The following is a 228,518-nucleotide window of genomic DNA, read 5'->3' as shown; positions in this document are numbered from 1 at the left end:
TGCTCTGTGCTTGTTTTGAAGCAGAAGCTTCTAATTCAAACAAGGTCATTAGAGGGGGAATGCCAGGGGATCTCCCACATATACAGATGTCATGGATGGTGACTGTATGAGCCACATGAGGTAGGAATGGGAGTACAGGGTGGGGAAACATGGTTTTAACCCCCAATGAGATCAGCTGAATATTTGATTTTTTTAACATGCCAGCCGGGTAATGAACCACTTAAAGAAGGTTGGTATTTTGAGGAAGCCCCAACATCTCTGCATCAAACACAACCTTGTTGCCATTTGACTTCTGCTGCTAGGCAAACCACCTGAAAACATATTGGGCCAAATAATCCCTTGTGTGGCCTTTATTTCTGGTGCACCATCAATTACTCAAAGACTGAGGTTGAAAAACCAATAGGCTTTTATTCACTAAAGAACAAAGGGACACCCATGCTGCTCGACTGACCTGCACTGAGGAGGAGGCTGTGGAGCAATCACCATTATACAGGAGCCTGTGGGAGGGGCCACAAGTACATCTGGCCAATGGGTGTGCCTGATCAGACAAATACATATAACAGAGGTTTACCACATTCACCTCTCATTTTTTTTTTAAAAAGTGTCCAGCGGGGTGAAGTGGGGCTTACAAAGTCACAAATTAAGTCTCTCAGGTGATCTGGAAATTCATTGGTACCATCATAGTACCAGTTGTGATTGCAATGCAGTGACGAGGTCCTGGACAGTCTCAGGCACCTGTATGTGCTCATCAGTGCTGTGCTGGTGGGGTAAGTGACAACGAATCTGATGTATCCTCTGTTGGGGAAGAGGCAGGGTACCATGGTTCTGGTACATTGTGTGTGGTCAGGGGTGAGGGGGGTCTGGGGTGATCAGTGAAGTCTCGAGGAGCCAGATCCCGAATGGAGACAGTATCCTTGTGTCCTCAAGGATACACCACGTAGGCATATTGGGAGATGGCATGGAGGAGGTGGACCCTTTCGACCAGGGAGTTGGACTTGTGGTTCCTTACATGCATCCAGAGTAGGACCGGCCATGGGGATGTCAGGCACACTGACAGCGTGGTCCCTTTTGCAGATTTCCTGGGAAAGGAAAATATACATTCATGCGGTGTGGCATTCATGGCAGTACATTAGAGAGACCTGATGGAGTGAAGAGCCTCCAGGAGAATCTACTGCCAGTGGGAGACGGGAAGGCCCCTGGATTGCAAAGCCAGTATGAGCCTCCAGACTTCAGTGTTCTCCCTTTCCACTTGCCTGTTCTGCTAGCTAGTGGTCCTGCTTATGGCAATGCCCTTAGCCAACAGGTACTGGCACACCTCATCACTCATAAAAGAGGACCCCAGATTGCTGTGAATATAGCTGGGGAAGTCAAATAAAATGAAGAAACCGCACAGGGTCGTGATGACTTTTGCAGCTGTCACGTCAGAGCAGGGGAAAGCAAACAGGCAACGGGAGTATTTGTCAACGACATTGAGGAAATACATGTTGCGGTCTGTGGAGGGCAGAGATCTTTTAAAGTCAACACTGAGGTGCTCAAAGGGGCAGGTGCCTTTTGTCAACTGTGCTGTCTGGCCGGTAGAAGTGTGGTTTGCTCAGTGCAGAACAGGTAGTTCTTGGTCATGGATCTGATCTCTTTGATGGAGTACAGCAGGTTGTGGGCTTTGATGAAATGGAAGAACCTGGTAAGTCTGGGGTGGCAGAGATCAGTTTGGAGGGTTTGTAAGTGGTCAATCTGCACACTGGCACAGGTCCTAAATGACAGGGCATCCAGTAGCTCATTAAGTTTCCCCGGCCAGTGGACAGTTCAATTCTTCACCTCAGTACCTTGTAGTTTTTAATTTTGCCCTGCTGCTGGTTGTTAAACATGAATGCAACTGCACGTTGGTCAGTTAGCAGGATAAATTGTTTACCAATCAGGTAATGGCACCAGTCCCACACTGCTTTGACAATGGCTTGGGCCTCTTTCTTGGCTGAGGAGCGTTGTATTTTGGGGCGCTGTAGGGTATGAGGATAAAAAAAGCAAATGGTCTGCCTGCTGGTTAAGGGTGGCAGGCAGGGCAAAATATGATGCATCACTTTCCACCTGGAATGGGATGGATTCATCCGCAGTATGCATTGTGGCCTTGGAAATGTCTGCCTTGATACTGTTGAAGGTTGCACGAGTATCTGCCATCAGAGGGAAGGATATGAATTTGACGAGGGGGTGGGCCTTGTCTTCATAATTAGGGAAGAAATCAAAACACCATTTCAGGGCCTTAAGGCTGTGGGGAGTGGAAGTTTCAGGTGTGGCCGCATGTGGTCAAAGTCTGGGTCAATGACTCTGTGCTCAATCACACAGCCGAGGATGGCAAGGCAGGTTGTGTAAAATATCCACTTGGCCTTATTATACGTGAGGTTGAGGAGTTTGGAGGATGGCCTCATAGTCCTGCAGGTTGTGGCTGCAGATGGTGACGTTGTCAAGGTACAGGAAAGTGCCCTGCAGCTCGTACTAGTCTATCACATGGTCCATCTCCTGCTGGAAGACCAAAATTCCATTTATAATACCGAAGGGGACCTGCAAGAAATGGTAGAGGTGGACATCTGCTCAAATCCAGTGTATCGGTGGACCTCCAGATAGATTGGGAGCTGGTGATATGCTGACTTCAGGTCGATGGTAGAAAAGGCCGATACTGTGCAATTTGGTTCCCCATGTCATCTATGCAGGGGAGGAGGTACACATCTAATTGTGTGAACCTGTTGATGGTCAAACTGTAGTCAATGACCATTCTGCTCTTCTCCCCATTCCTCACTACCACTACCTGCGCTCTCCAAGGGCGGGGGCTAGCTTTGATGATACCCTCCTTAAGTAAATGCTCTACCTCTGCCCAATTGAAGGCCCTGTCCCCAGCACTAAACTGTCTACTTTTAGTGGCGATGAGTTTACAGTTGGGGGTGAGGTTGGTGAACAATGATTGAGAGGTGATTTTAAGTGTGGAGACCCCACAGGTCATGTATGTTGGGTAACTGGGTTGTTGGCCATGTACAATTGGGGGAGGGGAGTAGGGTTGCTGAGGAGTGGGTGGAGCACAGTGGTCAGTTTGAAAATTGCCAGTTAGAGACAGTACTGGGAGGATGGGGCCTGTTGAACTCCATTATCGCACTTTTAAGGTGACGTTGAAAATCAAGTCGCAATAGCACAACAGCGCAGAGCTGTGGCATCACCAAAAGTTTAAAGTCTTTATAATCTGTACCCTCCATGGTTAGAGTGGCTATGCAGTAGCCATGGAAGTCCACCATATGTGATCTGGAGGCCAAGGAGACCTTCTAGTTTACCAGCATTACTACGCGGAGAAGCGCTGTACCATGTCAGTGAGTATGAAGCTCTCTGTCCTCCCACTGTCAAATAGGAAACTTGTCACATGGCCGTTTACCTTAACGTCCATCATTGACCTGACGAGTTGATGCGGACTGTTCTGGTTGAATGTGATGGTGGCCAATTTTGGGTCGCTGCTTGTCACTGTTACGGAGGACAGCGGTGTCCAAGATGGCAGGCCCCAGGGCCTGCGTGCGGTTCCGCTGAATCCCGAAGATGGTGCCCAAGATAGTGGCCCCCACGGTTCACACATGGCACTGCTGGCTCCCAGCGATGGCAACCTCTAGGACGGCAGCCTCCATGATTTTCATGTGGTGTTACTAGGAGGGAGTTTAGACACACACTTTGTCGTAGTATCCCTTCTTCCTGAGGCTGGAGCAGGTTGAAACTTTCACTGGGCAGTGTTTCCTCTGGTACTTACCCAGGCCGCAGAAGTAGCATTTTAGGTGCTCCCAGAGCAGCGCGGCTGTTGTCAGATCACTAATGGAACCAGGCGAAAGCGATGGTTGGCATTCATGGAGCACTGCTGCTGAAGTCAACTAATTAGCAAGTGAAGGGGTGGCAGCACATCCCAAGATGGCGGCACCCAGGGTAACCATGAGGCGACTGCATTATCTGTTGAGTAGGGCTCCACATTCTGGAGGGCCACCTCCAGTGTACCTGCCAACTCAATTGCTCTCTGCAGACTGAGCTCCCTTTGTTCCAAAAGTTTCTGGAGGATGTAGTTTAACCTGATCCTGGCTATGTTCACATCCCTGATCAGGTCCTCCATGTACTCAGCCTTATAATCACAGGTCCTTCCAAGGGTTCGTAGTGCCCGAAGGTACTCAGCGTTCAACTCACCGGGTCACTGTTTGCAGGTCACTAATAGATACCTGGTGTAGACAACATTGATCTTCCACAGGTACTGGCCTTTAAGATTGTCCATGGTCTCCTGTACAATGTGGCACCCCAGATCATGGAGTACAAGAGGGAGCTGTCATGGGACTGCAGTAGATGCAATTTATCAGTCTCTGACCACACAATGGCTGAAGGTGCCTGCAGGAATGCTTCAAAACAGCGTAGCCGGAGTTCAAAGTTGATAGATGCTTCAGGTGATTGAGTTTCAATTTCCAGCTTTTCTGGCTTCAGGATCTGCTCCATTTCAAAAACTTATTGAATAAAATTGATGCGCCATCAATTTTTCAAAGACTGAGGTTGAGAAACCAATAGGTTTTTATTCATTAAAGAACAAAGGTACATCCATACTGCTCAACTGTCCTATACTGAGGAGGGCTGTGAAGCAATCACCTTTATACAGGTGCCTGTGGGAGGAGCCACAGGTACAGCTGGCCAATGGGTGTGTCCGACCAGACAAATCCATACAACAGTGGTTTACCACAATTTCCTTACTCCTTTCTGACCACTGCCTCTGCTCATTCAAACTTGGAATCAGAAATGAGCTCACTTGCCTGTGAGTACAGGGGATGGAACATTCACATACTGAGGTGAAGAAACATGAATCCATTCAACTGATGGGAATTGCTGATGAAGGTTGAATGTTAAATAGATGCAATTTAATTTGCTGTGTTTTTGGTTATTTTCTAGTATTTGAGGTATTTTCAAGTAAATTTATTGTTGATAGAATTTTAAAATACTTAATTATACATTAATTTGATTATTTAATTTGGTTTAGTCATTTTTAAAACATTCAGCAGTAACAAATGGCCTTTGACAATGGCGTGGTGACAAAAGGCTGTTGGGACTGTCAACATTAAAGCCTTGATATCTACCATTAAAGCTAACTTGTGCTCTGTGGGATTAATATTCCTTAACATTCAGTCCTGGAACTGCAAAAGATAAGGTAGGCAATGCAAAGAAGCTTCCAAATATTGTGAGTGTATAAATGGATATTGCTGTAAATTCATTTTAGGCCAATTTACTTCTCTCCTGCAAGCCCTATTGTGTTCAATCCTAATGTCAACATAATTTCATATTCTAATATAAAGCACTAATAGTTGATTAGGAATGTGAAACTGTGGATGTTTCTCTTCCATAAATCAGTGGCATTTTGTTTGTTGATAGCTTTCTAACTTTATCTCTTTTTTCCGATTGACTAATTTTGCATAAAATTTACTTTGAGATCTTCTGCTCTATATTCCTCAGTGCTATACAGATATGTGTGCATGTTCTGGGACTTCTAAGTACAGTGACCTAAGATATTTCAAAAAATCTTTTCTGGTGTGTTATTTTTTGAAAATATAGAGTTATAAGATAGTTTTGCATGTAGAAAGTTCTAAGTGTCCCTGCTGTTAATACTTATAATGATTCATTTCAGTAATTTTCTGTGATTTTAATTAATTCCGGGTAGATGTTTAAAAATTTGCAGTGGGAGCAAAACAAACAAATATATGGAGGTAATGTGATAATCAGATCTGAGACAAGTATACTCTATAATTAGAAAATCAATAGGTTAAGGATTTCCAAAGTAAGTTGCTTTATAATAGTTAGAATTGAATACTGATTACATTATTGCACACTCAAGCAATTGGTTTCTTTTGATAGCTCTAAAATTGCTGTCGATGCTTTTTTTCTTAATTAAGGTATTCAGCTGGTTTATTTATTGTAATAGGAAAACAAAAGTTAATATTGATGAACCCTCAATGGAATTTGCAGTGCTCATGGGTAATGGGAAAATCCTGCTGTTTTCACTCAATAGATTATTCATCGCAATTAATGAGTAATAATTGAATTCACAGGACAATTTTTCAAAAGTCCTGCACTTATTCAAGTTCACAATTTCAACAGCACAGAACAGGAGCTTTTTAACTCTTCTCTTGTTTGGAGTTGCTACTGGGGGATGCTAGTGCAACATTCACTAGCCCCTTTTAAATTGCTGCACCTGGGTAGCCATCCTGGGACTCTGGTGCGATTACTAGGGCAAGGTGCTGGAGGCACCTTTTAAATTGCAGGGGGATGGATCCATTAAATCGCCAACGCCTTGTTTTAAGGGGGATCCTGCCCCCTCAGTGACGTCTCACACTCTCACTGGAATTACTGCCGGATATTCAGATGCTAGCTGCCTGCTGATGTCACTGGAATAGGTGGGTCAGCCATTTTCTTGTTCAAATTGCCTGTGGACGAGACCTAGGAAAGTTGAACTGGGTTCCCTGACTACCTCTGAGTTAGGTCTGGGGCCCTGTTGGGTTCCGACAGGGTTGATCGGGTCAGACCCTCACTAACTGTTGCGTAACTGGGGTGTTAACCGGGCAAAATTGCCCAGTTAACTCCATTTTACATGGCAGTTTGAAAGGGCCATTTGACACTTTTCATCACTTTGCTGATTGTTAAGAGGACTTTTGGATGAGACTTAACTGACTGGATTTGCCCCACCTGCAAGGAGAAGCCAGAGTGCTGGGCAGGTTTGTGGCAATCAGGAAAAGATTCTTTCATGATCAGAGGGACTGAAATGGAAATATACATTAGCAAACATCTATATTTCTAATGTCTCATGAAAGAAAAGATATTGAAAAGTAGTTGAATGTTGGATGTTGTTGAAATCAAGTAATGGTTACGGGATACTTGGTTTTAACATATTCAACTTTTTCCATTTTTTGAGGTATAACTTCATGCAATATACACACACAGTGTGTTTTCATTTGTTGTTTTTGCAATACCATCTAATTTAATATATATAGTAACCTATGACCATGGCCACCCTAGTTTATTGTCTAATAAACAAGTACAGTACAATGTACAGATGCACCAAACTTCTTGTACTGCATCCAAATGAGTATGTAAGAACCACTAACTACAATAATAAGAAAATAATTTACCACTAACATAAGGTAGAAGAGGAATGAATATTACAGAATAGATAAAAAAAATCATTAACTAAATCACAGAAGATCGCAGTTGCAGTAAGTGCAAGATAAAGAAAGTGATGTCTCATTAGTGCTGACAGATCTTTTGGTGGTCCCAATGTAGTTTATGGTTAGAGTTAGAATAGTCCAAGGAGGTTCAAAAACCAAATAGCTTGTAGCACAATCAATGACAACTCGCAGACATGAAGCAAGCAGTCAAAGGCTTTATTAATCAGAAGACCCAGGCATGCCTCTACATGCTGTTGGCTCACATCCAAGGTAGGTATGAGGGAAGAGACTGGGGCTCTCAGCTTTGATTAGGGGATCTTATGGGGGGGGGGGGGCTACGGGAACAGAAGGTGGGCCCACCTGCCCAGCCCAGTGAGGACATGCCCACATATGTTTCACCACAGAGCTATTGGATAAAAATTGTTTGTAAGTTGCTTGTGATTATTGGTTCATAGAATCAGAGCAAGAGTGGGAGAACTTTAAAAAGGAAGCTCTCATTGCTTGGCTAACTAGCTAATTAACAGCTATCAATAACCAGGTAAGATTAGGCAGAGTGGATGTTGTGAGTGTAGCCATTGTGAGTGTGACCACTGTAAAAGTGTAATATCGTGGATTTGGCTTGAGGGACCTCAGCGAGCAGAAGTCCGGCATGTTATCTGAATACAATAATTTTGCATGACTCTGTCTTGGCAGGTTGTAGCTTTGTATGTTTGAATTTTGCTATTTTCAATTTATTTAACAATGGAACATCCATTTTTTCTCTGTGAATATGCATTCTGACCAATCTAAGTATTCAACAAGAGCAATGAGTATTGGTACATTGTGGAAACATTAGATTATGAAATTGAAGTAGAGTTTTAGATAAGGAGTCACAAAGCAAAGAAACAGGTCCTTTTCCCAACAAGACTGCACTGACCATCAAGCACACATTTACTCTAATACTAATCCTATTATTATTCTCTCCACATTCCATTAACCCTCCCTAAATTCTACCACTAACTTATACACCTGGGTCAATTTACAATGGCCTACCAACTTGCATATCTTGAGAATGTACAATTTAAGTGGAACAGTCTGAGGGAACACACATAGTCACAGGGTGAATGTACAAACTCCCATGAAAGAACTCAATATGGGTCCCAGAAGCTGAAGGGCAACAGCTTTGCAGCCGCACCAATGGGCAAAAGCTGTAGATTGATAGCACAAGTAACTTGAACAGCGTAAGAAGCAAGTGTTAATACTGAAATGTGAATGTAGTAGTCAGTATATAAAGTATAATCACTATGTAGTCCCTGACATTGTTAGAATTAGGGAAGAATGATGAATCAAAGATGGAATTATGTAGAGTTTGGAACTGGTGATGGTATTATGTTACTTACATATACTGAATGCCACCTATTAACAAGATATAGAAAGAGGAACAACAGCTTCAAGAACAGGAGAGTAACCTTGGGGCCTCCAGCTAGTCTAGATATAGACTGATAAAAGAAAATAAAAGTGTAGAATAAAAATATATTGAGCAATTCTTGAAATGTATTCCACTCTAACATGGAAGGCATCCTGGATTAAGTTCTGAGGTATGAAATGAGGGCCAGTATGTTTTCCTGGGAATATTTTGGGGTAGAAAGATTGATAGGATTAAGTGTGTCAATGGAGTGTAAGGAAAGAAACAATAAAGTATAAATCACTGGACCAGGGCAAAATATGATGAACTTAGAAGTATCTGGCGAGGGTAGTTAACAGTCAAAAACAACATGCCAAACAGAAAATTGGCATGAGCTGCTACAAGGAGGAGCTGGCCGATGTCTCTCAAGGCACAATCCCACAAGAGAGAGAGGAAGGGCATCCAGAGCTAGATTTCCCTGGATGACTAAAGGTATGGATATTAAAATGAAACTGGAAAGAGATGATAAATGTCAAGTTCATAATGAAGTGGAGAACTAAAACTGACATCAAAATACAGAGGAGAACTGAAACGAAAGTAAGTGGAAGAAAAGGAAAGGCATAGGAATACATTTATGGGTGTCAGAAAGCATATTTTTAAGACATAATGACAGGGCAGTTTAGATGGGGGTGAGATCATGGTTAGCTGATTGACAGCATAAATATCTTCTAGGTTATAAAATTATCAATGTCTTGGTAAAAGCCGAGAAATTAGATAGGATAAAAGATGGGTAGATGTGCCAATGGTGTAAAGAAAATCACTGCATCTTGAATAGGTTTTATTTAATAGAGGGAAATAACTGTTTGCCTGCCCACAATTTTCAATCACTCTTGGATGTAGTATCAGAGATTTGCAAATGTTATACATTGTTCTACAAATGGAAGAAAAGTACATGCTGGTCAGATTAATGTGGAATAATTTTTAGAAACAAAATCAGTCATCTGAAGAAATATGGGCTAACCCATATAAAAGGCAAATTGTGTTTTATTGTCTTTATTAATTAAGTTTATTAAAAATTAATAAATGAAGAGGTCTGTTAGATAAAAGGTGATCAGTAAAATTTATCATCACATTCAAGGATTGTGAAAGGGTTGAGGACTCAGTTATGAGAAATCACTGTACTATCTGAGGATTCTCTTTCTTTAAGCAGAGAAAGTTGAGAAGAAATTTAACAGAGATGTTTAATGTAAGCGATTTGATTAAGGGAATAAAGATGATCTACTTTCCGTAACAGTAACACAATAATCAAAGAATGACAATTCAAGATAGAATAAGATTTATTTATTTTTAAAAATTAGAGCCTGAAGGTGTGTGTCATGGAAATGGATCCAATAGTAAATTTTAAAAGGAAATCACATAAATGGTCAAAAGAGAGAAAAATAAGAAAATAGTCGGTGATTACAACTTTTTTTTTAAAAGAGCACATTAACAAGAGCCAAATGGTCTCCATTTTGTAATATTCTATGCTACTTTGATTCATAGCATAGATTGAATGCCAAAATCATTAGCTCACAGGATGAACATGGTTGACATTGTGATTAGTGCAATGCTGTTACAGCACCAGTGATCAGGAGCACTGTCTGTAAGGAGTATGTACATTCTCCCCATGTTTGCATGGGTTTTCCCCAGTGGCTCCAGTTTCCTCCCACTGTTCAAAGCATACCAGGGGTTGGAAGTTAAATGGGTGGCACAGGCTCATGGGCCAAAATAAACTGGTAGACAGACTCCTATCCAAGCATGTGGAACTTCTCAGAAATGTCAAATGTTATTCCACTACTCAGGTATACTGATGTTTTACATCATTTGGGGAATTTGGGACATTATCAGGGTTAGAGAACCACTGCCTGTTCCACACAAAAGCAATAGCATAGGGGTCAAATACAGGGAGCTTCCACATCCTCTGCTAACCAAATCAAGTTGAGGATACAAATTGGGTTACTCTGAGCCTTTTTGTGATCTTTAGCTTTGTCCTCTTCCTGAACTCTCAACTTCTCCAATGCTTTCTCAAAAATTGCCATTATTAATCTATCTATTCCTTCAACTTCATTCCGAATCACCTTTTTTTTGTTGCCTAGGGTTGTTTAACTGGTGCATGCCTCCATAGTCAATCTGTTGTTTCATGTGTTGCACTATTTCATGTGCAAATTCTCATTTTGAACAAAATAGTTGATTGGCTGAATAAGTTTTTTTTTGTGGTAATAGTAATGCAGGCCTTAGGTGAGTAAGGGTTCTATACTGGAAACATTTCCTAAAATTATTCTTTATGGCTAAACAATAGTGAACCTGGCACCTTTATGCATAGAGTCTCCTACTAAGAGACAGGCTATTTTAGTTCTAAAAATTGTGCAGGACAGTTACAACCAACAGAAAAAAAAAAATATTTTCCAGATCTGCATTGACTACACTCAAACTGAGATCCCTGAACTAAAATAACAACCCATTAGTAATGTTATCTTGGAGTTTACAGAAGTTGTCTTAGTTTTAAATGTGGTGCCAGAGGGTGAAACATTGTCATCAAATGAAGCACTGAGAGGAAAAGCCAAAGGAGAGCAATAAATTTAAAGAAATGTAATTTCTGAATATCTTATTGGAAATAGCCACGTAGATTTTTTTTCCAGTTATTGTGCTGAACAAGTTAAAGAGTGATAGAGGATCCATTTCTGAAACTGAGATTGGAAGAAGTACAAATTTGACCCAGTTGAAGTAATATTCTAAGACATAAACATGATTATTAAATTCATAATCACTGAAATTGATCAAAGTCAACAGTTCAAAATGGGCTGACAGGAAATCAGTTGCCGTTCAATTTTTTTTCAAAGAATAAAAAATAATGACAAAAAGCTGAGGAAATTTGAGATTATTTTGCTCATTTTGTGGTCTCACTTGGGTCAAATGATTCCCATTCTGGGATCTCTCCAGAATTTGCCATATTTGACCATTTGTAAAACAAACAAAATTATGACCAATTTCTATGCCAAGTCAGATAGTTGTGCTTGGAATTGAGATATCCATTGTTGAACCTGTATATAAGAACAATGCTTGAAGGGGTTTCAAATCATGGCACACAATCCCACAATAACTGAAAAAGTTTTGCTGCCATTGTATGTGATAAAGAATAATAAGCTTAGTTGAGACATCCACCTTGTGGCAATTATAAAACGAGACATCATACAGCAGGAAATGGAATCTTATTTCTTTTTAGATTATTAATATCAGCTTCCTATCCATTTAATGATGACAGTAGCATGCATTGACAAGCTGTAGTCAAATAAATTCTATTTTACTTTTAGCGTCGATCATACAATTCATAATTTTCAAGACAATCTGCTAGGAAACCAAATACTTTATAGAACTGGATGGGTGGCAATGTTATGATGCAGTATGCATCGAAGTATCCTTAGGAGTAGATCACCTAGTCATATACAGTTGTTGAGGCCACATCTTCCGTGCCGTAGACATCAAATGGATAACAGGCAAGGAGTTTTTGTGGGTTAAGCCATGCTATTGCAGAAAGTCAATCAAATGATTGAAATTGACAGCAACACACGATGGCATTTTGTTTCAAAGTCGGTTTTCTCCCAGCATCATTCAACCAGAAGATGGGCTGATCAGAAGGTCAATCCAAAACACCCCTGAAAGAACAAAGGACTTGCAACATTATGCCGGAGCATTTTATTGTCAAGGGAAGACCCTCATGTCGCATGATCTTCTGCTAAAAGATGTGAAGGTTTCAGAAAATGGGGTAAATATGGAAAACACCAGCTGACAACCTCCTCATCTTTCGGTTTCAACCAAAATTATTCCTTTTCGGCTCGCCGCAGACATCTAGCTGCGGGAAGCCACAACAGCTGTTAACGCATATGATTTCGCAGAGGTTGTATCTGAGCTCCTCAGTCGAAATGTACAGCGTCCGCATTCGGCATGGGTCCGGTATTAACCTGTCACTCAGTCATCTAAGTAAGTGTCCGTTTCCCCTCTCTTTAAAGGTTCCCTTGATTTAACAATTGCAGGAGGTTGGAGCCAGAAAGTAGTTAACAAGAAATCTTCAGCATGCATTCAAACAACCATTGTCTTTCTAGACTAGTTCTGAATCACTAAGGAAGGCATCCCTGGAGGAAGGAGCCCAAGCGCTTATGTGACTCGAGTTAGAATTTACGATGTGGGGGTCTTTGAATTGAGCTTTGTTCACCAAATACTGAAACGAAAGTTAAAGCATGTCAAATACTGGAAGATGCAACCAAGTGGACCCGACCCCCACCCTCGTTTCTTTCCTCTGGGGTCGGCGTTTATTGGAGTCCTTCGAGTCCCCAATCTTTTTTAAATGCGCTGTAATGACAGATTGCTGGAGGATTTTGCAAAGAGACATCCGACCCTAATTAGCCGACATTCCAAACAACGCTCGGGTGGAGTGGAGCACAGGAGAGGGGGAAAAGAAACCATTCTCAGCTCACGGAACGCAGGCAGCGCCCCACGTTACTTTGATTGACAGCTGAACAAATGTTCCTCTCTCGCTCTCTTTCTCCCAACTTTTCACTCGCGCTAGGAGGGGTGTTTAAAAAAAACATCCAAAGACCAGCGAGCGTTCCGCGGCGAAACGTCAGCCTCGCTCTTTCTCCCGCCCCCGATTGGTCCCTTCTCGAGCATGGCGTCAACGCCCCACGTGGGGGCAGCCGGCGCGCTCGCTCGCGATTGGGAGAACTCCACGAAGTGGGCCGTCGCCCAGCCCAGACTCCGCCTGGGCCCTGCGGCGATTGGTGAACGAATCCTGACTGACGTGTGGCTCGCACCCGCGAGTCCGGGAGTTCCGATTCCTGGTTGGTGGAAAGCCGGTGCTCATCACTATTGTCGAGGGGTCGGGTCATGGGCTCGGCTTTCTGGGAACTGTAGTTTCGCCCTGCTGCTGCTTTGAATAGCTGCGCGTCAAATTCACGGGAAAATGGGACTACAACATCCAAGGCGCAGCTCGCCTGCTGCCCTCCCTTCGTTTGGGACTGGGGGAATAGGCGAAGTCTTGGATCCCTCCACCTCCAGTTTCCCTCGTTGAAGTGAAGTTGACCGGGGTGTGAATATGTAAGAATGTTAATGACACCGTGCTTCTAAATTGGGAAAACAAGTCATTACTTTCGCATGTTATCGGATGAAGGGCAGAAGGAAAGCTACCGCCTCCGCACTCTGATTGCCGGTTGGCCGCGCTGCGCTCGCTCTCTTTCCTGCTGGAGGGATGGTGTAAGGTTGCAGCGAGCTGCTGCCCGCCGGAGCGGAGCCGAGCCCAGCCGAGGCGAATCTCGGATCGGCGGCCGGGCGTTTCTCCAAGCCTCACCCGAATGTTCCACTTTGTTTCATTGTTCGCATTCTGCAAGGTCGGAGACTGCCACTTCCAACCGGATCTTCTCCAACTTCGCCACTTTTAAATGAAGCCACTTGAATGAGATAACTCTTCTGGGGGAAAAAGGACATCGAGGCGGCTTTCGGGGAAAGACCCCCCCCCCCCCACCCCAAATCCCAGCGCCATGTATCCTCAAGCCAGGCATCCAGTAAGTTGTTTTTGTCTTGTGTGCACGTATTTCTCCTGCGTCCCGAGACATCGAGCACGCTGCTTCCAGCCTTTTCACAACATCGTAATCTCTCAATGGCTATTTACCGAGTGGCAAAGTGTAACGCTCAGAAATGGGGATCTGGTCAGGTTTGACTCGGTACTGATTGATGCTGGTTTGTGTTGATCTTTGCAGGCGCCTCACCAACCTGCACAGCCCTTTAAATTCACCATCTCCGAATCGTGCGATCGTATCAAAGAAGAATTTCAGTTTTTGCAGGCGCAGTATCACAGGTACATTCACCATCTGCAGATACAGATCTGAAGCATTCATGTCTGGGAGGGCAGGAGAAATGATTCTTTAATTTAAACCGGGGGGGGGGGGGCTAGGTCCTATTCACGCTTCTTGTACTGTCGGCTTTCTTTCTTTTCCTCCCTGTTTAGTTGTCCAATGTAAAATGATCTCTCCACACACCTCCAGTTTGGTGGAAGATGCAAATCGCACTCGTTGTAGTGTCCGCAATGTCGGGCTTTTTCCATCCGTTACAGAGACTGATTCTTGTAGATAATTCAGTGTTTGGTTTCTTGGCAGATGCATTTTCTAACAGGACTAAGTGTCTTCCCCCCACCCCCACCATTGGGGTGAGTCCAAACGCATGTAATCCCCGTTATTAATATTATGAAAACACCCTCCGCTTTAATAGGTTTATTTTCGATCTGGATTTCCGCCGTTTCTCTTTGGCTCACTTTGCCCTCTCTGCTTAATGGGAACCGACGATGGAGCGATGTCCTCTCCATTTGGTTGTGTTCACTCGCCTAACGCGCCGAGAGGCTTCAGCGTCCAACAATCGGATCGTTCATTATCGCAAATCCCCCCCCAAATCTGGATTCAAGTTGCATTGGTTTATGTCCGGATTGGGAAATTGGCATCGAGAATGATGAGCCAAAACGCAGCCCGCACTGCGTTCCTGGTTTAAAAAATCTTTTTCGAGATGCTGGGTTGTTTTGGCTTTTTGACGCCTGGACAGTGCGATCCTATTTCTCTTTATTTGTAGATGAAATAAACTTTTCAATTCAAATCCGTCGGCGTTACCAACTTGGGACCATTCTCTCTCTGTACGAAACCTCTATTTTCTTCTGCGATCGCATCGAACATTTTTAATTATGAATTATTGCTTTCATTTTCTGTTGTAATTAATGAAGTGAATTGGGGGGAAAAAATAATGTTGGCGTGTTTGCATGTGTCAGCTCGACTTGTCATATTTTGGCATCTCCAAAGTTGCCTCATAAATCATTCCCAGAGCAGCAAAATGAACTACAGCACGAATGAAGTGCACCCTGCCTTGCTAAGATCAGCCCTTCTAATGAATGGGTAAGATCATTTATGCAGAGAAAGTATTGCCTGCAGTGCAGTCTATAAAATACCCGTGTTGTGTCTTGAACAATCCTTCTTTCCTCAAACAGTTTGAAATTGGAATGTGAAAAACTAGCCAGTGAAAAGACCGAAATGCAGCGCCACTATGTCATGGTAAGTTGTTCAAACCTCCTGGATCATCGTGGTTTTGTTCATCATGGTTGTTTGATGTATCTCTCAATTTCTGTTACTGTTTGTGTGATCAATTTTGGATTAACCGATGCTCTATTTGGTTTCCTTATCTTTTCAGTATTATGAGATGTCTTATGGTCTGAATATAGAGATGCACAAACAGGTAAGTTTCGTCCAGTTTAGTTCATATTTGTTAATTGAAAGTTTTGTGCAATGAAAATTGAAAATTCTATGCTGAGAGTGGCATAAATTTTAACAAGATTATTGGCTGCTGAATAGACCGATCCAACGTATCGATCAAACAAAATTGAGTTGGTTCTTCCATGTGAGTTTATTCCATATTTTTGTGAGTTAGAAACTAACTGGAATTATTTTAATTCTAGTATTAACAAAGTAGCATTCATTTCCTTTCTATTGGGGGTTAAATGCAAAATATTGGAGTGAAAATCATGGTATGCCAAGGTATTAAAATTAGTTTTCTGACACCATTTCAAAAATGTTACAATGTTATTTTATGTAGTAAATATTTTATAAATCAGAACACCGTGCCTCAATACTTTTATAACTTTGTTTGCAGTTGAGCTCAGTGATTTCTGGACTATCTAATTGGTGATTGGTAATTGATGATCTTGGTGAATCTTTCAGTCTCCTGGAAAAACAAAACAATGACAGTGCAGTGATCTATTGTACTGTCAGCATGACTGATAATTTCATTCTGAGTACCAGGCATGTAATTCAAACAGTGTCTGTTCTGTTTACATATTAACTTCATTAAAGGGTTTTTTTTGTATCACAATTCTAGTTGAGAGTTGTAGATTTTACCACTTGCAAAATGTACATCATAATTCCCCATCCTTTTGGGGATTATTCTTTATATCCAAGCTCATTGCAGGTATTTTTCTGATGCTACATTATTTTAGATGCAACCAGCTGATACAATGTGTTTTTTTTTAAAAAATCCCATCAATTCACCCTATTTGAAAGAATGACAAATATTTGTAGAATCCATTTTCTAGAGTTGTCTATTCTCTGATGTAATTAGATTACATTTTGCAAATGTATTGGATGCTAGTAAACAAGGAATACATTAAACACTTTGTAATTGATGGTGTACTTTTGCAAGTGGTTTATCTAAGAGAAAAAAATAATTGCAGTAGTTCTCTGTTACTTTTTTCCTTCAAACTGTTATTTTAAAAAAATAAACATACACAATTGTAAGATATTGTGAAATAGAATAAATTTAAAATGTCATGCAGCATAATTTAAATCAAAATAATATGTTGGGTGATTTTTTTTTTTGCAGCCCAATTATAGACATTTTTGTTATATTTGCTCATGGGTATTACAAAAAATCCTGTGAAAATGAAGTGAAAAAATACTGATCAACAGAGAAATGGAATTTAATAGCTCTTCAGATTTTACTGTGAATGAGAAAAGTCACCGTTACAATTACACCCCCTCTACTGGTCCCTTGACACCACTTGGATATGCTCTAATCAGGAATAGTAGCTTTTAGTCTGAATTCGCACAGCAAATGAGCCTTGATAGGACACAGTAATGAGGATCAAATTGGTGATTCTTGCGTACTGGTCAATAGTTCAGATTTAAAAAAAACCCACCTTTCTTGTTTGGTGAAATTGAGGAGTTTACTGCTTGTGAAATCCTGTGTGAGGAAGCTAATGAGCTTCAAAAAAGCCCACTTTCTGCTCTCTGGGGTGCAATTTATGAAGTAATAACATCAATTTTGAATAACAAAAAGGAGGATATGATATTTTTTTTAAATTGGAGTTGGTTGATGTGGAAAATTTGTAAATTAAGGAAATGATAATTTGCGTTTTAATTGAAAAAGTTAAATTTTCATGCTAAATTTGGATTTGAAATTAATTTTGCTGTTCTTGTGCGAGAAAGTAAGTTTGAATGTGTAATCTTTAGTTGTAATTATCAATCAGTCTGAGAGACAGCCATGAAGTACAGTGGTAATGATGTACTTTGCAGTATCCAGATTGATACTGATTTGTAAATGCCGTTTATCAGAAAAGTAGTCATGTCTGGATTAAAAATGTGTGGCAACAACAGCAAGTATTTTAATCCCTTCAACTGACTTAAATTAAAATATTGGGCTCAGAGAAAAGATTCTTTGTGCAGGTTTGTTATGCGAGGGAGCTGACACCTTTTTTTCATTATGCAACTTTTGAGGGAGGGAGGAAATTGAGAGCTCAGAAGACTAAGGAAGTATGGCAACTTCAACAGGTTCACAATCCGAAGCATTCCAGCTGAGTGCATCACAGCATGGTATGGGAGTGACTGCTCAAAATCTGAAGAAGCTACAGTAGGTGGAGAATTTAGGTTAGGCCATCACACAAGCTTCCCTCCCTTCCATGGACTCCATTGTCACCTCTGCTGCTAAGTATAGGCAGCCAACATGTTGAAGGACCCATTCCACCATGGAGAACACACTCTTGACCCTCCTCCCATCAAGGTTTAAGGGTGTAAAACAACTGATTTAATGGCAGTTTTTGTTCTTGCAGCTGTCAGGCTCCTGAATGAGCCTGACAACAATGCTCTCATGTTGCAAGAGCCACATGAGAACATTGATCTTATCATTGCAAATTGCTCTTTTAATTGAAACTCTTCTCTGCTGCTCTACGTTGTATAGCATATTAGAGTTGAGTTGATTTGCTAGATTACTCGTGGAAGAACACTTTTCAATGTGCCAGGTAAAATGTGACAATAATTGCAAATAAATGCAGATTTTTAAGTATGATTATTTTTCATTAGTAGCTGAATTGAAAAGAACTATTACAGTACAATTCAGATATGCAATTACAATATTGCTTATTTTGTCCACTTCTCCTGGCCCAGTTTCTGCAGTGTTGTGCAAATGATCTGGCTATGTTCAGGGCAACAAAGTGTGAACTGCTTGATCTACTATTCTATTCATCCTGATCAAGGATGATGACACTGAGTTTATTTAGTACTATTGTGAAAATAATTTGGAATAAACAAACTCAGATACAGTACAACTCCGATTATCTGAAATAGGGTTCTCCAAAATCCTCATTTATCCAAAATATTCTTTGGAGCCAAACTGACCTCCCAGGTTGGGGAAAAAAAATTCACTTGACATGAAATTAGAACAATGATTGTCCTCATTGCACATATCTTCTTCCCCACTTTCCCCTTTCCATTTCTTCTTTACCTTCCCCTATTAACTTTTTTCTCTGACTCTCCCTTTTAAACTGCATTCTGCTGTCTCCCTGCTGCAAGCAGTTGGAAGAATTCCTTGTCCCAGTGTCGTCAAGGTTAGCGGGCTCCCGGCTGGCAGCGCAGACCTTAGGCTCTGTTGTGTCCTCTCCCCTCCTATCCTTTTATCACCCTCCCTCCCTTGGTATTCTGGATGCTGACTTTGAATGCTCCCCTTAGCCTACTTCCTTAGTGTGTGGTAGGCCAAGAGGAGGATTTGGAGTTGGGACTCTGGCGTCGGGCGCTCCGGTGACCTGGGAGACAGGAGCCTGCTGATTTGACAGTGAGTGTTTTACTGGCCCGGGAAGCCTCCCTGGGGAACAAAAGCAGTGATGGTTTCGTGTTGGGGATTAGGGTTCAGCAGTGCTGGTTGGTTGCTCTTGGTGTTTGGCAGCCGTATTGGGTTCGTTTCAGTGATCAGTGGCGACCAGCATTTTTGTTTTTGAGAATTAAATATTTTAATGCTTAAAAAGCCTTCCCTTGTTGTTAGTTTTTTTAAAAAAACATTGATACAAGTGATTTGCTGTTGCTACTGGTCTGTTTTTTAAAAAAAAAAATGACAAGTTATCTGGAGAAAAAAAAGTATATCCGATGTACACCCGGTCCCAACCATTTCGGATAAATGGAAACATACTTGTACATGTGATCCGATGCTAATCAGTTCACATACTTCATTACATGCAATAATAGTCGTGGCTTGACAGTAAGGGATATTTAGAATTTCAAAAGGCTTAGGTTGTAACTTGATTGTTAGTTTCTCTGATTCTGTGTTCATGTAATTGAATCCTACACAAATATAAATTAAATATTGATATATCCTAAACTATCATTGATTTACATGTGTTTAATAATGGGAACTACAAGGGCATTTCAATTCCTTAATAAACAATCATTTTGATTACTTAATTTTTAATAAATTCATTTTGGAAGAGCTTTTTCAAATTTTTTTAGTTTCTCTGACTTTGAAACATGGCATTTTTATGAATCTATCCAAAACAAAGCATTGGAAAACTTAGAAGCCATGTATTTGATTGCTGAGATGAATTTTGTATACACATACTGTATCTTTTGTGTAATTCAGGCTGACAATTTGGTTTCAATTATTTGGTCATTCAATATTATTTTTTACTGACATTTCCAGTAAAGGGAAAAGCAAATTAATTTAATTGTATTGCTTTGTGATGAAATTAGGACTGTTCTTAAAATCAATTTAAGAATAATTCATTTATTAGATTGATATGGTTTGTGTCTTAGGGAGTGACTTTCGAGTCCTAGGGTACATATTAATTGGTGGCTCTGATATTTTAATTATTCAATTTATCTATCCATCTTCTAAAAGTACAATTCCACTTTACTGCTTTTGATCAGAAATTGCAGATAATTATTGGTGCAATGAATCACTACATTGGAATTTAGATTGAATTAGACTGATGATCCAATAACACAGTGTTTAATGACATACTTAGGATCACAATAGAAAAGAGCACTTTTGATCATCATTCTTTCTGTACCAATTTCAAAAGAAACATTGAAGTAAAATATTTTACAAATTTGTTTCTTTGGAATTAATTGTGCTATTGTTGTTTGCCTAATTTTTTTTAGTTAACTTTGGTTTTAAGGATTTGCTTGAACAAAGTGATATGAGAACTTGAGTGCTCTAAATATTTAAGATAAATTTTAACCTATATATATCAAAATCTGGATGTAAAAGTAAAAAATGCCGTTGTCTTTAAGGGTAGTAAATTATTCAAATAATTCCACCAATAGCATCATGATGTTTAGGAAAGTTGATCAAAGGTACATTTGCAGCTTGTTGGCAGTTTAGGCTGATAAAGCATAATATTGAATATGTCACCTGTTTTGAAGTATTTTAGTTGACTAAATATCTGTTAATCTTTAAAATGCATCATTCTAGATGAGATGACGTCAGTTAACATTGTAGATTTTGTTGTGATCAATAAAATGACATTCTTTATGATACATGATTGTATTTAAAGTAAGATGATTGATTCAAACTTTTTTTGCTTTTACAACTTTAATGATCTCGCAAAACAATAATGAAGAAAAAGAGCCGACAGCAATTTTTAAAGGAGTTCTGAGAATATTGTTGCTTTGGTTGTGATTTTCATAAATGACATATAAATGGTAGACTAAAACCTGCAGCTGTTTCATACATGAGTGTAAATCTATGCATAAATGGAGGTATTCAACTCTGCTAACTTGTATCTAACCTCGAGCTTTGGCATCCATCTTCAATGCAGTATTACCAATATCATAATTGCTTCATGATGCACCATAATGCCTCACTATTAATATTCATGCAGTAGTATTTGGTCGGAAAGCTGTATGAAACCTGTTCAAGGAATTATTTTGTTCAACCTAAAATGTAAAGTTGTTTTTGCTTTCATGGACATTTTCTGCAATTGTGACATGCAACAGGAGGTCAAGTAGGGTTGCTTTACTCATGCACCTTAAAATTTAGGGAATTTTTAACCTACTAATCCATTTTAATGATTTTTATATTTTGTTCAGTTTTGTCCTTTAATTTGTTGTGTTTTGATATGATTATATTTGACAGGCCATACAGAATAAAACTGAAAATGAATATAATTAATCTAATATAGGGATTCGAATAACATCACAGAGAGCAAGAGTGCTGATTAAGTGCTTTGTAATGGTTACTTGAGCCACAATATTAGATTTCTACCTTGCAATTTGTCTTTTAATGCACCCAACAATAGATTTATGTGAGAAATTTCTATCATTAGTAAATATTACTGCCGATGCAATTGCTTGCAATGTGTATGAATAATGATTTCAAAGATTCAATAAAAGTTGAGTGTTTTTTTTGATAAATGTTTCAATTATTAGAGTACTTTTAAAAAAAAAACTGACGCCTAAGGTAGAGACACAGAAGAGACATGTAACATGCATGCAATTTCTTCCCCTCCCCCCTTTTGGAGCATTTTATTCTTTCACTTGATATTAATCAGAGCTTCCTGGGCAGAGTATAGCTGTAGTGTAATAATAGTAGGGTTGTTGTTCAAAACAATAAAATACAAATTTAAGGGCTTGGCCCAGTGATCGAATTTCAGAATTATTAACTGCAGCAGTCGATTAGAAATGATGATAAAGAGGATTAGAAGCCTTTTTAGAAAAGCACAGAGACTGCAAAGAGAACAGCAAAGATTTGCATTATATCCGATACCCTCCAGTACCAAGTGGATTGTCAATACTGCTTGTTTAGCATTTTCTAAGGGCAATAGGATTATTGATTTCTAGCTTACAAGAAATGGCTCTATTTTCACTACTGAGAAGTATTGCAGGTTGTTAAGAAGAAATTGACTTGAAGAGGTTTGACTGCTGCCCATCATGAAGCAAATAAAGCAAAACTGCTGAAGCATGGTGGAGCAGCAAGATGGGGGCCCACAGCAATTTGTTGCTATTAATTTACTATGGCTGACAGCAAATCAATTGGCATTTACTTCATCCATTCGAGAATATGCTGTCCTGAACAGATAAAAGCCCTTGTATGGCAATAGGAATAGACTATTTGCTAGACAGAGGTTGAAGCTAATGTGTATGTAAGTGAATTGAAGACTTCAGAGCAAAAGGTGTGTAATTTTTTTAATAGAATATATTCTTAAAGGAGTTTACTAAGGAATTTGTTATGCAAACAAGTGAATTCTATTTATCTTTGATTAATTTCATGAAGTATTAGATGAAAATATTTAGGTGGTGTCTAGTTTGGAATTGAAATTTCAACATCTTAAGAAAATTTAGATAGATATGGAAATCATCAGTTCACAAACCAATAATAATTAGTTTTAGATTGTTAAGCATTAAAATTGTACTCTGAGATTATACAAGCAGGTATCATTCCAAATGTGCTCTATGGAAATGATTTCTTTGTATAATTCTAATAGACAAATAATTTATTTGATCCATAGGAAATGAGGAAATTCCCGGTCCTAAAATTGACTGATCAAATTGACAGGAATACCTTATTTTTAATGGTCCTTTGCACTTCTCTGTTCTGTTTACTAATGGTAGTAATGAATGCTGAAGCCTTTCCTGTAGTCAAATAGTACATCACTGATTTAAAGCACTCGGCTGTGCTTAATACTTTAATCAACTCTCAATTCCCTATTCTTGCATGTTTCCTGATAGGACTATTACAATGTCGATTGCTATTGACATGGAATATTAAACTTGTATACACAATAGGATTCTCTTTTGAATTTGTTTACGAAGATGCAATTAAGCATCATCAAAGAAGGTAACAAAATCATTGAAGACCATTCAGCCCATCACTTTTTAAATTAAAATAAAAATTGGACACGCAGCACAGTAACCGACCCTTTCGGCCCACGAGGCCGTGCCGCACAATGACACCCAAAGGACTACAATCCTCAGTGCGTTTTGCTAGTTCTTTGAAATTGAACTCATTTGTACCCCTGACCATTTTAGGCTTTAAACATTTGTTCAATTCCATTTCTGAAATTGCAATCACTTGTTATTCTTTCAGGCACATTACAAATCATAAGACTTTAGCTTGTTTTTGCTTTGTTTCTCCCCTGTTGGTTCTGGTTCAGTTGCTAATTATTTTAAACATAACATCTAAGATGTGTTATTCTTCCTGTGATTTTTTTTTTTCTCCAAATCTTTCCCCGTTTTTCAAGCACCTATTGTAGATGATGGATTCTTGTATTTTATGGAGACTCCTTTCTTTTTAACCTGAGCTATTGTAACATGAGTTGCTAGGTTATTTTATCACAAGGATAAATTTTGAAATTTTTTGGGGGGTTCTCAATGTGAATTGACTATAAGGTGTTATTTATTTATATAAGTAGATTTTCTTTTTAAGGGCAAACATTGGCCTTTGGTCCCTACAGAGTTTCTTGTTTCTAAACAAACAGTAAACATGTCTTATAAAAAAATACATGCTGATTACAGGACACAGTTTTCTGCTATTTAAGGACTTGATGTTATTATTTTTATGCAGAATATTCAGAATCCTACTCCATATAATGAGTATTTGTAGTGCAGTTCACTTTAGCAATAGTGCCTATGGAACTTTGGGTTGCAGGGCAGTTGAAGAATGGGATCAGGGTCAGTGCCAGACCAAATGTTAGAGGAGAGCATTAGGTTAACTGGGTGGGACACAGTCTGACAATTGTAAACTCACTCAGCGGTGGGGGGTGGGATGTGTGCTGGTGGTGGCCCACCTGCCATGTGGATGTATACCTCCTCTGTCCCTCTGACGTAACAGCCAAAACCACTGCTTTAATTGTGTGGAGAGTCACTAGCATGCAAAAAGCTGCATGCTACTGAGGCTTGATGCACGCTAGTGATGCGAGTGGGGGTGGGTCTGACGGTGAGCGATGGCCGCAAGCGTCTGGGGGCACAGCACCTCGCAAGAGGGGTCCATGCCGTGAATGCCTCCCCTTGGCTCCGACTGTAAACGGGATTTTGGTCAGTTTAAGAATGGTAATGACAAAGATGGTTTGAGGAGATGGAATGGGTCTGATGTAGATTGTTGCATTTCTTGGTTACTCACCATACTAAATGGAGCAATTTAAAACTCCATAGTATTTGATGACCATTATGGCCTGAGTTTTTGAATTGCAGATGACTATCCAGATGTAAGGTGCCACCATTAATGTGTTTTTCCCTTGTCCTGTATAATGTTGATCACAGGATTTCTCTCATAAGTGCTTTTCATTGTTAGTGTGCAGGGCGAGAAGATGGTGAAATTGTAGGAGTTGTGGGGAAGTGAGAAGCTGCTTTCAGGTGCTCGGACACAGATAATGCGCCAGCAGATTTGGCTGGGGAAGTGCAGCTGGAACATTCAGGTGGCCGCGGAGAAGACGCCTTTTTGTCACCTGATCGTGCCGGCTGAAGGAGAGTAGTGTCTGAGCGAATGCGTGGTTAGCCAAGGTGCTGCGGAAAACTCCCCGCCGTTCTTCAAAATAGTAGCTTGAACTATCAAGTCCACGGATAATGCAGCACCACGTCATCACTTCTTTGTTATACCTGCCAGATTACATGCATGGCGTGTTATTGAAACCCTTAACCTTTTGACTCGCAGGTAAGAGGGCTGCCCACACATATATGCAGTTGATAATTCTTTTCAATCCAGTCAAGTCATTGATGATGTTCTGAAGAAGTCACAAACCCTAAACGCTGACACTCTCTCTGCACAGACGCTGCCTGCCCCGCAGAGTCGATACAGCATTTTCTGTTAATTGTTTCACTGAAAGCAATTGTGCTATAGTTTTAATGTATTCACAGTCCTGCTTGAATTCCATCATTGTGTGCTTTTGCTTCCTCGAGTGGCTGTTTGTGAATTAATCTGAACCAGTACACAGAAATCCACCATGTCCAAAGCTCTGGGCAAGATCAACCTCTCACCAAAGCCCCCAAAGTGACCAAGGAAGATAAACGAATAGCTTCAGATATTCCCAAGCTGTCATCCTAAACACGATCCAGGGAGAGGTTCATATGTATTCCAAACGATACATATTTAATTTTTAATTGCAAAAAAAACTTCCCTTAAATTTGCACTAACCCATTTTATTCTTCTGGTGAAGACCCCCAAAAAAACAAAGGTTGTACACAGGATGGTAAGGTTGACTATAGTGGATATTGATTGTGGAATGTACTTTAATGCTACAGGCCTGTTTAACCGAAGAGTAGTGGACATTTACCCCCTCCTTAAATCTTCGTCCGCGAAGCCAAGCCAAAGAAAGAGTGGAAATACACTTGTGTAGTGGCAATGTTCCAACTGCAAAAGCGGAGTTTCACAAAACCTCGCTGAGCAAATCAAACTAATAAGGTGGCCCGCAACTGCGGAGATCGGGCCGGCACATCGTGCGGCAGCAGACGTGAACAGAGATTGCAAAAGCGACTCCCAGAACAACGAACCGGTGGGGGTAAAAGCTGGGGCAGTATCAGACCAACAGCCCTAAAATGGCATTGGTCAAGCTGCCCAGCTAACTCAGCAGAAACAGGCTGGGGGAAGAAGGGCATTTATATGCATGGATGTTCCCGCCTGCTATTGTTATTCATAGAATGACTCAGTCAATCAGCAAAAAAAGCAGCGGGAACTTGAACAGCATAAAAGCAGCCTTTCCAGCTCAAATAAAGGAGTAAGCTTAACCTGCCACTGTGTGTTTGTGTGTTTCGTGTAGCAGTCGGCTACACTAAGATCAAGTAATAAATACATTTAAAAACATTTTAAGCATTTTATTCTGGACGGCCCTGTGGACTGTTTTGGAGAGTGGGGGTGGTGTTTCTAGCAAACCAATCAAAAAGGACAATTGTGCAACTGGATTCAAAACCTGGAGACTTGTTTTTCCCAATTGCCAATATAATAAGAGCAGAGCTTGTCTACAATCTCAGTCTGACTTTTTGAAGTTCAGTTCAAGTTTCCTTTGCGTGTTAGTGATATTATACATGCATGTGCTATACACCCAGATATACACAGTAACATAAAGTTAGACTTATTTTCAAAAAGTATTCAATTGTAATTGTGAAGATTCACTCCTTCTCCTATGTTATAACAGCAGTTCATTATGACTGAAGGATTAACACACAAGATAAACCAATTAATGACTTGCGGGTATCTGTAGTTACATTCATACCTAGTGCCATGATTGTTATCAGGAAGCGATGATATTTCCTGAGGACTATGGCCGTAGCCACTGATGTGTTCAGGTCCCACAGGGAATGCTCCAAGCCGGAGAATATACCTATCCGAGGAGGGTTAGGTAAGTGCTCCTTGGGGCCAGGCTCTCCACTTTCAGGTGGCTTCCCGACAGCCATATTCGGGTATTTTAGGCGGCTTTACAGCCAGGTATTCTGGCCACCTGAAAGCGACTAGAGAGAGCCTGTCTTGTGTTCGAACAGAAATTCTGCTGCAATAGGAGAAACGGAGTCCAGCACCTGAAGGGTAGTTATCGGAAGTTAATTCATGCATCAACTTCTCCATTATAAATGCGAATAGAACTAAGGTGTAAATGTGTCAGGAAAGATTTTGATTTATTATCATGCCTTATTTTAGTTCACTATTTTAAAAGTCCAACCGTTTTCCTTACTTTGTTTAAGTTCTTTTAAATGTTTTCAATTACTTTTTCCATTGGGTAGGTTTTTTTTTGTATATGCAGTTTGTTGAGTAGAATCGACTAGATTTCTGGGGTCTGCAGTCTCTTTGAAAGTGGCTCCACAAATAAATAGTCTGGCAAAGAGGGCTTGTCTTCTTTGGATAGGGCATTATAAGGAAGTTATGTTGCAGCTATATAAAACTTTGATTAGTCTGCTGGAGGATATAGAGGCTTTAGAAAGGGTTCTGAAAAGATTTATCAGGAGACCGCATGGATTAGAGGATGTGAGTTGTTGGGAGAGGTTGGACAAACTTGGGTTTTTTTCTGTGGAGCATTGGAGGCTGAAGGGTCACCTGATGGAAGTTTTAAAAAAATTGTAAGTAGCAATAGAGAGGGAGACAGACAGAATCCTTTCCCCAGGGTAAAAATGTCCTGTATGAAAGGACTAGCATTTAAAGCAGTGGTCCTCAACCTTTATCTTTCCACTCGCATACCACTTTAAGTATTCCCTATTTCATAGGTGCTCTGTGATTAGTAAGACCCCAACAATGAAGACGCTGTTTACATCCGGTACCGCACGGATGGCAGTCTCTTCAATCTGAGGCGCCTGCAAGCTCACACCAAGGCACAAGAGAAACTTGTCCGTGAACTACTCTTTGCAGACGATGCCGCTTTAGTTGCCCATTCAGAGCCAGCTCTTCAGCGCTTGACGTCCTGCTTTGCGGAAACTGCCAAAATGTTTGGCCTGGAAGTCAGCCTGAAGAAAACGGAGGTCCTCCATCAGCCAGCTCCCCACCATGACTACCAGCCCCCCCACATCTCCATCGGGCACACAAAACTCAAAACGGTCAACCAGTTTACCTATCTCGGCTGCACCATTTCATCAGATGCAAGGATCGACAATGAGATAGACAACAGACTCGCCAAGGCAAATAGCGCCTTTGGAAGACTACACAAAAGAGTATGGAAAAACAACCAACTGAAAAACCTCACAAAGATAAGCGTATACAGAGCCGTTGTCATACCCACACTCCTGTTCGGCTCCGAATCATGGGTCCTCTACCGGCATCACCTACGGCTCCTAGAACGCTTCCACCAGCGTTGTCTCTGCTCCATCCTCAACATCCATTGGAGCGCTTTCATCCCTAACGTCGAAGTACTCGAGATGGCAGAGGTCGACAGCATCGAGTCCACGCTGCTGAAGATCCAGCTGCGCTGGATGGGTCACGTCTCCAGAATGGAGGACCATCGCCTTCCCAAGATCGTGTTATATGGCGAGCTCTCCACTGGCCACCGTGACAGAGGTGCACCAAAGAAAAGGTACAAGGACTGCCTAAAGAAATCTCTTGGTGCCTGCCACATTGACCACCGCCAGTGGGCTGATATCGCCTCAAACCGTGCATCTTGGCGCCTCACAGTTTGGCGGGCAGCAACCTCCTTTGAAGAAGACCGCAGAGCCCACCTCACTGACAAAAGGCAAAGGAGGAAAAACCCAACACCCAACCCCAACCAACCAATTTTCCCCTGCAGCGGCTGCAACCGTGTCTGCCTGTCCCGCATCGGACTTGTCAGCCACAAACGAGCCTGCAGCTGACGTGGACTTTTACCCCCTCCATAAATCTTCGTCCGCGAAGCCAAGCCAAAGAAAAGAATATTGGTGGAAAGAAAAAGTTTGAAAACCACTGTTTTAATCGTACCTAATTGACTTGATATGTGCAGGGTTTCATTACACAAAGGAAATGGACTAATGACAATTTTTCTCAAGCAAAATATTTCAGTAACAATTGGGTCTAGAGCAGTGATTTTCAACCTTCCCTTCCCACTCACATAGCCTTACTAATCACAGAGCACCGATGGCATAGGGAATACTTAAAGTGGGTGTGTGAGTGGAAAGAAAAAGGTTGAGAACCACAGATTTAAAGTGAGAGTAAGAAAGTTTAAAAGAGATGTGAAGGACATTTTTTTTTTGCACAGAGTGGTTGGTGCTTGGAATTGGATGCGGGGTAATGGTGGAAGCAAATATGATCATGGGCTTAAGAGTCTTTTAGATATAGACATGAAAATTCAGGCAACAGACCAATAGGGCATCTCGTGCAATCAGCAGGATTTTGGCTTAATTTGGCACAATATTCTGTGCAGACATTGTGGATCGGAAGGCATGTTCCTGTGTTGTGCAATGTATTTCTATGATGGATATAATGAACCATATGGGTTTTCACAAGAACTTAATCTGTTCTTAGCAACAAAAAAAAAGTAGACCAAATCTACTTTGTCACACTGATACTGCTCCAACATGTGGATCTAATTTTGCTAATTGTAGCTTCAAGATACACATGAGAGATTTTCTGCGGATGATGGTTGGTAACATCTTTGTATATTTTCCTCATACCTGTGTTTAATAGACCCAGTAAACATTTTTGCGTTATCTCACTGTGGAAGGTCAAAATATCTGTAGGTGACAGTAATGGACAATGTGAAAGGGAATCCAGAGTCTATATTTACAATATAAACTGTGTTTCCAGTTATGTTAACATTTTGATTTATCTGAAAAAATCTTCAATTTAGCCTGATATTTTATTTTCATTCGCCCATTCTCGTTAATATTTGTTTCTAGAGTTACTAAAAAATTTCCAGAAATGCCAAAAATAATACTGTCAACTTTTAGGAAAGTATCAAAAATAATTTTGAAATATTACTTGAGAAATTGGTAAGCCTAAATAGGTGGGCAGGGAGGTGAACTTCATTTTTATATTTTTCAGAGTAGAACTGATTGCAAACTTGTTAAATGAGAAATTTTACAATGAAAACCATGATTTCATTTTTCAGTAGTTGATGATATTCAAAAATTCTGTATATTTGACATATTGTTGATGTTTGATACAATTGTTCAATGCTATAGAACAATTCTAATGTACAGGACTTGTGCTCCATTGGTTCTGTATCAAGGAAATGATGGTGATATAGATCTATCTAACTTGAGGGATCCTGTGGATCACATTCTACCAGAGTAACTTCTGTTTTTATAACAAGCTTTGGAATTTAGGTAATGGACATATAGAGATTCTGGATCCTACAAATTTGATTGTTAATGATTGGTGAAGCATATATCAGCTTTTGTTTTTGAACTTGTGTATTTACTAAAGTTACCTCTCCATTGAATTTGTTTAGCAAATTGTGGTGATGGGATTGATTTAATTCCTTGAGGCAGCAGATGCAGTTTGAAGAATTACCGTAGGTAAAAATGCCTAATAAAGTCTTTTTTTTATATAAACTACAGTTCAATATATCTGTTACTGAAATGTGACATTTTAAAAAACGTATTGCTACGTTTTGTTGACACTATCTTGCTATTTCGTTACAACTGTGCAACAGTTTGCAAATTGCGAGCTTGTACTTTTTTTTTGTTTATTTTCTTTAATTTACACTGACCTTTGAATATTCCTCCGTTTCTTTGTGTAAAATATAAATTTAAAATTGAGATTTGTTGGATCTTAACAGGAGTGTTTTTGATATTTACTCTGCCGATGTGCATGTTCTATTTCTTGATGCTGGCCAATCACATTTATGTTGCCTGGGTCGGGGTGGGCTATCTTACAGTTCCTTTACAAATGTGAAAGATTCTTTAATCACTGGTGCTGCAAGTCTGAGAGTTAGTGGCATGGGTGAACATAATCTCACATTATTAGCAGTGCAATAAGTGAGAAAATGCTGCTACCCTAGATATAAAATAATAAATTGTAACCACTACTGTGGAAAATAAAGTGTGATGTATGTTAATCACTGGTGCATATTAAGTAACTGAAAAACACTTGATAAACCTTTTTAAGGTTCTGCCGGAATCAACAAGAATTCAGTGCCAATTTTGTCTGCTGTGAGGAAAGACCTTGTGAATCATATTAAAGATGACATTAAAGTTGATTTAAATACAATGCTTGTGTGAAAAACTGATAACATAGTTGATTAAGAGCTGTTTCTAAATTTTCAAAGTGTCCCCTAATCAAGTGGATATCATGGCCAGTACCAGAGGATGCTGGTTTCAGGTTAATAGAGGAAGTTTAGGGGAGATGTCAGAAGTAGTTGCTTTTTACAGAGTGGCCTCGAATGCATTGTTGACGGTGGTGGTAGAGACTGAATGGGGACATTTAAAAGACTCTTGGATAGGCAAATGGATGCAAGATGCATGAAGGGTGATGTGCTGTGAGGGAGGGGAGGGGTAGGTAGATGTGGAGTAGGTTTACATACTGGCAACGTAGTGTGCTGAAGACGGTACTGTGGTGTAATGTTCTATGAGAAAGCAATCTGGAAAGATGATCAGAATCTAAAATAAAACCTAAGAGGAGGTGGAAATACTCATCATGCTGTATCAATGGAGAAAAAAATAGATTTAACATGTAAATTGTTATGTTATGTTATGCATTGTGCAGGGAGGTGGGACTAGAGAGGGGTGTTTGGTTTGGTTCGGTGCGGTCTAGAAGGGCCTAATGGCCTGTTTCCGTGCTGTAAATTGTTATGTTATGTTATGTTAACAATATTGGTTTTTATTTAAATCAAAAATGATTCAATTCTGATGCAAATTAGGAAGACTGATCATCTGAAATTGTCGAATTCAAATCTTTGGACTATCCATGGGAAGCATCCACCTGTATTTGCAGTATTGACTCCTGTACTCCTTCTCTTTAATAAAAGTCAACATACCCTTGACTTCATATGACTCGTTCACAAGGCCACACAGATCCCTACGAACAATGCACAATTTATCATAATTTTTAAAAATCCCCTGCGCTTCCATTTTCTACACAAGCTTCATTTTCTCCCCACATTATTTTGGTTCTGTAAACATAAGCAGAGTATTCGGTTCATTTTCTTTGTACGATCAGTCAGCAAGATAATGACAGAGATAAAAGCTCTGTCCTTGTAGTCAAATTACTTCTGACTTGAAAATTTGAGGTAAAATCTCTCCAGTATCTTAAATCTCCTTGATGTGGGGGTGGTATAAATCTCCCTATTGTCAGTCACTTCTCTATCCCCAATTCAGTTTTTAATCAGGGTGACATGGGAAAAAAATGGCAGCTTTCTTTGGTGCAAAGGCCAATTAAATTTATTTTTCATCTTTTATGGCTGAAGGCATTTATGAGAGAATGTGTGTTTAATAACTGCAAATGTATCAGAGATGAGGTGCGTCACTGGGTTGCTCTACTGCATTTCCTGGAGAGCTGACTTCATGTCAAGCCATTCCAGATTTAATTCCTACCTTGAGGTGAATCAAAATAAAATCTTGTTTAATAAAGCAGTTCAATCGACAGTGGATTCCTGTGGCATCTGGCTTGAGTACATAGCAGGTCAGGCAGCATTTGTGGAGAGAGAGAGAAGCCAATTAATAATTTTCAAAACATTTTGTGTTTGGATTTGTGCCCTGTCAGTCATTGGGAAGAAAGGCAATGAGGGATAAATGAGGAATTCTGAAAACTGGAATCATTGATATATTTATGGATGAAAATGTTCCTACTTAACAATAAATAGCTTGTTATTTAAGTCCAGTGCTGAAGGAGTACTACACAAAGGGAGTTTTTAAATTGTCAATCTTTCTGCCTTCTCAGGAAAATCTACTCCTTTTGCCAGGCATTCATCTGGTTACTCATCTGGTTCCGCATTTACTCATCTGGTTCATCATTTTGCTAGGCATTCATCTGGTTACTCATTTATTGGTGTTTGCAAGACTTTGCTGTGACGGAATTGCCACATTCCTAAGCAGCACAAAGATTATTCAAAGGCAAAGTAATTAATTGGCTGTTATTTTCTTGGGTCATGGAATGGACTTGAAAATGATACCTCTGGTTTGTAGCACAGTTCAACTCTGCATTGATATATCTACGAAGTTCCAATCTTTTCATGTCAAGGATCAGAATTTCAATGTGTGTATCTAGTCAATTAAGTATTTTGAAGTAGAGGCATGAAGAAAGTTATTAACAAATATATGCAGGGAGTGGTACCATAAAAGTGTGAATGATTGGCTGAGGTTCTTTTTGTCAGAATACCAAGAGAGTTAATTTTGTCTATTTCAATAGTGGCACAGCATCTTTTATCTTGCCCTCTGCCTGCTCAGGTTAGCTTCTCATCTGAAAGGAAGTTCATATTGCAGGAAACATCTCAAAATGACTCCAAAGTGCTGTGCCTTGTCTTTTTTGTGACATTAATTTGGTATTTAAACCAACATGAGGTATAAATTTGAATGCTGAAGTACATTTTTTTGACAAAAATCAAAGATTTAGTATACTTTGGTTGATTTTAACATATTTCTTTTAAGATGGAGTTTAAAAATTCTTGTTGGATAAATAAATCAGTGAACAACACATGGCTTTGTCCTTGCTTCAGTGTGTTTACAAAATAATGACAGCTGCATGAATTGAAGTGTCAGAGCAATGATCTATCCCATTTTCAATGTTGCGAACGTTGTTTTGTTTGATAGTAAGAATATGATATTTTGTTCTTATCAAATATTGATGTAAAGCCAGTATTTATTACCTATCTTATCAAATTGCTCAGTATGTAACTTAAACAATGTGGCTTAATTGAATGCAACAGCTATCAGAGTTATACACAGAATGATTGATGTATTCTGGATGGTAAATTGATGGGCAGATTCAATAATACAGTTCTTTCCTGCAAGGAGAATTCACACTTTTTAAAATTACCATGTAAAATCTAGATAACGCAGTGTTTTCATTTGCTTTATGTGTACATGCACACATCCCATTTTCACAAAATTTTAATAACATCTGGTTTCTCAGCAAGCTCTGAAGAAATGAAGAACTGATATGTTGATGTGTGTGGTTTTGATTTGTTTGAAGAATGAGATTCTAAACCTTTGTTCTTAACAATTTTAATCTTTTGATATATTTGGAAAACTTGAGAGTTCAATCAAAGTAAAATTTCCTTGTTATAACTTCAGAATGTAATGGCAGATTTCAACTAATTTGTCACCTTAAAAAGGTTAATGTTTGAAACATTGCTTAGAAACTGGTTTCACAAAGAAGAAGCATCCACTAAGTAATTTGTTTTGGAAGGGTTCAAGTGCCTTTATTGCATTCATTAACCTTTCTTTCCTGACTTATTTTCCCCTTCTAACTCTCACCCGTGCCTGCCCAGCCCCCCCTCTAAAACCACCTAAGATGGGTATCGTTTAAGAAATGACTGCTTTTCAAATGACCCAAACTATCAATGAATGTAGTTGTTGTTTGGGGATGTGTGACCCACGTGACCTATAAATCTGATTGAAAGTTACAGCTCAAGCAACATGGTTGGCTTCACTGATGGATGGAAGATTAAGGGCTGTGATTAACCATGTGATTTGCAGGCATGGAATCTGTTGCCAAAGCAACATTCATCAGATGCAGTCAGAATTTCAAATGACCAAATGAAATTCAGGTGGTGCAGTGTTTTCTTTTGCTTTCTATTTCTCCTATGTGGCCTACACTTCAAAGTGAAAAATAAATCTTTGATGAATCTGCTTTTCACCCTTAAGCTCATCAGATAGCAAGTTGCAGTTCAGTGAACAGAAGAAAAGGTTTTAATAATAGCCATGCCACAGGCTGTAATGCATCATTTTAGGCTTCTAATTACATTACAATGACAAATATCAATGGTGACAACAGCAATAACCTATATCCTTTAATAGTGGGTTGGAAAGGATTTGGGGCTCGTTGTCATTATATTAGTCTGTTTCAAAAGGAGACTGTTAGAAGTATGTATTGGCGCTATTATTGCCTGATAAACCAGGATCTCCGAAAGGGTCTGTAAATAAATGATGCCTCGCTCTCTGCCTTTCTGAGGGGACAGTCAGACACCTTTTAGAGTGACCATAGAAGTGCCTGTGTTGCTGTAGTAACATTCTCTTTTAAATTGCTGACTGTTGAATTTTCTTAAATTGTTAGCCTTTGTCCTCAGATGAACATTGCTACAAAAGTTTTTTTTAATAATTAAAACTAAGTGATAGAGACTTGAGGAGAATATTATGATGTGGGGGCAGCAAATTCCTACTAAATATTTTTTGGTCCTGAGTCTGCCTTTTTGGTCTGTTTCTTGAAGCTGTTAATTCTTGTGATTTGGTTCAGATAACCGGCAATCCTTTGAAACATTGTGCAAGTGCAAAATGAGGCTTCAAGCCATCTAATTTATGGATGTGAAGAATATTAACCCTGAACAATGGGTGGTTTAGGGATATTTGTGAAGTAAAATATTTAGTATTTCAACCCAACTACAAGCCTTCCCACTTTATGGGTCCATCAGCAAAAAAATTTTCATGCTAAATGCTCAAGCAAATCCTAGCAGGTGAAAGGTTTGTGGGATGAAAGATGAAGACTGGGATGGGTAATGAAAGGAGATTCTGAAATAGCACTAGGCTTTTCTTGCATCCTTGCTGTTGCATAACAGAGGTCAAGGGAGAGTTGTAGGTTCAGGAAGCTATTTCTTGTTCACAGGAGAGGCTTGGTTTGCTTGATCTGTTGGAACATCAGTGTACGAGGTGATTCAGGGTATCATTTCAGATGATGACGACAGACCTTTGAAGCTTTGGAGAAATCTTTTGCTTGTAGGATTTGATGGGCCGATTTGGCATGTGAAAATGCATAACAATAGCTATTTTTCCATTTTCTGGGAAAGAGGCATGTAAGCTATTGCAGTCAATCACTTAAAAATGCATCAGGCAAGTGTCAGATGCCTTATTTGCAAGAATCAACAAATGTTTCAATTTTGGTAGCAATAAGACCGCTCAAAACATTTGGATGCTATGCTGCTAACCTCTTGGCCAAATAGTAAAGTGATCGACAACATTCAAATGACACAAGGGAAAAAAAAATCTTTATGTAATTTGGAAGCCCTCCACTTTATTGGTCCAAAATGGCCAGTAATTATAAGCAGATATTTTTCCAAATGTGTCCCAGATGCCATGAGTTAACTGTTTTAATCCTTCATTTTGCCCTCCCTGATGTACTTACACCTTCAAGCCTACAATGTGTCCACCGAGAGCATGGTTGGTAATCCCAATGGAGAATAAAACAAAAACTAAATCTCTCTGTTCACTAGGAATGTAACTGAGGAAGCAGACTGAATGCTTAGAGTTTGTGTGTAAATTTGCTTGAGGTTTCCTAGAGGATTTGATTCACAAGATATTGGAGCAGAAGTGGACCAATCGGTCCATTGAGTCTCTTCCACCATTCTTTAATAAGCTGATCCATCCATCATTCAGTCCCACTTTCTGACTTCTCCCTGTTGCCCTTGATACCCTGACTAATCAAATACCTGCAAATCTCTGCCTTAAATACACCCAACAGCCTCGCTTCCACAGCTACATGTAGCAACAAGTTTCACAGACTTATGGCCCTCTGGCGAAAGACATTTTTCCTCATCTGGTTTTAAATTGATGTATTTTTTTCTCTTGAAGTTTGTGCCCTCTTGTCCTTGACTCACCTACCATGGGAAGCAACCTTGCCACATCTACTCTGTCCAGGCCTCTCAGCATTCAAAATGTCTTCAATAAGTTACCCCCCCCCCCCCCAACCTCATCCTGTACTCTCAATGAATACAGTCCAAGAGCCTACAAACATTTATCATATGCTAACCCTTTCATTCATAGAATCATTCTAATAAATCTTCTCTGAACCCTCTCCAGTGCCAGTATGTCCTTCCTCAAATAAGATGGCCATAACTGTACGCCGTATTCTAAGTGAGATTTCACCAGTGCTCCACACCATCTCAACATTAAATCCCTGCTTTTCTATGCTATTCCTCTAGAAATGAATGCCAACATTGCTTTTGCCTTCTTTATCACCGACAACCTGACGGATAACCTTTTGGGTATTCTGCTCAACACAATTTCCCTTGCAGCTGCTGCATTCGGGAATGTCTGTCCCACATTGGCCTCGAGAGCCACCAGTGAGCCTGCAGTAGACGTGGGTAATCCCCTTCCTAAATCTTCATTCGCAAAGCCAAGCCATGATTCTGTATGAGGACTATCAAGCCCCATTGCATCTCCAAATTTTCTTCTGACCTAAATAATAGTTTGCCAGTCTAATTCTTCTACCAAAGTGTATGACCTTATACCTTCCAACACTGCATTTCATCTGCTACCTCTATAACCATTCTCCTAATCTATCCAAGTCTCTCTGCAGCCTTTCAGTATCCTCAGCACCACCACCCCTACCTCCTATTTTGGTATCATCTGCACATTTAGCCACAAAGCCACTTATTCCATAATCCAAATCATTTATAAACACCATTTAAAAAAAAAAACAGCCCCATAACTGACCCCTGCAGAACACCACTGGTTACCAGTAGCCAACCAGAATAGGATGCCTTTATTCCTACTCCGTTTCCTGCTGATCAGCCAATGCTCCATCTTTGCTGGTATCCTTGCTGTAATTCCATTGGCGCTCATTTTTTTAAATAGCCTCGTGTGTGACACCTTCTCGAAGGCCTCTTGAAAGTCCAAATGCACCACATGCACTGCTCCTGCTTGTGATCTCTTCAAAAAATTGCAGTAGGTTTGTCAGGCACAATTTTCTAATAAGAAAACCGTGCTGACTTGGGAGTATCTTGTCATATGCCTCTTGGTACTGTTATGGGCCCACAGGACCCCAAAACCCAGCAGGAATAGAAATTCACCAAGACAAATGGTTACATAAACAAAAGTTGTTTTTAGTTCTCTTTAAACATGAAAACAAGATAAAACTTTAACATTATTATTAACTTAACCCCCTTCTAATTCTAAGCGCACGTGTACGTAATGTGTGTGTGTAAGTTCAGAAAAGTTCTTTAATTCACAGTCCAATCTCACTTCTCATTCCTCCAAGTTCACTGGTATCAGCAATTCTTAAACTGTGCACAGAATTTAACATTTATGAATCTTCATCATGCTTTGGTGCTTGAAAAGCACTCAGTTACCACTCAGAAAGGATCTTGGTTTTCAGAGAGAGATTTGTTGTTCGCTGGATACAAACTAATTCCTTCCAATCAGCCACGTCAGTGTCTTGCTGAAGAAACTTGCCCCATCAGGGTTTTTCAGATGATAACCTCTTTCTTTCAGGTCACCACATTCATTTTTGTTTCCCTTATTTCAAGTGAAACATTATGGAGCCAACCATCTCCTCTTATATGAACAACAAGGGCTTTGACCAGGCTGAACTACGAACCTATCTTCAAAATGGGGTTTTTCCACAAACTTGCTAGCTTGTCATGTTCCAGTCCCTGTTTCTGAAGTGTACAACTGAATGTCTCTTGGTCTCTCTATCTTTCAAAAACAATAATCCCTTACTCCACAGCATATCCAATTAAAGCCTACTTGTGAAGTCCTTATAGGCATTCTTCAAAGTTTTTGCAAAGGCACCCGGAGCCTGGACTGTCTGGCTTGAACAGAGCTCTAGCATTTTAAATGAGATCTGTTTTGAAGTGTTTGTGACCTACACTAAAAATCCTGCCACAATTTATTTCCAAAAAACCTATCTATATAAAATATAATCTGTCACGGTACTCTGTAATCCTTAATAATTGACTCCAACAGCTTTCCAACCATTGACGTTAGGCTAATTGGTCTATAATTTCCTTCATGCTACCTTCCTCCCTTCTTAAACAGTAGAGTGAAACTTGTGATCCTCCAGTCAACCAGATCCATGTTCGAATCCATTGATTTCTGGAAGATCATTATCAGTGCCTTTACAGTCTCTACAGCTACCTCCTTCAGAACCAGAGAATGCATTCCATCCAGTCCAGAAGACATGGACCATTTAGCTTTTCAAGTGCCTTTTCTCTCGTGATCTTGACTGCATTCACTTCTCTTCCTAGGGACCCTTGAGAGTCAGGTATGCTTCTAATGTACTAAGGTCTATGCTACTAATGACTTCTAAAGTGAAGATTGATCCAAAATACTCATTCAGTTCCTCTGCCATCTCTTTGTCTCCCATTACAACTTCTCCAGCATCATTTTCTCTTGGTCTTGTGTCCACTTTTGCCTCTCTTTTAATCTTTATAACCCCATCTACTCATGTAATAGTAAAGTTTTTTTGGACCAATTTTTCAGATCAAATTTGGTTGGGCAGGGGGGTGTTGACTTTTGAACAGGCCATACTTTTGACTGTGGTAAGGACCTGTGTTCAAGGCAGCGAGCGCTTGAACGGCTGGGACCAAGTGGTAAGACTACATTTGAGATGTCGGGAGCTTGGATGGGTGGGCAGCTGGGGAAAGGGTTCGCGGTCGGGGTGCCGGGAGCTTGAATGGGTGGGTGGGCTGGACCAAAAATAGGAGATATTCTTTTGCATGGGTCAAATGGAAAATGCATGAAATTTGGTACAAAACATGGGGAGGGGTTGACTATTACACGAACATATACGGTATTTAAAAATGTTTTTACTATCCTCTTTGATATTATTTGCTAACCTCCTTCCATAATTAATCTTTTCCTTCCTAATTTCTTTCTTGGTTGTCATCTCTGAGTTTTTTTTAAAAGCTTCCCAGTTCTCTATCTTCCTACTAATTTTTGCTTCCTTTTATGATCTCTCTTTTGCTTTTACTTTGGCTTTAAATTCATTCATCAGCCACAATTGTCTTGTTTTATCATTCACAATTTTGTTACATTTTTGGTATGTACCTGTCTGGCGCTTTCCTCATTTCTCACAGAAACTCCAACCATTGTTGATCTCCTGTTTTCCCCATTAGAGTATTTTTCCCCAGTTAACTTTTGCCAGTTCCTTTCTCACGCAACTGTAATTTCCTTTACTTCACTGAAATACTGACACATCGGATTAGAGTCTCTCTTTTTCAAATTTCAAAGTGAACATAATCATATTGTGATCACTGCCTCTGAAGGGTTCCTTTACCTTAAGGTCTCTAATCACCTCTGGTTCATTATACTGCACCAAATTCAACAAGCTGCTCCAAAAAGCCATCCCAGACACATTCCACAATCGCTCGCTCTTGCTCTCCTGACTTTCCCAATCTGTTTTCATATTAAAATGCCCCATGATTATTGTAACGCTGTCCTTTTGACATGCCTTTACCATTTCCACTTGTATTTTGTACTCCACATCCCAGCTGCTATTTGGAGGCCAGTATACAACTGCCATTAGGGTCCTTTTGTCTTTGCCATTCCTTAGCTCAACCTTTTGGGATTCATCTCTTCTTATCCCATGTCACTTCTTTCCAATAATTTAATATTATTACATTCTAGCAGAGTCATTCCATTCCCTCTGCCTCCCTTCCCTATCCTACTGATATACCATGTATCCTTGGACAGCTCCCATTGACACCCATCCTTTGGACACGACTCCGTAATGGCCACAACATTGTATCCTCCAATCTGTAGCTGTACAGCAAGATCATCCACCTTGTTTCTAATGCTGCGTGCATTTAAGTATAATACCTTCAGACCAGTTTTTGAATGTACCATGTCTCTGCCATCCCTTCAACTACAATTTTGTCTCATCACCTGCCTGTCATTCTTGCTTCATACTATCTTTGATTTACTGTAATTTCCCCCTTCATCACCCGAACACTCTGGTTCATAACCCTCTGCCACATTAGTTCAAACCCTCCCTAACAGCTATATTAAACCTGCCCATCGGGATATTAGTCCCCTTTTGGTTCAGGTATAACCATCCTTTTTGTAAAGGCTGTTCCTTCCCCAAAAGAATCTCCATACTCAAGATTCTGAAGCCCTGCCTCCTACATTTATTTGCCTGATCTCAATATTCTTGCCCTCACTAGCACACGACACAGGCAGGAATCCTGATATTACCACCCCAGAGGTCCTTGCTTCTCAGCATCCTTTATAATTCCCTGTATTCCCTCTTCATGACCTGACTTCTCTTGCCTACGTCATTGGTACCAACATGTACCAAGACTTCTAGCTGTTTTCCCTCTCCACTCAGAATGCTCTGAACCTGATTTGAGACATCCTGTACCCTGGAAGCAGGAAGGCAACACACCATCTGGGTATCTTTATTAGGCACACAGAATCTCTTGTCTATTCTCCTCACTATAAAATCTCATATCACTATTGCATGCTTCTTCATCCTCTGCACTACAGAGCAAGACTCAGTGTGAAAGACCCAGTCACCATGTTTGTCCTCTTGTCAGGTCATCCTCCCAATACTATCCAGCAGGATATACCGGTTGCTGAGGGGATGGCCACAGAGGTGCTCTCTACAAACTTTCTGTAGCTTCTCTCTAACACTTCTTAATTCTAACACAGTCTCTAAGAAGTTGCACCGTGGTGTACCTCATACATATGTGGACATTAGTGGGGGACGGGGGCTCAAAGTCTCCCAGGGTCCCCACATCTGATGCTCAACAGAGAGCACTAACTCTACAGATAGGAGGATGAAAATGAGGGCATAAATACTGAAAGTTGAGAATTAGAATTAGAAGGAAGAAAATTGGTAAATTTGGCTTATCAACACTAGGTTCATCCCCTTGTGAATGCAGTCAGATAATAATTAACCATGTATCTGTCATCTTCACTTCTACCCTTGGCCTAATTTACTTGGCAGCAATCATCAAGGATCCACATCACCCAGCACACAATCTGTTCCTACTTCTGCCATCAGGAAAAGAGGTGTAGGTGCCACAAGTTTGTACCACCAGGTTCAGGAACAACTGCTACTCCTCTGCCATCAGACTCCTCAACAACAAACTCAACCAGGGTCTCATTTATGGACTCTTACTTTTGCACTTAGTGTTTCTTTTTCCTCTCTCTCTTTATAAGCAGTCAGTTTGTTGACATTTCTTTATTTGTTTACATTGAATGTAGTTTTTTCACTGCCAGTGCAGGAAAAAATAATCTCAGGGTTGTATGTGATGTCATGTATGTTCTCTGACAATAAATCTGAAACTTTTTTTTTAGAAGTCTCTATAGGTCAAAATCTCTCCTTGGTCATTCTTTGGTTCTTTGTATGTTCTCTCTGGATTTTATTTGTCAGCATATATTTTTCTCACACCTTTTTGGTTTTCCTAGTTTTGCACTTAACATCACTCCTTTTTTCTCTCTTCTAGGCTTCGCATTTCATTAAGCATTCAACACATCAAATGGATTTCCTTTTTGTTTTTCTTCTTTTGCACTATGACCATGATTACTTAAACATGCTACATTTGGCAGTACTCTTAATTTTATTCTGTGGCCCCATTAACCTTCATCATTCTGAATCTCCTAAAATGAGATTTGCATTCAAGTTGTTGTTTCTAACCCTCATCTGCCAAATAATATACGAGTCCTGTAGAAATGGCTTTACTGCAGTATGCAGAATCTTCATTCCTATTTTACCTTCTCCATAGTTATTCTAAACCTAACCAAATTAGTGATGTTACTCAAAAATATGCTCTCCCACCTGTCCATCTTAAGAAATGAATCAAAATGTGTCAAACCCACAAACTAATGCATGAAGAAGGCTACCAAGCAGATAGTAACACCATCTGCTACCCTATGGGGTATCATCCCAACCTGAACTCTATTGTTTGAAGTTAAAGCATCATGAGGGGACCTTCCTCAGAATGACTGCAATGATTAAATGAATGGTTTGTCACCATCTTCGAGGAAAATTGGGATGTACAATAAATGCTGAACTTGCCAGTAGTGCCCACATCCTGAAAAATTAGTAAATAAAAACTAAATTCTCTGGGTAATTGGACAGGAAACTAGGAATTTATAATGTGAATGTGCTAAAAATCTTTCCAAAGAATGGATCGAGGGAAGTATTGACTCCCGCCAACTGGAATGCCCCTTCCTTTTCTAAAAAGTTATAAGTTCAAATGTAGCTCTGAACTTCTGTTTTTGATAATGCATCATATAAATCCAGTAGGTATGTGATTTATCTCTGATTTTTGAATGCTTGTATGAAGTAATGGCTAATTTCAGGTATTTTAATTGGAATGCGCAACACAATACATTGTCGTGTATGGTTTGTAAATATGAAAGACGCAAGGTATGCTTACTGACAGGCAGTGCATTTCAGTTTAATTATGGAGTAAAGGTTGACAGATACTTCATAAAGGGAATAGTATTAATGTAATGCCTGTCTTTGTGTTGCATGGATTTTCCTGATCTTTTTGCTCAGTGAGTGAATGTAAGATTTTTATAGACTTTTCTGTTTCTAGTTCAGAGACAAATATTTACTCTGATCTATATTATTGTACAGCGTGGTTTTTGATCTAATGGTATTGTTGTGTAGTCTGCTAATTAGTCAAATATTAAAAAAGCTGTTAAAATACAATTGGCATCATTAGAGTGACTGCGGGGGGGGGGGGGGGGTGGTGCACAAACTGCCGTTGGGGAACTCAATCTATAATATAAATTAGAGGTGATCAAAGTGATTGATATCAGTGCTTTGGGTTCGATGGGACTATCCAAGGAGTTGAAAAATGCCGGGGGAGGGCAAGTGGGTCGAAGGAATTGTAGAGGTCGCGGACTCAGCTCCTGCCCAGGAGCCTGAGGTCCTACTGTAAAAGTGAAAGGTTTTAACTTTTAATATGATAAATATTAATAAAACACAAAGTTTGGTGCCAACAACTTGGCCTGTGGATGGGCAGGAGGCCAATAACTCATTTTGATGATAGGGCGATGGCCTGCGAATGCCCACCCGCCCCCCCCCCCATAACACCAGTAGTGTACTTTGTTGAATAGACAAAGATGATTGTTGCTGTTGGAACAGAGATTTCACATGATACCATGGGTACCAGAGAAGAGCTGGGTTATCTTGCAGAAGGTTGTACAAGATGGTAACTGTGTCCTGGAGGGATCAGTGTATCTGATATTGTGTTGTGTTATCTTCAGGACCAGTAAATTATTAATGGGAAAGTGAAAATCCTTTTTAGTTTCATAAGTTGCCCATATATTATTTATTAAAATGGTTGACGGACAATATGTTTATGTTTTGATGGAAAAACTGAAATGTGTATCAAGCTGCTGAGGAAAAAAGTTGCTAACCAGATCGTGCGATCTAAGTTAATAATGTGCTAATTTACATAGGTAAGATTGATGATCTTGTGAATCTAAATTTACCTGCATTTGTGCAACATCCAGATCATTGATCTCTTTTGTTTTCTTCACGTCATCAACAATTATTGTACAAAGGCAGTAGAGTTGAATGTGATTCATTTTTCGAAAATATGAGCTTCTGAAAAGGAATTTGGAAATAGCTTCAAACGTGCTAGAGAAGAGAGGAAGAGCAGTAGAAGGACTAATCCTGATAATCTGCTTGGCTTCAGGAATGGGGATTGGCTATTTTGAGGATCTGTTGCAAGGCAAAGCTGATGGGGTGGAAGGAATTGCTCTTAACCTGAGGCCTGCTTCATCTGACCCTCTCCAGCCACCTTCCTTGCTGGGTTTTCTGAGATCTAACTAAATGGTCTCTCTGCTTTGAAAATAAAAATAAAAATAATATTAAAATGGATCCATAAAGCCGCTGAAGAAACTGTGTTCTTCCTGAGTAGTGAATCATCCATGTATGGATGGGGTTGTAATGAAAGAATATGGGAAATTTTGCTCTCTTTATTTGAATTTGACTGAGGAAAGGTGTTGTTCCCTGCTCTCGAGTAATTTGTTAATTATAATAGACTACTTTCCTTCATTAGCCTTTCCTTCTACACACCCTCTCCTCCACTTTCTCCCTTACTTCCATGCAGAAACAAGGACCGCTCCCTCGGTGACTCCCTTGTCAATGCCTCCCTCCCCACCAGTCATCCCCTTGGGACCTACCCCTATGCCCGCAGGAGATGCTCCACTTGCACTCACACCTCCTCCCTCAGCACCATTTGGGGCCCCAAACAATCCTTCCAAGTGAAGCAACATTTCACTTGTGAGTATGCAGGGGTCATCTACTGCATCCGGTGCTTTCGCTGTGGCGTCCTCTACATCAGCGAGATTGGGAGATAGCTTTCTTGAGCATCTCGGCTGTCTGCTGCAATAGCGGGAATCTCCCAGTGGCCACCCATTTAAATTCTCCATTCCATTCCCTTGCCAACATGTCTGTCAATGGGCTCATGTACTGTCAAACAGAGATCACCCGTAAATTGGAGGATAACACTTCATCTTCCGACTGGGCACCCTCCAACCAGATGGCATGAATATGGATTTCTCTGGCTTTCATTAAATCCCACACCCTGCTTCCACTGTTGTCTCTGCCTTCTTTGTCTCCTTTTGCACAGGCATGATAAATTCTACCTAAATCCAATTAACACCTTTTATTGGTCTGGATTCCTCTCCCATTGTTTGAATTCTGAGTCTTTCTGATATATTCTGCTTCTGCCTTTTCTGATTTAAAAAAAAAAATCCTTGAAGAAGGATTCAGGCCCAAAATTTTGGCAATATTAATATCTTTATCTCCTTTCGATGCTGAAAACATCAGCTGAGTTCCTCCAGCATTTTGGTTTTTTTACTCCATACAGAAACATCCTTCCTTTCCCAAAGTCTCCATCCTGTTGCTAGTTTGAAAAAAAAATTGATTTACTTGATACTTTATTCCTATTAAAATGAGGCCAAGGCCTAATTTCAGTTTGACCTCCTTTGGTGGGCAGTATCATTTTTGCCTTGCCGTGCGATGGATTTGCATTAAGAATGGTCTGTTCACCCTGAATGTCTCTGGCAATGTTTCTCTCTCTCTTCCCTATTCTCTAAGTAATGTTTAATTTGGCACCTGGATTTAAGAATATGGAGAGTTAAGGGCTGTGAGAGAGGGAAGGGTTAGACTGATTGTGGAGTAGATTTATAAAGCCCTCCACAACTTTGTGGGTCAAAGGGCTTGTGCTGTGCCGTATCTTTGTATTTCATCTGTATTCAGTTCTTTTCAATCTCCTTGTTCATGAGCTCTTGTCTAGCTTACTTGCTGTTCACATGGTAATTAACAGAACAAAAATTTTGATTGGATCTCTCGAGTTAAAGAAAATGAAGAAAATAATAAATACAATTTTTTTGGCATACTTGTTTTTGGTGGAGAGAGGATGTATGACGAAATAAACTCTGACTAGTCATTTTCTGACAAAATGACCAATTAAGAACAAGCCCCTCTACCTTGTCTAGAATACCTTAATCCAGATATTCACCTTTGTTCTTTTGCAGCAGTTCAGAAGTGTAAATGATCTAAAATGATGGTCTATCTGTTGTATATCTTTTAAGGTCTAAATGAGCATTGGCAACACTAGAGGGGTGCAGACATTACTGGGTGCTATCGTCAGAGGAGGAGTCACTAAAATGACTGTCTAGAAAAGTTTTGTGCAATGTTTCAGAAATTTATTACTTTAAAAAAAAATATTCTTGTAGTTATTTATAACAGCAAAAACATTTTTTTTGTAAGCCCAGCTTGCATGTATCAATATACCTACAAGGCTAAGACTCTATGCTAATTTACTTTTTGAACATTCTGGTCAGAGCTGTCACTATTACCCAATTATAATGACTCCAAATCACGTGGTTTCATCTGCACACGCTACAAGAATGTGCTATTGTTTTCGTTGCGGCTGATGTTTTTAAAGTCGCTGCTTGTGGTGATATGTTTCCTCCATTGTATATAGTTATGATTGACTATATATGGAGCTGGCCCGCCCACTGATGATTCATACCCTATGACTCCTCCCCTGTGGTAAGTGCCATAAAGGTCGAGCTACCTCTCCCTTCCTGCTATTCCTATTCCTGGATCCAGGCCAGCAAGGTTCTTCTCTACATTAAAGCCTATCATTCCCTGTGCTTAGTCTTTGTAGTTGCTGGTAGTGGACTACACTACTTTTGTCAAATGTTCTGGTGTTTTAGCTACAATATTTGTGGTAATTAATATTTGTGAACTTACTTTTTTTTTCAAAATTTATTTATAGTATCTCCATACATTCATTTCAAATTGACTTAGTATAATATTACATAATAGATACTAAATAATTTTCAAATTTTCACCCCCCCCCCACCTCTCCTAACCCCTTAGGAAACCACCTTGTGGTGGTTAATTCCCAAAAACCCAAATGGGTGTGGTATAAACCACAAGTGGCATATGACTTTCGGGAGCAGAAGTACCACTCCCTCCCCCCCCCAGGCAGACAAATTACACGTATAAACCGAAAAATCATCATTTCTTATATCCATAAAACCCCGGTCCATCAATTTAACCAATCTTATTCATAAACTCTTTTTTTTGAAAATCCAAACTTGATATTAAATTTTGCACCCTTTCCACCCTCCCAACACTGAGTTAAACATTGTTTACAATCAATAAAAGTTTTAAAAAAAAAATTTTTTTTTTCAAGTCTTCCTGAATTTCATCCACTGAATTAAAACACCTCTGAACATCCCAGTTCAACACCGAATCTTCCATTCTTCTCAGTCTCAAGTTGAATTTGTAGCTTACTTTCAAAAAAAGTTTTTTTCAAATCTTTTAAAATTTTCTTGAACATAATTCCTTCGGTCTTGATCTTCTAAAGCATCAATGTTATTCATAAGTTCTTTCTTCTGTGTTTCCCAATTTAATACCAAGTTTTCCACTTTGTCAATCTTCTCAATGTTAAGTTGAAATTATTGTTTATTTTCAAGAAAAACTTATTCAAAATTTTTAACTCTTCTTGGACATTGCTCCTTCGACTTTAATTTTATAAATCATCAATCTTGTTCATAGTTTCTTTCTACTGAATTTCCAAATTTAATAATAAAGTTTCCGTTTTTTCCAATTTTCTCAATATTAAACTGATCTTGTTGTTTAGTTTAAAAAAAAACCTTTTCAAAACTATTAAAATCTGTTTGCAATGTATGCATACTCACAGATAATAAATTCACTCTTCCAATATTCTATCCAAAAAAAAAATCACTGATAAACCTTATTGCAGGTCAAGGAGTTCCATATATATGTTTATCTTCAGAAAATATTTCAGATATTTCAAATCAACATTCGTCGCCATCTTTCAAAAATTTGTGAACTTACTATGTTTTTTTAGACCACAATGTTGGGAAAATCGCAGAAAAAATTAACACAATTACTGCACGTGTGATCATTCACACTGGGTGCCTTTTTAGACTGAGTGCAATAGTCCTGGTGGTTGGATGTGCATTAGAGAGGATGAATGCCAATGAATTTTTCCAAAAAGTTGTAGGGGTCCTGCAGGATGAATCGCGGTGCAGGAATTGACTCAAAATTCCTGCACATTCCTCTTTAGACTGCCCGTGTAGCGGGAAAATTCCTTGATTGTGCCACTACATGCCTGCAGTCTAAAAACCATATATTTCAATAACTTTTTTGAGAATGAAGTAGCAATTAAGGGAAAAGAAGGAGAATTTTTCACTTCAACCACATGAAACTAAGTACCTGTAGATGTAAATACATTTAGGCTGTGCACATGATATTGGAATTTAAAAGTGTTCTTTTAATTTTGCTAGTTGTTTATCTCACTACTATTGCCATTACATTGATTGATACATGGGAATTAAGATTTACAAGTAACATTTGTACAAAATTCATTACTAAGTATGGTCTGGTACGGAAGGAGGTTCCGGTGGGGGGTGGGGGGGGCGGGGAAAGAGTGACACCATGATTTACCACACTGGGTGACACTAATCCTAGTGATGCCACTGATAATGAGCATGATCAACTGCAATGTTGATTCTGGGTACTTGTGCAAATATACATGTTTCTGGGTGCTACAGTGTAAGAGTATATTTAATGCTCCACAGTAAGTGAGAACATAATAAACAAAACTTGTGACAGAAGGTGGGCCCACATTGTTGAAAATGAGACTGGATCAGTCAATAATTTATCCTGAAATTGTGCAAACCAAGATGGTTCCTTTCATGCAGTATTGGAAAGCAGCACTTGCGGACTGTGTACGTAGACACAATGGGACATATTGGGGGGGGGGGGGAAACTTGGTTGCACTGATAGCTTGTGGGAAGCATTTAGCATGTACTTAACAATGGAGAGACATTCCTTGCAGGTAGTGATATTACAAAGACGACAGGAGAAAATGGTGAACAAGAAAATGCTTTAATCTTAGTGTGTAAAGTGAGAAAAAATCATTTTCTTGAGAGGTTGGTTATGTGACACAGGATATCAATTCTATTGTGTGGAGGCAATATGATAACCAGTTTGAGGATTCATTGGAACACTCAGAGATGACTTTAGTATGAAACTAAATGAGATTTCTTAGTTATAATAAGTGGACAGAGAGATGAAATGAAGACATCATTTTGGAATGTTCCTAGATCAAGTCTTGTGGTGAATTTGCAAACAGAAAATAAATGAATGCATCCAAGCAGTACACTTTATTATGTGAGGCTTTGCATTCAAATAGGTGATAAAGATTGCATTGGTGATGGAAAACATTGGAAAATCATGAAGGAGCTTCAGTTAGTTCAAGGTACAGGGTTGGGAATGGCTGTATCATCATCTTCACACCTCAGCTATGTAATAATGAAAACGGGGCTTGGCAGGGAAATCATGGGTCACATGAATGTGAAAGGTTGAAAACTTGCTGTTGGAATCAAGGAAACAAAATAATTTTGGCATGCCATTAATTCAGATAGCATCTGCAGATTTTTGTGTTTCATTTCGTATGCCATTAATCCAGATATTTGAGTGTGATTTCCACTATGGTAGCTGGGGAATTTAAATAATTAAATAAACCTGGATTTTTTTTTAACAGCTGGACATAGTGACATTTCTCTTGAGACTACTAGATTGTCACTCAATTCAAACAAGATGGTTTTTTAAAAAAGTAAAATGATCTTCTTTACCCCTTCTAGAGTATGCATGACTTCAGGCTCATCAACTTATCAATACAGTTAACTCTCAACTGACTCTTTGGTTCAAGTGATGTGCATTAAATCCCGCTATTGTCTGGGATGTTCATAACACAAGTGAATGAAAAAGAAAAGCTAAATAAAAATTGGGTGTATTTCATTTCCTCTGAATCAGAATGAAATTAACAAACACTATTGAGAGGTATTAATAGAACAGACTGAGACATGAGTTTAAGGCTTCTGTCAGGTTACATGATTGGAACCTTGAGACAGATGTAAGTCTAGTCAGGCCCTGCTGACTGGGAGCAATTGAATGTTGTGCATGTATGTACGAGAGAGAAGTGCTGGATACCCAATGTGAGATAGTGTGCAGTTTTTCAGATTGATGTGACATTATATAATTGTGGTAGACTATTCCAGAAAGCCATCAATATAGGATAGAGACTAGGGACAAGTTTTAGCCCATTTATGGTATACCGGAAGTAGTGGCAGTAGGTATTTGAAATGTCGAATACATAGAAACATTTCGACTGGACAACATTTGTGATGATAGACACAGAGCTCATGTATTGGGTCACTGGTTCAGAATTGTTCTGATCAAAGGTCGTTGACCAGGAAGGTTAATCCTGTTTCTGTCTCCACTGATCTTAATATACTTTGTGAATAAGTTCAAGTTTATTATCATCAGATTGTACAAATACAGCCCAATGAAATAGTGTTTTTCCTGACCACAGCACACATACATAATAATTATGTGTACATGTGAGAGGGATAACATTATGGAGGGCACCGTATATACAAATACACAGTATATTCATACATACAGTGCCCTCCATAATATTTGGGTCAAATAAACATTTTTCCTCTATCTACCCCTGTGCTCTGCAGTTTTAAATTTGTAATCAAACAATTCACATGTAATTAATGTGCACATTCCAGATTTTAGTCAAGATTATTTATATACATTATGGTTTAACCATGTAGAAATTACAACACTTTTTATATATAGTCCCCCATTTCAGGACACTGTAATGTTTGTGACATTTGGTCTCACAGGTACTTGTGGGTACTCAAATATATTTAATTGCTTTATTGGTGCAAGTATAAGAGAGCTAGACTTGGTTCTAAGCTTTTGATCACCTTTGGAGTCTGTAGTTGTCATTATTCTACACGAGGACCAGAATTGTGTCAATGAAAGTCAAATAAGCCATTATGAGGCTGCAAGTTAAGAATAAAACAGTGAGCAACATCTCCCAAATCAAGAGTTTGGAACATCATTAAGAAGAAAGTGCGTGAATATAAAATTAATTTATTTGTGGATGATGTTTTGCCTTATTTGACTGAGCCAATAGGCTTGCTATGTAAATTATATTTAGGATTGGAGGAATATAGTAAAGTTTCGGGTTATAAAGTAAACTGGGATAAAAATGAAATTATGCCTCTTACTATAGCAGATTATACTCAGTCAATGAGTTATTCAATTTAAATGACTAATGAATGGGATAAGATATTTAGGTATAAGTAGATAATAAATTAGAGACTATGTACCATAAGAAAATTGGTGAGGATTTGAATAATGTTGCCAATTACATTATTAGGTAGGGTTTATTGTGTTAAAATGAATATATTTCCTAGGGTTCAGTATTTATTTCAAACATTGCCAATAATGATACCACAAAAGTTTTTTTCAAGAATTGAATAAATATATTAGAAATTTTCTTTGCAAGGGTAAGATGTTGAGAGTTTCTTCAGATAAATTGATTTGGAAATTTGAGTTAGGAGGTTTGCAATTACCAAATTTGAAGAATTATTAAAAGGCAGCTCATCGAGATTTTTAACTTCTTTGATGAGGCAGAAAAACCAGCATGATTAAAATAAAAATTGATAAAATAGGAGAGAGGAAATCAGATTTTTAATAAATATATATATGATCATTCATGGCTTGGTTCAGCATCATGCTGAAGAAGATTGAAAAGAGGGTTGGTGCGAGAACACAGCCTTGCTTCACGCCATTGTTAATGGAGAAGGGTTCAGAGAGCTCATTGCTGTATCTGACCCGACCTTGTTGGTTTTCGTGCAGTTGGATAATCATGTTGAGGAACTTTGGGGGACATCTGATGCGCTCTAGTATTTGCCAAAGCCCTTTCCTGCTCACGGTGTCGAAGGCTTTGGTGAGGTCAACAAAGGTGATGTAGAGTCCTTTGTTTTGTTCTCTACACTTTTCTTGGAGCTGTCTGAGGGCAAAGACCATGTCAGTGGTTCCTCTGTTTGCGCGAAAGCCGCACTGTGATTCTGGGAGAATATTCTCAGCGACACTAGGTATTATTCTATTTAGTAGAATCCTAGCGAAGATTTTGCCTGCAATGGAGAGCAACGTGATTCCCCTGTAGTTTGAGCAGTCTGATTTCTCGCCTTTGTTTTTGTACAGGGTGATGATGGTGGCATCACGAAGATCCTGAGGCAGTTTACCTTGGTCCCAACAAAGCTTGAAAAACTCATGCAGTTTGGCATGCAGAGTTTTGCCGCCAGCCTTCCAGACTTCTGGGGGGGATTCCATCCATACCTGCTGCTTTGCCACTTTTCAGTTGTTCGATTGCCTTATATGTCTCATCCAGGGTGGGAACCTCATCCAGCTCTAGCCTTAGGGGCTGTTGAGGGAGCTGGAGCAGGGCGGAATCTTGGACTGAGCGGTTGGTACTGAAAAGAGATTGGAAGTGTTCTGACCATCGGTTGAGGATGGAGATCTTGTCGCTGAGGAGGACTTTGCCGTCTGAGCTGCGCAGCGGGCTTTGGACTTGGGGTGAGGGGCCGTACACAGCCTTTAGAGCCTCGTAGAAACCCCTGAAGTCGCCAATGTCCGCGCTGAGCTGTGTTCGTTTGGCGAGGCTAGTCCACCACTCATTTTGGATCTCCCGGAGTTTGCGCTGAAGATGGCTGCATGCGCGACGGAAGGCTTGTTTCTTCTCTGGACAGGACGGCTTTGTAAGGTGAGCCTGACAATGAAGACGCTGTTTACATCCGGTACCGCACGGATGGCAGTCTCTTCAATCTGAGGCGCCTGCAAGCTCACACCAAGACACAAGAGAAACTTGTCCGTGAACTACTCTTTGCAGATGATGCCGCTTTAGTTGCCCATTCAGAGCCAGCTCTTCAGCGCTTGACGTCCTGCTTTGCGGAAACTGCCAAAATGTTTGGCCTGGAAGTCAGCCTGAAGAAAACTGAGGTCCTCCATCAGCCAGCTCCCCACCATGACTACCAGCCCCCCCACATCTCCATCGGGCACACAAAACTCAAAACGGTCAACCAGTTTACCTATCTCGGCTGCACCATTTCATCAGATGCAAGGATCGACAATGAGATAGACAACAGACTCGCCAAGGCAAATAGCGCCTTTGGAAGACTACACAAAAGAGTCTGGAAAAACAACCAACTGAAAAACCTCACAAAGATAAGCGTATACAGAGCCGTTGTCATACCCACACTCCTGTTCGGCTCCGAATCATGGGTCCTCTACCGGCACCACCTACGGCTCCTAGAACGCTTCCACCAGCGTTGTCTCCGCTCCATCCTCAACATCCATTGGAGCGCTCACACCCCTAACGTCGAGGTACTCGAGATGGCAGAGGTCGACAGCATCGAGTCCACGCTGCTGAAGATCCAGCTGCGCTGGATGGGTCACGTCTCCAGAATGGAGGACCATCGCCTTCCCAAGATCGTATTATATGGCGAGCTCTCCACTGGCCACCGTGACAGAGGTGCACCAAAGAAAAGGTACAAGGACTGCCTAAAGAAATCTCTTGGTGCCTGCCACATTGACCACCGCCAGTGGGCTGATAACGCCTCAAACCGTGCATCTTGGCGCCTCACAGTTTGGCGGGCAGCAGCCTCCTTTGAAGAAGACCGCAGAACCCACCTCACTGACAAAAGGCAAAGGAGGAAAAACCCAACACCCAACCCCAACCAACCAATTTTCCCTTGCAACCGCTGCAATCGTGTCTGCCTGTCCCGCATCGGACTGGTCAGCCACAAACGAGCCTGCAGGTGACGTGGACTTTTTACCCCCTCCATAAATCTTCGTCCGCGAAGCCAAGCCAAAGAAAGATATATATGATCAGAAGATTTTTAATAAATATATAAAAAATTTAAAATCTTCTGATTTCCTCTCTCCTATTTTATTAAACATAAGCCCAGACAACATTGGGAGACATATTGAAAAGTTAATATTGATGAAATAAATTGGCCAGAGTTGTGTCAGGATAATATGACTAATACTATAAATGTTAGATATAATTTGGTTCAATATAATTTTTTAGATCAGGTACTCTGCAAAAGTTAAACAAATTGAAATCAGATTTATCTGATCAGTGTTTTAGATGTGGTCGGAGGTAGGTACTTTTTTTTATATTTTACTTGGTCTTGCTTCAAAGTGAGACCCTTTTGCTCAAATTGGTGTTTTTATTTCGAACAGATCATGGGAATTAAATTTCCACAAACTCCAATGTTATTTTTATTCGGTAATATTGAGAGAATAAAACTGAAATTCAAACTATCTACACATCAAAAACAATTTTTAAAGATTGATTTAGCAGTAGCAAGAAAATGTATAGCAGTGATGTGGAAATCAGATTCCCACTTGGGTATGGAACGCTGAAATGCATAGTTGTATTCCTTTGGAGAAGATCACTTATAATTTGAGAAATAAATATGATGTATTTCTGAAAATTTGGCATCCGTACTTAAGAATTGAGGGAATTAATTTGTAGAATCTTTCCTTAAGCCTCAAACTTTGTTAACCTCTTTGAAAGTATTAAATGTTATGAATGATTAATTCTGAGTGGTAAGCGGGAACTTACGGCAACCTGGTTTCTATTCTAGTTCCTTATTTATTTTTTTCCTTCTTTCTCTTTTTCTTCCTTTTTCTCTTGGGGTTAGTTTAGTGGGGGAAGGGGGTTAGGGGTTTCTATAATTGTGTAATAGATTTGATATTAATATTTGATTGTAATATTTTGTAATTGGATGTTATTACATGTATGGAAAATTTTTAATAAAATTTTCCAAAAAAAAGACCGTACTAGTGAGCTCATGAGCTCAGTAACGGCAAAGGGTATTCCAAAGAAGACTTCCACTGCTGATGACAGAAGAATTCTCATCATAATAAAGAAAAATACTGAAACACCTGTCTGACAGATCAGAAACAATCTTCAGTGGGCAGGTGTGGATGAGTCAAATGACTAATGACCTCAGAAAGCTTTATGAACAGAACTGCGGAGGCTACACTACAAGATGCAAACCAATAGTTAAGCCAACCAAAGGATGGCCAAATTACAGTTTTCCAATAAGTATTTAAAAGAGACTGCATGTAGAATTCTGGAAACAAAAGTCTTGTGAACCTGTATCAGAGTGATGGGAAGAGCAAAGTATGGAGGCATAAAGGAACTACCAAAGATCCAAATTATACCACTTTTGTCATGGTTTGTGTGCACTCCCTAACCTCCTTGGGAAATGTAGGCACTGTTAGGCTTTCCTGACTAAGTAGCAGTGGCGGATTAACTATTAGGCTGAGTAGGCTGAAGCCTAGAGGCCCAGAAGGTAAGAGGGCTCATTAAATAATAGAACTAAGAGATACAACAATAGAAATGTTACTTTAACAATGCCAAAAGGAACTAAGCCAGTCTGAGCAGAGTAGTGGTGGGGGTTGAGGGGGGGGTGGGGGGAGCTGACCAGGCTGAGCTGGGTGGGGGCGAGCGGGTGGGGACAAGTAGTTGCATTTTAAAATTGCAACAACTTGTAGTTTTCAATGCTCCTGTCGATTGGCATTCACTGAAATAAAAAAAACCAATGGGCCCACTCAGGGCAGTGGTTACTCAATGTGGGATCAATGGCTGTCTTCATTAGCCATAATCCCCCACGCAGCTGGAACTGCTCTGCACAGGCAGCATGGTTCCAACTGTCTGGGGGATTCTGGGTAACGAAGGCAGCCATTGATCCCACATTGAACCATAGCCACAGCAGTTCTCCCGGTCAGACGCATGCACTGCAGGGGACTGGTGTGGATTGCATGCTGTGCACTTGTGAATCATGTAAAGAGAATTCTATATTCAAACAGTAAATCAGAGCGGGAAATAGAACCCGAGAGGTAAGATCTATAAGTAAAATGATTGTTTTATTTAAAGACTGAAATTATTTTCAAATTGTGCTTCACAATTCAGGTAGGCCAAGGGGAGGGTTCGAAGTTGGCATCTGGAGCTCCCGATGTCTGAGTCCAGACTCCAAACTCTTCTCTGTCCCTTTGTCCTACTGATATGTTCCAGACGAGACCAAAGAAACCTGTGCAATACAAAATATTGAGGATGCTTTGGCCTCTCCAGCAATAAATAGTTCTTTTCTGGATTTAAATATATTTTGCAGCTGTTTTCATGAATTGCTATTTTTCTTTTAAAAATGTAACATTTTATTTTGTATTAAGTGCAATGATGATGATGCTTGCGTGTTTGGTACCTGCTACAATTTGAAAGCACCCGCTAATGATGACGGGATGGAAGAGTTTGTGGTTGTATTGATGCTCTAGTACTGTCATGGCTTGATGTGGGGCCGCCGCTCGCCCCCACCCGGCTCAGCCTGGCCAGCTCCCCCCACCCCCCCAACCCCCACCACTACTCTGCTCAGCCTGGCTTAGTGCACAAAGTAACCCTGGCTGTACCGGCCCCTGAAGTGGCCTGATGAGATGCCAGAGCAACCTAGTGAGGTGCAGGATCATTGCACCCCTATATAACCATATAACCACTTACAGCACAGAACAGGCCAGTTCGGCCCTACTAGTCCATGCCGTAACAAATCCCCACCCTCCTAGTCCCACTGAGCAGCACCCGGTCCATACCCCTCCAGTCCTCTCCTATCCATGTAACTATCCAGTCTTTCCTTAAATGTAACCAATGATCCCGCCTCGACCACGTCTGTCAGAAGCTCATTCCACATCCCTACCACCCTTTGCGTAAAGAAATTTCCCCTCGTGTTCCCCTTATAATTTTCCCCCTTCAATCTTAAACCATGCCCTCTAGTTTGAATCTCCCCCACTCTTAATTGAAAAAGCCTATCCACGTTTACTCTGTCTGTCCCTTTTAAAATCTTAAACACCTCTATCAAGTCCCCTCTCAATCTTTTACGCTCCAGAGAAAAAAGCCCCAGTCTGCACAACCTTTCCCTGTAACTCAAACCTTGAAATCCTGTCAAACATTCTGGTGAACCTTCTCTGCACTCTCTCTATTTTGTTTATATCTTTCCTATAATTTGGTGACCAAAACTGTACAGTACTCCAAATTTGGCCTCACCAATGCCTTGTACAATTTCATCATAACTTCCCTACTCTTGAATTCAATACTCCGATTTATGAAGGCCAACATTCCAAATGCCTTCTTCACCACACCATCTACCTGAGTATCAGCCTTGAGGGTACTATTTACCACAACTCCTAAATCCCTTTGTTGCTCTGCACATCTCAATAGCCTACCATTTAATGCATATGACCTATTTAGATTTGCCTTTCCAAAATGTAACACCTCACACTTATCTGTATTAAATTCTATCAGCCATTTCTCAGCCCACACCTCCAGCCTTCCTAACTCACCTTTTAATCTACGGTAATCTTCCTCACTGTCCACAACACCACCAATCTTTGTATCATCCGCAAACTTGCTTATTCAATTCTCCACCCCTACTTCCAGATCGTTAATATATATAACAAACAAGGACCGAGGACCAATCTCTGAGGAACTCCACTAGTCACTGGCCTCAAATTGGACAAACAATTTTCTACCACTACTCTCTGACACCTCCCATTCAACCATTGCTGAATCCATTTCACTACCTCCTCATTTATACCTAATGCTTCCACCTTTTTTCCTAACCTCCTGTGTAAATAGACAAGATCCACAGCTTTCCCTTCATCAACCTTTTTTGTAACCCCCTCGAAAAACTCAATCAGGTTTGTCAAGCATGATCTACCCCTGACAAAACCATGCTGATTACTCCCTAGCAATACCTGTACCTCCAAAAATTTGTAAATAGCATCCCTCAGAACACTTTCCATCAGCTTGCCCACCACAGACGTCAGACTCACGGGCCTATAATTCCCAGGTTTACATTTAGACCCTTTCTTAAACAGCGGAACCACATGCGCCACCCTCCAATCCTTTGGCACTACCCCCGTGGCCAGTGGCATCCTAAATATCTCTGTTAATGGCCCCACTAGCCTCCCTGAGTGTCCTTGGGAATATTTTGTCCAGTCCTGGAGATTTATCAACCTTTATCTTTTTCAACACAGCCAACGCTACCTCCTCGGTTATCCTTATATGCTTCATTCCCTCCCCACTATTTTTCTTTACCTCAACTGGTTCATTATTTTTTTTCCCTAGTGAATACCGAGGCAAAGAAATCATTCAAAATTTCCCCCATTTCCTCTGACTTCTCACTCAGCCTACCCTCACTATCTACAAGGGGTCCAATTTTATCCCTCACTAATCTTTTACTTTTAATGTACTTGTAGAAACCCTTTGGATTTATTTTTACTCTGTCTGCCAAAGCTTCTTTGTGCCTTTTTTTGGCCTTTCTAATTTCTTTCTTAAGATTCCTTCTACACTCCTTGTAGTCCTCCTTCAAATTATCAGCTCCCTGTTCTTTATACCTCTTGTACACCTCCCTTTTTCTCCTAACCAAATTTCCAATATTCCTCGAAAACCAAGGCTCCCTATGACTTTCAGCCTTTCCTTTGATCCTCTCTGGGACATAACTACTCTGTACCCTCAAAATGTCTTTTTTGAATATCCTCCATTTTTCATTTACATCCTTACCTGAAAATATCCTGTCCCACTCAATACTCCCCAAATCCCTTCTTATTCCTTCAAAATTTGCTCTTCGGTGACGCTAGCTGCAGGTGGGTGGGCATAGCCAGCAAATACCTGTCCTATGATGCCAACCCTGAAGGGCCTTACTCAGCCTACCGACCTTGGTGGTAGTTAATCTGCCACTAGTGAGGAAGAGTTGTTGTGGGTCCAGGATAATTCGTCCTTGTACGCACACTAAGGAATTTTGTGCTCTCTGCTTTCTCCATGGTGGAACCATAGATGTGTAATGGAGCATAGTCGACTTTAGTCCTTCTGAAGTCCACAATCACCTCCTTTGCATTGTCCATGCTGAGACTCTGGTTGTTTTTGCACTATTTTACTAATGGCCCAACCTTCTCTTTGTAGGTGGACATCATTATTGCTAATGATGCCAACTACTGTGGTATCACCGGCGAACTTGATTAGTCTGTTTGAACTGAGTCTGCAGTGTGAACAGTAACAGGCTGAGCACTCAGCCTTGAGGTGTGCCAGTGCTCAGAATGAAGGGTGTTGGGGTTGTGTTGCCTGTGATCTTTTGATTAAGAAGTCCAGAATCCTTTGCATAGAGGGGTGTTGAGTCCCAGTGAGGACAATTTATCCACTAGCTTCTGGGGTGTGATTGTGTTGAACACTGAGCTGAAGTTGATGAACAACAGCCTTGAGTATGAGGCTTCATTTTTCTGGGTGGGTCTGGATAGAGTTGAGGGTCAAGAGTATTGCATCATCTGTGGACTAGTTTGGACGGTAGGGAAACTGGAATAGGTCCACTGTGGCTGGAAGGTCCAATTTAACATGTTCAATTACCAGTCACTTAAAGCACTTCATGATTACAGAGGTCGGTACCACTAGACGGTAGTCATTTATTCTAGTCACTGTCGCTTTCTTGGGCACTGGGATTATTTTTGCCTTGAATCTCTCTGGGAAAGAGAACTACTGCAGTGAGATGTTGAAGATGTCCATTAGGCCTTACAATTCTTCAAAACCTGACTAGCTATGCTATCTGGACCTGCTGCTGTGCATGGGTTACCCCTCGATAGGATCCTCCTCACTTCGTCCTCTGCTATGCAGGGTGCCTGTTCTTTAGTCGTCACCTTCTCATCAAAATGTGCATAGGAGGTAGAATATTCCCAGCATTCTCTGTATATTTTTGTGCCTACAGACGAGTTCATTTTAATCTCCAGAGTTGTCTTCCACTGACATCTATGGCAAACATCATGAAATAAGATAACCCTCTGTTTATTGAAGAAGTAAAGGGGAGAATTCCAAAGCAGAAGAAACAAATCAGGAGTCAGGGAGAGAATTCATTAAAGTGGAGGACAAAAATGTACTGAAATGAGAGGACATTGCAAGACTATGAAGCTATGGCAGTAAGGGGTTTTTCTGTAAGCTTTAGTTATGAAAATTCAAATTAGATCCAACAGAAAAATTGGTTACATAGATTTTGAAAAAGAACAAGTGAAAGGGACATTGCAATTCAGTCAAAGTATAATCCAGGAATGTGTGTTCAAAACAGTTGAGGCATAGAAAAGGTGACACTAGATTGATGGGATGCTTGGAAATCTTGGTTCACGGGAATGTGAAGATTAGAAACCGTACTTTTGGTATCAAGGCAGTGAAATAATTTCAGAATGCCCATCTGGAATTTTAGCCAGAGTGCTGGAAACGAAGGAAAATACCATGGCAGGAGGTGCTGGGATCTGAGTATGATCTTTCTCGCTCTATGGTTGCTGCTTTTGGTCAAAATGCCTGAGTTGTTTGTTCAGTGTATCTTGGGAATTACTGTGTGTTCTGCATTGTTAACAATACAGAAGAGGTTTCAAGTTTGGATGTTGATGGGTGGAATGGAGGTTTAATTGAACAGATAACTGAAAATTCAAGGAAGATGCAAAGGGTGATGTGTTAGGCACACTTATTTGTTTCAGAGATTCAAGTGAATACGGGGATTAGATGTACATCCATATTTGTAGTGTTTATCTCTCTTGCGGCTGTTCATTTTGTTTTCTTAATTTGGTTTGAATAAAAAGGATCTGTCTGTGATATTATAACCAAGTTTGAGCATTACCTTGATGTTACTACTTTAATGAACTGTTTCATGGTTCACTGTTGTTTGAACTGCAGCGTTGAATGCAGAAGCTTGCAGAATGAGTTGAAGATTTACAGATTGAGAGTTTGTTCCACAGCACTGCCTTCTGAGAATTGAATGCACAGCCGATGTAAACACTGACCACCCAGCAGGAAAACAGCAACCGTATATTTCAGTCTACATGTCAAGTTGTGAAACCCCCCAAAAAATCTCAAAAATGGAGGTCAATTTGTCCTACTGATATACTTTTAAGACCTTAAATTCAGCTCAAAATCCAATCCATGCAAATCCAGTGTTAAAGTTGACTCATGAAAAGCAGGTTTGGCAAATAAGTCGACCCTTGAAAAACCAAACAAATTCCGACTGTGATAGATATTTATTGAAAACAGCAGCACATTTAGAACCCTTCAAAATCATTCTCGCTATCATCGTTTGAGGCAAAGATATCAGCAAGCACATCCATACTCTCACTGTTTCTCTTTCTCTCTTTGGCTTGGCTTCGGACGAAGATTTATGGAGGGGTAATGTCCACGTCAGCTGCAGGCTCGTTTGTGGCTGACAAGTCTGATGCGGGACAGGCAGACACGGTTGCAAGGGAAAATTGGTGGGTTGGGTGTTGGGTTTTTCCTCCTTTGTCTTTTGTCAGTGAGGTGGGCTCTGCAGTCTTCTTCAAAGGAGGTTGCTGCCCGCCGAACTGTGAGGCAATGGGTCCCAGTCTGTATCTGATGAGGTGGTTTCAGCTTTGTTATCAGTGCCCCACAATAAATCATCTTCCGTATCAATTGCACAAGGGAAACTGCAGTTTTTAAATTATTTTATCACAGTCTCTACTCTAACTTTGTCCAATGCCTTGAGCATAAAGTTATACAGCACATCAAGCCATGCAGCCGGCATTGTCCTGCCTTTTGTAAACAACTTTTCTGCACTTGATATCCATGTATTCCACTCCTTGCACGCATGGTCTTTGAATAGCTTGTTCAAGCAGACATCGAGAGGTTGAAAAGTAGACGTCAAACCACTTGGGATAACCGCCATGTAAGTATTATGTAGTGCTAATCAACTTTTAGTGCTCTCAGTTAAGTGGCTACAAAACATATCCTCGACCAGAAAACTCCATTCTTTGTGTAAGTGGCCTGGGTGCCTGATCCACAAATTGTCTATCCATAGATTTACACCATTCTCATCCATCCATCCATTTTCACGAGAATGTACAAAAATACCTGCTGGGAATTTCATTTTTGGTTTAATTTTGCATTTTAAGATTACCATGGGTCTTAACTTTTTCCCGTCAGCCATGCACGATAACCCCATGGTAAACCTGGTCCTTTCATGGCCTGTACTTCTGGTTTACACAGTTTTAACACCTTTGCATTCCTCTATCCTGTCAAAATTCATGGTGGCTTCACCCAATAGTTTTGATATTTGCCAATGCAAATTGGTGTTTCTGTTGGTTCCATATAGCAAACTGGTGAAAACTTACAACTTTATGGTGAAGATCTTTTGGTTGTTTCTGTGCAATTTTTTTTTGTCATACAGATTTTTCCTGTTCTTGAAACAGTTGCACCAGCCTACTGTAGTTCAAATTCTTTACTGAGGTCTGGGTGTGACTTTGCCCACTGAAGTACCTATTTTATTTGAAGTGACTATGTAGCAATCTTGCCTCTGTTCACATATCCATTCTGCAATGTGATTTTCCAACTCTGGCCAGCAAGTGATTCCTTTTCTCAAAGAACATTGTCTTTTTGATATTTTTCTTGGTCTCTTTTTCTCCAATCTCTTACCAACTTCTTGTGCACATCAAATTTTCTTGCAGCAGCCCAGTTGTTGGTTTTCTTGGCTATTTCTATCACTTTTAACTTAAAGCTCACTTCATATTTTCGCTGCATGCTGCGTGGTGTCGATGGACCCTCCATGATAGCAATCACCTCCAGCCAACGCCCAGCAGATCAATCTGCGCGATCTTTTGGGGTCAACGTATACGTGAGTCAGCAGGGCATCTCCAGCATCGCGAGCTTTGGGGGTTGACTTATACACTGGTCAATGGGCTAACTTGGGCATCCAGAAAATTGGGGTCAATTTGTTTGCAGATAGGCCATAAAACCCTTAAAATGAAGCTGAAAAAATGGGGGTTGACTTGTATGCCGAAATTTATTTGTGTTGCCATAAAAAAAGGTCCCCAGAATGGAACTAAAATTTTCTGTCAAACCCATTTTCTCCTCTATTGTGCATTGTTTGGATTTGTCAAATAATTTATCAACTGAAACACAATTTAGTATTTCAGGGCAGTATAGTTTGATTCCATGGATTGGTCCTTTTAGACAACAGATTGGGTTTTTCTCTTCACCCCTCCCAGCCACCTATTCTCCTCTTCACATTTTAATTTACAACATAATATTTGGTTCCTGGAATTCAGCGATTTTGCTGAGGAAGCTGGGGATTTGATCTGATAAGTCTGTTGGTATCAATTTCTATCAGCACATGGCATTAATCCTAATTATTTCTGCTTTATTGCCTGTTTCCATATCTCTTATTTGCCCTTTACAAATAGCTTGCTGACCTATTATTGTTGGCTCTTTGCTGTATTCTGCTCTATAAAGCTTGTGAATATTAATAGTTTCTCCTACTCCCTGTACTAAATTCTATTTCACTATTCCTTGAACTTTTTATTCACTCATGGGATATGAGCATCAGTGGGCAGGGTATCATTTGATGTCAATAGTCGCATTGTGTAATAAAATAAGCATTTTTACTTGCCCTAACATTCATAATGTTAAATATCGCAATCAGATCACTTTATGGCTTGCTGCTAAATGCTATGGCTCTGCGGAGTCTATAGCACAGGACAGGTTATAGTTGTATGCAGGTTAGCTCAGAAAGAACACGCTGTTGCCAGAAAGAATGACACGAACCCCAATTGAGTGTAGTTAACACTGAGCTTTATTGGGCTCACAGCCCTCCTTTTATTTTCAAGCTGAAGGGCATGGTCAAAGCCCCCTCTGCGCTGATTGGTGCATTTGCAATCCACTTTCCCTGATAGGCCAGTTAGGCTCCTGTAGTTGTGGCCAATTGGAATGCAGCGCTGTGGGCCTCATGAGCCTGCTGGATTGTTGTGTTTATCCTTCATATTCTAAGGCAGTCCGAGGGGGCTGCCAGAACTTCATAATATATTTAAATGACAATACCTCATTTTTAACATGGTATTGTGTCAGTGTTTCTTTATTTATGGATTCACCTAGTTGATCTATGATTAATACTTTGTTCGGCCTGAGCCTCCTTGCTGTATATTATAAGCCATTTTTAATGTAATACTCCTGGTGAAATCTTAGTAAATTTCGTACTAATTTACCATTTTACCTTTCCCTGCATATCTATATTTTTTGCTATTATTAATAGGGTTGAATTACTTTTGGAGATCCCACTGCCGGTTATTAATTTTAACTCTGATCGTCTGCAGGTATTCATATTGTTGATTTACAAAGCAGCTGTGAATTGGCACGAGAAGGTTTCCAGAAGGTTGCAGAGGTTTCTTGAAGCAGATCTAACCACTTAGATTGATTCTGATTCTTAGCATCTGTTCATCCAATTTTATTGGTTTCCAATAATTCTGTATGTAGCACATGATCGTCTCCAGACTACATTATCTTCATTTCAGTAATGTCAAAGATACAGTAAAAGTTCATGCACATCCGAGATGCCTAAGCCACCATATCTACTTGAATAATACTTGCATTTAATATCTGTTTCTGGAATATGAGTGACTCATAATTATTTTTGTACTTATCTAGAATTCTAGATACTTAGTCATTTTATTTTAATTAAACCTTTCCCTACCATATTTTAAACCAGTTGTTACTACCTGGGTTATTTATATTTTTTTCAAAATGGCTATAAAATGAATATTCAAGCACTAATAACTCTTTTTCATTCACTGTTCATTAGCTGGATGAAAATACTACAATTAAAATTGATTCACTTTAGTCTGTGCAAATTATTAATTTAATCATTCCATGTTTTGCTTGTTTTTGTGAAACATTTTCTGACATGTTATCCCTAGTGAAGTCTTGTATTGTAACAATACACATTAGATCTGTCCCCTAAATACCTTCAGTTTACAGATTGGCAAGTTGTATCACACATTCACTTGTAATATTGTCTTCAATACTTTGTTTTCTCTCTGGAAGCTTTGCTTAATTTTCTCTTTCAGTCATAATTTTAAAAATCTTCAACTCCTTTTTTTTAATGTAACCTTTGACTTCACCAGAGTAAATTACACAAAATAAGATTATTCAATACAGATTTATTGCACTAGTTACACAAAGGTTGCATGACTCTAATTTCTCAAAGACTTTGGGGTTCACCATCTGATTAGATGAACAATATGTTCGCAAACATTTGCCAATATGAGCTACACATTTGTCAATTAAACTATCTGGAATATTGTCCAGGGTGCAATATAACTTGAATTCCTGATGTGCATGTGGTAGCATTTGAGTATTTATTTACAGAATTATTCTTTCATCGTTATCACTATTTTAAAGGAGTGATTTGAATTCATTCTCTGAAATTTTAACGAAAAGGTATGGATTATGTGAGTACAAGAATTCATTAGAATTGGCAATAATGATTTGTAGGTAACCTTGGAACATGTGTAGATGTAAACAAAAAGTTGATGCTGATTTTCTTTATATTTGATTAGTAAATATGCAATTATTTACTGTAATTGTGAAGATGTTAACAATATGAGTAGGAGGTTTTGTATCCATCAAATATTTTGCCTGTGCTTCTCTCACTTCCCACCATCACCTTTTATTCAGGCTTTTGCATGTCTCTTGTTTATTCCTGATGAAGTGTTAGCCAAACCTTGAATATCTATTGTCTTCCATGGACACTGCCTGACCTGTTGTGTTCCTCCAGCATTTAGTGTTGCTCCAGAGTGAAGGAGGTTTTGTATCCATCAAATATTTTGCCTGTGCTTCTCTCACTTCCCACCATCACCTTTTATTCAGGCTTTTGCATGTCTCTTGTTTATTCCTGATGAAGTGTTAAGGGCCAAACCTTTGAATATCTATTGTCTTCCATGGACACTGCCTGACCTGCTGTGTTCCTCCAGCATTTAGTGTTGCTCCAGAGTGAAATAAAGATATAATACAATTGTGGTGGTACACCACCGGCCTACTGCAGGGGGCAACCTCTGTACCTGCAGGAGTGTAAGGGGGACAGGACAACACCTGGCTGGCTATCAATCAGTTGACCTGAATGGATCAAGCCCCACCCGGTCGGGTGTCAATCACCCTCCGGGATGTAAGCCTGCGCCGGCCTCCGAAGTCTCACTCAGAGTTACTGCAGCAACAGCCAGCCTGGCTCTGTGGAAGTCTTTGTTTATTAAAGCCTGTTGTACAGTCTTTACCTTGTGTGTGGCTGGTTCTGTCTAACAGCGCACCACAATAATTCTTGATTCTTGTACAGTAAAACCCCGGGTATCCAGCACGTATGAGGATTGGTAGATGCCGGATGTGTATTTTCTGGTTGCTTCAGACTTGCTCTTACAATGCCTAACCTGCATTAAGAATAAAAAAGTTTAAAAGGCAAAAATGCTGTACTTAACATTGAACAAACTTCACTTGCATGAATATATAAACCTTAAAGCATTTTACTTTATCAGTCACATTCTTTGAAAATGTTTAACTGTTGCTGCATCTGCAGTTTCCTCCCCCTCCACAGAGCCAACCGAAAGGTGAACAATGTTATAGATCACTAACCCTTCCCACGCCTATTAAGCAGGGATAAGGATACACTTTAAGAGAGTCACTCCAAGCGAGCAGCATCAACCAGCTCTTCATCCTGCCAACACCATTGCTGATTCATACAACTTTATTCAAACAGCTGCTACAAGTAAAGCACGATCAAGGCCCTCCTCTGGCTAAATATTTGCTCCCATCTTCATCAAAGGTTTATGTGTTACTTCAGGGAACATTTACAAATTTAAACTTGTGCATTTTTGCCTATTATTTTATTTTGTATAAAAAAATATATTTATTTATTTTCCTTTTTTTGTGGTTTTTTTGAGGCTGCAGGTTCCTTGAATTCCAGATACCAGGGGTTTACTGTATTACCTTTGAGGGTAAATGGGGATGGGGAAAATGGTTAGGTTGGGTGTGGGTTTGTTGGTTGGTGCAGGATGAGTGCATGGCGAAGTGGGAAGGTAAAGAGGGAATAGGGACACCAAATTCATAAATGGCTTGAAGATTGGAGGGTGCACGAGGTCAACAAAAATGTGTTTACTTTTGAAAACTGTTTCTATTCATGCATAAATTTAACACAAGACATCAAGGACCTTCACCAGAGATCAAATTAGTGTTACTATTCTCTGATTTGTTGTCAGGATCAGGTCCCAACTAATAAGGTTAGGGGTCAGAAGCTATGCCAGTAAAGGGGGTGGCATGGTTGGCGCAGTGGTTAGCACAACAGCTTTTCAGCGCCAGTGATTGGGACTGCGGTTTTTAATCCCACGCTGTAAGGTGTTTGTATGTTCTTGACGTGTCTGCGTGGGTTTTCCCCGGGGTCTCCAGTTTCCCCCTATCGTTCCAAACGTACCAGGGATTGTAGGTAGATTGGGTGGCATCGACTTGTGGGCTGAAATGGCCTTTTACTGTGATGTAATTAAAAAAAATAAATAAATTTATGTGCCATTCTCCCTTTCTTCTTACTGGGAGTTATGTTGCATTGATAATATTGATGAGTCAAAGTGAAGCTATTGCTTCAGGTTCAGTGGATTCCTTTATAAGAAATACTTAGAGTGTAAAATCAACCTGGTAGCTTTATTAGAATGATCTTAATATGGAAATATTAATTAGAAGATGTTTTAGAACTTGTTTTTGAAATGGAACAAAGAAGATTATGAAGCAAGGTAATAGATTTTTCAAAATATGAAAGTTTTGAGTAGATCAAAAAAAATTATGGCATAAACTCAATGTTACTCTTTATAAGCAAGTGGAATACTTTTATAGGTATATCTTTTCACGCAGTGGGATGATAGATATCTTCACAAATATGAGAGTCAAGCATGATAAAATAATTTCAAAGTAAATTAGTTGATTAATTACAGAGATTAAGGAGAACAACTGGAGAAACAGGATGAGAATAAATAGCTCTAGTTAGGGTTTCAGCATGGCACTGATTGACCAACTTAATTCCAGTAATTTCTAGGATTCAATAAGACAAATCTTATCAAGCTAGCAATGAGAGCATATTTCAAAGGATAACAAGTTAATTTCTGAAGTTTGATTGTTTATAGATTTGAAATCATTTTGGGGTACATTTTAATTCTTAAATTTTATACCAAACTTCATCAAAAATAAAGCTCTGTAATACCTCAATCTGACTCGATTAGCCAAATACATGTACTTGCAACCAACTATGGTAATTATGGAATTCTTTGTTCATAAGGATGATTATTTTTAAACCTCTTTGAATACTTCAGATGAAAAATCAATGATTATTATAATATTTGTAAAAGGTTTTTCTGCCAACCTAGTAGGGAAAGTGTTTCCACTTTGGGTAAACTCAGCAGAACAAGTAAATATGACTCCTACAGCTCCCATTTTAAGTGCTTTTGAGTTTTTATTTTGCTAATTTGGAATTGAATGCTCTTGGGAAAATTTCAAATCCAATTTGCTATGCTTTAAATTGTTTTTCTTAAAATCAAATTATTGAAAATTTGTTTATCATTCAAAGAGTATTTTTAAGTGATGCCTTTCCACCATTTTGGTAAGAAGAAATTAAGAAAAATATTAGCCAGTTACTGGAAAAAAAACCACGTATACCAGTCAGTGTCTTACTAAATCAGTGTTTTTTTTTCTTTCCACTCATAAACCACCTTAAATAATCCCTATGCCATAGGTGCTCTGTGATTAGTAAGGGATTACTTAAAGTGGTATGTGACTGGTGTTATGGACCTTGGACGATTTTATTTTTGACTGAGGACAGGACTGAACCTACTGCTGGGGATTTGACAGTTGCTAGGTGCTGTGGTAGTGCTGGGCTACCATGAATGAATTTTGACAGCTGTCAAAGGACTGAACCTACTGCGAAGAATTTGATAGCTGGTAGGAGCTGTAATAGCACTGGGCCACCGCTAGTGAACTTTGACAGCTGTCAAAGTACGGGAACCATGCGCTGGAATTCATGGGCTCGCAGGAGAGCGAGCCTGCGGCTGTTAACCTCTCCACCAATGGGGAGAGCTGGAGACATGCTAGGCAGTTTAAAAAGACCAGCACGCTGGTTTTGGAGAAGTTAGTTGGTGGATTGGACAGCAGGCAGTCAGACAGTCAGTCTGACTGTGCATACTCATTCGACAGCTTCAGCCAGCCACTCGCTGAGTTGCTTTGTTCACGGGTGCTAGCATTGCCGTCTGGAGCTGCATGTCAGTGTGCTCACCCAGTAGTTTCAGTGGAAAAGGAAGACCGAGCTACTTTGTCCACGGGTGCCAACAATGTTATCCTGACAGCACTTTGGGGAACTCTGACCAGTGTCTCTGCTGTCCCCTTTCAAGAGGAGGATTTCTGACTCCTGTCACATGGACCTTTCAAGCCAGGGTGTCCAAAGGAGAGGACTTGCATGGCAGAAGTTCACTTGTTTACCATAAAAAGGGCTTTGAAAGACTTGTGTGATAGAAAGTCACTGTTAACCTTGAAGAGGGCTTTGGAGGCATAAACCTCATGTGCTGACTAGGAAGGAGTTCACTGTGAAAATTCCTGGGAGAATGAAGTAAAGGTGGTTGCAGTCTTGTGTTCCCCAGACAGGATTGAAAGTCTATAGGAGTCATCTGGATACTTCTTCTTTGGCTTGGCTTCGCGGACGAAGATTTATGGAGGGGGTAAAAAGTCCACGTCAGCTGCAGGCTCGTTTGTGGCTGACCAGTCCGATGCGGGACAGGCAGACACGATTGCAGCGGTTGCAAGGGAAAATTGGTTGGTTGGGGTTGGGTGTTGGGTTTTTCCTCCTTTGCCTTTTGTCAGTGAGGTGGGCTCTGCGGTCTTCTTCAAAGGAGGCTGCTGCCCGCCAAACTGTGAGGCGCCAAGATGCACGGTTTGAGGCGTTATCAGCCCACTGGCGGTGGTCAATGTGGCAGGCACCAAGAGATTTCTTTAGGCAGTCCTTGTACCTTTTCTTTGGTGCACCTCTGTCACGGTGGCCAGTGGAGAGCTCGCCATATAATACGATCTTGGGAAGGCGATGGTCCTCCATTCTGGAGACGTGACCCATCCAGCGCAGCTGGATCTTCAGTAGCGTGGACTCGATGCTGTCGACCTCTGCCATCTCGAGTACCTCGACGTTAGGGGTGTGAGCGCTCCAATGGATGTTGAGGATGGAGCGGAGACAACGCTGGTGGAAGCGTTCTAGGATACAGCCTCAAACTAAAAGACCAGTGGGCAAGGAAACAAATAATCCCAAGCCTGGAGACCAGATCTGTGAGCTGTTCCTTCTTGACTTACTGACTTGATGTGATTGATGTGGGGATTTTGTTTTGGGAATTTTGATGATTAATTTTTTTGGGGAGACATTTCAGCCTGGACTGTAATGGTCTGGATTTTTTTCCCCACACATACTGTTACCATTAAGGCAGGTGTTTGGTTGTTAAGTTTATTTGGTTAATTCTATTATTGTTAGTTTGTTAATAAATTTTTTATTAAACTTAACCCATTTGTTTGTGTGCCTCCCAATTGCTGCTCGGGAGTGTAACACTGGAAAGAAAAAGTTTGAAAACCACAGTTTTAATTGTATCTGATTGACTCGTTACGTGCATGGTTTCATAACTCCAAAGGAAATGGGCCAATGACAATTTTTCTCAAGCAAAATATTTCAGTAGTAATTGGGTCTAGAGCAGTGATTTTCATCCCTCCCTTCCCATTCGTATACCACCTTAAGCAATCCCTTACTAATCACAGACCATCTATGGCACAGGGAATACTTAAAGTGGTTTGTGAGTGGAAAGAAAAAGGTTGAAAACTGTACTTCTTTCTTTGGCTTGGCTTCGCGGACGAAGATTTATGGAGGGGTATGTCCACGTCTGCTGCAGGCTCGTTGGTGACTGACAAGTCCGATGAGGGACAGGCAGGTACGGTTGCAAGGGAAAATTGGTTGGTTGGGGTTGGGTGTTGGGTTTTTCCTCCTTTGTCTTTTGTCAGTGAGGTGGGCTCTGCAATCTTCTTCAAAGGAGGTTGCTGCCCGCCGAACTGTGAGGCGCCAAGATGCATGGTTGGAGGCGATATCAGCCCACTGGCGGTGGTCAATGTGGCAGGCACCAAGAGATTTCTTTAAGCAATCCTTGTATCTCTTCTTTGGTGCACCTCTGTCTTGGTGGCCAGTGGAGAGCTCGCCATATAACACGATCTTCGGAAGGCGATGGTCCTCCATTCTGGAGACGTGACCGACCCAGCGCAGTTGGGTCTTCAGCAGCATGGATTCTATGCTTGCGGACTCTGCCAGCTCGAGTACTTTGATGTTGGTGATGAAGTCATTCCAATGAATGTTGAGGATGGAGCGGAGACAGCGCTGATGGAAGCGTTCTAGGAGCCATAGGTGGTGCCGGTAGAGGACCCATGATTCTGAGCCGAACAGGAGTGTGGGTATGACAATGGCTCTGTACACGCTGATCTTTGTGTTTCTTCAGGTGGTTGTTTTTCCAGACTCTTTTGTGTAGTCTTCCAAAGGCGCTATTTGCCTTGGCGAGTCTGTTGTCTATCTCTTTGTCAATCTTTGCATCAGATGAAATGGTGCAGCCGAGGTAGGTAAACTGGTTGACCGTTTTGAGTTCAGTGTGCCCGATGGAGATGTGGGGGTGCTGGTGGTCATGGTGGGGAGCTGGCTGATGGAGGACCTCCGTTTTCTTCAGGCTGACTTCCAGGCCAAACATTTTGGCAGTTTCCGCAAAACAGGACATCAAGCGCTGAAGAGCTGGCTCTGAATGGGCAGCTAAAGCGGCATCGTCTGCAAAGAGTAGTTCACGGACAAGTTGCTCTTGTGTCTTGGTGTGAGCTTGCAGGCGCCTCAGATTGAAGAGACTGCCATCCGTGCGGTACCAGATGTAAACATTGTTGAGGTCTTTCATGGCTTGTTTCAGCATCATGCTGAAGAAGATTGAAAAGAGGGTTGGTGCGAGGACGCAGCCTTGCTTCATGCCGTTGTGAATGGAGAAGGGTTCGGAGAGCTCATTGCTGTATCTGACCCGACCTTGTTGGTTTTCGTGCAGTTGGATAACCATGTTGAGGAATTTGGGGGGGGGGAGTGGCATCCGAGGCGCTCTAGTATTTGCCAAAGCCCTTTCCTGCTCACGAGGTCAACAAAGGTGATCTACTAAATTAATGCAAAATGGCAAACAAAACAAAAAAAATCATAGAATGGTGCCTCTAACAATTTTTGAACCAAAGAAGTCTGCCTTACATTCAGAGCCTCTGCAAAGGGCAGAAAGCAAGTACACTGTGAAACTAAGCAACACTGTATTGTTTACCCCTATCTTGTGGCATGTTTTATTAGTAGAAGAGTAATATTTTAAAGATTAACACACAAGATTGCAGAAACTGAGATTGCTTTGTACATGACTTGCACTTAAAATGATACTTTGGCTAAATTGTACTGAATGTGACATCATAACTCAGTGGAAACAGCAGTTCCACATGTTTCTAAAGACACTTAAATGCTAAAACAGCATGAATTTTGATTCTTGTTTGCGGTAATGTTTTTATTGTATTAGATGTTCCATTTTATTTTACTCCAAACTTGCAGAATATTGCATTGCCCTTTTTCCCATTTTTGGGTCTCCCAAATCGTATGGCATCCACCCAAAATTCTTGATCTTCACAAATATAGTGACATAAGTAATGTAAACTGCAGTCTTAAAAAAAATCTTTAGTGGTAAGTTGTAAATCAATATTTCTTCCTCTGACCACAATATTAATTTCCTTTCATGAATCTAAACATTACATTTTTGCAGATGTAATGTTCTCATTTGATTATATTCTAGAAAATATGTATAATTATTGAAGCAAGGTTAGAAATTGAATAGATTTCCAGATGGACTTGTTAAGATTTTCTGCTGGTTTTATAAGTATGGATTTTATTTGAAATTAATCATAAAACTTAAATTATTGTTGCTAATTTGACAGTTTTAGCATTAACCTCATTAATCACAGAAAACTTTCCATTCTATTTTCATTTGTAGTTGGTGATTAACTGCAAGAGGAAATAAAATGGATTAATAGTTAAATCACTTCCTGAAAGTAAGAAATAAGACATTTCAGTTCCAACTAAATGTATTTCGGTTGTATTGCACTAACGACTCAAGACCGATGTGTTCTTTTGTCTTTCAGGCTGAAATTGTCAAGAGACTTAATGCCATTTGTGCCCAGGTCATTCCTTTCCTGTCTCAGGAGGTAAGCTCTACTTGATATTGAAGTTTTATTTTGATGCTTATAATGTAGATGGCACTTTGCTTTCTTCAGGGGAATATTTTGTTTTCTCAAAGCAATTTCCATGTTTGACTCGGCACAGCTGAGGAGTGCCAGATAGACATTCAAATGGAGGTTAGTTCCTTTCGCTTGCTTTAGAACCTTAATAATAATGACAGTGTGCTTCTCCAATGAATGGACCATGGGGAAATGAATGACTGTGTGTTGAACTGTTTCTAAGCCAGTGCTGATATGAAACTAAATTCATTTTGGATTATGTTTCTTTCAAGGTTAATTGTAAGGAATAACTGTTCCAACTTTATATATTACACAGTATTTGTGTAATTTTTAGAAATATCTGCATGTATATTTTTCTTCACTGTATGTATCCTGAAAATTATAACTTCTGATGGAAGATATGGGTGTTCAAAACTTATTCAAATGATTTTAATTCAGTGATGTATAATGGACTGCTTGCACAATATGATTGTTGAACTCAGTTTTTATTACTTGTGGGGAGAGGTTGAGCAGACTAGAGCTTTAATCCTTGCACAGGAGCATGCAGGGAGATCTCATGGACGTACAGAAAATCATGTGAAGATTAGATTGAGTGAACACAGGGAGTAGTCTTTTGCCTCGAGTAGGGGAATCGGTAACTGAAGGACATGGGTTTGTGAGGGGGATAGAAGGTTAGTCAGTTATGGGCTGGGATGCCTGAGGAATGGTTGAGGCAGGCACTACTGCAATGTTTAAGAAAAAAAATGGACCAATACGTGGACCGATACTGATGGGCTTAGAGGGATATGGGCCAAATGCAGGCAGTTGAGATGTGTCAGCGTGGGACTTTTTGATTAGTATGGGCAAGTTGGACTGAATGGCTTGTTTCCATGATCTATCACTCTATGGAGTGCTGACCTTCATTCATAGTAAAAGCAAGCAGGGATTAGGTTGAATAAGCTGTCTATACAGGTGAGAAGAGTGTTGATGACTAAGTGGTCACTTGATACCAAAAAGAAAAAAAATCTTCATTGTGAATTATTATGCAGTTTATATTGAAAATAGCATGCTAACTGAATTATGAATTTAAGAATATAGCATTATAACAACATGTACTTTTCATTCTGTGTTTCTTCCATGTTGTCATTAGATTTGTTCACTTTAGCTTTCCGCATAAGGAGCATGCTAAGGATGAGGGTACTTGTACTTTCATTGATGCTTCAGCAGATTATTCTCCATGTTAAGTGCCACTGAGTGTGATGTTTAAGTTGAAGTCTATTTTCAAACACTTGGATGTGGTACACTTAACTGACTTCATTAAATTATAAAGACTAGTAAATATCTTGTGTTTAGGTGGTACACTAAATCCTCCTGCAAGTCTTCATGAATTTCTAGAAAGTACATTACTGAGGTGCTATATATGATCTGCTTATTGGATACTGCAAAAAAAGAACTCAGATTCAACAAGAATGGCTGTAGAATGTTTGAGGCTTGAGGCAAAGTTTTACAAATTTATCCATGTTTTTTTTTAAAAAACATATTACATTACTTATCTATTGTCTTAGTTATTTGGATTAAGTTCAGCTGTTTCTTTATAGATAATACTGGACAACGAAGCTTTTGCTTCCTGAACACTTTGATGGATGTTAGGCTGCTGGTCACAAAAATCACCTTAAGAGTTTCCTAACACCGACTGATTTTTAAGACGAAACATGTTTTTGTGATTTTTCTGTCCTATTTTAAGTCTATGATTATATTGCCCACAAAGCCAGCTGTTTTGGTCAGTCCCAAGTATGCTTGGGCCTGCAGTCAGTGCAGGTGCTATGAAAATGTTATCTTAGGCTTGGACATGCTTAGATGCAGACAGGCTATAAAAGCAGCTCGTGTATACAGATGCTTTGCTTTGCATTGATATGCATGTCCTTCAGGCAACAGCAGAGTGATTGTACTTAACCATAGCATTTATTTCTTCAGGAAGATTCAATACAGCAGAAATGTTTTGTCAATGTCGCAGCAGCTGCGATGTATTTGTGGCAAGTTTATGCTTAATGCTAAACTGAATAAAGTTAATTTTTATTTTTCTCTAATTTCCTATGTGATACAATACATCTGAAATTATCTAAGTGTTCAGCTTGAAGTTGTCTATCATAATCTCCAATTTTTTTTTTTAAGGAAGCAAACTTTTGGGGAAAAAAAATTGTCGTCCAGTTTAATTTTTACTGAAGAAAAGTGGCAAATTATGGATTTTATTTGTGGATTTGCAACTAATTTGTAACTTTTTTTTTTCTTTTCAATTATAGTTTGTCCTTTAAGTTACAGTTGAAAGAAGTTTATCAAGACTTGTTGTCAAAGTAACCCCTTAAAAGGGATTGGATTGAGCAGTTGAATATGCTCTGTGATTATTACATATGGCATTGACCAGTGAGTGTTTCACTCTTGTGTTTAAGGAGGATGTAATTCTACAGAATGCAAATGAAACTGACATGATTTGCTTCTGAAATTCACTTTCAGCACCAACAGCAAGTGGTGCAGGCAGTGGAACGGGCCAAGCAAGTGACCATGGCTGAGCTAAACGCCATCATCGGGGTACGTGGTCTTCAAAGTCTGCCCCTTACAGTGTGTATACCCATTTTATTACTCTCCTCACCACTGCTGGAGCCAGTTTAACATTTAAAATGAGGGAGATCAGGTGGTAATGGGATCCATTTTTAAAATTCAAATTTTAATTTAAAATTACAGGCATAAATTATTGCTCAATTCAATCTAGCTATTGCAGTTGAATATTGTGCGTGATGAGTTCAAATTAAGTAGAGTCCACATTACGTAGACAAAAGAACCAAACTGTGAATGATTCAGGGTGCACCTATATTTTAATACTACAATTATCACGAACATGCAGGTTCTCTGTGTGATTTAGGAGCATTATTATGGGCAGTGGAATGAAAGGCCTCTAAACAGTTTTGATTTCCCCAAAAAGTGGCATAATTGTTCAGCTTATTTTATTCCCATCACTATTTTTGTACAAAAGGAGACTGCAAGCTATGTTCTTATCTAAAATGCAGTCTTGGCATAATATGTGCAAGTCTGGTTGAATTTTTTTGGTCATTATTTGCACATAATGTGCATTTTAGTCTGTGATTAGATTTTAATAGTCACCAAAAATCTTAACTGTATTAAGAAAAAATGGGAATTAATGTGATAATAACTGTTTTTCACTTTGCTCCAGACGTCATAAATAAACCTTCCCTTTGGCAGAGTATACATCATTATTGGCTTTGCATTTGCATCTATATAATTGCTATAAATGTTCATGAACGATCAGTGGAAACATTTCCTTAAGATTGAGTGCTAGGTATCATTACATCAGACTTGCATATCTTATGGTAACTTTATAAAATGTTGATCTCTGCAGGAGCCTAAATGGTTGAGGGTGATTACAATTTCTTGACGTGATTAATAGGAATATGGTTGAATTTGGAATATCTGCTAGAAGGACTTCTAAAGTTGCTAATATATAACTCTTGTTCCATTAATTACAAGAAAACAAGAAATGATTATTATTTGGCTCAGAATTTTTTGATGACCTCCAATATTTGAGTACTGTATTGTTTTAAAGCTCATAAATATTACCGTACACATTTTGATTGCATATTTGCTTTTGAGCATTTTTCAGCTTTTGGGATCTTTGTGCAAGGAGCTGTGACTCAAATAGTCTATTCCTGCTTCTATTTCTATTCAATTTTTACCAAGAACTTTTGACCTGTCATGATTTCCCTGGAACCATTTAACTTTAGCGTGAGACCAACAGAACCACCGAGCAAGAGAGTAAAGGATTTGCATTATTCAGTTTCCCACAAAATTGTGCTGCAAGATCAGGAAAGTCCAGGGGAAAAGAGTTTTTATTTGATGATGGTGTTTTGCTTAATCAATTATTTTGAAATGGGATTAAGGTTTTTAATCCTGTGGCGACTTTCTGAAAAAATGATCATTAAAAATATAATTTTACAGCGGTTATCTTTGATTCCAAAGGATAAATTTAATGATCAGTATGGCAGACTCAACAACTAAGCACCTTGTATTTCCACTGAAACACCAATTCGTTTGCTAAAACACACAAGGGGCCTTTTTTTTCTCCCATACTGTTCAAGTAGGGTTTCAAATGCAACACAACTGTTCTGTAAATACCTGTGTCATTTAATCTCCATTAGTAGATGGTCAGACATCCCAAAGAGCTGGTATTCTGTTATTAAAAGTGAGAAATAACTTTATCTCAGCAGAAATCTCCTTCATTTGTAACTGTGTAGCTGGTTCTGGCAATTACAATGTGTTTTAAAAAAATATTTTTAATTAACTTGCCATGTAACATTTTTATAGTTTTCTTTGTGTGTGAACTCTTATTGTTTTGTTCTTTGTCAAAATTCTTTGAAATGTTAATTATTCCATTTGCTTTTGATTAAAATTCAAATTGTGAAGTGAAGATGTAGATAAGGGTCACTGAATAATCAATCTGAAGTACAGGTAGAGCTTCATTTTTCCCTTTTATAAAAGGAAATTGAAACTCACTGATCGCTGCTGATAGTAGCATTAGACATGGCTTGATTGTTAGTTGTTTTTAATGGGCTACTTTAAGCACTGTTTGGAGCTTGGATGACCACATGGAAGATATTGGTAGTTAATTAGATGAAATGGAATAGAAGAGTGACCTTCATTTCCTGCTAATAACCTTTCACAAAGTAGGATGAATCTGAACCCATCATGAAGAATTGTGAATTATATTTGTTCTGTGCCTTTCATGCTTCATTTCTTTGTATGGTAGATGGCTATACTGTGCAGTTACATTTCATGATCATTCAGGGATGGGGCATTTTGCATGTCAAATTTTACTTGAAATATTGACATTATGGACTTCAGTAGGCAAGTGTAATTAACCATAGAAATTTGTCCTTTAGCATTTTATGATATTGTAGAAGCATGAAATGGCAAAAAATTTTTTTTAGCAAAAGCTAAATTTTAATTCCTGGAAGTAGAATGCATGTTCCCAGATACAAGACCATGATTGTGCAAATCGTGTCTGCTGAGCAAAGGCTGTATCCCAATGAAATGGGTATAGATTACATGCTCCTGGATTGTTAGATGCCGGATAAGTGAATCTTCCAGTTGCTTGAGATTCATTCTTACAATGCCTAACACCACCATTAAGAATAAACAATTTAAAAGTCAATACAAAATGTAAAGTAATTTGAAGAAAAAATCAATATTGTTTTCCTTAATAATGTCACTTTAATCAGGTATTTCCCATAACTTACAAAATTTTATATTCAAACCCCAGTCACTGGCGGTGTAATAGCATTGCACTAACTGCAGTGCTAACCGTGCTGCCATTGTAATTAACCCGCCCTCCCCCAAGTTTACAGATAAAGTCTTTCTAATATACTTAATAACATACTGATAAAGACTCTTACTAAGCAGGGATAAAGAGACACTTTAAGATAGTCAACCCAATGGTGAGAGGCATCAATTAACTCTTCATCCTGGGTGATGCCATTCTTTGCAAACACCACTGTATTCAAACAACTGCTTTGAGCAAAACATGACTAAGGCACTCCACTGGCTGAATATTTGCTCCCATCTTTTGAATGCCTTATTTGAGAAAGGATGTGCTTGCTCTGGAGAGGTTTCAGAGAAATTTACTAGAATCGAATCAGGAATGAAAGGGTTAGCATATGAGGAATGAGAACTTTCTTTAGCCAGAGGGTCGTGAATCTGTGGAACTTGTTGCCACAGGTGGAAATAGAAGTGAGGTGGTTGAGTGTATTTAAGACAGAAATTGACAGGTATTTGATTTTTCAGGGCATCAAGGAAAATGGGGAGCAGGCTGGGGAGTTGGGCTGATTGATGAGGATCAACTCATGATTATATGGCAGAGCAGTCTTGACAGGCTGATTGGTCTACTTCTTCTCTTGTATATTGTGATCTTCAAAGTTTGATTTAGTTCAGAAAACATTTCATTTTCTAAATAATTGTAAACTATTATTTATTTATTTTTTAGATTTATTTATTTTCCTCTAATTCTTTTTTGCCAGTTGCATGAATTTGGGATAACAGGGGTTTTACTGTATATCAAATGACAGAAAAAAACACCAATGGTGGAATAGAATCATTTGTTGATCTGCTGGTGTTCAACTTCTTTCCGAAAAGACAATACCACTTATTGAAACATCTCAGTGCATGAATAAATGATGCTTGGATTCAGGATTTCATTTATTGTCATGTACAATAAATACAGCCACCCAAAAGAGAAAGAAAAACTAAAGAAAATCCCTTTAGAGTCACAGAAGAGGTTTTTAATGCACAAAAGCCACGTTAACGCCTGCTCAGATTTTTTTTAAAATAAAAGGTGAATTTACCTTTTAAGCAGAGGGCAGATTGTGTAGTCCTTTTATGTAGCCCAGGGCAGCAAGCCGCCTTCTCGGGGCAAAAGGGGTGGGATGTGTAGCACAGTAGCAGCTGCCCCACTTCCTAGCAGCCCTGCCAGGAGCAGGCAGAGTCAGAGTGCAGTGGGGGAGCAGCTTGAGGGAGTGGGTGGCGTGTGGGAACGGGTGGCGTGAGGGAGCAGGCAGTGTGAGGAGTGGAGTAGAGTTAGCGAGCGCAGTCTGATCGTTCCACCAGCCGCTCTGAGACAACGGACTCTGTCCTTACAATTGCTTTTTTTTCCACTATAAAATGGCCTAGAGTGTGTATGGTTTGGTCTCCTGTGCTCCTGTAAACTCTGGTGCTTCCTGTCTGTTCCAGCAGTAAACAAGAGCTCACAGTTCCAAATTTATGATGCTCTTCAGAAGCTGTTAACATCTAGGACACCTCAGGAGCACCACTCATTATCTACACTCTCCATAATTCCTGGTCCCGATATATAGTTCTCACGAGCCAGTCTTCATCAGCTCGTAGCCTGGTTTGAGCCCTTCAGTCTTCAAGCACCTCAGTGGTCCAGTGGTGTAATCCACTTTTCTCTGTAGGGCCCGTCTCCCAGGCTGCTTCTTGGCAGGTGTGCAGTCCCCTGCTCTGGTGCCACACACTGATCCACTGATCTCCAGGACTCTGCACCCCTTGTCTGCTGCCAAGAATGGGCACCATCATCTTGGGGATGGAACTCAATAGATCCTCTAATGGTTAAATAAAAAACATTGCTTGCCCCTTTTATTGTCTGTTTAAAACCTGAACAAGCCTGTCAGCATAACAGGTAGGTAGTAGGGCCCAGTGGAGTAGTGCTGCGTCTCTGTTCTCCTGGGTCTGCACCAGTGGGGCCGATATAGCAGCTGCTGGATCAGCGCTGCCTTTTTAACCATGTGTGAATTTTTTTTTAAATTGCATTATTTCTAAAAATCCCTCCAGCAAACAAAACCCTATTTGATTGGGGCTGAGACAATTTGAGGAATAAATTATTTTGCAAAGTTCCCAATGATGCTTGCAAACTGGTGTTGATGCCCTTCGTAAATTAAAAAAAAAAATTGCACCTAACATTTGGGTTGATGCTGAAAGTCAGAATCAGAATTTGTCATGAACTTGTCGCAAAATCTGTTGTTTTACAGCAGAATCACAGTGGAAATATTGCTACAGGTGACCCTTCAAAATAATTAAGAGTGTAGCAGCTACTACATAGAACTATTGAAGTAATGCAAAAAAAACACATGCCGGACTAGTCAACTGAAGACTGATTCATTCAGGGTTTACAGGCTTCTTTTATATACTTCATGGGACAAGGTGGGACGTCACTATGAGACTGCTTCCGATCTCGGCACTCGGTATAGGAACATAGGAACATAGGAACATAGGAACATAGGAACATAAGAACATAGGAACATAGGAACATAGGAACATAGGAACATAGGAACATAGGAACATAGGAACAGGCCAAAAATGGCCCATCGAGCCTGCTCCGCCATTCAATACGATCATGGCTGATCTTATTTATGACCTAACTCCACCTACCTGCCTTCTCCCCATATCCCTTAATTCTTGTATCATGTAAAAAAATTATCTAACCGATTTTTAAATATGTTTAATGAGGCAGCCTCAACCACTTCCCTGGTTAGAGAATTCCAAACATTCACTACTCTCCAGGAAAAACGATTTTTCCTCATCTCTGTCCTAAATCTACTCCCCCAAATCTTGAGACTGTGTCCTCTCGTTTTAGTTTCCTCGGCTAGCTCAAAAAACCTTCCTACATCTATCCTATCCATACCCTTCATAATCCTATACGTTTCTATAAGGTCTCCTCTCATTCTTTTGAACTCGGGCAAATACAATCCTAGATGATTTAATCTTTCATCATAAGTCAACCCCTTCATCCCAGGGATCAACCTAGTAAACCTCCTCTGGACTGTCTCCAAAGCCAGTATATCCTTCCTCAAATATGGAGATCAGAACTGGACACAGTACTCCAGGTGCGGTCTCACTAGTACCTTATACAGTTGCAACATTACCTCCCTACTCCTGAATTCAATTCCTCTAGCGATGAAGGCCAACATTCTATTTGCCTTCTTAATAACCTGCTGCACCTGCAACCTAACTTTTTGTGATTCATGTCTTGAGCACGGTCCATCAGGTGAGTTTGCAGCATCTATATTATGGTTCTGAATGCCCGCAGAACGGCGCTGGCAACAGTTTGTGTTGCCGTGCTGTGCACCCGCTCGGCACGCTTCATGGCCGCTACAAAAGGCAAGAAAATAGAATAAAGTGAGATGGTGTATGTGGTTCATTGTTCATTCAGAAATATGATGGCAGAGAGGAATAAACTGTCCTTGTCACTGGGTTGTGCATCTTCAGTCCCTGTTTTCTTCTTGATGTGTGGAGAGGGCATGGCCTGGGTAGGAAGGGTCCTTGAGGATAGAGGGTGTTTTCTTAAGACACCACCACTTTACATGTCTTAGATGGGGGGGAAGAATAATGCCAGTGATGTCGCTGGCCGAGTTAACAACTCTGAAGTTTTTTTCCTGTCCTGTCCATTGCCACTTCCATACCAGCCAGAATGCTCTGTGGAAATTTTCAAGAATCTTCGGTGTCGTGCCAAATCTCCTCAAATTACTCATGGAATATAGCCACAGGTGAGCCTTCTTTGTAAATGCATTGACATGGAGTCACCAGAACAGATCCTCAGAGATGTTGGCACCCAGGAATTTGAAGTTCTTGACCCTCTCCACTGCGGATCTGTCGATGAGGACTGGTTGACGCTCTCCTGGTTTCCACCTGAAGTCCACAATCATCTCCTTGATTTTGCTAATGTTGTTGTGACACCATTCAATGAACTGATTTATCTCCCTCCTGAATGTTTCCTCATTGCCATTTGTGATTCTGCTGGCAACTGTGGCTTCATCACTCATTTTGTAGATGGCACTTGAATTCTGCTTAGCCACGCAGTCGTGGATGTAGAGTAGAGCGGTGGGCTAAGCCTATATCCTTGAGGTGTGTCTATGTGGATAGTCAATGAGGATAGTCAACATTGGCTCCAATTTGTACTGACTGTGGTCTTCTGATGAGGAAATCAAGGATCCAGTTGCACAGGGAGGCGCAGAAACCTTGTTTTTGGATCTTGTTGACCAGAACCGTGAAATGGTGAGTTGATGAAGAATAGCTGATCCAGATGATCCAAAGCTGAGCAGCGACCCAGTGATATTGCATCTGCTGTCGAGCAATGTTATGGTCAGCGAATTGCGGTGAGTCCAGTTCTGGGGTACGTGTTAATTCTGGCCATGACCAATCACTCAAAAGCATTTCATCACATAGATGCGAATGCTTCTCTGTGATGGTCATTGAGGCAGTTCCCTCTGCTCTTCTTGGGTACTGGGATAACTGATGCCCTTTTAAAGCAGGTGGGAATCTCTGACTGCAGCAAAGAGAGTTTGAAGATGCCGATGAATATTCCGGCTAGTTGGTACAGATGTTCAAAACCTGCTATGTATACGATCAGGGCCTGACACCTTGCGGGGGGTCACACACTTGAAGGATGTTCTGATGTAGGCCTCAGAGACAAATATCACAGGGTCAACAGCCTCTGCAGGAATTCTTGTAGGCACCATTGAGTTCTCTTTCTCAAAACAATCATAAAAGCTGCTCAGCTCATCAGGTAGTGAAGCATTATAGCCATATATGGTGTTTGGCCTTGCCTTGTAGGATGTGATGAACTGTAATCCCTGCAATAACTGGCGAGTATCTGACTGTCTCTAGCTTCCCTTGGAATTGTCTCTTTGTTGCTGACATAGCTTTCCCCAGATCATAACTGAATTTCCTGTGGAGATCTATATCAGTGGCCTTAAACACCCTTGATCTCTTCCTCATTAGGTTGTGAATCATTTGATTCATCCTCTGCTTCTGGTTTGGTTACTCCAAGTGGGCGCACACTCATCTACACCAGTCTTAATGGAGATGGGGCCAATCATGATGTGCTCATTCTGGTATGAGGAGGAGTCCTTGATATAGTACAGTCCACCAATTCAAACCTGTCTTACAGGTGCTCCTTTACCTCCCTCGACCATAATTTCAGTCTTCACCACTGGTGTGTAGACTTCAGTCTCTGTTTGTATGCTGGGAATAGAAGTATAGCCAGGTGATCAGACTTGCTGAAGTGTGGGCATGGGATCAGAATTTATTGTCATTAGATTCATTGTGTTGTGGCAGCATCCTAGTGCAAACGTTCATATTATAACCATCTTACAACATTAAAAATAATTGTGCACAAAAAATAAGGCATTGATTGTTCAGGAATCTGATGGCAATGGAGAAGAAGCTGTCCTTGTGCCTCTGAATCCTCCTGTATCTCTTTCCTGATGGTAGGAGAGTGGAAAGAATATGACCTGGGTGGTGGGGGTCTTTGAGAATAAATGCTGCCTTTTTTTTTAAGACACTGTCTCATGTAGATATCCTCGATGGAGTGAAGGCTGGTGCTTGTGATGTCGCAGGCCGATTTAACAACTCTGGAGTTTATTCTTATCCTGAGAGTTGGCACCTCCATACCAGGCAGTGATGCAGACAGCTAGAATACTCTCCATGGTACACCCATAGAAGTTTACATGAGTCTTCGGTGACAGGGGTGTTCTTCATGGTGGTGTAGCAGTGGTAGAGTGTGTTTGCCTCTCTGGTCTTGCAGCTAACTTAATGGTAGTAGTTCCCTAGAGACTTCTGATAGGTCTGATTGAAGTTCCTGACAATGATCACTACCAATGAAACTGAATGTGTGTGGCTAGGTATAATAACGAGCATTAAGATATTGAGTCGGCTTAAGTCACAATTGAATCATAAATGTAGTTTTATAAGTAATGCCTGCAAACCCCTGCTTTCAGGCCTGAGTTTAAGGGGAGTTGACCATGTATTATGTTGGTCTTCCAACTTGGGATGAGTTCAGATAGTCAATCATCACATGAATTTTAATTTTTTTTACCTGAACAGGCTAAACATCTGCACTATAATTCTTTCAGGTATTCCATTACAAAATTGCTCTGAGAGATATAAAGATGGTAAATGTTTTCTTAGGCTGGTGTCACTTAATAATTGGTTCAAAGATGGTCTGAAATAATTCTGCGTACCATGATTATGGTCCTCTGGCGCATTGCTGCACTTCAGAGGCCCTGACCTTTCAATATAGCGTGCATATTTTTGGTGTGACTTACGCTGACTTGGGCCTCAATACCCCATTGCGTAATTGGATTCTGGATTTCTTCATCTCCCCACCCCAATCATTGCGGATTGACAAGAACATCTCCAGAATCTCCATCAATACTAGAGCACCACAGGTGCTCTGCCCCCTGCTCTACCCACTTTACCCTATGACTGTGCGACTCAGTACGACAATACCACAATCTATAAATTTGCTTATGTTACCTCAGTAGTGTATTAAGATGAGGTGGATTATGCAAGGATAAGAGTTTGCTCACCTGGGATCAGTTTGGGGGAAATCTAGTGAAGAATGTTGTTGATGACTTCTGATTACAAAACAATGCAATTCCTGGCAAACTTGTAAGTGTTTTGCAACCAATGGATGATTGTATCAACAAGTCATTTAAGAACATGAGAATAAAGTGGAATAACTGGATGCATAATGGAGGAAAAAAAATAACACAAAAGGAGCCAGAATGTAGACTCCATTACTGCATCTGATCTGTGAATGGATCTTTGATTCATGGAAGGATATGAAAACTGACATTATTGTCAAATCATTCAAGAAATGTGGAATTGCGAATGTATTGGATGGTACAGAAGAGAATTATCTATGGGATGACTTGGATGAAGAAGAAACTGATGATGTACTCTCTGATTATGAACAGCGTGGACAATGAAGATGAAGAGGATTTGTATAATTATATCATTCATCCTGATTATGAAGCTTTATTCAGTGTTGAAGAATGTGAGCATTCCTTGGTGAAAGGTTCAAGCCCGAAATGATACTGTTTGACCTGCTGAGTTTCTTCAGCATTGTGTTTTTACTTCAACCATGATGCCTGCAGAATTTAATGTCTTACGCCCTACAAACAGAATGAGTTATTTACACAAAAGCAGTCTTCTATAACAAGCAATAAAATAATGAGTAGGAAACTGGAGCAACACACAAAATTCAGGAGAACCTCAGTGGGTGAGGAGGCATCCATGAAAACCATAGATAGTCAATGTTAAGTTCCTTCATCAGGGATAGTAAGAAATGGGCAGAAGCTGAATAAAAGATTGGGGGAGGGGAGCACAGGTTGACAGATGATGGGTAAATATAGGTGGGAGGGGAAGAAATGGAGTAAGGTGAAGTAAGAAGTTTGGGTGAGAAGAGGAAGAGGCAGAGCAAGATACACTCTGATAGGCAAAAGGAAGGGAAGGGGTGGGGAGTAAGAAGAAGGAAGGTGTGAGTGACTGTGGATAGAGAGAGCAGGGGAGGGGAAAAGAAAGAGGAACAGGGCCAGAGAGATGAGGGAAAGCACAGGAAGGGGGCCGAGTAAATGGAGAGATAATTGAAAATTGGAGAAGTTGATGTGATCGCATTGTCCGTCCATGGCCTATTGTACTGTCATTACCTATATCGGTGTGAGAAGTGGAACTGAAATGATTGTTATTTTGTCGGACAGAGTGAAGGTGCTCAATGAAGTGATTTCCACAAATCTTTGTCTATTCTCCCTAATGTAGAGGAAGCTGCACTGGATTGTGTTTTAGATAGTATGTGTTACATTTAATATTTTAATATTTCTGTACTTAAGCTAAAACTTAATTATCCATTTTGACTTCTCACAGTTGTTATCTACTCACAGATAGACTTTTTAAAAATAAAAACTTGTTCTGTGTATCAGAATTTACATTTAAAATAATCACTTTTAAAGAAAATTATTCCTGACGAACAGTGTTTAGAGCAATGACTGTGAATATGATTAAATTGTGATTGGGAATATCAAATTAGACAGCTTGAACTGTGTTGGTAAAAAGCTAAGAAGGAAATTGATTAAATGGTGATGCTTTGGTGCTGAAACAGTTCATTTGGACCATGTCTTCCCTCAGGTTAAGTAAGATACAGAATTAAACTTGAATGGCTTTGAACTTCCTTCTCTATTGATTTAAGATAGAGTGCAGTGAAGTGATTTAATTCTGTAAACATTGTTGGGAGTAATGAACTGCTTGCTTGTATGGAATTTACAAGATCTTTGCATTCTGAATGGTGCAAAGTGCATTCATTAATATGAATTGTACATTTCACATTACATTTTGGATGTTCTGTTGAGATGATGCTTATGTAAAAAAAATTATTATTGGAAGTAGTTTTGACTGTTGATGTGCCCTTAGATTTTTGAATTTATTTGAATTGAATCAATAAGGGTATCTCATGGGGAAAAGAAAATGGTAAGAGAAAGCCCTACCTGTGTATAAAAGTTGGCTAGATCACAGATCCAATTTTTAAGAAAATGTTGGCATATGTCCTGCAGTTGCTTGGGTTAGCCTAGCGCTTAGTGTGACCCTATTGCAGGGCCAGTGACCTGAATTTGAATCCACAGCTGTCTGTAAGGAGTTTGTGACCTTTTGAGGCATTTTCCCTGACTGCTCTGGTTTCCTTTCACCATCAAATGTAGGTTAATTGGGTGTAATTGGGGCAGCATGAGTGTCATTGGTCAGAATCTGTTTCTATGTGGTGTAAGTAAAATTTTAATTTTAAAAATGTAGTCAAACAACCTAATACAGAAAAAAAAATAATGGAGCAAGGGGCAGATTTCTAAGTTTTAATTATCGGTCCTGCTACTGCCAATATCCAAGTGAAGCACTTCATCATGTGACTGAAGCATCCAGCAGCAGCTTCGATAAATGGACATGATAGGATGTCAAACATAAACCTGATGAGTATGCATCTCTGGAGACCAACAGGTCAAAGCAAACACCTTGAGCAACAGAGTACAAATATTGCAAGCTCATGAAAATGCAGTTCTGATCACAAAAGTAGTTCCTATTTCTGTGCCAGTCATTGAAATTTTGAAACCTGATATTGAGGTTGATGATTTCTAGCTGAATCTCACTGAAATGTTACATTGGAAGAATAGTACTGTGCATTTTAAATGAAATGTCTTTAAACTGGTTTGAAACTCAACCCTCCCCAAATCTTTGCATTTCATACACATACCAGAAAGAACACAAATTATCAACGGAGAGAGAAGAGTATCAGACTTCGAGATCAATTGTATGAATGAAGGAAGTATTTCATTTCAGAATCATAAATTCTTGCCAGTAAACTTTGTGAAAAAGGAATTTGCAAATATCAAAGCCTGCCCAATGTGTTTTCCATATGAACAAATACACAGGTAGGGCTTTCTTTTAGAAAGTGTTATGGACCATGGACAGTTTTATTTTTGACCAGGGACATTGAATGTGCAGCGGGAGAAAGAACCGCGCGCAGTGTGGAATGACAGAGTAGCAAGGAGTGTGTAGTGCGAGAGCTGCGCACTGAAGCCGGTGGGCTTCCTGAGAGTGCACTCGCTGCTGTCCATCCCTCTCCTTAAATCAGGAGTGCTGAAGACGTGTGCTGCGGCAGTTAAACTATCTGGCGCGCTGAGGAACGAACTGTCAGTGTGTTCACTTGGCAACTCCAGCTAAAAGGCGGGAGGCTGAGTCACTCTGTTCATGGATGTCAGCACTGCTCTTCTGACAGCAGATTTTACACTCTGATTCCGAGAGTGTGTGTCCGACCTGTGCTTCTCTAGCCCCCTTTTGACTTTGTGTGACAAAAGTCACTTTGTATAACCCAAAGCAGGGTTTTGGCAGAGAAGTCTTCGTGTGACAGAGGGTCACCTGGTGCAACCTAAAGAGGGCTTTGGAGGTGTAGACTTTGTGCTCGTGATTAGGAGGCCACTGTGAGAAAACTGAAGGTCGAGAAACTAAGGAAAGTCTCCTGTATTCACGTGCCAAGTTCGTAAGCTCAGTGACAACAATCATCTCTCCTCGTTCACTTAAAGATCTGTGCACAACTGAACTAAAACATTAAAGCTTGGAGACCAGATTCTGTGGATTATTCTTTTGACTGACTTTTTAAAAAAAAATATATATATTTTTCACGCTATGATCCATACTGACCAAAATACACTCAAACATTTCCCTCTTGAATATACACAGTGTTTGACTGACTTACTTGATGACACTGACTTGGGTTTTGTTTTGGGAGTTTATTTTGGAGCATTTGGGCTTAGACTGTAATGGTCTGAGTTTTTTTCCCCACATACATGCTATAAAATACCCATTGTTAGTATTTAGTAACTGTAAAGGCTTATGTTTGGGTGTTGAGTTTATTGAGATCATTATATTATTGACAATTTTGAATTAAACTTAACCCATCTGTTTATGTGTCTTTCAGTTGCTGTTGGTGAGGCATAACATTAGATACTCTTTTTGACTCAAAGATGTGCTCTCCATTTTTTTTCCAAAAAATAATAGGACCTGTTAATGACCACCCACTTGCTATGGAGGTCCATTTTGTTGCAGGGAATGAGGCTGCTGGACACAAATCATAATACCAGCAGATAAAAATATATTTTTATTTTAAATTACTGTATTTTTTTTTCCTCCTCAACACCAAGATGATGGTTAGTTGTAGGTAATCAGATTGCAATGCTGACATGATTGTGTCCTGCTGGCTTTTCCCAGGTCTGTGATGTCAGCTGGAACTGTGACATATTCAGCATTTGTGTGGAGGATTTGTTCTGGGTTTACCTGCAAGATTGAGTTCTGATGTGGAAAGGTCATGCTAAGATTGATGGAAGTGACTCTAGACTATCAGATTGCAAAAAGAATAATTGCACAAGGTTCCTCCAAGGTCATCAGTAAGCATAGGTAGCTTGCCACCGACCACCAGTATTGTGCCAAAGGGACACTGGATCATATACTATGGGTTGATGACTGGGATTCTCGGTCAAGAGCTTAAATAGAGAGGGGTTCTAACCAACTGATTAGATTGGTGATTCACTTTGTCCTTTGGTTTGCATCTTACTTTCCCTCAGTAGACTGTGGAAGAATGAAGGGAGATTTGATAAAGGATTTAAAAATTATGAGGGGTATAGACAATGTAGGTAGACTTTTCCCACTGAGATGGGAACCAAAGGATATGGGTTAAGCGTGAAAGGGAAAAACTTTAGAGGTTACATGAGAGGGAACTTCACACAGAGAGTGGTGGGAATGTGGAACGAGCTGCCAGCTCTAGCTGTGAATGTAGGCTCAATTTTAACATTTAACAAGAATTTGGACAGGTACATGGATGGGAGAGGTATGAAGGGCTATGAACTGGGTGCAGGTCAGTGGGATTAGGGAAAAAATGGATTGGCACAGACTAGAAGGGCCTGCTTCTGTTCTATGGTTCTAATCTAATACAATGATCCAAAACATACTGGTGAAGCAACAATACATTTTTCAAAGCTAAAATCTGGAAAATAATTGGATGGCCAAGCCAGTCACTAATTGAATGTGACTTCCCGTAGGCTGAAGAGAACACACAATGGGACAAACCCCTGAAACAAGCAGGAGCTGAAGATGGCTGCTGTAGAGGTCTGACTGAGCATCACCAGAGAAGATTCTCACCACATGGTGATGTCTATTTTTCAGACTTCAATCAGTCATTGCATGCAAGGAATAGGCAAAAAAAGTACTAAATATGACTAATATACATACCATTACTATGTCCCAAATATTTAGGAACCCAAATATTTAGGGGACTATGTATAAAGAGTTGATCCAAATTGTATACAAATAACTTTGATTAAAATTTGCACTTTAATTACTGTATTTGATGGCATGCAAGACCCACAGGCATATAAGACCCTCCCCTTCCCCCTTTCAGCAAGGAATATTAAGTTTTTTAGTGCATTTATAGGTAAGCATTTAATGTTATTGAAATATGTAGCCATAGTATAGCAGAAAAAAACTTGGACAAAATGTATGCAATTAGGACAACAGGCTGCAGTAATTCACAAGAGAAAGCAAAAACAGCTTGGTTGTAGCAGAAAAAAATATTTACAAAAACAAACTGCCACTGTCAGTCCCCATGCTAGTGTCGCTGCTCTGCTCTCTCCTGTTAGCCCACTGTCAGTCTCCACGCTGGTCCCACTGCCCTTCTCTCTTCTGGGGTGCGGAGCGGGGTGGTGGGATCAGTGTAGGAACTGGTGGCGGGGGAGAGCAGGGCAGCATGGTCAAGGGCAGCCCACTGGGAGAATCTCCCGACAGCCCGCCACCAGCCCCCACATTGATCCCACCATCCCACTCTATTCCCCCCCCTCCAGATAGCCCGCCACCAGCCCGCAACGATAGATGGCGGTGATGCTAGTGAGCCAAGCAGTGGCGACGATCACTGTTAGTGTTACTCACCATTATCACCCTAATTTCAACTTGGCGTATAAGACCTGGGGGATATTATTGAGCCATTTTTTTGGGGGGAAAAAAGTGGGGCCTATATGCCATAAAATATGGTACATGTGAATCGTTTGATTACAAATTTAAAACTGTGGAGAACAGGAGAAAATAAAGGGAAAGAGTGTCTTTGTCCCAAATATTATGAAGGGCACTGTAGACATAATCTATAATCAATTATGCTTCAACTATTTAGCATATTTTAAAAAAATATATTTAAATTTATTGCAGCCTACTTGTAATACAGAAGAAAACGCACTCTGCCTCTTTTCTGAAAGGGTTAAATTAGTTTTTCTGACTGGTGTCAAAATTTGGGTAGGAAAATCTAATCCTACTTTATGGCTGTCCACATTCTCAGACTTCACTGAATTGCACTTGGATTTCTTGCTTGGTCAAATGGAAAAAGAAACCAAGGCAATGTTCTCTATATTGGAGATGCTCAGCTAGGTAACTAAAGAAACTTGATCTCAACCATGTGGAGGAACCCATATCAAGTGAATTTGATTTTGATAGTGCTAAATATTGTTCATGGGTAGAACGAAATAAGTTTACACTCCAACATTCCTTCTTTCGTCCTGTCCTCCACATTTCTTTTAAGAAATGTCTATTAGTTGTTTCTTCTCAAGTGCTTGGATGAGTTGAAACTTACCATTTTTATTTTTGCCTGCCTTACCTGAGTGAGACTCCTTGTCTGAATAAATCACCTTGCTGCAATGCTGAAATAACTTATCAGGAAACATCTTCTCACCCCACACCATAGCTTTGTCTTGTCTATCCTTGGCTCTTGCATTTCTTTTTTGCATATTTCTGACAGCATCTTTATTCCATACGTGTGCTGATTGCTGTCATCTTCGCCTTACTGATACCTTCCTAGATGCCACAAGACTTGCTCTAAATTGTCAGACTTTTTGTCTGACAACTAAGTATTGGGTAGACTAAAGCCATTGTATTTCAAACTCCATTCTCTTCCTCATTCTATCTTGCTTGCTGGCTGCTGTCTGAAACTTAACTACACTCTTCATTATCTTTATATTTGACATCTTAGATGAATTTTGGAGAAGTTATGACTGTCTCTTTCTACCTTTTGTCTCTGACATAACTTATGATATGATGAATGTTAACTCTACATGTGAATAATTTAATAGTAGTAATGTTTGAGACAGACACTTTTTTCTTCCTTTATTTGCCCCGTGCACCACAGTTATCACTCTAATATCAAACAATTCACGTGTTATTAAAGTGCACATTGGAAATTTTATTCATGGTTATTTGTATACATTTTGGTTTGACCATGTAGAAATTACAGCACTTTTTGGACAGATTCCCCACATTTCAGGGCACCATAATGTTTGGGATATTTGGCTTCACAGGTGTTTTTGTGATTACTCAAATATGTTTAATTGCTTCATTGGTGCTGGTATACAAGATCTAGGCTTGCTTCTAAAATTTTGATCACCTTTGGAGTCTAAAGTTGCCATTTTTCAACATGAGGACATGTCAATGAAAATCAAAGAAGCCATTATGAGGCTGAAAAACAGGAATAAAACAGTAAGAGACATCACCCAATCCTAGGATTACGAAAATCAACAGTTTGTAATATCATTTAGAAGAAAGAGCTCAGTAATCACAGAGGGATTGGTATTCCACTCCTGATGACAGAGGAATTCTCATCGTAATGAAGAAAAATCCCTAAACACCTGTCCTACAGATCAGAAACACTCTTCAGGAGGCAGTTGTGTCTGTCTGCAGACGACTTCATGCAAAGAAATACAGGGGCTACACTGCAGGATGCAAACTAGTAATTAGCCACAGAAAGGATGGCCAGATTAGAGTTTGCCATGAAGCTTTAAAAGAACCTGCAGAATTCTGGCGAAAGGTCTTACGGACAGATGTTCCAAAATGTTGATTTATGGTAATCCTAAGGTTTGGGTGATGTCTTACTAATTTATTCTTGTTTTTTGCATCTAGGACATTTTGCTGCCCATGTTTTGCTGCTGGAGTTTGGCACTGGACATTTTTGGCCGTCCCACTCACTGTCTGCTGGCCGACTCAGTCCTGCTGCACTGCCTAAAACACCGGCATTGCAGAAATGCTCCATCCCCCAGGAAACCACTCCGCCAGCAAACAAGGGCTTTTTGTAGCTTATAGCGATATACAGGTAGTCACTGACTTACAATCTATACGACTTAGGACCATCCATACATACACCCGAAAAAAAACTGAATAAATTTAAAAAAATATATTTAAGTTACATTTTTGGGGTTAAAGTAGGGGCCTATCTATGGAAAATAGTGCCTATGCCAGGGGTGGCCAACCTCTCATGAGAGCTGGCCTTGGTGGCCACCATATTGTATTTCTGGTCCAATAAAATGGATACAGTGAATTTTGGACTTGCGTCCATTTCGAGATGCGACCGGTCTATCAGAACTGAACTCAGTTGTAAGTTGAAGACTACCTGTATTTAAATTATTGAAAACTGGGGAATTATAACAATTTATTTATTGTAAGTATAATTACATTAATGGAATATATAATTAATCTAATTTAAAATCATTAAAAAATTTAAAAAACTTGGTTAAAAATAATTCAGTTGTGGCAAAATAGATTCTTTGTTCTGCACATCTGGCACAACTCACGGCAACCTCTGACTATAACCACTGTCACATTCTTTCTCTGCAGTGTCGTTCGTGCAGATTTTGCCAAAAAAAATTGCAATAAAATGATTGAAAGTAAAACCCACTGTTAACCAAACAGAGCAGTCTATAGCCACAGCCCTCAGTACAAGTGATAGGGTGCAGATAGGTGTTATTAACAATATTATTAATGACAACTACCATTAGATCTGCTGCTGTCATTGCCACCGGGGTGGGGAGATAGTTTCTGAACAGGATTCAAGCTATGCTACAATGCTGGGGGTTGCTGGGCTAGCACCAAACTGTTGGTGCCAAAATGTCCAAAGGGCTACAATTTTTTTTTTAACCAAAATGTAATTCGCCAAAATGTCCAATTCCATGTTTTTCAACCTTAAAATAGCTTCTTTAACTTTCATTGGCACAACTCTGGTCCTCATGTTAAAATGGCAACTACAGACTGCAAAGGTGATCAAAAGTTTAGAAGCAAGTCCAGTTTTGTATACCTGCACCCATGAAGCAATTAAACATACCTGAGTACCCACAAACATCTGTGAAGCCAAAAGTCTGAAACATTATGATGCCCTGATATGAGGGGACTATGTATAGAAAGTATTGTAATTTCCACATGGTTAAACTAAAATGTATGCAAATAACCTTGAATAAAATCTGGAATGTGCACTTTAATGTGAATAATTTGATTACAAATTTAAAACTGTGGAGCACGGGCAAATAAAAGAAAAAAATGTCTTTGTCCCAAACAGTATAGAGGACACTGTATTTTCAGTGTAAGCCATCCCAATATCTTGTGCTGTCAAAATTATTATATTTTTTAAAACATGAGTGTTTTATTCTCAATAATTTTGACATTCTTCAGAATGGGGCTGCGGTCACTTTAGTTGGTCACAATAATACCTTCTTTGGGATTTTTCCATTTTAAATGATATGGAGCGTAAACTGAATGGATGCATGGGAGCTAAATAATATCAAGTAACATGAAGAATTTGGGTTCTAAAAATGGTTGCTAATAGCCTTGAAGAGGACGGAAGTTATAATGAACCTTTAAAACTTGTAGTTCCAGTTGGCACACTTGGGGAAGATGTGAAATTTGTTTCTAAGATGTACTGGAGTAAAATGAAAGATAATGTATTTTATTTACTATAGGTTCTGCAGATTCTTTGATATTTTTGTTAGTATGGCAATTTTCAAATAAATTCAGCAGTAGTATCATGTGGTAAACATAATTCTTTGAATTATACACAACCATTACCACATTGCTAATGTTTTCTTTAAAGAAAACATTAAGAATAACCAACAAAAACAAAAGCTGTAAGAACTCAGCTTGTCAAGCAGCATATGTGAAAAGGGAAACAGTTAGCATTTCAAGTCTAAGAACCTTCATCAGTACTGAGCAATTTTCTTTGGCTTGGCTTCGCGGACGAAGATTTATGGAGGGGTAAAGTCCACGTCAGCTGCAGGCTCGTTTGTGGCTGACAAATCCGATGCGGGACAGGCAGACACGGTTGCAGCGGTTGCAAGGGAAAATTGGTTGGTTGGGGTTGGGTGTTGGGTTTTTCCTCCTTTGTCTTTTGACAGTGAGGTGGGCTCTGCAGTCTTCTTCAAAGGAGGTTGTTGCTCGTCGAACTGTGAGGCGCCAAGATGCATGGTTTGAGGCGATATCAGCCCACTGGCGGTGGTCAATGTGGCAGGCACCAAGAGCTTTTTTTAGGCAGTCCTTGTACCTCTTCTTTGGTGCACCTCTGTCTCGGTGGCCAGTGGAGAGCTCGCCATATAACATGATTTTGGGAAGGCGATGGTCCTCCATTCTGGAGACGTGACCTACCCAGCGCAGTTGGATCTTCAGCAGCGTGGATTCGATGCTGTCGGCCTCTGCCATCTCGAGTACTTCGATGTTGGAGATGAAGTCGCTCCAATAAATGTTGAGGATGGAGCGGAGACGACGCTGGTGGAAGCGTTCTAGGAGCCGTAGGTGATGCCGGTAAAGGACAATAATCATCTACTTATTATATCATATACCAATTTGGTTCAACTTCCACCGTTTCCATCAGTCCTCATCTGTTCCTAGCCTCGTCCAGTATTTTCCATTCAAATCCCTCCCTCCCCACCCCCACCTATCTCCTCTACCCATCTTCACATTCCACCTCTCCCATCTATCTGGTATACTATTACCCCTCCCCCTCTCTTTTTCACGCTTGTTATTCCCTCATCTACATGATAAATTTAATGGTGGTAGTAATATAATATTTTCAGTGCAAGTTATCCCAAGGTCTTATGATATCAACGTAATTATAAATCTAGAGATATTGTTCTAAAATTGATTTTTATATTCTTCAGAATGAGACCTTGGGCAGATCTTGTTGCATGATTGGAAGATGTGGTACACAGTGTATTAGTGAAATGGACTCATGATCTTGTAAAATGACTTCAAAATCCCACAGTGTCATCTGGGGAAATTAAAATCCATTAATGACATGATTTGGGAATATCAAAAAGTTGGCTTTAGAAAAGGTAACTGCTCTAAAAGCCCTTATGATTTACTGTTGTCTTACAGGAATGTAAATCCCCAAGCAAATTGTGGAAAAATAGCTTCAAATTAATTACCTTTTCATGTTTTTCAAAATAATCTCTATGGTAAGATCACCAATGACACTTTTTTAGTTATGCACATTGATCTGGTGGTTGCATTAAGAGACTATTAATATCTTTGAACCATTTTTAATACTGAAACTTGGAGTGGAAGCCTCAAGTTGATATAGTCTGAAGTAGTAAACAAAAGCGCTATGCTCAGTGTAAAATCAAGCTGGCTGTTGAAAAGTATGAAGTGATCAAGTGGAATCCTAGTCAGGGAAGTGGTATTAAACTGATAGTTTAACAGATTTCAAGTTCAGATTGGAGAGCTGTGACTAGTGGTGTGCCTCAGTGACCAGTGCTGGGGCCATTGCTGTTGGTCATCTATATAAATTATCTGGATGATAATGTGGTAAATTGGATCAGCAAGTTTCAGATGTCAGATTTGTTGTCAGAGTACATACATTACATCACATACAACCCTGAGATTCCTTATTTTCCTGCGGACGCGGCAGAATTACCATTAATTGGTAGTGCAAAAAATAAACTACTCAGATTGTGAAAGAACAAAGAACTGTTAATGGATAACGAATGTCAACAAACTGCAATACAGAGAGAATAAAAAAGAAAATCAATAAATTGCACAAGTAAGAGTCCTTGAATGAGCCTCTGAGTTTGTCGTTGAGGAGTCTGATGGCGGAGGGGTAGGAGCTGTTCTTGAACCTTTTGGTTTGAGTCTTGTGGTACCTATACCTCTTTCCTGATGTCAGCATTGAGAACAGAATCTGTGCTGGGTGGTGTGGGTCTTTGATGATCGCTGCTGCCCTCCGAAGGCAGTGTTCTCTGTACCTGTACTCAACATGGGGAGAGTTTTGCCTGTGATGACTTGGGCTGTGTCCATTACCTTTTGGAGAGCTTTACACTCAGGGGTATTGGTGTTCCCATACCAGACTGTGATGCAGCCAAGTCAGCACACTTTCCACCACACCGCTTTAGAAATTTATCAAGGTTTCTGACGTCATACCAAACCTCTGTAAAATCTGGAGGAAGTAGAGGCTCTGATGTGCTTTCTTCACGATATCATTGGTATGTTGGGTTCAGGAAAGATCCTCCAAGATAATGACTCCCAAGAACTTAAATGTGCTCACCCTCTCCACCTCTGATCCCCATTGATCACTGGATTGTATACCTCTGGCTTTTCCTTTCTGAAGTCAACAATCAGCTCCTTAGTTTTGGTGACATTGAGTGCAAGGTTGTTGTTGGTGCATCATTCAGCCAAGTTTTCAATCTCCCTCCTGTAAGCTGACTCATCCCCTTTCTTGGCATCGCTGGCAAATTTGTAGATTGTAAATTGCAGATGTCACTAAGATTGGAGGGGCATTATGGACACCAAAGAAGATTTTCAAAGCATGCAGAGAAATCTGGACTGGGGGGAAAATGGCTTGAAAAATGGCAGATGGAATTTAATGCAGATAAGTGAGGTGTTGCATTTTGGAAGGGCAAATCAAGAAAGGACATACTCAGTAAATGGAAGGGCACTGAGGAGTGCAGTAGAACAGAGGGATTGGGGAATACAGATGCATCCTTCCCTGAAAGTGGTGTCACAAGTGGATAGGGTTGTAAAGAGAACTTTAGGCATATTGGCCTTCATAAATCAAAGTATTGAGTATAGGAGTTGTATAAGACTTGGTTGAATCCAAATTTGAAGTGTTGTGTGGAGTTTTGGTCACCTAACTACAGGAAAAATATCAATAAGATTGAAAGAGTGCTGAGAAGATTTACTACTTCAGGAACTGAGCTATAGGGAAAGATTAAACAGGTTAAAACTTTATTCCCTGGAGCACAGAAGAATGAGGGGAGGTTTGATTGAGGTACTTAAAATTATGAGGGGGATAGACAGTAAATATAGGTAGGCTCTTTCCACTGGGGGTAGGTGCAAAACAGAGGACATGGATTAAGGGTGAAAGGAGAAAGTTTTAGGAGGAACATGAGGGAGAACATCTTGACACAGTGGTGGGAATGTGGAACGAGCTGCCAGCAGAAGTGGTGAATGCAGGCTCAGTTTTAACATACAATAAAGATTTTTTCAGGTACATGGATGGGAGAGGTGTGGAGATCTATGGACTGGGTGTTATGTCAAAAAAATTGGTTTGGCACAAACTAGAAGGTTCAAAGAGGTCTGTTTCTGTACTGCAATGTTCTATGGTTCAGCAGTATGCAAGAATGCTTGTGGCTCAACTTTATTTTAGTTTGAAAGTTTAAAATAGTATAAATGCAAGCATGTAAAATGTTCCAGGTTTCCCTTCCGTATCATTAAAATTCTTGGTTGCCTGTGGACGATTCTCCAAAATGTATGTATACAGATGCCTGACTCTCTGTATGGGAATTTGTTTTTGATAAGGTGGTTAGTAACAGAGGTCAGAAATTTCAGATACTCCCAGCAGCAGCCTCGAGCTATGGGAATTTCATTTTGTACAATGAGGCTGTCATGATCTGGTTGCAACTCCTGAAAGGCAGCAGATTCAGTTCTAATTTTCAAAAGAGCTTTGGATAACTACTAAAAGCTGACTTTTTCAGATAGAAGCCAGGGAGATAACTAGAGAGAAAGAGCTGTGGAATAGTCCTAATAGGGAATATTTTTGAAAATCAAAATGGGCGCAATTGCATTTGGTAGTATTATGCTAAATGAAGTGAAGAACTTTGTGGAAAAACAAGAAATTATTCTGGCTCACTTTCTTGTAAAAGTTCAAGTTTTGTCATGTAATACTACATTTAGAATGTAACATGCATGAAGTTCTTTAACTTTGTCTACTGTAAGGAAGGCAGAGTCGCTACTTTGTCCATTGCCCCAGCAAGAAACAAACTCACGACCCTGATTTACAAGACCACCGAGCTATTGGCACCTTGTATCTTCTCACTGAAGCCATTTAAGAAATATTCAAGAGCGGCAGGAATAGGAAAGATCATAATTTTAGTATGTTGGGAAGGAGTGAAAGGGGAATCATGTGAATTATTCTCGATCAACTTTGCCTAAAGTGGAACTTGTCCAGAAAAATCATGTTAGATTCTTAATATTTTAATTAAACTGACCTTGAATTGTCATTTTAGAGGGTTGATATTGGACTAAATATTGTGATTTAAATCTTATTTTTTACACGCAGAGAATAAATTCACTTTGGTCTTGGCCTATACAGCTAATTTTCCACAACATAATTGTTGTAAGGCCAGGCACCCATCACCATCAACCCAATTCCCATGCCCAGAGTTCAGTATTGAACTGAGGTTCAGACTTACTCCATGATCCAACGGCATCCAATTAGGCTAAGATGTATTTTCAGCAAGGTGGAGTTGCGGTGATGGCAGAAACAGAGGAAAGGCATTAAAGATATTGGTGTGGAGGTCACATCCGAATATTCATAACTGCTTTTTTTCTCCCCAATTTATGTTGATGCCATATCCTTGCCATCATGACTATTCACTTCTTCTTCTGTTTTGGTTCGCTCTTGAGCTGCTGATGCCCTTAGTTGTAAATGTGTTATTTCCAATTGAACTATTCTTTCTCCTGCTCACTTAATCTTAAGACAAATCAAGCTATTCTGTCTTATCTACACTGCTCCATATCCTATTCATTCATCATGTTTGTACTCACTAATTTGTATTGGCTCCTAATTCAATAATAGTCTGCTTTAATAAAATTCCCGTTGTTCCATTTTGCTCTTCATCTTAATTCTCTTTGTCTCTGAACTAACCTCTAGCCGTATAGGAATAAAAAAACTTTCTTATTCTTCAGCCAACTTTCCTTATTAGTGGTGGGAGAGCCATCAAGCAACCACATCCGAAATTGTGTGACTTTGTAAGCATATCTAATTAAGTTTTCATGTGACTTAATATGCAGTTTTGTGCTGTTTGCTGGACAGATTGTTCCTTTTGAATGTCCTTGGGACAAGAAGCTTCACTGTGTTAGAGGCAAAAATGCATGCTATTTATCGGAACCCATGAGGCATTTGTATGGAGTTTTGGAAAACAAATCTTAACATGAGCCAAAGTATGAATGCAGAATTTTTTAAGGCATGGTGTTGAAAACTGAGCAATATTTTTTTAATCTTTGCCATAGTGAACAGAGAAGAGGTTTCAATGCTGGCTTTTGGTGAAGAACAGACCCGGATCTTTTCAAAATCATAATCCTAACCTTTAATGCATCATTTTGGTCATAGCAAGGAAAATTGCTATCAAAAAAAAACATTTCTTTCAGTTTATTTTCTTTTTCATGCTTATCCACCTTTATGTCTACCTTTTTTTCTTGAGAACCCTTTCATGCTTTTTTATGGTTGGGAAATGTGAAGAAATATTTTTTACACTTTCAGAATTAATGGTTTGGGTACAAATTATAGATAGACATTTCCAAACGACATTCATGTCTCTGTTGCTGTATTTTTGTTGGAATTGCATTGGACCAGGCTTCTATTGTATCAGTCAGAATGGGAATGAAATCTGTGCAGCTACTGTTAAGTTCCTGGGCCAGCTCAACAATGAAGGTTGGATTGATTTTGTGCTTGGAAAAATAAGGATGACGTATACAGGAGCTGGAAGTTTGGTATCTGTGTACAGTAAAAACACCCAGTATCTGGCACCGATGCGGATTGGTAGATACCTGATATGTGAATTTTCCGGTTGCTTGAGACTCCCTCTTATAATGCCTAACTAAGAATAAACAGTTTAAAAGACCGTGCAAAATGTAAAGTAATTTGAAAAAAAATCAGTATTGTTGTCCTTAATGACGTAAAATCACTTTAATCAGGTAATTCTTGTAATTTACAAAATATATATCCAAACCCCAGTCGCTGACAGTGTAATAGCATTGCACTAACCACAATGCTAGCCATTGTAATTAAATCCCTCCCTCGAGTTTACAGATTAAACTTAATAATATACTAATAAGAAAAAAACTCCTATAATGCAGGGATAAGGAGACACTTTGGGAGAATTGCCCCAGTGGCGAGTGACATCATTTTATTCGAACATCTGCTATGGACGGGGCTCAACCGGGTGCCTAGCTGGCTCAATGTTTGCTCCTATCTTCACCAAGGGTTTGTGTGTTGCTTCAAAGAACATTAACTTTTACAATTTTAATTTTTTATTTATTCTTATTTTCTTAAAGTATTTATTTAGTTCTTTTTTTGCCAGTTGCTTGAATTACGCATAACAGGGTTTGACTGTGTTTTGGGAAAAGACCAGCTGAAAAAGCTGAATTTTCTCTTTTTCCTTTGGTTACCCCAAGATAGATCTCTTGATTGTAGTGTTTGATTTGAATCTCATTCTTCAATTTATCTTATCTCCGGTATAAATTTCTCACATTCTGTGCCATTGCAACTCCTGTCCCCTTGACTTTGTAGTTAATTTTTATTACTTCTCACTTTTTTCCAAGCAGAGTTGTATGATATTAGAGGATGGCAATGAATATGGCTCAAAAAAAGAGCAGGTTGTGAGCATGGTAGTCAAACTCGGGTTCGAACAGTGGTTGGAAAGTAGGATGTATTTGTCTCAAAGAAGAAAAAGCAACTTCTTGCTTCAGCACATTATTGAGAGTTTGAAGTTGACTGAATGAAAGTTTAAGAGCTCGCTGAAGAACTGTGAGCTATTTTTTTGCCGCGTGGGTAAAGGAGTTTCAACTAAGAAACTGGAGGATATGCCTGAGATGAGTGAAGAGGAAGTGTTAGAATTCTAGAGATTTAAGACTTTGGAGTGCTCTGAGACAACGGTATTAATTTAAGCCTGGGATGTGTGCTAGATGTGGGGTTTGGAATCTGAGGTGTGAGATCTTGAGGTGAGGAAAAGGTTTGTGCAGGCTCAATATATCGCCTGTCCAAGAACAAAACTGGATTTCGAGGGACTCTGAGTTCTATGGCATTATCTCAAGATAAAGTGTAGGCTACAGAAGAGAAAAGGGGCATTATAATTAAATATCATGAAGAATAATTAATCATTAAAAATATTTATCCAGTTTTAAAATCAAGGCTAAGGATTTCAATCACTGACTGCTTTCAAGATTGATGCATTTTTGGAGAGAATTGAGAGATGATAGAATCGGACAGAAAGGTTGCAGTCCAGCATACTTAAGGCAAGTCTTTGAATGAATTTAAACCCATAACCTACTGATCAAGGATAAAAGTGAGATGGGATGGTTTAGGGGGCAAGGAGGAGGGAAAGTGTGCCAGGCTGCAAAGTGGCAGTGTGTGGATTAAAGAGAGATTCATTGCCTGTTGGATGCACACAAACTGATTCCTTCTGATCAGCCACCTCAGTGTTTTGCCGAAGAAACTTGCCCCATCAGGGTTTTCCAAATGATAACCTCTTCTGCAGGTCACCACAGAGTTCCGTTCATCTGTGGTTTCAAAACAATAATCCATTTACACCTGCTTTTGAAATTCTTTAGCAAAGCATTCTCTTTGTTTTATTGTCTTTGCAAAGGCTCTCGGTGTCTGCATGACTCACTTTCAGCAAAGCTCTGGCATTTTAAATGAGATCTGCTTTGTGAAGTGTTTGTATTTGTTTGTGACCTACACTACTCCCACAATCTATCTCCTTCAAAAACATATCTATATACAATATAAAATAATATATAATCCATCAAACAATGAACTTCACAGATTCTCCATTCCTCCTCATCTCCTTTTATTCTGAGGCTGCATTTCCTAGATTATCCCAGTAGGGGAAGCATCCTCTTCACTTGCACTCTGTCCGGGCCTTTCAGTATTTGATAGATTTCAATGAGTACCTCCCTCGTCCTACTGAACTCCAGCGAGTTCAGGCCCAGAGCCATCAGATGCTCACAGTATGATAACCCTCTCATCTCCAGGATCATTTTGAAAGAACTTTTCTGAACCCTGTCCAACACCAGCATATCCTTTCTCAGGTATGGGACTCAAAACTACTTTTAATGGACCAAATGTAGTCTGACCAACACCTTGTACAAACTTGCTTTTGTATTCTAGTCCTCTTGAAATGTGCCTTCCTTACTTCTGACTCGACCTGCAAGGTAAACTTTAATAAATCCTGTACTAGGAATTCCGAGTTTCTTAGGTCCTCTGTTTTCTGAATTTTCTTCCCAATTAGAAAATTGTCTACGCCATTATTTATCTACCAAACTGAATGACCATATACTTCTCGTACTGTTTACCATCTGCCAGTTCTGTGCCCATTCTCCCAACATGTTCAAGTTCTTCAGCAGCCTCCTTCCTTCCTCAGCACTACCTGCTCCTCCACCTACCTTTGTATCATCTTCACATTTGGCCAGAAAGTCATCAATTCTGTCATCCAGATCATTAACATATACTGTGCCCTCCATAATGTTTGAACAGGAACACTTTTTTTTCCGTTTATTAGCCCCTGTGCTCCACATTTTAAATTTGTAATCAAACAATTCACATGTAATTAATGTGCACATTCTAGATGTTATTCAAGGTTATTTATATACATTTTGGTTTGACCATTTAGAAATTGCAGCACTTTATACATAGTCCCCTCATTTCAGGGCACCATAATGTTTGGGACAGGTGTTTGTGAGCATTTGGGTATGTTTAATTGCTTCATTTGTGCAGGTATAAGTGAGCTAGGCTTGCTTATATGCTTTTAAATTTAAATTTAGATATACAACATGGTAACAGGCCATTTCAGCTCACGAATCTGTGCTGCCCAAGTTACATCCCATTAACCTACTCCCCCAGTACATTTTGAACAGTAGGAGGAAACCAGACCCCCCTGAGAAAACCCACACAGACACAGGGAAATGTGCAAACTCCTTTCAGACAGCACCGCACATCCAATCCAGATTGCTGGTGCTGTAAAGGCATTGCGCTAACTGTTATGCCATCTGTGCCTTTGGAGTCTGTAGTTGCCATTTTTCAACACGAGGACCATGTTGATGTCCCAAAATTATGGTGCCCTGAAATGAGGGGAGCATGTCGAGAAAGTGCTGTAATTTCTACATGGTCAAATCAAAATGTATACCAATAACCTTGAATAAAATCTGGAATGTGCACTTTAATTTTTTTGATTACAAGTTTAAAACTGTGGAGCACTGGCAAGTAAACAAATAATGTGTCTTTGTCCCAGACATTATGTAGGGCACTGTAAAATGAAATGTAGCAGACCACACATTGACCCCTGTGGAACAAGTAACCGGTAGCCAGCCAGAAAAGGCCCCTCTATTCTCATTCTTTGCCTTCTGTCAATTAGACACCTTTTTCGTAATACCATTTGCCCCTATCTCGTTTTGCATCCTCATCTGGGGCATCTTGTCAAAGGCCTTCTGAAGATCCAAGAATACAACATCTACTGAATCTCCTTTGTCTTTCCAGCTTGTTACTTCCTCAAATAAATCTGGCAAATTTGTGAGCACCATTTCTAAGATGTAATCATGATTCCCCAATACTCTGCTTCTCTTCCTGTGATCAGTTTGGATGGGCAAGGTTCTACTGTTGTTGTTGTTCTCGCAATTAGTGTTGAATATGTTAATGTGACAGGCAAAAGATTTCCAGACAAACTATGGAAGAGTGAAGTTGATTTTCCATTTGAAGTGATAAGAGCCATGGAGAACTAAAGTGGCATAATATCAAATAACAGAGTATTTAGCTTCCAAAAGTGTTTGCTAATATACTTGAATACCAAGAAAGTTATGAGAATGAGTTTATTATCATATACATTGTATAATGTACATATCCACTGAAATTCTTACCTGCTGCAGCTGAACAGGTATTTGTAAATAAAAAAACACAAGCACAATATAATACTTAATTGAATGATGGCAATAAATAAAAAAAAGCTAATATTCACAATTATCGTTTACACCAACAACAATCAAGTAAACATTGAGGAATACATGAGCTCGGTGAATCGAGGATTCTCCAACATCAAATGCTTCACATGGTTGGATGCAGAGGTCCAGGCACTTCTTAAGATTCAGGACAGGAGACAAGAAGCATCTAAGATTAGTCAGGGCTGAATTTCTCCCATGCAATTTGGAAAGCAAAGTGTGGGTATGCAGAGAAGATCCATAAATACCAGCAACACGAGGCGAATGTGGCAAGGAAGCAAAACTATAACAGACCCTAAGATAACTTTGTGAGTCGAACATTGACGCCTCACTTGTGGACAGAATGACATTTTTTATGCATGGTTAGTTGAGAAGAACAGGCTGACACTCACTCAACACCTCTCTCTGTAACTGGGTTTTGGGCCTCCTAACGGCAGCAGAACATAGAGCACTGTCAGACTGAGTACTGGTGCACCTCAGGGCTGTGTGCTCAACATACTCATGTTGACGCTACTGATCCCTAACTGCAACGCCAGATCCAGCTTCAACAGAGTCATCAAGTTTGCAGATGACACCACAGTAGTTGGCCTCATCAGCAACAACGATGAGTCGCACAACAGAAAATGGGTGGAAAATCTCGTGAAATGATGCGAGAATTAAAAACCTGAGTCTCAAAATAAACAAGACTAAGGAGATGATTGTGGAATTTGGGGGACCAGCGTTGACTACCCTCCACTACATTTAAAAGCTCGGTAGCGGAAAGAGAAGGGAGCATCATGTTCCTCTGAGTTCACTTAAGTTGTGACCTATCCTGGACATGCATCTCCTCACTTGTCAGGAAGGCGCATCAGCGACTGCACTTCCTGAGTATACTGAGGAGGGCAAAACTACCAACCACTGACCTGTCAACTTTCCACAGGCACTCTATCGATAGTGTCCTGGCTGGCTGCATCCTGCATCACGGTGTTCGATGGTTGCCATATGGCATCAGATTTGAAGTCAATCCATAGGACCATAAGAGCAGCAGAGAGGATTACTGGGGTCTTAATATCTCTTCTCAAACCTCCCCCCCCCCAACATCCCATTGACCATCAATGAGCTACCAGGGCAGTTGTCTGAAGAGGGTGTGCAAAATGGTAGAGAACTACTGTCACACTGCATACAACATCTTCCAGCTACTTCTGTCAGGAAAGAGAAGCAGGAATATCAGAGCCAGAACTACAAGGCTGAGAACTCACCTCCTTTCCACGGGCAGTGAGATTGCTGAATGACTGTTGAACTACTCATGCAAACCCTCCAAGACTCTACTGTTTATTTAACAATATTTATTTTTATGCATGTATATGCATAATGCACATGTATTGTTTGTCCGTATGTGTGTTATGGCTGTCGTTATTTTTGCATGATTTTTGTACCGAGGACCGGAGAATGCAGCCTCTTGAACTTGAGTTATCTTTGTAACAGTCCTACATAATCAAAAGAACACACTTGTTGTTCAATAGAAAATGGAGTTGACCTTTGTATTCTTCTCAGCCCCTACAACTCTTTCTTCATCCCAGCCAAACCCACCTGACCTTTTCATTGGCTCTGTGCCACCCAGGTGATTTTGTCACTCTTGGTCTCCTCCCCATGCATCCGCTATCCATCACAGGGCATGCAGGCGCGCTACTACTCTCGTGCGTCACACCAGATACGTCACCAGCGACAATTCCCAATATATGACTAATCCAAAAAAAAGTGACTTTGCACATTATCAGAGCAGTCCCTGATGAGTGTAACAAGGAAAGCTTCAAGAGTTGAGAAGAAACTGCTCTTGAACCTCGAGGTGCTGGCTTTCATGTACTTTGTGCCAAAAGGTGGTAATGAGAAGAGTGTGTGACCTGGCTGACTGGGGTCCTTTATGATGATGGCTGCTTTCTTGAGAAAGCACTTCACTGTGATGTCACCTTCTGGAGGCTTCTGCATTCCTGGATAGTTCCCAAACCAGTTTGTGATGTTATCAGTCAGTATACTTTCTACTCTTCACCTGTAGAAGTTTGAGAGGGAATTCAACAACCTGCCAAATCTCCACAGATTCCTGAGAAATAGAGGCACTAGTGTGTGTTCTTCCCAATTGCCTCAATGTGCTTACTCCAGGGGAGGTCTTTTGAAACATCAACTCTCAAGAACTTGAAGGTTTTAACCCTGTTCACTTCCCCATCCCATCAAATTCAGACAGGTGTGTGGTCCCTTGGCTTCTCCTTCCTAAAATCAATAATATGCTTCTTGGTCTTGGTGACATTGAACAAGATGTTGTTCTGGCACCACCCAACCAGATTTTATTCTGACACCATTTTCAGTTTTTAGACCAATAATGGTGATGTTGTCAGCAAATTTGTAGGTTGGAGCCAAAATTGTTTACACAGTTATGAGGGTACAGGAGAGGAGCAGGGGATTAAGCACATAGCCTTAGGATGTCCCTGTGTTGATGGTCAGTGTGGAGAAAATGTCTTGCTGATTTGCACTTGATTCTAGTGGTGGATCCAGCTTCAGAGAGAGGAAGAGAATCACAGATCCTTTAGTTTGATCATAAGTTTTATAGGTATGATGGTGTTAAGCACCAATGAACGACAGCCTGATGACAAAGATGTTTCTGAGATCTAGTTAATCTAATGCAGAGTGGAGGGCGAGAGGTGCCATTTTCCTGTTGTGATGAAGGGACACTGCTTGATCTGCTGAGTTTCTCAAGCTTTGTGTTTTTACTTCACCCACGGTGCCTGCAGATTTTCATGTTTTACTTCCAGAATCCAAAAGGCAGTTGATCTGGGGTCCTTCCTGAGTTGAGAGTTGATTTGCTCCATAACCATCTTCTCAAAGCACTTCATCATGGTGACATCAGCACCATTGACTGATTGTCATTGATTCAGGTCACCTTGCTTTTCTTGGGTACCAGTATAATGGATCTCATTTTGAAGCAGCTGAGGAGCACTAACTATTGTAGTGAGATGTTGAAGATATCCAAAGAAAAACTCCATCCTGTTTTAAGGACACAGTCAGGTACATAGCCTGGGCAGGATGCTTTGTGAGGATTTACCCTCCTGAAGGCTCTGCTCACATTAGACTCAAAAACTGGGTGGCAAGGGAGCTCTGGGGTTTGCAAGGGTTACTCATTGTTTTGTTTATTGAACCTAGTATGGAGATCATTGAACTCATCCAGAAGTGATTGTATCACACTTTTTTAACCCTGTAGAATGTAATGGGCTACAAACCTCTTGACACAGCTGTTGAGCTACTGTCTGAGACTCCAACTTGGTCCAGAATTGAGAGGAGCTCAGTTAGTACAATATTAATACAGTGCCAGTGACCAGAGAGGGAATCCTGTGCTGTCCGTAAGGAGTTTTGTACGTTCTTCCCGTGACCTGTGTGGGTTGGCTGGTTAATTGGTTGTAATTACCCACCATGTGTTTCATGGTCTGCGAAGGCTTTCTACTCTGCTGCATCATTAAAATAAGCATTTTTAAAATGTCTCTGTGGTGGTGATGGCCTTCCAGGGTTGTTACTGCTTTTTCAGTATATCTCTGAATCCCCTGACCTGATGCCACAGTTTGACCATCTTTTGGTTCATTCCTGGCTTCTGATCAGGGTACACCTGTATAATCTGAGCAGGAACACACTCCTCCATGCATTTTAACCTCTGTGTTATATTCAGATCTGCTGCCAAATCCTTGAGAATGACTTTTGAGGGTGACTGTTAAGGATTGACAGTCATCTCCAAAAGCCAGGATGCAGGTAGCTGGCTGACTTTTAGGCTTGAGGAGAGGAAAAGGCAGATTGTACAGAGCACTCCTGTGGTTGTTCCCCTCAACAAAAAGTTTACTGTTTTTGGATACTGGAAGTAAAGCACAAAAATCTTCAGACTCCATGGGTGAAGTAAAAACACAATGCTGGAGAAACTCAGCAGGTCAAGCAGTGTCCTTTATATAGCAAAGGTAAAAATACATAACCAATGTTTCAGGCTTGAGCCCTTCATCAATGTTCACAGGGGAAGTCATTCAGATTTATAGATTATTGGGATCTTTTCTGGAGAAAGTCTGACCTGTAATAAAAAGGACGGGTTGAACCTGAAATGGAAAGGGATCCATATCCTGCTAGGCAGGTTTTTTGCGAGAGCTGTTGGGGGAGGGTTTAAACTAGTTTGGCAGGGTGGTGAGAACCAGAATGTGAATGCAATGAATAGAGCAGAAGGTCAAAAACATGATGCTATGTGTTCTGAGCTTGTGAGGAAGGACAGGCAGGGGCCAAAATATAAATGTAGTCAGTTAGATGGTTGAAATGTATCTATTTCAATGCTAGGAGTATAAAGAATAAAGAAGATGAACTTAGAACATGGATCAGAACGTGGAATTACGATGTTGTGGCCACTACAGAGACTTGACTGGAGGAAGGGCAGGATTGGCTGATGCAGGTATTGGGGTTTAGGTGTTTTAAAAGGAATAGGATGGGAGGTAAGAGAAGTGGGGATGGGGAGTAGTATTACTGGTCAGGTAATATATCATGGTTATAGAAAGGGAGGACACAGCTGAGGGAGTGTCTACTGAGATGGTGTAGGTGGAATTCAGAAATGGGAAGGGAGCTATCTCTGTGGTGGTAGTAGTCTGTGGTTCCCCAAATAGCCCTTGGGACACAGAGCAACAGATAAGCAGGCAGATTTTGGAATGGTGCAGGAAATACAAGGTTGTAGCTTTGGGAGACTTCAACTTCCTTTATATTGACTGGCGCGTCCTGACTGCAAAAGGGATGGATGGGCTGAATTTGTCATGTGTTCAAGGATTCCTGACACAGTATGTGGATGAGCGATGAGCGGAGAGGCCATACTGGATCTAATTCTGGATAATGAACCTGGTCAAGTGGTGGACATCATGGTGGGTGAGCATTTTAGTGAGAGTGACCAGAATTCCCTGAGATTTAGCATAGCTATGGAAAAGAACAAAAGCAGACAAAATGGTAGTGTTTAATTGGGGAAAGTATAATTATGATGAGATGAGGCAAGAGTAAATTGGAAACAGGCATTCAAGGATGAAAGCACAGAACTAATGTGGAGGAAGTTTAGGGACCACGTGCTGGGTTCAGGATAGGTTTGTCCCCCTGTGACAGGGAGAAGATGGTTGGAAAAGGAAACCATGGTTAGTGAAACAGGTGAGGTAGCTAGTCAAGAGGAAGGAAAAGCATATCATAGATGTAGGAAGCAGGAAGGGCTAATGAGAAGTATATGGTAGCCAGGAAGGAGTTTAGGAAATGACTTGGGAGAACTCTAATGGGCATGAGAAGGCCTTGGCATGTAGGATTAAGGAGAACCCCAAGGAGTTCCATGTATATATGAAGAGCAGAAGAATGTCCAGGATGAATATGGGGCTGCTTAAGGATATAAATCAGCCTGCGCCTGGAGGCAGAGAAGTTTGGGGAGGTCCTAAATCAGTTTTCAAACTGCCCCCTAAACTCACATTTCACCTTAAGCAAGGGATTGGAAAGAAAAAGGTTTGAAAACCACTGTTTTAATTGTACCTGATTGGCTTGTTATGTGCATGGTTTCATAACTCTAAAGAAAATGTGCCAATGAGATTTTTTCTCAAGCAAAATATTTCAATTACAATTGGGTCGAGAGCAGTGATTCTCAACCTTCCCTTCCTACTCGCATACCATCTTAAGCAATCCCTTACCAATCACAGAGCACTTAAGGCATAGGGATTACTTAAGAAGGTATGTGAGTTTTGGAGGCCAGTTTGAAAACCACTGTGCTAAATGAATACTTTGCTTCAGTATTCATGAGAGAAAAGGACCTTGACCAGGGTGAAGTTGGAATATATGATGATGTTGAGATTAAGGAAAAGTAAGTGCGGGGCGAGGCAAGATGGCGTAGAAGAAAGACATGTGTTCCACCTTTCCCCAGCTGGATCATTAACCGGTTTTTAAAAAGTATAAAAGTGGTTAAAAATAGTATTTACAGTTGTTTAAATAACAGTGATTTATTTAAACCTCAGCTTCAGAAAAAAACTACCATATAAAAGTATGGAAGAATTGAGGCCTACCTGCATAGCTGAATCCACAGAGTCGTCGTTGGGAGTCTCCAAGCCTCAGAGGACTCCAGCCCGTTCGAGTCTGACTCTGGTGCCGATCCTGCCTCCGCAAGATGGCACTGACACATTGGTGAGCTCGGCAGTTGCCGACCCACGTTCACGTGGTCGTGTGCGCAGGCGGCATGGCTTGACCTTGCCGGGCGGTCCAGTGGCGTGCAGTGTAGCGTCGGAGGATGCCCCTGCACGTCCGACGGCTTTGCCTGGCCTGCGTGGAGCATCGCAGGTCCGAGAACTGCTGGATAAAGAGTGGGCTGTGGGGGAACCCGAACCCCAGCATCTGAAGAGGTCGGGGTGCCGACGTCAGGTGTCCGGTCCCGCAGCCGTTCAGCCAAAGGACCTACGATGACTGAGGAAGAAGAGGAACTTACCTTATTGGAATTCATCCAGGAGGAGGAGCTTGCAGTTAAAGAAGGTGGATATCAAAAAGTGGAAGTGGAATCTGGAATGGATTCAGTGTTTACTGTTTTAGAAGGGTTTGCTTGTCAAATGCATAATGTCAAAACAAAAATCAACTCAAGTGAATCAAGGATTTATGGAGATGAAAATAAAAATGAATACCTTATGTGATGAAATGCCAACTGTGAAACAGGAAATGACTGTAGTTAAAAGTGATATTAATAGATGTATAAAATCAATTGATGCTGTGCAAGATTAAGAAAATTGAAAAGGCCTTTTCTGAGTGTCAAACTCAGGTAGAACGTAATAGAGAAAAAATGGAAAAAGTGGAAGGTTCTTTTGTAGATTTGGGGATTCAAAAAAGAGATTTAATGAAGAAGATTGATTCGTTGGAAAATCAAAGTCGAAGGAATAATGTGAAAATAGTTGGTCTTCCCGAGGATATTGAAGGAGCTGACCCTATAAAAAATTTTAAGTACTGGATCCCAGAGGTGCTGGGTAAAGAGCTTTTTCCTGAAGGTTTGGAACTGGATAGAGCTCACAGAGCTCTGAGAAGAAAACCACTTCCAGGACAAACACCGAGAGCAGTCTTGGTTCGTTGTTTAAAATATTAAGGTAGAGAAATGATTTTACGTATGGCAGTACAGAACGCACAGCAGAATCAATCTCCATTAATGGTTCAAAATAACAGTGTTCTTTTATGCCATTTTGAGCCAAGAGGTTATTAGAAGACAACGAGAATTTAATGCAGCCAAAGATGTTTTATGACGAAAAGGCTACAATTTGCTTTTCATTATCCTGCAATTTTGAAGGTTGCGAAGAAATGGGTGTTCCCCTTCCGTTGTCTCCTAAGAGGAGGGTAAATGGGAATGGAAAGAATGGAAAGAAAGAAGAGTTGACACAAAATCTTCTTGATGTTGAAGATCTGGAGCAGTCGTTGGGCTTGGAATCATTGGGCTGAATATATGGACTATATTCTATTGTATTTGATTAAATAATAAATAGGTATCTGGCGGGGGGGGGGTGGGTGGGTGATGCTGAAAACTTTGATAGTCATCTGCCGCTAGTGGATTTACCACACCCAGTTTTTTAGGGTATTACTACCTTTGGGTGGGTTTTTTTTGTATTTTTCTGGTTTTTTTTCTTGGAAGAATTATAGAGGGGAGCATTATTTTATAGTGTGTAAATATATTGGTAGTTAAAAAAGATGTCTAAATTGAATGTTCAGGGGTTAAATAATCCAATTAAGAGAAAGAGAATATTGGCTTATATTAAAAAAATTAAAATTGATACTGCTTTTTTACAAGAAACACATTTGACTGAAAAAAAAACATTTGAAATTGAAAAGAGATTGTATTGGTCATGTTTTTTCTTCTTCCTTTAATTTTAAGGCAAGAGGAGTGGCGATTTTGATTCATAAAATTTACCATTTTGAATTGAAATCTTCAGAGGGCTATGCTGGCAGAGTATTAAGAGTAAATTGTAAAATTTTTGCAGAATCATGGACTTTGTTGAATCTTTATGCCCCTAATATAGATGGTGAGCAGTTTATTTCAGAAGCTTTTTTATTGTTAACTCAAGCTAATGAAAATGTTTTAGTTGGTGGTGATTTTAACTGTGTTTTGGACCCTTTTTTTGGATAGAAATCCAAAGAGTATAAGGAAATCAAAGATGGCAACACAAATTAATGCATTAATGAAATATTTAAATTTGGTGGATATTTGGAGAAAAGTTAATCCAACAGAAAAAGGTTTTTCTTTTTATACTTCACAACATGATTCGTTTTCTAGAATTGATTTATTTTTGGTATCAGCACATTTACAAGGTAGAGTATTAAGAGGTGAATATAAAAGTAGAGTTATATCAGATCGTTCATTATTACTTTTTTCTTGTGAAAGTTCTGACGTAATATTTCCATCGTTTAGATGGAGGTTTAATGCAATGTTATTGAAAAAAAAACAGAGTTTGTTAATTTTGTTAAAGAACATATTTCTTTATTTTTGACCGAGAATGTTAAGTCTGTGGATAGTCATTTTGTAATATGCTTTAAATGCTTATTTGAAGAGACAGATTATTAGTTATTCTACAAAAGTTTAGAATTAGAAAATAAGATTGCTGAGTTAGAGAAAGATTTTCAGAAAGATGTAACAGAAAATTTTTTAAAAGTTGCATTAGCGAGGTTGAAATTACGTTATAATACTTTACAAACTTATCAGTTTGAGCACTTAATTAATAGATCTAAACAACATTATTATGAGTTGGGGGAAAGAGCTCATCCGGTACTTGGCAATTGAAAGCTGAACAGACATCTCAGATTATTAATGCTGTTAAGAAGAATTCAAAAGTTACTTCTGAACCTCAGGAAATTAATGACCAGTTTATTCATTTTATTTAAAATTATATACTTCTGAGGGGAAACAGGATAATGGTTCTATTGATTCTTACATCTAAATTAAAGTTACCAGTATTAGATGGAAATGAGGTTCAGGAATTGAAATCTTAATTTATGGATTTTTAAATTAAGGAAGCTATTCAGGAGATGCCTAATAGAAAGTCCCCAGAGGATGATGGATTCCCTGTGGAATTTTATAAATTTTTTAATGATGATCTTTCTACTGTATTTGGAGAAGTGTTGAATCAAGTTACTGAAGATCAGAAGTTACCAGAATCATGTTCAAGTGCTTTAATAACTGTCTTTTTAAAAAAATAGAGATCCTTTCATTAAAAGTGTCTTAATGTAGACCTATTTCTTTATTAAATGTAGATTATAAAATTGTAGTGTAAGTATTAGCTAATAGACTTGCTATATATTTACCTAAATTGGTACATATTGATCAAACAGGTTTTATTAAGAATAGAAATGCATCAGATAATATATTTTGATTAATTACTTTGGTCAACACATATCGAAAGCAACTTAACCATCCTATGGCTTTTGATAGGGTTGAGTGGGATTTTTTATTTAAAATGTTAGAGAAATTTAAATTTGGCCCTTCTTTTATTGGTTGGATTAAGGCTTTATATACGAATCCGATTGCTCGGATGGTGACAAATGGACAGATTTCTTTACCCTTTAGATTGTCTCGTTCAACTCGACAGGGCTGCCCATTGTCACCAGCCTTATTTGCATGGGTTATTTAACCGTTAGCTCAGGCTATTAGACAAAATGAAGAAATTAGAGGGATGAGGGTTAAGAATGAAGAATATAAAATTAACTTATTTGTGGACGATATGTTGGTATATTTGACAGAACCAAAGTGGTCATTGAAACAATTGCAAGAGTGTTTGTTGAAATTTAGAGAACTATCAGGATATAAAGTTAATTGGGATAAATGTGAAATTTTACCAGTTGGAGTTGGAGATTATACTGAATTTAAAACAATTACAAAATTAAGGTGGACAAGTAAAGTTAAATACTTAGGTGTGTTTATGGATACAAATTATCAATCATTATATCAATTAGATTATGTTGCTATATTAAGACGGATTAAACTAGATTTGATTAAGTGGAAAGATGATCCATTAACTTTGATTGGTCGGGTTAATTGTATTAAAATGAATATTTTTCCTCAAATTCAATATTTATTTCAGTCACTACCTTGTTTACTTTCTAAGGGGTTTTTTTTCAAGATTTCAATAAAGCAGTACGAGAGTTTTTATGGAAAGGTAATGCTCGAGTGGCGTTGCATAGACTTACATGGAAGTATACAATGGGTGGACTACAATTACCACATTTTCAAAATTATTATGAAGCGGCCCAGTTGAAGTTTATTAGTAGATTTGATGGATTTAGATCAGCCTCCCAGCTGGGCTAAAGTGTAAATGGCGTGTATATCTAGGGTTGAAATACATTAATTTATATTTCGTTGGAATTTGATTTTGTTACAGCAATATGATATACCGAGATGTTGGGGTCGAAAGATAAATTATCAATTTTAACTCCATTGTATAACAATCAGATTATTCATTTTTCAATGTTTAATAATCATTAAAATATTTGGGATTCTAAAGGTATAAAGACAATACAAGATTGTTTTGTAGAGGGGCAATTTCTTTCTTTTAATCAATTGAGATAAAGATTTGATATACCTGTAAATTCTTTGTTTGCATATTATCAACTTAGAGCTTTGATAAAAGATAATTATGGAAGAGAGATGATTTGACCTACTTGGTCGAGATTTGAATCTTTAATTTGTTCTATACCGAAAAAGGGTTATATTTCAGTTATGTATAATTTGTTACAAGACAGTATGGATAAGCTGGATTAGGAGAAATCTAAACTTAAATTGGAGGGTGATTTAGTATTTACTTTTCCTGAAGATGATTGGGCAACTCTGTGTCATGATAATATAATTAAATTGACCAATGTAAGATATGATTTGGTTAATTATAATTTTTTACATCAATTATATTTGACCCCAGAAAAGCTTAAAAAAAATGGGTTTAGTAATTCGGATTCTTGTTTTAGATGTGGCTCATGTATTGGAACTTTTTTACATGCTGTTTGGACTTGTGTTAAAGTTCAACCATTTTGGCAAGGTATTAAAGTAGTTTTGGAAAAATTATATAATTTTATATTACCATTAGATCCAACGATTTTTTTTGCTGGGAAATTTGTATTCATTAAGGAGAATGGGATTGGACAAAATTCAAATTGCTTTTGTACGTTTGGTGTTATCAGTAGTGCATAAATGTGTTGCTAGGACTTGGAAAGATGATACTGACATTAATATAGCATGTTGGCATAATGAATTGAAAATATGTATTGTTATGGAAAAAAATCACTTGTACTTTACATGATAATTATTCTTGTGTTAATAAGTGGTCTCATATTTGAAATATAGACATTTAGATATATTTTGAAATGTTATTAACATTTATAATATTTTCTTTTTATATATATACATAAAATCTATATATAGATCTCTCTCTCTCTCTCTCTCTCTTTCTCTATATATATTTTTGCTCCCCTTAAGGGAGTTGGCTGGGGGTGGGAGGGTGGGATGGGTGTTGATGTAAAACTTTCTTTGATTATTTCTATACTGTATGTTATGTTTTTGTTATCTTTTAAATAAAGTTGGAAAAAAAAGGAAGAGTAAGTGCTGGATCTTCTTAAAAAACATTAAGATTGATAAGTCCCCAGTGCCAAATGTGATATACCTCAGGTTGCTGTGGGAAGTGAGGGAAGATAGCTGGGATAATGGCTATGATCTTTTAGTCCTCTTTGGCCACAGGAGAGGTGCCAAAGGATTGGAGAATGGCAAATGTAGTCCCTTTGTTTAAAAAAGGTGATAGGGAGAATCCTGGGAACTATAGACTGGTTAGTCTTGTGTCGGAAGGGTGCAAACTATTCTAGAGGATTCTTAAGGACAAGATCAATGAGCATTTGGAGAAGTACAGTCTACTCAAGGATAGTCAGCATGGCTTTGTGAAGGAAAGGTCATGACTCATGAGCCTAATTTAATTTTTTGAGGAGGTAACAAAAGAAATTGATGAGGGCAGAATGGTAGATGTGGTCTATATGGATTTTAAAAATGCTTTTAACAAGGTCCCCCATGAGAGACTCATTCAAAATGTCATGAGGCATGGGATCCATGGAACCTTGGCTGTGTGGATTAAAAAAGTGGCTTACATATAAAAAACAGAAAATAGTAGTGAAAGGAAAATATTCTGGCAGGAGTTCAATGACTAGTGGAGTTGCACAAGGATCTGTTCTGGGACTCCTGCTCTTTGTAATTTTTATAAATGACCTAGATGGCGAGGCGGAAGGATGCATCAGCAAGTTTGCGGATAATATGAGGTTGGAGGAGTTGTGAGTGGTGCTGAAGGTTTGGATACAAAAGGCCATTGGCAGGATACAAAGTTGGGTGGAAAAGTGGAAGATGGAGTTGAATCTGGATAAGGGTGAGGTGATGCACTTTGTAAGGACAAGCCAGTAGGCTGAGTACAGGCTTAATAGATGGCTACTTAATTGTGCAGATGAACAGAGGGATCTTGGAGACCAAATCTATACATCCCTCAAGGTCTGCACAGGTTAATAGAATAGTTAAGAAGGACTATGGGATGTTGGACCTCATTAATTAGGGGAATTAAGTTCAAGAGTAGAGAGATCATGTTCCAACTCTACAAATCTCTGATGAGACCACTTAGAGTATTTTGTTTAGTCTGGTCACCTCATTATAGGAAGGATGTGGAAGTTATGGAGATGGGCAAAAAAAAAATTACCAGGATGTTGCCTGGATTGGAAATTAAGTTTTGTAAGGCAAAGTTAGCAGAACTGGAACTTTTCTCTTTGGAGTGTTGAAGGATGAGAGGAGACTTAATAGAGGTCTACATGATTATGAGTGGCATTAGCCCCTTTCACACTTGCATCCCACTAAATTGGCCGTTCGGTGACCTGGGATAGGAATGGGGGTTTGGTTGTTCACATTTGACCACTTCTAACTGGGATACTGAATGTTTTCACAATTGTAATGAGCCATCCCCAGGGTTAGGACCGTTCTACCTTCTGCTAGTGACGTCATGACGCATTGAGTGATGGTGGACCTGTCCTAAATCTTGATCAATGTATTATTATATATGATCAAAATTAATCATGCCTAATTATAACATAATTAAGCATTATGTACAGCGTAGTATGAGCTCGTCAGCTCCTGTTGTTGTTGTGCCGACCTTCATAAGGGAGTGTAGGAAAGTGCTAGCAATAAATAACAAAAGCGGACAATTTTTAAACAACATGGTAAAGTTGATAGGGTTATAGCGCTCAATTTAAAGAGTGTAGAAAAGTTTATATCACTATAAGCGCACAAGTTTGAAGAACTATATCACACAATTTAAACAATGGGAAAGTTGGTAGCTCCGTAGCGCACAATTTAAAATATGTTGGAAAGTTGGTAGCACTATCACATACAATTTATAAATACCGTGGGGGAAAAAAACTATGGCGGACCTGCCATCCCATAATGCCACGCGGCAGAGAAAGTGCTATATGACCAGCTGCAGCAATGGATCATTTATGGAGGGTTTCACTGCCCCATGGCATTCTGGAAAGTGAGGTCCGCCATTGCTTTTTCCCACGGTCTTTATAAATTGTGCATTATAGCACTATCAAGTTTCCCACGGTGTTTAAAAATTGTCCTATTATTATTTATTTCCTCTCTCTCTCTCTCTCCCCCCCCCTCCTGCTCTGACTTTCCCTCAGAGTTATTTTAATATTTTAATATTTTCTTCCTTCAGTTTCCTGCACTCACACAAAAATTTGGGTCATTTCAATCCCACAATGCAGTTACCCATTGCACTTGCTGATTACAACGCCGGCGTCTGCAGACACCGGAGATTGTACTAGGGGTTGAACTGTCAATCCCCAGCGTGAGATGATGTAATTTGACGCCAGTGTTGAGCTGATTTTGCTTTCACACTTGGCACTTTAAAGGCTGATTGGCGGTTAATTCCTTGCAAGTTTGAAAGGGGCTACAGAGATAGGGTGGACTGCCAGTGTTTTTTTTTCCCAGGGCAGGTACCTTTTTCCCAGGGCAGAAATAGCAAACACAGAAGACATATGTACAAAGTGAAGGGAGGGAAGTTTAGGGGAGACATCAGGGGTAAGTTTTTTTTTACACAGAGTTCTAGGTGCCTGGAGTGCCTTGCCAGGGATGATGATGAAGTTTGAAACATTAGTGGCATTTAAGAGACTCTTAAGCAGGCACATGGATAGAAACAAAATAGAGGGTTAGAGGATAGGGAGGGTTTAGTACATTTTTAAAGGATTATATAGGTCAGCACAATGTCGAGGGCTGAAGGGTACTGTGTTGTAGTGCTCTATAACTCAGTCCACTGACTGCAGACTACCATGAAGCTGCTCTTCAGCCTCTCCAGACTATCTCTGTTCAGTCTTCACTGCCAGTTCTGTGCTCTTCAGCTTCCATCTGTATGCAGAAGGTGGGGGGGAAGAACAGCGAGGTGGTCTAACTTTACAAAGTGCGGATAAAGTGCAAGGCATCCTTGGCAGTCATGTAGCAGTGGTTGAGAGTGTTGCCATTAAACCCTAAGGACTCAAAAACCAGGAGCAATAGAAATTCTCCAAGACACTGGCTTCTTAAACAAAATTGGTTTTATTTTCTTAACACATAATATTAAGATCAGTATTTAACATCATTATTAAGTTACTTAACTTAACCCCTCCCAATTCTAAGTGTGTGTGTGTAAGATGGTTCTTTTTCACTGTCTAGTCATTTACTGTTCACTTCTCCAAGTTCACTAGTATTAGGTAGTTTTCAGTACTGTGCACAGAATTAAACAGTCAATGCATTCAACAGGCTTTAGTGCCTTAACTTAAGTTGTTACCAGACGGGAGGGTCTTTGGTGGATGGAGAAAGATGTTCTTTGTTTGTTGGACATGCAAACTGATTTTCTTCAATCAACAACCGAAGAGTGATTCTGAATGACAGGTTATCGCAAAGATTTCTTCCTTTTCCCCTATTTTAGTAGAAACATAAAAACCAGCTACTACAGAGATTTTGAATAGGCAGAACTCTGAATTCAAAACCCGTCTTGAGATGGGGTCTTTAGCAGATTTTCCACTTTGCAGCCCTTCACTGACTGCATCAGCTTTTATGTCCCTCTCTGTCTCCCCTTTTTGTTTCAGTTTTAATTTTTGTTTCTGTAATGTGATGTTTGCTTGTGAAGTGACCTAAACTACATAACCTTATTCCCCTTTTTTAAACATATATTTCATTAACTTATTCTGTTACACTCTCCCCTACAAAGGAATGTTAGCTCTTGAGCTAAAATTCGTTTATAACCTAAACAAATTGCCAACTTAACCATCACTGCTGTAATATGTAATGGCAAAGTATCCCAATAACAAAAGATTTTCCCTTTTTATGAATATTTCAACATCTAGACAAGCAATTTGTTATCACACTATTAGTACCTTTGATATGATTAATTTGCAGATTATATTCTTTCTTGCAAGATCAAATTCTAGTTTAATAATCTCCTATTTCTATTCTTCATCTTATTCAAAAATACCCGAGGATTGTGGTCAGTAAATATCATTACTGGTTCATAGGTTGTACCCAGATACACATCAAAACTTTGTAGAATATTAGAGATAACATTTACTTCTCAATAGTGGAATAGTTCCTTTGATAAACATTGACCACCCAGTTGCCTACTTTTCAAAAAAATACCATTTCATCATCAGTTTTTGTAACAACACTGCACCAGCTTCCCACTCACTGGCACCCACAGCTAACGAAAATGGTATGTCAAAATCAGGTGATTTTAAAACAGAGTTATGGCACAGCATTTCCTTTAAATTCTCTAAAGCTCTCTGACAAGATTTTGTCCATGCAAACTTCTCTCTTCAAAAGACTGGTTAAAGGAAGAGCAATTTCTGCAAAATTCCTCCTAAACTTCTAATAGTATCCTGCCATTCCTAAAAACCTTCTCACAGCTTTCTTCAAAAGCAACCTCTTCTGTTCTTGTGATTTAAGATGACCTAACTTTTTCTCCAGACTTTCCAAAATTGTTGAGTTAGACAGGCGCACGGGAACTATGCTTTCTTTAAGGTTACCCTCACAAAATCCTGCTTCCTTGATCTTAGGATCCATAACTTCCTCATCCTGTCAACAACTAATACCTCTGATTTAAACTGTTCTTCACTACCATTTTTCTCATAGTAAAGTTTCAATATGACAAACCTGAATTTTATTCCTACAATCTGGAATATTTATCACATAAATAACATCGTTCAGTTTTGATTTTTACTTTGCATGTTCCAGAAAATTTTGCTCTAAGAGGATTGTCTTGTTTTGGGAACAAAATTAGCAATTTATTTCTTGTCTTAAAATTCCTCACTTGAGTCTTCCTGTCAAATAATCATTTCATTTTACCCTGAGCCATTTAAAAATTCTCTTGAGCCAAAGTCCACACTTTTTGTAATTTAGAAACATAATCCAGCAAATCCAACTGAACGTCCTCATTAACCCACTGTTATTTTACCAACCTTAAAGGTCTTCTAACCTGTTGTCCAAACACATTTTCAAAAGGGCTGAAATCTCATGAATCCTGCACAGACTACCTTATAGCAAAGAATAGTAAATTAACATCTTTGTCCCAATCTTTTCCATTCTCTAGATAGTAGATCCTCATCATATTTTTAAGAGTAGAATTAAATCTTTCAAAAGCTTCCTGAGTTGCAGGATGGAACACAGATGAAATGATCGGTTTAATTCCCAGCTCATAAATCAACTGCTGAAACAGTCCTGATATGAAATTATTTCCTTGATCACTCTGGATCTCTTTAGGTAACCCAAAAACTGAATTTTATTTTTCAAAGCCTTTACCACTGTTTTTGCTTTGATATTCCTCAATGGTACAGCTTCTGTAAATCTGGACACTGTACACATAATTGTAACAAGTACTGATTCCCAGCTTTTTTTTTTGCAGACAGGAAGCCCACACAATCCACAATAACCCTAATGAAAGGTTCTGCATCAACAGGAATAGGTTGCAAGGGAGCTATCCGGAGGATCCTTGTTAGGTTTCCCCATGACCTGACAAAGGTGTCCAGCAACAATTTACAACATCCTTCCTCAGACCAGTCCAGAAAAAAATGTTTCAACATTTTATTCATAGTCTTCTTTACAACTGGATGACCTTCCAAAGGTGTACTATGGGCCAAATTAAAAATTTCATTCCGGTAGGCTTTAGGAATGATCACCTGATGAATCACCATTCCTCATTTACAGGGACGTCATCCTTCCAGTAATATCCACAAGAGATTTCCTTCATTTCCTCCTCATCCACAGACTTCTCCCTCAAGACAGTGAGATCAGAATCTGTCTTTTGCTGCTCAATTAACTCTTACTTTGACAAAGACAAACCCTGACTTTCAAATTTAACCTGCTTTTTCTGGACTATTTCAGAAGTACTGGGCAAGTCTCTATCATCTGGATCTTCCTCTGATCTCATCATTTTCTTAGACAAAGACCTTGTCACAGCACATGCAGGATATATCTCACAATCATTGTCAACCTCATCCTTACTTGGCTTATTTGTTTATCTCAACGCTGACCCAACTTTATCCTATGCCAAGTCATTCCCTAGTAAGAATGAAACTCCTCGCATGGGCAACTTTGAAATAACTCCCACTACAACCAATCCTTGAACTAATTCTGAATCCAACACTATTTTGTGCAGATCTACTGATTCTACATCTCCTCCAACACCTCTAATCAAAGTAATCTCTCCTGTGCCTATCTTTCGATCAAGGGTCAACACGTTCTCCCAACAACAATGACTGGGCAGCCCCAGTGTCTCTGAGAATTTTAACTGGCATTTGAATCCAACACTGTGCAGATCTACTGATTCTACATCTCCTCCAACACCTCTAATCAAAGTCATCTCTCCTGTGCCTATCTTTCGATCAAGGGTCAACACATTCTCCCAACAACAATGACTGGGTAGCCCCAGTGTCTCTGAGAATTTTAACTGGCATTTGGGAAGTTCCTTCCTTTACTGAAGTCCTCTGATACAAAAGGTTTGAATACATCCTTACCAGGTATGAAACCTCTGTTCTCATTATGTTCAACTGTGTGAAGACAAACTTCTGATAATATCTCCTTTTCTTTCTTTTTTTGCCAGCCCTAAACAATTTGTGAGAACATGACCAGGTTTCTTAAAGTAATAATGGACAACCCCTAAAATTCTGTCCTAGACCTCATCTTTTCTCTTAATTTTCTCCCCAGACTTAATTTCAGGCTCACTGATCTGTTCTACATAAACCTTCTGAAAAGGCTTTCAATGCTGAAAGTTGTTTGGTGAGTTGAGGCATATTCATCCTCTAACTTAGCCGTTTGTTGCCATGTCCCCACGTCTTCTCATCCAGGTATAATTTGATCTCATTGGGAACACAACTTTTAATTTCCTCAATTAATATCAATTCTCCTACTTTGTTGAAACCATTATTTATTCCTTTTGAGACGCACCAACAGACAAAACGTACAGATTTATCAAGTGAAAAATCCATCTAAGATTGGTTCCATGATTTCCCCAAATTCCTACATTTTTGTCTGTATGCTTCTGGAACCAACTCACAAGCTTTTAATACCACCTGTTTAACATCTCATATTTGGCAACTTGTCTTTGTCAAAATAAGAGTATGCCAGTTGTGCTTTTCCCTTTATCACACTTTGCAGCAGAAGACGCCACTTTTCTTTTGGCCAGCTCGAGTTCTGAGCAACCTTCTTTTTTTAAAAAAGCTGAAAATATGTATCAATATCCCTATCATCGAAATGAGGAACTAAATTAACCTCTCTACTTGTCATAAAATTCTCTGCAGGAGTTTGAGCTTCAGTTCTCTTATCTCTCTCTTCTCAAGTCTTAATTTTTCTAATTCAAGAAGTCTATTTCTTTCAGCTTCTTCTGCCTAGTGTTTATGCTTATCTCTCTTCCTCCAACACCATTTTTTTTCAGTTTCAATTGCATTTCAACGGATTTATCCTCTGGAAAATATTCTAGGTTCTCCTCTTCAAATTTTACCTCACTTGTATAATAGTTCACTAATTCTCTGTGTTTCTATTTTCCTCATAAAACTTTAATTCCCTAGCAATGGCCATCAGTTTCTGTTTTCTCTTTCTCTGTAGCTCTGCAAATGATGGTTGTTCCAAAAATTAACTAATATCATTTGCTGCTGTTTCTCCCCCACACATGCTTTAAATTAGCTTGGAAATGCAATTTATTAATAAATCACAAAAACTCCAAAGGTTTAAGATCCCAAAATTTCAAATGTTTTAGTTCCTAAACTCCAAATATTTCAAATCGCAGCAGATGAGCCTCCACTTGTTACCAGCCCTAAGGACTCAAAACCCACCAGCAATATAAATTCACCAAGACACTAGCTACTTAAACAAAATTGGTTTTATTTTCTTAAGATCAGTATTTAACCTATCCCTATCGAGTTACTTAATCCCTCGTGCGTGCGTGCGTGCGTGCGTGCGTGCGTGCGTGCGTGCGCAAGCTGTTTCTTTTTTTCACTGTCCACTCATTTTCTGTCCACTCCCTCAACTTCACTGATATCAGGCAGTTTTCAGTGCTGTGCACAGATTTAAACAGTTATTACATTCAACTGGCTCTGGTGCCTTAACTTATGTTGTTACCAGTCAGAAGAGTCTTTGGTTGGTGCAGAGAGATATTCGTTGGACATGTAAACTGATATCCTTCAACCAGCAACTGAAGTGTATTTCAAAAGAAACGTGCCTTCTTCCAGGTTAACGCAAAGAGTTTTATCTCTCTCTCTCTCTCTCTCTCTCCCTCTTTCCCCCCTTTTTTTGTTTCAGTTTCAATTTCTGTCTCTCTGTTTATGTTTCTGTTTCTGTAATATCATGTTTTCTTGTGAAAAGTGACCTAAACTACCTAATCTTCTTCCCCCTTTTTAAACATGTATTTTGTTAACTTATTCCATTTCAGAGTTCATTGTCCTGCCGATGACTAAGATGGCATTGGAATACGTGGTACAATGCTTGCTGATCACAGTTTGTACATCATTCAACACTACCTTAATGTTTGCCTTTAAAATTAGTTCATCCACTGCTAGAGTATTGTGTCTAATTCTAGTCACTACATTGAGGAAATTTGCAAAGTTGTCTTCCAAGGTGCAAATGAGACTTACTAGTGTGAATCCAGGGATGGAGGATTTCAGTTACGATAGGTTCTGTAGATTCTTTAATATTGTTATAAAAATAAAGGCAAGTCATACTGTGTGATGCATATTGTTCTTTAAGATGTGTTCACAGTCACGACTATATTGCTTTCCTCATCTTAAAAAAAACTAACCGTCACCAACAAAAACAAATGTTGGAACAACTTAATGAGTCAAATAGCAGCTGTGGAAATGAAAATCTGTTAACATTTCAGGTCTGAGATCCTTCATCAGAACTGGGTCTTTGCTCCCGATGCTTGTCATCAAAATTCTCCAAATACTCCTTTTCTATTTTGACCATTCATGGGAATGAAATTAATAAAAAAAAATAGACATGCAGTATGATAACAAGCCCTTCCGGTCGATGCATGAGCCTGTGTGGCCCAAATACCCCAATTAACCTACAATCCCCTATGTTTTGAAGGGTGAGAGCAATCTCCTTGATTCTTCTAACTGCTTCATAATCTCTTCTCATTCATGTTCTAAGAGTTTGGTGTCAGTATATGAATGACCTGGCCTGCCCAACAAAGTGCAACTTTGGCCCTAATCTGGTGATATCAGTCTGGTGATGTCAGCCTGGTGCTGGATGCAGACATTGATTCACTTATCCTTCCAGTGAATTTGGACCTATTTTTCAGTGTTGTTTTTCCAGTGAAGGTAGACCAGGTCTTAAGAGCACATAGGATGGCAATGGTCACCGATGCTAGGTTTTGAGATTGTGATCTTTGAATGTGGTTTTCCCCTGTGGATTTCATTATCAATGTCTGTCTTTGTTAAGCAGTGGCTCGAAGTGATTTATGTTTTCCTGGGCCTACCCATGAAACTTTATCATCAGAGGATATTAGAAGTGGACCTTAGTCTTGTGAATGTTGAGTGTGAAGCCCATTATCTCAAGTGTTCCAGTGAAGGCACCAACAATCTCTTACAGCTCAGCCTCTGGGCATGCCCAAAAGCAAATGTTATCTGCATCCTGCAGCTTGATAATGGCATCTTTCCAGTGGTAGATGGAGATCTGCAACTTGGTAGTGAATACAATATAACATTTAAATTAAACGTTTCACATGGGTGCAGATTGTTGATGCATTGCAAAAGGCATAGACAACTTTTCAGTGCTACTCTATGAGTAAGCTACTTCATTATTTTGCAGATTTACTATGTGATGGTTCTAAACCATGTGATACAAGAACATAGCAAGAAAACCATGTGTGAATTTGGCCAATTATCGAAAATGATGAATATTGCTGAGGAAATGACTGACTGGAGATGCTTCATATTGCTTTGAATGGAGATTTGTAATTATGGCATGGGTCTCCAGAAACCTTTGGCACAGTATAGGTACTTTTTCCTTGACTTTACTAAAGTGCCATTGTTAGATAGGAGGCCTCCATTTGCATTAGCCAAGCACATAAACTTTAGGACAACGCCATCTTGCTATACCCTTAAAACTAAGTGGAGAAGGAGCAGCACAAGTGAGAAAAGAATGGGTTGTTGCTGACAATCCAAAATAATAATAGGACACCTCTATTAATGATGGTACCAAACACAGAGAGGATTCTGCTTTGTTTTGATCAAAATCTTTTACTAGGTTTGATCACAATCTCCAACACAAGGTGAAACTTTGAATTGAGGGTGAGGGATATTGATGGATTTACTAGCCATAGGGATTCCATCTTGGGGTAGATATTCTCATCACCCATATTACTGAATTAGGCCATGAGCTGTCATGTGAATATACTTTTTCACAGCTTCCTCTTAAGACAGAGAGAAAAAAATGCATCATTGTGGTAATCTTTGGGCCACAATGGATGAGAAGCAATAGTTAATTTGACCAGAATTATCACCTACAAGTCACAGCTGATGTGAGTGGCAAGGCAGTGTATACTGATATTGCCTTGAGATAGGGATGGAATGTGGCAGAGATGGGGTTGAGGCTTTTGTGTGTTTATGGGAAGATCTCTGAGCTGGTGAAGTTTCACAGCTGCTTGAAGTGGGGACGTAAAGTGGCAATTCTAAAAGTACTGTACCATAAGAACACATCCTTGAGGATACTCACGCTCAGCATATAGAAATTGTTCGTATGATGCCCGTGAGATTGACTACAATACTGGTTAAGTCCTTCTCAGTGTGACGGGATTGGAGGTTACTGCTACCTAAAGTTCATGAGCATACAGAAATCTACTCTTAAGGAGAAGCAGCAGGCTGCCACAAACAAACCAATGGCCTGTCCTGTCAGCCAATTGTGGCTTCGTTTCTTGAAGTCTAATGTTTCCCACATGATCTTAATCATTTAACTCGTGATACAAAGTAGAAACAAATCATTCTCAGTCTGAAGCAACTGTTTAAAAATTTCTGAGTACTCTTTTTGTCTATGGCACCCCAATCCGTTGACTCCGTTACGCCATTGTTGGCCTAGGTTTTCCTTCCCTTCCTGCGACATGCAGTTTGTCAAAGTTTGTATAGTGTATATACTAATTAAGAAATGCACACTTCTCTTTTTGGAATTATACGTCCAGAAGTGGGACAAGTTAAATTTGAAGAGATTTGGTGACTTTTATAAATTATTTCCACATGACTTAGTATAATTATTTTCCCTTCTGGACTACATTTTACTTCTTTTCTCTTTATTGGTGAAGACCAGACGATTAATTTTTATCAATAAATTCTCAGGAAAGGCTGCCCAGTCTTTTCTTTTTTTTTAATATAGTAGGTGGGATTTTGTTTAATAATTTTGTTTTTTGAAGATTTCAGTTTGAGGAGATGAGAACATATTCATTAGTTGTGCTGTAATGCAATATGTTATATCATATGATGTCATATAGTGATTTTTTCCCCCCTTTTTGATTATGTATTCCTATTTTCCTTGTGTATTATTACCTATAATATTATAAAAAGATAGAAAAGGGAAGAAATGTGCACTAAATACCCATGTGATAGATCAGAGAAGCTGAAGTTGTTGTTTTTGGAATGGTTGAGAAAGGATTTGATAAGGGTACTTAAAATCTTTGTTTCTGGACAAATTTGTTAGAAACTATTGGAAGAGTGAAGAATCAGACAGTACATTGAAGGTAATTGGCAAAAGAACCAAATGCAATGTGACAAAGAGCTTAATCAGGCAGTGAGTGCTTAAAATCCATAATGTATTGATAGATGAGGAAGTTGAGGAAGATTCAGTCATGTTATTCAGAAAAGGAATGGATAAATGCTTGAAAGAGGAATAAGTCTTGTCAGGAATTTGGGTGGGGTTGGTGACACGAGCACATTGAGGGGACATGAATTTGTTGGCATAAATAGCAATCCATTGTGCTGAAAGCTTTAGGTGATTCTCTGTAACTGATTTAATTTCATTTTACTTTGTGCGGGGACTTTGTTATGAAGTGTTACTTAGGTAGGGAACACTCATGATTAAAGGACTTCTAAGTTTTGCAATAAATTTGAATAATTATAAAAATAATGGTAGAAATTCTGGCACAGGTGAAAGCCACATACTGACTAAATTGGATTATTAACATTAATCCTATTTCCTGGCTCTTGGTCTATATCAGTGATTGTCAACCTTTTTCTTTCCACTCACATACCACTTTAAGTAATCCCTATGCCATTGGTGCTCTGTGATTAGAAAGGGATTGCTTAAGTTATTATGTGGGTGGGAAGGGAAGGTTGAGGATCACTGCTCTAGACCCCATTGTTACTGAAATATTTTGCTTGAGAAAAATTGTCATTGACTCACTTCCTTTCAAGTTATGAAACCATGCACATAATGAGTCAATTAGGTACGATTAAAAGAGTGGTTTTCAAACTTTTTCTTTCCATCCATGTACCACCTTAGGCAATCTCTTACTAATCACAAATGCACCTATGGTATAGGGAATACTTAAAGTGGTATGTGAGTGGAAAGAAAAAGGTTGAGAACCACTGTCGATATGTTGTCTTTTGCCTCATGACTCCTTATGTGCACATATAGGTACTTTATAAATTTAGAAAAGGTTTCAAGCTCAACAGACCTTTCAGGCAGTGTATTCCTACTTACACTAAAATCCTCAACTTTCCTCATTCTACTAATACACCTGTAATACAGTACATTTCCCCACATCAGAAAAGCTTGAGACCGGATGTTTTTCAGTTATTGGGTTTTATCGGATTACAGAATACTGGCTTTAAGCAGCTCAGTACCATCAACAGAATTCTTCTATCAGTGGTTAAACAACAACAAAAAACAACGGCAGACTTTTTGAGCATGAAATAATGTTTAATGCGTACCAAAAAACAACTTGATCTCTGTTTACCACAAATCACAAGAGCTCTGTTGTTATCAAAACGGTGCCACAGAGGGTCAGAAATCTGCAAGGTCAAATTAGGTGATGTCATATTGGCGCACCAAAAAAGTTTTGGTAATGAATAATTTCAGTTAATGGAACTTCAGAAAAGTGTATCTATTTCTCTCTGCTTAAGAATCTATCTTTCCTGATCATTTGGGCAAAGTCTCTCATACATTTTAAACATCTTGGTGAAATCTTCCCTCATTCTCCATTGTCTAAAAACAGTGTAATTTCAGCCTGGCCAGTTTCTTCTCAAGCAATAATTCTCTGCCGCAAGAAACATCTTCTACAACTTCATATGCTCTTCGACGATCCACATTGCTTGATATTTTGACTTCAATATCTGGGAAAATTTAAGAGCTTTTGAATGAAACTGCTTTATACCACCCTGGAAGCCCAAATTCCCTTGAATTTAATTTATCATCTAGAATATTCACTTTATCTGATTATTCAAAGAAAAACAGTTCATGAAATCCAAATTGTTAGAGGATGCCATAAATGTGATTTTTTTTTAGATAAACAATTGGAATCAAGTCCTAGTTTTTGGTCAAGGAAATGTTTGCATAAATTTGGATTACCAGAGAAGTAGCACAGCATGAAAAAGGTTTATGAATTTGTATGTATTTTTTTCACATGTATATTATGCGGCTCAGAATGCACTCTACTTGTGAAGATTGCTGAATACAGTCAAACTCCGAAAATGCATTGGATCACTAGCAAATTTTCTAGATTATTGGATGTTATTCCTATTTATACCTTATACACAAGTCATTTTTTAAAGTATTAAAATATTATAAGAAATAAACATTACAACACAGTACAGGCCCTTCAGCTCACGATGCTGACCTATGTAAACCTACCCCACAACAATCAAATTTTTCCCAATCTTCCACCCTTAACCTTCTATTTTCCTTACAACAGGACACCACCACCAGATACATCTCTCCCCTCTCCTTTTCCTGCAGGGGCTGCTCCCTTCATGACTCCCTTGTCAACTCATCAATTCCCACTAATCATCCCCTTGGCACCTTCCTGTGTGACCGCAGGAGGTGGCACACTTGCGCCCACGCCTCCTCCCTCACCACCATTGGGGACCCAAACACCCCCTAATCTGTAGGGCTAATTTACTGCATCGGGCACTCCCATTGTGGCCTTCTCCACATTGGAGAGATTGGATGCAGTCTGGGAGATCACTTTGTTGAGCACCTTTGCTCTGTCCACATCGATTACAGGAATCTCCCAGTGGCCAACTATTTCTATTCTGCACCCCACGCCCACTCTGACGTGTCCATTGCTTCATGCACTGCTAAACCAAGGCTACCCATAAATTGGAGGAGCAACATCCAATATTCTCTTTGTGCACTCTCCAAACTCCAAACCAGTTTCTGCTAGGCCACTCCCCATTCTCTCCCTCTCTCTCCCTCTCTCTCCCTCTCTCTCCCTCTCTCTCCCTCTCTCTCCCTCTCTCTCCCTCTCTCTCCCCCTCTCTCCCCCTCTCTCCCCCTCTCTCCCCCTCTCTCCCCCTCTCTCCCCCTCTCTCCCCCTCTCTCCCCCTCTCTCCCCCTCTCTCCCCCTCTCTCCCCCTCTCTCCCCCTCTCTCCCCCTCTCTCCCCCTCTCTCCCCCTCTCTCCCCCTCTCTCCCCCTCTCTCCCTCTCTCTCCCTCTCTCTCTCCCTCCCTCTGTCTCCTTTCCACCAGCTCTCTATCCTTTCCCTCTCCATTTACAGAGCTATCCCCTCCATCTGCTTTCTTTTGGGCCCTCCCATCCTTATCTACTTACTACCTCTTGCCAGTGGGCCTGTGCTCCTCCCCCTGCCCCTCCCACCACCATTTTATTCAGGAGCCTGTCTATATTTTGCTCATGTCTTGAGGAAGGGCTCAAGCTTGAAACGTTGGTTATGTATCTTTATTATTGCCACGTAAAGTGTGCTGTTCGACCTGCTGTCTTTCTCCAGCATTGTGCTTTTACTTTATGTTGATAAATATTGAATGATTTTAAAAATTTGGACGCATTTCTTTGCTATGAACTATAAATGAAAAAAGCTTCTGCTCACGGTTCAAAAATCTATTGGTTAATTTTTTATACAGTTTAGGTAGATTTATGTAAAGCATTGCCTTTTTTGCTTGAACTTTTTTTCTTCTCCTCCTCCGACTCCCTGAATGAAATTGTATTTTCAGAGCTTTGAACATTTTTGAACCTATTCATGTATTTTATTAAATAACTAATTATAGCAATTTGCTGAAATGAAAGATAGTTGCATTATCAATTACGTGAAATTATGTTACAGCTCACTGCTAATGTAGTACTAATTTTGAAGATTGATTTTTAATTAGATCCAATGATTGTAAAAATAGTATAATCCTAATATTTAACTGAGGGAATCTGAATGTAGTTGATTTTTTGGCAGATTAGATATACAATAATACACAAACTAAATTGCATTTCTTTTATTGCCCCTGCACTTGTCAACAGCAGCATACCTTCTACCCAACAGTGGTTAGCACTGCACAAATCTTCATGCAACTCTAGCTGAGGTCAAACACTCAAATCTTAACCTCTGGAGGGCTCTTCTATGTGTTGGCAGTGTACTGGTAAAACAGACTTTAAACTCTTGTCAGTGGAGCTGCTGGTGCATGCATCGTTGTCCCACTCAAATAAACCTGTCACAACATAAACTCACAGAGTAGCAAAGAGGACAAGGGCAAGCCTCTAGCTTTTTATTCGAGCATCACCAAACGTGCGCAGAGTCTACAATTACTTTAATATTATTGAACAAAACCCAAGGAGCTGAGTCCATGCTACATCAGATTCCTTTTGTAATTTGTTGAAGTACTGCTGAGGACACTCTAAACTCTTTAAATGGTCACTGCAGTCAGGCTCCTTCCTGCGTTATTCAATTCACTTTGTCACATGTTAACCCTTGATCAGAATAAATGTTTAGGTGGTGGTTTCTTATTGTCAATTCTTTTCAATTGTTCGTGGAGAGGCAGAGGCCTATTTTTCTAGTCTCTTACAGAAATGTGCTGTTATTTCATTTGGAGTAATTAAAATTTCTTAGCATACAAGTACCACTGTGTGTGGTGCACTGTTAGCCAGAATCAGACACACACAAAGATAAAGACTGTACAGCAGGCTTTAATCCACAAAGACTTTCACAGAGCCAGGCTGGCTGTGGCTGCAGCAACTCTGAGTGACGCCTCAGGAGGCCGGCGCAGCCTTATATCCTGGAGGGTGATTAACACCCAACCGGGTGGGGCTTGATCCATTCAGGCCGACTGATTGACAGCCGGCCAGGAGTTGTCCTGTCCATCCCTGCAGATACAGAGGTTGCCCCCTGCAGTAGGCCGGTGGTGTACCACCACACTGTGTAGTATGGAAGTACCTGTAGTTACATTTCGTCTTTGTTAATGTGCTGCAGAAAGCTTTTCAATTGTTTCGGCATTTTTTAAAAATCAGTTTTGCATCTGTTAATTTTTACCGTTTTCTTGACATTTTTTAAGATAGAGTGTTATTCAATCTAGTCAAATCCAAATCCTTTCCACTAGCATTCTGTGAAATTTATTCCTGTTCATCAAACAATTAGAAATTGGAATTGAAAAATGTTCAAAATGCAGTGTTGGGAAAGAGAATATACAGAGCACTTGCCCCGATCTGAATTTTTAGGGTCTTTTTTAAACTATGGTAAATGTAGCTTTCAATTCTATGCAAAACTAATGTACTTTAAAATAAACCATTTAAAATGGTGGATGAATTGTGAAACAATTTTCAATAGATATGAACAGCATGCTGTCTGTTCATATTTGAGCCCTGATTTTTAAATCACTCTCCAAATGTTGGAAGAGGTTCAAAGTTTAAAATTATGGAACTCATTCTCAACTTGCTCTGTTAGTTGGCATTTTAATGGATTGGACATCAACATAATCAAATCCACAGGCTTGCTATGTAATTGGGAGGTTTAATTAAATACTGTACAAAAGTTGACGTTGAGTCTCCCAGGATACAAAACTTGATGGAGCTGCCGGTTCAGGAAGTGCCTCATGGGCACATCTTGTGAACAAGAGTTGCAGGAATGCTCACTCAACTGCACAAAGAAATCTGCTAATGACCGTCTCTGTTGTACTGCAGTCTGTGCTGACACCCCATTTGGTCTCTTGGTTTGACCGACCAATTGCTCACGTTTTGCTGACATAAACCCTTAATCTCACTTTCTCTTTTTTTGATGACCCTTTCTTCATTACCACCAATCCATCTTATTCTACCCCACCACAATGGTAACAAGGTGCCAATCTCGTGCTTCTGGTTTCTCCACCTGATAGTAAACCATTCTGTTAACTAGGTTAACCACTGGTGGGGGGGGTTGGGGAATTGTAGGGAGGGAGTGCAGAGGCGATTCACCAGGCTGATACCTGGAATGGCAGGGATGACTTATGAGGAAAGATTGCGCAATTTGGGATTGTACTCGCTGGAGTTTAGAAGATTGAGAGGGGATCTCATAGAGACCTATAAAATTCGGGCAGGACTGCACAGAATGGATGCAGATGGGATGTTTCCAATGATGGGAAAATCCAGAACCCAGGGCCATGGTTTGAGGATAATAGGCAAACCATTTAGGACCGAGATGAGGAGGAATTTCTTTACCCAGAGGGTGGTGAATCTGTGGAATTCATTGCCACAGAGGGTAGTAGAGGCAGGTTCATTAAATCTATTTAAGAGGGAATTAGATCTATTTCTTCAGTATAAGGGTATTAAAGGTTACGGAGAGAAGGCGGGGACGGGGTACTGAACTTTAAGATCAGCCATGATCTCGTTGAATGGCGGATCAGGCTCGAAGGGTCGAATGACGAACTCCTGCTCCTACCTTCAATGCTTCTATGTTTAACATGTTTATAATAAGGATTTAATTTTAGTAGGATCTCCATATCTCTCCATCACCTTCATCTTTTAATGAATATCAGAGCCCATGTCTCTAATACATTTAGTTGGGGGGGGGGGGGGGTGGGGGGAAAGAAAGTGCAAGAGATAATAGTACTTTTTTCAAGAATGTATTTCTCAGTAAATGTTTTCATGATTTTTCATACATTTTCTAATTTTTTTCACACATATTCATAACAGTTAATGTTTTCACAGCAGCAGCAACAACTACAAGCCCAACATCTATCCCATGGTCATGCACTTCCAGTACCCCTCACTCCACACCCTTCTGGACTGCAGCCCCCAGGAATCCCTTCGGTTGGGAGCAGTGCAGGCTTGTTGGCATTATCGAGTGCAATGAAAGATGAGAAAAAGCACCATGAAACGGACCATCCAAGAGGTAAACAATGTTTGATCCTGTAATTGAGGAATACTAATTTCAAAATGGAAACCGAGTTATTAGTATTTTGGACCATTCGTAATAGAGGCATGCTGTTTAGCTTTCAAACCCTTTCCACTGTTCAGCTAGATTAATGCTAACATGTATGTAGGCAGACCAGGATTCGGTTACGGATGGAGCTCCCTCCTCCCGGGGGTGAATCTGTGGGTTCAAACCACCTGCTGCCTTGCAGGTTTTGCCTCTTCAGGCAAAGGCTAGGAGAAGGTAACTTTGACCAAATCCCCGGGCTCTGCTAGCCCAGCCATCAGTACCTGGAAAGGGCCCCAGCTATGGGCAAAAAGCACGTGTCAGTCTGGCAGCAGGGGCTGGCAGCTGTGACAGAGTGCAGGAAACTGTTTCCCTAGCAGTCTGCAGCAACAAACTCAGTGGGTGAAGGATCTGTAAGGACAACGGCCAGCGAGCCCGGTCTTGGAACAGACCACTGTGGGGCAATCCCACACCATGCTGGCTGTCGTGCCTTGCACTTCTCCAGGCCCAGTGGCGTGGGACCCAGAGGGAGGCATTTGTCCTGGGCGAGCACTCGCCTTCAAGTCCTTGCTCCGGCACATGGTGCCTAAAGCTCCATGGAAAACAGAACAAAAGTTCTGTGAGGATAAAAAGAGCTACAAGGCACCGTGTTCATCTTCGCTTGTGAAGGGATGGGCCATAATGATGTATGTAGGCCTGGGTTTTGTATCTGATGATACTCTTAACAGAAAAGTCATCACTATGAGTTTTGCAGCAAGGTATCTTTACCTTTTAAATTTTCCCATTTTTTCCTCTGTAATCTGTGATATTAAATGCATATTTTGGTTATTTTTTAAAAACTTTGAACAAATTTAAGATCATGCTGAATGTAAATAAACACTTGAAGTATGAAATTGATGTAAGATGTTATAATTTTATTTTGTGTGGGAAAGGCTGAATAACATTGTCAACAATGCAGTTTAAACATCAGTGCTCCTAATTTATCTCAATTTGAGAGCTGCTGCATTACCATACAACATTCAGGGTAACGCTTCATAGTTATTATTAGTTTGATGGCAAAGAAACATTACTGCTGTATATTCATCCACTTTGAATTGTCCAAGAATAAAATGCTTCTAATTGTTTGATTAGACTATCTGAAACTTCTGTCTAAACTTGGAGAAATGAACACAACACTCTCCTCAGTGTCCAAAAGCTATACCTTCATTGTGCAGGAGTATGATGTGAATGGGTGCTCAAGGCAGTGAATCCAAGGAAAGGCGCTGGCCCTGATGGCGTGACAGGAAGGGTATTGAAGGAGTGTTCCTACAAGCTCTCTGAGGTCTTACAAAGATCTTCAATCTGTCCCTGTGTAAATCCATCATCCCATCTTTCCTGAAATCTATCACTATTATCCCACTGCCGAAGAAGAATGTCATCAATGGTCTCAATGACAACCGTCTGGTAGCACTTACACTTGAAGTGCTTCAAGAGGCTGGTCTTGCACCATATAAAAGCCAGCCTCCCACCCACCTTTGATCCATATCAGTTTGCCTACAGGGCAAACAGGTCCACTGCTCTTCACATTGCACTAACCCACCTTGAACACCAGGGGAGCTATCTGAGGATGCTTTTTATAGACTTCAGTTCTGCTTTTAACACTGTCATCCCATGTGGACTGTTTATAAAACTTGCTAAATTAGGATTTTCTCTGGATTAAGGACCTTCCAACAAACTGCCCCCAGACTCTTAAAATTGCCACTCATCTCTCCTCTACCCTTTTATTCAGTATCAACTCCCCACAGGGGTGTGTATTAAGTCCCATCCTCTATGCTCTTTATACTCATGATTGTGCCTCCATGCATTCTACCAACACCATCATCAAATTTGTGGACAACACAACTGTGGTTGGACTTTTTGAAGAAGAGACAAGACGGCCTACAGGGATGAAGTCCAAAGACTGACAGCATGGTGTTCAGAGGACAATCTCGTAAAAGAACATAATAGATTTTAGGAGGAACGGTATAGTTCCAAACCCATTATACATCAAAGTAGACTGTGTGGAAATGGTCACTGCTTTCAGGTTTCTGGGTAAATACTTTGATGAAGATCTCTCTTGGACTACCAGTACAATCAGAGTAGTTAAAAAGGACAGCAATGACTCCATGTACTGAGGATCCTTAAGAAGGTCAAACTGCAGGAGAAACTGCTGGTGTCCTTTTATCGCTGCTCCATGGAGAGTGTGCTGGCCTCCTACATTCCAACGTGGTTTGCCAGCAGCTCGGCAACAGACAAGAGGGAGCTTCAGTGGGTCATCAGTACGGCCCAGAAGATTATTGGCTGTGCACTGCCCTATTTGGAGGATTTATACAGATATCGCTTCCTCAGTAGAGAAGCCAAAATCCTGAAGGACCCTTACCACCCATCTGTTTGAACTACTGCCCTCCGGTAGATGTTTTAGGTCCATTAAATCACAGACAAACAGTTTTTACCCCAGAGCCATACGTGAACTAAAAACCGCCAAACATTGAATATTGTACTGTTTTATTATGTTGCTGTTTTTATATTTTATTGTTTGATGTATGCATGCACCGCCAGGAAGTGCACTCAATTTCATCGTACTTTTGAAATGGCAATAAAGGTTATCTATAATCTAATTATTTTGCCTAGTACATGTGGAAATTATGGAAAACAGTTAAGTGGATCAGATACCCTTAACACCTTCTCTGTGTATGACTTTTTGATGCAAGAAATAGTTTCAGATTTTATAGCCATCAATTTTAGATTTCCCATTCAACAATTTACCAAATTTGTCAAATCACAGCATATCCTTGCTTTTAATTTGAAGTAAATTTTATAAATTGTTATACCCTGTATAAATGACACCTTTATTGCTGCTAAAGGCATCAATTTCCTAATTGATGGCAAGCTTTGCAACAGTGAAGCTAATGAAGTGCCTAAAGTGACATTTCAATCTAGTTTGCTATGAGTGCTCTGTGGAATTATCCTCCCTCTCTTAACTCTGCCCCTTTGTACAGTCATTGTATGTTCCTTGTAAGATCAGTATGTTCATTCTTCATGGCATCCCTCCGCCAATGTAAATTTGCAACAACTAAAGCTGCTAAGTTGTTGAAATAATTGAATGTATTTCAACATAAATTTGTGAAGCTATTCACAAGCTTTTTTTCATTGATCCATGGAATTTGGGGAATTTATCAGTAAAATAAAGAAAAAAATAATCATAGTTTTTGACCAAATTCTTCATTGAAATGATCGGACTACATAGAGAGACTGACTGATGTCTTCAGAAATCTTCAAGAGAATTAATGATAAGGAAATTAATGACCCTGTCACCATATTGTAAATTGTATTCTATAATTTCCAGGTTGACACATATTTGCAGTAGGAACCAGTAGGGTAAACTAAACAAAGTAGTTAATTTATAAGGAGGCAATATATCTTTGTCTCCTATAGATGCCAAAACGACCAGTTGTGTTCCTCCAGCATTTTGGTGTGTTTACTACATTCACAGTATCTGCAGCCTATCGTGTTTCACTCAGTTAATTTGTTTTTCACTTTGAAGATCACAATTTTAATGGAAACGCCAAGAACAAAATTCTACCCTTAAGTTTCAATATTATCTGTCAATAATACTGAATATGCATTTATACAAACATATAAATACCCATGATCCTACTAAAGTCATTGTATCTCCCTGTTACAATAATTATGAGACTAGCAGCTCACCCGAAGCTTAATCGAACTGGCTTGGGAGGTTCTGTGTGACTTCATGACATCACAATGTGATGATGTGACTTGAAACGCACAGGGATTTAAAAAGCTGTGTGTGACTGATTAAATTACTTTTACTGAACTTTGACGACTACATCTGATCATTTTCTCATTCTTCATTTTGCACTGTGACACAGTATAGCTACATTGGTGACCCTGAATGGCCCAAACGGATTTTGGGCCTAACATGGACAACACAGCGGTTTTGCTCAAACTGCCTGTCTTTTTGACCACTCAACCTGAAGTTTGGTTCTGGCAGGATGAGGTGTGGTTCCATATTCGCAAGGTAGAAGTGGACATCACTAAGTACTATCATGTGGTAAGCGCTGTCGACCAGGACACGGCTGGTCAAGTAGTAGATTTCTTTCAGGATCCACCAGCTCTCGGGAAGTACGAAGCCCTAAAACCCTCCTCCTTTTGATTTACGATCTCTCACAACGTGTGCAAACTGCACGGCTCCTCCATATTGGTGGCCTGTGGGACCACACCCCTTCGGATTTGATGAACGACATGTTGGCACTAGCAGACAACCATAGGCCTTGCTTGATCTTCAAGCAGTTGTTTTAGGAGCATATGGTAGAAAACATCTGCCTCATGTTGGCTGACAAAGGCTTTCATAACCCTTGAACAGTGTTCGCCTGTGCAGACATTCTGTGGTGTGTGAAACAGCAAGACCCAAGTCCCACAGAAATTAGTGCTGCATCATACCCAAAGGCCCAGGCTCCATGAGTACCTGTGATGAGGGTGCACGTTCCCCCAGACAAGAATGACTCTGTGACAATGGCTATGGCAGCTGGCCACTGTAAAAGGCTACTCTACGTCTGGGGTGAACTCTCTCTGCGCAAATTTCTAGTCAACTCAGGTGCAGAGGTTTGCGTCCTTCCTCCTTCCGACTTTGACACCTGTACCAGGAGCGCAGGTCCAACGCTCACTGTGGTGAATGACAGGTTGCTTCGTACATTCGGCACACGGACTATACCCTTGAAATTTGGCGATAATAAGTTCACGTGGAAGTTCATTCTTGCTGCTGTGTCCTGGCTATTGCTGGGCGCCAGCTTCCTCAGATAGTGGACTTAAAAGGGCGCCGGTTGGTGTACACTACAATGTTCCAGACTTTCTGTCTTGGAAAAGCCAAATTACCCACCCCACACCGAGATACCGTGGAGTACTTGAACAGCGAATGCACCAAACTTCTTGAGGAGTTTCCGGACATTGTCACTCCCCAGTTTTCGACCACCACACCACACCCAAACATGCCATTGCACAACACATCCTCACTCAAGGACCTCCTCTACACACCCAAGCCTGATGCCTGCAGCCCGACAAGTTGCAGCTTGCAAAACAAGAGTTCGATCAAATGGAGGAACTTGGAATCATCTGATAGCCTATGGACTTCCCTGCTACATAATGCTGCCCAAAGTCACAGAAGGCTAGAGACCTTGTGGGGATTACAGACATCTCAATGCTACCACTGCAGAACACCACCCTGTGCCCCATATTCAGAACTTTACAGTTAATCTTCATCGGGCCAGGATATTTTCTAAAATTGACTTGGTGCATGGGTACCACCAAATACCTGTAAACCCAAAGGATGTACTCAAGACCACCATTCGTCCTCTTCGAATTTTTGAGAATGCCTTTTGGGCTTAACAATGCTGCACAAACATTCCAGCAACTGATGGATGCAGTGGATCATGGAATGGAGTTCCTTTTCATATACTTGGACGACATATTTGTCAACACCCACTCCCAGAAAGAGCACCTGCAGCCACCTACAGGAGTTTGGGCTAACTGTGTGTAACCTGCCAAGTGCAAATTCGGAGAGTCCTCTATTGAGTTCTTGGCATATCAGATCAGTTGCCAGGGTGTTTTTCTATTGCCTAGCAAGATGGAAGCAATCCTCAAATTTGCGAGGCCCGATACCATCAAAGGACTCCAAGAATTTGTGGGGATGGTCAGTTTCTTTTGTCACTTTCTACCCTCTGCAGCTCATATTATGAAACCCTTCTTCAACCTCATGTCCGGCAATGCCACATTAATGATGGTAGCATTCCAGTAGACCAAAGATGCCCTAGCAAAGGCAATGATGCTAGTCCATCCACAAAAAGATGCACCAACATCCTTGATGATAGACGCGGCAATAGGCAGGGTCTTGCAACGGTACACCAATAGACAATGGAAGCCTCTAGCATTTTTTAGTAGGCACCTCTGCCCTGTTGGTGCTGTACCTAGTAGTCAGACACTTCCACTATTTTTTTGGAAGGCAGGGTCTTCACGGTTTTTACTGACCACAAACAAGTAGCCTTTGCTGGTCAGCCCACCAGCAACACCACCTATCTTACATATTCGAGTATCCAACCAGGATTAAACACTTCTCCAGTAAGAGTAATATGGTGGCTGATGCCTTTTCGGTATGTGCCCTCACTCCAAGTGTAGACTACATGGTGCTCAGCGCCAGAACAATGAACTCCCAGCTTATAGAACTGCTGTCATGACCCTGCAACTCAAAGATGTAGCCTTTAGGCCACAATGTACCACTCTCCTGCATACCATTTCCACAGGTCAGCCTCGCCTTAGCGTCCCTGTTGCACGGAGACTTTGCATTTTCAATGCCATTAACTGACTGTCCCACCCCCCTCTATTTGAGCGACAAGTTTGTATGGCATGGACTTAAAAAGCAGGTCACGTACTGGGCAAAGATGTGCATGGACTGGCAATCTTCTGCTTCAGCCTTTCTAGCTACCACAGTGCAGATTCAACATTGTTGGCCCACTTCCTGTTTCTTGAGGTTTATAGGTACCTGCTATGGTCATCGATGGATTCGCTAGGTGGCTGGAGGCAGTTCCATGACGGATTCATCAACTGATTAATGCACCAGACCTTTTATTTCTGCCTGACTATCTTGGATCGGCCTACCCACACACATATCACCTCCGACAGAGGCCCACAGTTTACCTCCTCACTCGAAGATGTTTTGTCATGACTACTGGGAATGCAGCTCCACCACACGATAGCCTGCCACCCTAAATCGAATGGCCTGGTGGAGGAGTTCCATCGGCACATTAATGGTGTACTGATGGACTGCTTCCAGGGACCTGATTGGGCAGATGAGCTGCCCTGGATCCTCCTGGGAATAAGAACAGAACCCAAGGAAGATCTCAACTCCTCATTGGCAGAGTTGGTTTATGGAACCCTGCTCATTGTACCTGGTGAGTTCATTCCCACTCCACGCGGACGGGAGGTGCCACCGATTGAAGTGATAGGCAGACTGAAGGAGCAGCTTGGAAAATTGGCACCAGTTCACACATCAAGGCATGGAACAATGACACCCTTCATCCCAAAGGAACTCCAGGATTGTGAGTTTGTGTTTGTGTGTAGAGGTACACAGAGGCCATATGAGGGCCCCTTTAAAATGGTACAAAACAATCGTACAACTTGTGTACTGGACATAGGTGGGGCATCCAGAATGACTGACCACTCATCTCGACCTTGATCGGCCCTTGCCATGACCCCTTATGCGAAGGCTTAATTGATCCAGCTTTTGCTGAAATTCAACTCGACTACGTTTGATCATTTACTCATTCATCGTTTCACACTGTGATACAATTGCTACAAAACTGATTTATTTATACTTTGTTTTGTGACCCCAAAGTAGTGGTTTTGTGTTAGGTTTGAGAGGCAGGGCAGTACAAACTGCAAATGTCTCCTGGTGGAAAGTTAGTACTTGAGATCCATGCTGTAAATAAAGGGTGTGAAAATGTGCTTTACTATGGTTTGAAGCATTTTTGATTGGATAACCTGATGATCATGATAACAGGTGCTTTTTTTTCTCTCTCACCCACTACCCATTTCCCATTTTACTTGCTGTATTCTTGATTGCAACCTCGTTCATTTATTTAATGATGTGGCTTCCCATGAGAACAGACAGAGACTCAGTAAAGGTAGGTGTCTTTTGCTTCTCTTTCTCTGACTGTAAGGGGCACCAATGCTAATCTTTATCTGCCTTGTGGCAGACCAAAGGCAATTTGTGTAATATTACATTTTTTTAAAATTACATGACAATAAAGAGTATCTGAACAGAGGCTTCAACAATTTCTTTTTTACTTGGGGATACAAATTGAATCTTTTGACAACTTCTTGTTTTTTGACCTTTTTGATTTTATTTGTAGTACCACACATCTGATATTGCTATGGTCCAAGAATGCTTTAGTTGTCACATTGCCAACAATAACTTGAGATCTGTGGCTAAACATATTTTCATTTTTGAGCTGAGGCTCCGATGGAAAATCAGAGGGAAACCTCTTTTGATGATTGACCTTGTAAAGGGGAAGAACCAGTCAGTCTGGAAGATGCATACTTGTGCATCGTAACATGGTTGTAACAACTGATAGGGATAATAAAAGTAGCAGCTGATTCTAACATTATACTGTGTACCTCATAAACTCTGTATTTTATTTATAAGCTTGGTTGTTTATTTTTAAAGAAAAGGGTCCTAGAATGATGCAACACAGACACGGGCCCTTCAGCCGAGTACGTGCTAACCATCGAACACCCATTTACACTAATTTGATATTAATCCTGTTTTATTTTTATCTTCCCACATTCTCATCAACTTTGTTTGGATTCTCCCACTCAACCCCACATTAGAGGCAATTTAGAGTGACCAATTAAACGACCAGTGCACATATCTTTGCTATATGGGAGGAAACCAGATCACTTGGAAGAAACCCACATGATCACCAAGATGGTGTAAATTCCAAGCGGACGCTCAGGAATGTACTTGTGTGCCTGCTTTTACAAGGCAACGGCTGCACCACTGCCATCTTCATTTGGATATTTAACCACGGGATATTTAACGACGAGATATTAAACATGAAATGTGATATTTGAATGTGCCAGTGTTGCTAAAGATATGAGGTTACACTTACAGAGCGCCTTTTATAGCAACTTCAGAAAATAAGAGGCTTGAGCTATTTACTTCTATGAAATTTTTTTGGAGATTATTTATGCAAATATATGTCAGTTTATATAAAGAAATGTTTCACAAACAGTAGACAAGATAAATGATCAGTTAATCTACTTTTTGAAGCTAAAAGTGAAGGATATTTAAATGTGATGGAGAACACCATGGCCAGTTCTTGTTTTTAATTATCCTTAACAGTGGGCAGGCCTCTGTCTAACACAACCAAAAAATGACATGTGTGCTCTTCCAAATTCAATAGCAGCAACTTCTGGATCACTGTGGTAACTGCAGGAGTATATTCACCCTGATTTGTAATTACCAGATGCTTTGGTCTAGAATCCAAGTGTTTGCGTCTTTGGCAGAAAGTGGGCAATTCCTTGAGAGAGCATAAATTTCAGGGTGATATCTTGCAGTTCCATAAGGAGGTAGGCTATTCTATCTGATGCAGGTTGTTGATTTTTAAAAGTACAAGTTTTGAACTTGAAGACTTGTGTTGTATCACGTGCTTCTAACTGGGATATAAGTGTACGTGCATCGAGTAGGTGTATGATCTGTGGATGCATCCAATGGCAAAAAATGGAAAAGTAACTGGTGGGTCATGCCATCCTACAAGTTTGCCTCATCAAGAGATTAAGTAACTTTCTTGGCTTCTACTGATAGAATTTCTCATTGTAGTTAAAATGAAAGTAAACATTTTGTGGAATTAGAACCTGCCTCAACTTTTGATGCCTTGAGTGTATTTCTTATTTGTCCAGTCCAGATATTTTGGACTTGATCTTGTAACAATCAAAATGTCCATTGTTCATTTATGATTTGAAAACCACACCTTAATGTAACTGAAGTAGTGTTCTGAAATAAGTGATGGCAGAAAATTAGTGGTTCATTATAAATATGGAGCATTTCAGATTACACGAGTCTATTTGATCCATATATTTTCTTCACATGGCATTTAGATCACCTTTTTGACATCAAATCATCAATGCTTATATATATAAACATATATTATGTTTTTTTTTATATATATACATATATAACATAATATATGTTTATATATATAAGCATTGATATATATATATATATATAAGCATATATGTATATATATATATATATATAAGCATATATGTATATGTATATATATATATATATATATATATGTATATATAGATAAAAATAAATCTGGACAATATGTCAAAAATGCTTGCATCTGAACTAAATTAGTGTTTAAATAACCTTATTAGCAATTATAAACTGGAAACTTGCTGGACAACAAAAATGTTAACTAATTTAAAACTAATATACCTTTAATTTGCAATTTGTGTAAATGTGGCTTTTGATAATGTTCAACTTTACAAATTGAAGAGTTAAAATAATCAAATACTGCTTCAAATTTAATAATTATATTGTTTTCCTTAATGCAACATCCACCCTTCTCTTCCCACCCCTGCCAAACCCCCCCCCCCCCACTCATCAGTGTTCTATGAAAATGGTGCTTTAAGTTGCAAGTTTCCTGAGAGCCCATTCTTACTTTCAGAGATCAAGCATGTCGATTCGAGCTGTCAAGAAATAGAACTTGACTGGCATGTACCTCAACCATCATTCAATGAGGAGTTTGTCAGTGAACCACTCAAGTTGTTCCAGTTAGCATGATCCAATTCCCATGGTCATCTCCTGCATTCTCCATTCTCCACAGGGCCATACAGTGCCCTTCGGGACCACAGCACATTTTAAGGAAGGCCACAGACTGAAATCATAAAGCTTTTTTTAAAATGTAGTTGGTAGGAGAGAAGAACAGAAGAAACTAACTTGACTGCTTCACCAGGAAGGGGGCCCATAAATTTTGAGCAGAGTCCTAAGGGAGTCATAGCCAAAAAAAAAGTTGAGAATGGCTAAAGGATTAATTATCAATATTTTATTCCCCTTCAAGTTCAGGGTATAGATAATATGCCATAATTATAGCCCTTTGTAATTTTAACTAATAAAAGCACTGATGTGTTCAATCTGCACTAGTTCTGGATTAATTTAGTTTAGAGGCCTAGAAATTCCTCTGTACCTGTTGTTTGAATGCTGCTTGGTAGGACTGTGTCATTTTTGTGCAAGGCTATGTGAAACTGATACATGGTGTGCTGCATTCTGTTAGAATTGTAGTTTTAGGTGTTTTATACACAACCTCGTAGAAGTCCTACCTTGGGCCATATATTGCACAAGTAGTACAACATGTGTTGTGTGATCATCCACTGATTTTAGTGTTGGGGCCAGTTTGGGTCCATTGACTATACTGACAATATTATAATGGATTTTCCCAAGTGAACATCAAGGGAAAGCAGCCTTGTCAGGGCACTTCCAGCTACAGCTGGGAGATGGACACTATCACCGTCATCCCTGGAAGTTGCTAGCTTTGACCCACTTCTGGACTGTTTGACAGCAGCTTGGGTAGGGAAGGACTATTTTCTCTAACTGAAGCAGATCTTCATCAAATGTACACACAGCTAGTTATGTGCAACCGTTCAGTCACTGATGCCAATGGTGTCTTGCAAACTGAGTAACCACTGTTCCATCCAGTGACTTTGTTTAAATATTTTTTTCTGTTTAAGGAAGTTGGCAGATTGGTTAAATTATACCGGAGTTCTTTCAAGGTTACAAATTTGGGAGGTAGAAATAAACAAGGATGATCTTTGCTGTGGTGGAAACCAAAAAGTGTGATGGCCAAAAAGAAAATATTTTGGCATCAAAGGTTTAAAAACTTCCCATCGTTGCAGAATACATTAGTTTGATAATTTCCTTAAATACACAAAGTTAGCAATTAGTCTCTTATTTTATTGATTGATCATCTTTCAAGTGATTCTATGAAGGAGAGGCTTTTCAAAATTTTGCATCATGTGACTAATATTTATTTCTCAGCACCTGAATGTGAAAATTTCCAACAGCTGTACATTTTACCCTTGCTTAATGTAATTTGCTTATGCAGGATAATGGTCTTAAAACAGGTAATGTACATGACATTAATTGCCTTTTGCATTTTCCGTCCTATTCTCCTCTACAAATGTGCAAGCAGACATTACTAGTGTACTAAATAATAAGCAAATTTTGGCTGGCCATCAAAGAAAATTCCAGTAAATATCTAAATTAATGATGCCTGAAATTTTTATAGCTCTTTTGAAAGTCATTAATGTGTAAAGTAAATGTTGGTAACAATTAGTGTGGGATACATTAAGGACAAGATTTTTATGCAGTACTGATCATTTGATAAAATTTATTTAAAATTAAAACTGTGTTTTGTATCCTAGCACAAGATAAATGATGAGGGACCTTGGCCATTTTTTTTTGGTGTTGTTTACATACTGTAATGCACCTAAAGAAAACATCATGTTCTGAGTCTGAAGCACTTGTAGGTGCCCTTAATCACTCTTTATACTCAGGAACTGATATGCATTAAATGGAGTTGATTTTTTGCAGGTTACTAACATTTAAGGATATGTAGAAATATCAGATTTATTGTCAGAGTACATGCGTGACATCCCATACAACCTTTTTCCTGCAGGTACACCAAAATTACCACTAATTGATAGTATCAAAAAAAAACTATGCACAGTGTAAAACATGTAAGCAAACAAAAAACAGTAAACAGATAATGAATGTAAAAAAATACTGTGCAATACAGAAAGAACAAAAAGAAAATCAATAAAATACACAAGTAAGAGTCCTTAAATGAGTCTCCAGCCCCTTTTCCACTGGCACCTTGTCCCAAGAATTAATGGGAAATTAACTGGGAGAGGGTCCAGTGGAAAAGGAAAGCAATCAGCACGTTGGCATCAAATGATGTCAAATCACAGCAGGGATTGACTGCCTCTACCCCTGCTCATATTCTTGGCATCTGCTGATGCCAGCATACTGATTAAACCAGTGGAAAAAGGACAACTTCCATTCCATTCGAAGGTAGAACTCTCCGATCACCAGGGATGAGTGTGTTCAGTGGAAAAGCAGTCAGTGCCTGGGTAAAGGTGGCCGAGTGGAAACCGCACAAACGGCTTCTTATCCCAGGACTCTGCATGGCCAATTAACTGGGATGCCAGTGGAAAAAAGGGCTTCCAATTGAGATGGTCATTGAGGAGTCTGATTGTGGAGGGGCAGCAGCTGTTCCTGAAACCGTTCAGATTTAACTGAACTCTGCCAGAAGTTGGAAAAAGCACAACAGCAATTGTTCAAAACAAGGTACTGTAAATTTTCTCTTTAACACCAGTCCTTAGTTTTCCTGTTTCAACATGGAGTTGAGCAATGACAATAGCCTAGTTCTGTAACTATCTCAAATGGTGTTATTCTCAAGACATTTGGAGTGGAGTGTTGTCAGGAGTTACACTTGTCATGGTTATTATCTACTATTGCCTCTGAGTGAATGAAATGGATTGTGATGGTGGCTAAGATACTCAAAAACATTAGGAATATATGACACTGCTAGATTAAAGTGACACTTTGATGTTGATACTTGCAAAGATATGTCAGAAGCTTGAAATTCATTATTCACATAATTTTCATTTACCACAACTGATAAAATGGTGTTCATTTTTTAATAGCTGACAGTCTTCTTTATAGCACATGCCCTTTAAGACTGTGAAAAAAAAAGTTTTGGAATATTGACTTTGATGATTATAAATGCCTGGAATTTGACATAATTGAGTAATACAAATTGAAAGCTATTCATCCTTTAATTTATGTGGTGTTACTTGGACCTTTTAATCGCTAGCCCCAAGTGATCCCAGGAATCAAACGCCAATCGGCCTTTAAAATGTCTAGTATGAAAGCAAAATCAGATCAACGCCAGCATCAGACGATGTCATCTCACACAGGGATTGTGTAATTGCATTGTGGAATTGAAATGACCTAAGTTTTTGCGTGAGTGTGGGAAGAATAGATTAAAATGAAGGTATAAACTTTGCCATGAAAAGTTGCAGTGGGGGGAGGGGGGGGGAGAGAGAGGAAATAAATAGCAATAAACAGCAATAGCAGAAAATTTTTAAACAGCTTGGGAAAATTGGTAGTGCGATAGCACACAATTTATAAAGACAGTGGGGGGGAAGCAATGGTGGACCTGACTTCCCAAAATGCTGTGAGGCAGAGATACCCCTCTCTGATTGCTTCATGCATGCTGCTGAGCATACAGCCCTTTCTCTGCCGCATGGAATTCTGGGAGGACAGGTCCACCATCACTTTTTCCCCACAGTATTTATAAATTGTATACAATAGTGCTACCAACTTTCCCATGCTATATTAATTGTGCACTATAGCACTACCAACTTTCCCACCCTGTTTAAAAATTGTCCACTATTGCTATTTATTGCTGGCTCTTTCCTACAGTCCCTTATAAAGGTTTATACAACAACAACAGGGGCTGAAGGGCTCATACTATGTTGTACATAAAGCTTAATTATGTTATAATTAGGCATGATTAATTTGTTTAAATATAAGATCGTAATACATTGATCAGGATTTAGGCTAGGTTCACCATTGCTCAATGTGTCATGACATCACCGATAGAAGGTAGAACAGTCCTAATTCTGGGGATGGCTCCTTGCAAATCTGAAAGCGTTCAGTGTCCCAGTTAGGAGTGGTCAAGTGTGAAAAGCCAAACCCCGTTTTGTTTTGTTGATGGCTTATCAGGCAATTATCATGGATACTTTATAGTTAATTTATATAATGCAAATATATTTAATGGTGACTAAAAAAAATTTTCAAATACCATTAACATTTTAGCCATACATATTTTGGTAAGCTTGTGTGGGTGCTTTAATTGTTTGGAACAAATGAATGTCTTGTAACTGAGTTGTCAGTAGAATAAGTGAATATATTAGTGCTTTGTATCGTGCTGCAAATGACAAAGATATATTTGCCCAATTTAATAACGTCACTTGAAACAATTAAACAGTCTTCTATTTCGTACATTAAATTTTGGTGAGAGAATGAAACTGATAACAATTTTATAGATAGTGTATTTTTCATCTTCAAGAGTGAAAATGTTGTACTTTACCATGCATTGAAGAGCAGAATGAAAATCCATGTTTCCATGGCAACAAAACTGCTTTATAGATTGCTTCCTAAGATATATCTGCATGACAAGCAGATGTCTGAATCAAGTAGTGCTATCTGACTATAAACAAATAACTTTTTAGCAGGTGTTGGAAATCCTATTAAGAAGCCTTGGGTTCCTTTCTGTCGGGAAGCTGTTGCTCACAAAAGGGATGGTTTGCTGAATGAAATGGACAGAATTAATTCTCATTAGGTTTTAGCTTTCCCAGGAAATCATTGTCTCAGCATGTTCTCTTTCTCTTGTGAATTTGAATGGAGTCTGTTCTTCTATTGATCTATTCTGCCTGCCCTCTGTAAATCAACACTTGAACTACTGTAGTCCTCTGAGATTTGTGATGTTTCCCCTGACTGGTCTGGGCATGCCAGATTCTACATAGATTAGAGGAGAAAGCAGAGGTTGCAAGTGTAGGAAAGGTGAAGCTGTTCTATCTGCCCTGATGATTAAAGGTTTATTGATATTGTTGAGGATGTGTGTGTTTGCATTTTATCTTGCAACCAGCTTTCCAAGTGCAATATTCCACCTGGCAGTAAACATTAGTAGAAGTGGGATAATTTATTTTTGCTTCTGGGTTAACCATTGTATATACACTTTATACAAAGTAAATAGTATTTGCTATTTAGACTGCAATGAATATAATGTATTCTGCATTTTAAAACAGATCCTCCTTTCCAAAACAGAATTGTAATAGGGAACAAAATTTTTTTTTGGAAATTGACTAATTAGTCAGCAATTTTCTGTAAATAAATGTGTATAGGAAATGTGATATTAATGGACAAATAGGTTCAGCAAAACCTGCACCATTATCATAACCTTTATCGGTTAGGTACTTCATTTTATAAAAAAAAATAAAATTCACATTGGTGGTCTCTTGTTGCCTAGTAACAGGCCACAGGGTATGCTTAATGTGAAATGCATGAACATCTTTTTTTTTTAATTTTTGAAGTTTATTCTTCTCTCTGCACTCATTGGACATCAAACTAGTTTGTGATGTGAGGAGGGATGAACTGCAGGATTCCCTTTGGCCCTGTCCTGAGTGGTTGGCAGAATGAAAAAGTTTAAGTGAGATTTAGCTAGGCAGCATTCTTTGAATTAGTTGGGGTTAGCCTAACTCTTGTCTCAATGTGACTGTAGCAGCTTAATTTCCACCAGGCCTAACTCTGGTCTCAATGTGACTGTAGCAGCTTAATTTCCACCAGGCCTAACTCTGGTCTCAATGTGACTGTAGCAGCTTAATTTCCACCAGGCCTAACTCTGGTCTCAATGTGACTGTAGCAGCTTAATTTCCACCAGGCCTAACTCTGGTCTCAATGTGACTGTAGCAGCTTAATTTCCACCAGGCCTAACCCTGGTCTCAATGTGACTGTAGCAGCTTCATTTCCACCAGGCCTAACTCTGGTCTCAATGTGACTGTAGCAGCTTAATTTCCACCAGGCCTAACTCTGGTCTCAATGTGACTGTAGCAGCTTAATTTCCACCAGGCCTAACTCTGGTCTCAATGTGACTGTAGCAGCTTAATTTCCACCAGGCCTAACTCTGGTCTCAATGTGACTGTAGCAGCTTAATTTCCACCAGGCCTAACTCTGGTCTCAATGTGATTGTAGCAGCTTAATTTCCACCAGGCCTAACTCTGGTCTCAATGTGATTGTAGCAGCTTAATTTCCACCAGTCAGGGAAATTAATAGAAATTTATTGGTGAATATAAGCATTAGTAGGGGTAATTTGTCTGTGTATAAACAGGTAAAATGGCTTATAAAAATATTTTTTTATGAATTCCTTCATCCACCAAGGAATTAGATTTAAAAAAATCTTGTATATGATTTATAAATGATAAAGAAATTAACAAAACTTTTTTTATGTTGATGTGAAAGTTGTTTTTACATTGTAAATTGAGTTTCCATGCAGAGTGGGTATAGCAAAGTCGTCCTGGAATATTAGCGGTAAAAGAAAATAACCAAGTTCATATGAATGGTGAAGAATAAGACAATTTAATGTAAAACCCACAATGAAGACTATTAAGATTTGTCTTGAGGGAAGTGACTTTGTTCTTCAGCAATGTTTTCAACAAACAGATTGGAGTGTGTTTGCTGCCCATGTTACCACAGACTCTCAGATTGATATTGATTTATTTATATACCAACTCTGCTTGAGTACATCAACAAGTGTGTGGATGGAGTGACATCACAAAAACAAATTAAAATTTTTCTTTGCTAATCAAAAACCATGGGATGAACAGTGAGGTTCACCTTCTGCTCAAAGTCAGAAATTAATCTTCAGATCTGGAGACTGGATGATTTGCAGCTCAGCCCAGGGTCAACTTAGGAATCTCTCAGGCTAAACATGCATACAAACAAAAGACTGAAGAGCATTTCAACTCCTCAGACCCCCAGCGGATGTGACATACCAGACTATAAACCACCTAGTACTGTGCCCCCTTCCAGCTATGCCACCCTCTCTGAGGAGCTTAATTATTTCTATGCTTGTTTTAATCAAGAGAACAAGGAGGTCACCTTCAAAGTAGATCTTCCACCTGATGAACTACCTCTCTCATTTTATATCTCTGATGTTGACTTGGGTGAATGTATGTATGGAAGGCAGCTGGTCTGGATAGTGTACCTGGCCGTGTGCTTAGAGTCTGCGCAGAACAGTTGGCTGGGGTCTTCATGGACATTTTCAATCTGTCCCTGACCCAGACACTCGTTCCCATAAACTTCAAGATTGCCAGCATGGTGCCTGTGCCGAAGGATTCCACCATCACTAGTCTGAATGACTTCCGTCTAGTTGCACTCGCCCCCATCATCAGAAGGTGCTTTGAGAGATTGGTTCTATTATGTTTGAAATCCAATTTGCACATCACCCTGGACTCTCATCAACTTGCATATTGGATCAACAGCTTGACTGAGGATGCCATTTCAATGACACTTCACTCTGCCTTGACCCGCTTGGACAGCTCCAACTCTCATGTCAGAATGCTGTTCATTGACTTTTGTTCGGCATTCAATTCTGTGATACCCTCCAAACTGATCACCAAACTTCGCCAACGTGGTATTATCTCATCCCTCTGAAATTGGATTTTGGACTTTCTAACAGACCCCAATGTGTTAAGTTAGATAATCTCTTCTCTTCCACTCTCACCTTGAACACTGGCATCCTCCAGGGTGTGCTGAGCCCTCTCTTGTATTCCCTGTATTTGATTCTAGTTCCATAATCACATTCGCAGATGAAACCAAGGTGGTTGGCCTGATCAGAGGGGATGATGAGACAGCCTATAGGGACGAGGTCCAGCACCTAGCTGTGAGGTGTGCCAACAATTTGGCACTTAACACTCAGAAGATCAAGGCAATCATTATGAACTTCAGGAATGCTGGAAGCCACACTCATGCCACTATTCACATCAATGGAGTTTTGGTAGAACGTTTATCAAGCTTCAAATTCCTTGGTATCCACATTTCAACTAATCTCACCTGGTCCCTGAACTCCTCCATCCTGATCAAAAAGGAGCAATAGTGCCTTAATTTCCTGCAGAGCATGAAGAAAGTACATTTTTGTCCCAGGATATTGATGGATTTTTACCACTGTACCATTGAGAGCATACATACCTATGGCATCTCACTGTGATATGGCAATTGTCTCTTATTGGACTGTAAAGCATTTCAGCGGGAGGTCAAAACTACCCAACAGATTATCGGCATTCAATTGCCCATCACTGAGAACATCTGTCAGGAATGCTGTCTGGGAAGGGTGAAGAGCATCTTCAAGGATGCATCTCACCCTAACTATAGACTTTTTACTCTTCCATCTGGTAGGTGCAACAGGAGCCTTCACTCTCAAAACAGCAGGTTCAAGAAGAGTTTTTTTTTCCCCAAGGCTGTGACCCTGCTGAACCTTAAATCACAGCGCTGAATGGTACTGCACTCACATTGTACTGTCAGTACTTTTATAATTGTTTGCTTGCTGAATGCTCTTGTTTTTATTTGCATGGTTATTTGTATATTGCACTATTTTTTTCACTTCTGGTTGGATGCTACTTGTATTTCATTGTATTTGTATTTTACTTCGCACAATGACAATAAAGTTGAATTGAATCTAATCTAATTTGCTAAAATATAGCTATTACCAAAATGTTCATTATGGCTTAAATCTTTACAATATCTTTACATTGTTTCTAAATATTTTTGCAGTATATTTGTTTTTAATAATTGGGCAAGTTTCTCTCCCCCACCCTCCCCCTTTCCCTTTTCCCTTGCTCCATCCCTATTCCTGTTCCCTCCCTTGCTGCTTGTGAATGTCTGGTATATCAGCCTACTTAATTGCATCACGGTTACTGGACACCAGCAATCCCTCCAGAAGTGACATCCAACAACATTCAGTGAAATCCATAGCACACAGATCACAATCGCTGTTGGCAGCGTTCTTCAGGGACACAAACAAAGGAAAACGAATCATTTCAACATTCAGTACAAAAGTGTTCTGATTTTGAGCTTTGACCTTGCAATGCAATTTTTAAAAAATCTGTAGTTGATCTAGTTTGCATATTTAGTGGATATTTAATATAATATAGAATAAATGCACAAATTGGTTGTGAAATTTGTTCCGAATTCTATTTGGTAATTATAATAAAACTTAATCAGAAAGCTCTTTCTCCAAAATTTGACTGGAAGTAATTTCAAGTGATAAATGCATTATTCATTATTCAGATGCTCACCATTAAAGCACTTTTTTTTCTTATGACCCTGACCTGTTTTTGTTCGCTCTGCATTTGTAGCAAGAATCGGCCATTGTGTTGCCTATCGCTATTCAGAGCAGGCATCCAGCACACAGGAAAAAATTCAGGAAGCTATTAATTCATGGTTCACAGAAAGCAAACCATTAAACAAGCACTCTGTATGACTAAATGATCCTCTATGTTTATTGAAGCAGTGGGCATAGCATGCAACATTTCCTGTTGAGAAGGGTTTACACAAACTGTTTTGACCTATCTAGCTGTTGGCCATTTACTGTTCTCAGGAAGTACAATCTAAACGTGTATTGAGCACTAGGTAATTTGGAAATTCAATATTGCTTATTAGCCGCTGTGCAATGAGAATCAAAACAAAAGTTAAGGTAACAAAAAAAGACTGAGATAATGAAAAGGGATTTTTATTGGTGGCATTAATCGTATAATACAATTATGAATATTTAACAATATTGAAGGTGTGTTTTGTAGGGTTTCATTTGTGGTAGGCAAAGTGGGTGAAAGTTTATTGGAAACAGGTTAGCTCAAAAAAATGGGAGAATTGAGAGCAGAAGATGGGAAAAGAGTGGAATGGGGAGGTAGAATGTAAAAAAGAAACATTGTATAATTGTAGAGTTAACTCAGTGCTAGTGGTTGTAAATCGAACTTAACCAGGGACATGTCGAGGGGATAATCAAGTAAGAAGTTGAAATTAAGGAAAAAATATTTTGTCATTGTTAAGAGGAACTGAATCAATCAAGAAAAAGTCACTTAAAAGTTCTTACTCAAAGTTACACAAATAAAGGAAAAAATGTTTAGCAGTTATTGAATGTGCAACTTAAATAAATATTTAGTGGATTGCATTGCATGGAAATTGATTGATTCCAGAGAGGTAATTTCAAAAGTTTTTTGCAGGACGCCCAAAACTATTTTGTGCATGGATTCAACTGCTCACAATGCATTGAAAACTAATGAATATTGCTTGCAATCTCCAGTAAGCCTGGGGCCAGGCTAGAGAAAGGGGCTGGGATTGGTGGGAAGAAATCTTGGTAAATTGGGGCATGGATGGAGATTGAGGCACTGGCCCCTTTCACAACGCCACCCCTCTAGAAAGGTGAGTAAACAAGGTGGGTTGCAGTACCCGTAAGCATCTCACACTGGAGCATAAATTACCTGGTAAATATGGAACCCTCGAATCTAAAGGGGGTGTAACCTCCAGCAGTGATGGCATGAGTGACGCATTACGTACTTGCAGGGCAGTGAACTCGTAGACGGAATAAAGCACATATGCGCTCAATGTATAAAAGGCCGTGGGAAAATCTTCTGCAGTGGGCTTCAGTCTGTTCAAACTTAGGACACACGCACAGACCAGATCACCGTCCTTATTCCCAAAACAACAGAGTATAACAACTATTTATTACATTGAATTAGGTATTATAAGTAATCTTGAAATTATTTAAAGCACAGGTCATGTTGACAGCTCCACCAGCCGCACGCTGTCAGAGTGGGGCTGGCAGGGCTGTCAGCACATACCTGATCATTAAATCATCTCATTACTTAGAAGACTACCAGACTGAAGCATGCACCCAGGCACTAACGTCACTAGGGGTACCGGTTGAGCAGGTTGATCATGCACACTGCAACAAAGTCAACGGCGAGTTTAAGTCAGCTGGACTCTGATACAATCCCCTGCCAAGAGTCAGAGCCTGGTTAAATTTTATCTGGCCTGCCTGGTTGGGACCTTTCACACTGCCACATTACCTGCTATGGACCCGCTAAATTGCCCAGTTCAACCCACTTTATTTGGCGGTGTGAAAGCTTGGAGAATTGCTACAGAGAGCCAAGGCAGTGGATATATTCTGAGGAACCTATTCTAATAGTTAATAAAGAAATCCAAAACTTATTGTTAAAATATAATTGTTTGGTAAAGGTTCCATTATTGTTATGTAATCTTTCTTTGGCTTGGCTTCGCGGATGAAGATTTATGGAGGGGGTAAATGTCCACGTCAGCTGCAGGCTCGTTTGTGGCTGACAAGTCCGATGCAGGACAGGCAGACACGGTTGCAGCAGTTGCAAGGGAAAGTTGGTTGGGGTTGGGTGTTGGGTTTTTCCTCCTTTGTCTTTTGTCAGTGAGGTGGGCTCTGTGGTCTTCTTCAAAGGAGGTTGCTGCCCACCGAACTGTGAGGCGCCAAGATGCACGGTTTGAGGCGATATCAGCCCACAGGTGGTGGTCAATGTGGCAGGCACCAAGAGATTTCTTTAGGCAGTCCTTGTACCTCTTCTTTGGTGCATCTCTGTCATGGTGGCCAGTGGAGAGCTCGTCATATAACACGATCTTGGGAAGGCGATGGTCCTTCATTCTGGAGATGTGACCTACCCAGCACAGTTGGATCTTCAGCAGCGTGGATTCGATGCTGTCGGCCTCTGCCATCTCGAGTACTTCGATGTTGGAGATGAAGTCGCTCCAATGAATGTTGAGGATGGAGCGTAGACAATGCTGGTTTAAGCGTTCTAGGAGCTGTAGGTGATGCCGGTAGAGGACCCATGATTCGGAGCCGAACAGGAGTGTGGGTATGACAACGGCTCTGTATACGCTAATTTTTGTGAGGTTTTTCAGTTGGTTGTTTTTCCAGACTCTTTTGTGTAGTCTTCCAAAGGTGCTATTTGCCTTGGCGAGTCTGTTGTCTATCTCGTGGTCGATCCTTGCATCCGATGAAATGGTGCAGCCGAGATAGGTAAACTGGTTGACCGTTTTGAGTTTTGTCTGCCCAATGGAGATGTGGGGGGGGCTGGTAGTCATGGTGGGGAGCTGGCTGATGGAGGACCTCCGTTTTCTTCAGGCTGACTTCCAGGCCAAACATTTTGGCAGTTTCCGCAAAACAGGACGTCAAGCGCTGAAGAGCTGGCTCTGAATGGGCAACTAAAGCGGCATCGTCTGCAAAGAGTAGTTCACGGACAAGTTGCTCTTGTGTCTTGGTGTGAGCTTGCAGGCGCCTCAGATTGAAGACACTGCCATCCGTGCGGTACCGGATGTAAACAGCGTCTTCATTGTTGAGGTCTTTCATGGCTTGTTCTACCGTAAAGTAGATAGAGTTGCCACTTTGTCCAGTGCCCTCATAGAAAGGCTTATCAGTATATGGACCTCAGAACATCTTGACCTTATTTCCTAAGCAATGTTAGATAGAAATGATACAAGTGCTTCATTACATGCTTCTCAAATAAAAAAAATATTGGCACAAATTCTATTTGCACCTGAGTGCCAGCTTGAATTTCCACAGTGACACAATTGAATTCTGGAATTAGCCAAGCTTTATGTGCGGTGTGGAAAATAAAAAAGCAGCACTTGTTTGAATTCTAAGCTTTGTATGTAAATAGCATCTTTGATGTAGACTTCATCTCTGAGCCTGAATGGAGGCATAATTCTTCGGGAAGTACCCAGTGGGTTTTTGATTAAATTGCTGGGCATGTTTCATTTAGTGGAATGGATGCAAACAAGGTTTTAAAGAGTTTTAGAGTTGATAGAAGTAGCATAGAATGCAGGAATTTAAGCAAGAATGACAACTTTTTTGAGATATAAGTAGAGCTATTTGGAACTTGGGAGCCAAAGCAAGTCGGTGAAGGCAGCAGTGTTTCATAGAGGCTTACTGCACAGAAACAGGCCCCAAGGCCCAGCTTGTCCATGCCGAACAACTTGCTATCCTGCTTTAGTTGCATACCCTTCCAATTCCCTCCCAGCCATGTAATCCCATCCAAGTTATATCTTCAAGAAAGCTAATGTACCTGCCTCTACCACTTTGTTCTTGTAGTTCATTCTATATACCCACCATCCTGTAAGCCAAGAACTATCCCCTCATGTCTTTTCTAAGTTACACCCTGACAACTTATAATTATGCCCTCTCGTGTAAGATTCTCCAACTCTAAGAAACAGACCATTTACCTAATCCATGTCCATCATGATTTCATAGACCCCCTCTCACCCACTAAGGAAAGCAACCCTAGTTTTTTCAGTCTCACACAAAAACTCAACTTCTCTAAACCTGGTAACAACTACACAAACCTCTTCTGCATCCTTTCCAACTTTATAATGTCCTTCCTTTAGCTAGGCAACCAAAACTGTATGCACTGTTCCAAGTGTGGACTTGGCAACATCTTGTATAACTTCAATTTGACATTTCAATAATTGTTTTCAGTGCCCTGGCCAATGAAGGCAAACATTCTTTTCACTAATTTGTCTATCGGTGCCGCCATCTTTAAGGAGATATATTCTTGCCCCCCCGGGTCCCTCAGCTCCAAAACATTCTTTAGGGCATGCTGTTAATAGAATGTCTAGCCCTAGGAATTTGCTGAATAAATTTTGCAAAATGTCTTGGAGGACATTATGGAAACACTTGATGCGTCATTATGTTCTGAAATATAAAAGTATCATCATGTATTGTGAGATTATAGTTTTTTTTCTTGGTTTTTCCTCAGTTTTATTATCTCACTCTTTTGCCTAATACAAATATGTTGCTAGAGATGTGTTTACTCTAAAGTACTTTCGACATGGGGTATTGCAATCAAAAGTAAATATTTATACTTTGTATAAATAGTAGCAGGTAAATAAAGCATTTACTTTTCAAGATCTATGTTTTGAATTTCTATTTATTGAAAAAAATGTTAAAACTACAATAAATGAAGCAGTGATTCTATGCTCGTCTTTTCAGAGTTCTTCAGTGTCTCCATCAGCCAGTTTCAGAACTGCTGAGAAGCACAGAGGTTCAAATGACTACTCCTCAGATAGTAAGAAGCAAAAGACAGATGATAAAGATTTAGCAAAGCGTTATGTGAGTAATTGAAATGATGAAAAATTTATCATAGAATATTTTTCTATTTGTAATTAAATTTATTCTGCAATTTATTCCTCTCCTTGTGCATCTTTTTAAAAATTCTACCTTTTAAATGTTTTTAAAAGCATTCTCTTTAGTTTTAGAGGTATGAACTTTGGTTTCAGTAGTTTGTAATTGTAGACAGTCTAGTAATAAATTGCATCAGTCTGAAAATTGCATGTTAAAATAAGGGGCTGAACTTCCATTCCGATACCCATTCTTATGCCAGACCTTTTCTCTCCTCATTGGAAACCCTGCCATCCAGAGTTTGCACTAACTCAATTCAGCAGTATTATCTTCTGCCCTGCCAGCAATACTGCTGGCTATCTCTGCTGCACCATTCAATAGGACACATGCAAATCCCTCCAGACTTTCCAGGTCTCAGGCTGGGAAATCTGATCACTGAGCTTGCAAAACATTCAGCCTGCAATGAGTGCAGGAGACACAGACAAATGAAAGGGAGAAATAATTGCTGGGAAAATGGCAATTAGAGCTTTTTTTTCCCAATTTAATATAGTTTAAAATATATATTGTTTTAAGAGTATTGTTTTGTCTTTTAGCTTTTTTTTTAAAAAAAAATCCTTTTTTTTTATCATTGATAGTTGTGATTGAAGCTTTACCAGCTGTCAAACCATTGCAAATGAAGGTATGATGGTAGATATGGTGTATATGGATTTGACTAAGGCATTTTGTAAGGCATTTGACTAGGTCCCCCATGGAAGACTCATTCAGAAAGTCATGAGGCATGGAACCTTAGCGATTCAGAATTGGTTTGCCTGTAGAAAGTAGAGTAGTAGTGGATGAAAAGTATTCTGCCTGGAGGTCAGTGACTAGTGGAGTTCTGCAAGGATTTGTTCTAGGACCCCTGCTCTTTGTGATTTTTATAAATGACCTAGATGAAGAGGCAGAAGGATTGGTCAGTAAGTTTGCAAATGATACGAAGCTTGGAGGAGTTGTGGAGAGTGTTGAAGGTTGTCATAGTTTACAAAAGGATAAAGGCAAGTTGCAGATTTGGGCAGAGAAGTGGCAGATTATTCAGTGTGATGCATTTTGGAAGGACAAACCAGAAGGCTGATTACAGGTTGGATATTTAACAGAGTGGAGGAACAGAGGTAGCTTGGTGTCCAAATCTATATATCGCTCAAGGCTGCCACTCAGGTTGATAGGATAGTTAAGAAGACTTATGGGATGGTGGGCTTCATTAGTCAATGGATTGAGTTCAAGAGTCGCGAGGTCATGTTGCAACTCTACAAACCTCTGATGAGACTACACTTAGAATATTGTGTCATTATAGAAGGTTGTCGAAGCTATGGATGTTGCCTGGATTGGAAAATGAGTCTGATTGGGCAAGGTTAGCAGCGCCAGGACTTTTTTTTTCCTTTGAAGTGAAGAAGGATGTGAAGTGAATTAATAGAGGTCTACAAGATTATGAGAGGCATAGATATGGTAGACAGCCAGTGTCATTTTCCCAGGGCAGGAGTAGCAAACACCAAAGGACACCTGTGCAAAGTGAAGGGAGGAAACTTTAGGGGAGACATGAGAGAGAAGTTGTGGGTGGAGGCTGAAACATTAAGGAAATTTAAGAAACTTTTAGACAGGTACATGGATGAAAGAAAAATAGAGGGTTGCAAGGTAGGAAGAGTTTAGTTGTATTTTGGACAACACAGCATCAAGGGCTGAAGGGCCTGTACAGTGCTGTAGTATTCTATGTTATGTTCCAAGTACAGCAGGTTGTTGGTGCTGACTTGGTATTGTTGTACATTCCCATTACACTCATTTGGTGGGAACTATATTCCTGCTAAACAATGCACCCAAGGCTCCATTAGCATAATCAGCATGGTCCAAAGAGAGACAGCTATTGATCTCTGGTCAATTGAAAATGTTTCCTTCTCTTGTGGGGGGGGGGGGGGGGCGGGGAGGATTCATGCCTACTTTAAGTTGGAAAATATAAAAGTCTTGTTAAGATGTTACTTCTTTTACCACCAATACCACAACATTTGAGGCATTAGATTAGTAGTTCTAAACTTTCAGGTGCATTCATTGTTTAGTTTATGCCAGTTTAACTTAATGTCTTGGTCCTTGCCAAGTGGCAACATGAAGATGGTTGGTACACAGCAAAGCAAGGAATATGGCTGGATAAAAATATCTCTTTCTGGCAGTTATGTAGACTTATCAATCCTTGGTCCATCCTAGTTAGGTGAAGAAGCAGGCTCTTCAACAATGGAAGTTATTTCAACCAATGTTCATAGGAGTTTCTTACAAGCAGCTACAGTGATCTCCCCCCCCCCCCCCCCCCACACACCCCCCAACCCATGTTGCAATGTTATCTTTTGTAACTAAGTCAACTTGGGACTGATTTAAACTTGGTTGAGTTATTTTGACTCAGGATGCCGCCCTCCTGACATGTTATTGGAAAGAACAGATGTTTAATGTCTGAGGACTAAAACACAGAAGTCTACAGACACTGTGATTGAAGTAACAACACAATGCTGGAGAAAATTAGCAATCAAATAGTGTACTTTACATAGCAAAGATTACACTTTGCTCATACCTTGATGAAGGGCTCAAACCTAAAACGTTGGTTAGTATCATTGCTACATAAAGTACTCTGTTTGACCTGCTGAATTTCTCCAACGTTGTGCGTTTACTTGTATTTAATGTCTGATTTTGGTCTGCTTTGGGTATCCAGTTTCTCCCCCCCCCCTTGTTTAGCTGTCTAAATTTTACATTTTGGTTGTTGTGGACTCCAGCATTGCTGATGTAAAATATTATAGAACTGTTGCCAATGCATAGATTGGTGAACCTACCTCTACTATTTGAGGGAACTTTCTGAATTCTGTTAGAATTAGTATATTAATCCTATTTAAACATGAAATGATTGTGTTTTCTAGGATAGTGATGGAGAGAAGAGTGATGACAACTTGGTGGTTGATGTTTCCAATGAGGTTTGTGGATTTAAGAATATTGAGTTTGATTGTTTAATCCGTGGTGCCATTTTACATAGGCCTTGATGTATTAATGTTGTTATGGAGATTTTCTTGGTGTACTGTTGAACATCCATTTAAGATTTTCAAGCATTAGCATAATCTCCTAAAATCTAATTTAATTAACTGAACACTTCATAAAATAGTAGCTTGACACAAATAAGCTTCTAAATTTGACAGTGATGTGACCATCTAAAACATTCAAGGAAATTTAAAAGGAAGACCAAGTGCTGGAAATGCTTGGCAATTGAGCCATCATCCACAGAGAGAAACAGAATATGTTCCTCTTTAGATCTTGCCCAATTTGCTGAATATATTGAACATTTAACTTTTTATTTCAGATTGCCATATCATTGTCCCTAAGATGCAAGTTGACTAAAATTTATTTTTGGGATGAATTAATCAGATCTTTCGATGGGTAGGAAATGAGCATTTTCCACATTTCAAGTCATTGACTTGCTTTGTTTATTAATAATTATCCTCATCAACTTTTCTGCTAAATTTGTTGCTGTTAAATCAAGAGATTAATTATGATCCTTTCATGGCTAATCTGCTCTCCTCAGTCCTGTGTCAGCTTGTGTTCACCTAAAGATGTGACCTTACTCGAGCCAATTCTCATTTGACCCATCATTCTATGCTTGAAGACTGTTTTGGCTCTTGGTTGGTTGGTATTGGCTGAATTTTAAAATTTTCACCCTTGTATTCAAATCACTTAATGGTCTTTCCCTTCTCCATTACTGAAACCTCCATCACTCTGCAACCATCTGAAATATCTCCTCCTTCCTGTACTCTTTTTTAAATTGGGTAATGATTGGTGACTGTGCTTTCAGTTCCAAAGGTTATACACTCCTGCATTCCAATCTTTAAAATGTCTCTATCTCTCTTTTCACCCTGTATGACTATGCTTTTGATCCCATTTTAACTGTTTTTCCAAACATTTGGGATATTATACAATATTAAAACTGTTCTAAATTCATTTCATTAAAAGAAGAGCAATTTTGGCAAAGCTGTAACACATAGACTTGGGCTAACTAAATGGCAAAAACAGTACATGTTGCACAGCTGAGCAATGCCATGATGTTATCAAAGTTTTGCAATCCTGTCGCAGCAAATTATTTAATGTGAAGGATAGCTAAGAATGGGGAAGCTCCTATTGGCCTATCTTCATTGATGGAGACTAGCATAAGAAGGCCAAGGAAAAATATTCAAGGATTTCCAACATTCTCAGAATTACCAAATAAACAATACATTGGTGCTTTCTGCTGTGGTCTGGGCCATCACAGAAACTTGTCTTCAGCTAATTAGATCCACTCCACCTGATAATGAATAATGGCTGACAATTCCAAATATATCAAATGGTGGCACTTATGACCAAGCCAAGTCTCCAGCCAAATAGTTCCAGAAAAAAATTCCATAGTGATATCATTCAGCAATATAAGCTACATCCACAAAGATACGGTACAAATCTCATCCAGTCAATTTTAGCTCCCATTAGTCTGCTCCAAATCAACTGTAAATGGATTATTGACATGAATAAAACAAAGTGAACAAACCATAAAACTGAACTTGTTTTAAATCAACATTACTTGATTTGATTAATATAAATGGAGATGTTCTTGTGCCAGTTGTCACTGGTGGAAAAGTTGAGGGTTCTGATGTGCTGAGTCTTCATACCATCCCTATTGGCAGAGCAGGAATTTGGAGTACTTCTGTCTAATCTTCAAACATTGTATTGAAGAGATATTCATTCTGGAGCAATAGACATAACAGCACTTATGGTTTACAAGCAAAAGCATGGGAAAGGTTTGGTGGAAGAATCTTTCTGCAACTCAAATGAATTGAATCATATACATTTTAAATGCAATGCATGAGGTAATTATTATCCCATTAAATGTGACCATGACCATTTTTGATGAGCCCAGATGCAAGGTAGTCAAATGGAACCTCACTGGACGCCTTTGTGCAAACATGAGATGGAGACATTTATATTTTTTTCAATTATGCCAAATATAATACTTGGACTTTATCTGTTGTTTATTTGTATTGATAGCAGTTGGTACATTTGATTCCTTACTTATTGTGTATTGATCTCCTTCTCTTGTTCTGATCTGTTTATGGCTTAGAATTTTGATGTTTCCTTCAATTGGTTGCCTGGAATCTAATTAACATAGCCTTTCATCTCAGCTGTTTCATAATGGTTCATCTTCATGGTCACTTCACATTTACTTTGTCCAATTGTTGAACTATTGTATCAACCTGTGGATCCAATGATCCTGTATAAATACAGTGATCAGTTTCCAAATCACTTGCGAGAGAAGTCTTAGTTGACAAAGCAGGGTTTTGTGATTTCAAAACTGAATACTGCTTCTTGGAGAACATTCAATAGTAGTTTGGTGATTGATTTTGCTTATATCAGTGGTTCCTATATTAACTATATCTAAATAGGTTGTTTACCCCCCACCATTGACCACTGTATTATCATGAAAAAACACAGAAGTCACAGGTGAAATGAAACAAAGAGGATGCTGTCAGTGGTACTTAATGGCTTTAATTATACTTTGCTCTATTGGCTTAAAGGATTCATGCTCAAGAATCAGAATATCTAGCTCCTCAGCTTTCCACCAGGCTCAGCTGACATTGGAGACAGGCCAAAGGGCCTGTACTATATTGTGCTTTTCTATCTTCATTAGCAGTATAAAACAACTTGCTTCATCCTTGCTCCTGTCATTGGGCTTGGATCTCTGAATATCTTATCAAACGTCTATTGGCGGACTGTGGAAAGTATACAGACTAGTTGCATCATGGCCTGGTTTGGCAATTCAAGCACCCAGGAATGCAGAAGGCTGCAGAAAAGTAACAAACATAACCAGATCCAACACCAGGCTCCAACCTTTTATCCAGTGAAGTCATCGATGTGAGGTGCTGCTTCAAGAAGGCTGCTAATATCTTAAAAGACTCCCATCATGCCAGTTAGAATCTCTTCAGGAAGTAGGTATGGAAGCCTGCAGTACAGCACCTCCTTGGTTGAAGAACTTTTTTCCCCAACAGCTATCATTTATTAACCCTCCTCTTACTATTGTAGTCATTAGCTACTCCGGAACCACATAAAGACCTGTCTGCACTATTGCAGCATCACTTTTTTCTCTTGCACTAACTTCAACTGAATATTATCTTTCTGTACTGTAATTTATGTATACTATTGGAAATTTTCTTTTACAAAATACCTGATTGGAAGTAGCAAGAATTTGGTGTATGACAATAGATTCATTAACACCCTCATGGACTCACAGGCTGCAGTAACTCTCCATGGTCTTTTACGTCAGGGTCTCTCCTTGCAAGAGCCTCCAGTATGAAAAGCCAGCCACCAACCTCCACCTTTGCCACATAAAACATTAATTTGAGCATTTATTAATCATTGCTAATTTTCTGAACTTGTATCTGAGAATTCCTTATCAAAGAGCTTGTATAGGAGGCATTTTATGAAGTCAATGCCATCTTTCCCAATTTGCCTACAGTACAAAATGATTGATTTCAACTTCCTGTATGTTGTATAGCAATTTTGTGTTCTCTTCTTTCAGTATTATGTGGTGGCAGGTTCGGTGTTCTTCGACAGCGTTTATATGACGTTGAATAAATTTGGTGTGATCATTGAGTATCTATCGAGAATGAACTAGTGTCTAATTAGTACAATGGGAGGTAAAGTTGTGTCTTTTTATATTTGTTTTTAAATATGCTCACTCACTCAAAAATGTAACATTCCTTGTTTAGGATCCCACTTCACCAAGAGGTAGTCCACCTCACTCACCACGGGAAAATGGCTTGGATAAATCTCGCCTCTTAAAAAAGGATGCACCTATTAGCCCAGCGTCCATTGCTTCTTCTAGTAGTACTCCTTCTACAAAATCCAAAGAAATGAGTCTTGTGAGTATTGTGTGTATACTTCTCCCAAAATTCTTTATTGGTACTGCGTAGCTGTAACTGGAGGAGTGTTCTGGTTTAGTAAAATTGTGTCATCTTTAAACACTCATGTTCATAGTTAAATCAGCACAATCTAATGACAAATGAAAACTTGCCAACGATAATTTTCCACAAAAATTAGTGAATTTCAGTAAAGTAGAACTACAAATCTTAATCAAAAAGAGAAATTCCTGAAAATAAAAGGTGTTGCCTCCCCTCATGCCACTGCTGCAGACCTTTCATGAGAAAACCCCAACTAAATCCATCATATTACAATAGTTCATCAGATGTAGGAACAGAATTAGGTTATTTGGCACATTGAGTCTGCTTTGTCATTTCAAATCACGGCTGATATTTTTCCTGCCACACAATGTCTTACCTTCTCCTTTTAATCTTTGACAACCTTAATACTTGAGAACTGATCAGCCTCCACAGTCATATGCGGCAATGAATTCCACAGATTTACCACCCTCCGGCTGAAGAAATTCCATGTCATCTCTTTTTTAAAGGGACGTCATTTTATTCTGAGGCTGTGCTCTCTGGTCCTTGACTCTCCCACTACTGGAAACAATCTCCACGTCCACTTCATGCAGCCCTTTCAATATTTGGAACGTTTCAATGAGATTGGCCCTCATCCTTCTAATCTACATTGAGTACAGACCCAGAGCCATCAAACTGTTCTTGTACTAATTCTTTCATTCCCAAGATCATTCTAGCAAACCTCCTCTGGGCCTTTTGCAATACTAGCAGGTCGATCCTTGGTTATGGGGCTCAAAACAGCACATAATACTCCTGATGTAGTCAGATCAACGCATTGTAAATATATTATTTTATATTCTAGTCCTCTCAAAAAACTTAATGATAAGAATGCATGTACTTTCCTTTCTACTGACTCAACTTGCAAGCTAACCTTATAGAATCCTGCACTAGGACTCCCAAGACTGTTGGATAGTTAATGAAATTAAATATGAAATTTCTCACCATTTAGAAAATATTCTATGCCTTTATTCTTTAAACCAAATTGTACGACCGTACACATCCCTGCACTGAATTCCATCTGCCAATTTTTTTTGCCTTTCCTCCCAAACTGTTAAAGTCCCTCTGCTGATTCCCTACTTCCACAACACGCCAGCCTCTCCATCTTATCCTTATATCATCGACAAACCTGGTCACATTGCCATCAATTCTGTCATCCAGATCATGTATATCTTTCTTTGGCTTGGCTTCGCTGACGAAGATTTATGGAGGGGGTAAAAGTCCACGTCAGCTGCAGGCTCGATTGTGGCTGACAAGTCCGATGCGGGACAGGCAGACACGGTTGCAGGGGAAAATTGGTTGGTTGGGGTTGGGTGTTGGGTTTTTCCTCCTTTGTCTTTTGTCAGTGAGGTGGACTCTGCGGTCTTCTTCAAAGGAGGTTGCTGCCCGCCGAACTGTGAGGCGCCAAGATGCACGGTTTGAGGCGAGATCAGCCCACTGGCGGTGGTCAATGTGGCCGGCACCAAGAGATTTCTTTAGGCAGTCCTTGTACCTCTTCTTTGGTGCACCTCTGTCACGGTGGCCAGTGGAGAGCTCGCCAAATAACACGATCTTGGGAAGGCGATGGTCCTCCATTCTGGAGACGTGACCCACCCAGTGCAGCATATCACATGAAAAGTAGAAGTCTCGTCTCAAAGCCACTCATCAGCTACAGCCAGCCAGAAAAGGCTTAACTTGTTCCCTGAGTGCCTTCTGCTACTCAGTCAATCTTCTATCCATCCATGTCAGTACCTTTCCTGTGATACCACAGTCTCCTAACATGTTCAGCAGCCTCGTGTGTGGCACCTTGTCAAAGGCCTTCTGACAATCCAAGTAAACCCTATCCATTGACTCTCTTTTGTCCTGCTTATTACTTCCTCAAACAATTCCAACAGATTTGACAGGCAAGATATCCCATGAAGGAAATTATGCTGTCTTTCACCAATTTTATCATTTTTTTTAATACAAGTACCTGAAAATCTTGCCACCCACTGAAGTCAGGCTAACCAGCCTTTTGTCTCTACCCATTTTTAAATGATTTTCCAGTTCTATGGTCCCATTTCTGTCTCTTAAGATTCTTGAAAGATCACTACCAATGCCTTAGCTACCTCTTGCAGAACTTTGGTATGTAGTCCATCCAGTACAGGTGACCAATACACCATCAGACCTTCCATCTTCCAAAGCATATTTTCCCCAGTAATAGTGTCTATACTCACTTCTGACTCCTGACACACTCGAATTTCTGGCACATCACTGGTGTCTTCTACCGTGAAGATTGACAGAAAATACCTATTTAGTTCATCCACCATTTTTGTTCCCCATTATAATTTCTCCAGTGTCATTTTCTAGCAGTCCAAACTCAACTCTTGTCTTTCTTATACTCTTCATGAAACCTTTTGGTATTGTCCTATGTTATTAGCTAACTTACCTTAGCATTTCATTTCATCTCCCCTTGATGATTTTTAATTGCCTTTTTATAGCTTTTGAATCCTCCATCTTCCCTCTAATTTTATTGTATATCCTTTAATTTTTGTGTTGACTTTGATTTCCCTTGTCAGCCATAGACACCTCACCCTCCCTTTTGAGTGCTTTTTAAAAAATGAAACAATCTAACAATCTTCTGAATTACTCCATAAACCCCCCCCTCCCCCCCCATTGTAACTACCATCATCTCTGCTGGGCCCCCTTCCCTTAAACTTTGGCCAGCTCTTCTCTCGTGCTCTGTCGTCACCTTTACTCAACTGTAATATTGATACATCTGATTTTAGCTTCTCCCACACAAACTACAGAGTGAATTCTCTCCTTATTCTGATGACCTACCACCCAAGAGTTTCTTTTAACTTAAGCTGCCGAATGAATTCTGGTTTATTGCATGACAACAAATCCAGGTTTGTTTTTTTTTTCCAAATGGTTCTGACTATAAGATGGCTTTTTATCTGCTCTAAAAAGCCATTTTATGGACTTTCTACAAATTCCTTCACCTGGGGATTCAATGCCAAGTCTAACTGCATATTGAGGTCCGCCGTGTCTAACAAAATAATTGCCTTTCTTGTATACCTTCTCTAACTCCTGTTATCATATGTACCCCATATCTTGACTGCCATTTAGAGGTCGGTGTACGACTCCCATCGGGGATTTTTTACCCTTGCAGTTTCTCAGCTCTGCCCACGGGATCTATATTTTTTGATCCTATGCCCCTTATTGCTAAGGATATGTCATATTTTACCAACAGACCCACTTCTCCCCCGCCCACTTGCCTGCCTTTTTTTTAGGATGTGTATCCTTGGCTGTTTGATCTTCCTTCAGTCTCATTTCTGTTTTGCCCATCATGTCATACCCATCAATTTCTAACTGTACCTAAAGTTCATCCACCTTGTTTCATAAAGTACACTTTCAGTCCCATGTTCGCTACCCTTTTCACATTTGTGTCCATGTTCCCTTTCTATACTTGGCCCTATTTTTAGTCTAGACTTCTGTAACCTCTCCTGTGTTCTCCTTCTCTTCAGCTTTATCCATACTTTCTCAATCTGTTGAATCCATCCCCCCCCCCCCTTCCAATTTAATTTAAAGCACTATCCACAACCCTAGTTACAGGATTCTCCAGGGCCCTGATCCCAGCACTGTTCAGATGGAGCCCATCCCATCAAAATGCAGGGCTCCCTCCTTCCCCAGTAGTGGGTATCAATCATGAACAACTTCAAACCTACTTCTCCCACACCAATCTTTAATCCACGCATTCAACTCCCAATTTTATAAATCCAGTGCCGATTTGCATGCGAGTCGGTTAGCAAACCTTTTTTGGTTCTGCTTTTTAATTTAATCCCTAGCTGCTTAAATTCCCTCAGCTGAACCTCTTTCCTAGTTATACCAACATCATTGGTACCACATGGATCTTTCCCCTCTCACTTCAAATTGCTTTGCAGGCAGTGCACCAGGCAAGGCTCTGATTTACTCAGCTGGGAAAAATCCCTTGAACTTTTCTTTTAAAGTAAATTGAATCCTTTTTGAGTTATCAAATAATTTGATATTGATCCCAGGCAAATCACGTTATTGGTAATATCCACTTCTGCAATGCTAACGTCCAGCGAATTAATAGTACATATTTTTTTGTAGTTACAGCATTAACAAAGCAACTTATTGCTTACGTACAGAACGAAAAATCAACTACTCCTGTGCCAAAGTCCAACACTCCAACTCCACGATCAGATGCTTCAACTCCAGGAAGTAATTCCACTCCAGGATTGAGGCCTATCTCTGGCAAACCACCAGGAATTGATCCAATAGGTAGGTTTATTAGAAATGTTGACTTGGTCTAGCCGAATAATGTTATACAGTAGAATCCCCCATTATCCGGCACCTACAGGGATCGCAGCTGCTGCACATGTGAATTTTCTGATTGACTGGGATACACTCTTACAATGCCTAAATAATACACCTGCATTAAGAATAAACAGTTTAAGAGGAGGCGTGGCGTGATGGCGTAGAGGAGAGACATGTTGGAACATCTCTCCCAGCAGATTTGCATAAAAGCCCGTTTTGAAGCACCTTTTAAATATATAAAAAGTTTCTAAACTTTGTTTCTACAAGTAATTAAATACAAGCATGAAGAAAACCAGAGCACAAACGATGAAGAAAATGATTTTAAAACAATCGGAAAGTTTAGAAGAAGTTTGGCCTACCTTGGAGTTGGAACCAACAATGTCGAGTATTCCTTCTCCCCGGGCCCAGCGTCATCAGCTGGCTGCATTGACGGTGATGCTGGCGCCCGGACTGCAGAGCCCTGGAAAAGATGGTGCCCGACGCTCTCCTCCCGAAGCTGAAGATACGATGCACATGTGCACCATTCTGAGTATTTTTTAACCCTAAGGGGGGGGGGGGTGGTGCTGCTGCTCGTCGGTCCAGTGAGTCTGGATCGACAGAGAGCAGGCCTCAGACTCAAGAGAAGGGGGAGAGGAGCAGCAACCTGACACTCACTCGGAAGAAGAGCTGATTAGTGATCCAGAAGAGGAAATGACTGAGAAGCCTGAAACTGGTCAGGGTAGGCACTTCACTAAATATAAAGACTATTTTGACAGCCAGTTGACAGCATATTTCAATGGGCTGTACTTCTGTCAGTAGTAAACTGGCTAATGTTACGGATGATATTTCTGCTGTTAAAGTTGAAATAGTGAATCATGCAAAAGTGGTGGACAAAGTTCAAGAGAAGTTAAGAAGATTGATGGCAAGTTAGAGGATTGTGTTAAGAAAAATTTGATGTGTATGGTGACTCTTTCATGGGATGGAGAGTTGAGAAGGCAAATTTATTGAAGAAAATTGACACACTGGAGAATCAGAGTCGTAGGAATAATGTGAAGATTGTTGGGTTACCTGAAAATTTCGAAGGGTCAGATCCGGTTAAATTCTTCCGCAAATGGATACCGGATGTGTTAGGGGCTGAAATTAAATTCTTCCGCAAGTGGATACCGGATGTGTTAGGGGCTGAAATGTTTCCGGAAGGATTGGAATTGGACTGAGCACATAGAGCTTTAAGAAAAAAGCTAATGCCTAGTCAACAAACTCGATCTGTTTTGATCAGGTATCTGAGAGTTAATTCGGAGATTGGCAGTTCAGAATGTGAGACTACATGGAGGCCCTCTGATGGTTCAAAATAGAAGAGTATTTTTGATGCGATCTTAGTCAGAATATTATTAAAAGATGCAAAGAATTTAATTCAACAAAAGCGGTTCTTTGGCAGAAAGGTTACAAATTTGCTTTTCGATTTCCTGAGGTATTGAAAGTTTTTTTATGGAGACGTTGACTGTCATTTCTTTGATGATGATGGAGAAGCTTTGGAATTTTCAAAATCTTTGCCAGATCTTAAGAAAGGTTGGTCTTCACCATATCAAATGAGAAAGAATGGTAGTGGGGATGAATCTCAGAAGGGGCAAAAAAAGGAAGGGGAAGAAAGGTCAACTGGAAGAGTTGCGGCAGAAGGATTTGAGTGATTCAGAAAAAGCTTTGATGGATAACGACCAAGTGAACAAAGAATTGGAAGAAGCTCATCATGCTTGAAATGTGAACTTTTATATTGTGGTGACTCTGTCTGGGGGTGATGTGAACACATTGTACCTCAGCCGAAACTGTCACTCGCTTAGTGGCTTGGGCCGCTATCGTGTTTTTGGGAAGTACTACTTGGTACAAGAGTGGGGGAGGGGGGGGGTTGGGGTTAAAAAAAAATTATATATGGTCTTTTTCTTTTTTTATCCTTTAAGGAGGAGAATTGCTTTTATTTGTTGAGATGGAGATCCAGCTGCATAGATTGCGGTGACAATAGAGTAGATGGCTAATTTAAAATTTGCTACATTCAATGTGAACGGGCTTAATAATAAGATTAAACATAAGAAAGTGTTAAATTATATTAAATAGTTCAAAGTTAATATTGCATTTTTGCAAGAAACACATTTAACAGATGGTGAACATCAAAAATTGAAAAGAGATTGAGTAGATCAAGATATGTATTCTTTTAATTCAAAAGCTAGAAGGGTAGTGATTTTAATTAATAAGAATTTATCTTTTACCTTGAAGTCGGTATATGAGGCAATTGAAAGGGTATGATAGTCAACAGTAAATCTCTTCAGAGTCTTGGACATTGGTAAATATTTATGCAATGTATGTGGATGATGAAATGTCTTTTCAGGATGTTTCACTTAATTTGTCAGGGGCTAACAATCAAATTATGATGGAAGGTGATTTTAATTGTTGGGATCCAGTGATGGATAAGTCAGGCAAAGTTACGCTTAGGAAAAGGATGGCTAAGAAGTTATTGTTTTTGATGAAGGAGTTGAATTTAATTGATGTATGAAGGAAGATTAATTTAAAAGAGAAAGATTATTCATATTATTCAGCTCAATATAATGTTTACTCTAGATATGATTTTTTTTTAATGTTGACTGAATTACTGCATAACATAGGCTGAATATAAATCTAGGATTTTGTTTGACCATTATTTAGTATTGTTGACATATGTGGGAACAGATAGGATACATCCCTCTTATTGTTGGAGATTTAATTTTTCATTGTTAAAAACTGAAGAATTTTGTAAATTTATTACTGAACAATTTCAACAATTTTTTGATATAAATAGAGATTTGGTGAGTTGTAAGTTTATATTTTGGTACACATTTAAATCATTTTTAAGGGGAAAGATTATTAGTTTTACAGTTAATTTGAAAAAGCAGTATTTAGCCAAAACAGATAAGTTGGAATAAGAGATTAGTGTTTTGGGAAAAAAAGTTACAAAAGGGAAAAATAAATAAGGAGAAGAAACCTAATTTGGATTCTTTGAAATTTAATTATAATACATTACAAACTTATAGGGTTAAATGGTTATTACAACAATCTAATCAGAGATACTATGAGTTAGGGGACAAAACACAAAATATTGGCATGGCAATTGAAATCTGAACAAATGTCTAGAAGGATAAAAGCAGTTAAGAAGAATTCTGAAGAGTCTTATAGGTCACAAGATATTAATAAACAGTTTAAGGAGTTCTATAAAAAATGTACACTTCTGAAGTAAGACAAGATGAAAATAAAATAGAGGAGTTTTTAAGTAGATTGCAGATACAAAGGTTGAATGATTGGACTAGGGATCAGTTGGAGAAACCAATTGTGTTGAGAGAAATTAAGTCGGTTTTGAATTTATTGCCAAATGGTAAATCTCCAGGAGAAGATGGGTTTACTGTGGAATTTTATAAGAAGTTTCAACATTTAGTTCTTCCAGTGTTTGAGGAAGTTTTCCAACAGGTTTCGGATACACAATCAGTTCCAGAATTGTTTTCAGAAGCAATTATTACAGTGATCCTTAAAAAAGATAAAGATCCTTTAAATCCAGGCTCTTATAGGCCAATTTCATTATTGAATGTTGACTATAAAATTCTGACTAAGTTCTTGGCAAATAGACTGGTGCAGTATTTGCCAAAGCTGATTCATATTGACCAGACTGGTTTTATTAAGGGCAGATATTCTGTAGACAATGTGGTTAAAATAATTAGTTTAATGAATGTTTCTCAACTTATCAGTGGTTTTATCATTGGTTACTGAAAAAGCTTTTGATAGGACAGAATGTTTTCTTTTAAATTTAAAGTATTGGAGAAATTTTGGTTTGGATCAATGTTTATAAATTGGATTAAGGAAATATATAAACAAACTAAAGCTAGTGACCAATGGAGTTTTATCTGAATCATTTAATTTAGAGAGATCTACCAGACAGGGGTGCTCTTTGTCACCTGAATTGTTTGCATTGGTGATTGAACCTTTAGCACAATTAATAAGACAGGAAAGGAATACCAAGGGTATTAAGTTAGGATTGATGGAACATAAGATTAGTTTATTTGCAGATGATGTACCCAAAAGAGTTTTTGAAGGTATTACAGGAAAAACTGTAACAATACAGAGAATTATCTAGTTATAAAGTGAATTGGAATAAGAGAGAACTTATGTCGCTATTGGAGGCTGATTATTCTGGCTGTATGGGAGGAATAGGTTTTAAATAGTCAAACTATATTAAGTATTTAGGTAATAAAGTGAATAAAGATATAAATGAATTATCTGATTTAAATTATCTACCATTAATGTCTGTAATAAAAGAAGATTTGAATGAATGGAAATATTTACTGTTAACTTTGGTAGGTAGAGTGAATTGTATAAAAATGAATATATTGCCTAGACTTAAGTAATTTTTTCAAAATATCCCTTGTAATGTACCGAAGAGATTTTTTTAAAGATTTAAATGGACTGGTTAGGAATTTTTTATGGAAGGGAAAACTGACAAGAGTGTCTATGCATAAATTAACTTGGAAATATGAGTTAGGTGGTTTGCAACTTCCAAATTTTTAAAATTATTATAATACCACTCAATTGAAAATTATAAGTAGAATGTTTGATTTAGATAGCCCTGTGACCTGGTTAGATATAGAACTGAAGAGAATTGGATAGAACAGAAGAGATTATTTTTGTTTATAAATGAAATAGTAAAGTTATTAGTGATTATAAATTTCCTATTTTATCTCACTTCATATGAATTGGAAGAGGTTAGTAAAACTATTGGGATTCAAGGTGAATTGTCTAGATACACACCTTTGTTTCAGAATAAAGGTTTACCCTTTACGGTTGATAATAACCTTAAAATTTGGAATCAGAAAGGAATTAGAAGGAGGTAATTTTTTTATCATTTGAAAGGTTGAAGGAAAAATATCAAATCCCTAATGACATGCTTTTCTGCTATTATCAACTTAAATCAATGTTGTATGATTATTTTGGGAAATATTTGTACTTGTCTAAGGAATCGAAATTTGAAATTTTGGTCCGGGATGGAGGGAAGAAGGGTTTTATTTCAGAAATGTATAAATTGTTGCAACAGAAAATGCCTAAGATTGAGCTGCATAAATCTCAACTTAAATGGGAGAAGGACTTGGGAGTTCAATTTGAAAATAATTGTTGGAGGAATATTAATAGAGATATTATGAAAAAGTTAGTAAATGTTAGGTACAGACTGGTGACTTATAATTTTATACACCAATTATATTTGACCCCAGAACGTTTGAAAAGATACAAGCTGAGTGCTTCGGATCTGTGTTTTCGGTGTAATGAGCAAAAAGGTACGTTCTTGTATGGTCTTGTGATAAAGTTAGGGGTTTTTGGTCTAGATTAAGAGATTGTTTACAAAACATTTTGAAAATAAAATTTTCTTTAGATCCAAAGATCTTTTTAATTGGAGATATTAGTGAAATGGGTTTGATATATATGAATTAGATAAATTTCAAATGGCATTTTTGTGGTTAGGTTTAGCAGTAGCAAGGAAATGTATAGCTATTTCATGGAAGGACCAAATAGAGCTTAATTTACAAAGATGGCATTCGGAAATGAGATCGTGTATATCAATGGGGAAGATAACATAATTTAAGGGATAAATATTATGTATTTAAAAATATGTGGAGCCCATATTTGGATCATTTTAATTTGAAAATTTAAGACTGGTCTAGAGTGCCGCTGGATCTCCTTATCATAAAATAAATTAATTATATTAGGTATTCTCCTTATTTATTTCTTCTCTTTAGCTATTCTTTTCTTTCTAGGGGGATAGGAGGTTTAGAGTTAGGATAGAGGGAGGGAGTAGTGTTAGTGTGGGAGGGGGGATTGGGGTTTTTAGGATTTTCTGCAGTGCTTAGTTTATTTTTCTGTAACCATGTTTAATTTTGACAAATTGTTAATGTTTCAGCTATGTAACTGTCGTTATTACTTTTTTCTGATAAATAAATTATTTTAAAAATACACCATTTAAAAGACAAGACAGTGCAAAATGTAATTTGGAAAAAAAGTATTGTAATATTTAATCAGGTAATTCCTGTAATTTGCAAAATTGAAATTTGTACCCCAGTCACTGGCGCTGTAACAGTGTTGCAGTGGCCACTATGCTAACCGTACCGCCATCATAATTAACCCATCCTCCTGCAAATTTACAAATAAAGCCTTACTAATATAACTAATGTAAATAAAGATAAAGATTCTTACTAGGCAAGGAAAGGGAGACACTTTGGGGATGTCGCCCCAGTGGTGTCAGCCGGATCTTTATCCTGAGAGATTCCATTTTATTCAAACAGTTGCTGTGCGCAGGGCACAACCAGGGCACTCTGCTGGCTGAGTGTTTGCTCTCATCTTCACCAAAGTGTTGTGTATTGCTTTGGAGAAGATTTTTACATTTTATTTAAAAATTTATTCTTAAATTTTATTTATTTCCTCGAGTTATATTTTTCCATTTTTGGGGCGTTTCCGGTTGATTGAGTTCTGAATACTAGGGATCCTACTGATTTTGCTATTGGCATTTTACTGTTGCAGAATCATTTGCTTTTGCATAGTTTTAGAGTTGCAAAAGAAGTACAACTTGGAAAATCTCACAAGTAAGTAATTGCAGATAATAGCACTACATAGGTCCTTTCTCTTCTCTAATTTCATAGATTTATTTGATAATGTTCAGCTGTGAATATACATTGAGCTTGCATTCATTGATTTCTAAATTTGGTCATTTATAGGCTTGAGGACTCCTATGGCAGTTCCATGTCCTTATCCTGCTCCTTTTGGAATAGTACCCCATGCTGGTATGAATGGAGATTTAACAAGTCCAGGAACATATGCAGGTTTACATAACATCTCCCCACAGATGAGTGCTGCGGCCGCTGCTGCAGCAGCGGCAGCTGCATACAGCCGATCTCCAGTGGTGAGTGTATTAAGTAGACTTTTAATCCTTATTTAACTAAATGAGTTTCTTTTTGTCACTAACACTTTGAAAGATTTTGACCAAAGAATAAAGCTTAACTTCTGCCCGGAAACAATGTTATTAAAGTAGTAATTGTTAACAAGTAAAGCTTTGAAAAAAATGTTTAAGAACTACTTTCTCAAAGAAAATCAGATTTGCTGTTTGTTTTTCATGAGAGTCGTGGCAACTCAACTATGACTTAATTCTATCAAAAATTAGGTTGGGTTTGATCCACATCACATACGTGTACCTGGCATTCCACCAAACCTAAGTGGCATTCCTGGTGGAAAACCGTAAGTCTATAAATGATCATTTTGCTTTTCTAAGAAAAAGTGCACAAGAAAAATACCTTGTATGATATTTAATAGAATGGTATCGCTCATCTTGTTGCTGGTGAATCATTCTGTGTATCATCAAACAAGTGTGGAAACTTGCCATTCTTTGATACTGTTGACCTGATCATTGTTATTCTCTGGGTGTAGATGAAAAAAGTATTATTGAGACTGAGGTAGTTCTAATATCTAAACTAGAGAATAACATTATCCATATTAGAGCACTGGTTACAACTGAAACATATAGTTTGGAACATAAGTGCACAATAGAGATTTATGCCTGTTAATATAAGGAGATATTTGTAATGGGAATGATGGATAAGCAGGCTTTTTCCCATTTAGCTTGGGATAAGTCTGTAAGTGGAAGCATTAAATGAGGGCAGGTTAAATTGCCCACACAGGTGAAAAGGGAAGTGTGAAGGTCTGGGATATTAGACAGCCTGGGAACAAGAGCCCAGTCTCTCAGCTGGATTGCCTGGTAAGTGTTTGGTTGGAGGATAATAGAGGATAACGTGCTAGAATGGAGGAGTAATTGGAAAATGTACCCTTCACTTGCACACACAAATATATTGATCAGGAAATGAAATTTTTGCAGTGTCACGTTTGGTCTTTCACTCATAGCTCTGTTAATTTTAACCTTTGCTCCTAGACTTGGCCATGTAAAATGTATTCCTAAAGGACTCTGCTAGACAACTGGAAACCTCTGATAAACAGAACATTTCTCAAACACCTATTAGACAACTCAGTACCGAAGACAAATGAGAAACCTTAAACATTTTAACTTCTGGCTTCAGCATTCAGGATATACTGAAGAAGCCTGGCTTTATTTAAAGTTTTGTAATAAAATCCAAGTTGCATAAATGTTTGATTGATACAGTGATTTGCTAATCAGTGATTTCATTCTTCGTTAACAGTGCTTATTCCTTTCATGTAAGTGCTGACGGACAGATGCAACCTGTGCCTTTCCCTCCTGATGCTCTAATTGGACCGGGAATTCCAAGACATGCACGGCAAATGAATTCTCTGAGCCATGGTGATGTTGTTTGTGCAGTGACTATCAGCAATCCTACTAGACATGTGTACACTGGTGGAAAGGGATGCGTGAAGGTCTGGGATATTAGTCACCCTGGGAACAAGAGCCCTGTCTCTCAGCTGGATTGCCTGGTAAGTGAGTTGGTGGGAGGATAACGGGGGATAACATGCTAGGATAGAGGAGGAATTCAAAAATGCAGCCTTCACGCACACACAGATGTATTGATCTAAAAAGGACATTTTGGCAGCAAACAGATTTTTCCTCTGCACAACATAGTAAATCTTCCATAAGCTCCTGTCTGATTATTCAGCAATCTCAGTAGTTTGCTATCTGGCTCACCAGGTGACATTTCCCACTGTTCCTTAAATTTGCCCAGGGCTGAACCTGTGCACTCCTTATAAACTCAATGGTTTCACTCAAAAATGATTATACCACTGTTCAACACCTTCGAAAAGTGAATCAAATAAGTTTGGGAGTTCAAATGGAGTAACATACAATATAATCTGGAAAAACTGCAAAACCAGCATCAAAGACCTAAGGGTTCTGGATTAGCAAAGTTTTTACTGTTTGGGTAAATTTGCATTTAAAATATGTTAATCTTGTATCTAGTAATCAGAGAAAAGATAAAATTGAGATTTGTTGGTTGTCGTGAAATGCCTCTATTATTAAAGATCAAGGGAGAAAATGTACATTAATGTAAGCTTTGTAAAATACCAAGGTACATATGAAATTTGTTTACAATGGCAAAATAAATTTTTTTTAAAAGATTTTATCTTTCTCCTTTTGGTCATTAGGACAAACTTGGTTGTGAAATTCACTGACATATTCAATTTTTTTAATATATAGCATGATATCCCAAAATAAACCTAATTATATTTCAGTAAATCCTTTTTGGTATTCATCATGCATAGGACAAATGATCTATTATGACAAAGCATCTCTGATAATTTCCATTTCCGGAGATTCCTGTAGGGTGATGCGATTTGCAGCTTTAGCATAACGATTTACCATCTCAGATGCACTCAGAATGGTAGTACTGTACTTGATTTTCAGTCATTTGCTAAACAAATTACTTGTCCAGAATTTAGCATCAGATATGAAACCTACATGGAATAACCCTCCACCTACTAATGAACATTTGATTTTTATCTTTAATCTGACCACGTCAATTTACTCACAGTTTAAAACATCGTGATGGATTCAAATTCTGAGTGAGCATCTTTTTTTAGACTTTCTCAAGACTGCCTCATTGGCCACGAATCTTACAATAATTGATCTGCTGCTTTGGACAGCTGTCATTAATTATTAAATGCAGCACTCCTTTCTTCGAGATTCTCAATCGACCAATATAAACAATGCACTCTATAAAACATTTGATATTTTGTATGTATATTAAAAATAATTGTATACAAATTATCTAAACAAAGTAAAGATGAACTTAGTAAACTTTCAAATTTCACTTCTGAGTTGAAAGGTTTTGGGATTGAGTCCACTCTGGGGATTTAAGCATGTAGTCAAGATTGACATTTAAATATGGCCTTCTGGGAGTTCTGCAATATTAGATTTTTTTTTACAGATGAGATGTTTAATCAAGTTGCTCTTGTTTGCTCATTTTTGTGAACTAGAAAGTTCCCATGACAATTTTGGAAGAACATTTTAATTTACCTGATATCCTGTCTTCCCCCCTCACCCCCACCCCCATTTATTTATTATTATTATTATTATTATTTATTTATTATTTATTATTTAATAAATAAACTAAGGTGAACAAGGAAGTGTTCTAGAAAAGTATTTTGTAAATATTTGAAAGACTTTGAGCAAATTGGCTATTCTATTTCTGTGTGTTACAATGTATGTAATTGTATTTCAAATTACTTTATGAAAAATGCCAAATAAATGTAAACATATTCTCTTCCTTGTAATTAATCCCCAACTGACCATTTTATTGCTGGTTTTGATTGCTAGTTTACACTCTACTAGATTTTTGGTTAACAGTCGCTCCTTCTTGGTCACCTCTCACTATTGAATATGCTCTGTTACAAGGGACTGGTATACTTTTAAAGATTATTTTTATTGAGTTTTATCATAAAACCATACATTTATAAGTCAATATAAATTAAAAATAATATCCATTTGGATTGGTATCATAGAAATAATAAATGGACTCGTATTCCAATCTAAACATATAGTGGATAGTTATTTTTAAAAAAAGGAAAAAGAAAAAAAAAGGTTGATTATAAAGATTTATCCCTATCCTTTAACCAAGGTTAAACTTGGTATTCAAGCAGATTTGAAAATGAGCAACGGCCTCTGGAGATCAAATGAAACAGGCCCATTTTCTGCATCCCCGCACCTCGATCATTCCAATTATGAAATTAAGCTATAAACTTCTTTGAGCACTATCTTTTTGTTGCTATTGCTTTATAATGCAGTCTTCATTTACTCTTGTAAAGTAAGCAAGGGGTAAATCCAAATTTAGCACTGTAAAACTCCTACAGCAAAGCTATTGCCAATTAAAGAAATTCCAAAAACCAAGTTAGGTTTACTGTCTTAAACTTGATGCTGGCACATTTATCCAGTAGATTATTGAACTATGTAATTTAATATTAAGTAAATACTTAGGAGCAAGTTGAAAGCTGGAAGTTGTCCAAATTAAATGTGTGGAAGTTACAGCACACTAAGGGTTAATGCCCTGAAAGGAACTCTGAGAAAATGTACAATTAGAAATTCCATATTAACTGACCATTGCAGAGTTTGCTATAAAAGTGGCAAAAAGATTGCCATCATAGCGCTACCCACAGTAACAGATACTGTTTGCAAAATAACACCTGAAAAAGATCATTCAATATCTTGCATTTGTTGATGCATAATAGACACTTTGACAAGATAGCATGCAATAGATGATTAGTTGGCTTGAAACTATTTATTAATTATACATGCCTTCCAAGTTGCATCATAATTTTGCAAACAGCAAAGCCATTTGTTACTATGGGTTTCTATGCTAAAAGTATATAACGTGTTAAAGTATATGATAACATAAAATTCCTATTGGATAAAGGTATGTATAAATAACTGCATGAAATTCTTAAGAACATTTTGGTACTTGGGCAAGAGTGCTGTTTGTCAGAGGCTTATTGTTCTTAGACCATAAATACCTGAAACCCAAGGTTAATTCATTCTCGTCACTCCACAAAGATTGGTAATCTGCTCAAGGATATTAGCTGATGACTATTTAAGTTATTGCAGTTCTCAATACTGTAAGTGAAGCTATCGTGAAGGATATTCCACTTCTCAAAAGATTTGGAAATGGACTAAATATGTTTTTTATTGTGAATGACCTCAATAATTCCAATCATATTTGATTGATATTATCTTGCTTGGCCAGTACAAAATTGTTTCAAAGGAAAATTTCACAACATGGCAGATAGAATTTGACAAGTGCGAGGCATTGCACTTTTATCAGTTAAACTAGGGCAGGATTTAAAGGATAAATGATATGGCCCCGGGGTGTTGAAGCAGAGACTTGGAGCCTCATGTATTCAATTCCATGAAAGTGGCAATGCTGGTAGACAGTGTGAAGGCACTTTTTATAAATGGATGTAGGAAGAAGACGGGTAACTATCAGCCAGTTAACTTAATGTCTGTAGTCGTGAAAATGCTTGAAGCTGTATTTAAGGATGAAATAGAGAGACATTTAGAACAAAGGGGTTCCATCAGGCAGATGCAGCATGGATTCAAAAAGGGAAGGTCTTGTTTGAAAAACTTGGAGTTCTTTGAGGATATAATAGGTGCAGTAGATAGAGGGGAACTGGTTGATGTTTGGATTTCCAGAATACGTTTGATAAGGTGCCGCACAGGGGACTTATCAATAAGATACTGATGAATGGAGTCGGGAAGTACATTGGCATGGATTGAGGATTGGTTAACTGACAGAAGGCAGAGTCAGAATAAATGGGTGTTTTTCTGATTGGCCGACAGTGGTAAGTGGGGGGGCCGCAGGGGTCGGTGCTGGGCCCGCAGCTGTTCATCATTTACATTGATGATTTGGAAGAGGGGGGTTAAGTGAGTGGGAAAAGGTCTGGCAGATGGAGTACAATGTTAGCTCATATGCGAGCTCATCCACTTTGGCAGGAAAAATAGAAAAGCAGATTATTATTTAAAAGGTGAAAAACTGCAGCATGCTGTTGTGCAGAGGGACTTGCGGGTGCTTGTGCATGAATCGCAAAAAGTTGGGTTGCAGGTACAGCAGATTATTAAGAAGGAAAATGGAATGTTGGCCTTCATCGCTAGAGGAATTGAATTCAGGAGCAGGGAGGTCATGCTGCAACTGTACAAGGTACTGGTGAGACTGCACCTGGAGTAGTGCATTCAGTTCTGGTCTCCATACTTGAGGAAGGATATACTGGCCTTGGATGCAGTCCAGAGGAGTTTCACTAGGTTGATCCTGGAGATGAGGGAGTTGACCTATGAGGAGAGACTAAATCATCTGGGATTATACTCACTCGAATTCAGAAGAAAAGAGATCTTATAGAAACATATAAAATTATGAAAAGTATAGATAAGATAGAGGCAGGAAAATTGTTTTTACTGGTAAATGAGATCAGAACTAGGGGACACAGCCTCAGGATTCAGGGGAGTAGATTTAAGATGGAGATTAGGAAAACTGTTTTTCCCAGAGAGCAATGAATTGTCTGCCCAGGGAAGCAGTTGGAGCTACTTCATTAAACATATTTAAGGTTCAATTAGATGGATTTTTACATAAAAAAATTAAGGGACATGGGGAAAAGGGAGGTAGGTGGAGTTGAGTCAATGATCAGATCAGCCATGATCTTATTGAATGGTGAAGCAGGCTCGATGAGCAGAATGCCCTACTTCTCCTCCTATTACTTATGTTCTTACATTCTTGTGTTAATTGATCTAGGTACTGAGTAGAAAAATAGGTCCAGCTTATCAGTGTGGACAAGATTCTGAACTCTGACTCTAGAATCTGAATTTATTCTCATGGATATGTCATGAAATTTGTTTTGTGGCAGCATTACAGGTACAAATATTTCTATAAATTACAGTTAAAATATAAATTAGTGCAAAAAAGAAGGGAAAGTGAGGTAGTGTCTGTGGTTCATTGTCCATTCAGAAGTTTGATGGCAGAGGAGAAGCTGTTTTTGTGCTGTTGGGTGTTCATCTTCAAGCTCCTGTACCTCCTTCCTGATGGTAGCAGTGTGAAGAGGGCATGGCCTGGGAGGTGAGGGTCAGTCCTTGAGGATAAAGGCTGCTTTCTTAAGACATCACCTCTTGTAGATGTCCTCGATGGAGTGGAGACTGAGGCCCGTGATGATGCTGGCTGATCATAACTCTGTAGTTATTTTTCTGTCCTGTGCATTGGTACCTTCATACTAGAGTGTACATTCAATCAGAATGCTCTCCACATTACACCTGTATAAATTTGCAAGCATCTTTTGTGACATGCCAAATCTTCTCAAACTCTTCACAAAACATAGCCTTCTTCATGATTGTAGTGACATGGAAGCTCTAGGACAGAATTTCACAGATGTTGACACCTAGGAATATAAAGTTCTTAACCCTTTCCTCTATGTTGTAAAGGTCTTCAAAAGCAGTGTTAAAATTGATTAAATTGTATTTACACTGGAGATCATTTTATTTCTCCTTTTCACTTCAGCAATTGCTTAATGGATTCTATCTCAACAGAACAGGGACAATTACATCCGATCATGCAAGTTACTTCCTGATGGACGCACCCTGATTGTTGGTGGTGAAGCAAGCACGTTATCTATCTGGGATTTGGCAGCTCCTACTCCACGCATAAAGGCAGAGCTGACATCGTCTGCTCCTGCCTGCTATGCTTTAGCTATCAGCCCTGACTCCAAGGTCTGTTTCTCCTGCTGTAGTGATGGTAATATCGCTGTCTGGGATCTGCACAACCAGACACTAGTCAGGTAAGATCTAGTTATCTTCCAGCAAACAAATTCTTAAGATTAGAATTTGTGAAATTCATGCTTGAAAAGTCAAACAGTTTCACAATGTACAAAACCAAATTAAAAACCCTTCAGTTGTACAATGTAGTTTTTTTTAAATTTAATTTATTAGTTCAAAAAACAAATAATATGACGTATACAGCAATTAAACGTGAACATTTTTTTTACATATATATAGAAAAAAGAAGAACCCCCCCCCCCTTCAGCCAACTCTCCTAAGGAGAGCCAAGAAAAAAGAGAATATTTTTTTAAAATTAAATATACATATTAAAATCTAATCAATATAAATTGAAATGTAAATATTCTGAGTATAACTGCCACTTATTAATTTAAAAATTATAATTATCATGCAAAACATGAAATTTTTAAAATTATTAAACAATATTTCATCTCATTATGCCATTGATTAATATCAATCATATTTGTATCTTTCCATGTACTAGCAATACATTTTTTTCACTACGGATAAAGCTAAATATACAAAAGCAAGCTGGAACTTATCTAATCCCAAACCTTTCAAAGGTTGCAAACTACCCAATAAAAATACTGTTGGATCTAAAACTATTTTAATCTTATACAGATATTCTAAAAATGATTGAATTTTCTTCCAAAAAGATTGTATATGTATACATGGCCAAACAGCATGAAGAAAAGTTCCAACCGTATCACCACATCTAAAACACAAATCTGATTAATTAAAACCATATTTTTTTAAATTTTTCAGGTGTCATATATAATTGATGTAAAAAGTTGTAATTAATCATTGCATAACATGCATTTATCAATCTAGTTACACTATCATAAAAAATATCTAACCAATCCTCTTCAGAAAAAATAAAACCAATATCTGCTTCCCATTTAATTTTAGATCTATCCCAACCCTTTTTGTCCATACCATCCTGTAATATTTGATACATAAATGAAATATACCCCTTCTCTGGTACCTTCATAAGAAAAGTCTCAAATTTAGTCATTTTAGGTAAAATCATATCTCTACCAAACATACATTTTACCAAAGATCAAATTTGATAATAAAGAAATAAAGAATTCTTATCAATACCAAAATCTTCCCTCATCTGATTAAAAGATAAAAACTTATCCTCTTTAAAACAATCTCCCAAATTTTTCACACCTTAAAATCTCCAATGCAATAAACTTTGATTATGTAATGAAAAGGAAATAAGTTGATTATTATACAACGGAGTCAAAGCCAATAATTTACCCCTCGAACCTATCATTTTATTTTTCTTTATCCATAACTTCATGAAAAGTTTTAGTATAGGCAAATTATATTGTTGTAACAAATTCATATTCCACCTAAACAAAAGTTGATGTATTTCAAATTCAGAAATACTTGCCATCTCAATTTTAGCCCTACTAGGAGGCCATACCAAATCCATCAATGAGCTAATAAATTTAAGTTGGGCTGCCTCATAATAATTTTGAAAATGTGGTAAACGTAATCCCCCTAACTCATATTTCCAAGTTAATTTATTCAAAGTTACTCTCAAAAATTTACCCCTCCATAAAAACTCCCTAACCATTCTATTTAAATCTCGAAAAAAAAATTTATCAAGTAAATATGGAATAGATTGAAACAGATATTGTATACGCAGAAAGATATTCATCTTAATTGTATTTATCCTTCCCACTAAATTAATAGGTAAATCTTTCCATTTAATCAAATCAGCTTTGATTTTTTTTCATTAACGGAACATAATTTAATTTATATAAAGATTGATAATTAACATTCAAAATTATACCCAGATATTTAATTCGGTCAGTCCACTTCAAATTAATAATATTCTTATAAACTGAATAATCTCCTTCACTTATTGGTAATATTTCACTTTTTTCCCCAGTTAACTTTATATCCAGAAAGACATCCATATTGCATTTAGCATTCCTTCAAGTGCAAAAGTGACTGAGCTGGATTTGTTAAATACACCAATACGTCATCAGCAAATAAATTAATTTTATACTCCTCATCTTAAACTTTCATACCTTGTTTCTGTGTATTTTGACTTATCAACTGTGCTAAAGGTTCAATCACTAACACAAACAAAGCTGGTGATAAAGGACAACCTTGACGAGTTGACCGAGTTAACTTAAAAGATTCCGAAATCAAACCATTCGTCAATACTCTAGCTACCGGTTTACTATATAGAGCCCTAATCCAACCAATAAAAGAAGGACCAAACTTGAATTTCTCCAAAACTTTAAACAAAATATTCCATTCAACTCTATCAAATGCTTTTTCTGCATCTAAGGATATCACCATCGGATGATCTAAAGAATGTCGAGATCTATTAATCAAGCTAATCACTCACAAAATATTATCTGAAGCATATCTATTCTTTATAAAACCTGTTTGATCAATATGTATCAACTTTGGTAAAACTTTAGCCAATCTATTCACTAATACTTTAGCTATTATTTTATAATTTACATTTAACAACGAAATTGGTCTATATGAAGATACCTTCAAAGGATCTCTATCTTTTTTTAGGAATTACTGTAATTAAAGCACTAGAACAAGACTCAGGTAATTCATAATGTTCTCCAACTTGAGATAATACATCCCCAAACACTGTAGATAAATCATCATAAAAAATTTTATAAAATTCAACCAAGAATCCATCATCACCAGGCGATTTACCATTCGGCATTTCCACCAAAGCCATTTTAATTTCCGAATCAGTAAATGGTTCTTCTAACTCTTGTATATCTCCGTCCTCTAATATCAGTAAATTCAGCTGTGATTAAAAAAAAATCAATCGATCCAGTTTCCTGTTTTCCTTCAGATGTATATAACTTTTTATAAAATGAATAAAATTCATCATTAATCTCACAAGATTTATAAGTAATAAGAGAATTCTGTCTAACATAAATAATAATCCTCGATATCTGTTCTTTCTTTAAGTGCCACGCCAATAGCTTATGTGCTTTCCCTATTCATAATACCATTGTTTAGTCCTATTAATCACACTTTCAAATTGATAAGATTGCAAAGTATTATATTTCAATTTCAGCCTAGATAATTCTATTTTCTAATCTTCTGTAGCATCTTTCTGAAATTCCTTTTCTAACTCATCGATCTGTTTCTATAATTCAAGACTCTGATTTAATCGATTTGTTTTTATTTTAGAAGTTTATCTAATTATTTGTCCTCTCAAATAGGCTTTCATAGCATCCCATAATACAAACTTACTTTGAACAGAATTAGAATTTTCTTTCAAAAAAAATTAATTCGTTTTTTCAAAAAATCAATAAATTCCATATTTTTAACAACATTGTATTAAACCTCCAATGATAAGCTATTTGAATTCTCTCAGAAGTTTCATATGTAAAATATAACAGAGAATGATCTGAAATCACCCTACTTTTATATTCTGCTTGTTGTATTTTCCCTTGTAAATGTGCCAATACTAATAAGAAGTCAATCCTTGAAAACGATTCATATCTAGATGAATAAAAGGAAAATCTTTCCCTATCGGATTAAGATGTCTCCAAATATCTACTAAATGAAGATCTTTCATCAATGCTTGAACCTGAATTGACAACTTTTATAAAACCAATAAAACCAATTTTTTTGGACAACAGTCCAAAATTCACTAAAAATCTTACAATTCAATATAAGAATACATCCTGCCTTTTCCTCCATTGATTATATTTCCAAAGATAAATTTTTATGTATCAAAATGGTACACCTTTAGCTCTAGAATTAAATGAAGAAGAATATACATGCCCAACCCAGTCCCTTTTTAATTTCACACTTTCCTTCACATTTAAATTTGTTTCTTGTAAAAAGACAATATCAATTTTCGTTTTCTTAATATATGCCAAGACTCGCTTACGTTTAATTGCACTATTTAATCCTCGAACATTAAAAGTAGCAAACCTCAACTTTGACATATCATTATTACTAAATACCAATAATATCTTTATATAGAAACTCAAATCAACGTATATAGGCCCTCCAATAAGAAAAATCACAAATTAAAAAATAAAAAAAATAAACCTCCCCAAAAAAAACTACGAAAAGGTAGTAATCCCCTAAACAAAAACTGGGTGTGGGTCACCCACCAGTGGCTGATGACTAGTAAAGAACTTAGTGCACATCTCTCCCTCCCCAGCTAAACAGTCAATAACATCAAAATCTCATTAACATTGCAAAAGAAAAAATAGAATTTAAAAATTCTTCTTTTCATCCAGAAGCTTCCAATCTCGAAGATCCCATTTCAGAAGGAGGTAGACTCTTTCCATTCCTGTTTTTCCCATTTCTGCCATTTCTTCCATTTCCAGAGCAACCAGATTTTTCTTTAGGAGATAATGGTGGACTATGTCTTTGTCCTCTTATATCTGGCAATGAATCAGCAAAAATCATTGCTTCACGATCAGTTTCAAAAAACCGAAATTGGTAGTCTCCATAAAACACCTTCAACGCTGCAGGGTAACAAAAAGTAGACTTATAACCTTTAGGCCACAAAACTTCTTTAACTGGATTGAATCGACGTCGATGTTGAATGACCTCTTGACTCAGATCAAGATAAAAAAAGACTCTGCTATTCTGAATCAATAATGGTACAACGTAGTTTATCGTGTTTTGAATTAAATGTTTGGAGGTTGGAATGTCTCATTTTTTTTGGCAACACTAACCCTCAAGTTTAATCATTAGAAATTTAGCTTCATGGCAGACTTGTAATATGGTTGGTATCTCAATTCTGTATTTCTAAACATGCTACTTTCTATGATGTTTGTTCAAATCTAATGCTTTATCTATGTTAATCAGACAATTCCAAGGCCACACAGATGGAGCCAGCTGTATTGACATTTCAAATGACGGCACCAAACTTTGGACGGGAGGTTTAGATAACACTGTAAGGTCCTGGGATCTCAGAGAAGGAAGGCAACTGCAGCAGCATGACTTCACATCCCAGGTATGCATTAATAGGGTACGTCTTAGGCCAAAATTGTTAAATTATTGAGATACTTGGGTAGAAAAACAAGGAATCCAAATTTGAATTGGTCTGTGAATACAGTAAAATCCCCACTTTCCGCCACCTATGGGGATTGCGGATGCCAGAAATGTGAATTTTTCGGATGACTGAGATTCCTTCTGCCTAACTAACACACCTGCATTAAGAAGATACCATTTAACTGATGAAAGACAATGCAAAATGTAAAGTAATTTGAAAAAAAAATCAATATTGTCAACTTGAAGTTCACTTTAATCAAATCATAACTTATAAAATTTAAATTCAAATAGTGGTCACTGGTGCTGTATCAGTGCCACTATGCTAACCGTGACACTCTCATAATTGTCCCCTCTTCGTCAAGTTTACAGATGAAGTCGTACTAATATAATTACTAATACAAATAAACATATAGACTCTTACAAGGCAGGGTATGGAGGCACTTTTGGAGAGCTGCTCCAGCGGCAAGCGGCATGAATCGGCTCTTTATCCTGGTGTCTCATCAGATCCTACATGCAAGTCTCCTGGTCAGGCCCTCTGGGCAACTCAACTCCACACCAGTGTCCCATTTGGGCCCTCTGCGCACCTTACTTTCAATTAGAACCCCATTCGTGAGCACTGTAACAGCATTGTGCTAGCCACTACACTAACCAAGCCAGTGTCATAACTAACCCCCTCCCCCAAATTTACAGATAAAGCCTTAATAAAATACAATAATATACTAATAAAAATAAAGACTCTTACCAGGCAGGAATAATTTTGGGAGAGTCACCTCAGTGGCAATTGGATGGCTCTTCCCCCCCCGGGTGCTGCCATTTATTCAAACACAACTTTATTGAAATAGCTACTTGGAGTGGAGCACGACTGGGGCGCTCTGCTGGCTGAATGTTTGTTTCCAAAGGGTTATCTATTGCTTCAGAGAACATTAACTTGTACAGTTTTAAACTTTAAAAAAAATCTTTATTTATTCTTATTTTTAAAAATTATTTCATGTGCACCATTTTTATTGCTTAAGTTTCAAATATATACATTGCATCACAGTTCAATGTGTTAACATACCTCTTGGCAAAGGCTGGATTTAACACTCATGAAAATCAGGAGGGTTTTTTTTTATTTATAAAGCCATTAACTTCAAAAGTAGACTAGACTCAGCAACTTGTCTTCTGCTCTAGATCTTTTCTTTGGGATACTGTCCTACTGGAGAATGGCTTGCAGTTGGAATGGAAAACAGCAATGTAGAGGTTCTGCATGTGACGAAACCAGACAAATACCAATTGCACCTCCATGAGAGCTGTGTGTTGTCCCTCAAGTTTGCTCATTGTGGTAAATTCTGTTTTCTGATATTTCTCGTGATCATCAAGCTTAATTGGGTTGCATGTTTGACTATTCAAAATAAGGAACGAAGGGTGCAGGATACCTGGATGATTTTTTTTTTTTAATTCCTTCGATCTTGAAAAGCGGCCAGGAGGACCAAGGTTTAACTGTACAACTACAAAACACCAAGTTCTGTTGCCACTGTGGTATGGATAAAATGTAGACAGGCTCCCAAACATGTTTTGTTCAAATCTTGATGAAGGGCTCAAGCCCAAAGTGTTGGTTATGTATCCTTATCTTTGCTACGTAAAGTTTAATGTTTGATTTGCTGAGTTTCTCCGGCATTGTGCTTGAGCTGTAGAACTGCTTGGTGGGGACGAGGGTGTGAAATCAAGTTTTCAAGGATTGGAATAGTTGGCAAACTACTGATCAGTGCATTTGGACTGCAGTGGTCAGTTCTCTATATTGGCAGTGAAAACAGGATGATTATAATGGGAGATTCAAACTACCTCTGCTCCTCATATCACAAAGAAATTTAATAATCATAAATATATGTGCATCTTTGGGACTCACCTCATGTTGAATCCTCTTGCATCCAGATGAGAATTCACAATACTTCACTGCCTAGGCCCAGTAAAAGAATATTAGCCAAGCTCTGATAATAAAGCCTGCCTCATGAAAGATTTAATAAAGGATTCCACTGGGTTTCTTCAGCTGTTTTTATTAGTCTCAAAATTGCAGAATGATGATTTTTCCTTTTGAGGCCAGCCAATCACTGTCAAGTTTGAAATTGAATTTGAGCTACATCATTCTCGCTCAGAAAGAGAATCCAGGGTTACAAGGAGAAGACAGCAGAATAGGGTCGAAAAGGATAGTAAAAGCCCTGATGTAATGGTGGGGCAGATTTGATGGGCTGAATTCTGCTCCTGTGTCTTATGGTCTTATTGGTTTTATCGTATTTTCATTTTCCAGCACGTGACCATTTGGCCCAAAGAATCTATGCTAATTTTTAGAGCATTTCCACTAGTCCCATTCCCCATTTACCTTTACATGCCAAATTGATTGTCCTGTCACCTACCCACACGTGAAGTAATTAACATTCTCCAGTTAACCTACCAGCTTGCCTTTGGGATGTGGGACAAAACCCATATAGTAACAGAGACAACATGCAAACCCCATATGAGCAACTGCCAAGATCAGGATCAAACCCATGTCACTGGAACTGTGTAGCAACAGTACTAACTGCTCAATCATCCTGTACAATGTTAAAAAAAAAACCTCCAAATTCAATTATAAATAATTTCAGTGTGTGAGACTTGGCAAAAATTAATTTTACGATTGTGTGTATGGAAGCAAATACATTAATTTTTTCCCCCTGTTTACTTCCAACTCCATCAAAGTTCTGATCAATCCTGGAGAAACTCGGGTCATGTAACACCCATAGAAACCAAAAGGCAATCAATGTTTTGGGCCTGAGCTCTTCTTCAGGAGTGCTGAAAATCAGACAGATGACAGAATAAGCAAGTGGGAGGTGGTCCACGTGCTAAGGTGATAACTGGCTACAGAGGAAGGGGAAAGAAGAGAATGAAGGTGATGGGGGAGAGGGCAGAGGGCTGAGAGATAGCTCTCTGATAGAAGAAAGGGAAGAAACTGGAGGAAGGGAGACAGTGGAATGAGAGAGGGGGGTTAATGGAAATTGGAGAACCCAATATTGATGCCATTTAGTTGGAGACTGCGGAGATGGAATACAAGGTGTTGTTCCTCCAATTTAGGAGTAGCCTCAACTTGGCAGTACACGAGGCCATGGACAGACATATCAGTGTGGGAATGGGATGTTGTATTTAAATGGTAGCCACTGCTTGCTGTTGCAGCAGGCAGAGTAAAAGTATCTGCCAATCTGCGCCAAGTCTTCTCAATGTAGATGAGACTCCAAAGTTCTAATTGTTACTGAAAGACATTAGTCACCACGTATGGCTTGCAGATGGTTTTGTATTTTGAATTTCATTTTTCCATTGGTTAGTTTTCAGATTTTAGACTGCCAGATTGAGTTCAGCTCTTTTGATTATCTTATTAAAAGTTTTCATGACAAAAGTCTTGAACGTAACAAATTTCCTAAAGGCATTGAACTTGAGTGCCAAACAAAATAGTAGACAAGCTGTTGTGATTCTTTTACAATGATACACATTTTCAAAGACCCTCAAGTATATTAATTTGGAAACTGGCATGTAGCAGGAAAGCTATATAGTTAATTATGTGGATATCCTCAAAATATAAAGGTCATGTTTAATTGATTCAAATTAAATGAACAGGGAAATGAAGGCTTACTTTTTTAGTAAATTTAGTCCAGAGTTTAAATTTTCAAAAGATGACTGCATTTTCTTTATAATTCTTCAATTTTTTTCCCCCACAAGGTTTAATTTGTCCAAACAAAATGCTGAATTTGTGTTTCACTGATTTTTTTTTTAGGAAAGTGGTTTGTAAGCACTGGGAAGGATAATCTGCTGAATGCGTGGAGAACACCTTATGGAGCAAGCATATTCCAGGTAAGGTTGAAATGCTGATATTTTCTCATCACATTACACCATATAAAACTCCATAGAGCTTCCAATTCCTCTACTATTGAGCTTTGTTTTGTTTTGCTTGTAAGATTTGTCTCTGTTCCAACTTCAGGGAACAGATGTCACATCAGCAATTGTTGGTCCAATGGTCCAGTAGTTATTGTGATGGTAATTGTAAGAGTCTATTATTCAGTTAATAATTCAATCTCCTCACGTTAAAGAAAAGTGCACATAAATAAGTTAATTCTTCATCTAATCAACTGGATTTTTTTGTAACATTAATCAATATTTAGTCTTGAGAATCTTGGGTCAATGAATTGAATTGATTTATTTATTTCCTCTAATTTCCCATTTGATGATTTCTTGAACACTCCACTGGCCACAAAGTACTCCACAAGGTAGCAAATTACTTTTTTTGAGGGAGTCAAAACAAAGAAAAAAGATATTAAGTGCATCATCAGAGAGCAATTGTACATAACAATTGTCTTCCACATTTTAAATCTTAAGATTTCACTTTAAACGTATGTTTTTTTTTAAAAAAAGCAATGGAAATTACTCAAAACAAAAATGCAAATCAGATTTTTTTTCCTCATTAGATGTAGCACATGGTAAAAAAATTATTCAGGTTGCATCCTATATCTTTCAAGGAGCATTTGTAATGAAAGTTAAGAGAAAAAAAAACTAGCAAGTTTCCACTACTCAAGCACTCTTGAATATTTGACCCTCTCTTCCTGCCTTTGCTCTTTATGGCCCCCAGGCAATCTGTAATGTACTACTTTCTGGGGCAAAATAAACTTTCTTCTTAATCTGTGATTTTTATCTTGGGCCAGTCAGTATGAGACCAGAAACACATTTTCACTTGTGTATGTAAAGTAGTCAGTTTGTTGAAACGTTTTGCAGATGCAAAGCTTTAAATCCCCTTAAGCATCTCCTACTGTGAAATTCAGTGTTTCTCAAACCAGAAATCAAGCAAATGATCTCCAGTTCAGATTTTTTATTTAAGTCTGCAGTTCTAGTCTGTATGGGTGAGACAAGCAGACAACAAACCAGAGTCTGAGTGAAAGGAAAGTTTATGTTGCCAAGGGGATACTACTGCCTTAGAAATGCTGAAAGAGGGGGGAAAAAACTGGGATAGTGGTGTTACTATCTGAAATTAGTTCCACCAACAATAGATTGTTACATGAAGTTACTTGTAGGATACTGTTAAATTGTGTATATTAGCACAAATATACATTGTTTGCTCTCTCAAAATGTTTATTGGTGCTGAGTGTTCCAGTAATGATATGTACATATTCATCATCTCATTCTGTCACTTTTTTGTGTTTTTTTTAAATATAAAACATTTGCAGTCTAAGGAGTCCTCATCGGTGCTGAGCTGCGACATCTCAGTGGATGATAAATACATTATCACTGGCTCTGGAGACAAGAAGGCTACAGTCTATGAAGTTATTTATTAGGAATGGAGCCTGAACACAAAGATACCTTTCACTATAGCACTTTTGTTAGATTTGCTCTTTATGGCTGACTTTGCAAAACAAAGACTTCAACGTTCTTGTCATTGTTTCTCAGCTCTGTGCTCTATTTTATCATAATTTCTGGACAATTCCGTCTGATATACAAAAGCCTCAAAATCCAACTACACGGAGCAGAGTGACAAGCTTCTTTTGCCATTAATTGAATGAAGGACCAGAAGGTTTCAACTATTTATTTTTGTTTTCCCAAGACTTTTTATAATCTTTGTTGAAATTGAGTAATTTCGTACAAGTTCTCTCAAAGCTTTGGTGATGTTAGTTAATCGGATTGGAAAAGGGGATGGAGGATGTTATTTCATTTCCACATTGTTTAATAGTGTGTGCTTTATTCATTTTATTACTGAACTACTGAGATTTTAAAAAGGAGTATCAAGTGACAGGGTGAGATTCCAAGAATTTACCCTCACTGAAGCTAGCTCATGTTATACAAAGACAAAGGAAAATACATGAGTGATTAGTGACTGAAATGATTTGTTGTCGGTAATGTTTTGGCAGAAGGCCTTTGACTTGAATAAAATCAAAGCGCTTTGAAGTGATACAAGTATTGTGCAAAATAAGGCAGAAGGTACCTGCAGAAGACAGGAAAATCCAAAAGCTGAGAAACTCTCTGACTTGGTCAGGTTTTACATAATGGAAAAACAACTATTCAGAAATGAGTAAAATGCAATGATTTCACATTCACTGAAAAGTGATGACTACTTAAGTGAGCAGTCAAGCACCTGTTCTCTTTAAACAAAAAAAAATTTTGAACAATTAAGTTAGTTCCCCATCTTACTGCACTAAGCTCCTCAAAATGTAATTTTGTAATGGAACACTTAAATTATTCTGAATAAGATCCTGAAAAAAATTCTATTCTGCATTGCAACAGTCCCTCACATGATCATTTTCATGTTCAAGGATATTTTCTATTGTTTGTTCATTTTCCATCACTTGGATCCCTAATTATTCTTTGACCTACTGCATGTTTCCTGCTGTTTCTTCCTCTACCACCACCAACATGCAGGCTTTTAAAATATACCCTTAATCCTTTCTCAATCAATAAGGTTGTAGCTCGATTCATGGCCCCAGTTCTGGCTTAATCTCACCCCAGATTCTTGGTGCACTTCTATCACTTCACTTTTAAATGCTCTTGAAATGTTCAAATTTTTCACCAATGATGGGTTGTCTTTGCGCCCTCTGCCAACTATTGTTTAACTGGAATCTTCTCTCTCATTCTGATTTCATTATTTCACTTTACACCTCTTGATTTCCATTTCTCACCTCAAAGAATTGCGACTGTAAAGGTAGATATTCTCTGCCCTGGCGTTGCTGAACCTACTTCCAAAAATCCTTCACATACGGCTCCAAGACGCCGAATCTGATCCTTCCTCAGGTTGGTCGCATAGGTGGAGCGATGTACTCCACCTTGCTCCATAGATATACTGCTGCTGCAATTGGCTAGCTAGAGATGGGCTGATGACATCATCAGCCTGAGACACAGGAGTGCGAATTTTAAAACCCTGACTGCGTGCACAGCAGGGAATGCATTGGAGGGGCGTTCTTATCATCAGTCCTAGAATTCACAGTAAGAAAATGAGTTTTAATTGCGGAGATCTACAGTCACCATTTTCTGATATAGGGATCTTTCCTACTCGGAGCTTATGTATGACATCGTGCTGGTGGGTAGTTCTACTGGATCAGTCGCCCTGACTCCACCACTCTTCGTGAAAGCGACACTGGAGCAGGCTTTTAGGCCTTCTCTACAAAAAGGTAAGTGCAGATTTTTCTCTGTAGATGGAGCCAGCCTTGAAGCGGTGCCTCTCCATAAAAATACCTACTGACATCAAAGTTGTGGAAGACGAATAGTTCTCATTTGCTCACCTAAGTCTAACATTATTGTAGATTGGAGGAAGGCAGAAAGGATAAGGGAGGAGAGAAAGTCAACTGTAACTATCTAATAAGTATAATAATTGTATATTGTGGTAGGTGGAGGAATTGTAACTAATGTTCACAATGCGAACCATGTTTAGATATGAAAGTCAACTGCAGTCGCATCTAATGCATCAACACTGATATAGTGTGTTACCTGTACAAGCAAGGGGGTGTAATAAACTGTCCAGACACAGATATTTCTAATTTCAATTGACTTATTTCTACATTTGTAATGCTGGACCTGATCACAGGTTGGGCAAACCATTAACATTGCATGTTGCGCAGAGTTAATGGATCTTTCACTAACAAAATTTCTCTATTTCCCTTCTCACATAATTTACAAATGTTTATTTTCTATATGAAGTAACCCAGTGTTTCACTTAATTTGAGCACAGGTGCCTAACCTTTTATCCAGGATTTCCAAAAAAAGGGCAACCTCCAAAAACCAGCACTTTTTTCGATAAATGACATCAGCTCATCAAAGATGGATTTTGGCCCCAAACATGACCTGACACGACCCTTACTCAACTCCCATGTATTCCATTGTGTTCTGAGTTGACAATTATTGGTATCATTACTTTATAAGAACCTTACCCATCAAGCATGACCCTAACTCAACTCAGGTTGGAATATCCCATGTTGTTGTGCTACTTTATAAGTCCCACTGAATCGTCTTATACTGAAGCCCATCCAGAATCATGGCGCTTTCAGTCATCCTGACGGTGGCTCAATGCAAGATTATTGGCCATCATCGCAACCCATAATCCCCTACACAGCTGAAACTGCGGTACCAGTGCCAGGACATGGGGGACCAAGAAGGAAGCCATTCCCCAGCCAATGGCACAGTGGTTGGGCGGGGGGAGAAGAGAGATGGCAGTGCGACTCGAGTGCGGGGAGAAACGGCAGCACGACTTAGGTGGGTGCACAGGGGGAGAAACAGCAGCATGGCACAGAAGGGTGAGAGAGGAAAGACGGTAGCATGACATGGGTGGGGGAGAGACCAACGTGACATGGATGGGGAGAGAGAGACGGCAGCGCGATGCAAGTGGGTGAGGTGGGGAGAGACAGCAGTGTGACGCAGGCGGGCGAGGTGGGGGAGAGAGCAGCACGACTCGGGTGGGTGGGAAAGGGAGGAGAGACGGCAGCATGACGAGTGCAGGTGAGGGGGAGAGATGGCAGCGCAGTGGGTGAGGTTGGGAGAGTCGGCAGCGCAACATGGGTGGGCAGGTGAGGGGGGGAGAGATACGGCAGCATGACTCGGGCAGGCAGGCTTAAAGGGACTGCCATTTTCCAAATTATTCTGAAATCTGGAAGATTTCGAACAATGTCAGGTGTCCAGACCCAACGATCCCAGATAAAAGGTTAGGCACCTATGCTATTCGTAAAGAAATCTGAACAATCCTAATGGACTTCTGATCTGCTGCTTCAGGCATTTTCATTAATGCCAATAGCATTTAATATTTCCCCTCTCTCCCATATACTGTCTGAAGAAAATACACTTTTTAATAAAGTTCCTGATATTTTCATAAATTCAAAAAAAATTCTGACCCCCATTTAAGTTAAATTTCATTTTATCTTTCTTCATGAGCTGTAAAAACATTTACCCATCAATCTATTTAGAGCATAAAATGAATACTGGAGAGACCCCCATAATATTATTCTGCAAAATATGCCAAGGCAAACACCAGCACATTGCAAGTTCAAGACTAAGTGTATGAAATAACTAAATCCTGGAAAAGGCAAGTGCCTCAAAGATTAATTCAAGTAGTAATCCTCTAATCAGGCAATCAAATACTAGTTCCTTATGGCATGAGGCAGAAACATTTCCATATAAAATGACCATATTTAACAGCCAATTAATATCTGAATCATGGTAATCTGTCATTTCTTAAATCCTTTTACAAGTTGTTTGCTTCACTTCTTAACTTGCAATCCTAAATATGCTCCTGCTGTAGTCTACAACCACATTTTTTTTGATCGATGATTATAATGATTTTGTGTTATTGGTCAAAATTAAAATTATTGTGAAGATTAACCCCAACCTCAGGACAAGTGAACTATGGTAACTTCAATCCTATGGTCACTTCTCTCTTCACCTACACACACTTTAACCAACAGGACTGTTTCATTTTAAAGTTTTAAAAGACTTAGAACCATAGAATACTACAGCACAGAAAACAGACCATTTTTCCCTTCTAGTCTGTGCCGACCACTATTCTGCTAGTCCCACTGACCTGTTCCGTCTCCATAACCCTCCGGGCCTTTCCCATCTATCTATCCAATCTTGTAAAAACTCAAGATCAAGCCTGCATTCACCACATCAGATGGCAGCCTATTCCACTCTCCCACCAGTAGTGAAGAACTTTCCCCTAATGTTCCCCCCAAGCCTTTCCCCTTTCAACTTAAAACTATGACCCCTTATATTCATCTCCCCCCAATCTAAGTGGGAAAAGCCCACTCGCATCCACTCTGTCGATACCTCTCATAATCTTGTAAATATTTATCAAATCTCCCCTCATCCTTCTTCGCTCCAAGGAAAAAAGTCCTAACCTGTTTAATCTTTCCCTGTAACTCAACCCATAAAGACCCGGCAACATCGTAGTAAATCTTCTCTGCTCTCTCTCAATCTTATTGCTATCTTTCCTGTAAATTAGGTGACCAGAACTGCACATAATATTCCAAATTTGGCCTCACCAATGTCTGAAACAACTTCAACGTAACATCCCAACTCCTATACTCAATATTTTGATTTATAAAAGCTTCCTTTACAACCCTGTCCACATGTGACACCACTTTCAGGGAACAATGTATCCCAGATCTTTTTGCTCCTCCACACTCCGTAGTGCCCTACTATTTCCTGTGTATGTCCTACCTTAGTTTTTGTGACGATTCATTGACACTTGTAATTTTTCTAGTGAATCCAGCAGAAACCAACCATGTAACCTTTATACAAGTCTTTCCTGATTAAGATTTCCAGCCTGAAACATCAACTACCTATTGCTTTCCATACTGCCTGACCTGCTGAGTTTCTCCAGCATCTGTTGATGTCTTCTTTATTAAAGAAGTGACTCTCATGACACAGATGAATTGAAAAGTACTATCTGTTTCCCCTCTTCTACAGTAGACAGTTTAAATATAAGAATTGGGGTATCTCATTCAGTCTCTCTTCATTTAATAAGCTTAAGGCTGATCTTTTAACTTAGCTTCATTTACTTGCAGTCCCTCCATTCCTAATACCTGAAAATTGATTTGTCTTAAATACACTATGACTGAAATTCATCACTTCTGCAGAAATGTTTTCTACTCTCTGTCATGAATGGCTGACTATCTATTTTGAGATTATGATCTCTGGTCCCTGCCAGAGGAAACAACACTGCATCTAAACTCTCAGGCCTTGTAAAAAAAAAATGACCATTTTCTGGATCAGTCTATTTAATCTATCATGGGACAAAACCCATAGTTTGAGAATCAGTTCAGTGAACCTTCAATGCAATCCTTCCATTCCAAGTATTTATCTTTGCTTAAAAAGTAGACCAGATGTGTGCACAGACCTTAAGAGGCAGTTTCATCTTGGTCAATTATAAATGGAGCCACGTAGATCTATTTTGTACTCATATCTTCTTGCAATAAAGGCTAACACCATTCCATTTCCTAAATGCCTGTTGAACCTGCATTTTAACTTTGTAATTAATGGACAAGCAAATACAGGTTCCTCTGAACATCAACACCTTTTAGTCTCTTAATCAAGCAAAGTGGATAAGCTCACATTTTTATCACATCAGATTCCATTCTCCTTTCACTTAGCTTGACTGTAGTTTCAAAAAGCCTCGCTGTATCTTTTTAGTCTCCCCCTTGCTTCCCGTCATCATTCTGACTCCTCTCCCTTCCCTTTCTTCACCTCCCAGCCCTCTCCCTGCCCTTCCTCCACTATCCTGCCCTCTCCCTGCACTTCCTCCACCACCCAGCCCTCTCTCTTCCCTTGCTCCTCCACTCAGCCCTCTCCCTTCTCTTGCTCCTCTACCCAGCCCTCTCCCTTCCCTTGCTCCTCCACCCAGCCCTCTCCCTTCCCTTGCTCCTCCACCCAGCCCTCTCCCTTCCCTTGCTCCTCCACTCAGCCCTCTCCCTTCCCTTGCTCCTCCATCCAGCCCTCTCCCTTCCCTTGCTCCTCCACCCAGCCCTCTCCCTTCCCTTGCTCCTCCACCCAGCCCTCTCCCTTCCCTTGCTCCTCCACCCAGCCCTCTCCCTTCCCTTGCTCCTCCACCCAGCCCTCTCCCTTCCCTTGCTCCTCCACCCAGCCCTCTCCCTTCCCTTGCTCCTCCACCCAGCCCTCTCCCTTCCCTTGCTCCTCCACTCAGCCCCCTCCCTTCCCTTGCTCCTCCACCCAGCCCTCTCCCTTCCCTTGCTCCTCCACCCAGCCCTCTCCCTTCCCTTGCTCCTCCACCCAGCCCTCTCCCTTCCCTTGCTCCTCCACCCAGCCCTCTCCCTTACTCCTAAAAAGATAGCATATTTCTCAGCTTTTTGCTTCTCACCATCACTGAATGCCTTTACAGCACCAGTGATTGGGACTGGACTGGGGTTCAAATCCTGTGCTGTCTGTAAAGAATTTGTATGTTCTCCATGTCTGCCTGGGTTTTCTCTGGGGGCGCTGGTTTCCTCCTACCGTTCAAAGTATATAAGAGTCTAGGTTAATGGGGTGTAATTTGGGTGGCACGGACTCATGAGCCGAAATGGCCTGTTACTGTGCTGTATGTCTAAATTTTAAAATGTAATTTAAATTTAAAATGTAATCATCAGTAAGCCTTTTGCTCCTTCTTTATTGCCCCTCCACCAACTTGAGGATTTTTCCTTGATCTTTGGTATCACTGTTGAAGGGCTCAGGCCAAGACATTGACTGCCTGTTACTTTTCATGGATAATGCATGACCTGCTGAATTCACCAGCATTTGCAGACTTCTTGATTAACCTGTATCCTCCTCCTTCTTTCTTTGGCTTGGCTTCGCGGACGAAGATTTATGGAGGGGTATGTCCACGTCTGCTGCAGGCTCGTTGGTGACTGACCAGTCTGATGCGGGACAGGCAGGCATGGTTGCACGGTAAAATTGATTGGTTGGGGTTGGGTTTTTCCTCCTTTGTCTTTTGTCAGTGAGGTGGGCTCTGCGGTCTTCTTCAAAGGAGGTTGCAGCCCGCCGAACTGTGAAGCCTGTTGGAGGCGATATCAGCCCACTGGCGGTGGTCAATGTGGCAGGCACCAAGAGATTTCTTTAAGCAGTCCTTGTACCTCTTCTTTGGTGCACCTCTGTCTCGGTGGCCAGTGGAGAGCTCGCCATATAACACGATCTTGGGAATGCGATGGTCCTCCATTCTGGAGACGTGACCCACCCAGTGCAATTGGGTCTTCAGCAGCGTGGATTCGATGCGGATTCTGCCAGCTTGAGTACTTCGATGTTTGTGATGAAGTCATTCCAATGAATGTTGAGGATGGAGCGGTATCCTCCTCACAGACTTAGCTATAAACATTGACGTTTAATTTCAATCCTAGATGAAGTCTTTCCATTAATCTCTAACCCAAAAATTAGTTTGTTATTTTTCTTTGTTTTCTGTCCATTAGCCAATCTTAACATAACACCATTACCCGAATACCGTGCTGTCTAAATTTTGTTCAGTAGTCCTCTTAAGTGGCACCTTATCAAACACCTTCTCATCATGCCAATGCATCATATCAAGTTGTCCACCTTTGTTCCTTAGTTTCAAAGTTATGCCAGTTACACCAACAGATTTATCAAACATGATCTTCATGTCAATTCTGTTGATGCTTTTCCACGTGCCCTGATAAGATTTGCTTAATAAAGAAAACCCCCTGATATCCAGCATCTGTGGGGATTGTTTGATGCCGGATGGCTGAATTTTTCAGTTGCTTAAGACTGTGTGATTGGAGAACTAGCAGTAAGCACGCCAATTTTAAACTTCAATTTTTTTTTTACCCATTTATTTTCCACAATTTTTTTTTGCCAGTTGCTTGTGGTTGCTGGTTGCTTGAATTTCAGATTACAGGGGTTTTACTGTAATAGATCTCTGCATTTTCCTTTGTAGTATTCCCAGGCTAACTGTCTAAAAGTTCCCCATTTTCAGTGTGGGTTGACATTTGCTACTTTCTAGGCTAATGCCACTTCCCAGAATTCTTGAAATTTTGGGCCCACAGTAACCACTACATCCTCAGTTATCATTTGAATGGGATTTGTTGCTTTCTGGCTCCATAAATTTGTTCAACATATTTTTTTTAAATATAGACATACAGCATGGTATCAGGCCCTCTTGGCCCACGAGCCCATACTGCCCAACCCCTGATTCGATTTATTTTTCTAATGCTGATTTATTTGAGAATCCCATTTACTCTGTACCTTTAGTTTTATGCTCCATTTACTCTGTACCTTTAGTTTTATGCTATTTGAGAGATTCTGTTGTCTTGCACAAGGACAGATAAAATATTTATTTCTCTGCCATCATTTTCCTTCTATTTTCTCCTATTCCAGTCTACAAGTTTCCCATTTTGATATTTATCCATTTTTTTTTTCTCTCATCATCTTCTATACTTTACAAATGCTTTGTGTGACTTCCTTGTCTGCTCTCATACTTGGAAATGTGTTTCCAGTAAGTAAGATTATGCATTACATTCCATTGATCATTATCACCAACCCCCACCCGATCTGCTCAACTTTGAGATTGAAACCTATAGCAAAAGCATACCTTGGCTCTAGCCTCATTTGGTGCATTCCTGGTATGTTGGTGAGGCTTCAGGTCAGGTGTTGTTTCACAAAAAGCCACCCCGACACTGCTGGGCATCCTTGCCGCATCAAATCGAGGACCTTAGTTATTGTTCATAGCAGTGTAGGCCATTCACTCTTCAAAAATCATGAAGAAAAGTGGCTTGCAGCCATTTACAGAATTCTCTACAGAATCCTGCCTGAATTTGAAAGAACTGGCTTATAGGCAAATGAAATTTTAATACAGAAAGTTTGGTATTCTTTTGTTTACTTTTATTTACATTCATAATGCATCAAAATTGAGGGAAAAAAATCCTTTTTCTTGGACATTTCTCCCCCCCCCCCCCCCCCATAAATGGCAAAGAACACATGTAAGGGTGGCAAAATTACTATAGGGTTGTAGGGTTAGGACAATGCTGTTATTCCACCAGCGACTGGAGTCAAATCCAGTGTCTGAAGGAATTGTACATTCTCCCCTGAGTCTGTGGGTTTCCTCCAGCTGCTCCAGTTTCCTCCCACTGTTCAAAATGTACTGGGGTTATAGGTTCATTAGGTGTAATTAGCTGGCACGGGCTTTCTAATTTTTAAAAAAAATTAAATTAGTACATCTTGGCTTGACATGACTGGGTTCAAACATCACCTACCCATTACCTTTCTCCATCCAAAGACATAGGGGTTACTAAGTTATTTGGTTACATGTGTGTTTTTGAGTGGTAGTAGCTCGTAGGCTGGAAGGGCCTGTTACCTTACTATATCTTCTAATTTGAATAAATTAAATTTCAATTGTTGCTATTCCATTATTCTCCCATCCATCTTATCACCTTTAAAATTTCAGATCATCCACAGCTCTTTGTATTACGAGTAATAATGTTTTTCCACAGCACATCTTAATCCTTCTAAAACAAATTTAAAATTCTCAATTTGAATAGTCTCCCTGGCCATGCCCCACTCCCTCCCCTTCTTGTTCCACTGCAAAGAAATTGGCATTTTTCCATTTCCTTGTCTCGTACATCCTTTGCTGCCCTCATCAGCAACTTTATTATGTGTTTGGCCCAATGGCCTAGAAACTCCAGTGCTTATTAAAGGGTGTGATTGTTTCAAGTGTATGCACACTACTGTAACTCCCTCAAGCTTCACTGAAAAGTGGAGAAGGCCATATGGGGAGACATAGGGTCCAGAAGTTGAAATCAGATAAATAACCTGACCTTAAGCCCACCTCTTAATTGCAACTCTAATTTCACATTTTCACCTGGTTATACTTCTTAGACCTTTTCTATATACAAACTATTTTTTTTAAATTATCCGTCATATGCATATGCAAGAACATGCAAATTGATTTGCTGATAAGTGAAATATGTATTTTTGTGGAGATTTTAAAGACCAATTTTTGATTTCTAAGAGTTTTAGCTTGTAGTTTATACTTTAAAATGGTCCTTTTTCTGAGATAGTATGCCCATATTTATAATCTAAAGCCAAGACTGTTCTTTATGGTCATCTAGAGCACTCTTTTGCTTTACCAATCCATAAATGTCCATACATTTAAATGTATATCCCTACAAATTTACTGAATTAGAAAATACTAAGTGATGAAATCAAAACATCATTCTAATTACAACACAAGCAACCATTTTAATCAAATTTATACATTTTTTCATGAGTGAATTAACTGAATAAAATGCAAAACAAAATGCATATCATAGCAGAAAAAAGATCATTATTCGTTTTCAACAATCCACAACTGCATCCAGCCAGTTATTTTTTGTCATCTTTTGACATACAGCACAGTAATAGGGGCCCTTTTGGCCCACAAGTCCGTGCTGCCCATATACTACAATTAACCTAAAACTGCGATACATTTTGAAGAGTGGGAGGAAACCGAAGCACCCAGAGGAAACCCATACAAACACTGAGGATGTACAAACTTCTTACAGACAGCTTCAAGATATGTATCGAGTTCACTCCCACATTCATTTCTTTTTAAACAAGCTGTTTAAATGTAGACAGATCTTATTTCTACCATCAATGGCTGTCCTTAGTCATTGAACCATTCACATCTCTTCTTCTTTCTTCTTTGGCTTGGCTTCGCGGACGAAGATTTATGGAGGGGTAAATGTCCACGTCAGCTGCAGGCTCGTTTGTGGCTGACAAGTCCGATGCCAACTTTCCAAAAACACACAAAGTCTAAAGCACTTCCAACAAGGCTATTTCTTCATTTTATGTGCTTCACTTGTCCTTGCTATATGTGGACATTTTATACAAAATGCAATACTGTTTCATGAAGGAGGGATGAGAATAGAGGAGAGTCTACAACTCAGTAGCTACCTGCTTATTTTTGAAGGAAAACTTCCAAATTTTAACAATTAAATAATTTGCTTAATGGACCATAGTTATTCACATTTAGTATTTAAGCATTGTTTAATTAAATGCAAGATATTCCAGATATCATTGGAAATGGGGTAGGGGGGAATTAATATTTCCCCAACATCTGCCTGCTGTTTGCTATGAAGTGTTTTCTAATGATAGACTGGAATATCATTTCTACTGGTCAGAAATGACAAAATTCAGATGGGAGAAATGCATACATGCCAAGTAAGAGCTTAAACAATGCCCATTCTTTTATTTAAACTGGAAGGGAAACAGCAGTATTATTTCCACACTTGTCATCTTGCCCATTCTTTATTTCCTTACACCCAGTTGGTCGAGACAATTTTACCATAACTTCCCATTAAATTTTCCTTTTAGCTTATCTATAGCAATGACTGGATAACAGGCAAAATTTAGAACAATATCCAAAAAATGACAATTGATGATCAAATTATTTTTCTTTCTCTGTTAAAATTGAGCAAAGCTTTATTTTTTTTCCCATATACCGGCACAAAGAATGGCTGTGAACAGGGATACACTTGTGATTTAGTATCAAATTGAAATGTTTCTTTTCTTGTGAAAATGTAAACTTTTAGTTTTTGATGAAAGAGAAGTTATTTCTGTATTGGAAAACTTTGCCCCTCGAACCCCAAATATTAACACAGAATTACATTCAATAAAATAACAACAGTCATAATTTATTTTCAGGCAATAGAGCATCTCAAAATGCTTCAAATGATTGCTGGTACATGGTATTTGACACTGAGCCACAAGTAGTACTAGAGAAGGTGACCAAATGTTTGGCCTAAAATGTAGATTTTAAGGTACATATTGAACAAAACAAAAAGAAGTGAATAGAAGAGTTTTAGGGATGAAATTCCAAAACCTATGAGCTTTGACATAACAAAGCTGTCAGGGATGTTCCAATCTGGAACATAGTATAGGATTGCAAAGATATAGAAGGAGACATTTGAGCTTGGGCTTGAAAACGAGTGTAATAATTTTTAATTCCTGGCAAATCTTAACCAGGAAGCAACAAATATTGGGTAACACGTGAGCAGGACCTTGTAAGAGGTATGACGAGCGCAGAAGTTTCTGACGACTGTGCTTACAAAAGTGAAGTTTGGCCAGGAATTTGTTGAAGTCACCATGTCTAACGATGCCAATGGTAAGGATGAGAATAGCAGCAGCAGATGACATGCAGCATGTGCAGAATTAGGTGTTGTTATAGAAAAGGATTAGTTAGGATAATTGCATTTTGGAGTGTTTGGAAACTCAGCTGAGAATTCAATTGTAACCACAAAGTTGTGAACCATCTGGTTTATCTTAGTAAATCTGCCATTTTAAAAAGGCCAATGGAGTTTGTATCAGGGACTGAAATTAGATTTTCAGTCTTTAATTAGAGAAAAGTTCAACTTGAAAGGTACTGGATGTCAAACAACTTATCCGCATATTTAGTGAAAGTGTTGGGGACAATTCTTCAAATAGGATAGGGCCAAGCACTGATACAGGAGAACACTACAGATAACCCTGGGGAGAAGAAGAAATAATAAATTGCATTGATCTGGTATTGTGATTCCTGAACATAGCATTAAACATGTGTAGCTGCCACTGTATATATTTATGCATTCATCAACAGTATTCTGTTAAGTACACAATTTGAGTTCGAAGAAGGTTACTGCTTACCTTGAGATGAGCAGTCAAATATTGGCACATTGCAAGCTGCAAAGTTCTGAGGGGAAGGACTGTACTAAATGATTATCTAACTTATTAATGTGCAGTGGAAGTAATGATATTTGTGCTCTTCAAAGACTTTTTTTTTTTTGCAACATTAGAGTTTGACATTTTAATTGCACTGTTGATTCCAAAAGAGAAACAAGCACACGGGCTGTGTACATGTTGATGCAGTGATAAGCATCGCTCTAGAATATGGTTGTTTTATCTAGATATTAGACATGATGTTTACCCATACAAACCCTAATTTCAACACTTCCCCCCACCCGCCCACAAGGTTCAATGTAATGGTACAAGAGCTATTCTGTGGTCTATTTCTGTTGTGAGTCTTGTGACCTGCTATATTTTATACATCCAAGTAGTCCCTGCAGATAATGGCCTTAGTTCTATAAGGTAACACAAAGCAAACACCGAAAATAGGATAAGCATAGAAAATGGAATGCTCACAGTTTTTCTCCCAGGGTCGACAATTCTAGGACTAAAGGTTATTGGTTTAAGGTGAGAGGGGAACGATTTCATGGGGACCTGGAACAAGCTGCCAGAGGAAGCTGTAGAAGTAGGTGCAATTTTGAAGTTCATAAGACATTTGGACAGATATATGGATAGGAAGGGTTTAGATGGATGTGGTCCAAATGTAACCAGAATGCAAACTTGATCAACATGGATGAATTGGGCCAAAGGGCTTGTTTTGAACTGTCTGATTCTAAGTAGGTCTTGAAGCAACTTAGAACTATTGTACTGTCAAATGTGTATTGACTATTTTTCTATTTTACTTTATTTTTCTCATTCCTTGTTAAACCTTTTCAGACCTTGTAGCAAAAGAAAAGTAAACTTCTTTCCAAGTCAGGTGCAATTAAAAATGGAATCCATTTTCACGGTCTAAAACTCCTTTGCCGCCTTTATTGTGACTTTCAGGAATTTGCTCATCTCATTGATGATTAGGTTTATAGCTTGTGGCTAAAATTGTTTTGCATAGAATAAGCACTAACATTGAATTAATTCCTATCTGCCCAAAGTCTTGGGTTACCAAATTTAACAGAATACTTCTGAGCGCAATCAATTTTCACTCCATATTCAATGATAGTACCAAGATTTGTAAGACGATCAACTGTTGCTGTTATAACCTACAGATGACTGTAAAGGAAAAAGTAAATGGCGATTGAAGTGTTTCTTTGTACACATGCATTATATACCACTGAAAGTGCCCTGTGGTTAACTTGTTAGCTTTTTAATCCCCTTTTCTTTGTTAGATATATTGTTATATTTAAAAGTTTCTTAAATTAAATCAGTAGGAATGTTTTATATCTAATTGATGGCTTAAATACATTTCTGATCCTGTATTTTCATTGGATCTTTAAAAAGAAACTAGTCAGATGTGACTACAGCTCTTACAGGAATGTGGCAATGGGAGGACAGATGTGCAAAAATGCTGCAGAATTGTACTGGATATATGTACAGAAAATAATCACCTTTGTTTTAATTAAAGCAAAGAATCTGAAACACTGGAAATGTAACCTCAACTAGTCTGCCTCTAGTCGTTTCTGTACTGTAAAATAATTCTTTTAATATAACACTGTTTCACTGTTTTAGTTTGTGGTTATTTTTGAAGAAATATTAACATCAGTGACTGTGGCACTTGGTGAGATGAATTTCTAGATTAATTAGGAGATTAACATTAAATATTTTTGTGGAATCTAGATATTGAAATTAAAATATAAAGATCAAGTTTCATGTGCGGACTTGGGAGACGAGTCTGCAAACATTTCAGTTTCTAAAAAAAATAGAAAATGCTGCTATTTTAAAATAAACATTTGACACAAGTCATGTCTTTACATTATCAATAAACTAGAGTTGGCTGAACCTGACATTCCTGAGTAGCACAGGTCAAGAAATATTTACGCTTTCATGCATTAAATGCATGAGAACTCCAATATATGAGGGCTTGTTTCCTAAATCTCCAAACTGAATCAATCATAAACTATCAAGGTAACACATTTACAGTGTGTAGTAGGTGATTTTTCTAACCTCTCATCTCCAAACACCAGGTACTTTAATGTGTAGTTGGACAAGATCAGCCAGCACATCAACTACCTTATCTTTTTATTCTGATTTGTTAATATTTTAAATCAAATTATTTTCAAGCATAAAAGCATTTGCATTTATTCCTGCATTGATGCATTAAGGTTCTTCGAAGATGAAATCTGCCAAATGTGCCCAAATCTCTTATTGATTAATTTGCTCGCACCGACATGCTCAAAGAAAATGTATTTACAGTTTCCATATTCATTTACAATTCTCTGCATATATTATTCATAATATATAGTATCTGCATTTAATATTTAATTTAGAGATACAGCAAAATAACATCCCCTCTGACCCACAAGTCTGTGTCACCCAAATATACCAATTAACCTACAAATCTAGTATGTCCTTGGAGGATAGAGGAAACTGGAACACCTGGAGAAAACCCACAGAGATCATGGGGAGAATGTTTAAACTCCTTACTGACAGCTCAGGATTGGAACTTGGGTCACTGGCGCTGTAATAGCATTACGCTCTTTTTTTCTTGTTTGGACATCTCTCATGTTCCCCCATACCTTGATGAAGGGCTCAAGCACAAAATGTTGGTGATATATCTTCACCTTTGCAACATAAAGGCACTGTTTGACCTGCCGAGTTTCTCCAGCATTTGTATGTTTTTTCACTGCACTAATCATGGTCGCCAAGTTTGTCCAACATCTTGCAGCTCATACTATCTAATCCAGAGCTACATCCTAATAACTCTCCTCTGCACCCATTTCAAAGCCTCCTCAACTTGCCTGTCATGGGGCACCCAGAATTGCACACCATATACCCACCACCCTCTGGGTGAAAGACTCCTCTCAGATCTCCTTTTCCCTCTCACCTCAAATCTGTGCTGCTTAATTTAGGCTCCTTTCCCTGGGAAATAGACGGTGACCATTCATTTAATCCCCTCAATTTTATAAACCTCCACAAAGTCCCCCTCTCTCTCTCCTTTTCTCCAAGAATACAGACCCAGCCTATCTAGGCTCTTTTTCTTACTCCAGCTCTCCAATCCCAGCTACGTCCTTATGAATATTTTCTGCACCCTCTCCTATTTAATCACATTCTTCCTACTGTAGGGCAACCACAACTGCACACAATATTTTTGGTGTGATCTCACTGTCATGTACAGCTGTAACATGATTTCCCAGCTCTTGTTTTCAATTTGCATTCTGATGAAAGCAAGCATGCTATACACCACCTTCACCAGCCTGGGAAAGGTAAACCCAATGAGTTCATAAAAATGCCACCTGCTTCATTGCTCTGCCTTCTAAAACCAAACTAGGCCATGTCACCCCAAAACAACTTTATCTATATATCTGCATCATCTACTTCTGAATATTCTGTCTGAGGGTTCTCCAACCTGACGGCATTAACATTCACTTTCCATTAACCCCCCCGCCCTCCCCCCAGTCTCCCTCCCTATCCCTGCTTCATTTCCTCCAGCTCTCCACCCCCTTCCCTCTCCCATCAAAGGGCTCTCCTCTCCCCTTCACTTTTCAAATTTTTTTTTTTCCCTTTGATCCTGCCACATGTACTCATCCTCTTGTCCTTTGTTCTCTCCTCCCCCCATCTGCCTGTTTTTCCTTGTACCTGACAAAGGGCCCAGACCTAAAGCATTGATTATCCTTTACTTCCAAGAGATGCTGCGTGGCCAGCTGAGTTTCTCCAGCATGTTTGTATTGCACAGCCACCATCTGCAGACTGCCTTATTTAACCATTTATTTCCCCCTCCCCACCCAAACCAAGGCTATTTTCATCCATATCTTTGGTCTTGGTCATTTCAATGCTTTGAAAACTGATTTCTCCTCAGATGAAGTCACTCAAGGCTCTCTTCACTCATGTCCTAACTCATAGCACCCTATTCACTTGTTACTTAATGACTTGTATTAGATCCCAATGCTTACATTTACATCTTTGCTTTCAAATATCTCCACAGCCTCATGCCTCTATACCTTGAAACTCCTTCCACCCATAAACTCTTTTGGATACCTGCTTTGCTGTAGTTCTGGCTGGTGATCATTCCCAAAGTTGATCAGTCCTGTTTTTCATTAATGTACATACAACAGCTAATTCCCCAAGTTCCACAATTCCCTCTGTCCTTGTTATTTAAGGCCCTCCTAAAAACCTGTCTTTGTAACCAAGCTTTTGATAATTTATTATAATATATTTAAGTGCACTATCAAGATATACTACAGATATTATAGTTTCCTTGAGATTAAAGCACTAAATAAATGCATCTTTTCTTCATTCACACTAATGCTGTAGCTTCTACTTCCAGGTCGATCAGGATTTGAAAGATGAATTTGGGAACTTCAGTCATTGAAAATTGTCTAAAAATTTTTTTTTTTCATTTTAATATTCAAGGCTTATTTATTCTGACAAATTATATTCATTGTGTTATCCAGAATAAAGGTATATTTCAGTACATTTTACATTAAAATGTAGTTACAATATAATTAGCACCTAGGAACAATGATCCCTTGTTACATTGGTACTTTTTTTTTTAAAAAAGGGGTACATTAAACAGTTGCTGAGCAAAGAGCCAAAAGGTTTTGTTCACCAGCTTTTAGCTATGAAATTTAGCAGCTGGCCTTGCAAACTATGAATTTAGCCTGACACTTGGAAGGGGCGTTGCACATCATTTTTCTTCACTTTGGACCACACATGCAAAATAATCATCGAGGACTGACCCGATCTCCAGGTTTGAGAGAAGGGCAGAGATGTCTATTGCAAGGCTTTTGGTCAAGGATCAGCTGCTAGTGGAAGATGATAGAATTGTAGAGAATTGTGATTTTGGCAAAAGTCAGAGAGCACAAACCTGCCTGCAATTTAGTAATCAGAGAGTGTGTTATCAGGAGTAAGAGCAGCAATTAAATAGTGAGGTGGTGTTGGTGATCTAGAGAGTGATAGGCAGTTTATAGGGAACATCAGGCAAGGATTGTGAGCTGGGGAAAGGTTTGGTAACTGATCTCACAGCGATTCTAGGTTACAGGCAAGAGTGGTGGCAATGGACAGCTGGAATGTAAATTACTTGGGGATCTATATCACCACTGCCCTTGGACCTGTAATACAACATCCTCTGCAAGTCACACAAGCACGCTTGCAACCATACAAGTGAAACTTGGACACAAATTGAACTGATGCCCAGATCGATGTTGTATGTCGTACACTTCTATACACAAAACATGTCAGATCTATGGAGGAACTGGAACAACAGTTCTATAATTCTCAATCTACATGCCAAATCCCCAGTTTTCTTTAATAATACTCTAAGTAAAAATTGGAATAGATAAAGGACATAATGGTATCTTTTACAAGGCATTTACACTTAACAAGCACCATGGATTTGGTTGTGAGAGTGCCCATTAAATTATTTATCAAGCAGATGTAATAGACGTAAACTAGCAAGGCTATTTTACTGGCACTAGTTTTATACAATACTTTGCAAACAAGAAGATAATTTATTTCCATTAATATGAAATACGTTAACCATTTTGGATTTCATGATCTTCAATCTTTTCTATTTTTGTTACTGCCTCCTCGTCATCAACATTTTTAAATCATTAAAGTATTTGGGAACCTTGTGTAATTCTGTAAAGCAGTGCCAAAGCACAAATCTTTTTGAATAGAAATTTCAGAATATTCCAGAAATCCTTCATGTCAGAAATAATTACGATCATAGCATCACATTTATGGGCACAACTTTATTTATTCTTTGGCAAGTTCTTGGGGAAGTACATCTGGACAATTTGGAACTCTATTTAAATTGTCGTGATGAGTTATAAACCAAGTTATTTTTTAATTGAGTAAGTTGTTCACTGGATCCCATTGAAGCAAATATGAAATTGGAAAAGTTTTCTGGATAATAATATTTGGATAGTCTTAAGTAGAAAAGGCAGACATTTAATTATCCTTTGATGGCACCAAACTAACAACCAAAAGGTCACAGCACACCCACCAAAGTGAGGTTAAACAAAAAAAAAAATCTGCAGATGCTGGGGTCTGGTGCAATATATATATATATATATATATATATATACACATACATTATATACATTGCAGGCAAAATCTTCGCTAGGATTCTACTAAATAGAATAATACCTAGTGTCGCCGAGAATATTCTCCCAGAATCACAGTGCGGCTTTCGCGCAAACAGAGGAACTACTGACATGGTCTTTGCCCTCAGACAGCTCCAAGAAAAATGCAGAGAACAAAACAAAGGACTCTACATCACCTTTGTTGACCTCACCAAAGCCTTCGACACCGTGAGCAGGAAAGGGCTTTGGCAAATACTAGAGCGCATCGGATGTCCCCCAAAGTTCCTCAACATGATTATCCAACTGCACGAAAACCAACAAGGTCGGGTCAGATACAGCAATGAGCTCTCTGAACCCTTCTCCATTAACAATGGCGTGAAGCAAGGCTGTGTTCTGGCACCAACCCTCTTCAATCTTCTTCAGCATGATGCTGAACCAAGCCATGAAAGACCCCAACAATGAAGACGCTGTTTACATCCGGTACCGCACGGATGGCAGTCTCTTCAATCTGAGGCGCCTGCAAGCTCACACCAAGACACAAGAGAAACTTGTCCGTGAACTACTCTTTGCAGACAATGCCGCTTTAGTTGCCCATTCAGAGCCAGCTCTTCAGCGCTTGACGTCCTGCTTTGCGGAAACTGCCAAAATGTTTGGCCTGGAAGTCAGCCTGAAGAAAACTGAGGTCCTCCATCAGCCAGCTCCCCACCATGATTACCAGCCCCCCCACATCTCCATCGGGCACACAAAACTCAAAACGGTCAACCAGTTTACCTATCTCGGCTGCACCATTTCATCAGATGCAAGGATCGACAATGAGATAGACAACAGACTCGCCAAGGCAAATAGCGCCTTTGGAAGACTACACAAAAGAGTCTGGAAAAACAACCAAATGAAAAACCTCACAAAGATAAGCGTATACAGAGCCGTTGTCATACCCACACTCCTGTTCGGCTCCGGATCATGGGTCCTCTACCGGCACCACCTACGGCTCCTAGAACGCTTCCACCAGCGTTGTCTCCGCTCCATCCTCAACATCCATTGGAGCGCTTACATCCCTAACGTCGAAGTACTCGAGATGGCAGAGGTCGACAGCATCGAGTCCACGCTGCTGAAGATCCAGCTGCGCTGGATGGGTCACGTCTCCAGAATGGAGGACCATCGCCTTCCCAAGATCGTGTTATATGGCGAGCTCTCCACTGGCCACCGTGACAGAAGTGCACCAAAGAAAAGGTACAAGGACTGCCTAAAGAAATCTCTTGGTGCCTGCCACATTGACCACCGCCAGTGGGCTGATATCGCCTCAAACCGTGCATCTTGGCGCCTCACAGTTTGGCGGGCAGCAACCTCCTTTGAAGAAGACCGCAGAGCCTACCTCACTGACAAAAGGCAAAGGAGGAAAAACCCAACACCCATCCCCAACCAACCAATTTTCCCCTGCAACCGCTGCAATCGTGTCTGCCTGTCCCGCATCGGACTTGTCAGCCACAAACGAGTCTGCAGCTGACGTGGACTTTTTACCCCCTCCATAAATCTTCGTCCGCGAAGCCAAGCAAAGAATATATACATACATATAAAAGTGTTGGAGTAAAGTTTCTCTAGCACATTTGTCTATTGCACCCACCAATGTGCCTGATAAGCACATTTTTAAAATATAAAGTAACTTCTTCACAAGATAATGAACAATGGCATCAGGGATGTTTTCATTTTTCATATTTGCAGCTGTATCTTCTGATGGTAAAAACATCTGCAATATCCATTCACATCAACTTTCTCTTTGGTAGTAAATGACTTTCTAACTAGCTAAAACATACCTAATACATATATGCTTATAAAATACCACTAAGCTATTAAATGGAAATTGTTCCATTGATACAAAAATAATTGTGTTTGTACTTCTTTATATCCCATATTTTCCAGAAAAATTCCAGGCATTTTACGCTAGCAGGCTTCACCAATGCTAGCACATCAATGGACACGTTTTAAGGTGAAAACCAATGCGTCTGCTCCTGGGGTTCCCGCAGTGATGCTCAGTCAACAGTTTCTCTTCTTTCAGTCATAGTTCACCAAAGTGATATGTATGCTGCTGTGATACTTACCTTGCAATGCATGTCCCACATAGATTGCTCCCAGTGAAAGATTAGTCCCATTTGGAAATCTAATACCAAGAATCTGGTAGGAAAATATTCTACCAGAAATATAACTCAATATTTTTCCCCCAAAGAGAGAAATTCCAAACATGTTGATAGAGCTGGGAGGATTACTTTTTAATCAGAGTCCAAACACATTAGATGACTGGGTGAATGGTCTCTTTTGGTGCTGTCAAATTCTGCCATACACCCTAATTGAGGGAGGTGGTTATTGCAGTATTTGGCTAATGTCTCTCTATCTATGGAAGCTTGGGAGCTAGGCCTCATGAATGCATCCTCAAAACATTTGGGATAGAAGAAGGCTCTGGGCCACATCTCTAGGTCAGGAGCAGTTAAAGCAGACTTTGGCTGCATGCATCTATTTGGTTCTGCCATGAAGAAGAAAAGTTTAAGCTGCAGAACTTCTTTAACAATCTCCAGCATTCCCAAAGAGATTTACTCCCAATCAAGATCTATTTTAATGAACTGCAGTTGATATACTATAGTGAAGAAAGTTTAGGTGAGTGAAATCAAATGATGCCAGAAGTCAGAGCTTGTAATTATGATACTGGGAACTACTTTATGACTCATGGAGTCAGAATCATAACATCCAAACACAGAACCCTCAGCCCATCATGTCCATGCTAACCACCAAATAGCAATCTATATTAATCCCATCTACCGGCAGGTGAAAAAAAGAAAGTCTGCAGATGCTGTGGTTGTAAATACACAATATTGCTGAAGAAACTCAGCTGGTCCTGATGTATCCATAGGGGGCACTTGCCTGCTTCTTGCTCATACTTTGACAAAGGGCTCAGGATCAAAACAATAGTTCTATAACTTTGCCTCCTATGGATGTTACAGAACCTGCAGTTTCTCCAGCAATAGAGCTCATTTACCAGCACTTCTTCTCTAGTCTTGGTAATGAAAGTGCATATCTAGTCATGAGAGAACCTGCTTCCAGTACCAAATCAGCAGTATGTTCCAGATTCAACCACCCACTAGCAAAAAACGTCACTCTTAGCTACTCTTTAAATCGATCCCTTTCGCTAAACCCATGCTTTCCACTTGTAAATGCCCCTACTCCAAAGGAAGGTTTCTTAAGCGTCTACCATATATATGATCCCTCAATTTTGTTTCAGGCAATCAGGTCCCCGTTCAATGAAGGAAAAGAAAAACAAGCTTTTCCTGTCTTGTTCGTAGCTGAAATGTTCTGATGAATTTTGCCTTCATCTCAATTGCATCCTTTTAATGTGGCAGCTAGAACTGCAGCTCCAGTACTCCAGCTGTGGCCAAAATGATATTTAGTAAAGTTATATCATAGTTTGTCTGGTGTTGTGCCCTATGTCCTGGCTAACGAAGGCCAGGATCCCATACACCTTCATCAGTACCTGCACTGCCACCTCCAGGGTTCCATGTACTTGTATAACAAGATCCCAATATCCTCAATACTAGGGCCAGACTATCATTCACATCCTCCCATTCTTCATCATCCCAAAGTGCACAACAATATTAAATTCCATTTGTTATTCTGCCATTCTTACCAACTGATCAGTATCATTACATACTCTACCATTATCCTCCTCATTATCAACACCAACAATTGTTTGTGTCCAAATTGTTAATGTGCACAACACTCATCAAGAGATCCAGTCACAATCCATGTGATACATCCTGGTCACAGACTTACCATCTGGAACTGGACTAAATGACTACTCATGACCATGAAGGGCTTTGAGCAACTAGTAATGGAATTCATCTAGTCACACTTCTCAGCAACATTGGACCTGTTTCAGTTTGCCTACCATCCAAACCGTTTCACAGATGCTGCTATAACCTTGACCCTCCACTTCGTCCTGACCCAGTTGGAGAACAATGCCTCACATGCTAGGTTGTTGTTTATTGACTTCAACTTGGCATCAGACATGATCATATTCGGAGGCCTGTGGATACACTGGGACTCAACACCCCTCTCTGCTACTGGATTATGGACTTTTTGACAAAAAGGCCACAGTGTCTGGATTAGCAATAAAACCTCAAACCCCATCTTGCTGAGCACTGGCGAATGTCAGGGCTGTATGCTCAACCAGCTACAATTTACGCACCTGATACACAACTGCAGTGACAGATTCAGTTCTATCAGAAACATCAAGTTTGCAAATGATACAACAGTTTTTGGCCTCATTGGTAACAATGACGAGTCATCTTGCAGAGAGGAGTTTAGAAGACTCATAACAGCCACCAGAATCTCAACATGACCAAGACAAGGAGATAATTGTGGACTTTCAGAGAATGAAGGCCAACCATTACACATCAGTGGTTTTGTTGTGGAGAGCACTAAGTTCCTTCTAATTTCTTTGGCTTGGCTTCGCGGACGAAGATTTATGGAGGGGTATGTCCACGTCTGCTGCAGGCTCGTTGGTGACTGACAAGTCTGATGCGGGACAGGCAGGCACGGTTGCAGCGGTTGCAAGGGAAAATTGGTTGGTTGGGGTTGGGTGTTGGGTTTTTCCTCCTTTGTCTTTTGTCAGTGAGGTGGGCTCTGCGGTCTTCTTCAAAGGAGGTTGCAGCCCGCCGAACTGTGAGGCGCCAAGATGCACGGTTGGAGGCAATATCAGCCCACTGGCAGTAGTCAATGTGGCAGGCACCAAGAGATTTCTTTAAGCAGTCCTTGTACCTCTTCTTTGGTGCACCTCTGTCTTGGTGGCCAGTGGAGAGCTCGCCATATAACACGATCTTGGGAAGGCAATGGTCCTCCATTGTGGAGACATGACCCACCCAGCTCAGTTGGGTCTTCAGCAGCATGGATTCAATGCTTGCGGACTCTGCCAGCTCGAGTACTTCGATATTGGTGATGAAGTCATTCCAATGAATGTTGAGGATGGAGCGGAGACAGCGCTGATGGAAGCAGTCTAGGACTAAGTTCCTTACTGTACATATAAAGGACAACCTATACTGGATCAAGAACATCACCTTGTTAATCAGGTAGGTGAAACAATGCCTTGCTAATGTTTTCTCCAATAGTGGGATTACTTTGCACCCCTTACACTGCATCACTTCTGCAGATTTCCAAGGTCTCTGGCTGGAAAATCTGTCCTTCGTCAATACCAGATTAAACACTACAGGCCATTTAAATGAATAGAAGGAATCAGCTGCAGAGAGAAGGACAAGTGAAGCTTTTTATTTGATTTTAAATTAATTGAATTGGTTGTGTGTGCTAAAATCCAAGATATTAAACATTAAAAAAGGTCTAAATTGATTTCAAACAAATGAAGGCACAGTGAAAGCATTGAACCTGGGGGTAACACCACATCTGTTGACAATGCCATTCCATCAATGCAGCCTGTCAATCACATTAAGATGCTGTTGTTAATATGTATTCTTATGTACTCTATTTTTTATATGAATTTCAATAAAAATATTGAAGAAATATGTTGTTGTTGGGCTCCTAGAGGACTGCATCGAAGACATGTTGAAAGCAATAGTGTGGCCCAGGGGCAGTCACCAATCTGATTCTAAGAGAGTAGATCTGCTCCAGTGGTCATAAATGCAAGAATACATACTCTGTCAGTCTATTAAATTATGATTGATCTCGACGTATGTACCATTGCATCAGATTCTTCAACTTTATTAATTCAATTCTCGCCTATTTGCCTAGTCTGATGACATATAGATGAAATCCTGATGTCTCTTTCAATATAATCTTTCGCCAATATAATCACAGTTAACTTCAGTTGACTCAGATACTTCTAAGTGTTGAAGTAACCTAGCAAATAGCAGTAGTTAGCTGGAAAATATTGAGATGCTCCAGGAACTCTTTTTATCAGCACCACATGTGGGGAACAGATGAGAAAGGGGGTGCCAAATGTAGAAACATGCCGCTTGTGATGGTGACAGAACATTGTGGCTGTTACTGTACATATAAAGGACAACCTATACTGATAATGTGAATTATTTTGTAACTGTTTTAGAATATGCTCTTCACACTGTAGTAACTGAAGTGCACCACTGTGGAGCGTATGTATATGAGTGTGTGTGAACAGTTTCCTGAGATGGTGGAAGACATCAGTAAGTAAGCACCCTTTTTGTTATTTGAATCTTGCATCTGTAAGTTATTTAAGAAGCCTCCCAAATAACATGGAGACTCAACATGGTGGCAGCGGTATAAGAGAACAAGAATAAAGCCATACAATTGGTTGTAAGTCACTGAAATACGAAAAGGAGGAAGAGAAAAAACATTATTGAAAATAAATGTCTGGAGCAAGAGCCGTTCACCCAGTGATGTTCTCGGAGGCTGAACACGTTGAATGGTTTAAAAAGTTTTGGCAGAAGTGCAATTTAGCATTCAAAAGTTATTTTAAAAATGCAGCAGTAGAGGAGAAGGTCAGTTATATATTTCTCTGGACAGGGGAGCGAGGCCTTAACTTATTTAATAGCTGGGAACTTACAGAAGTGGAGAAAAATGATCCAGAGTAGATATTTGCAAAGTTTGCTTCACACCTTGAACCCAGGTCTAATCATAGAATTAAATGCTATGAATTTCAAGGCTTAATGCAAGAGACTGATGAAACTGTTGATAACTTCCTCACTAGACTAAAAATTGTTGCTGCAAAATGCAAATTTAAAGATATAGTGGAAAGATTAGTTGATCAACTAATATGGGGGAATGCCCATCCCAAAATGCACGTCTCTTATAGGGAAAGATAGCTTGAAGCTGGCTGAAGCTATAGACACAGCCAAAGCTTTCAAAGCCATGAGGATGTAAACAAAATCCCTATCTATGCAGACCCACCTACAGCAAAGTGAAGGAAGGGTTGATGCTATAAAGAACACAATCAGACAAGTGCAAAACCCCAATACCTGCAGGAAGTGTGGCAGACAACATCCCTTTGATGACCAAAACAAATGCCCCGCATTCGGTTCTGAATGTAGAGTCTGTGTAAAGCAAACCACTGGGCGAAGATGTGCAAGTCTGGTATAAAGAAAACAGTAATACCAGTGAAGAAAGAAGACAAGAAGAAGATCCACCACATAAAAGGAATCAACATTGAGGACTCCGACACCCAGATACTGGACATAGAATCCATACACCTTCACGAGATGTCAGCTGAGATGAAAGAAGGAAGCGAGTTGTACACAAGGATCCAAATACAGAGGACAATCCAGAATAAGTCCATGCTATTTAACCTAAAGGTGAAGCTGGACACTGGATCACCAAGCAACACCCTTCCACTCAGACCCTACCACCAGATGTTCCCAGAGAACATAATAAAATCCATTTGAAGAAAATATGCCAAAGTACAGAAACACACAACAAAAAGAGGAAATTATTTCCACTGAATTACCTGCCATGCCGTAGAACACAGTGGGAGCAGACTTGTTCACTGAGAATCAAGAGTGGCCTGTTATTACTCTGTTTCCATTCATCAAAAGGGTGAAAGACCTGAGAGCATCAACTATCACCTCAGAAATGAGAGCGCTCCTTGCTGGACATGGAATACCCGAGCAAGTAATATGTGACAATGGAGCACAGTTCATGTCACAAGAATTCAGAAAGCTGGTTGCAGAGTGTGGGTTTGTTATCACTACATCATCCCCATACTACCCCAAATGTCAGGGGTTCATTGAAAGACAAATGCAAACTGTGAAACGCACAATAGTTAAGTGTCGTGAAACAACAGAAGACCCTTATCCAGCTCTTCTATCATTACGAGCAATACCTTTAAGGGCTGACATGAAGTCCCCGACAGAACTAAATGACAGGAGATACAAAACAACTTTGCCAAGCAAAATACACCATCCAGAAGATCAGAAAGAAACCAGAAGAAGACTGGCTGACACGCAAGAAGAAGGACTCCGGCATTGTAACAAACAGGCACAAACATTGCCCAAACTCTTCAGAGGGTAGCATTTGCATATTCAAGAGCTGATGTTGAAAACATGGACCCCAGTAAAGGTCATTAGAGAAGCTGAGACACCAAGGTCATACATCGTCAAGGCAGACTCTGGCAATCAGCTGAGGAGGAACACAATTCACATCCAGGCGACACAAGATGTGATGAAGCAAAAAGCTTTAATACCAGCAAAGCCTGGAACACCAATATCAAGTGAGGTATCAAGTGAAGAGACCACAACCACCAATACTGAAACATCAACACAGCAGTTGCCAGGTGAAGCACAACAAGCTACTACATCACCGACACATGTACCAGCAACAAAGAGCACTACGGTTGCAGCCAAATCCACAAGATGATGAAGGAATATACTGGCTCCAGTGTGATATTGGTAAGAACTATTTAAAAAATATTTGTGTAAATAAACTAGTGTACAAGTTCAGTTACTTAAGTTGCACTGGAAAGTGATAAAGAACATTAAATTTTTCTTTATCTTGAGATGGAGGGATGTTATATAATCAGGATAATGTGAACTATTTTGTAACTGCTTAAGAATACACCCTTCTCACTGTAGTAACTGTAGTGCACCATTGTGGGGTGTATGTATATGTGTATATGTATATGTCTGAACAGTTTTCTGAGATGGTGGAAGGCATCAGTAAAATATCTTCTGTTATTTGAATCTGGCATCTCGAAGTTATTTAAGAAACCTCTCAAGTAACACGGAGACATAACAGTGGCTTTTCCAACAACCTCTGACATGGTACCTGCCAATAATGATGTTGGGAAATTCCACCCTCCTTAATACCAATCTGGTTCAATTTGTGCACTGTGGCCTCTGAGGCTTGCTCAAGGAATAGATACACAAGCAAGGTCAATACTATAAGTGTATTACCAAGACAGAAATGGAAGTGCTCGCTCTTTAAAATGAGGTATTTAACTGAAGTTCTGTTCACCTGAAGACAAAAGACTGAAATAGATCTTGCAGTTATCCTCCTTATTAATAGAATTAAACAGATTAATAGTTCCTAAAACCATTTGACTGTGCAGAACTAGAGTGTGCATACATTTGTTGCCATCTGAACAACAGAGATCACGTCAATTTGAATTTGATTGCTGGAAAGTACTTCAGGGTATTCTCCATCATAATCATTTCAAAGTTCTGTGAAAAATATTTAAAATTTTTAACTCTTTGAACAACTGCCTCCTTCAAATTTAATAATCCCAAATTCTCCAACTGTTAGATTGAGAATGTAATCTCTTCAGATATTATTTCCAATTATATGATCATATTCTATTCTGTACTCTGCACAATTTATTTTCTCAATTTTTAAAATGAAATTGTTATTTAGCTTTAATCTCTCTTTATCAAAGGAAATCTACTTTAATTCAACCCATTTTTGTTTGAGGGAAATGCAAGTATTTGCAATTTTTAAGATCCTTTCATAATTTATTTGTCCCAAAGCGCTTCACAGCCAACTAATTACTACATGTGGTCATGCTGTAGTAATGTCGACTACATTTGTAAGTAACAAGGTCTCTTGCTTTTAAAGGTTATTCAAGACATTGCTTGGGTTGTTAAAGTGGGAATCCCCAGCCTAATATTAGGCTGTTGCACATCAGTTACTCATTAGAAATTATAAAGAAAACAAGAGTTGAATTTTCTTGTTAGTTCTCTTAGTCTTCTTGAGAAATGTCAGACCTCTACTGCAGCCATCTTCAGCTCCTGCTTGTTTCAGGGGCTTGTCCTCTTAGGTTTTCTCTTCAGCCTATGGAAGGCATGTTCAATTGGATTTAGATCAGGTGATGAATTGGCGATTCAAGAGTTTTCCAGTTTCTAGCTTTGAAAAACTCCTTTAGTATGGGATCATTATTTTTCTGTAGGATAAAGTGCCACCCATTGAATTTGGAGGCATTTGCTTGAACTTGAGCAGATAAGTTGAGCCATAGTACTACGATAGATCAGTACTTGCAGTGAGCTGCACCCCCATTGGTACAGGGAATTGGAAGTAGAAGATAGGTGACCACTGTATCAGAATCCAACCTGGATCTGATGTGAATGTCTATATAGTTGTTTAGTAGTAGAGTAATTAAATATTGTTTAACATCTTCCTCTGTTTGTCTCTCATATGTTCAATAAAGCTATTTTTGATTGTAACACTTGTGTCCAGATTTGTCTCTCTGTGAACGTACTGAACCTGATACTTCCCAAACAGTACAATTGGAACTGCATGCAGGGTTCAAAGAGTTTTGGCTGGACACACATGGAGTACTAACCATATGGGAGACTGTGCTAATGAGTGCATGAGGTGGACTGATGACCTCCAGAGTTTCAGCCATTTGGCAGTGTGGTTGGCAAGTCTCGCCAGAACAGTCGACTGGATCAACAGGCTGGACCCCCATGGAAAGAAGGTGGGGCATCAAGTGGTCTCCCTCCTGGAGGAATCAGGTTTTCCTGAGACCAGGGGGAGTCATGGGAAAGCCCTATGTTTACTGGTATCTCTACTTAGGCGCCAGTGGGCTATCAGGACACCTAAAAAGATAAACAGATTGAATCACTAAAGCTCCATCTTAGGTCCCTGCAGGAGGCACTGGGCACTGCCAGGGTGTTTATCAGCAGCTTGTAGGCTTGGTACACTGAAGCTCCTTACTAGGTAGTGTAAGGTAAAACATCATGAGATGGGAATGTGTAAGGAGTTACCCTGTGCAGGGCTGTAACAAGAAGGGGAGGTGTCCTTGTACTCCTGTTAGGTAAAACATCATGAGATGGGAATGTGTAAGGAGTTACCCTGTGCAGGGCTGTAACAAGATGTGAATGCATCCTTGTACTTACAAGATAAGAGAGACATTGATGGATTGAGAGGCAGGAAGCTAGCAGGGAAAGGATAGCAACAGTTTTAGTCATTGGACAAGTAATGATATGATGATGTTCTAAGCACGTATCCAAGGGTATAAAAAATCATCATTTTGCTGATAACGGCAGAATGCATTCTCCGACTAACATTGTTAGTCGCAAGTGTTACAATCCGGTAATAAAGAACAAAGAACCCTGATTTCGACTCAGTCTGGTGTTTGTCTCACTCATTCATGAACAAAGCAGACCTAACAGTAGTCAAAGCACAGCAGCTTCAGGCGGCCCGCCAATCTACCGGCAGGTCAATCATCTAAAAAATCAGAAGTATCATCAACACAGGGAAGAGAGGGATATGTGATCGAAGATGGGGATGCGTGGCTGGACAATAATGACATTAAGGAGGCTGATTCCGAATACAGGTGTCCCCTCACCCTGCATCCCAGTGTCTTTGCAAGCCCAGCTGATAATTATACAGTCCTAGATCCTCAATGAGAACACCCCGTCAGCCTTCCACAATGGGGTAATAGCCAAGAATGGAGAGGGTCTGACCAGATGAGCGAGGTGCCATTACGAGATCATGGAGACCTGCGAATACTTCCCCAAAGGAATTGGCCAGGCTAGTGGATAGATACCACTAGCGGTCAAGTGAGTACCTGGTCGCATGGCTACTTCGGCTGTGGGACAAGGGGGGCCCCCCATATTCATCTCTCCCACCTAGAAGCCAGCACTCTGGGCAGCTTGTCTGCACAGCAGATGGTCAACAACTTTCTGCGGGGTGCTGTCTGAAGTGATCGATGAGGGGACCACTTTGTGGGATCAGGTGGTGGACTGCGGTGTGGGCCAGGTTCACCACACTTATAGTGGGACCTGACTTGCTGACTGCAGTGGCACACTATCAGTCATTAGGGAATGGGTCCTTTTTACTAGCCCTCTATGGTTGGCTCTTGGGCGCAACCTTCCTGAGGATGCCAGGATAACCTCTGCTTTGACAGGGCACTTAGTTCCCACCACCTGCCCTGACCTCAGATGGGTAGTCTTGCCCTTGATGGAACTAGCAACCAGCAAAACCATTCAGGAAGACATTGCCCTTCTGGAGGGGCTCAAATATTTAGAAAGGGGAGCATACATCCAGGGGGGTATCTGCACAGGTTTGCTACATGGAAACAAGGCACACTGATGGCAAGAATGGTGGGAGCACATTCCCCTTGTCTCGCAGGGATATGTACTATGCCCTGACCTGTGTCAGTGTAGACCATGCCTGCATACATGGCATCTCTACCCTCATCATGCCACCCACTGCACCGCTGACTACACAGCCTTCTGCTTCTCCATCAGCTGAGGTGACACCTGTTGCCTTCAGGGCAGAGATCATCTCACTGGTGCAACAGGAAATTGGGAACAAAAGCACACCAACCCTCCCTTCAAAGACACCTCACTGCGAGGAACAATTCCATTTCTGCCGCATAGGATGGAGGCCAGGAACCCTGATATATCTGGTCAATGGTCCTGTCCCACCCAGGTAACCTGAGGTCATTTATTGCAATGGCCATCCACTGGGAAAAGAGAAACACCTGCCGCTGGATGGCACTAGTTATGACAACAGTTCCTATAGCTAAAAAAAGCTGATGCTGATGGCTGGAAGACTATAAAAACCAAGAAAATTGCTGCAGTCTGTTGTATTGAAGTGGATTTTTGTCCTGCAGGCTGGTCTTCGATAATGTTGAGTTGTCCTTGCCCTGCAGGGTGGGTGAGTATGAATTTTCTTCACTTCTTCTTGCAGAATTTGTTAGTGTGGAAACATGATAACACTGTTTCTCCCAGGAATGCACTCATCAAGTGCTTCCCAGTACCCAAGCAACTACCACCCCCTTTCTGGGCAGACCTTGTGGCAGCTGCACTCATACCATACCAGACTCCTCAGGGTCCTGAAGGTCAACTTCATCTACCTTTTACCAAATGAGGACCCTTCCTGAATGGTGGACATGATCCACCACTTATTGCAGCACGCTGAGCCATCCCTTGAGCATGTTGTTGCATGTCAGTATGCACAGGTTTTTCTTGACGAGACCACTCATTTTTTCAATTAGTCCTGATGCTTGGGGATGGTAGGGTATGTGAAACAGCCATGAAATACCAGCCTTTGTTGTCCAGTTTTGTGCCTTAGATCCTGTAAAGTGTGAGCCCTGATTGGACTGTACCTCCTATGGTGTTCCATAAATGGAGGAGAGATATTTCAGTCCCTGAATGGTGTTGTCCAGGTTGGCCCGCTCACAGGGTACTGCCACCAGGGTACTAGAGTAAGTGCCCACAATTGTCAGGATGAAGTCCCTTTTCATTTGACATGCAAAAGGGGTGACATGGTCCACTTGCCAGATTTGGCCCGCTCCCGTGCTGTGCAGAATATGTCCCAGTGTACCCATCAGCCAGCCCTGCAGTTTGCCTGTTGGCATGTGGGCCAATAAGGTGGAACAGTTGATGTAGTGCTTAGTGCAATGCCTTTACAGTTCCAGCGATCGGGACCAGAGTTCGAATCCCGTGCTGTCTGTATGGTCTTCCTGTGTCTCTGTGTGTTTTCCGCAGGGGCTCTGCCTTCCTCCCACTGTTCAAAAACATAACGGGGTGTAGGTTAATTAGGTATAAATTGGTGGTGCGGGGGGTGGGGGGTGGAATCGTGAACTGAAATGGCCTGATACCAAGCTGTATGTCAAAATTTAAAAACAAAATTTAAAAAAAATTGTCTATTGCTGTCCATGCTTGGTGAGGTGTTGTCATTGAGTTTGATAATGTGCCTTGTCCATCATTCAGAAGGCACTTGTGCACATATTGATCCACTTGATTTGATAGTTTCTGACATGTTTTTACAGTTCTAACATGTTACTTAGATTTTACAGTTTAGAAACCAGTTATTTGATTATGTTTGTAGGGATTGGTGAGTGATGTGACTTCTGAGGGGTGGAATGTTGCATCTGGTGACCTTCCTATCTGGAACATGGTGGATTATGGATGGTCATGTGAAACTTATTCAGAAGTAACATCACCTGCCAATCAAGGTTGGACTCTGGCCACCCGTTAGTGCACACCTTACTGCTGGCTCATTTAAATGACTCCGTGTCATCCCGGGGTATATGATATTTAGGAGGGATCGGCAAGAAAGAAAAGGGGGTGGGGTAGTATTGATGGTGAGAGAAGGGACCGACACAATTGAAAGGAAGGATGTTAACTCAGAAGATGCGGAATCTATATGGGTAGAACTGAGGAATAGCAAGGGGCGGAAAACGTTAGTGGGGGTGGTATATAGGCCTCCAAATAGTAGTGTAGAGGTGAGGGAAGGCATTAAAAGAGAAATTAGAAAAGCGTGCAATAAGGGAACAGCTGT

The 228,518-nt window shown here is 39.4% G+C and overlaps 1 protein-coding gene across 12 annotated transcripts; it reads left to right on the top strand.

Moving 5' to 3' along the window:
- The first annotated feature begins 13,539 nt into the window (after nucleotides 1-13,539).
- Nucleotides 13,540-197,516, top strand: LOC138759832 (transducin-like enhancer protein 4). 12 transcript variants are annotated; one of them, XM_069930389.1, is made up of 21 exons: nucleotides 13,540-14,180; nucleotides 14,376-14,473; nucleotides 15,644-15,707; nucleotides 15,844-15,888; nucleotides 73,151-73,213; nucleotides 75,737-75,841; nucleotides 134,809-134,992; nucleotides 142,715-142,731; nucleotides 159,247-159,366; nucleotides 162,300-162,353; nucleotides 166,161-166,313; nucleotides 170,516-170,648; nucleotides 175,940-176,002; nucleotides 177,434-177,618; nucleotides 177,877-177,950; nucleotides 178,925-179,153; nucleotides 184,729-184,976; nucleotides 189,808-189,955; nucleotides 191,164-191,314; nucleotides 193,772-193,848; nucleotides 195,213-197,516. In XM_069930389.1, exons 1-21 carry the CDS (start codon nucleotides 14,157-14,159, stop codon nucleotides 195,318-195,320), a joined length of 2,343 nt encoding a protein of 780 aa, XP_069786490.1. In that variant the 5' UTR covers nucleotides 13,540-14,156; the 3' UTR covers nucleotides 195,321-197,516. The 12 variants fall into 12 exon arrangements, with proteins under 12 accessions (XP_069786490.1, XP_069786509.1, XP_069786495.1 ...); XM_069930391.1 differs by having other exon boundaries at nucleotides 13,541-14,180; nucleotides 75,737-75,811; nucleotides 134,812-134,992; nucleotides 178,904-179,153; XM_069930390.1 differs by having other exon boundaries at nucleotides 13,541-14,180; nucleotides 75,737-75,811; nucleotides 178,904-179,153.
- Nucleotides 197,517-228,518: the final 31,002 nt, after the last annotated feature.

Source organism: Narcine bancroftii, chromosome 1, assembly GCF_036971445.1.
Source record: "Narcine bancroftii isolate sNarBan1 chromosome 1, sNarBan1.hap1, whole genome shotgun sequence".
Taxonomy (NCBI): Eukaryota; Metazoa; Chordata; class Chondrichthyes; order Torpediniformes; family Narcinidae; genus Narcine; species Narcine bancroftii.
The sequence above is the reverse complement of the archived record's forward strand: the minus strand, read 5'-3'. Positions and strand labels throughout refer to the sequence as shown.

What these genes read in the sequence shown, in the direction of transcription:
- LOC138759832 (XM_069930380.1), top strand. Translation starts at nt 14,157, where the DNA reads ATGTATCCTCAAGCCAGGCATCCA. An exon ending in ACCAGGAATTGATCCAATAG is followed by an intron (nt 170,649 to 175,939) that starts GTAGGTTTATTA and finishes ATTTGACCCCAG; the next exon opens with AACGTTTGAAAAGATACAAG. An exon ending in CACAACCAGACACTAGTCAG is followed by an intron (nt 184,977 to 189,807) that starts GTAAGATCTAGT and finishes TATGTTAATCAG; the next exon opens with ACAATTCCAAGGCCACACAG.